At 40.6% G+C, this 279,793-nt stretch overlaps 26 protein-coding genes, 2 long non-coding RNA genes and 2 other non-coding genes across 43 annotated transcripts; 14 read left to right on the forward strand and 16 right to left on the reverse strand.

Annotated features, from left to right (window-relative positions):
* The first annotated feature begins 17,043 nt into the window (after window positions 1–17,043).
* Nnf1b lies at window positions 17,044–18,048 on the forward strand. Its single transcript, XM_017156044.3, has 4 exons — window positions 17,044–17,220; window positions 17,274–17,486; window positions 17,555–17,669; window positions 17,834–18,048. The coding sequence occupies exons 1-4, from the start codon at window positions 17,102–17,104 to the stop codon at window positions 18,005–18,007; spliced, it is 621 nt and encodes a 206-aa protein (XP_017011533.2). The 5' UTR covers window positions 17,044–17,101; the 3' UTR covers window positions 18,008–18,048.
* Window positions 18,049–18,249: 201 nt separating this feature from the next.
* On the forward strand, window positions 18,250–20,047 carry Dbp21E2 (putative ATP-dependent RNA helicase Dbp21E2). The gene is made up of 2 exons (XM_017156043.3): window positions 18,250–19,119; window positions 19,175–20,047. The coding sequence occupies exons 1-2, from the start codon at window positions 18,250–18,252 to the stop codon at window positions 19,922–19,924; spliced, it is 1,620 nt and encodes a 539-aa protein (XP_017011532.2). The 3' UTR covers window positions 19,925–20,047.
* Window positions 20,041–22,428, reverse strand: Saf6 (SAGA factor-like TAF6). The gene is made up of 5 exons (XM_017156042.3): window positions 22,060–22,428; window positions 21,856–22,002; window positions 20,842–21,796; window positions 20,551–20,784; window positions 20,041–20,493 (listed from the first exon to the last, which is right to left on the reverse strand). The coding sequence occupies exons 1-5, from the start codon at window positions 22,396–22,398 to the stop codon at window positions 20,054–20,056; spliced, it is 2,115 nt and encodes a 704-aa protein (XP_017011531.2). The 5' UTR covers window positions 22,399–22,428; the 3' UTR covers window positions 20,041–20,053.
* A 212-nt stretch (window positions 22,429–22,640) lies between these two features.
* On the forward strand, window positions 22,641–23,534 carry Pex12 (peroxin 12). The gene has a single exon (XM_017156061.3). It carries the CDS (start codon window positions 22,641–22,643, stop codon window positions 23,532–23,534), a length of 894 nt encoding a protein of 297 aa, XP_017011550.2.
* Window positions 23,535–23,598: 64 nt separating this feature from the next.
* Window positions 23,599–25,037, reverse strand: LOC108067162 (post-GPI attachment to proteins factor 2). Its single transcript, XM_017156062.3, has 2 exons — window positions 24,306–25,037; window positions 23,599–23,735 (listed from the first exon to the last, which is right to left on the reverse strand). Exons 1-2 carry the CDS (start codon window positions 24,958–24,960, stop codon window positions 23,599–23,601), a joined length of 792 nt encoding a protein of 263 aa, XP_017011551.2. The 5' UTR covers window positions 24,961–25,037.
* Window positions 25,038–25,466: 429 nt separating this feature from the next.
* On the reverse strand, window positions 25,467–27,551 carry PGAP2 (Post-GPI attachment to proteins 2). The gene is made up of 2 exons (XM_070219363.1): window positions 26,742–27,551; window positions 25,467–26,021 (listed from the first exon to the last, which is right to left on the reverse strand). Exons 1-2 carry the CDS (start codon window positions 27,370–27,372, stop codon window positions 25,885–25,887), a joined length of 768 nt encoding a protein of 255 aa, XP_070075464.1. The 5' UTR covers window positions 27,373–27,551; the 3' UTR covers window positions 25,467–25,884.
* Window positions 27,552–28,093: 542 nt separating this feature from the next.
* Clp (Cleavage and polyadenylation specificity factor subunit 4) lies at window positions 28,094–29,367 on the forward strand. The gene has a single exon (XM_017155949.3). The coding sequence runs from the start codon at window positions 28,208–28,210 to the stop codon at window positions 29,117–29,119; it is 912 nt and encodes a 303-aa protein (XP_017011438.2). The 5' UTR covers window positions 28,094–28,207; the 3' UTR covers window positions 29,120–29,367.
* Window positions 29,368–30,113: 746 nt separating this feature from the next.
* Window positions 30,114–34,107, forward strand: LOC108067130 (integral membrane protein 2B). 2 transcript variants are annotated; one of them, XR_011417656.1, is made up of 4 exons: window positions 30,114–30,350; window positions 32,147–32,849; window positions 33,415–33,896; window positions 33,951–34,107. XR_011417656.1 is itself a non-coding variant. In XM_017156020.3 (3 exons), exons 1-3 carry the CDS (start codon window positions 30,243–30,245, stop codon window positions 33,552–33,554), a joined length of 951 nt encoding a protein of 316 aa, XP_017011509.2. In that variant the 5' UTR covers window positions 30,114–30,242; the 3' UTR covers window positions 33,555–34,107. The 2 variants fall into 2 exon arrangements, 1 of the variants encoding a protein (XP_017011509.2); XM_017156020.3 differs by having other exon boundaries at window positions 33,415–34,107.
* On the reverse strand, window positions 34,101–35,630 carry LOC108067129 (RCC1-like G exchanging factor-like protein). The gene has a single exon (XM_017156019.3). It carries the CDS (start codon window positions 35,538–35,540, stop codon window positions 34,176–34,178), a length of 1,365 nt encoding a protein of 454 aa, XP_017011508.2. The 5' UTR covers window positions 35,541–35,630; the 3' UTR covers window positions 34,101–34,175.
* A 68-nt stretch (window positions 35,631–35,698) lies between these two features.
* Window positions 35,699–44,907, forward strand: dock (SH2/SH3 adaptor protein dock). 2 transcript variants are annotated; one of them, XM_044395027.2, is made up of 6 exons: window positions 35,699–36,245; window positions 39,955–40,608; window positions 41,070–41,274; window positions 41,660–42,005; window positions 42,472–42,933; window positions 43,248–44,907. In XM_044395027.2, the coding sequence occupies exons 2-6, from the start codon at window positions 40,167–40,169 to the stop codon at window positions 43,455–43,457; spliced, it is 1,665 nt and encodes a 554-aa protein (XP_044250962.1). In that variant the 5' UTR covers window positions 35,699–36,245; window positions 39,955–40,166; the 3' UTR covers window positions 43,458–44,907. The 2 variants fall into 2 exon arrangements, with proteins under 2 accessions (XP_044250962.1, XP_017011507.2); XM_017156018.3 differs by having other exon boundaries at window positions 40,094–40,608.
* A 210-nt stretch (window positions 44,908–45,117) lies between these two features.
* drongo (Arf GTPase activating protein drongo) lies at window positions 45,118–66,481 on the reverse strand. Of its 3 annotated transcripts, none has more exons than XM_017156026.3 (6): window positions 65,216–66,481; window positions 48,683–49,551; window positions 47,666–48,121; window positions 47,312–47,506; window positions 46,912–47,255; window positions 45,118–46,208 (listed from the first exon to the last, which is right to left on the reverse strand). In XM_017156026.3, exons 1-6 carry the CDS (start codon window positions 65,383–65,385, stop codon window positions 46,170–46,172), a joined length of 2,073 nt encoding a protein of 690 aa, XP_017011515.2. In that variant the 5' UTR covers window positions 65,386–66,481; the 3' UTR covers window positions 45,118–46,169. The 3 variants fall into 3 exon arrangements, with proteins under 3 accessions (XP_017011515.2, XP_070070951.1, XP_017011516.2); XM_070214850.1 differs by lacking the exon at window positions 65,216–66,481 and adding an exon at window positions 55,959–55,974; XM_017156027.3 differs by lacking the exon at window positions 47,666–48,121.
* A 421-nt stretch (window positions 66,482–66,902) lies between these two features.
* On the reverse strand, window positions 66,903–68,396 carry LOC108067111 (WW domain-binding protein 4). The gene is made up of 4 exons (XM_070215586.1): window positions 68,308–68,396; window positions 68,172–68,244; window positions 67,391–68,118; window positions 66,903–67,330 (listed from the first exon to the last, which is right to left on the reverse strand). Coding segments are annotated over exons 1-4 (1,020 nt in total). The 5' UTR covers window positions 68,310–68,396; the 3' UTR covers window positions 66,903–67,113.
* Window positions 68,397–68,829: 433 nt separating this feature from the next.
* Window positions 68,830–70,988, forward strand: kraken (serine hydrolase like 2 kraken). Its single transcript, XM_017156071.3, has 3 exons — window positions 68,830–69,030; window positions 69,235–69,318; window positions 69,967–70,988. The coding sequence occupies exons 1-3, from the start codon at window positions 68,961–68,963 to the stop codon at window positions 70,803–70,805; spliced, it is 993 nt and encodes a 330-aa protein (XP_017011560.2). The 5' UTR covers window positions 68,830–68,960; the 3' UTR covers window positions 70,806–70,988.
* A 994-nt stretch (window positions 70,989–71,982) lies between these two features.
* LOC108067151 (xanthine dehydrogenase-like) lies at window positions 71,983–76,981 on the reverse strand. Its single transcript, XM_017156047.3, has 5 exons — window positions 76,716–76,981; window positions 74,079–76,661; window positions 72,445–73,593; window positions 72,208–72,375; window positions 71,983–72,134 (listed from the first exon to the last, which is right to left on the reverse strand). The coding sequence occupies exons 1-5, from the start codon at window positions 76,752–76,754 to the stop codon at window positions 72,084–72,086; spliced, it is 3,990 nt and encodes a 1,329-aa protein (XP_017011536.2). The 5' UTR covers window positions 76,755–76,981; the 3' UTR covers window positions 71,983–72,083.
* Window positions 76,982–77,092: 111 nt separating this feature from the next.
* On the forward strand, window positions 77,093–77,822 carry LOC108067117 (uncharacterized). Its single transcript, XM_017155958.3, has 3 exons — window positions 77,093–77,268; window positions 77,330–77,450; window positions 77,502–77,822. The coding sequence occupies exons 1-3, from the start codon at window positions 77,195–77,197 to the stop codon at window positions 77,727–77,729; spliced, it is 423 nt and encodes a 140-aa protein (XP_017011447.2). The 5' UTR covers window positions 77,093–77,194; the 3' UTR covers window positions 77,730–77,822.
* A 1,252-nt stretch (window positions 77,823–79,074) lies between these two features.
* On the reverse strand, window positions 79,075–79,809 carry LOC138911868 (uncharacterized). The gene is made up of 2 exons (XR_011417503.1): window positions 79,671–79,809; window positions 79,075–79,430 (listed from the first exon to the last, which is right to left on the reverse strand). It is a non-coding gene; the product is annotated as an uncharacterized lncRNA (long non-coding RNA).
* On the forward strand, window positions 79,081–84,532 carry LOC108067138 (32 kDa beta-galactoside-binding lectin). Of its 6 annotated transcripts, none has more exons than XM_070211447.1 (5): window positions 80,121–80,203; window positions 81,285–81,417; window positions 81,609–82,688; window positions 83,299–83,892; window positions 84,146–84,532. In XM_070211447.1, exons 3-5 carry the CDS (start codon window positions 82,600–82,602, stop codon window positions 84,411–84,413), a joined length of 951 nt encoding a protein of 316 aa, XP_070067548.1. In that variant the 5' UTR covers window positions 80,121–80,203; window positions 81,285–81,417; window positions 81,609–82,599; the 3' UTR covers window positions 84,414–84,532. The 6 variants fall into 6 exon arrangements, with proteins under 6 accessions (XP_070067537.1, XP_070067529.1, XP_070067548.1 ...); XM_017156030.3 differs by lacking the exon at window positions 80,121–80,203 and adding an exon at window positions 80,590–80,696; XM_070211436.1 differs by lacking the exons at window positions 80,121–80,203; window positions 81,609–82,688 and adding an exon at window positions 79,081–79,116 and having other exon boundaries at window positions 81,314–81,417.
* A 90-nt stretch (window positions 84,533–84,622) lies between these two features.
* Window positions 84,623–93,143, reverse strand: aru (arouser). Of its 2 annotated transcripts, none has more exons than XM_017156029.3 (6): window positions 92,820–93,143; window positions 88,454–88,850; window positions 88,242–88,385; window positions 85,798–87,393; window positions 85,020–85,199; window positions 84,623–84,960 (listed from the first exon to the last, which is right to left on the reverse strand). In XM_017156029.3, the coding sequence occupies exons 2-6, from the start codon at window positions 88,799–88,801 to the stop codon at window positions 84,868–84,870; spliced, it is 2,361 nt and encodes a 786-aa protein (XP_017011518.2). In that variant the 5' UTR covers window positions 88,802–88,850; window positions 92,820–93,143; the 3' UTR covers window positions 84,623–84,867. The 2 variants fall into 2 exon arrangements, with proteins under 2 accessions (XP_017011518.2, XP_070067519.1); XM_070211418.1 differs by lacking the exon at window positions 92,820–93,143 and adding an exon at window positions 92,588–92,725.
* Window positions 93,144–93,790: 647 nt separating this feature from the next.
* dbe (KRR1 small subunit processome component homolog dbe) lies at window positions 93,791–94,984 on the reverse strand. The gene has a single exon (XM_017155948.3). It carries the CDS (start codon window positions 94,893–94,895, stop codon window positions 93,864–93,866), a length of 1,032 nt encoding a protein of 343 aa, XP_017011437.1. The 5' UTR covers window positions 94,896–94,984; the 3' UTR covers window positions 93,791–93,863.
* Window positions 94,985–97,165: 2,181 nt separating this feature from the next.
* On the reverse strand, window positions 97,166–97,928 carry LOC138911977 (uncharacterized). The gene is made up of 3 exons (XR_011417611.1): window positions 97,617–97,928; window positions 97,264–97,557; window positions 97,166–97,198 (listed from the first exon to the last, which is right to left on the reverse strand). It is a non-coding gene; the product is annotated as an uncharacterized lncRNA (long non-coding RNA).
* A 3,488-nt stretch (window positions 97,929–101,416) lies between these two features.
* PNUTS (Phosphatase 1 nuclear targeting subunit) lies at window positions 101,417–108,152 on the forward strand. Of its 2 annotated transcripts, none has more exons than XM_017156031.3 (6): window positions 101,417–101,522; window positions 102,341–102,547; window positions 102,614–102,711; window positions 102,775–103,049; window positions 103,180–104,511; window positions 106,155–108,152. In XM_017156031.3, the coding sequence occupies exons 2-6, from the start codon at window positions 102,545–102,547 to the stop codon at window positions 107,804–107,806; spliced, it is 3,360 nt and encodes a 1,119-aa protein (XP_017011520.2). In that variant the 5' UTR covers window positions 101,417–101,522; window positions 102,341–102,544; the 3' UTR covers window positions 107,807–108,152. The 2 variants fall into 2 exon arrangements, with proteins under 2 accessions (XP_017011520.2, XP_017011521.2); XM_017156032.3 differs by having other exon boundaries at window positions 101,429–102,272.
* Window positions 108,153–108,916: 764 nt separating this feature from the next.
* ninaA (neither inactivation nor afterpotential A) lies at window positions 108,917–110,191 on the forward strand. The gene is made up of 2 exons (XM_017156058.3): window positions 108,917–109,464; window positions 109,988–110,191. The coding sequence occupies exons 1-2, from the start codon at window positions 108,958–108,960 to the stop codon at window positions 110,189–110,191; spliced, it is 711 nt and encodes a 236-aa protein (XP_017011547.2). The 5' UTR covers window positions 108,917–108,957.
* LOC108067158 (uncharacterized) lies at window positions 110,031–119,086 on the reverse strand. The gene is made up of 15 exons (XM_017156057.3): window positions 118,864–119,086; window positions 118,674–118,798; window positions 118,272–118,482; window positions 118,085–118,217; window positions 117,830–117,966; window positions 117,133–117,777; window positions 116,874–117,075; window positions 116,433–116,812; window positions 115,618–116,177; window positions 115,240–115,539; window positions 114,479–115,090; window positions 112,875–113,933; window positions 111,348–112,309; window positions 110,418–110,799; window positions 110,031–110,357 (listed from the first exon to the last, which is right to left on the reverse strand). Exons 1-15 carry the CDS (start codon window positions 119,006–119,008, stop codon window positions 110,304–110,306), a joined length of 5,907 nt encoding a protein of 1,968 aa, XP_017011546.2. The 5' UTR covers window positions 119,009–119,086; the 3' UTR covers window positions 110,031–110,303.
* A 12,387-nt stretch (window positions 119,087–131,473) lies between these two features.
* On the forward strand, window positions 131,474–131,638 carry LOC123003269 (U1 spliceosomal RNA). Its single transcript, XR_006412501.1, has one exon. It is a non-coding gene; the product is annotated as a U1 spliceosomal RNA (small nuclear RNA).
* Window positions 131,639–132,360: 722 nt separating this feature from the next.
* LOC123003280 (U1 spliceosomal RNA) lies at window positions 132,361–132,525 on the reverse strand. The gene has a single exon (XR_006412512.1). It is a non-coding gene; the product is annotated as a U1 spliceosomal RNA (small nuclear RNA).
* A 288-nt stretch (window positions 132,526–132,813) lies between these two features.
* Window positions 132,814–135,707, reverse strand: Lsp1beta (Larval serum protein 1 beta). The gene is made up of 2 exons (XM_017159537.3): window positions 135,498–135,707; window positions 132,814–135,098 (listed from the first exon to the last, which is right to left on the reverse strand). Exons 1-2 carry the CDS (start codon window positions 135,705–135,707, stop codon window positions 132,933–132,935), a joined length of 2,376 nt encoding a protein of 791 aa, XP_017015026.2. The 3' UTR covers window positions 132,814–132,932.
* An 8,880-nt stretch (window positions 135,708–144,587) lies between these two features.
* LOC108069442 (cytokine receptor-like) lies at window positions 144,588–148,280 on the reverse strand. The gene is made up of 3 exons (XM_044395274.1): window positions 147,232–148,280; window positions 146,551–146,843; window positions 144,588–144,685 (listed from the first exon to the last, which is right to left on the reverse strand). Exons 1-3 carry the CDS (start codon window positions 148,278–148,280, stop codon window positions 144,588–144,590), a joined length of 1,440 nt encoding a protein of 479 aa, XP_044251209.1.
* Window positions 148,281–170,398: 22,118 nt separating this feature from the next.
* GluRIIC (Glutamate receptor IIC) lies at window positions 170,399–176,072 on the forward strand. 3 transcript variants are annotated; one of them, XM_017159541.3, is made up of 11 exons: window positions 170,399–170,716; window positions 170,772–170,927; window positions 170,991–171,053; window positions 171,260–171,463; window positions 171,969–172,180; window positions 172,244–172,366; window positions 173,472–173,714; window positions 173,774–174,190; window positions 174,568–174,939; window positions 174,993–175,673; window positions 175,782–176,072. In XM_017159541.3, the coding sequence occupies exons 1-11, from the start codon at window positions 170,602–170,604 to the stop codon at window positions 176,055–176,057; spliced, it is 2,862 nt and encodes a 953-aa protein (XP_017015030.2). In that variant the 5' UTR covers window positions 170,399–170,601; the 3' UTR covers window positions 176,058–176,072. The 3 variants fall into 3 exon arrangements, with proteins under 3 accessions (XP_017015030.2, XP_070075844.1, XP_070075845.1); XM_070219743.1 differs by lacking the exon at window positions 170,399–170,716 and having other exon boundaries at window positions 170,844–170,927; window positions 170,991–171,190; XM_070219744.1 differs by lacking the exon at window positions 170,399–170,716 and having other exon boundaries at window positions 170,844–170,927; window positions 170,991–171,184.
* Window positions 176,073–182,500: 6,428 nt separating this feature from the next.
* On the forward strand, window positions 182,501–222,694 carry Tmtc2 (Transmembrane O-mannosyltransferase targeting cadherins 2). Its single transcript, XM_017159538.3, has 11 exons — window positions 182,501–182,928; window positions 190,782–191,092; window positions 214,235–214,321; window positions 215,619–216,174; window positions 216,661–217,756; window positions 217,817–217,931; window positions 220,452–220,537; window positions 220,610–220,998; window positions 221,066–221,150; window positions 221,664–221,821; window positions 221,887–222,694. Exons 2-11 carry the CDS (start codon window positions 191,013–191,015, stop codon window positions 222,058–222,060), a joined length of 2,826 nt encoding a protein of 941 aa, XP_017015027.2. The 5' UTR covers window positions 182,501–182,928; window positions 190,782–191,012; the 3' UTR covers window positions 222,061–222,694.
* Window positions 222,695–270,343: 47,649 nt separating this feature from the next.
* On the reverse strand, window positions 270,344–273,335 carry LOC123003259 (cytokine receptor-like). Its single transcript, XM_044395275.1, has 3 exons — window positions 272,854–273,335; window positions 271,805–272,048; window positions 270,344–270,466 (listed from the first exon to the last, which is right to left on the reverse strand). Exons 1-3 carry the CDS (start codon window positions 273,333–273,335, stop codon window positions 270,344–270,346), a joined length of 849 nt encoding a protein of 282 aa, XP_044251210.1.
* Between the last annotated feature and the right edge of the window lie 6,458 nt (window positions 273,336–279,793).

Raw genomic sequence — 279,793 nt, forward strand, 5'->3', positions numbered from 1 at the left:
CTAGATCGACTCGTCTAGTGATGCTGATCAAGAATATATATACTTTATGGGGTCGGAAACGTCTCCTTCACTGCGTTGCAAACTTCTGACTGAAATCATAATACCCTCTGCAAGGGTATAAATATAAAAAAAAGTAAAAAGAGTGAGTGGGGTAAAACATAAAAAATTTAAACTAAAAATGTTTTATGCATGGGCAAACCACAACAAAGCGCGTAAATGTCATTTCCTTTTGACTAAAAGGATACTTTGAAATTGAAATTGTGGTATTTTTTACACATACACTCACTGGGGGGGAGGTCAGGTCCTGCCCGGGAGTCCTGCGAGTCCTGCTCCAGGCGAAAAAACACGTCAGCAATGCCTTTGTAATAGTTATAGGGTAGGTATACCGTATGGTATATACATAGTTCCTCCCCCCAATTCAGTTGCAGTTGCTGTTTCTGTTCTGTTCTGTTTTGCCGGTTGCATTGTGCGGCCATCGAGCGATTTGAGTGGTCTGCTCATGTGAGCAGCCATGGATGGGTTAAGGTTGAAGCAAGTGGTTTTCGGCTGGGCAATGGGTTAGCAGAAGTGGTTTTTGGGGAAGGTCACAAAGAGAGACAAGTGGCGAGCTGGAAAACACGCTCCAGCAAATTCGGCACAACTAAAGGCTATCTCTTTATGTATATGCAAATTGTACTAGACACTAAAATGGCAGATAGGTTTGTCATATTTGAGGAAATAATTTTACGAATTTAGTAGATTTATTTGCAGCTTACTTAAATAAAATATTATTGTAGGAATAGCTTGGTTTTTAAAATCACTATTAAATATCAAAATATGTGACTGAAAGTGTGCAGTGAATAAAGGGCAGTGGTCTTTCTGAATGAATTCGTATCACTTTTGGGCTAAATATATATTGTTGCATACTTTTGGACACCTTGTTTGAGATTTATATATAGATGGGAACCCTATTGCTTTTATCAACATTTAAAAGAATAATACAATTAGTTATTACCCTTTTTTCTCCCCGTGTATAGCCATCAGTGGTGGAGGCAGGAAATGTCTCAATTCCACAGACTCTATAGCAAAAGGACTGGCAATGACGATAGCTGGCGATGGCCAATGTGCAATATTGTACAAATAGCATACTTTGCGGCTAATTACGCCTGACAAATGGAGGGCGGATCGGAATAAAGGGTGGCAAAAGCGATGGCTCCGGGCTAGAAACTGTTATTCACACCACTGCACAGTGTTTACTAAAAGTGGCTGACTTTTCCATTTGAGCGGATTCTGTAGAGGGGATTCGGCGGCTTAGCAGCAGGCTTTTATTGCACACTTACATAAAAAGGGGGCTTCAATTATGTAGAAGGTTACGTGACTGCGAAGAATAAGCTCAGTTCGCACTCTCTAAATTGCATTTAAGTGAAAATTGTTTAAGAGTCCCTAAAAAATTAAATTATAGGTTTTTTGGTGGCCTAACACATTTTTTTTTAATTTCCTAAAAATTCTTTAAAATATCAAAAATTTATGATTTTGTTGCATACTTTCGGACACCTTTTATTTTTATCTTTTTATCTTTTATCTTTTGGCTCACCTTCATGAGTTATAGATATTGGTTATTAGAATTATTTTATTAGAAGATTATTTTAGAAGAACCAGGACTCATAGCCAACTTTTCCATCCTCCAAGCCATCCACTTATCGACCACTGTGCCTGTGGACTTTGAAAGTCGAGGAAGCGGTAGCTCCATGGAGAAGAAGCATTGTGCCTGTGACAACGAGCGACTAAACATCACAATTGAGTGCAAAACGGTCGGGGGTTGGAGGGGATTCCAGTTAGGAATGCATTTTCCGACTGGCTGCGCAGCACTCACAGGAAAACAGGGGAAAACTTGTCGCTGGCAGGGCGAAGAGTGCCAATTATCGACATTTTGCATTTGGAATTTGTGGCCAGGGCAGGCGAGGCATGAATTATTATGCCGAAAAAGTTTCGAGAGACAGAACTCTTGCATTGGCATTGAGTTGGAGATTTGGTTTCTCACACTTGGCCAGCCCCTCATCTTCTTGGTTCATAAAGCCCTGGAAAGGTGCTTCTGAAATCCTGAAATCCTTAAATATTCATGCGTGTGCCAACAATTATGCCAAAGTCCTGAAAGAAAGGAGGGGTAATGCAAATGCACACAAAAACTGGACCAATTCAAAGGCAATTTTGCATTGTTCAACACTCCTTTTTCCAGCACTTAAAAAAAGAAAATTTTAGAGTCTGAAAAAGATTACAAGGTTTTACATCAATGAAAAATAATAAATAATATAACAGCTGGATTAAACAATTAAAACATTTTTTTATGGTTCGGGCGAAACACAATGGCTTTGGATCTTTCTGATTTTTAATAAATTGGTCATATTACGTATACGCCACGAATTCGTAGAGCTTCTCTTTTTTAACACTTTTATTTAATTAGCAAAAAGTATGAAAACATTACTACATTTTTAGGTTCTTAAGCATAAATATACATTTAAGTATTTCTTTAGTAAGACGTGATTGCAATAAATAGGTTTATCTGCAATATTACGTATACGCCACCAATTAATTGAAAGAAACGAAATTGACTTTCAAAGCTTTTATTTTATTAGCAAAAACTATCACAAGTTTATTATTTAATAGCAAATCTTAGAAGGTAAAACCCAGGAGCTGTCTGAGAAGATTGCACCTGGGCCCATTTCAATTTTAATGGGTTATTATTTGTCTCTGTGCATCTGCATCTCCTGGCGTTTCTGGGTTTATGGGGGGGTAATTTGCGGTTGGCCTTATAAATTGGTCCGACCGCAACACGCACATAAAAGCGAGCACACAGAGACAGAAATCAACCATTCGCCGCAGGCTGTGCGCGAAGAAAGCAGGAAAAGCGGGAAGGGGCGAGGAAAAACTTTTACGAGCCTCGCAATGAGCGGCCAAAAGTTTGCTTTACGACAATTATGGTGACCAAGGGAAATTTCGGAGGGGGTGAAGTGCGTTTTCGGGGACGACAAAGTTCAATTACGGTCAACAAATTGTTTCGCAATTTGAAAGCACATTTTCATAGTTTTTCCTGGCCGGCAGCTTCAGGGAAATGAGGAAAAGCCTGCCTCCCTCTTTAAAGTCCGCTTACAGCCGCAAAGTATGCAATGAAAAAGCACGCACAAGATTTTAATCGTGATTTGCGCATATTGCGTAAAATTGAATTTTCAAGTAACCGAAAAGTTGCCTCAAGAGTCTCAAGTGGGTGGCATTAGTGGGGCGCAGGGGGGCGGAGGGGCGTGGCAGGCAAGAAGATTTCTTAATTCAAGTTTCGAAATGAATTGTGTGAGCATTGCACACTGGGCCAGAAAGTTAATTTTTTGGCCAAAAATCTGTAATTTCTTTCCTAGGACAGTTAGAAGGATGCAGTTTTTTGCGTTTTTTTCTTAAAAGATTGAACTTTCCAACGAACTACAAGTAAAATTTCTTGGAATTTTATATGATATAGATAATCCAGACCAAAGTCGGAAAATTTTACGTACTTTTCGGTTTTTTATTTTTAAAAAAATAACTAGAAGACGCACTTCTTTCATTTTCGAAAACAATAAAGTATGAGATAAAACAAACTAAAAAAAATTAACATCACTAAAAAATATTATGTCATTTAAGATTTATGAACCGTTAAAAAGTGCAACTTTCGGAGGCTCCCACATCAACGTTTATTAAACAATCGATTTAAAAAAAATTTCTATTTTTTTGTTCTTGTTACCTTTTCAGTTTTATATAATCAAATTATGTAAAAAAAATTGTTTAAAAATATTGTTTTTTGATTTGTTTAATGTTAATTTGACATATTCTGAAGTCATCACAAAAGTATGCTACATTTTTATTTGCATAGTCCTGATTAAATAGATAGATATAGGTTTGGAAAATACCATGATCGATTAGTGTACTTAAAAAGTAGATTTAAGATGTTAGTCACACTAAAATCACGCCAAATGTCCACTAAAACCTGAAGAAAAAAGTACGGCATACTTTTGGGCTCTCTAGCAAAGCTCTTCAAAATAGCTCGACTTTGAGTTAAGCCTTCAATTAAAACTAAAATTACCGGCAACTAAGGCAAAACCGCATCGAGTCGGTGGGCTACGCTTTTAGTAAATTGATCAACGAATTTTTTTTTGAAGGAATGAACTAATTTGGGGATGGCACTCGAAGGCACTCGAAAAGCAAAGTACTCATTTGCTAAAAAAAAGCGTAAAAATTAACAATTACATTTATTTTAGCAAACAAGTAAGACATACGAGCTATATTATATTTTTTACTTGTTGAAAATAATCCCTTCTGCAAGTTTCGGAAAGAAGTCGAACAGCAACATCAGCATCTTTGACTTCTAAATTTTTTTTCATTTCCATCAATATTTTATGAATTTTTCATTTTGAAAATATGGTAAAAGAAAACTACTTGCCCGAATTCTTTGAAACTTTGGCATAAATTAGTTTAATGTATTATAAAAAGGATCGCAAACTCAATTTGGTCATTTTCTTAAAAAAGAAAAACGTATTTTTGGCCAAAAATCTGATCGGCTGGCCCAGTGTGCATTGCGAAGATGACAACGTGATTTAACATTTGAGCAATAAGAAAATATTGCTAGAATACTTATATTAATTTTTATTATTTTTGTAGAACAATAAATAGAATTAATTTTCTTGTGAATATTTTTGAAAAAATAATTAGCGGTGCCATATAAACCTCTGTTTTTTTTTAAATCTCAGTAAAAAACGAATAAATTGTAGAATACTTTGAAAAAAAACGATTTAAAAAAAAATAGTAACAAAGTTTTGAAAACCTTATTTAATCAACCTAACCTTAATCGATGAATTGACCACGATAAGCACTTCCTGGCCCCAAAATCACGTTACCACCTCCCATCTCTCTCCGAATGACAGTTGCAGTTGGTCGAGCACTCATGGCTCTGATGTGTTTACATGTTTTGCCAGCTGGCCATCCAGAAGTCTGCCAAATCGTTTGAATCCTTGCCGCATCCTTGCATCCTCTCCATTTGCCTCACTCACTCACTATTTGCCCGGACTTAATTGTAGACAAACTGCGGGGAGTGTGCGGGGAAATCGGAAAAGTAAGAGGAAAACATTCGAGCTTACATCACTAAATCCTGGCGTGCTGTGGCATAATCTTGAAGTTCCCCCTCCCTTTTTCCAGCTTGTTTCAAGTGCAAGCCACTATTTCCCCTGGGCGGGTTCTCCAGGCTATTCTATTTCCTCTGCTGTTGTTCTGGCATTATTATTTTTAGAGAACACGTTTTTAATTTCATTTGAAATTCATGAGCTGCATTTGCCCGCTTTTCGCTTTTCGAGTGGAAAAGCAGGAGCCAAAAACCCCTCTTAAAGCTGCAATTGAATTCGCGTCGCGACGTCAAATAGCTTTATTCCGGTCTGGCGCAAAATTCAATTTGGGGTAGCTCTTTTAATATTACGACGTCTTAGGCATTGTTTCTTGTTTCTTGTTTCCCATTTCCATCTCCGTCTCCTAAGCGGCTTTCCTCGACCTTCAGGTGGCTCCAGGTTCTTTTTTTTCTCGTATTGCCCAGCAGAAAGGCACTTTTAATTTAATATTCATAAGCAGCAGTTAATGAAAAACACTTGAAGTCATCACAGGGGCTCTGAAAAAGGGGGGCAGGACATGTGTGAGGGGGAGGGATAATATCTGGGCTATATTGCGTTGTAACCGTATATAATAAAATGTCAAATATGTTTGACGCAATTTAACCGCACAACCCCTGAGCACCCGAAACACCCAACTTTGCCACTCGACGACGCTTGAGGACCCTCAGGTTATCAGGAGGATGGAAGGAGGTTAGTGACAGGGGACAAGGACGAGGACGACAACAATATCGCTGAATGGGTCTGCGACAACGTCGATATGGCCGACGTGGCAGGTAAAACGGCAATTCCCGGCTTCAGTTACCCATTGCAGATGCCCGGGAAACGGGGGCCTTCAGCTGATGCTTTCGATACCCTGTACTCTAGAGGGAATTTATGTATGGGAATCTTTCGAAAAGGACATTTAAAAAAATTAAAAGAAATCATTACAACAAAATTTAATTAAACAGGGAAGCACAGAAATCATTTTGGTTTTGAAATCACTTTAAGATGTGCCTAAAAGTATGCAACAAGAATCCGAAGGGGATTCTTTTTTTTTCATTCATTTTCGCCTTTATTAAACACTTACAAATCATAATATTTACTAGTTTTAAAACTGTAAGAACTCATGTCCTATGAAATGTAATTGTTTAAATATTCATTATAACCTAAGATCTTAAACTATTCTTTTAAACTGCGTACTTTCAATACAAGTTCTTTGTAAACTATCTAAATATGAATTAAAGTTAAAGTTAAAGTTAATATTATTAAAATAAATCATAAATTAATTGTTTACTTTATTATAATGGGTATCTAAATATCCGTTAACCCACAAAATCCCGTCTTCGTATCGCTTTCGCTGTTATTGTTATTAGCATAAAACGTGTACGTGAGCGTGTGGCTCCGACTGAAGGCCAATCTTAAAGAGCCACACTAACCCAATCAGAACCGAAAAAGGGGAGGGGCGGAGGAGGAGGAAAATGGGGGCCAAGTCAATCTATTGATTTTCCAGCAGCACATTTTTCACCTTCCAATCGAAGACAAAAGGCGATGCACGCCATTTGTTGCGGTCGCAATGAGATATAGCCCAGATATCTGGGGAAAAGGAAAGGACATTGCATGGTGCTCGAAAAAACGAGGAAAGGGAAAGGCGAGGAGAAAGTGGGAGAAAGGAGGAGGAGGAGCAGACCTTGTCCCTCCGGTCATACAGTCAGCCAGCCAAGCAGCAAAACAGTCAATAAAAGTCCACTTACATTTCTGCCGACATCTCAATTATTTTCCTTTCTCTCACACACACGAAAAGTGGAAAGTGGAAGGGGAAAATCCTTCATCTGGCGGAACACCTTTGAAGGCCTCTACGGGTCCGATTTTCCTATATATATTGTATGTTCGTGTCTGGCTTTGACACCTACAATTTCAGCGACGATAATACAAATTAAATTTCACCAAAGACATGAAGGGGGCTTCATAAATATTTCACAAATTCCTTGGAGAACTCAAAATTTCAGGTGGCAAAGGATAAAACACTATAATTGATTAATTAACAGAAGGCAACATAAATCAATGGGAAATCCTAATGAGTGTTTAAAAGAAAATTACATAAATTTATAATGGCATTGCAAAGCTGGGATAATGCGCACTTAAAACCGCAAAGTGTTTTACGATTTAATTGGAAATACCTAAAAATTACCTACTTAAATCTATAATCCAAAATAATTCGAATTTAAAACCGCAAAATATTTAGCTGATTATTTAAGCCAGACAAGTCACCGAAAAACCACTTGTTGCCCCACAATAATGACTCGAGAAAACGCTTGAAAAATCAAACATTGCGATAAAATGGATTAATGAATCGTGGGGAAACGAGGGGAAATGGGAAAAGGCACACCAGAAATGGGGCGAAATGGGGATCCCCCGAGGAGCTCCAATTAAGCAAGGGAAAACGGCCAAACATTACCGAGAAATCGCTTTATTTTTGAAGTTGTTCGAAAACACTCGAAATGAACAAACCCATTTGAGCAACTTAAGATGATTACGGTCCGTTCTTTTCTGAGACGGCAAAACGACAATGCCAAACAATTCATTTGGCGAGCGGATTTCTTTCGCCTCGCTTCGAAAAAAAGGGAAACGGAGGAGGATTAAGGAGCAGGATGGCGGATGGAGGAGAATCCCGTCAAGCTGGCATAATCTGCGCTCCGCTTGCTTATTTGCATAAAATAATTGAAAGGCGAAATTTAAAAGAATCAACAAAGGCGCCAAAGCCGGGAAAACAGGGGAAAACAGAGCGAAAAGAAAACCGAAAAGCGAGAAACGCACTCGAGAAAATCCCCAGAAAAAGGAGAGCAGCCGAAGCGAGAATTTTCCGAACAAAGGAGCACGGTCAAGTGAGCCGGACTGCACCTCCTTCGAGTGCACTAATTACGCCGGATGCAAGGCCTCCGGATGAGTGGGTTTACACAGGGGGAAATCGGGGGTGCTATATTGGGGAATGCGGAAAATATCATGACTCAAAGTTAGCAAAAGTTGATATGATATGGATGGTAGATAACCCCCCACTCGGGTGAAAAATTTAATTAATTAAACAAAAAATTGGTTTGATATCACCCCCCACAACAAAATCCTATATCCGACACTGAGTTGAATAATTTTTATATTGGTGTCTAATGCAGTAAAAAAAGGTTTTCTAAATTCAATAATATTTTTGCATACATTTAGCACCTTTGAAATAAATTAATATTTATTTATCAAGAAATCTTGTTTAAATCCGTGTGAGTTTTAAATTCAAAATATATTGCTGCACACTTTTAAACATCTTTATAATTTCCCAATTATATCTTTCCTTCATATAAAATCAATCAAATTTTCAGACGCTCTTCTGAGTATTTAAAACCTTTAACAACGGATTGCAGCCAGTACAACGTACTATCATCATCGCCATCTTAATCATCAGCATAATGACGAGATCCTTGGCTCCGTTTTGTTTTCTGTTTGTTTAATTGGGTTCGCGCCGCGAGAACTTTGTTTGCCCTCAATGGGAATCGCGATTGTTGATGTTCTGCCGATTGACTAATTGCCCCGGAGGATTGGATGGAAATTCCTGGCGGAGCCGTCTCACAAGTGTCGTGGCAAATCATTCACTTATTCAATTTGCCAACGATGCGAATTCGATTCGATTATATGCGACTGTGCCCCCTGTGATTCCGATTGCGATTCCGATTCTGCCGTGCAATTAGTTGCAAAGAGGCACTTCGGACTCTCGGAAAAGGGGGAAATTCAATTGCCGATGCAATCTTCGTCGACCAATTGAATGGAATTAAATCCAGCATACTGGACCAATAATAATAACCCGACTACACGTGTCCATCCAACGCTCGTTACGTCCATCGATGCTCATAATTGAGTTAACTCCGTTCGTCCCTCGTCCTTCGTCCTTGTGGGTGGTGCAATCACTGCACCCACAGCCCACCGCTTTTCACTCCATGGTGTCGTTTAATTGACAGCGACGTATTTAAATGGAATGCCCATCCGGTGATGGACAAGGGATAGAGGGAACAAGACGTCGACGTCGTGGTGCACGAAATCAGATTTTATTGCGACGTTTAAAGCTCCTCAGCCAGCTGGATTTTCAATGTTCGAACAGAGATGATGTTCTATAGAAATATCTAAGAATAACTTAAACCAAAATAAATTATAAAGGTGTCTAAAAGAATGCAGCAAAAAAAAGGTCAAAAGTATTTTTGAATTTAAACTACATTTAGGCGCCTTTAAAGGTGTTTTCAATTCCTATCTCTCTTTAAATATTCGTTGTTGAATTTAAAAATAAAATACATTATAAAGGTGTCTAAAAGTATGCAGTAAAAAAGAAAGTCAAGGGATTTGGGACATGTATATAAATTATTACATACTTTTGGGCGCATCTATAACTGTTTTGAAATTGCTATCTTTCTTAAAACATTTTGTTATTGAATTTATAAATAAAGTAAGTTCGTAACCAATCTCAAATATTTATTTTTAATAATTTTCATTATTTGATTGGTGGGCATCACTGATGCTGGCTGCTTGACAATTGTCGTTTCATCAGCTTAATTGAATCTGCCGCCCGACAACCACTACTGGGATGGATGATATCCGGGGAATCGGGATGGCTGTGGAGATTGGAGATGGGAGCAGGTAAATCTGGTGTCAGGTGTGGCTGAGTATTGCTTACTCAGCCAGCGGAGCGAAGCAGCGGGCGGATGCCTTTGTAATTTAAATTCCCTGTCGGGATTGCTGAGGCGGCTCCTCCGATCCGCGGGAGGCGGACTTCCACCGAAATAAGCGTCAGGGAAACGACATAGCGCATACTTTTTTAATTATGCAAAGAGCCGGAGAGGCAGAGCCAACTGATTGATTGCCGACAAGCTCCGGCTGCTAACGAAACAATTGATGACGACCGAGGCGGTGAAAGTGATGCTGACTGGGCGTACTTTCTCCTCCTTCTCCTCCCACTTTCACCACCTCAAGCGTAAATCTGGCCAAGCTCGCTAATGGCTTCCCATCCTCCGGATTCACCGAACTCCTCTGCTCCAAAGGAACTATCGATGTCGCGGACTTTTCCATGAACGACAACAGGAGCCATTAAACTTATTGGAGGACTCGCCTCCTCCTCCGCAATCTTCCCTCCAGAATCTTTAAGCTCCTTTCTCAAAAGCCGGCGGAGTCTTTAAAATACCTTAACAATGTGTTTGAAGCAAACACGATTCACTGGCAGGAAATGAACGAAAGTCCATTCCGTAAAAGCTTTGCCAACGTATCAATATTTTACAATTTATCTCGGGGAAAAATACTTTTTGTTAACAGAGTGAGTCTTTATTTCCAACTATTTTTGGGGAAAATTTATTGAATATTTGAAAGCTTAGAAAAGTTCAATTAATCATTAAATTCCACTTAGTTTTATGTGGAAGTATAAAATGAAATTTGTATAAAAAATATTTTAATTTATTTAAATACTTAAATTTAATTTACTTAAAACCAATTTAAAGTATACAATAATTTTTTACTAATAATTTATAGAAGAAATACAAAACTTATAAAATAATATTTTTTTCTTAAATTCCACAAAATAACTGACTTTTGTTACTAATCGACAATGACGCGTTCATTGGCTTTTGCGCAGAGTTGGCTGTCCAATCCTGTCTATTAATCCGACTTCATGGGAAGTTTTAAACTTTAATTTTCATTCAATTCACTCAATTTTCACGGTGAATGCCATTGAACGGAATTCGATTTGCCACAAGGACTTCGTCAGTTCCTTGGTTCCCAGCTCCCTTCCTCCATTTATTGCCCTTTCCGGCAACTGCTGACAAGTTTCGAATTTCCTGGCGCTTCAATAATAATAACCGGCACTCCATCTCGCCGGGACAAGGAAAAAGGAGGTGATGCATGGCCTGGGGCTCCGAACCCACTCCCATCTTTGGGGATTCCCCATCCCACGAATCCCACAGATCCCACAGAGCTAGACGCGAACTGTCTTGGCTTCCTAAGTCCGCACACATCGCTGCACATTTATTTCCGGCAAATTAGGCTCAGCACGGAGCACGGAGACCCACGGAATCCCACGGACAATCCATAGCTGCTTTGCCATCTTGCAAGCCGCTTTGCGATTCCAACTTGACGTTGCTCATACGCCCCGTCGACCCATCCGAGCGACCCCGACCAAAAACAACCGACCGTTGTCAATGCGAAAACATGAAAATGATAACGGACAATTTATTGAAGCGGCCAGATATATATATTTTGGTACATACCGATGGTCAGGCATTTCGAGCCTTAAAAGTATCCACGCAATTTCAGAAAATGTTAAGATATGGCCAGCGAAATGCGAATGCCCATGATTATTATGATTTGTCGATTCCCGGTTGCTCACTGCCTCCCCTTTTCCGCCCACATTTTTGTGGAATATCAATGTGAGGTTGTTTATTTATTACAGTTGACTTGCACAGAGCAAAAAAACTTGAATAAGAAATCAAATTTATTTTTTTTAAAAATGGTATAAAGTACTGTTAAAAAGGGGATACAATTATTGTTGCATACTTTTAGACACCTTTTATAATTTCTTGGTTTTTAACCTCTTGCGTAAAAACTAATCATTTTTTCGACTGCATTTTGTAGGCAGGAATACCGGCCGAAATTCATTCCATTATCCACACACACACTATCCGCCGTCGCAAGTGAAATCCCAGCTTTTTCAGCTTGACAAATATGCATCGCTTTCAGAAGTGAAGCTATTTTGCATGTATTTGATTTCCTACGCAGTCTGGAGGGGAATCCCCCGTCAGTTTGGAGTGGGGTTACCAACCTCCAGGCGCAGCTTTTTCCTTTTCTTTTTTTTTGGCAGCTGCCTCGTGAAGGTCGGAGTTCCCAGGACCCCGACTTCAACAGCTTAGCAGCCCGTGTCAATGGCTCAGTGCGTGAGAATTTGTTGCCCTGCGAGCTTAGAGGGCGGAAAACCCAGGAATCTTCGGGAATCTTGGGGGGAATGGAAAGTGACAGGTGGCGGCGCTCACCTGAGCCACATACATCACCGGGAACCCCCGAATCCAACCCCCCAAGCCATGTTTAGTAGACAGTTTTATTTACGCTGATGGCCATAAATATTTGAATTACAATATAATATTTAAGCCCAAAGCCAAAGGGGCCTCGTTGTCAGAGAGCTAGGGGTGAAAGATTTATGGCTGCCGCAAATCTACGCCAGCCACTTAATGCATTTTAATTTATTAAGCTGTCAATCTGCCGGAGCGGAACAGTCCCACATCCGCGTCCACATCCGCCTAACGCCTATACATCCGCACAGGTGTGCCTCAGCACGTGTGGATGGGATCTGGATTTGGATTTGGCCAGCGAAGAGTTATGCGATTTCTCCTGGACACGAATTGAATCCAAGTTAACTGCATTAACCGAACGAAGGGGGGTGAGCCACCAGTTGGTTTTCTGGGGGGTTAAATATCACACAGAAAGAAATATATCCTAGCCTATCTAATGGGTATTTATAGTGTTTTCTGCATCCTGACGTTCTTGAACTTTAATTTTATCAAAATCAAAATTTTGATAGTTGAAGCTGATAAAGAGACTACAAAATTGTAAAATCAATTAAATAGGTGTCTAAAAGTAGGCAGTAAAAACGTATGTGTATGTAGTATACTTTTAGACATTTTCTAATTGATTTAAAATATTTACTCTGATGTTATAAAATTAAAAATATATTATATATATATGACATGTTAGTTTCTTACCATCTTTTCTTTCCGTGCAGGCCGGGATGAGTTAAGAGCCCGATGTCGTTGCTTGCCATTTGCCATTCACTTGTCGCCTGTCAACCGTCAGTCTTGAGTCCTGAGTCCTGAGTCTCCATGTCGTCGGTCGCTGGAAGTCGTGTGCCAAATGACCAATTTCAATTAGAGATGCAGAGCCGGAACATCAGAGTTTACAACAATTCACAGAGCGCACCACACGCACAGTTTAAGTATCCTTGAGGGAACCTACACAGAAAAACTAGACTGAATAAAAACTAATTAAAATTCTTTCATGCCTTTTATAGGTTTAAATTAAAAATAAAATGTAATGTATACAAATATATTTTTTTAGGAAAAACCTCAAAAATTAACCATTTTTAAGCGAAAGACTGTTTTCAACTTCTTATTTATGGTATACAAAAGGGAAGTTAATTTTCCAGTGCAGCCACACACTCAACAACCTGCTGGCTGTTTAAATATGAGCAACAGATTAAAACTTAATTTAAAGTTGACCCAGCCGGGTTTCGTGTTTCCACTTCAAGTTTAATTAATATGTTAAGCCCGTAAAAGCCGCATCGGTAAACTAACCCCATCAGCCGGCTTTCGTCTCCTGTGTTTGTTTTTTGTTTTTCCCCCGAAAACCCTCCGCCTCCAAAAAGCATAAGCAAACAAAAGGTTGTGGGCGGTACGATGTACATACTACATGGCATATAAAATCCATCCGAAACACAGAAGATGAAGCGTCTTCAGCGATGGCTTACATGTGTAGCTCAGAACTCGGTGTGAATACCAATTGTATGCCGGTACTCTCGACCATTGTACTTATATCCTCATATCCTTATGAACATTTCATCTGCGTGTGCAGTGTTAATCCGCAGAAATCGGTAGAGCTGCGGCTGCCAGATCCAGATATATATAGCTATAGCTGTGGTTTTATGCATTGTTCTAATGCGTGCTTAAAGCGCATTTCCAGTATTTCAAACTCGCCCGCACGCATGAGTGCCTACAGCTGCGGTCGCATAAATATGTGATGATAGTCAAACCCATCAATTCCCTGGGGTACATTCCAGTTCAACAACTCTAATTAGTTGATTAACTAATATGTGAATTAACCAATTAATTTTATTCCCCCGATATCGAGATGTCCAAAATTTGACATTTAATATGGCTAAAATATTTATTTACTGTACTTTAGTATCTTCCTATAAAATAAATGGTTTAATAACAAAATATATCAAGTACTCATCATGCTTCACTTTATTTTAGTATCTCACTATGAATTTAATGGATTAATGTTTTTCTTGTTTATTTATTTATTTTAAAATCCAATAATTTTATAAGAGGTCACTTTAGAATTTTACAGAATACAAAACAGCGTACTTTAAGAATACAACCCTATTTGTGTGACCTCTGCTGTGGCGTTAGCATGTGAATGCAACGCCCGAAAACAGGAACAAAGCACAAAGCGCCACTCGACAAATGCGCTGTAATTTGAGGCGACAAGTATGCAGTGAAAATTTTAAATGCATTTCACGCACTGCGGCTGACGTTCCACCACCACCACCTCTCTTTGTCCACCCAAATGACCGCCACTAATATTCCCCACTAACCCCGGTAAATCCTAGGAAAGCTCCTCCATTCCTGTCACGCCCCAGAGTGTCGTCAAGTGATGGCTGTCGCCGACAGGCAGTGCCCACTGTGGCACACAAAACGAAATGTAGATCAATACCGACTCGAAATGGAAAGCAGATGCAATAGATATTTTCATTTTACGTATCATTTTGTTATGTAAATTAAGGTTTAATCAAGATAGACCATGAAATATGGGTTAGTTAAAAAAATAAATGGAGTAATGGAATTTTTTTCCATAAATATAAAAAATATATTTTTATTTAATATAAAACTTTGAGAAATAACAGAAAATTGAAACACAAAATCATTAAGTCATTAAATTTATTCATATTTCACTTCATTTTTTTTCTCAGTGTAGATGGCGTTGGCCTGATTGGAGTTAGGCCGGAGTGTCCTTTGTTTCACCTTTTTATGGCCTCGCTTATCGGCAAAATGGAGCGGCAATTAGAGCCGAGTGATTTATCTGATTTGAAACAGGGGAAACCCGGAGAAGAACGACACGCCACTTTTTGATTAGTAAAATGAAAGTCGGATAACTTTTCACCAGATTCATGTCAAATGACAAAGACACGCACATTTGGTATTGGATATCTAAAACTTTTAAATAAATAAATAATAATATAACTTTTCTTACATTGGTATAAATTTCTCATTAGTTTCACTTGAAATAATTTAAGTTATTTATTTAACTTTTTAGTGCAAAGAAAACTTATATTTCGGAATCTCAAAAGTCGACGAGCAAGATAAACGACAAACTCTGTGCCAAATATATAGTTATTTAAATTAGAATAATTCAGAATTCAGAAAAGTATGCAAAACTTTATCTCAGAATTTAAGACTTATTTGCATACCAGTCCACCAGCACACCACAAAAAGTCAACATTTTCAAGTTCTTCACACCATGTGCACGAGAGTATAAGAATATTAAAATCGCATTTTGCTTGAGGTGTTCGCTTTATAAAGCCATTAGGAACTATCCGGGGAATGAAGGCGGCAGGGGGCGGGTGTTTGGGTTGGGTTTTCTGAAAAGTCCGCATGTGTCGGCCGGCGTTTTAACACTTTAATCATTGAAATGCAAATTCAGAGCCGAGTTTTAGCAAGACATGCGTCAGGCAGAGTAGCACATGTATGTTAACACGGCCACCGACTAGCACGCCTCCGAGTTCTGGAGAGGACAGCTCAGGATTCTGGCCGGGATTTAGCATATTTGAGGGCCAAGCTACACGGCAAAAATATTAAATATTTGAAACCACTTGAAAAGGTACCTGAAAGCATGCAACAATATGTTTTGAATCTAAATTAAAGTAAAAATACTGCGTACTTTTATACACCTTTAAAAGTGATAGTTATTTTTGTAGAAAATTTAGTGTCTAGATTTTTTTTTAGCAGGAAAAGATATTTAATATTCAATTTTTATCGATATTTAATATTTATGAATATTTTTGAATTAACAATTCGCTTAGAAATCACGAAATATGGGTCTAAAAGTATGCAACGATACATGTTTTATTCGAAAGAAGGACGGGGTCTTTTTACTGCATACTTTTGTGCACCTTTAAAAAGGATAGTAATTTTTGTAGGAAATATAATATCCAGATTTTTTTTTCTCTGCACGGAAGGGAATCACATTTCGAATTCAGCCTACTCCACAGCTGAGTTCCTTTTCGGCTCCGAAAATAATGGAAATGCAGGACCCGGCCGGCAGGAGCGAATAAATTAACCTGGATCGCATTTATATTCGGAAGTAGTGGCACGATGATGCTTAAACCTGAATTTCTCGCGGAATGCTTCCTTTATTGCACGTAAATAAAGTCATAAAGTCATCATTACAACCGCGCCAACAAGGAGCAGCGCGATAAAGGAGCACAAAGGACAAACTTTTGTGGCTGCGATAAAAATTCGCCAATGTGCACAAATTACTCAAAACATATTAAAAACTGCGTCCCCGCCTCAACAATTTGGCCAAAACGTTGCACAAATTAAAAACCCTTCGAAAGAGCGGAGATAAAAGGAAATTCCATTGTGGCAAGTTTTCTCGGTGTGGCAAAAGTGCACTACAACTTTTCCTCAAAACGGAAAAGTGGAGTTTCATTGAGTGTTCCGTTACAAAATGAAGGCAACAAGTTTCTTTTGCCGATACGACATGTGAAAAGTTTGGTAATTTAGTTGTAATCTTTGAATTTTGGCATTAGAAATGAGGAAAAATTGTGGAAAGAATCCTAGTTGTTAAGTTTTTAAATAAATTTTAAATATCCGACATCTACGTTTTTAATTAAATTATTTTTTCATTTTTTGACTGAGTTCCAGTTGGTTATTTGGTTGTTTAAAAAAAAGAAAAATGTTAAAATTGCTTTTAAAGTATATATAAATTATCCGTTAAATAACAGTTTAATTTTTTGATATTAAATTTGATAATAAATAACGATTTCTAGCCCTATTCCCGCTAGACTAGCTATTTTAAAGCGAAAACTCCATATCCATAACCATATGTATAGGTATTCTCAAGATAGCTGCAAATGGTCACATATGTTTATTGCACTAATTTTTTAAACAACTTGGTAAATCATGGATAATAATAATGCGGAGCAGGACACAGAAGCTGCCTTCAGACGTCACCAGGCAATCGTGCCCCAGGTGAAGCAGGAATACCAGGAAGTGATTGAGCAGCTCTTTGCGAATTTGAGGTTGGTAAAGAATTTAACTCGGAAGAATACCTAAACCCTAACTGTTGTTCCAGTCCCTCTGATCTTGACTCTTTTGCCGCCATCATCGAGGAGCAGGAATCCTCGAGCGTGGACACCGAGAAGTTGGTAAATGGCGCTCGAAAGATCATGACGAAGGTCGTCCTCGATGTCAACCAGTGCTTCTTCGCCGGCAACGATGTGGACACCAAGCTGACCACCCTGGAGATGCTCAAGGAGCACTATGCTTCGCACGAGGGAAAGGAATGGTTGGTAGATAGTGTACTGCCTGGTAATTAGGAACCCCTTTTAAAGGTTTTTTATTTTAAACCCCCAGGAACTTTCATAGTTTGTCCCCCGAAGAACTCACTCGACCGCTGCGGATAAACAGTTTGGATTTGAGTATTCGTTTCATGGAGCGGCAGCTTAAGACCCAGGAAAAGGAACTTGAGGTAGTATAATATAGTTGATAAAACATTTAAATACTTATGATCATATGTGGATAACATATATTTAATACCATATAATTTTAAGATCAGCTTTTTTGATGAACAAAAATTCTATGATATATGTTTACTGGAAAAGTTATCTGTATAATTTAAATTTTCTATTCCAGATTGCAATGGCCAAAAGCATTAAAAATCGACAGCGTATACATGATGTGCTAGCTGAGCGAAAGAAAGTTGAACGTTTAATAAATGAGCGGATGGAACAGTATCATGAAATTAAGCCAAAATTAACCGAAATGGAGCAGTCATTAAATGATTTGCATTTGCAACCGAAAATGTAATTTATATTAAGAAATAAAGAAGATTATGTTTGATTACTAAATATATATGATATGATATGAGTGGTTTGTTCGGTAAATATAAAAATAATATATTGTAATTCCTAAGATCTATTAGTACCTAAAAATATATTTGAAATCTACCGCCACATGCGCATCACTTCTTGAAAGGTGTTTTCCAACACGCGTTGTTTTTTCGAACAGCTGACTCGCCGGCAAATGAAAACATTGAATAATCCCAAAGCATGCTGAACTTATCCGTGGTGCTGCGGGTGCAATCCTCCCGGCAGACGGCTTCCTTTGCCACAGCGGCAGCGGTGAAGACGCAAATAAAACCCCCAAAGGCGAAGCCAGCCAAGAACAAGCCAAGGAACCAGAGGGATCAGGCCCTAATCTCCTGCAGGAGAAGCCAGTTCGATTTGACCCACTACGAGCGGGAGGATGCCAAGTTCGGGAGCCTTTCGCTGGCCTCCAAGGGCTGGCTGCACAACAAGTCCAAGGGGGACTACTTCATCCTCAATGCCAGCGTGGGAGCAGAGGAAGTGCAGCAGGAAATGCAGGCCATCGATGAGTTTCTCGAGGGCTCACAGCTGAAACTTCATCCGCTCCTCCTGGAGAACCTGCGGGGTGAACTGGGCATCAAGCTGGTGACTGGAATACAAAAGCAGGGAATGCCCATTGTCCATGGCAAGGAGCACTGCCTGATTGCCGCTGAAACGGGGTGCGGGAAGACCCTCACTTATCTACTGCCCATTCTGGACAAGCTGCTCCAAAGGGAAGCTGCTCCGGATCGAAAACTCAACACTCCCCGGGTCCTGATCCTCACGCCTGGCCGGGAATTGGCCACCCAGATAGCTGGGGTGGCGGAGAAGCTCCTCCAGGGCTCTAATCTCAAGGTGCAATCTCTACTCGGCGGCAACACGAAGCAGCTGATGATGAATCCGGAATTCGAGGAGGTGGACGTACTGGTGGCCACCCTGGGGGCTCTCAGCAAACTGGTGACCACTGGAATCTACCGCATGGAGCAGGTTCGTCACCTGGTTCTCGACGAAGCGGACACTTTGCTGGACGACACATTCACGGATAAACTGACGTACTTCTTGAGGAGATTTCCCGTGGGTTTACACTTAGGTTTTCCTTAGAAAATTACTTAGTATTCTTCTCTTACAGTTCCACTTGCTGCAGAAGGAGGATGCTGGCACCCAGCTGATCCTGGCCTCGGCCACCATGCCCACGAACACCAGGGAGATCCTGCACAAAGTCATCGATGTAGACACCATCCGCGAGGTGGTCAGTCCCCATCTGCATCGTTTAATGCCCCATGTGACGCAAAAGTTCCTAAGGATGTCAAAGGCCGATCGTCCCGCCACAATCCTCTCGCTTGTCAAGCAGGATCTCGTCAAGCGTCGCCCCCTGATTGTGTTTAGCAACAAGTCCACCACCAGCGACTATGTCTCCATTTTCCTGAACAACAGCGGAGTGAACTGCCTGAATCTGAACGGCGATATGCTGATGAAGATCCGCTTGGGTCGCTTTGAGCAGTTCCAGAACGGCAACTGCGACGTTCTCTCCACCACCGACGTGGGAAGTCGTGGACTGGACACCACGCGAGCCCGTCACGTGGTCAACTTTGACTTTCCCCTGCATGTTTCGGACTACATCCATCGGTGTGGGAGGATCGGACGGGTGGGCAACTTGGAAAAGGCGCTGGTCACGAACTTTATATCCTCTCGCCGGGAAATCGACGTTGTCCAGCGGATTGAGCATGCCGCTCGAACGGGCGGACTGCTGCCGGATGTGAATGCCAACATACGGAACATCATCAACAAGCGAATTGTGGCCGAGATGAAGGCGGCGGGAGTGCCGGTTCCGGTTTTGGGATCAGGGAATGGATATCCAAATCAGGAGGAGGCCTTCTAGTCTTTAAATGATTCTTGTAAATGATCTTAATATTCTTTTCTTGATAAGTGGATAGCAGATGGAAGTCTAAAGTAAAAGAGTAGTTTTATTGAGATCCCCAGTAAAAATAATACTTCTCCAAGCGCCCATTCAGATTCTCAGGTAGTGATAGCCACTGATGGGCGGAAACCTTTTCACATTGGTCAGCGGCTTGAAGAGCTTTCGCCGGGCGATGAGGATGTCGGTGCTGGCGCCACCAGCTCCCGCAGCTCCATTCGCCGTGGAGGAGGGCGAGTCCACGGAGTGGGGAACACTCGAAACCTTCGGTTTGAGCAGCATTGGCCGGCAGCCGGCGAACTTGAAGCGAATGTTGCCTGCGCAGTTGAGCTGCAGATTCGGCGACTGGAGTTCGGGGAAAGCCTCGCGAAGAGTTGGCTTCGGTTTGAGTGCCTTGCTGGGATCATCGCCGTGACACATGGCTGCCGCGAGGGTGCTCCATTCTAGACGTCTCACTCCTGGCACGGATTCTATCCTATATGCAGGAGGTTTGGCACGCACATACCGTCGGGTTACCATTTTTTCTAACGCTCCTGTAAGTATTTCAAGTTACTAAACAGATTTTTCTAGATTAAATGGGAGTTTCTTACTGGCATAGTGAACCAGGAAGGGCTGCAGAGCGCCACCGCATCCATGCTCCAACCATTCGTACAGATACAAGTCATCGCGGCCGCCCAGGAAGATGGCAGCCGGCGCCAGATCCTGCCAAAGGCTGTCCGGGATTTCCTCGACGCGTAGTTTGTAGATATACGGAATAAACTCCCGAAAGGCATACTCCCCCAATGAGATTAATCCACGCACTGCTCTGCTGATGTATTTAAAGTCTAGAGAAAGGAATGTAAATATTAAAATCTATCCAAAATCTATTAAGAAGCATTTACCCCTCTCACTGCAAACGTCGCGACCCTCGAAGAATCTCGCCAGGCGTCTTTTGATCAGGAAAAGGCACTCTGCCTGCAGATAGCCACTCTGGGAAGCCAGCTGACCAATAGTTTCGCACAGCTCGTCCACGAGGGCATTTCCCACTGGAGTGGCAAAGTAGTTGGACAGATGCTCGGTCTCTGGCTGCGGATTCCGCTCCTCCTCCTCCTCCGTTTGCAGCTTGTAGATGGTGTGCTCCACGGTGTTCTCACTCGCAAACATCTGCGCATCCTGCTCCTGCTTCTCCACCTCCATGACCTCCGGGTTATCTGGCTCCATCTTGAGTTGCTCCTCGAACTCCATTTTAATGCTGGCAGTTTGTCCCGGATCTTGCTGCTCTGGCGGCGCCTTGATGGTCTCGTAGGGCGCCATCAGCTGGCTGACGAGCACCTCGGCCAGGTTGAAGTACTCCGGTCGGCAGGCGTTGTGATTGGCAGTGGCGTTGAAGTTGCAGGCGCGTAGCAGCCGCCAGCAGCGCTGGCTCAACTGATCCTGCTGCTTGAAGGCCAGCAGCTGCACCATTTTGCTCACAATCACCCTATAGATAGAGCCCATCAAAGGCGTCTGAAAGGCGTGGCAAATGGCGGCCGTCTGGGATTTGCTGTCCGCAAAGAGGGCGGCGGTGACCAGGCTCTGGACGCACTGCCTCAGCTGCTCCGTGTGCCTATCCTCCACGGGACAGAAGCTTTGAAAGTCCGCATCATCGGGCGAGCTGAGATTTATTTCCTTCTGAAACTCGGCGCTCAGTTCGAAGATCTTGTCCGAGTGAAAGTAGAAGCTGCCATCGTAGTCGATGCGATCCCAGTCGCTGTCCATGGCGCCCAGCATGGGCGGCACATCGGCGTCCTTGAGCACCTCGTTGACCAGATCGTAGGTGACCACGCCGCCCGAGTGGCGGGAGTAGATCTTGACGTTCTGGAAGGGAAAGTACAGGGTTTAGAGGGGTAAAAGTGGGTTAATTATGACTACTATACATTAATCAACTCCCACACTTTGTAGGAGGCATCTTCCGCCAGCTGGGCGCACACATCCTGCGAGAGTTCCACGTCCGTCTGGTCGTGCTGCTCCCAGAAGATCTTGATGCTGCGCGGATCGAAGCCGGCATAGCTTTTCTGGTGGCCCTATGGATAAAGGATTTATGAGATATATGGAGAATCGACTTTAAGCTATCCCCTTACCATTCGACTGGAGTTCCCGGAGGCTTCTGCTCCCGCTATTCCACCTGCTAACCCATGACCTCCGCCTCCTGCCACCGCAAATGAGGCATCGAAGAGATTGTAGTTGCCCAAACTAGAAGTCGGCGTCGTGGGCGTGGTCACCATGTTCAGGTGGGTGGGCGTGGCCGGCAGACTGCCCAGTGCCACGCCCCCGCTTAAGGAGGAGGCGGTTGATGCGGAATTCTTGCCCGTCAACTCCAATTTAGCCGTCTTGGAACGCGACTTGGTGGACTTCTTGCTGACCTTGCTGTGCGTTGACTTGTTCAGCTCGTCGGGATTGCCGGCGCCAGAGGTTTTCATCGTTTTGCTGGGATATTATTCATAAATATGTAAATGAAAATGTAAATAAACAATGGAGAGGCAGGAAAAAAACAACAAGTTTGGCAATAGAGCTATCGATAACACCGATTATCGGCTAGACCTGTTTAGCTCTAGCTACTTTCTAGCCAAAAACCGATAACCAGCACTACTGATAAGAACAACAACACAGTTCAAACTATTTATTTATCCCGACTTTATTTAATGTTATTAACTAATTAAAGATGGCTGAAGCCGCCAATGTGCGCCAGAACCTGCAGAATGTGCCCTCGATCTTCGAGATCTCGGCGGCGGAGACGCTGGACAACCTGATCTACCCGGCGCTGAGCAAGATCTTCGACTACTTCGGTCTGCGACTGGACTTTAAACTGTGGGGCAGTCTGAGGATCCGGGAGGAGCTGTCGCCGCTGCTCACCTGGCTGCTGCAGTACCTGTACCTGCGGAAGAGGGCCTCCTCCTTCGGCGAGAGCTTCTACGGACTGCAGAGGACGGTCACCGAAACGGGGGATCTGCTAAATAGGAGACAGCAATTCGCCTCGGCCACTCTGCTGACCTTCGTTCCCTACGTGGAAAGGAAGCTGCGGAGCAGGATCACCCGGCACGAGGACACCAATCCCTGGGAGCAGCGTCTCCTCAGCGCCTTTCATGCTTTTCATGCCGCCAAGGCGGTGCACACATTCCTCTACCTGGTCAAGTACGCCTCCAATCACTCGCCCATCTTCCGGGCTTTGGGCCTGACCCTTCGCTACCCCAGCGAGCCTCCGCAGGAGGACCAGTGGACCTACCTGGTGCTCAAAATGCTCGAGGTGCTGGCCTTCTTCCTGCAGTTCGTCCAGTGGTGGTACTCCAACGACCAGCGACGCAAAGTGGGCGGCACCCTGATCAATCCGGAGGCGATGTTACCCAAGGAGCTGCCCCAGGAAGTCCAGAAGACGCTGCCCAAGCGGGGAGAATGCCCCGTCTGCCTGCTGCCCATCCAGACGCCCACCGCCTGCTCCGTTTCCGGCTACGTCTTCTGCTGGAAGTGCATCGTTACCCACATGAAGGAGCACGGCAGCTGCCCAGTCACCCACTATCCCATCAGTCTGGACGACCTGGTGCGCATCTACGAAACGTAGCCATTACCTTTGTTGTTTTTTATTTTGTTTAATACATTATGTAAGGATTAAAGAGCCTAGAAGTTTACATTTCGCTGAGAAAGAAGCCCAATCGCTGATCGTAGCATAGGTAAACGTGGTAGAAGTCAAAGTAGGCCAGGCACAGATAAATGCAGAAGCTCTCGCAGGAGATGAACTCACCCAGGCCAAAAATGGAGTAGGCTGTAGGGGAGATTCCGGGATTAAAATCTATAAAATCTACTAAAAGGGTTCGGAAAATAGCACACACTTTAAAAAATTCTTTGTATTTAACATGTTAAATGTCAAAGTGCTAAGGTCAAAAAAGATTATTGACTTGTGGGTAAAAAATTGTATCCTACATATGTTAAAAGCATAAAAAACACACACATGTCATTGGTGTTATTTACACGATGTGTTTTTTACGGAGCGTGTTTTTAACACAATGAGTTTTTGACATTAAAGTGTCAGAATTGAACTGAAAAATGCACGGTTTTCTAGAGTATAAGAATTCATAAATGCTTTGAAATGGTTATAACTAACATAAAAGAGATCATGGCCCTTATTGGTTTTTCATTTTCCCTTCGACTCGTAATGTCAGTGAAATGTAATTTTCATTTGTCTTAAAAGCACAGTGTGTAAAAAACACGTCGTGTTAAAAACACATTGTGACACACATGTCAATAATCTTTTCACACTGTAAAATACAATTTTTCATGTTTTTAACATGTTAGACAATTTCCGAACCCTGACTAAACTACATGATCCACTCACCCAAGGGAAGGCAAAATGTCTGATGGAGGTAGTAAAAGAACCACATAATCACCACTGATGCGTAGTAGGTGACCACCAATCGGCTTTTCAGCCGGAAGGAGAGCTCCTCCCGCAGCTGCCTGCTTCTATCCCTCATATAATACCTGGCGCACACAAAGGAGCCCGCCATGTAGACGGCACAGGATACGAACAGCGACAAAGCGATCGTTATGTGCAGCCAGGAGTCGCCGTTCGCCTGGGCAAAGGTGCCCCACAGCAGCATGCTGGTGCTATTTACAGCTAAGAAGATGGCCATCAGGCAGCCGAAACTCCGGACCTTCTTGGGCAGAGTCCTCCGGTTGAAGCGGAACTGCAGCCAAGCGCTCGCGATGAGAAAGGGAAACTCCAGCCAGCAGGCCAAGGCCCAAATCGTGTGCTGCGACTTGGCAGCCGCCGAGGTGGTGGGGAAAAAGTTGAAGGCATGACAGGAGGTGTACGTGGTGGACTGAAAGTCCGTGACGATGGCCATCACCAGGTTGTAGGCCATGCAAACGGGCACCTGCAAAAGTCCCAGGGCCAAAAAGGGTCCCACTGCGATGCGAAATTGCCGCCGCGTCTGCAAATCCTTCAAGGAGCTGGGCAACAGCTTGGTTTTATCCTCCACAAACTGCTTCATTTGGATTTTCTCCTTCTTTTCACACAACAAAATGACACATAAAACTAACACTCGACAGTCAAACTTTCATAACTCCAAAAAATTCGGTAATAATAGCTTTTAGCTTCTACATTTTAGGATACTTTATATTCAAAAGTCAAGCTTTTATGATAAATGATATGAAAACACTAACTAAATTATAAGATTTTTCGAGGAAAAAATTTAATTGCTCGTCAAAAACAAATGCAAAACATGATACTTATTTTATGTGATAACAAAAAACATTTATTTCCCTCACAAATCACGTTTCGCTACAAAAGCTATGAAAGTTAGACTGCACACAAACGAAATTGAAGCGACAAAATATTTTAATAAATTACAAAATTCGCAGAGTTATGCATATTATCAGCATAATTGTTTTTTTTTTGTAATCATCACATGGATGATTGAGCTGTTGGTCGCAACAACACTGCCGCATTGACCAGATACTGCTGGTAATTATCAGCATAATAAAGAAATCATTTCAATTACAAAATTTCATAAACGCCATTTATCGGAATCAGAATAAATACAATTTTTTGCTTAAAAATAACAGAACAATAAAGACAATTGCAAATTTTAGAGTGTATAAATAGAACCTTAATAAAGACTTGTTTTTAATTAAGAGCATATGTGTATAAATCATGGAACTCGGTTCGAATTTAACTAAATCCTTCAGACACTTTTAAATCCTACATAAAATCGTGTTAAAGCCCTAACTAAAAAGCGTGTGTATGCATCAGATCCTGTCATACTGAATCGTTTCCTGTCTGAATCCCTCGATAAAATTAAGTAAACTTTGAGCTTAAGCTAAATACCGCGTATGTACAGAATACTCGGGGGCGACTGGCTGGATTATATTGATATGGCGGCGCTGGCTGGGATTGACCTTGGAATTGAATTTATCTAGATTTGGGATAGGTAAAGGCCGTGCTTGGCATCGCACACCACGTTGAGGGCGTAAAAGTCCCAGTAGGAGGTCATGTGGAAGCCCATGTTGGTCAGCACCACGATGTACTCGAACAAGGCGAAGAAGGTGTACACTGGGGATATAAAATTTGAATATTAGGTAGGTTTATAAAGAGTAAATAACGAGTGGAATCGAAGTTAGGGTTTTTTTAACATCCAGCAATTAACAAGAAGTATTAATAAAAAACGAAGAAAGTAAAGATCTGAGTTGTAGAGTCTAATCTAAAGCTATTAAACCGAACATATAACTATGCTCAGTACAAAATCCAATTAATAACGTACAAAATTCGAGATAAAGGTCGATAAGATTGTCTGAAGTTCAAATTGAGATTAATAAAAGTAAGAAACTATTTCATAGTTTTCTGAAAATATATTTTATGAAACTTTTAACGATTGTCCTATGTATAGCCGAATATTGATTAAATCCTGATTTTTAAAGGCGACTTAAAATTCAGATATTTTAAGAAAAAATCCGAATTTAGCTCTATATATAACTATCTTAATATAATACCAATACAAATACAAATTTTTTAAGGATCATCTAAACTTTTCCTATATAGAAGCAAAACTTGATACAATCCTTAATACAAAATTCGAGATAAAGGTCGATGAGATTGTCTGAAGTTCAAATAGGGATTATTGAAAGTAAGAAACCACTTAATATTTTCTGAAAATATATTATAAGGAACTTTTAAAGATCTTAACTTATTAAATATTCATAAAATCCTTAATTCATTAGGCGAATCCCATCAGTATTCCACTCTTATCGTATCCTAGAAGCCATATACACTCACCTCCCGCCTCGCAGTGCGAGTTGTGCCGCACGAAACAGTATCCCGCCAGTCCGAAGGCCACCACATTCACCAGGAAGAGGTTCCGCTTGTACCGCAGCGACTTCTCCTCGTGCGGCAGGAGCACGGTCTTCCGGATATTCCTGTTCAGCAGGTAGGACATCAGCATATAGCACTCGGAGCAGGCGATGAACACCACAAAGGCGTTCCTGTGGGTCTCATAATTATCCGCAGAAGTCCAGAAGGACAGGCAGAAGAGGGCCAGATCCTCGACGACGTTCAGGAAGCAGGCCAGGATGCCCAGCAGCCTCCTGCTGCGGCGGATGTGCTCCCTGTAGTGCTCCAGATAGATCTTGGCCACCGCCAGGCGGAGTGGCAAATGCAGGAAGATGGCCAGGCGCCACACGGTCTTCTGCGGCTCATAGTTCCCGATGGCCGCCGAGACGGAGGGCAGGTAGTTGGTCACATCGCAGTGGGTGTAGGTGCTCCGCACAAAGTCAAAACTCAGCGACCAGATGACGCAGAAGAAGAAGCCTCCCAGGGGCAAACTGAGCGCCAGCAGGGCCAATCTCGCGAAGGGAAGCCGGAAAAAGACGCTCTTGGGATCGCTGAATCGCTCGTAAGTGGGCAGCATTTGAGCTCCGGTGTGGGTGGACTATTGTGGGTGGTAGGTGGGTGCTTCCCTTAGCTGAGCTCGCTCCACATTTTCCAGTTCCTCGCTCCTAGTAGCACTAATCTTAGTTTTTTCACCGCGAACTTGCCTACGTTGTAAACATTGCGAAAAGAGGTTGTAAACAAGTGATCGATACCAGCTGACTATCGACCGCTGGCGGGGGTGGTTGATTATCGAATTTGCCTGTGCAATTACTTCTTAAAATTAAATTACGGGGAAATTATGGCTGTTATATAAGTAAAACTTAGGCAATTGGCTAGTCGAAAAGCAGATAAACAGTTTTATCATCAACACTAACTAGGCGTATACTTAATTTCAATGCCACAATGTAACCGCCAACAGTGCTGGCCAATATCGATTAATAAAAGTAGCTAAATTGGGTTTAAAGTGAATTATAATTTCTAAAAATATTTTATTACTTACATTTTATTGTTGCTATATTAAAAACAAAAAAACTTTTACTGTAATATATATTTTACAATATCAAAGTTTCATATATTTTTAAAATAAATATTTTATAAAATAAAGGCTGAAAAAATCTGTCAAAAAATTAAATTTGTATAAACTATAAAATTATTTTTGTATCATTATTAATTAAGTTTTTTATTTTTAGAGCTAGCTAAATTTGGCTATAAAACAGATAGATAGCCATCCCTACCCCTGCCACCCGGCAACCTATCGATATCGATAACGCCGGCTGCGCACTAGCACAACAAAACAGCACGCGCAAAAAAGAAGAGAAACTGCATTGTTTACCAGAACTCTAGAGTAAATCCAGGCACCCCCGAAACCCGAGATGGACATCCTTCTGGCCAACGTGAGCGGGCTGCAGTTCAAGGCGGAGCGGGACCTGATCGAGCAGGTGGGCGCCATCCCGCTGCCCTTCTACGGCATGGACAAGTCCATTGCGGCGGTCTGCAACTTCATCACCCGCAGCGGCCAGGAGTGCGACAAGGGCAGCGCCTGCCCCTTCCGGCACATCCGCGGCGACCGGACCATCGTCTGCAAGCACTGGCTGCGCGGCCTCTGCAAGAAGGGCGACCAGTGCGAGTTCCTGCACGAGTACGACATGACCAAGATGCCCGAGTGCTACTTCTACTCGCGCTTCAACGCCTGCCACAACAAGGAGTGCCCCTTCCTGCACATCGATCCGCAGAGCAAGGTCAAGGACTGCCCGTGGTACAAGCGGGGCTTCTGCCGCCACGGCCCCCACTGCCGGCATCAGCATCTCCGGCGGGTCCTCTGCATGGACTACCTGGCGGGCTTCTGTCCCGAGGGTCCCTCCTGCAAGCACATGCATCCCCACTTCGAGCTTCCGCCCCTCGCCGAACTGGGCAAGGATCAGCTGCACAAGAAACTGCCCACGTGCCACTATTGCGGCGAACTGGGCCACAAGGCCAACTCGTGCAAGCAGTATGTGGGCAGTCTGGAGCACCGCAACAACATCAACGCCATGGATCATTCGGATAGGCATTCTGGAGGACACTCCGGCTACTCGGGGCACTCGGACAACAATAATGACAACAACGACAACAACCAACCGCCCAGTCACCATGGTCACCGGGATTCGCATGGCCCCGGCTTCGTCAAGGTGCCCACGCCGCTGGAGGAGATCACCTGCTACAAGTGCGGGCACAAGGGACACTACGCCAACAAGTGTCCCAAGGGCCACCTCGCCTTCTTGTCCAACCAGCATAGTCATAAGTAGGGACGCTCTGCTCTGTATGATTAGATTGTAAGAGTGCAGAAATAAAGGTCGAAATGGGGGACTATCTACTATGGCCCCCTGAATGGCCCACGAAGATCGCAAGATCCCAACTGCCGCAGGTGAACGTTTTCGATTATTTTCAGTTTAAGCAAGTCGGCTCGCATTTTCCATAAATGTCTCATCAACTGCCAGTAGATCGTATTCTGTTATCAGCGAAATAAACATTCTCTATAAGTATCTAAAAATTATACTATTTTTGGAAAAGATTTGGAATGGAATTGGCTTGCAAAGAAAATATTAAAATGCGAGTTTTTAGGCTTTCGGGTCAAGATAGAAATATGTTTAGATTAATTTTAGGAGACAAAGTGTTCATATTCAAAGAAAACTTATACCTTTAAATTATTTAGAATTCTTAATTTTATACTTAAAATTCATTTATGTTTTTTCAATGTTTTATGTATATCAAAACGTTGTTTTTTGCTTTAAAAATATGAAAATATATTAAAATTTACATCGAAATGTATTATCTTAACTATACAAAACATGATAATGAATATACAACATATTGGGTCATGTTTCCATAAAAACTATCTTATCTATCCTATAACATTAATAGCAATATAACAATATATTGACTTTAATATAAATGTACATAAAAATATACCATATTAACTATACAAAAAATAAGAATGAAAATTCGACATATTGGATAATGTCTCCATAAAAACTATCTTATCTATCCTATTACAAAGTGGACATCAGGAAAATTATAAGTTTTTTAAGTAAATACCTATAACTATTTATATTTGAAGAACTATTTATAAGAAGATGTATATTTAATCCGTTTTCTCCCATATATTTGGATTATAACCCAACCAACTTTCGAATTTCATTTTCGGCGGGTAACTGTCTATCCGAGTTCTCCACCAGTCTCGAGTCGTCTCTTGTTTTCGGAACGGAACGGTAATCCATCCCAAGAGATCCGGATACGGGCACACTGGTCGGACTCAGAGATTCAGAGATTCCAGGTCGTCAACAATTGCGCACTAAATTTTCCGTAAAAAACAAACAAAGTCGACCGTTCGGACTTATCTACTGAGGATATATAGACGACAGCACAGCCATGACAATTCTGGGCAAACTGCGGGGGGAGATTACGGACCAGGAGAAGGTTCCCCTCCCGATGAACCTGAACGACGAGGCGCTGATGCACCATGGCTCCCTAATCGCAGTGAGTTTTTTTTTCGCATTTTGAAGTTGGCATCCTTATTTTGCGCAATCGTTTTGGTGTCCTTGCGGGGTGTCCATGATGTCCACCCCTATATATTCGTCCTTCGGGTTTCCCGAGAGCCACAAGTTTCGTGATGGCAGGTGACTCCGATTCGGAATACGAAATTCGGAATCCGAATTACAGCCTCTGCAGGCCATCGATTTTTCCGCGCTGGAATTTCCGCACTCCCTGGTGTCCTTGTGACGCCCCCCCGCCCCGCAAATCCCCGCCTGCGAGTGACGTGTGCCCATTCACTTTCCTGGGCCTTCTCGAGGTCAACGGGGGGTTGGGGAGGTCCTGTTGCTGGCGGAGATTGGCCCTGACAGCTGGGGAAACCCAATTCCAGCTCCTTTGACCTCGATGGGAGTGTGGGTATGCGGGGTATCCAAAGAAAGTCGTGCCTTATCAGCTGGCCAGTCATAAACAGCCCAGCCATTTCAAGTTCTTAGCATTCTTTACTATATATGTAGTATATCTTTATCGGGTTTCTGCGATTATGCACAGTCAGCCGTGCATTCAATGGAGTTTTTTTATCTGCATTGCAATTTTTAGCTTTTCTTCTAGTAAACAGATTGTAGGAAATTATCTATTTATTAATAAAAAATATTTTTTTTTAATAATTTAACTTTTTAGATTTTTTTAATGAACCCTATTTGTTTCTCTATATTTTTAAATGAACATGAAAATGCCAACTATATTGATCTATTTACCTTGTTTTTGGTCATCTAGCAAGGTCCACTCTAATTTGCATGCAAATGCCTTCAATTGATTAAATGGTTGCAAGGGGAACTTTTTTTGACCTGACAAAGTAATCTCTTGCTAAAGGCGTAGTTTCCAATGAATATGGATTAGACAAAGGGATGCAGTTACGACTGCATTAGTCATATACACTATTTTACCTTTATGCCAATTTTATTTTACCTTTGCCAGCAGAAAAAATTAAAGTGCTAAAACAGCTTAAAATTGTTTAATGTTTAGCAAATTAAATTTTTGCTTATACTATCAACATTTGAGTCAGCTGCTTTATTATATTTGTACTATTTCTGCGACTTATCGCCTTTTTTATGACTCCCAACTGGAACAATAAGTCTTTGTACATACATATGTTGATAAGGAAAACCAATATCACAAATAGCGCAAAAAAAACATTTAAGATAATTATAGTTAATGGAATTGTTCTACATTTTCATTTTTTGAAGTATATGATACGATATAGGAACACTTTTTTAAGATACAAAAATACATTTCGAATAAAAAATTGGAATTTTTTTTTTAAAAACTCACATTTAAATATGTGTTAATCTACTTTTACTTTCGAAAATTGCATTTGTACATTTTCCGAAATTATATTAGTACCTATTTGATGATACAATTTAGAAAGCATTTTTAAAGATTCAGAAATACATTTTTAATATAATTTGAAATTTTTATTATAAAAACTCACATTTAAATATTATTGGGTTAATCTTCTTCTACTTCCAAAAATTCCTTTTGAAAATTTTCGGAAATTATATTAGTATCTATTTCATTATTTCAAAATGTCGACAGTTTTCTATTTCTCGATATTTAAATTAGGTTTTCCTTCAAAGCATCGATATTATCGAATCAAGATTGTCAAAGTATCGTAAATATCGATCATTTTCAGGATCTAATTTAAAATAAAATAAATTTTCCTTTTTTTTCAAATTGTTTGCTTTTTAAAAAATATTATTACCCATCCATAAATACATCTTATTAATCAATTTTCAATCCCACAGCCCAAGGTCGTTTACAGCGACAATGAGGCGGACACCGAATCGATGGTCTTCAACCGGCCGCAGCACCATTGCCTCAAGTCCTTTCTGCTGTTCCTGATCGCCGTGGTGGTGATGCTCCTGGGAGTCCTGGGAGGATGGACCCTCTACCGCGTGTACGCCCCCCCGCATGGCAGCATGCGTTACCACGCCCTGTGCGAGATTCCCTATCCGGAGGACTCGATGGAGATGGCACGCGTGTATCCGCGCACCGAGGGACCCTTCGCCCTCAACTGGCGCTCCCTGCTGCCCGACTTCGGGCCCAAGATGCCCGATCTCGAGGACAACTTCTTCCGCGAGGACATCGAGCTGGATGGCGACAGCGACGACGAGGGCTACGCCCGCGTGGATGTGCCCGACTTCAAGGACGGACGACGGGGTCGCTTCATGCACGACTTCAAGGAGAACCAGTCGGCCATCATCGACACCACCACCGGCAGGTGCTTCATCATGCCCCTGGACAGGGACACCACCCTGCCGCCCACCAGCTTCGTGGATCTGATGAAAAAAATGGGCACTGGCTACTACAACATCGATACGGAGCGCGTGCGGCGCCAGATGCGCGTGGTCACGCCCAGGATAACCGATCTTTCGCTCATCTCGGAGCGGATTGCCAACGAGTGCTACGACATGAAGGTCTACATGATGGAGAAGTACATCTCGGGAGGTGAGAATTTACTTTATTTAGTAGTAGAGCCCTGCATGAGTGGATTCAATGAATTGTTTTGAATTTTTTGTGTTATATACTAATGAATTAATTAGAATTTTGAGTTTAATAGAATTGAATGAATTTGAATTTTGAGTTTAATAGAATTGAATGAATGAATGGCATGAATTCCGAAGTAATTCAATTTTTAAATTTTTTGGTTTTATATGAATGAATTAATTAGAACTTTGAGTTTAATAGAATTGAATGAATTCGAATTTTGAGTTTAATTGAATGAATTTCTTTTGAAGAAGAAAGGGCCATAATTTTGTGATTAAATCTGCCTAAATTACAACATTGATTTGTTAAAAATTTAACACTTTTTGTTCTCGAAAGAAAGCACAAAAACTGGCAAATTTAAAAATTCATAAAAATTATACATTCATTCATTCAATTTGAAATTAATTAGAAAAACATAAAATTTATTTCACATAGAATTGAATAGAATGATAAAACAAAAATTGAATGATTCACTCAGGGCTCTATTTAGTAGTAAACCCCTTTACTAACTCCATTTCCCTTGCAGTTTCGAAGAGATCCGCTGATCCTCTCCCAGAATCCGGCAAGTACGCCGAATTCATGGGCAAGGGCGTCATCGAGTACGACCTGTCGAATATCGCCGAGGTGGAGGCCTACGAGGCCAACGAGGCCAAGCAGGAGGCCTGAGCGGAATGAAATGGATCTTTTAAGCTAAAAAACAAAAACACCCCATATAAGAATACACAACCTAAACAAATTATTAATTAGAATCGATTTATACATATAGAGGATGGAGAGGAGGAGATCTATTTCTGGTTCACCACTGGTTAGCAGGACATGTATCATCATTGGCCAAGCGAAATATAGCGAATCATAGACCATAGAAGCGTAACGAACTTGTACCTAGAACGCAATCAAAAGCGATCGATGAAATTGTGACAAATACGAGCAATGTATTAAGGAAAACGGATGAGATTGGATTAAAGGATTAGAGAGATCGGTACAGAGACACACACTGCGGCATTCCAAGTACATATTTTATATATACGCTCTTAAACTATTCTAACAAATTAACGTGTATAGACGGGATTCGGATCGAAGCTATTTACAGGCAAAACCAAAACCAAAAACAAACCAGGAAACTATCAGCATGCGTCGCCAGACAGAGAAACCAACAAATTAATCTAAATGTTCTTTAAAAACTACTTGAATGTATTAAACGCGAATTTGTGATCTTTAAGGGTTTTTATTTTTAATTGGTTTTCGGGGGACTAGAATATGTACTCTAAAATTAAATTAAATCTAAAACTAAAAGTACGACTTGCACAGGGCAATCGTGTGATCCACGCCGTAGGCCACCTTGGTCACCTTGCCATTGATGGCCGCCTTGAAGGGGAAGAACTGATCCTTCTTGTGGCCCAATCCCAAGTGGCCAAAGCGATTCTTGCCCCACATGAAGAGATCTCCGTCCGAGTTGACGGCGCCCATGTGAAAGACGCCGCATCCAATGGAAACCACTGAGGTGGCGTTGCTGAAGTCATTTCTTCCGAAGAGCGGGGGTAGAAGATGCTGTGGCCGGGAAGTCTGCTCCACGAAGGGTCCAAAGCCCAGGATGCCATAGCCCCAGGTGTAGACCAAACCCTGATCGTTGAGAGCCATGCAAAAGGAGCCGCCGGCAGCCACATCTTTTATCTTTCCTATTCCTTTAGTTAACTTTAAAGCTCTGGGAGTGTTTATCTGGGTCTCGGCGTGCTCGGAGTCGTCCAGCTGTCCGTATTCCGAGTTGCCCCACCCGAAGGCTTCACCTGCCTCGTTGAGGGCCAAAACGCAGTCCGAGGAGCAGCTGAGCCGCACAATCTTCTCCTTTTCGATGTCACCGCCGATGAGGGTTATTTGCCCAGCTGTGTGGTAGTTTCCCTGACCCGTCTGCCCATCGGCGCCCCAGCCGCAGGTGTAAATGCGTCCGTTTTTGGTCAAGAACATGCTGTGATCCTGGCCGCACTCCACCTGAACCACTTCGTCGTCCCTCCCGCAGATGTCCTCCTGTGGAATGCGGTGAATCAAGGCACTCTTGCTGTAGCGCTCCTCCTCGATGATGGAGCGACCGCACTGGCCGTAGGAATTGTTGCCCAGCGTGAAGATGGTGCCGTTTTGGGTGAGGACTACTAGGTGAGCCCTTCCCGCCGAGAGGCTCTTCACCTGCATGTCCTCATCCGATTCCCCCTGGATTCTGGGCAGTTTGATGGCCGTGGGATAGATGATTACGTCCAGGTTGGCGGGGTCCTTGGGGTTTCCCTTCACCTGGAATCCCAGCTGGGAATCGGTGTTCAAACCAGAGCCAAAAAGGGTTTCCCCATCATCTCTTTTAACCGCATAGGCAGTGAATCCGTAACCAGCGGTTACATCGGTTATTTCGTTATTATTGGAGAACTGCAGCCTAGTGGGATGGTGGACCATCTGCGTGTAGCGTTCCTGGGCCTTTTTCACGTTCGTTTGGAGGCCCAAAGCGCCCGTTTCCTGGAATCCCCAGACGTAAACGCGGTGCTCATGGTTATCGGTGGTCTTAGGCGAGTACTCCTTGATCTTTGACTTGTCCTGCGCCAGGACGCTCCTCTTCGCCTTGGCGGTGTAGGATCTGGTGATGCCAGGGAGTAATCCCCGGGTTTTTAGCATAATTAAGGGTAAAACAGGTAAAAAACCATGTAATCAAAATCACAACAAATAACGTTTATGAAATCCCTATCGATAACAAACCAGGGCTGTAAAGTCACCACTTTATTCCAACACACCTGACAACCCTGCTGCCTGACCAATCGACTTAATGCGAAAAAGAGGTAATAAGTAATCGCTATCGAAATCGCAATCGGACGGGACGTGAGAGAAACGGCTCCGGCAAAATCGTTAGAAATTAATTAATTAACCGCAAATCAGCGCTGCCAAAGTGTGCAAGCCAACCGCTAATCAACGTAGCTAAGGCGTGTGGTGTTTGAGAGCCCGGAAAATTGCTCTTTTCCGTATTGCGAGTGTTTTTTCAATCGCCGCAGCAGCATATGTACACACACACACGCGCACCCCCGCCCAACATACACACACACATACACGGCTAGGTGTATTAAAATTAAAGTTGTGTTTTTCGAGTGTGTGTAAAGTGCAATAGCCGAGTGGAAAGTGGAAGTGAAATAGAAAAAGAAACAGGAGTTCCAGTTCCAGGCAAGGAGTGTTCCGTCTTGACCCATGTCTTCCTAAGGATTTCCAAGGGTTAAGGCTGCCGAAACGGATAACAGAGGATAGGGATACGGATACGGATAAGGAGTGCCCAGGATAAGGAGGAGATCCAGCAGGAATATAGGAGTTGCCAGTCCAATCGCTTCGTCTCCGGTAGGTACACACAAAATATTCGGCTGCTCCTTTTAGCTCCTGTTTGTGCCACTCTCTCGGGGCTCTCTCTTTGCGGTCTCTCTCTCTCTCTCGTCCTGCGCTCTCTCCTTCGCATCACCTGGTGGTGTCCTGTGTCCACCACCCCAGTGGGTGGCGGTAGTCGTACCGCTGCAACCCTTAACCCTCGGCTTCCCATCACCTTTTTTCCGGGTAACCATGGTCGTGTGTTTACCGCTAACTGTGCCACCGAGTGTCAGTAGTGCAGAGTACCTAAAATATTGAGGGTACCTAGTTAAAAATATGGTACTTTTTATTAGGCTTAAATTCCTATTCAATATTATTCAGAAAATAACACTATTTGACTTGCCAATTTCAATTTAGATGTACTTGTACCTAAAAACATTGATGGTACTTTTTACAGTACTTAATACACAATTGTTTTTGAATTATAAATTTTAATTCATGAAATCTAAATAACTCAATGACCTGAAAGTTTCGATTTAATATTGAGATGCTTTTCAAGTTATTTGCGTACCTAGATAAGTTCTTGGTACTTTTTACCTTACTTAGTTTTAACTTGAAATGAGTATATGAGCAATATCAATTTGATATGCCTACATTATATCTACTCAGGTACATGTTTTTGCCAAAAACCTCTCCCAGGTACCCAAAGCCTGTACCTTTACCAACACCGACCATCCTTTGCAGGACGAAAAGTCCACCCTCTCGCTGCCAAAAAGCCACCACCTCGCTGAGAGATTTTGCGCAGCATCTCTGAAAGGAATCGAATCGAAACGAAACGGCCGGCAAATGTCGCAGACTCCCTCGGCAACAAAAGCCCAAAAAATACAAAAAACAAAACCGAAAGCCCAAGTCCCATTCTCCAGACCAAAAGCATCTACTTAATCAACTTGGCAGTAGAGTCGGTTAGGCAGCCCACTGAATGAGTGATCTTATGTAAACAGGCTGCCTGCCCTTTGCCTCCCACGCCCCCAGATAAGACTGCCCCACTTTCAGTTGCTCCTCCTTGGCTGCCCCACTCCCATTTGCATTTCCCCCTGGTCGTAACTCAATGTTATAGACCCCAAATGCTCCCATTTTCGGTGGGCGGGGGGCCACCAATTTGTTTGTGATGGTTTTCGGAGGGTCTAGTGGCCATACTCCCTCGCCTGGAACCGATCTTCAAGCAATATACACAATACACATAGAGGGGAAACAAAACTTTCCGCCTCATAAACCTATGGGCTTGTCCCCCGAAAAGCACGTGCAACTCTTTTTCTTTCTCTCGACGAAAAGACGAAATGTTGTCAAGAAAACAATGAACCAGTGCACAGGAAAAAACATCGATACCATCATAAGAAATATTTATAACATCTGAGTCATTTTATTATTTTTTAGAAGTCATATAAAACAGTCGGGAAGTTTTGTGTTAGTCAGGGGAATTCTTAAGGAAACAAATGTAGGAATAGGAAGTTGCTTTCGAATAATATTTATTTAATATATTACTTTAACTTTATCAGGTTGGTTGAAGCTCATATAATTCGAATAACATTTTTGTTTATTTGATAAGAATACATTTTGATGGTCATCTTAAGTAATTTACATATGCTTTATTATATCATATCATCATATCATATCAATTTTATCATAAACAACTTAATCTTATCTGTTTAATTCAAGATCATATCATATAAATAACTTATTTTGTAAAGTTCCTATGATGTTGATAAAGACTTACTTAAGATGTTTATTCCAATGCGATCAATGTTAGAAATCTAAAAATATACAAAAATTCTAAAATAATGTTAATAACCCAAGAATTGATCAAAATCTCAAATCCCCTACAAATTCGCCGATTTTTATCAGCAGTGTAATGTCAATGTCTCGGCTGTTGGGCTTATGCAAGCGCAAACAATAACAAAACAATCGCCAGGCCAAAGAAAATCCACATCCCAATCCAAACGGTGGTGCATTTCAGTTCATTGGCAGCCAGCCAGCCAAGCGTTTCATGTTTACCAAGGCCCAATCCGAATCCCAGTCAAACCGAACCGCCCCCTTATCACTCGAGCATTTGCACAAACATAATCTTTTTTGGGTTCTTTCTCCGTTGCTCTCTGGGTTCGGTTACGGTTACGGTTTCACTCCCCGCTTTCTCCGCTGAAAAGCAAAAAAATCAGAAAACCAGAAAACAACAAGGAAAGCAAAAACACAAACAATAACTGACAGTGAATCACTTTGCGACCAGTTCTTCACTTCCCAGTTATATTGGGAATTTTCCCGTATCTCGGTCGAAAGCAAAAACCTTTGACTAATCGATGGTAAAATAAACAAACACTCATTATCACATTGCAATTATTATGGCAAAAAATAGAGACAGGAAGTATTAGTAAATAGTTTACCAGAATTGTGACACGAGAAATGAAAGAACTTCTTGGAATAAGTGACTTGAATTTATAGAATTATACTATACTATTATACCAAGTTATAATACAAGGAATATTAGTTTATTTACACAGATGTTTCGATCGTTATAGAGAAGGTATAATCGTTTTTAGCTTGGTATATTTAATAGACACAGGAGGTATTAGTATATATCTTACCACATTTGTGACACAAGTTTTTTATTTCTTAAAATTCTTAAATTAAATTCTTTGAATTATACTATACCATTCTAATAAGATATAATACAAAGAATATTAGTTTACACAGATGTTTCGAAGGTTATACAGAAGTTATAATCGTTTATAGCTTTCCATTTCTTGGTATATTTAATCTTTAAATATTACGGCACTCGAAAACATTTTCTGCTGACTCAGATTCTCGCTTATGATCAAACACAATCGTAGAAAAGTGAAACCAAAAGTGTCTTAGAGCCAAAGTCTCAGCTTGGCCGACACTTATTGATTTTTAATTATCCCAAGATGGCCCTTGGCTATGACATTGACTTTGGTTTTGGCTTTGGTGTTTGGCTTGTGCCGACCTGGCCAACGAACCCGTGAGCCTCTCTAGAGATCTTTAGCCTTCTTTGCCGCCTTATGTCACTCGGTAAATCTCGGCCAAGTGGCCAATAATTTCCCAATACCGCCGTCAATTCCTGTTTGTGACTCACGGCAGTCGAATGTCTCAGTTTCTGTGTCTTTCGTGGCCTGAAATGGCCAGAGATTTTCAGTTTCAGAGGTTCTCTTTGGGTGCAGATCAATAGCCGATGGATACTCATTCGCTTGCCTCTGGCAATTGGATTCAATTGAGTGGAGTCAGGCGGCTGCGGAGGCAGCAACTTTCACTTGCACAGATTTTAATTGCCCCACAACTGGAATGGTTGGCCAGATCCCTCGGTTCCTCAGTTCCCCCTACAAATCATCATGATCATCACACAAACACTCCACTCATTCATCTTCATCGCCGGCTCGCTGACCCCAAAAACAAACATTCATCTCTCGGCTAATTTTTGAGTTAACTTGGAGCTTGAGTTTCCCGTTTTGAGTATTTCGAGTACACGTGCCTTGTATTTTTTCAGCTAATCATTTTCACGCTTCTTGGCTTATAAACAATTAAACCTAATTTGCATATCATATCATTTCTTTCTTTCTATGTTTCTTATTCGTATTCATTTTGCGTTTTTTGCATTTGGTTATGTTTACGTTTGCGCCACGCCTACGCTTCCGCCCACGCTCACGCCCCTGAAAAATCGAACCACGCCCCCCAATAGCAATTATGCATTGGCTAGAGGCGATTTGCAGCAAGCTTAGAGTGCCAGCGAGCTGCAACTGCAACACATAACCAAAAAATCATCAACCTCCTCAACTCGAAACTCAAGTCAAGTCCAAAACAACGCCTCTTGCCTCCAGGAGCAGCCCACCAGGAGTCGTCCCAGCTGGAGGAGCAGGAATCCCCCCGCGGCGGAGGAGCAGCCAGTCTGGAATGTTGGAACACCCCCAGCGGTTCGTGCGCAACATCCCCGACTCCTCAGCCAACTCGCATCCGCCACAGCTGCCGCAGCACCAGAATCTGAATCTCAATCAGAATCTAAATCAGAACCAAAATCAGATCTATCAGTACCGTCCCCAGGTGCCAGTGCCCGTTCCCGGCTCACCTGCCCACCACCAGCGACACTCGTCGCTCCCCCAGCAGCAACAGCAGAATCTGCAGCAGCAACAACAGCAGACGCTGCACCACCACCGCACCCTGTCCACCGCCTCCTCCTGCAGCGCCCAGCACAAAAGTGTGACCTTCGGCCAGCCAGCGCTCGACTGCGGCGGCAACGGCAGCGGAAGCGCCAACGGAAGCGGTAGCGGCAACTCCTCCAGTGGCAGTGCCGCCGGCAACGCTGGAACCCAACCAATGGCGGGCAACATGAAGCACGGTGAGTGGATCGTGAAGAGCATTAAAAGTTCTGGTTGTAAACGGTGCAGCGGCAACCAAAAAATGCTAAAGAATTCGCGTTTTTTTTTTACAATCAGCGAGTAGAGCATTAACTATTTAACTATTTTCTATAGCTGGTTGTAAACGGTGAAGAGGCCGAAAGAGACGAATGGTCCACCGTATACAAGAATATATGCTAAAGAATTCGCGTTCCTATTTGTTTCGTTTGGTTAAGATCTAACTACAATGGCTTCATGGTTCCTAGAGTTGGTTGTAAACGTTGCAGCGGTAGAAATAATTGATCGCTGCACCTTCATAAACCAATCTGTGCTAAAGAATTCGCGTTTTTTCTTTTTTTTTTTGATTCAAAAACTTCCGATTCTAGGTCATTTAGCTTGTCATACTCTGTTCACTTGCCAAAAATCAAACCAAACTAACTTTATCAAAATTCTCAATTCCCAGGCAAATCTCAGGAAGACGTCTGCTACGTGGTAGCCAAGTACGACTATGCGGCGCAGGGTGCCCAGGAGCTGGATCTGCGCAAGAACGAGCGCTATCTGCTGCTGGACGACTCAAAGCACTGGTGGCGCGTCCAGAACAGCCGCAACCAGTCCGGCTACGTGCCCAGCAACTATGTGAAGAAGGAGAAGCCCTCGCTCTTCGACAGGTGCGTCCTGGTTTCCTGGCCCCGACTAAACCTAAGCGTTCTTCTTGCTCTGATTTCAGCAGAATTAAGACCTCTATAATCTGTAACTGTATCTGTAACCGTAGACGTACTTCCTCCTTTTGCTTTGGTTTTAGTAATTTAACTTTGAACTGCTTTCGGCTTCTGTATTTTGTATTTTGTATTTTTCGAAACAAACAAATTCGTTTTGATTTCGTTGTCTGTCGAGCCCTTAGCCCCCCGCCCCTGCCCCTAAAAACTTGTAGCTCCACTAACACCCCCGCCAAACGAACTAGGGCTAGTCTAACCCAAAGAAATCTACTTAAATTTAATGAATGTTCTAAGTGCATCTTTTGTTTGACAACCGATATCTCTGATTTCTATGCAGCATTAAGAAGAAAGTGAAAAAGGGCTCCGGTTCGAAGACGCTGCCCAATTGCTCGCCCTCGCGACAGATCGAGAGTCCAACCATGTCGCGCCGACTGCCCCCCGATCCCGCCGAGGCCATCGGCACGGCTGTGGTCAAGTACAACTACCAGGCCCAGCAGCCCGACGAGCTGTCGCTGACCAAGGGCACGCGGATACTCATCCTGGAGAAGTCGAACGACGGCTGGTGGCGCGGACAGAGCGGCAACTCCGTCGGCTGGTTCCCCAGCAACTACACAACGGAGGATTGTGATAACGACGGCGAGATCCACACCTACGCCATGGCCGAGAATGTGCTCGATATTGTGGTTAGTATGGAATAGCAGGGTTCGGAAAATAACACACTCTGTAAAAAACGTGCTATTAACATGTTAAATGTCAAAGTGTTAAGTTCAAAAAAGTTATTAACATGTGTGTAAAAATTGTAGCTTACATATGTTAGAAACAAAAGTAACCCACACAGTTTATTTGCGTTTTATACACATCGTGTTTTTAACACAACGAGTTTTTGAAATTAAAACGTCAGTTTTCATTTGTGTTAAAAACACAGTGTGTAAAAAACACGTCGTGTTAATAGCACATTGTGAGCTGTGTGTGCTAACAATTATTTTTCATATTTTAACACTTGTTTTTGACACACATGTCAAAAACTTGGGTCTCACTGTAAAATACGATTTTTAATGTTTCTAACATGTGTGTTAAATTCCGAACCCTGTGGAATAATGATTATTTCGTATAGAAAAGCTATTTATATATTTCCTCCTATCAATATAGGTCGCTCTCTATAGCTTCACGTCGAACAACGACCAGGAGCTGTCGTTCGAGAAGGGCGATCGGTTGGAGATCGTGGATCGGCCCGCCTCCGATCCGGACTGGTACAAAGCTCGCAACAACCAGGGCCAAGTCGGTTTAGTTCCACGCAATTATCTCCAAGAGTTGAACGACTACCTGGCCACGCCCTATCGCAATACGAGCGCCAGCAACGCCGGTAACGGAAACGGAGGCGGCAGCAATGGCGGAGCAGGCGGCGGAGGTGGCGGCGGCGGTGGTGACTCCATGGAGCGACGCAATGAGGGCAACAAGCCGGCGGCGCAATCCTCTGGCCAGCCAATTGAACGGCCCAATCTGGCGGGCAAGTCGTGGTACTATGGAGCCATCACCCGGAGCCAGTGCGACACGGTGCTCAATGGCCATGGGCACGATGGCGATTTCCTCATCAGAGACAGTGAGACTAACGTGAGTGGAATTGAACATTTGAACTTCTACAACATAACTCAAGCTTTCCCTTTCGCTAGTGTCATATAAATCTTAACAGAAAAACGAATTGCTTTAAGAATATTTATTATTTAACATATTTATGAGACGCCCACGCAATCGTAATATTATTTAATCTTTTCTACATAAAAGTGGATGACAAATTGCATTTCTATTTCCGTACTGAAAAAATATAGGCAGATAAATCAAGAAAAGCGAAAGTTTATAGGATATGTTGTGGTAGTTTTATACCAAATGAATCAAGACATATTAAGAAACACCTTCCTCTCTTGCAGATGGGCGACTATTCGGTTTCGTTGAAGGCCCCCGGGCGCAACAAGCACTTCCGCGTGCACGTGGAGCAGAACATGTACTGCATCGGGCAGCGGAAGTTCCACTCCCTGGACCAACTGGTCGATCACTACCAAAGAGCGCCCATCTACACGAACAAGCAGGGCGAGAAGCTGTATCTGGTGCGGTCGCTGCCGAAGGCCAATGGCACGTAAGCAGGATAGAGGATACAGAGCGGCGGAATCTCAGCAGCGCATCCAATCCATATTACCCCCGTATTCAACAAGCAACACACATATGCAACACAAAAGATATACCAAGGCTAACTTGTAGGCAGCTCAGCTCAGCGCAGATCGACGTGTAGTTCAATGTAGTTCGGTTTGATTCCGTTCCGTTCGGATATTCAATTATGGACACTCAGTTTTTGGACTTAGATCTGATCAGACCAGCGTGTGTATATAGATCGGTTGGTTCAACGCGACCCGTACTCATATATTAGCCACGGACAAAGGACCTTTTTGTACTTTTATATAATTGAATTAACTAAATTACCGCTTAATTATCGCATTGGCTATATGTTAACGAGAAATGAGAAACGATAAACTAAAGATAACTCATTATCGCATTTGATTCGATTTGAGCAATTCTAGATGTCAACATGCAATTTACATATTTACATACCATACATGTGCACATATTATACTATATTCTAAAGCAAAGTTGTAGCAAACTTATGTACACAGTGAAAAGAGGCCGCTTTTAATCAGAACAGAACACTCGAACATGTAATATGTAATATGAGATATGATATGATGATATAATATGATACGATGTCTATTATCCACGCGTTAACCGTAAGCATACTGTGTACGATCATAACCAATCCGCAAAGATATCGATTTCGTGTATGTACATACATAGGTGAGACATCCTGATCCTGGATCCAGGATCCAGGACACTCAACCCACACAGCCAGAGTGAGGAAAACGCTCCTACAGTCATTTTTGTTATTTATCCATTAAACTAAATTATCGACTACGATATAACCACGCAAAACAAATACAATTGATATCTCCGGGCGGAGTCCTGCCCCCCGCATAATTATAAACATAATCTAATCGTTTGCTGGCGAGGACGAGGAGCAGAAAAGGATAAAACGGGGCGGCGACTTATACGCGTATAAGCCATACTGTACAGTTGATGCAATGCTAACCTAGGCACTCTTTCATCTCTAGATATACGTGTGTACTCTTATTTACGATTACGATAGTAGAACGCAGCGATTCCAGCTTTAACTTTTGTTTTCGATTATTATAAACTATTATTTGTTTTTCTACGTTTACTACTTATTATTACCATTATGATTATTATTTTGTTTTTATTTAGCTCTAGGAAAGTAATTAGCGAAGGAACGAAACGAAATGAAATGAAAAGAAGAGAAGAGAAGCGATAGGAAGGAGTGGCTGCCAGTTAAATGACTTTCGACTTTTCTTTCATACGCGAATTTTTAAATTATAAATCTATATTATACGAGTACGTAACATAAAACTTAAATAATTTATAGTAATTTAAACGATTGCTAAACCAACTAGTACTAAAGACGAAGAGAACAAACTAGAAATTATACCGAAACGGAAATGAATAAAAATACATTCAAATAAAACACAGGTCGCATGACTTTCGTTACTTACCCTTTTGGATATTGAAAATCAGGACCACAAAAGGATTTTTGAATTAAATAGCATACTTTTTTGGAATTCCTTTTAGATGAAATCTTAGATCCCAAAGTCTTATTATTTCTTCCTAATAGTATGCCAATTAATTTAATCCTTTTTTTCAGGAAAAACTACAACAGAAATCAATAGACAACAGTGATAGCGTTCTTATTTGTTTTTATTGAAATTTTCGTAGTTTAAATAACTTTAAGGCTTCGATAATGTTTGACACGTTAAGGCTAAAAATGGAAAAATTCTTGCTTCTTATCTGGACATGGACATGTGAGCAGTGAATTGAGTCATGGATTCGGGGTGCGATGGATGGGTGGGTGGGGGACTAACTAGGGACTGGTGTTAATGGAGGCATTACACGGGGCTTACAATCAGACAGTATATGTACAAATGTCTGCCGTGGGTTTTGGGTTCTAGGTGTGGATGTGGGTGCAACCAAACGACTTGAGCAATTTATCTGCACGGCCGATATCGCACGTACTAATATATAAACTTAGCACACGGAAAGCAGACGATTGGCAATGAAAACAAGAAGCAATTACACAATTCATTAGGTACAAAAGCATATTTGTATATATCTGTAGTATCTGTAATCTGTATCCGTATATATATATAGTAGTACGTTATAATATATATAGTTTTATAATCTTATTAAGGCCACACAAAGAGTTCTTATCCGCAACGAAAGTGCTAAATGGGACAAAGACAAAATGGGACGAGGACAGACAAAACAAATAACAGAGAATCTGGGCCAACTGCATCCTCCACTAGGATTGGGATTAGTAGCTATGTTAGTTCAGTGGATGATGTGTTCGTATGGGCGCGCGCTTAGTACAAGTAGAGAGTTCTAGGGCAAACGGCAAATACAAATATCCGTATCCGTATCCGAATCCGTAAACGTTAGAGTAGAGTTACCATGTAAAAGAATATATCAACGCCCCCTTCTCTCCAGGATTAGCGCGTCAGCGTGGAGCGAGGAGGAGCCCTTCGGGGTGTACATATTTGAGCTATGTACACAGAGACTGCTCTCCGGCGTTTGTATTATGTATATATATATATAGATTAACGCTATTGTTCGTAAAATGGACTAATTTCGGTGCGGTTCCTCTGCCGCGCTTCTACCTCTGCTGCTGCTCTTTGTTCGCTGGTGGCTCAGCGCCTCTGCCAAGTGGCGAGTGGCGAATTCTCCCGGCTTGAGTCTCATAAGAATGGATTGTTGGTGTTCATGGCGCCGCTGGCCTGTGGATTGAAAAATAAAAAGGAAAGAAGGGCGTCAGCATTTAGCAAACATTGATCCGGACTCAACCAGTCCTGGTTGGAAATCCACCGACTACCGTCTACTGTCTGGATTTAATGTGGCAAGGGAACGTGAGAATCAGACAAACGTGCAAATGATTGCTTGCTTGTTTGCTTGATTAATATTTATTAAAGAGAATTACGCAGCTCTGGGATATTGTTTATCACTATGGCTGCAATCACGTTTCACAATTGCTAATTAGGGAAATTGGTAAGTGATATTTATCTTGTTTTTTACGTATCATTGCTTATCATATTTTGTAAAAACTTATTTTGATAGACATTTAAATTTAAAAAAGTGAACGATAAAAATAATAAAAGTGCTTGTCTGATATGGATATGCTTGCCTATTTTCTCACTAAATTCTCACTAATTTTTACGCGAATTCTTAAGCATCATAATAAATATTTTTCACCTTTTATTTTATTTAAGTTTTAAAAAACGATAAAAATATTTCAAGTGCTTGTCTGTTATAAAGAGACTTGTTTATTTAGAAAAAAACTATTTTAGCGCGAATTCTTAAGCATCATACTAAATATTTTCACCTTTTATGATACAGCCCTTACTTATTCATCTTTTAACGGACAACTATAGCCACTGTAGGAAATATATCGAATTAATCCAGTCAGTCGGTCATCATACTCACTGCAAAGGGATTGTTGGCCATCACCGGAGCGGGCTGCATGCTGCCAAAGCCGCAGCCGTTGGGCAGACCCTGTGAGATGGTGAACCCATTGTTGTTGTTGAAGTTGAAGAAGCTCTGCTGCTGCTGATGCTGCTGAAGCTGCTGCTGCTGCTGGAGGAGATGGTGCCCCATCTGCTGCTGGGGACTGCTGCCGTAGGCATTTGGTATGAGCGTCAACTGGCCATAGAGATTCTGATGGAGGTGCTGCTGCTGCTGTTGCTGCTGGAATGGATTCACCATGTGGCTACTGAGCTGCTGCTGCTGCTGTGGCTGCCCCTTGAAGGGATTTGGATTGTTGTTGAGGGCTGAAAAGACAAGAGCCCAATTAGCGAGGGCCACAAAGAGAAGGACTCAGTCTTACCGCCACCAAAGGCATCTGTGGCCTGGCCATTGCCATTAGTGGGCGTGGGCGCCTCCGTGGCAGTTTCGCTGGCCTTCAGTTCCCTCAGCTGCTCGTCCAGATCCTTGAGAGCGGCATATCGATCCTCACTGGGCGCCATGGCAGCACTTCCGCCTTTCGGCGGACTTGTCGCATGGCCATTCTGCAAGGGAGCACCTGGAATTCAAGAGGATCAATTAATAATTGCTCAAAACTATATTTTTTCTTTAGTAAAAACCAAACACAAACGGAACACAGCATCAATAATAAAAAGAGCGAGCCAAAAATGCAACAGAAACCATAACAGAAAACTCAATTCAAACTCAAAGAACTTACTCCACGTAAAGAAATCATGGAAATTGGCATTTAAAATATTCATCTCTTGATCGTCCGCCTGAACTTCTTCCTCTAGGGAACTGTTTGATATGGAGCTGAACAACAAATACGAATAGGAGGGCTTCTCTGGAGGAGATGGTGCCGGAAGATGGTGTTCCTCATTGCTTGAGTAGGTCAGGAAGGGATTCGAGGGTGAGAAAGGCGTAGTGCCATGGAAAAGGGACTGCTGATCCTGATGATGCCCTTCCTCTATTAGCATCTCCTCCTGCCAGAAGTTCCACGCCAGCTCTTCTGGTTCTTCTTTTACAGTTGGCAGTGGTGGCGATGATACCGCAGCGGAAACTTGAGCAGGAAATGGAGGATTCGGAGTCGGTGGCGACTCATCGCAATCGTCAAAGGGATCGTGGAAGCCCCGCCTGCTCCAGTCGCTGATCCAATCGTGAAAAGTTGGTGGAGCTGGATTCAGCCAAACAGTGAGTTATTAGAGAGTGGATACCGTGGATGCGGACTGCTTTTTGGTGTACGGGGATGGGTGCTCGAAGTGGAAGGCGAGCGGGAGGGCGCAGAAAAGCAAGCCAAAGCCATTTTGCATTGGTGATAAATTAAGCAGCGGGTGCAGGAGCAGAAAGGAATGTATTTTTGGACAACTCTCTTATTTACAAACTACTAAGTTTTGATTTTTTCTAGGAAATTATGATACATTTATCGAGATCGATATTTTCGATTTTTTGAATGTCGATATATATCGGAAATATCGGTGTTTTAAATAAACCTACTTGATATATTTATGATTTATGACATATTAGCTCGGTAATCAATGATAAACCAACTAATAATAAACGGAAATCTATAATCTTTTGTACATGAATCTTTCTCAAATAAATCACATTTACATTTAATAATTATTTCTGGTTTACAAAGGAGCTTTTTCAACTAAAGAGCGATATAGCAAAGATAACGAAGGACCAAAAGACTCATTGGATGATGGAAAAGCCAGGTTAGCGGATGATAACTTACCCACTGCATTGAAGATGGGTGCATGATCGAAGTCGGCAAAGTTCTCAGCACCACCCTGGTGACCATTTCCATTGAGGAGCTGCTGCTGCTGTTGCATCTGAAGTTGCTGTTGCTGCTGCTGTAGATGAGCTGCCCGGAGGGGCTGCACCTTGGCGTAGCCATTGCTAGAGCCCACCGAGGAGACGGAGGACACTGCCGGCGATCCTGTCGAGCGCGCTGCTGATGTGGCATCGAAGATGTTGGCCGAACCAAAGTCGGCCACAAAATCGGAGTCCGCACCGAAGCCATTGCTGGCACAACTGCTGGTGTCGGAAAGAGCTCCCGTGGATGTGGAACCTGCGCTGTTGAGGCTGCTCAATCCGCCACCCAAACCAAAGGCATCGTGATTGTTATTTTGGCTGCTACTGTTGTTGTGATGATTATGGTTATGATGATGATGATGTGGCCGGCTGATCGAAGAGGAGGAGTTTCCCGAGGAGCTGTTACTGGATGAATTGTTGGCCATTTTCTGCAATCCATTGGCCGAGGTCCTCTGTGCAGCCGGCGGAGTCAGATGAATGCTGGCATAACCGTTGTGGTGCTGGCCATTCTGAATGTGATTCGTTACCGGAACGGATGACTTCAGATTGACCGCATTGGCCAGCGACTTGAGCGGACTGGCCGGCTCCAGGTAGTACCTCTTGCGCTCGTACTTGTCCATCATCAGCTCACGCTGCTCCTGCTGGTGGGCGGCCCGCTTGGGATCCCACAATCCCAGCCAGGTCTTGGCACACAGCTCGTTGCCGTGGCTGCGCAGGAAGTCGATCTCGTCCTGTGTGAATGTGGCCATCGATATGGATTTCACCCGATGTGGTGGCGTCAAACCGCGTCTGTAAAGGAAGAAAAGAGATAAATTAGTAAGGGAAAATAAGAAATAATCTTATATTCCTGATTTAGTCTTAAAGAATTCGCGTTATTACTTCGTTGATTAATGCATTTACTACAATTTTTATATATATTTTCCATATATTTACTGAATTATACTAATATTTATAAAGAAGTGACACAAGTATTATCCGTAACTAAGCAATAATCTGAAAGTCCTCGTTTAATCCTAAAGAATTCGCCTATTTATTATGTTGAAAAATTAATTTAAATTATTTTCTATTAAGAATCTATCATCTATTTTTTCTGAATCGTATATATATTTATTAAATACAAAATATACGATTTTAATTAAATCAGAGAATTACAATCTAAAATATTGTATCAAATTGTGCTAAAATAGATTGCAACCTAATTTAATCCTCCTTAATTCCACAAAGTAATTCTTTTCTATTTCGGAAATTGCTCAAGATTTGCCCACTTGGTCGCCCAATTGTGGTCGTCAGGTGGCGAAGACGACGACGGTGGTGGTGGTTGCTTGACCCACTTGTACCCAGTAGCCACCACCAGAATGACCCGTCAAATGGGCGTTCAATTTCAGTTAATTGCGCAAATTAATTGCGCTGGCCTTGGGGCCGAAAGCAATTGGAGCACTTTGGTGGAGTGCCCAGAACGGCATGAAAAATGAAACCCATAAACAAACTGAAGAGGCGCTCTTCTTTCAGCCTTTTTGGAGAGTTTTCCAGCAAATTTTACCACCACCATGGCTAATTTCGGTTTTTCACGAATTTCCCGATCGAAACGAGTACACACGGGTACAACAACAATAGCAACAACGTGGCCACAACATGGCAACAGCAACAGCAAAAGGCTGAAAACAGCACCAAAAGTTGCAAAAGTGGCGAGGAAGAGGGCCAAATATGCATTGCAGAGGGGAAGTGGAAACTACTGGACGTTTCACATGAACGCTTCGCTGGCTCCAGTTGGCTGTAGGTTGTTGCTAGCTGGTTAACTGGTTGCCGCATGGAGAAGAGATAGAACAAGAGGTACCGGCCTACAGATCAGGAGATACCCAGCACTCTTGAGTGACTAACGAACATTTGAAAGTCTAAAGAAATTAAATGATGAGTTTCTTAGGTTATTATGAAAACGCGAATTCTTTAGAACAACTATTAGTTGATAGGAGCGCGAATTCTTTAGGATTTAACAATAAATTCTTTTATCAATCCTCTTTTACTGAAGAATTGTCGTTTTTATTTAGGATTTAACAATAAATATATAAAAATAAAGGCGAATTCTTTAGCGCAAGAGTATTTATCCTAAAGAATTCGCGTTTCTCTCTACTTAAAAATTTTTGTTAAGTATTCCATCATTATACCCCCTACTCACATAGGGTATCAAAACCGGCAAGCTGATGTGGCACATGCAGCGAAAAATCTAGAAGCTGCTGATTGCTGGCTAATGACATTATAGCCACATCTGAGTCAAGGGAATGACGTCCTTTGTCATCTTACATCTCCACCATTCCCCAGCTTCTTATGCAATTGTGAATCAATTTGAGGACTGAAAATGGATACCCACGGTTGAGAAAATAGCGAAGGAGGAAAAGCGGAAGTCTTTGAGTGTCTCAGCAGAAAACAATCAACTCTCACTTAAGTGGAACTCTCAGTGGAGTGGATCGAAGAGAATTGAAAAAAGTGTAGTGGGTAGGAGGAAAGGGGATTGGATAAGAGTAGAGACTCCTCCTCCTCCAACATCTGACCCGTGACCAACGGAGCAGAGCTGAGCAGCTGAGGACGACTTCCGCCGGCGGCTAAATGATCTGTGAAGCTGCGGCGCCGTAGCGGAAATCAACAGGAGGTTGTCTGACCTTACATGGCTTGTAAACCATCTTAAATCAGAAAGGCCATCGATACACAGGAAAAAAAGAGCCTAAACTACCAAGAAAATTTGTTAATATCTGGTTTCAAGTGGCTAGTAAAATCTGTAACTGATCATTATAAACACTTCTAAGCATTATCTTATCAAAACACCACTTGAAATTAGCATTAGTCACTATCCAAAGTTTGGCTTTTAATCAGTTAAACCATAATATGTAATACAAACTATAGAAAACGTAGAAAAAGTACTTGAAATGACGTCGCTATACTTGAAATCACTTTTTAACCTCCTTAAAATCTTTAAATATTTAACCCACACAAAATGAACTCAATGCTTGCATATTCTGAGATTATCAAAAGCCATTTTAATCCTTTCAAAAACCAAAAACTAAGAAGTGAAGGCTACAGAGAAAACCCAGAAGCTGTGAAACACTAAACCAGTGAACAAAAATAGTTTTTAAATACAGATTTTGGCTGCATAATTTATTCCCCTTTTAATCCTATTAAAATATCAACTTGGCATTTGCCGGATTAAGGCAAACAGCAGTGCAGTAAGTAGTACGTGATGTTTTTTTGTGTGTGGCAAACACCACTCAAGTGGTGCCCAGTTTTCCGAGTGGCCACATCCACAAGAGCACGCACAGGCAGTTCGTTAGAGGATCGGAGGAGGAGGAGGTGGTTGTGGTTGTGGTTGCAGTGGCAGTGGCAGCTGCTGCAAGTGGCAAAAACAAAGACCAAGGCAGAATCATGCGGCATGTGGCAGTGGCTATTTTTGAAATCCAGCCACGGCGGAGAAAGTGAAAGTTGCCTCCACACACACATAGACACAGAAACAGTGGCGGCATTAGAGGCACTCACACTGCCACGCCCACCGTTTATGGCGTGCATTTGAAGAGGGCAACAAAAAATGGGGAGGGTTGGGGGTAATTGACAATCACAGCCGTAATGACTGCAAATTTCCATGCAGCTGAGGCTTTTGTTAATGCGAAAAAAACCCAATAAGCGAGAGAAGTGGGAAGCAGAAGGTGCTATCGCCATCCCGCCCTCTTCAATATGCGGGGTTCTGGGAAATAAATCACTTAGAATGTGCCAGCTGGAAAAATATATTAGTGCCAATCGACATGTTTTCGTTCAGCTGCCAAACAGATTTGACTACTGATGAGGTAGAACCGAGCTCCCTGGAGAAATAAATGTCTAAATTCATTAGGTTACTACACAGGAAGTTCTAAACCTAAAAGTAAAATCATTCATAGGACGTATCTTCAAATTATTCTCGAATTTCGGTTTTTGTTTTCAGATTTTTAAGTCTAACTGTGTTTGCTACACTTTCAACCCCTCAAAAAAATACTCCTCTTTTATATTATTAATCTTGAAATTCGAGTTCTGCTTTTGGCGACAGCAAACTGTTTAAACAGGATGCACGAAATGGTTTATCTAGGTCTCAGTTGTCAATTTCTCAGTGTAAACTCAATGCCCCTTTGCGTTGTGTTCAATATTAGCATTGCAATGCTAATTGTTATACGAACCGAACAGAACCCAACGTTCGAGTACCCCCCATCGGTACACACACTCATCGTCGTCACCAGAGGAATTCTCCTCTGCTCCAGCCACATCTGCATGCTGAAAGAACGAGAATGGCAGAGTGCCATGCTAATTGGGAGTCAACAAAGCAGCGCTGAATCTCACAACTGGAATCGGAAAACTGTGTCACACCTCACAGGTCATGGCAGTTCAAAGGGCAAAGGGCAGGGGGGAATGGGGATAACTGAGAAGGTTTCATCAGGTTTTATTCACCTTTGAGATAGAGATTTAGGGCTCTATCACTTTCCAAACAAAAACTTAAATCTTATAAACTTTGATTATATTTAAACAACTGAATATATTGCTTATAAATATTACAAATGTTTTTTCTTTTATAAATTGATATATCACTCGGTAGCTAGTAAATGCGAGTCCCCTGCCAAAAATATATCATACTTCTAAAGTTACCCAAGTAAAATTAATAAAATCGTTCTTTAAAGACAGAGGTCAGGTTTTTAGTTGCTTGAAATGACAACCAATAAGTTAACTTGCATGCTTAAACATTTGTGTTGTCTTTACAAAAAGCCAGAAAAGCAAATAACTTACTTGCTTCGACTGTAATGGGAACTTAAAAGGCGGCAATTTCAAGGATGCATTTAAGCTAATAAGCTGTGAATTGCTAGAGACTTTATGAACTATTTTGAGGAAGGTTAGCACAGGTTTACTTGTGCTGAGCTCAGCAGTCTGACCCCCTTCTTAACGACACCCTACACATCTCCGCCGGATGAGATGTGGATGTGGATGGGTCCCGCGATCTGAGATCTCGGATCGCAAATCTCGCATCTCGGCTGTTTCGGTTTCGGTTTCGCTTCGTGCTTGGCACAAGTGGATACAACGAAAATTAAAACAAATACACAGAGACAACGCAGAGACAGAGACTGTCTGTATGGCAGATAAACAAAAAGCTTAGCTTACAATCACTCACACTGTGGCGTTTTTCATTTTTCATTTTCGCTACTAAAGTGCAAAACTTGTTTTTTGCGCATTTTGCGCACTCAGCGTGAAAAAAATGAACTCAGCTGAGCTCCAAGCTTCCACTCTCAAATAAAAACAAAAGTAAAACTCGTTGCGGCAGAAAAATACCCAATACCATTGTGCATAGAAGCAGATACAATGAGTACAGAGACGAAAATACAAAGCAAATCCGATTCAAAATCGGAATTGGAAGTGGAATCGCAATCGGACCTACCACATAACGTTTAGCATTAGTTTAGAGCTCTCGGGAACCATTGTGCAAAAAAAAATAAGCAAAATCGGCAAAAATATACGGCAAAGTAAACAACTGCAAAGCACGGCAGGCCAACCCATAATTATGACAATAAATAACAACTTAAATATGGACAGCAACTCACATATGAACTTTCGGATTTTGGCTGAACTTGTTTAGAAGTGGGGGATACCCTCGTCCACCGATAAGACTACGCCATTTCTATGTGATTATCAATAACGTGAATATTAAACTAACAAACAATCACTGATTATTTTTATTGACGTCTCGTCTGACACATTCTACGACAACTAGAATAATTGTTTTTTGGTTTAAGCAAAAGCTTAACACTGTTTAGTCCGGGGCAATATGTATTTAATATATATTCGGCTATACTTTAAGGCATTTGAATTTTAGACTTTAATTTCCCAATTCAATGAGGTTTAGATTTTCAAAATAAATAAGAATTTGGTTACCCATCTTCCCATTAAATCTATTATTTTATTCCCCGTTTTGGCTCAAATGAATTCCCCAAAGCAAACAACACAGCTATCATCATTATCATTATCGTTGCTGCACAGCCAGTTTAGGATTACCATCCACTTCCCCTCGTCGAGGGTATGCAAATATAAATGCGAAACAAAAAACAGAGACTGAAACGAAAAGGAAAGAAAAACAAAAGCATCTACGCAATTTCTTGAGTATAAATACCATTTCTTTTTCATTCCCCATGAGTCACGGATCCCAGACAGTCGGGGGTTCAAGAGCGGTGCCAATTTCAGCATATATGTGCCAGTGTACACAGAAAGAAATGGGGGTTACATTTCAATAATAAATTTGATCATTTTGATAATATTTAAAAAAAAATTTATGGATAGCACTAGGATTCGAACCTCCGGACATTAAATTTATATCGATCTGTTGTTATATCTTTACATATTTCAAAAAATTTAAACCAAAATATAATATTAAAGACTTCCTAAAAAAATAATTAAGGTGTCACTAGGTCCGAACCTCGGACCATCAAATTTTAAATCACTTTTTTTTTCGGTGCAAGAGGAGCTCATACATTCTGGGGCTAAGAAAAGCAATTAGTCAATTTCCAAAGAACCCCAGAGACGGGGAGACCTTGCCCCAAGACATGACTCGTTGCTAAGGCAACCGAAAGAGGGGAAAGATCTCGGTAAGAGATAAAAGAGAATGACGCCGGGGCCACTGGAGCAGTTATTACAGTTAGTTATGACCACTCCAAAACGAGCTAATTTAATTTTTAGAGCTTAGCTCTAAAAGCACTTTCTAGAGCTTCGGTTCACAACAATGTGGTCCAGTTTTTAACGAGTTCGGGCGGATCCCTAATGGCTTGAATGCCCCTTTACGAAATAGCCCAAAATGGCAGGCCATTAACAGACCAATAAAATCAATATCACTATTACCATCATCGATACATGGGGAAATCAATTATTCCGAGCGCTCGATTCAGAAATTGAAAACAAGACAATTTATCATTTTGGTTCTTATCAATTTGTTGGTCTTCAGTTTTTTAAATCACTTTAATGCCATTTGGCGGCGGGCATTGCGAAAACAATTTATTTAAAACTATTAAATCATTGTAATCATTGAAATAAATTATTTTAAAAACCAGCATCATAAATCTTAATTTATTAAAATTTTTCACACCACATTTAAAGTTTTTTTTTATTTAAAATTCAAAACATTGCTTTAATTTGGTCCTAGGCCAACTTACTGCGTATGAATTTCCTATTTGGAGACGGTTTTAATCAGAGACCTCTGGCAGAGGGATTGGGAATGCGACTGCGGACTGTTGAGTGACTTGTGATGAGCTCGGAACTCGACTGTCGCCACCAACATGATCGCCAGTTGGAGAAGTCCGGCGTAAATGCGTTTCAGACAGAGCGGAATTCATGCAAATTGCGATAAGTGGGAGTCAAGGGGCCTACCGTACCAGGAATTGAAAACCGAATGGGAAGATATTGATAACGCCCCAATTTAACATTAGGGACCTCCCTCTAATACCTTTAAAATTAAACCACAGTGATGTGTAGTAGAGCTTGAAAATTACCGATAGTTTCGATATATTCGATAATATCAATGTTTTGAAGGAAACAAGACATTAAATATGGTGAAATAGCTAACTGTCGATATTTTTACAAAACATAAAACCTATTATTTTTTATACGTTTTTTACTCATGATCGATATTTACAATTTCCTAATTAAATCACACATTAAGCTTAACTTGGCTTTGTCTTCTGAACTGCTGAGTTGCCTCTTTGTTCACTCTTGATTTCACAGTTCTTTTTGTCAACTCTTAAGGAAAATCATCACAAAGCGCCATAAAGCACGCACGTAGCCGAGTTGAGACTGATTGGCATTGATATTGACCTCAAGATAAAGAAGTGCCATCGATGAATCAGCGGAGTAAAAAATTAAAGACGCTTTGTGGGTGGCGTCCCTGGAAAAATACACTGAAAGTCAATCTTTGTTTCGGGATCACGATTACGCTGAGCTGAGCTGAGCCAGCAAAGTGGAGGCTCATCCAGAGCTAAAAATAAAAATGCCGCCTGGTTTCAATTTCAAAACCGCAGCCAAGTGACACACAAGGCGAAAAAGCGAAGGCGACGGGATCGAGACACAAAGCCTGGGCATTGAATCGCGCATTTTCAAACACAGTGGACACTGACTTGTTAGAACGCAGCATCTGGGCTTTGTTTATCGCGTCAAGTGAATAATTGAATGATACTTTGCTTGTAAAAACCAAAAAAACCACAATGTAAAACCATTTTTTAGTCATTTTCCCAATATTCAATGCATGATTAAGGGGCATTTATTATTTCTTTGTGATTTGGTATGATGTTAAATGAAAAATAATCTGAATCATTATGAAACATACTTGTATTTTAAATTCATGATATAATATCATACTGCTCTATACAAACAGCCCTATTTTACCATTACAATTAATGACTAATAGTTTCTCTTCAATTACTTATTGGATAACTGAATTCTGAATCAATTGAAAATCGACTTTTACAGTTCTATTAAACAGCGCCCACTGTATTTCACAAGTGGGCTGGCTCTCTAAGTTTAAGGTGTGAGTGTCTGTTTGGCAAATAAATGAAAATTGCCGCTAACTTTGATTTCGTTTCGCCACCCTTCTTCCCGACAAACTGCGAAACTGACCTCGACTAGACAAACACTCTAAGTAAGCCAAGGCTCCAAGTCAAAGTCGAACGGAAGGCAAAAGTCCAGACTAGACACGTTCTTATAGCTACATCCCGCTCTACCTCTACGACGATCCCACGGTCAAGAGCTCTACACCGAGAAATAAAATCACCTCGATGTCAATTGTCGTTTGCTGTTCTCAAATCCAGTGAATTCTAGATTTACCACTTCATGAAAATCTAAAAATATCATGGGTTACGATCAGAACATTAACCGTAAGAGCTGATCGGATTTGGTCCTAAGTGCCCCCAAAAAATTACTTTTAATATTAAATAAACATAAGATTAAACAATTTTACACAAAAAAAATTGATATGAAATGGGTTCAATTCTACATTATATCATATCAATAAAATGCCTATTTATATCGAATTTATGATTCAAACATATCAACTTACTATTTTATCATATCATAAAAAATACCAAATTTTGTGCTTTTTGAACAAATAATGTAAAAAAAAGACAAACATAATCTTAATTCATATCCAAATGATATGAATAACTTGATCTTTAAAAAATTTCAATTTAACCAGCACATATCAATTTAATGTTTTGTCAATTTTTTTCTGTGTACCTAAATGTTAAATATAAAACCTTAATACAAATATGTTCAATAAAAAAAATTAATCATCACACATGAGTCTTTCTTTCTCTGTAGGGGAAATTACAATTCAAGGTCGTTGTGGCTAGAGGAAGCACAGCAGTACTAGATATTATAGCTTAGCCCCGCGATAAAGCCGCAGATCAGCGATCCGTCACTTTTTCACTCAACTCGAGAACATCGTTTCGCCGACTTAAAGAGCTCAGACTGCAAAAAAGCTGGCTTATTCATAACGCCGCGAGTTCCCAGTTCCCAGGCAAGGAAAAACATGAAAAGCGAGTAGAATTTTTTTGCGCGAAAAACGCTGACCCACTCTGAAAGCAGAATGTTGTTGTCCAGCAGCTGTGAAGTGTTTTAATTACAAAGTTATGCTAAGCTGAAAAAGCAACAGAACCACTGCAAACATTTCCGACAGACGTTGCAGTTTTTCTTTTTTTTGCTTTTTGTTTTTTGCCCCGCTCCCTCGGTGGCGTTACTCAATTAGGCCAGGCCAAATGGAAAGAGAATCCCACGCATTCCGAAACCGATTCCCGTTCTAGTTCCTCCCTCCTCTCCCTCCTCCTTATATAGGCCCCCGATCCCCCAGAGATCCAATGTGCTATGTGGGCGCCACAAAACGAGTCGAGCCTGCTGCTTTTATCCATGCAACTCAGGCACTTCTGTGAAGCAGTGCGAAAAATATAGTGTTTAATTTTAAAGAACTAAGAAATTTATTATGAGACCTTTTAAAAATCAAAAGCTGTCTCGGAAAAATATCGATCTGAGTTAATTAAAAATTTTTGTAAACAAAAAAAAAGAAAATAATGTTATTTAAAACTATTCATTCCCATATACATTTTAAAAATCCTTCAAAATTATAAATAAATTTATTTGTTGTTAAATTCTTTTTTTTAGTACTATAGTTTTAGAATTGAAATGAAATTTGTTCATTAAATTATATAGAGTAGTGCAACGACTGCTATTATATATTGCCTATAATCTGTGATAGCTCCATGAAGTCATCAGTATCAGCAATATTATTTTGTTTAGCTACGTCAAATATGGAAATAACATAAATTAATAGACATTTTTGTTTTTATTAGTGCAATTTTGTGTCACTTTTGGCGCATAGTGGTCGCTTTTTGGCATTCGCTGACAGTTGTCGCGTTTGTCGCACAATATAAATTAAACTTGGCTGCAGGAGAGGAGAGGAAAAAGTGGAGGGGGAAGTGTAAGGGGACATTCGGAATGAGGACTCTCCACTTGGGCCCTATGAATATTTTAATAATGTCATCGTCTGAGCCAGAGCTGCAAATTGCCCGAAGAGCCTTGAGCTCTTTTTTTCAGTTGGTGGCCATGGGATGGCGAATGAAAAATAAAAATAAAAAATGCAAAAAGGACCTCCGGATTTGCCATTGAGCCATTCATTCGGCCGGAAAGAGATTTCTCGGACAAAGCCGCGTGGGCAGCAGGATTATGGCATCTCCGCCGCCAGATTCTGTGATTCTGTGACTCCATAGATATACAGTGGTCGCCACAAATCTTATCATTTTATGACTAAAATGACTTATTCACATATATATAAATTCTATTATTAGAGAAAAGCTTAGTTTTAAAATTATTACATGCTTTTGCCAATATTTCTGCCTTGGCTTTTTGGTATGGGTGGATTTTTCCCCTAGATTTCCCCTCTATATGCGACCATATGGTCACAGTTCACCCCAGGATATATCGAAAAGGGCAATATAGAGGAACCCAGCAGGCTCCCAGTGAGAAACTGGGGCTGCGGCCCAAACAGAAACCATAAATCTCCGTGTGGGCAGGCGGCCTCAGCTCGTTCCCATTCTGTAGTGCTCTCTCTTTCTGGGGCCCATCAGCCCTCTCTTTCTTTTGGCCCACAATGTGAAATAATATATTTTGTGAAAAATAATATATATGTAAGTAAGGTAAAAAATTAAAAATATTAATAGTTTAATTTAATATCAACCATAAACTAAATAATTCTAAGAATATTTAATTTTAAATATTATAAAATAAAAATCTCTGCATATTTATTAATTTTTATTTAACATTTTTCTCATTATTTTGGCTTAAGACTTGAATATACATTTTTAAAATATTTTTTAAACAATTGAATTATCATTTTTCTGAGTGCAGCAAGGCACTTTTAATTGGCCCCTTCTCTCCAGCTGTTTGATTTCATTTTTCTGGAGGGAGGGAATGGCGCCTCGTGGGCCAAACTGGAGCACCTCCCCCTTTGCCCAATTCAAATCCTCACCCACATATTTCCGCATTTGAATTGCACTCACATCTGAGAATTGAGAATTCAGAATCGAGAGCCAAATCGCTTGGCGTTTGCGCCTCTGCATTATTAATAGAATTGAAATCTCTATTTCAAGGCGAGCGCCAAAACAAACAGAGGAGTAGTCGAAGGGGGGTTAAGGGGTGGTAAAGAGGGGTGGTGGAAGCACCAACAACAGCGGCGAAACAAAGGAACCGACAGCAATTACAACAACGACACCTTCTGAGAGTGTTTGTGTTCGCCTTTGAATCAAAACTGCGCAATAATTGCCGGGTCACCCCCACCACCCCTATTTCCATCTCTCTTTATATTCCTATCTCTATTAAACCCTGGTCTTCTCTTCCTCTTCCTTCGAAACTCATAAGCGATTCACAAACATTTCCTCAAATGCTAAACGAGTTAGGAGCGGATTCAATTCAATTCCACTCGCTTTGATTCGAGGAACTCAAATCAAAGCGAATACAGTGAAATTAAAATCCGAAAAATATCCAGTTTTATCCACAAAATGTATCTAATGTCATTAATTTGGGTTTTCAACGCTTTTTAATTTGAATGCCGTCATTATCTTATCACGTTGATCAAGAATTAAATCATTTCTTTTCAACTTAAATATTATTCAACCCCACTAATAAAATATACCCCTGAAAAAACGGTACGATCAGCCTAAAAAAAATAGTTGGGAATAAAAATGTAAAAACTTATGAAATATTATTATTAAAAACTAATTTTGAATAGTTTTTCGCTCACATATAATTATAAATTATACCATTCTTAAAATGGTATTATAATCTTTTTGCTAAAAATATATTTTTAATATGCCAAGTAGTGTTTAATAATGTTACTTTAAGATACAATAGATGACATATATTTTCTCCGTGTTCAATTACCTTTTTTTCCTCCGTGTGGAAAACATTTTGCATTTTGAATACTTAAGTGTAAAGACAGAATACATAAATGGGAGTGCTGTACAGCGAACAGAAACACACACATTTGGCCTCTTGTTATTTATATTTAATTGCTCTTACGCTTTTGCCTTTTGGTTGCTTTTCCTTTAGTTTGTTCGTTTGTTGTCTTGGCTTTTTTAGTTTTTTTTATAAGTTTTTTTTTCGGCGGATAGAGAGGCAAAAATAAAGGGGCCACACAGCTGACACCGCATGGTGAAAGTGTGCCCCGTCCCCTCCACTCGGCTGCCCCCCTTTTTTTCGGGGCTGTCAAATGCAGACATGTTTATGCTGTTTCATAATCGGAAATTTACATATGAGCCGCAGAACAGGCCAAACTAACCAGAAAAAAAAACAAAAATAAAGAGAGAAAGACGTGCTCTGAGCTTTTTGTGAGCTCCACTCGAAGGCAGTTGGCCCAGTTCGACTGCAACTGCAATGCCAAAGCGAAGTGGGGATCGGGGAACTTGGAACGGGGATCGGAAACCGGGAGGGGTCCGCTCCACAGTTCACTTGCCCGCTGACGCATGTACCTAACAACATGACTGTAAAGGTACACAGAAAATATACAGAGAAAAAGTAAATATCAATTTTAATAAATAGTTAGGTATGATAACTTTATATTGAAAATGGGAATTATGCTAGGGAAACTTAAAGGAAAAGGAGGTCCGGAGGCTCAAATCCTCTACTAAATTTAAATTAAAGAGGAGATCTGGGGTTCAAATCCACTACAAAATGTAAATTAAGAGTAGGTCCGGGGGTTCAAATCCACTACAAAATTTTAATTAAAGAGGGTGTCCGGGGTTCAAATCCACTACTAAATGTAAATTAAAGAAGAGGTCCGGAGTTTCAAATTTGGATTTTTCTTTAATCATCATATATCATATAAAGTTTTTATCGGTGTACCTATAGCTATAGCCATCGACTCTCCGACAGATAGAAGCTCACAAACAACCCAGAACCGACTGCAAACATACAACCTGGGACACAGAAATAGCTAAGAAACATAAAGACAGTCAAACTGTTGCAGTCAAGAAATAAAAAACACTTTTAATGGATTTTAGAAGTCATATCTCGGCAAAAATATATAAGAAGGATGAGTCACATTTAGTATGAAATAATCCAGAATATCGCACATCGTAAAGATTATAAGCTTGAAGGAAGTAGACTGACTTGTTTTGAAAGTTAAACAATTTGGAGATTAGGAATTCACATATGTAATATGTAATCGGTTTAAAAACAGGAAACGCATATTTTATGACCGCAAATAGTAAACAACCTTTTGGAAAACAAACAAAATGACTATTGTTTATTTTGTTAAATTAAAAAGAAACCTAGTTGAAACATCAATACGATTAGGAGAAATTCCATGGCAAGTAGAATAATTTCACAGCTAGTAAACTAATAAACATTTGTGTTCCAGCGAATAGAGAAATCAACTTTATGGGTTTTTTTTTGCATTTTTCACTTGAACTCGCACTGATTCACATTGCTCAGTTATTTAATAATTGAATAATACACTACTTATTAAGCCGGTAACTTCATATTTAAATGGCCATTGCTGTGCTCTGTGTGCGGTGGGAATGATGACGAAGCCTGAGAAAGTGGCTCACCATTGCTGTGTGCTGCGTGTGCTTTGCTCCCAATGCTCGTTTGCTTTCGCCTTATCTAATCAACAAGTTTCTTGACTTTTATGAGCCAGCAGCACAAGCTTTGAACTCTGCCTTGGCTTTGGCATGAAAAAAAGATCCAAGAGATCCAAAAAGTAAAGACCAGCAGATGGCGGCGACTGCTGCTTGATTGAGGTGCAACAATTTGTCTGCAATTTGAGGCTCAACAAACAACCAACAAAAATACATTCGAGTGTGTGAGTGCCCGGGAGCAAAAGCTGTTGGACGGGTTCTGAAAACCCACTCCCATTCTCATTCCTGAACCGCTTCTTCCATTAAAAAACTTCGCTCCAAGTGGCCGGCCGGTCTGCAGCGGATTCCAATATCCAAAGGCGGGCTAAACATGCACAGCCATTTCTTTCACGGAGTCGGTTTCATTTGGTATTCCCTGCACACCCTTGTCGCAGTGTTGCAGTTGCACCGCAGTCGCAAGTCGAAGTTCCAGTCTCGTTTTGCCAGCCAGGAAGTTCGTTGTCGCCTGCTGTCGCCCCTGCCACGCCCCTTCCTCCTTAGTCGAGTCCCCTATTATGCTGCAGTACCTTTGCACACACCCCTTCTGCTACACAGGGAGAAAATAGTTCGAGACTAAGCTTGAACTTATAGAAATTGTATGAATTTTTACCAAAATTTTAATTTAGATTATCCGGCTGGAAGGACCATGGGTTAACTTTTTGATAATTCTTTGAGAACCCTATAGCCAAATCAAAAAGTAGAAACTCTTATTATATTTAAGCTTACTATGAGCTGTTTTCTAAAAAATTATTCAGTATCCGGCTCGAAGGACTAATCGTTGATCCCAATTATGTTTTAAAATCATTTTAATCATTTCTCCCAGTGCAATCGTTTTGTGTCCCCAGCATTTATGCGGCTTTTCATTTACATGCCAACATTTGTTTCCCTTGGCAGTTGGCGACGAGGCTTGAGTACTGAGGATGGAGGACCGAAGAATGAGTCATCGAAGGAGGAGCTGGTGGGGGGATTACAGAAAGCAGAATGCATTGCAGTTGGCCACTTTGCAACCTGGTTTCGATGATAGAGATAACTCAATGGAGGAGCCCGCATGCTGTCCAATTGAGAGTACACGAAAATCTGGGGCACAGTTTCGTGGGAGACTGGGGGTTAGGTTCGGATTTTTGGACCTGGGCCAGGCGGAAGTTTAAGAGTAATCATGTAATGTGCTTGATCCGGAAATGCGTAAATCAAATAAAATGCAGCGAGTGGAGGAGTGGTAATATATGACCCCAATTTAGTTATAGTGCGCACAAATCAAAGCCAATTTGGCAAATTACTTCAGAAGGGGGTTGGAAAAAGTCGGGGAATGAGGGTCGCCAAGGACACCCACAACTCAACCGCCAGGTGGGCGGCGACGACCCTCCAAACTGTCACTAGAAAAAACACAGAAAACACGAATAGAAAGCGCCGCCGGCGAAGACAAAACAATTTCGTCGTTTGGCGCGATGTCGCGCAATTGAAAGTTTTGTCTTCGATTTGCATTTCGAAAAGGAAAGGAAACCAAATTGTGCGAAATTGTTCGAAATTGTTCGTTCGTTCGGGGGAATTGCTTTCGCTTTCACACAAAATAATAATGGGGAGACGGGATCGGACATTGCATCGCATCGAGTGGAAATTATCGGTCACTCCACTCGGCGAACTGATCGAAAATTAACGTCAAGCGAGTTCAAATTGCCTGGGTTTCAGTGAAGATAAGGGGCCAGAGCAGAAGAAAGGTCCAGAGGGATCGAGGATGGTGATATTTCTGAATTTCCAACTCTATTTTTAGATCGTATATATTTTACGAGACACTTGATTTGGTTGAAATCTAGAGGCATAAAGTGAAATTCCCCGGGGGTAGAGACCATTTGGCAATTATCAAATGAGGAAGCCAGAATTATTGATAGGCATAAATATAAATTCCACTGAATGTCATTAAAAACACAAAATGAGTGTCAAGGGAAATATTCATTTAAAAAATTATATATTTCGATTAAAAAATTTTTAAAAATGTTACTTTAATAGATAACATATTTGTATCATACCATTTCTATACGATTCTTTTAAAAACTCGAAAGAATATTAGGTAAACTGTTATTCAAGAACAAAAAAACTCCATAAAATACTTCGAAATAAATCTCATATGATGTGTCTAGTTACTATTGAAATGGAATTTTTAGAATGTAGACCACCCTACCAGGCGACTAATGCGGAAAATGTCAATTTCCCAGAACTACAGATTGTAATAGAGCTCAAAATGAAAGGCGGATACTTACAGGACTCCGGAGCAGCGGGTGCAGACAAAGGATCCGATGGTCATGTTCACATAGGTCGGTCCCTTTTGCCCGCAGTCGAAGCACTGCCGATTGCCCCCCGAACCGCTGGCCACCAGTTCCCGCAGGGCGAGCAGGTACTTGTCATCCTGTTTCTTTCGCACCACCGCCATTGTCGCCGTCTCTGTTGCTCCTTGGGTCGTCGCTTGCTGCTTTTGTACCGCTTCCGGTACTATTGTTGTTGTCGCGATGAGCGGCTTGACGGAGGGTCCGCTACCTGCGCGCTCCTCCTCGGATTCCTCCTCTTCCTGCTCCTGATCCGTGCCCGCTAGCTGCTCGGTGTCCGAGGGCAGGCGATCCTGGGGGTCAGGGATGGGGTGTGGGAGTGGGTGGTGGTGGGTGGTGGTCCGCTCGGCCGTGTAGGGCGCAAAGGGGGCGACGGCGGAGCGGAAGGAGGAGGCGGCGTGGGGCGCGGAGCTGTTGTAAGCGTACACGAACTGAATCTTGCCTGATTTTTCTTATTTTTAACAAAAAATCGTTATCGAGTATCGGATTTTGCTTATCGCTTAATCGAATTTGACGTTAATCTCAGTATCGATATTGTGTATCGGAATGGAATTTGCTATATTGGTTATCGCTTGCGGTTTATCCTAGATATCCTCGATCGATTTGAGAAATCGGAAATTGTTTATCGTTTTTTTTGTAACTGACGTAACTCTCTTTCCGCTCTCTCTTTTCGCCTCTTCTCTTCCCCCTTTCTTTACGCAATTTTCGGCTTGACCTTTCCTCTCCTTCGCCTCACACTCACACACACACAACACTTGGACACTCAAAATCACAGGTGTGTGCGTGTGCTGTAATCTATCGAAAACCACTTTTTTTCGATTCCCTTTGTTATTGTTTACTTTCTCACTTCTTCGATTTGGCGAACTTCTTTTTTGTGTCAGGTCAGGCTGCAGATTTTTGCTTTAATTCAATTTATTTACAGCGAATGCCGCTGAAATTGCTACACACAGATTTCAATTGAAATTTCGACGCTGCGATTGCACTCGCCACTTTTGCTGCTTCCCCTTCTTCCTCTTATTCTTCGTGTTTGCTTGCAGCGCGGAATTACAAAAAACGAATGGAGAACGAACTGCGAGCAGCGAAACGAAAAACGAAACCAAACACAACACAACGCGCAAGAAAATAGCGCGATTCGAGATTCGATTCAACGGAATTCCGACGCAAATTTCAACCGCTCGCCTACAACAACAACAGCAGAGTGACCGTTGGTGGGAGGGCGAAAGAAACCACAGGTTGTTTGCTAGAAATGCACTAAAATTGGACGACCTAAAAATGCACGCTGTGAGCAGAGACACAAACCGATTCTTATATCGAAATAATCGATAAGATAATTTTTTTAAAAATATTTTATATTTAAAATATTAAATTTAAAAAAAAGAAACAATTTTTAATTTGAATGTAATCACATCGAAAAATATAGTTATTTAAAATGTGCATTAAAAGAAATCAGAAATAAAAGCTTTATGGTAATCCATTTTTATTTTTACAACTTTCAAGTGACGATTTTTCAAATTAGTGGATAGGATGAACTTGTAAAAATTATTTTATATTTAAATTATTAAATTTCAAAAAAGGACAGACGTTGTAATTTGAATATAAACACATCTGAATTTATAGTTATCTAAAATTTAAAATCTAAAATTACAACTTTCAAGTGACGATAATATTTAAAATTAATGGATAAGTCCATGGGGATATAATAATTGTTCTTAAATTCATAACAAAATGTATCTTGTAAATTGAGCTACAGATACACTATTACATGCATAAGCGTTATTACTTTTTTATACCTAACTTTATAATCTAGTAGATATCATTTAGGTACAATGAAGTACCTAATCATCGACGCGTTGGCGGCTATTTCCCTTCTTGATGAACTTCCTTTTGAACGTGGCAGGTGCACTGGCGGCCGTCTCCGCATCCAGACCGCCTATGGTCTTCTCCTTGAACCGCTTGGCCGGCGGTTCGGGTTCACTGGGAGCCGAAATCACGGGAGCGGCACTATAATAATCCGTTTGGGGCAGCTGCCAGTCAATAGGTTCGTCAGGTGCTCTATAAAGAAAAATATTATTAAGATATAACCCACTTAAGTCTGGTATATCCTAGCCCTACTTGACCACCACTGTCTGCCACTGTCCAATCTCCTTGGTGGCCGCCTCCTCCTCCGTTTTGAACGTCTGCCTTCGCTCCTCCTTTTGCTTCTTCTCTTTCAGATTGTCGGGTTTGCGAAAGACCTTCATCTTCTCGCGATTCACCCGCGCAACCTCCTCATCCGCGTTAGCCCGGAATTTGAGGGATTCCTGGGCCTGGGAGATCTCCTGCTGATCGATGGCCAGTTGATTGATGCGCTCGTACTCCTCGTAGGACAGATAGCCCTCCTTGGGGGGCTTCCAAACGGACTCGTTGGTCTTGACGTTCCAGTAGTAGGTGTGTCCCTCGTCCGACTTGCCCTCCACCCAGAGGGAAGCCTCCGGAGCGGCCGCCTCCGAGGCCACCTTGCCGGGAGCCACGCGCCTTTGGTCCTCCTCCTCATCGGAGAGTCCCTCCAAGCGCATGGGATCTATTTGGCGGGATCTTCCAGGGGCTACTCCTCCTGAAGAAGAGGAGGCGGATGAGGAGGCCGTGGCCCTCATCACCGTGTTGATCGACCTGGCCGTCATGTCGCCACGCGAATGGACATCCTGGGCATACGACTTCATGGCAGCCTCCTCCATTTTCCGGATATCCGCGTCCATTTTCTGGCGCTCCCGCTCCGCCTTCTCGCTGCTGCGACTGATGTCCGTGATCCTCTTGGCCACATTCAGCTTGTGCCGCTTGCCGCTCTCGTGGAAGGCGACGCTCTAGGGGATTGGGGGTCGTTAAAGTACTTAAATTCATGGATTCATCAACTCACCGCCTTGTTGTCGCTCAGCCAGCATTTACAAAAGTCGCAGAATTTGCGCTCGTTGGATTTCCAGAACTCCGTCCTAGGGGGATTTTTAATTATAAATGTTTTAGCTGGAAGTGTGTATAATGTTATTTAAACTTACATGTTGATTTGCTAGCTAAATTCGGTAATTTAGGAGAAAGAATATAAAATTGCATGCAATTGTAAATATAAACAATGTGTAGAGTTGCCACCTTGTTAAAGCATGAACAGTGCTCGTAGCTGAAATGGCAAAGCTGCTTTTTTCTAGCTAAATTTAAATATTTTTAAAATTTGAAGAACACACTGAATATTTCTTAAGTAATTTTAACCATGTGGCTTCATATCTTACGTTCTATATTTTTTTATTAAATTTCATAGGTTCTTTTCTGATCATTTTATTTAAATGTTTATCAAAAACTTTAATCAGAGTATTGTATTTGATTTTTAATCAAAAACTTTATTGTAATCAAAACCTTTCTTTGGAAAAATGTATTAATTTTATTAAAGTTATCATATCAAATTGATGTTTCGTTTTAAATAATTTTACCATTTATTTTTATGTATCTCATAACTATAGTTTGTTATCTAGCTTTTTCCCGCCACCCTGTCAGCTCTGTTGAGCTTAGACCTATCGGTAATCGACTTTAGTCACCTGGATCGGGGGAAACTTGGGGAGGGATTTGGTTTATGTTTTAAGTTTAGTCGCTCGCACGATTCCCCCAAAGCAAGTTGCTCCGTAATCCGTAAACCCCATTTCCGCACCACCAGACAAACATGGGCCAGACACGCGTAGCCACAACAACACCATCGCAATCTTCGGCGGCGACACTTTCCCCAGAAACGAGTGAGTAAAGCAAACCGGAGGAGGAGGAGGAGAAGGTCATGGTCAGGTCACCGATTCGCACACATTTCGCACCTGAGTCCGAAGTCTCCGGTGGTCTGGTTGCGTCTCACCTGGCTTGCATGCGATTTCACCAGACTTGGTTTCGTCACAGCTGGGTTTTAATTAATGAAAGCTTCATTAACCGATGGTTTCCTCTTTTTCCAGATGGCCAGGAGGAGGAGCAACTGCTGCTGGGCGAGGACAGCTGGGAGGAGTTCTCCATCGAGGTTCCATGGGGCACCGTTGAGGGTGAGTCATCCGGACGCCTGCTTCCTTATCACCAGCATCGGCCCATTCATGAGAAACTGACGTGATTTTTGTTGTGACGCAGTCACACAGAAAGAAAAACTATTTAAATAGTTGTAGTAGAATTCCAAAACTAGAAAAAAATTCAACAATATTTCCTAATTTTTTACTAGATGTTTTGGAACTCTATTGCAACTATTGTTAAATAAGGGATAATTATTTAACAATAGTTGCAATAGAGTTCCAAAACTCATAGGAAATGTAAGTTAAAAAATATTTATAATTTTTTTTTAAGTACCTTATCATTGTTAATGATACTATACTAAAATCCCTTGATAGTTTCAGTGGAATTCAATTTTTATTGTAAAAGAACTTTATCATTACTTAACTTTGAGTAACACTATAAGAAAAAGTCACCCTATTTAAAAGAATTCGTTCCATATGTTGGATAATAATATTTAAAAAAGATAAAAGGTTTTATTTTAGTTAAATTAAAGTTAGTTAAAGCTCAAAACCATTTTTTCTTGAATGTTAAACTTATGAAAGTTCGTTAATAATTTTTTTTTGATTTATGAAAAATTTTATATTGACAAAATTTGAGTTTTGGTAATTTTCCTCCCAGTGTTCTAATCGATTTTCCCCTTTTTTCAGGCAAATGGTGGGGTTCCAAGGAGCAGCAGCCCATCATCGCGCTGCACGGATGGCAGGACAACTGCGGCAGCTTCGACAGGCTGTGCCCGCTGCTGCCGGCGGACACATCCATCCTGGCCATCGATCTTCCAGGCCACGGCAAGTCCTCGCACTACCCGCAGGGCATGCAGTACTTCATCTTCTGGGATGGCATTTGCCTCATCCGTCGCATAGTGCGCAAGTACAATTGGAAGAACGTCAGCCTGCTGGGTCATTCGCTGGGAGGAGCTCTTACCTTCATGTATGCGGCCAGCTTTCCCACAGAGGTGAACAAGCTGATCAACATCGACATTGCGGGTCCCACGGTGCGCGGCACTGAGCGAATGGCTTTGGGGACAGGCAAGGCACTCGACAAGTTCCTGGACTACGAATCGCTGCCGGAGAGCAAGCAGCCGTGCTATTCGTACGACGAGATGATCAAACTGGTGCTGGACGCCTACGATGGCTCCGTGGACGAGCCCTCCGTGCGCGTGCTGATGAACCGCGGCATGCGGCACAATCCCAGCAAGGATGGCTATCTGTTTGCGAGGGATCTGCGGCTGAAGGTCAGCCTGCTGGGCATGTTTACCGCCGAGCAGACGTTGGCCTATGCCCGTCAGATTCGCTGCCAGGTGCTCAACATTCGGGGAACTCCCGGCATGAAGTTCGAGACGCCACAGGTCTATGCGGATGTGATTGCTGCGCTGCGGGAAAATGCCGAGAAAGTTGTGTACGTCGAGGTGCCCGGCACTCATCATCTTCACTTGGTCACCCCGGAACGAGTGGCGCCCCACATCAAACAGTTTCTGAAGGAAGCGTGAGATTCTTTCGAGGATTGATTAGGAAATTACTTAAGTAGATGGCTAGATAGAGAATACCGTATGTATATAGTTAGTATATTTCATCCCATATGTGATGTGTCAGTGAACAAAGGTATGTGCCCGATTTGCGTGGATCTAAATGTTATGGTAACACAATAAACACAAATTTATGACCAAACAAAATGCTGGCTTTTCGTCATAGCTTCCACCTTTGGCCACTTGGACTTTGGCCGGCGAGAAAGCTGTCTGGCACCATGCCATCAAAATGAATCTTTTTTTATGACCACTATTCTGTTTTGGGCAAGTCATTATGAAAATTAAATTCGCACCGCCAAAGCAAACACTTTTATTCAAGTGTTTGGCCAGTCATCATTAGAATTCATTTTGAGAAAGTTGTACAAGCCTCTTTTATAGCCGTAGATAGTGTCGCTGTAACTGTGTAGCTATCTGATATTTCTTTTTGATTTGCACCTTATCTTCTGTTGAGATTCAGACAGTTTATGGACCTTGGCATTAGAGGATAGATATTTTTTAAAGACCTTAAAGGGCGTGAAAGATATCAGCATATAATCAGTATCCGTTGCCAATTTTCATATCAGAAATTTGGATCGTCGCGACTTTTTTATCTAGTCAAAAAGGGGTTTTTAAATGAAATTATACCCGGAAGGTATTAGAAACCGGAAAAGGTTTCGTCTAGAAAATATATAGAAAGCGGATATTACAGCTTGATAATTTTCGGATGACTAAAATGGAAAAAGTGTGTATGCTAAAATTATTAAGTTCTTTAATGTTGGGCGTGTATCTAACATACATGTAAATGCTATTTTCCCTGAATCGATTTATCGCCAAAGGTTTATTTGCAAACATAATAAATCACGCAGAGATAAGCTATCGCTCATTCTATGTAATTACTTTCTCGTTTTAATGGTCATACAGATAAAATGGCATTGTTTACAAGCAACAAATTGTGCTCACATATGGAAGGGTTGGACTTTGTTTGTTTAGAGTTATTTATTTTCCCCTCAGGACCACAAAATAAATGTCATGTCAAATATTTAATAACATTTATTTAAAAACATGTAAACATGTTATTTTATTAAATTATTTTTATTATACCAAATTTTTTATGATAAATAGTTCATAATGCGGAAAGAAAAACTTTTAAAAATATTAAAAGTTACATTTTAATTATCTATATTTATTTTAAACACTTATTTGGTACAAGAATACATTTACATTACAAAATTCTTGGTACATTAATAACTATACAAACACTTTTTAAGGCACAATGTTCCATGGAGTAAATGTTCCTGCTTCGGGTATTTCAACCTACAAAAATTTAACAAAATTTATAATTAACTGTTCTTCCTATTTCAAACTTTTCTAGGGGAAAAAAACCTACCAAGTTGGTGAATTTATCCTGACAGGCCATTCGAATGCGAGCTGAGGTGGCAGGAGCCTCCAGAGGGAAGTCTCCACTCAGACCCTCATCTTCGCGAGCAGCTGCAATGGCCTCCTTGATGGCGAAGAAAACTGAAGATCCTATGAAGAGCGGGGGTTCCCCAACAGCCTGTTAAATATTTATGGTATAAGAAATTAATATAATAGTGATATCATATTTCTTTCTACAGAGAATTACCTTGGAGGAGTAGACAGCCCGAGGATTGGGCGCTCCTGTCAGTAGGCTGACATTGAACTCGCCGGGAATGTCCTCAAATCCCGGAACCTTATACATGCCGGGTCCTCTGGACATCAGCATTCCCTGCGGTGAATACACCAGCTCCTCGAGGGTAAACAATCCATAGCCCTGCATAAATGCCCCCTCGATCTGTCCAATGTCAATGGCCGGATTCAGACTGGATCCGATATCCATGACTATGTCCGTGCTGAGCACCTGATGGTCTCCAGTCAGGCAGTCGATCTCCACCACACTGATGCCCACACCATTGGTGAAGTAGCTAAAGGTTCGGGCATTCGGATTGCTTTCCGGATGATAGACGCCAATGTCCGGAATGGCGTAGAATCCGGTGGCCGAGAGACTGACCCGATCGAGATAGGCTTTCTTGATCCACTCCTTCCAGGTTTTATGAGGAAGTGCCTCCTTGATGGGAGCCAATCTCTGATTGAGCTTCTCGCAGGCATCCAGCACTGCCATCCCATTGAGATCCGATGCCAAACTAGCCGCCGTGGCCGAGGTATTCGGTACCTTATCCGTGGAAGCCTCCGCAATGTGAATGAGTTCGTGGGGAATTCCCAAAGCTCTAGCGACGCACTGAATCATCTTGGTATGCAGACCCTGTCCCATCTCAACGCCTCCATGGGACAATAAAACAGATCCATCAGCGTAAATGTGGATCAGGGCACCACCTTGATTTAAATGCAGGACCCCAAATGCAATGCCATATTTCGTGGGCACCACCGCCATTCCGCGTTTCCTCCAGCGATTCTCTCGATTAAATGCAGTGATCTCCTCGAGCTTCTTCTCGTACCTCGACTGCCTTAGGCAATCCTCCAGACATCGCTCGATGGGAAAGTGATCCAGTTGCTGACGGTAGTGGGTATAATCCCCTGTTTTGTAGAAGTTCAAGCGCATCACGTCCACCACATCGCGACCCACTATTCGGGCCACATCCCGGATGATGTGCTCGCCGGCGAACATACCCTGTGGTCCCCCGAAGCCACGGAAGGCCGTGTTCGAAGCCAGGTTCGTCTTGCAAAGCCGTCCCATCACTCGAACATTGGGTATCCTGTAGCAGTTCTCAAAGTGGAACATTGCACGCTCCAAAACCTGAAAAAAAAGGTTATGTTCATCAGAAGAATTCAACGAAAGACTTTTTTACTAGTATCATAAATAAATAAAGGATTAGGTTTGGTAATAAATTAATATTATTATTACTAATAATGTAAAAAAAATATAAAAAAATTTTATAAAAAAAATGTAAGAACAAAAAAAATGTTTTAATGCACATTTTTCGAAATTTTCTTTTATGTATAATTAGGTTTTTTCAAAACAAAAATTTGGCTAAAAACAAAATTTAAAAATTCCAACCACTTTAGAAGTTATGCACTAAATACATCTAATTTTGTTGGTCCAAATATTGATGTTGGGGCTGTTTGGTGCCACTGGAAGGACATTTGGGATCCTAAAGAGCGGTTAGGCCCGCAATTTGGCTGTTCTAGCTCTTAGGGTTTTCAATGTGGTCGTACTCTCTTAAAAATCGCTCTTTCCTTTAATAATCTTCAGAGATTAGTGATAGTTCTTCTAGCACTCACCGCAACGGAGACATCCAAGGAATATCCGGCGTTGCTGTAGCACTCGATGTCGCAGGCAGTGATCAGTCCCTCCTTTGAGAAGCCCACCTTGTACTTGAACAGGAAGGGATGGCGAGTGCCGGTAATGAGCATGTCCTCGTCTCGATCCAGCATGCAGCGCACAGGACGACCCATCCGATGGGCGACCAGGGCGACGGGAAGGGCCACGGAAATGGTTCGCGATTCCTTGCCCCCAAAACCGCCGCCCAAACGCTTCGTCCGACAAACGACTTTGTTTGCAGGAAGTGAGGTGACATTGGCCACCAGCTTCTGCACCTCCGTGGGATTCTGGGTGGAGCAGAAGAGTTCCAGCTCATCGGAATCTCGGGGAACAGCTAGTGCCGCATGGGTCTCCAGATAGAAGTGTTCCTGTCCGCCCATTCGACAGGTTCCCTCGTAGAGGTGATCTGCCTGGGTGAAGGCCTCCTCCACATTTCCCTGAATCAGAGGACGAGGATGCTGAGAAAAGAAGGACCTGTGCTTAATAGCCTCTTCGATGGTCAGAATAACTGGTTCCTCCAACTCCTGGTACTCCACCTTCACCATCCGAGCGGCTCTTTGGGCCAAGGTCTTGTTGTCGGCAGCTATGGCTCCAATCACCTGACCACAGCAACGAACTTCCCCGGCGGCAAAGACGTGCTCATCATGGGCCACCCTACCCACTTCATTCTCTTGGTCGTTTAAATCCTTGTGGCAGAAGAACCGATGGACTCCCTCCAAAGCCAGAGCCTCACTGGCATCCAGCTTGGTGATCTTAGCAAGTGGTTTTGAACTCAGGACCAAAGCTAAATAGACCTCCCCAGCCATGGCAGGTATATCATCTGTGTAGATCGCTTCTCCGGTGACCTGTTTCAAGGCAGCTGCATGAACTTGAGGTCTTCCAATGGGATCGCAGATGGCTTGTTCACTGGAGACGCACTCGAAGATTTGAGCACTCTTCAGGTTTGATGGAAAATGGAATCTCTCCCCTCCACTTTGCTCTTTAGTTGGCAGGGAATCACCCAGGTTACCCAACTTTTGGCTAATGACCAGGAAAGCCTTGAAGAACAGGCTAACCAGCAAAGCTCGACGATAGGCGATCATTCCACCAGGAGCAGAGGCATCGAGGGGTAACTCCTTGGAAAGACTCTCTATCACTTTCTCCATTAATTGGTGATTCCACTGCTGATTAATCATCAATTGAGAGGTTATAGGAGCCATAACTGTGGTGGGAGCCATTCCACCAAAGGCCATTGAAATCTCCGAAACTATATTGGTATTCTCCTGAAACCTCACATTTATGGCAGCATTTACGATGGCTATGTCATCCGATCTTCTTCTAGACTGTTTAAAAGCCACCATGTACTCATCTTTACAAGTTTTCTTCAAGAAGATTCCGAGAAGAGCCTCATGATCTTCAATAACACTCCTTCGGTAGGAAGTAAAAAATCCATTATCCATTTTGACCTTCCTCCTTTGAATCTCTCCACTGGAAGAAACACTAGCCACCTCCAACTGACTTCCTGCTGCCAAAAGCAAGGGATTCACATCGGAAATGGGACTTCCGGTCATAATGTTTCCACCCAAGCAGGCGACATTACGGATCTGCTTGCCGGCAAAGTGATGAAGCATCTCCACTGAGCATTGGAACAATCTGGTTTCCGATTCAGGCAGCTCTTCAATTCTCTTCCTTAGATGAGCATCGATTTCAGACAAACTCACTGCGGCACCAAAGTAGATACCATCCTGGCAGTCCCTAATCTCCAGCAGATCCTTCACCTGACTCGGGTTAATGAGGTGTGGGTAGAGCATATGCTTGAACTTTATCTCCACGCCCACTTCCGTGTTGCCCACGATTAGTTTAGCACCCGGATGCTTTGCCTTCAGTTGGAGGAGCTCTTTGAGATTGGTGGGACGATACCAGGTAACTCGCTCCGAACGAAAGATCAAGTTCTGCTTATCGAGGAAGTCACTCAACTGAAGTTCCGGCGGAAAAATGGGTTCCTGGCTGGGATCCAAAGGCTGGAAGTTACTAGCCTCGAAGAGCTTATCATTTTCGCTAGAAAATGTCTTGACCTTGCAGCATTTATCGCCCATTCCGCATTGAAATTCTTTAGTAAAAGTCTTGTAGCCCTCGAGAATGGGTCGATAGCCAGTGCAGCGGCATAGATTGCCCTGGAAAGTCATCTCCAAATCCCGCATAGAGGGTTTCTCAGCATTCCGGAGGAGAGCGTACATGGACATGACCATGCCCGGCGAACAGAAGCCACACTGAGATCCATGCGCTTTGGCCAGACGCTCCTGGACAGGATGCAATCGGGTCCTGGTGCTCCCAATTCCCTCCACCGTGGTCACCGCACATCCGTGGAGGGAACAAACTGGAGTAAGACAGGCGTTGACCGCCAGGTGGAGGATTCTATTGGCACGACGATCCAGGCGGGACACCATCACAGTGCAGGCGCCACATCCGCCCTCCGCACATCCCAACTTGGTGCCACACAGCCTCAGTTTTTCCCGCAAATAAGTGAGGAGCGTAAATTCCGGATCGGGATTATTTTCGGTTACCTGGAAAGCAGATAGGTAGTTATACCATATTTACTACGAAGTATATCAAAATACCTTTTTCCCGTTCACAAAAAACACCAACACCGAGTTCATGATTTTAAAATTTATATCAGAGGACCAAGAATCTCACGCGATCGTCGAATACAAATTACCAAATCCACGCACTGTCAGATGATGTTATATATCCTCCATATATCTTATCTATGTATATATCCAAAAATATATATCTAGAGAGATCTATAATAAAAAATCGCAAAATCCCAAGGTCGAGACCCCACACGAACAACCACTTCACACTAAATCAGCTGTCTTTATTATCTTTATAAACAAGAAGAGAAATTGTTTTTAATGGGTTAACGATAACGGTTCCTTTTTCTATTGCTGTGGCAACACTATTAACTCAGGTATCTCTGACAGTCACAATCAATTTCAAACTACCTGGCAACACCTGCTAACGTCCAAAACAAATTACCGTTGCATGGCAACTCGTTTGTTTAGGTTTCTGTTTACAAATCCCTTTTGAAGGACGAACAATGGACCTCATCAAGGAGATTAATGACAAATACCTCGCCCTCGAGGCGGAGGTTGATCAGAAATTGGAGAAAGTGTGGGTTGTACTTATGCTATAGGAAAATTGTAAGATTATATAGAGATGGGTTTCCCTATAGACAAGCTGAGGAACTGAAACTGGAGCAGCAGAACGAAAAGCTGGCTGAGACTTCTACCACCGCTGTTCCGAGGGTTTTGTCCTATGAAGAAGCTCTTTTACGAAATACCAACACTTTAAAGGTAATTTTTTCCTATAAATAGGGTATGATATGATAAGCATGATATTTTCAGGCACTGGAAATAGCAAAAGCCCGCCTGAGATCACGTTCCACGTATTCCCCCGTAGAGAAACTCCTTCAAAAGGCCCTGCAAAATTACCGAAGGGAACTAGAGAGTCTGGAGGAGGTCGGTGATAAGAGGGAAGAAAAGGGAAACCCACACGAAGAGGAGGACAACCTGTACGATCTGGTCATGCAGAATGTGATCGAGGCCAAAAAGCAGCAGACCACCGATCTATAGGATATTTCCCTGGAACTCCAGCCAAACCATACCATACCATCTAGATGTATATATTGTGTACAAGTGCGACATTGTCAAGCTGAATAAACACGCTCTAAATGTACACATTTGCTGGAAATTGAATTGAGAATGGGAATGCCGGGGTAAAAAGAAATAAATGGGCTGTGTGCTCACTTTCTGTTCCCACTTCAAACAATGATCGAAATGGGAGCAAACACTGGATGACGAAATGGAACCGAAACGAGCCACCTTGTTGCCATCCCAATCATCTAAGTGCCCGATCGACTCCGTGTTCTCACCCCATCGACGTTATCACTTGAGGTAAAAAACACAATACATATCTGCCAAGGCGAGAAGATATCTCCCCACAGAGTTAACATCACAGCAAACACATTTACCTTAATTAGTTGGCCATTTGTATAACCACTTGGACATCCTCAAATCGGACCAAAGCAAACACTCCCAGGAAGCCCTGGCAATCAACTTTAGTTATAAATCAATTAATGACACTCCGTCTCGTGCGAACATCAAAGAAAATGATGGCTTTTCTCGGCATGTTCGCTGTCTTCTGATAAAGTCGCTAGGGGCGATAAGGAAGGTGGGGCGAAACGGACAGGCTCCAGCAAATATAGAGTCGAAGTTGTCACTTGTCAGAGGCACATAAAAAAGTACAGTTGGGGTCAAAATAGTAGAACTCAAGATGCAACTAAGAGAATTATGTTGATAACTTAAGATTTGATTATTATATAATATCTAAGATTTGATTGTTAAGTATAATTCAACAATTACAACTAATAAAAAAAGGTCAAAACAAAAAAAAAAGTTTTTTCTTTCCATTAAATAATAAATTATTTGTAAAATTTGTTTTTTTTTCAACTCCATTGTTAAATATAGTAAAACCTCTTATTAACTATTTTTGATATTATATAAAATTTCTACTCATGCTATATTTGAAATAAAGACTTCCTATTTCCGCAACCTTTTATAACTAAGAAAGTTTTTTCTTACATTACTAAGCAGAACTAGAACTCTAAATATTCTTCAAAGATGTTGATATTCTATTAGAATAAAACTGATGATTAAGCATTTGCACAACCAGAAGCGCAATTATTAAAAAGAAAATATATACAAAAATCTATAGTAATGCCCGTGACTGTGGGGTGGTTTTAATGGATGCGCCTGACGGGTTCGCAGGTAAAGGGGGCAGTCGGGAACCCTCACCTGTTCACACTACCTGGTACTGATAACGCCAGCCACGACAGAATCTATTGAGACAAATTGTGGGGCGACATTTCCATTTCCACTGGCATTTCCATTTCCATTTCATTTTCTTTTCTTTTCAGCCTTTCAGCTACGTTGACAGTCGCGTTTAATGGCCAATACAAAGGTGTGTGTGTGCGCTATGCTATCTACAAAATATCACCCACTTTCTGCTCCAGTTCAATATTTCATATTTATTTGTTTTCCGTTTCTGTTTTTTTTCGGCTCTCTCTCTCTATCGCTCCTTTGCAGTCGCACAGTTGTACACCTGTACAGGTGAGATATGGGTAGCGATCGACGATACTATACTATACTGCTTCGTGGGCCCCGATTCTTCATCGGGAGCTGGCATTTTAAACTTCACCGTCAAATCCGACGTTTCAGTTACGTTCCGAAACGCGACAAGAGCATATATAGTGCCGATCCGAAACGATCCGATTCCTGTCGAAGAAAAAAAAGATATGGTGTTATATATAGTGCATATAGTAGTGCCTACGTGGAGTGGTTAATAGTATCCCTTTGGGGCAGCGAATTACTTGGGCCAAGGGGATGCAAACTGTGATCGCAAGAAGTTTGTTCGTTTGGCTTAAGTTATTTTCATGTCCGATTTAAAGGCCACGTGTTGAAGTTAGGAATGGTTTTCTATATGGTGCAATGTGTATCTTGAGGAAGTGCGGTTACCAATGGATATCTCAAGTGAAATAATGAGTTGGCATATCCTAAATGGGTACGTCATCAGGTGAGGATCGGCGATAAGCGCTTCTTCGAACCACTATCAATCCGAAATGGTTCCTTCACTGATCTTAAGTGATGATAAAACCTGGCACTGATACCAAAGAGCGGCGTGATTCGCTCCGCCCCCAAAAAGCAGACGCCACCTCAAGTGGTGAAGCCGGTTGATTAAAAATCGAATCGTTATATTCGGCTTCCGTTTGGGTTTCGGATTCGGTTTGGGGTGTTCGGGTTTTGGAATCGACTCTACTTGGTGCGCTGGCATAATGGTTAGTTCTCTCGGGGGCCGTAAACCCATTATCACTATATTGGTTGTACGATTTGCGGATCCGTTCGCCAGACCCGACCGTAAAATCTGATTTCTGTAGACGTGTCGTCGCTCGCTTTAAACCGATTCGATACGGCTGGGGAAAAAAGTGCTCCAGACTTGGGGACGAGATAAGAATTCTGGAGAGGCACGGAGAGAAAAACTAGAACGATATGTTGGTCAATTTAAAGATTTAATATTGTATCAAGAGGATATGGATATAAAACAGAAAAGAAAAATTATAAAAAATATAATAATGTATGGATTTTTATAGTTTTACATCTTATTGAAATTAATTATTGAATAATGTGATCATTATCATAGGTTTTAAAAAAATATGATCATAAGGGATATTTTTGAATGGAATTTCTGATAGTTTTACATCCTTTTGATATAAAGTTAATAACATGATCATAAATTATTTATTTTTTCTGTGCATTGTGGGGTTAAAAAAGGGTTTCTAAGGGCTTCTAACGTGGCACTCTATAAGGCAACAATTTAACCGAAGCCGAAACTGAAACTGATAATTGTGCAACGTACACAAACCTTGCTCGCATTGGCCCACTTGCTTTCGGGTTATCAGTTGGAGTGACAAGCGGAAATTAAAGTTGAAATCGACACGATTACTTCATTAGTTCTGTTTGAAAAGGCGCTGAACAAGTGGGCGTGTGAGCCAATTGGTGGGCGGGGTCAGAGGTCAGAGGCAGGAGTTGACAAGGTCACCAAAGGATGTTTATATTGGGCTGTCGGAATGCCAATTGATGGATTGGATTGTCAGTGGCCATAACTAACCAATTAGCGATTTGCCATTTGCCATTCGTAGCAGGCAAAGCCAGGCACATCTTTGGGTAGTTGGAAAATGGGGGTTCGGGTGGGTTGGGAGGTTCCAAGGTGAAACGCAATCAGAAATAAGTGAGCCCAGCCAAGTCGAGTTAGGCTGAAGACTTGGACCCAATTCGTTCAGGTGCAAGCGACAGAAACATTTAAGGAAACATAGACAAACAGAGGCCACGTATTCCAAGGGGGGAGTACAGTAAGGCCTCTAATAACTAAACACTTTTGGGAGAATCTTCAAAGAAGTTAACTAAAGTCTCTGTTATTCATTTTAGATATTAGTATAATATCGTTTAAACTCTACCTAAAATGTACTAAAGTTGGGACAGTATTAGACATTAGTCATCTTTTTTTTTTTTTTTTTTTTTTTTTTAATTTAATTATCTAATTAATCTTAATATATTTTGTATACTTCTCTAAAGGGCTTATAGAGGACCTTTCACTGTTCCAGGATGAGTGGAGCCCCGAGGAGATGTCATTGGTTTGGACGTGGACGAAAGCGAAAGGTGTAGACGCAGACAGAGACGGAGACAGAACTTCAGCGAATATGCCAAGGTACGTCAAAAGAAATGAATTACCCGGACTGGAATCTCCGGGGGAGGAGTTTCTGGGGGGCAGGGAGCTACTGGAAAAGTGCTCCAGGTGGAGGAGAGCCCAAAGCTCAGCCCCCAAGTCGCACTTTACTGCAAATGCAAAAACTTTAGACAGGGAATCAATTGTTGTTACCTTGTTTTATTTCGCCCAAGACACGCAACAACAATGGAAGCCGTCAAAAGGGAGAGGCTAAGATGGAGAACACGGCTATGTAATTTCTTGAAACGAATAGGATTATACAAAACATTATATTGAGAGCTTGATATTATATATACGAGGTATATATCCTTCTTTATCTATAAGGCATACATAGATAATTATAAATCGAAATATCCAGCTACTTTTTAGATTTTTGTGGTTTTATTATCGGTAGTTTACTATAGGCGTATTACATTTTATGACCCTTCATTTATTTATTGATAAAAAGTGGATTGAGTTGGGATCATAAATATTTTACCCTCATAAAATGATATTAAATGTTGTTTTAATGATATTCCAAAAATGTGTTTTAAGTATAAATTTAATTTTTTCCGTATTGGAAGGATTCTATATTATCTTTTAACTTTCTTAATTTTTTTCAACCAGTTTTTGAGTTACCGGGGATCATAACTGTTTTAATTTAATTTTCATATTTTTCACTGTAAATTAATTTTAGTACAGTTTTTTTCGCTCAGTGCCGCGAGTAACTAGCAACAAATGGGCAGTCGGCAGTTGGGGGCGTGACAGCAACCGTGAAAAGAACTCGAGGATGACAGTTATGGGTTACAAAGGCAAGGATTGAATCAAATAAATAAACGCGCAAGGTTCTCGTCATGGAGCTCCGCTGGGTCTTTTAGTGGGTCGGATATTCAGATTCGAACGGGGGGTTGCCCGGGGATTTATATGGGATTCGATTGAACGGGTTGGGCTTCGGAATGGGATTGGGGGTAACCTTACCACGTCCATGTCAAGTTTGCATGCGGCTGCAGGTAATTCCTCATTTCACCCGCCTTTACATAATCACAACAAATGAACGAGGAAAGGCGACGGATGGCGAATCTATTAGCATAAGGGCGCATAAAACGGCGACGTGGGATTCGGATAGGCTGGATTCCAACAAGGATACGGATACGGATTCAGTTGCAGTGGAACCGTGGAGCCGCGATGAACGTTTGGAAAGCTAAGGTTTTAACTGAAGTTCCCTTCGGGCATGTTCTCATCGTCAGTGGGCGTGTCAAGCCTCATCCGAATAAGTAAAGGCATTTTTGTTTTGGGTTCTCGGTACTCTAGGATAATAATATTAATAACATATTTATAAACCATCTGTCTTCTTAAAAATACCATAATCTTCATCAAAAAAGTTCAACATAATAAAAAAAGCTTTATAAAAATTACTAAATTCCTAAATATTAAACATGATAATATAATGGTCAAACTAAACCAATTAAGATATAATGCATTTATAAATAACCGATTATTGAGAAACCAATCAAATTGGACGGCAAATATAAGTGGCTAACGATAAACAAATATTTCTATAAAAAAGCAATAAACCGCAATTTCTGGTATTCAGCAATTTTGTTTTATAAAGTTTATAAAAAAAAAAAAAATTTAAATATTTTAAGGTGACAAAATACTAGAGTACCGAATATCGAACGATAAATAAATATTTCTATGAGAAAATAAAGCAATAAATCGCGATTTCTGATACTCCAAAATTTTGATAAGTTCATAAATAAAAAAAAAATTTTTTAAATAATTTAAGGTGACAAAATAATAGAGAGTTCCGAAGTACCTAGACAAAGTTTTTTAATCGAATATTTCTATAATAAATTTTACTAATCCCACTCTACTTGCGGACAGAATTTCCCTAGATCTCACGGACAATGTGAACGCTTCGAACGAGAGCGAAACGGTGTTCCTGAAGATCGAGGCCAACTTCCGTGAGGGCCAGATCATCCGCAGCATGTTCCAGCCGGGCGAGGGATGGCAGCAGGAGGAGATCTCGAAGAACTGGAAGTGCGATGGCCCCAAGAATCCCCTACAGCCGGGTCAGAGTTTCACCTTCCGGGTGGCAGTGCTCCAGCGATGCTTCGAGATCTATGTGAACGATCAGCTGTACGGATCCTTTGAGTTCGTCAGGTTCCCCAAGCAAATCAACTATGTGCGGGCCTACGGGGACTTTGAGAAGATCACGCAGTTCCATCATCGTATGCTCTTCCCACTCGTCTTCCCGAGAACTCTCATGTGTCCGGATAAGGTGGCCTTCCAAAGCGATGTGCCCAGACGCTATGAAACGGGAACGGTGGTAGCCATGGAGTGCATCGCCAAGGGGCCACCGACCACGGAGTTCTCTATCTGCTTCCAGTGCAACGATACCGGGAGAACTGTGCTCCGCTTCCACGTGAACTTTGATCGTACGACGGTTTCACGCAGTTACCAGCGGGAAGATAACAGGTAGAACCTATATAGAATGTCATACACACAAAAAAAACATGTTCCCGTAAAATCGATGTAAAATTCATATCGACTTTACATGAAATACTCTTTTCGACCAGGTCGAAATTACCTAGCCACATATCAAATTAAAATTGATCTTAAATAATGTAAGATCTATCTACGTTTCATATCGATTTTTTTTGGGTATACAAAATAATCAATCTATTGATTAATCTAAAATCTTAATTAATTCCCATCGATTTATTTTCAGCTTTGCCATAAGTGACGAAGAAACCGAGGGCGAATTTCCGTTTGTGCGCGGAAAACTCTTCAAGATCGCCTTTGGACTGGGGGATCGTGCCTTTCTGATCGCCGTGAACGGTCAGTACTTCACCTACTACAACTTCCCCGGACGTCCCTTCTCCATTTCTACCCTAAAGTGCTTCACCAATGAGGTCGGAGATTTCGCCGTGAGGAGCATGGAATACCACTCCGATTCGCCGCTTCTGTCGCGCGTGGAAAAGCTATCCATCATTTAATCGAAAGTGGTAGCTTCCCAGATCTATTCGAATTTTCGTAGAATGCTCTTTGTTCAATCGTTGGCTTTGATCACTACAGCACCAGTTAACTTTCTCTTGTGAGCATCCGAATAAAGCAAAGCAGCTCGTCAAATCTATAGTTTATAACTTGATTATTATAACCCAGAAATATTCTCTAGATATCTCTGAAATCGATCACAATCAAGGGATCCTTTGGATATAATTTTATTAAAACAAATTATTGCCGTCGCCTCCCCTTCTTCTTCGTCGTCGTCTTGATCACTTAGGTTAGTCTTAAGGTTAGTTCTAGTTATCGGAGCTAATCGGATCAGGATTAGCCTCCTAGACGGGACTGCTGATTTATGTGTCTCTCTCTAAAATGCTAGATTCTCACTACGGAATATGTGTGTGTATATGTATATGGTTTGGATGGATCTTGGATAGATCTTAGATCCTAGAAGTAGCGGAACTCGCCCTTCTTGCCCAGATGCTTGCTGCGCATCATGTCGGTGGGGTCCGGTGATCGCTGCTCCATGCCGGGATTATCCTGTTTGTGTTTTAAACTATTAATGAAAGGGAATTCCAGGGATTCCAAGGACTACTCACCCCTCCGCGCGATTTGCTGCCCGAGATTGGAGGACCCGGCTGCGACTGCTGTTGTTGCCCGTAGAACTGGGCTCCATCGCCATCGCCAAAGTTAAAGGGGGTGACAATAGTGTGCGGCACGTGGGCCACCTGGCCACGCATATTGCGCGCCTTCCACCACTTTCGGGTGTCGTCCAGGATCTAGGGGATGGAATAGAGGATTAGGACTGCACATAAAACAAGAAAGGAAGCTTATCTACCCTTGCAGATCATTACTATTAATTTACAAATCGCAAAAATGTTAAATTTCCTATTATGTTGATATTATTTTTTCTATTCAAAATTCGGAAATATTAAAAAAATGTCATATCAGAGTAGAACAGAATACAATAAAAACCAAAAAAGCTACAATTTATTTCCTATTATTTTTCCATTAATTTTTCAATCGTTCATATGGCAGCTATATGATATAGTCATCGGATTTTTTTAAAAATTTAATCCGAAGTTCAGAAATATGTTAATAACATTATTCCCAAAAGTAGAACGTAAGATATTTCTAAAAACACCGAAGCTAGAATTTTTTAATATTTTTCCGATTATTCCTATGGGAGCTAAAGGATATAGTTGTCCGATCTGACCGGTCCCGACTTATATACTACCTGCAATAAAAAGAAGCCTTTTGGGAAAGCTTCAACCCGATAGCTTCAAAACTGAGAGACTAATTCGCGTATAAACGGACGGACAGACGGACAGACGAACGGACAGACGGACAATGGTATAAGAATGTTCAATTATATACCTCCAAATATTCGCCTCGCATCACGCTGAGTTCCTTGTCATTGTTGGCGGTGCGCGGATAGGTGACCAGCACTATCTTCGCTCCCGTCGCCTGCAAATCCTCCAGCCAGGACTCTAGCATCTGGTCGTCGCTGACATTCGGTGGACCGCCAACACCACCTCCCCTTCCGCCGCCCAACTCAGAGGAGGGACCTGGCCCTGCTCCACCGCCGTAACCATTGCCTCCGCGCGATTCCCGCGTGTGGAGATTCTGCAGACCAGCTGTGATGGCGCTGAGGGTGGGTCCAGCTCCAGGTCCATGGGCATGGTTATGACCATGCCCCGCTGCTCCTCCGCCGCCCCCACCGCCCCTGCCCTCAATCGAGTCGAAGGAGAGCTCGCTGCGGGTATTAAAGTCAGAGGCGCTGATGGCTCCCCCGCGATCCCGATCGTTGCCATGGTGGATGGTGTACTTCTCGATGCCCATGGCCATGTTCATTCCGTTCCCCGAGTCGTAGTCATCGTATCCACCTCTTCCATTCAGACCCGATCCCGCCTGGACCTCCAGTCGCCGCTTGCTGCTGACATGGGCGGGCGGGGAGTTCGGTGGCGGTTCCAGCTCATCGTTGATCAAGTAGTCCGGTGACCAGCCGTCGAGGAACACCGGGTGGTACGAGCCCACGTCGTCCTTCCACTGATCCCGCGGTATAACCCAGGCATCCCCGAGGGAGCGCCACAGCTCCGTCTCCTTGCTGGTCACACAGTTAATGAGCAGGTTTATGGCCTCCCGGGTGAGCAGGGGATTCACCACGCGCGCCGGCAGCTGCGACTCGTAGTAGGTGTCGCTGGAGGCCTCCACAATCAGTGCGAGCGGCGTGAAGAGGAAGTGCACCAGCTCGGGGGCATTCGGGTCGTGGATGTGCGCCTTCAGCTTGGCCAGCAGGTTAAACGACAGCTTAAACTTGGCGAAAATGTCCACAAACTCCTTCTCGTGCGGCGGTCGTGTCCGCAGCGTGAGCAGCCCCTCGCCGGGATCCCTCTTCTTGGACTTTCGATTGCGACGGCGACGCTCCAGTTCCCGCGAAGCGGCAGCCGCATGCTGCAGCCGGGCAATGAACTTCTCGATGTCGTCGAAACAGTGATTCAGCACGGCCACATCCCGCTCGTACTTTTCGCTTGACGTGGAGCTGGTCTCATCGCGTTCCCCAGCTCCACCGCCTCCAATCCCTCCATGCTCCGAGTCCGTCTCCCCGCCAATGTGGGCCACATCCACATCGGCGACACCCACGCCCGCTCGCATTCCGTACTGCTCCATGCTGCTCCTTTGGTGCATCTGGTGGTGGTGGCTCTCGTTTCTCGACTCCCGATCTCGATCCCGATCCCGCTCCCTTTCGCGCTCCGATCGCTGCTCCCTGTGCTGCTGCTGGTGCAGCTCCACGCGACTGTGCGAGGACGACGAGGAGGTCTTGCTCATCATCATGGCCATGCTGGAGGCGCCTCCGCCTCCTCCTCCTCCTCCCGACTGTGTGGGCGTGGCACCGCGCTGCTGCGTGATCATCTTGCCGCTGCGCAGCTGCTTCAAGTCCTCGACCAGGTGAACGGCGGACACGCTTTGTGACTGCAAAGGGAAAACAAAGAATTAGAATCAATTAAGGTACTCTTTTTTTTTAAAGATTTGAATAAAAATTATGTTTATCTCATTTTAGATTATTTATTTAATAAATTTTAATACAAAATATCAAGTTGATATGTTTGAATCATAAATTGTGTATTGATATAAAATAAGGTAGAATTGATCCTATTTAATTGTTTTGACATGGTAAGGATCATATAAACTATTTTAAGAACTTGTGAGTATATGATCTAAGATATTCAAAATAAAAATCAGAAATAATAATTATTTTCGGTACCTGGCTATTTTTATCACTAAGTAGCATATTTTGAGCGACATTCTCACAAAGCTTAAATTATCAGAATTTAATTTACTGTGATTAAATGCATGTCACCATTATTAATTTACTGTGATTAAACGCATGTCACCATTAATTAACTTTGTCTTGATTAAATATATGACCAGCGAGCAGTGACAATCTTTAATCAAGTTTTCATTGAGGTATAAAAATAACATCAATGTTTAACAGAGATTAATCGTTTTGCAAAGAAGCTACTGTAATGGCACATTTAAATAATTTGAACTGGAAATCTGAATGCAAAAGGGCTTAGAAAGTTTATAGTGTTTATATACTAATATCTATAACCTAGATAATCTTTAATCTATTTTCTAAGTACTTCTTATATTCTTGTATCTTCTTAGAAACAAATTCTATCAATTTTAGAATTCGTTCCTCTTACCTAATTATTAAGGTTTAAAAAAAGTTCTTGAAATCGAGAAAACCCTATTTTGGTTGTGAGAATCTGATATTGAAACAATCTAGGCAGTTTTATTTCCAAGTGTATCTTGCTCACCTGGAATATGTGCATCTCGGAGCGGGAACCTCCGCCTCCGGACACGATAAAGACCAGAATGTTGTTGTACAGCTCCATGGCGTCATTGGAGGTGAAGGCGGTGGGCTCCTGGACCAACGAGGCGGGGAATCTTTCGATGATGTTCTGAAAGAAAACAAAGAACATGAATTCCAAAGACCCAAGAGATCGTAAAAGCCAATCCCCCGACTTACCCCCGTTTCGTAGTCCATGATAAGCACCCACTGGTAGTCCAGACAGAGCTGCATCTTCTGCGACCAAATCCCAGTGGTCTTCTCCAGCTGCAGGAGGCGACGCATTCCGTCCGCCGGATAGACAATGCCCGACTCCTTGTTCACCGTGAAGGTGGCCAGGTGTTCCAGCAGGTAGGTGGGCTTGTCGTGCAAGTCGCTCTCCATCCGCTCCCGCTCCTCGCCGCCTCCACTGCGATCATCTCCGGAATAGTCTCCTCCTCCGCCGCCGCCTCCATGGGCACCGCCACCTCTCAAGCTTCCACTGCTATTGCCGGCACTGCCGCCTCCATTCGAATGGTGGTTCACCATGGTGTCGCCCGATCCCCAATCAGGCTTCTTTCGACGCCTGAAACTCCGTCTGAAATTAAACAATATTAATAAAAATATTATTATTTTTAGTTTTCATTCTTATACAAACTAAAATGTTTTGAGAATTTCAATGACCAAATTATTAATTCCATAGGAATAAATATTAATTACCGTTTAATCGATGACGCAATTCTGTTAAACATTTATAAAAATTTCTATGGTAAAAAATTCAGATGCCTTTTCTACTCCTTTTAAATCTATTCTTTTTTATAAAAAAAAAAATTTTGGAAAGAAATATTTTTTAATATTTATTAATATTCTTATGACATTTATATTACAAAGGTTGATAAGAATACTTTGGGTAAACTGGTAAATGAGTGTTTGCTAAAAACATGTTTAACTTGAATACAATAGAATGGAATCGAATTTTCATAATATCGCAAACTGCCTAATAAGAGTTCCTCATTGACACAAGACTTTCAGGGGTGTGGTACCCCATAGAAGTCTTCGTTCCCAATTTGGTCCCTCAAGATCTTGGAGTTTCCCATGAACAAGTGTTTGCCGGATATAATAATAGATCTTAAAATATGTGTTAAATAATTATTTTGTATTTATTTTCGTGCAGCTGAGTTTCAATTGGCCCCCTGCATCTCAAGACCCCCTGAAGCCCCAAAATCCCTCTAAACCCCTTCGGATATTGCGCAGCCAATCCAATCTCTGACTCAGACCGCATTCCACACAGCCACTAGCGTTATAACACACATACTCTCCAAAACGATCCGCACATGGCCGCAATTATTCTCAAACTTTAACATTTCGTTGTTGGCTTGGATCAGCATTGGAATTCAAAAATCGCGACTTCCCCTGGTTCTCCTCCTAACTGATTGTATCCACTTTGACTGCACAGAAAACAATATTAAGATTGTTTTGAAGGTCTGGTAGAAATATATCTTAACTTTGATTTAATGGTAATAAATAGTAATCTTTTAAAAGGATTTAATGGTAATAAATAGTAATCTTTTAAAAGGTCAACCGCTTGAAAATTATTTTATAACATTAAAGCCCAATGGTATTTACAAGTAAACCAACTAAATATTTTGAGTCACTTACTGGAATTATTTTTATTTTTACAATTAAAGCTAGTTTATCATTTTATGTTATCTAATAACTTTTGCGGTTTCTATATACCGCGGAAAAGATAAGAAAGCTAAAATAGGAATATTTTTAATGTCATTCCTCATCATGTTTTTAAGCTTTAAAATAATAAAACTTTTTGTAAAAGATTCTTATAGAAAATATCTGGCTAAAAACTATCTTGATTTATTTCTGTGCAGTAAATAAACACACCTGCAAAAAGCACACACATACAAAAACACATGAAACTGAGATTTGCAAACACACTTTTACTAGCTCCTTCTCTTTCTAACAGACACACCAGACACTATATCTCAACCGCTCCCTCGACTCAAGTGACAGCAACAACTTTTCCGCTGTTTTAGGCTGGGCTCAGACGCTGACTGCGCAGTCAACGCTGGCAGCGCTGTCGCATACCAATCTACACTGAGAAGAAATCAGCTCGATACCAAATTGATCTTTATAATGATCCTTAAAATTAAAATATTCAGAAAACGCTTTCAATAGAATCCGTAGGAAAATATAGTTTTGAAAATTTGTAACATCTAATTATAAAATATGAATTATAGCTTTAAGAAATATCATTAAACTCTTAAATTTTGTTCAGTGTACTCATCTACCAAGGGTGCAGGGTCAACGAGCGAGGGGGAAGGTGGTTTTTTGTGTACTTGCAACAGGTGAAAGAGAAAATTGTGGTGGGGGTCAGCCAGAGTGCACTATCTCCACACGATCTGGCCCAAAATGAAATCGCAGTAAACAAACAAGACGAAATGCAAATAAAAATAAAAAAAAAGAAAACATTGACCCACTACACCCCTGGAAATGTTTATTGTTTTTGTTATGTTGCGCCGCTGTGTTATATTTTCTGTGTTTTATTTTGGCGTTTTAGTCTTTTGTACGAGCCCCGAATTGCATCACACTTGTGGAATTTGACAGATTTGTGTTTTCGCTTTTTATTTTATATTTTACAGCAGCTTAGAGGCCACTGACGAAACGCGATAAACATTATCGCACTTGAATAAATGCGAAACTGTAGGGCTTGCATAAATCCAGCTTTGGGAAAAGTACCAGGTTTAGTGATTAAATCAGCGAAATAACATTTAAAAGTTTCAGTTTTAATAAAAAAAAAAATATATATATATATATATATAATATAATATGTTCCATGTAAAACTAATGTAACAAATCAGATCTATGTATATTAACAAAAATTTCTTATAGATGGAGAAAAATGTTAATCACTTATACGCACTGTTGCCTTTTATCATGTTGATTTCAATCAAACTTATATTTCTTCTCATTATTTTTCTAACAACTATTTCAACATAATTAAAAAGTTAATTTCTATGAAATCTTTAAGACCATTGTTCTCAAATATTTTTAAAAACCTTAAATAAACGGAAAACATGGATTTATTTAATAACCTTTGTAAGGTAAAAAGGAATCCACGTATTCCTTAACAAAAGCTATTTTAAAGTTCTTATTTTAAATACTACATGACTTCCATTGAGGTGAAGATAATTAATTGCGCCCTGATAAGCATGAGATGGGAATTAATGTCTCAAATAACTTAGACAGCGTGGATTTAGATAAAAAGGCGGCGGGCGGTTCACTTGAGTTATTTTTTTTATCTCGCATACTTTTTGGTTTACGAAGCAAATGGCAAAACAACAAATAACAATAGTTGTTTTTGCTGTTCTTTGGGTGGAAACCAGCTTGGGGGGTTGGGGGGTGGTGGGAGGGGGATGGCGAGACATCGACACCCCGATCCACACACTATTGCCGTCCCCCTCGCGCGCATGCGTGGCAGGTAAACTGACGTCGTCTGTCTCTAGATGTTTCTGTGTGTGTGTGCGGCTTGAAAAGGTATTTGTCCCCGTGTCTCCCTCCCTCCGGCAAACACCCACCCCCTCTCCCCTCCCCTTGCCTGTTGCTGCAACTTTAGTTTTTGACCGACCGCATTTTTTAAGCTTTCTTTTCCACCTGTTTTCCGTTTTCCTCTCTCACTTTGTGCTGTTGATATTTCACGAGTCTCTCTCACACACACACTCATCCACGCCTCTAAGCCGCACTCACACAGGTGAGGCTTCACAGTAATGTGCGTGCGTGGATATACAGGGGTCACTCGAAAAAGGGGATTTAAGGTAATAAAATATTTAATTTTATTATTAACATTTTCTAAAGAACATAATTTTTTAAACGTTTTAAGAAACGATAAATATTGCATAATTAATTTCGAGGAACTTCAAGGGTCTGATGGAATGAAAAATTTTAAAATATTACAGCTAGCACGAATCATTTGGAGATAATTATAAAACCTTTTTTGAAACCTTTTAAATGTATCCAAACATCAAAATCAGTTTTTCAAGTCATTACCCTCTTTATTGTATTAAGTTCACTTATCGAGTGTTCACTATTTACAGGTAGCACTGTATGTACAAAAAGTGGGAGCGGCGGCAGGTTTCGTATTGATTTTTAATGCTTTTGTTCAATTCATTCACTAATTCACAGACACAGGCTCAATTCGCCATGTACACTATTCTAATTGACCGCATTTTCCGGCGATATGTATACGAATATCTATTCCCTTTACACACACACTCGCGGCCCAGGTATCGATATCTCGTTAGCATTTCGATATCATCCTCTCACCTGGCACATTCTTTTTCTAATTAGCACGAATCCGAATCTCTGTCACGTTCGCCTGGCATTTTAACTGGTTTTTCGGTTATATTTTCGGTTTTTGACTTTAGTTTGGCAGTCGTTGCGACTGCGATCACTGGAGCATTGTTTTAATTTTAGTTTCAAACATTAAAGGTAACTGTAGTTCAGCACTTAATCCGCTCTTCTTCTTCCTCCGTCTCTTCTTCCACCTCCTTTTTACCTGTCTTCGCCGTTCGCTGCGTCCTTTTCTAGCAGCCGTCGCCTTTGGTGTAATGCTTTCTCGCTCCCCTTCGATTTTTATTTTTAAGACGGCTTTCTTTCGCTCCGTTCTTTTTGATTCTCACAAACCGTTTTTCTTTTTCCTTTTGTTGTTGTTTTTGTCGCTTGTGGAAAATAAACGTACAAATAACAATAACCCCGCAACTCGCTTGTTGTTGTTGTTGTGGCTTTTCAGTCACCGTCTTTTTTTTGCTTTTGTCAAACGCACGCGAGCGTCATCCGCTTCCTAAGCGCGTTTATACATGTCAGTCGGTACCTCAAATCGTACTAACTTGGCTCATTCGGTTACCTTTCAGGTGTTTGGATTGTGTAGTTTCAAGCCCACTTGTTGAGAGAGAGAGCGGGAGCGGGAGAGAGAGAGCGAGAGAGGGAGCGGGAGAGAGATCTCTCTTTACAACGGCGGGCAAAGTAATAGCCTCAAAAATAATGTCACTTTATTATCCTAATTTAAAAATGAATATAAAGTATATTAAAATGTTATATTATATGTTATTATTATTAAATCTTTTAAATACAAAAATATGAAATATCAAAGTGATAACTAGACATAGTATTTTAGGTTAAATCGTTTTTTTAATTCAATTTTAAGACATTTTTTATCGTATACCTTTTTATTTTTCATAAAATCAAAATTTGATTCAAGCCCAGCCTAATTTCGGTTTTATGTACAAAATAATAAACAAATTAATTGTGAATTAAAATCGTATTTAAAAAAGATTTTACCTAAAATCCGATGTCTAGTAATTGTGTCCATTTTATATTTCCATTAAATTTATAGATTTTAAATATCAAATGTGATTTTAAAAAATTTAAAATGTATATTATAAACCGATCGGAATTTTTAAAACAAATAAATTAAATTAAATTGAAAACCCTCTTTTTAATATTCCAATACCATTTATAAACATAATCTTCTGTTTCCATTTATATTTTCTTGCTTACTTTTATTGAATAAACCTACGGCTAATTAAAACTATGAAAACTATCAGCTCCTCGCCTTCTTGTTGGCCTTGATCAGCTTGGCCTTGAGGGCCTTCACGTCCACCTTGCTGGAGGAGGAACCATCCTCCTTGCTCCTCGAAGAAGCCGCCTCCTCCGTGGGCGGCACAAAGTCCTTGTTGCGGCGCTCGTCCTGCCGCTTGGCCGCCTCCTTCTGCTTCTCGCTGCGCTCCTGGTGCCGCTTGGCCTGCTTCTGCTCCTGGTTGAGGAAGTACTCGCCGCTGGCCAGCTGCTTGTCCACCTTGCTCTCCGGCTGGCTGGGCGGGAAGGGGGTGTACTCCTTCTTCTGCTTCTTGACCTTCGGCTGCTTGCGTTTGCTGATGTTCTTGTTCTTGAATTTGGGCAGGAACCGCGACCAATCCTCGTTGGCCAGGCGGGGATCCTTCATGAGCTCCCGCTTGATCATCAGCGCCTTGATGTTGTAAATCGGATGGACATTGTTCATGGTTTCGAGCACAATGTCGCGCACCTGCTGGAGGCCCTTGTAGGGACCCAAAGCGGAGACGGTGTTTCCCTGGACGAGGACATAGCAATCGGTGAGCAACTCAATAGACTTGAGTGTGGCGCCATTGGGTCCAATCAAGCGCTGTCGCCGCTTCACAAACTTCTCCTTCTTGTGGACCAAATTGCCGATCTTGATGATGTCACAGCCGATATCGTCCTGGAGGCACCTCTTCGCCTGCTCGAAGGGCACACTGCGGGCCATCAGCTTGATCATGTCGCGCGCCTTGATGATGATGTAGGGGTCCCAGGTCTTGCGGCTCGTCCGCACCACCATGCTGCCCTCCATGAGGTCCAGCTCGGCCTTCAGGTGGTGCTCCTCCAGGCACTGTTCCACCAGGGGCCACACCTCCTTGAGATACCGCTCGCGGTACTTCGGGAACAGCGTGGCGAAGGAGCTCTCCTCCACCATCCCGTGCGGGTTGTCCTCCTGCCTGAAGGTCGGTATCTTCATGGACCACGCATTGTCCACCGGCTCGGTGCTGATTTTGGTCTCCTCTGCTTCGGAATCGCCCATTATTTCGGTTTTATTTTGAATTATTCGTTAACAGGTAAAAAAATAGTTGCACGCTGTTTTGGCTAGAGGTGGACAAGCATCGATGAAAACAATTTCTTGGAAACATCGATGTTTTTTGGCGACAGTCGATGTTTTTTTGGTCACATTAATAGGGGGATTCCCTAAACTGTTGAATTGCTGAATTGTTGAAAATTCAACAAAAAATTTCAGCAATTAAGGGAACGACCCAAAATGGTTCCTGTTGAATTTTCAAACAGCTGTTATTTGTTGAAAAATTTCACGGAACTTAAAGCATGTAAAATTTGATTTATTATTGCTAGTTACTCTCTAAAAGTGTTACCAAGGTAAAAAGAACCACAAATATGCTTTCTAAGTTGATTTTAAAATAAATAATGCGTACTGGTGATACTAAAATGTTACAGAGTTGCCACGACTTTAAAAAAAAGGTGACAACTCTGGCTTTTCAGCAATTCAACAAAATTTTCAGCAGCCCCGAGGCTGATGAATTGCTGAAATTTCTGAAAGTTGACTTTGTATGGAACAGCTGATTAACAGCTGACCAAAATTCAACAATTCAGCAATTCAACAGTTTAGGGAATCCCCCTAATATATTTAAAGAAAAAGTCGGAAAATTTGTATTTAATTTAAGTTTACTGTATTGACATGTTTTTAGATATTCAACTGGTGGTGTTGGAGGGAAGCGGCGGTGGATAAAGCGTTCCATGATACTATCCTATAATACTATAATGTGAATATGCTGATCACTTCAATATTGTTGATCAATTTTTTACTTGTTTTAGCAGAATAAAGCCTTGCTTTTTTTTGTTTTTAAATGAAGTATAAAAGTTTTTCAGTTGAATAATTACTACTTTGGAATAAATAACAAATTTCTTATGCATCCTATTTGCCTCATTCAAATTCAAATCAGTTCAACTTTTGCGCCAAAAAACTCAAACAAAACAGGCCCACAGGGTGCCCCATATTTGTCAAATTTTGCGACAAAAAACTCGCTTAGAGGTGGACAAACATCGATGCATCGATTGGGTTTTTTTCCGTTTGAGATTTTTTAGGGGGAAAGCTGAATTTTCATCTGGCCACACTGGAAACGGTGGCAATATTTTAAAGCAGCGGTCGGCACACTCATACAATTACATTTTGTTTTATATTTGTGTGAGTAAATTGTACGGGGCGGCTTAACAGTGTGTGTGCGCAGACCGCTGTTCTACAGTATACGTGGAGGCAGCGCTCGAGCAGAACAATTTCCTATGCTCACTTAATAGGACGCTGCCGACCGCTGTTTTAAAGTCTTACACATGGGTCGTCGAACACGACAGCTTCGAAATATTTGCAGCGACAGCAGCTTGGGGCTTGACAACTTACTGCATCGCCATTATTTCAGATGGAATGAATATTATAATAATTTTCCAGTGTTAGAATAATAAATAAAATACAATTTAAAAAAAATTAATAAAAAGTCTATTTTTATGCTGCTTCTTTTGGTGCCCTCGGAAGTATCCCATTTTGTGAAATATTTGTACCTTGGAGTTGTTTTGGACTCCAAGCTCAATCTTCTCTCACACATAAACCTACTCAGAGGCAAAGTAAAAGCTACAGAGAAGCGTCTAGAATGGATCCTAGGAAAGCACAGTAAACTGCAAAATAGCTGCAAGGTCCTTCTGATCAAACAGCTGATTACAACAATCTGGCAAAAAGATTCGGGGTCAATGCTTAACAATTCAGAGATTGATAATCCCGGACTTTAAGGGCGAGGAGGAATACTTGGAGCCATTAGAAGTTGAACAATCACCCACCTTAATCAACCTACAAACTCAATTGCTCACCCTTTCCACGCTCACTATCGCTAGGGTCACTGGGGCTTTGTATACACGGACAAACAATAAAAGCCAATTGTCTGAGAATATGCGCGAAGTTGAGAGAAGCCTACACCTACTCTTAGAAGACAACACCATGGATGCTAGCAACAACAACGCTTCAAATCCCATAGTAACTAACTCTGAGGCAGGTCCCCGCCACACTGTATTTCCTCAAAGGACACCAGCAACGTCTTTGCCATCGCTTTTCTCTTTCCTACACTTCTTTCACAATTCTCTACATATGGAGCAAGTTACACGTCCTATTACGGAACCGCAACAGGTATCTAACCAGGAGACTAATAACAGGGGCGATTAGTAAAAACAATGCATGCAAATTATGTTAATTTAAAAAAAAAAAAACATACTCAAAACAAACATACATGGAAGATACAGCTGGTAGCCCATTTTGTGAAATATTTTGCCGCATTTCTGATGAAAAATTAAAAAAAAATATATATATAAATAAAAATATTAAAAAATGTTAATATATTCACGTTTATTTGGCACAATTTTCGTGTGAGGTCTCTTGTGTATTTTCATGTGGTTCCACTGGTGCGACGCCGAGACAAACCTTTCCTTGCAAACACAGCATGACAGAACTTCTGCGCAGCTGGGTTTGGCTACTTGGGCTGGGCTTATAAACAAAGCCCAGCACCAAGTGCAAGGAAAGGCTTGCTCGGCGCGCTTTTTCCACATCCCCCCCCACAGCAGGGGCTTTTGCCGGTGGGGGGGTGCCTCCCGTGCATTTCTCCACACTCGCAACAAATGTGGAAAAATGGTTTTCCGTACTGCAAATAAAAAGTTGGATTGTTAAAATTATTAGATATTTGTGATTATATTGACTTACGACAGATTTTACCAGCTGAGACTTGCCGAAATACGGAGTATACGAAGTACTGGTAGAAGGCTGATTGTCTAATCTGATCTGCTCTTCTTCCTCCCCTATTGTTACTTCCATCACATCAATCACATCATCAAATCCATTTTAGCACTCGCGGACTCTGAGAGCTTGAGACAGACTGGGCCTTTTCAGCGGCTGGCGCTGGATCCGTTGTGTCTGTCGAAGGCGAAGGCGATGAAGGCGGCGACTGCCGGTCCTGGGGATCTACAGCGGCTGCGGCTGGCGCTGGATCCGTGCCTGTCGAAGGCGAAGGCGATAAAGGCGCGCCCGGCACCTTTACGGAGACCTCACAGAAGAGCGTCTTCTGGCCGCACTGTGCCACGCAGGTGTAGGTGGTGTTACTTCCCACCATCGCCAGCACTTCCGTCAACGGCTTTTTCAGAAATTTTTAGGCCGGAAGTTCCGCGGATGACCATTGGAACACTGTCGCTGATGGCGCTGCTGGTTTGGCTTTTAAGCCATCCAAAAACGCCTTTTTGATACATCTCATCTGTACTTTCTGTACCTCCGCCTACACCTCCTTCATCTGCTCCTGCCCTTTTTTTATCTGAGACTTGGTCTCTGTCCCATAGGCGAACCTGGGGCATTTAGCCTCCAGCCGGGGTACCGGTGCACCGCTTGATTCTCGTAAATTCTCCATTTTGACGCAAAAAAGTTTTTAATGTTTGTTTATGCACAAGGGACGAAGAAAACAGTATTATACATTTGTTTCCAAAACTTATGAATGGCTTTTTATCAGGTGTTCTATACTAATTAAATATTCATGAAAAGACATTAAAGGAAAATATTTTCCATGCTACTTTACTGTTGTCGATTGGGATATAATGGTTGTAGTGTCTTTTAATGGGTACCGTTTTTATCAAAACGTACCGAGGTTTAATTTCTTCGTCATGAGCAAAGTGCTGATCCTTCGTGAAATACTCAAACTCAATTTTTTTATAAAATTGTTTGGCCCACTCATACAGAAGCTTTGGCGAAGTTTTTAGATTGTCCTGCAGGGTTGATCGATAGGCATGTCTTTTCGCGGTCCCTCCGATTCCATCGCATGCTTTAAATTAAAAAAATATATATTTTTTTACAAGCCAATACAATTTATTATCAATTATTGAAAACATCATAAAGATATCTTTTACGGTTACAAAGCTATATCAAAAGGAGTGAGTGCACCTTTTTTAAAAAAAGTGCTAAAAACGCATTTTGTGATCCCTATAACTTCGTTGAAACTCAAAATTTCTCAAACCCGTTCAAATTAAGTTTATTTTGTGTCGTGAACCGGAAAAGTAAACAAGTTTGACAAAAATTTGACATTCGAATCAGGGGTGGCCCACTTGGGAGATTTTGATTTCCAGGGACCGAAAATAATGATTATTTTTTTTGAGTAAAAAATAAAAATCTCCATTTAATGATTATTTTGTAAGCGAAAAAAAATATCGCTCAGAAATAATGATTATTTTGTGAGCGATATAATTCGCTCAAAAATATCACTCAAAGTGTGATCGCATCGGTCATACTCGGAATTTTACAAAGATTTAAATGTGCTCTTGTAGGTAGAACCACGGAGCACATATTCACATTATTTTGACAGATTTGAATGTTAATTGTACTCACATTTTGAACTTTTAATATAAACTTTTGGCCCCTATAGAAAGAGCACTTCAATTCCGTTTAAATGACCCAAAAATGTTCTTAACCCATTAGCACCCTTTGAAAAATTAGGACATTTTCCTTTTTTCTTCTTTTCAGATTCCAACAAAAGGAAAAAACCGCATTCTGTATAGGGCATTGATTTTCGCAATGTCTTCGTACGACGGAAGAGACTTCCAAGTCATATACTTGAGAACATCAAAAATCGCGGCGGACATTAAATGGGTTAGGCCGATTTTAATCGCACTTATTTCTTTTTTTAAAGAGGAAGACATGTTGAAGAAATGCTTGGCTATAATTAGCGACAATTATAAAGGCAATGACTTTTTAAAACAAGTTTCGAGAGTTCCGTGGCTGTATGATTTGAAGCATTTGCAGGACGTGCACTTGCATCTAGATTACGTCATGGATCTTGCATACGGCACCACTTTCGGACGAAAAAATGTTATTGAAACTACGACTAATTTGCTAAAACGAAACTCATCTTCAGCGTCTGCCAAAAACGACAAAGAGATTAACCAAGAACAAATCAAGACGCTTGCGGTAGTTGCAAAAAAAATTTTTCAGGTCTGTACGGAGGACGAATTCCGCCCACATTTCGCCACGAATGCGTACCTGGAGAGGACTGGAAAATTCTGGAAGAGGAGTTTAGCCAATGCAATACTGGAGAAAGAAATTTCTAAGTCTGCCCTCAAAGCGCAAGCTGAAGAGCTTTTCTCTAAAGCATTCGTGACCTTTGCCCACATTTCCGGACGAATTGGAAATTGATCCGATCATCATCATCATCATCATCATCATCGCATAAAAGGTCCTTTTAAGAACCACCAGCAATTTCAAGAGACTAAAAAATTTTCAAAATAATTTTTTATAATTTTTGTGTACAGTGTGGGCTTGGCTTTCCATTTATTAACTTTTGATCTTCCTTTAGATCTCTGGAACATATACCTGCACTACAGCGCCACACTAACGGTGGGTTAAATAATTTAACCTTCTGAAAACTGCCTTCTAATCACTAAAAACATCTGCTCTTTTAGGTCGAAAAAGCTGGCTCTACATCCCTTCACCGGGCGGCTGATCCAAGCACCTATCCTGCTCCTCCGGGCACACCCAAAGTTCTAAATGACGTTGATGCTTCTGCAGAATCGTTTGTGGTGGGAAACCTTAAGAAGTACACCAGGGATCCCCGGAATCATCGGAATAGTTCATACCATCTTCTTAAGTCATTTTACTTATATATAAATGACATAAAGTCGTAAGGTTGATACAACTTTTTGTATTTATGCATACCTCTTGTAAACTAAAAACCGGGTTTTAAAAAGTTTATAAAGAAATCTCCTTCTTTAATTAACTCGATGTGTGCTCCGTGGTTCTACCTACAAGCAGAAATTTAAAACTTTGTAAAATTTCGTACAGAACGGCTGCAATCGCACTTTGAGTGATATTTTTAAGCGAAATAATATCGATTTTTCGCTCACAAAATAATCATTAAATGGAGATTTTTATTTTTTCACTTATAATGATTACGGTACCTGCTTATTTCATTAAAATCATGGCGACTCTGTAACAGCATGCCTTATTTAATTTACAAAAATATATTTTTAAGTCAGTGACCAATTATACAAAATATTATTATCGTTCCTTTCGTTGCTGAAATTGGTTGTTGAATTTTCCACAAATTCAGTATTTAACAATTTAACATACTGGGTATTCCCTAATCTGTTGAATTGCTGAATTGTTGAAAATTAATCAGAAAATTTCAGCAGTTAAGGCTAGTACTCAACCTAACAAAAAGTCGTCAAAAAGAAAACTGCATATGAAAATAACGTCAAGAAATTTGGTTTCATATTACTATCGTGATAATCACAAAATATCGATCTTACCAAAAGGTAATATTTAACAGAAATGTTAGGAATCACCGAACTGTTAGTCCTCTGCCGCTGGTCTGCCAATGTAAGAAAGCGTTGTATCCTAACATTTCTGTTAAAAAACGACCGAATCTAACATTCGTGGGTGATGGCAAATGCACGATAATACTATCGTGAGTCAAAAACATGGCCGCCCAACCATCGATATTAATATCGGCAAAACGCATTTTCCCCGATTTTCCCACAACCCAGAAAGGGTCACACGATTTTTGTACACCTAACTGAAAGCACGCAGGAATTTTCGGAGAAAGAAAAATCGTCGCAAATAAACATTTAACAAATTGTAAGGCCGTTAAACAATTGTACATCTAGTATATAAATATATAGTTAGGTAGGCTTATTAAACATTTGCTCGACCAAAGTGTCTGCGCATTGAGTCGCTGTACCACAAATTTTGGGGCGTGGACGTGAACGAAATCGGCACAAAGCCAATTAACTAGCGTAAATCAAAGAAAAATCAATACCAAGTGGCCGACATTGTTGTAATTGCTGTAGAAACGCAACTTTCTAGCATTTCATTTAGTTGCGGATCTAATTACGCATTTGTGAAAAATTGTGAAAATCAAAATGGCGTCATCTTTGTGTGCGTGGCAGGGCGCTGCCAACCTGCTTGGAAAAAGGAGAAACTGAGTAGCTTTCACTTTTCATTTGTCCTAAAAATCAATTTGGATTCAAACAAAAAGGTTAATAGACATTCGTGCTACAAACGTTGCAACAATTTGATGTTTTTAAAAATACGCTGAAATTTTAATTTTTTTTGTTGATTTTTTGGAGAGTGGACAGCGCTCAGGGCTGCACCGCTTATCGATTGCCGATAACCGCGAACACACGTCCGCATTTCCCAGTGCCTCAGAAAAAAACTAAAAATTGCAACGCGAACACGTTTTTCTGCTGCTCTTCAAAAGATACAAAGATAATTTTCTGCGAAGGGATTATTGGTTTACTGTCAGTTTTTCACAATAAAAGAAGACAAATCTCGCATTTTCTGGTGCCTGCGGTTGGAATTTGAACATCTTCGTTTCGAGAGTGAATTGTAGGGCTCTAGCATAGTTCTGTCCTGATAAAACACGTTCTCAGACCAAAGTTTTCTGCCATTTCTAGATACTTTTCTGATGGAATTACGTAATCAGTGGAAATTTAGTATCCATTAAGTCACGCACACCAACAAAGACGAGCGTCGCCACACGCACGCACGTACCAATACACACACACGCGGGCGCGTATGGTCATACCAGCACGTGTGGGAGAGAGACGGCAATAGGACGTAGAGCGTTGCCAGACCACACGCACGGAAAACAAAGGAAAATGGTAAGTTTTTGGTTACAAATAATAAAAGTACGTGTTTTATTTAATCTTTAAATTACATGTAAATAGCCTCGCATAGTGCCATTGCAATTGCTGAGGTGCCTGCGGGTGCTCTTGGACAACAATGGTGGCATTTTGAGTGCAGCCGAGGTGAAACGCATTTCGGGGTAAGTTCAGCACTAGCGCCCTCTGTCGGATTCTTACTAATACCTCTGTTTTTCCCCACACAGACTGATGGCCAAGTATTCAAAAAAACTCGTTTCGAAATGTGTCTATGTACAAATATTGAAATCTACCAAAACGGAACTGCTGGGCGACTTTATGGCCGTGGGCGGTTGGTCGCTGGTCTACACCTGGCTGAACGACGCCATCCGGGCGATGAACTGGCCGCTGGTGCAGGAGATCCTGGAGCTGCTGCTCCTTTCGCCCGTGGACGTCAATCGGCTGAAGATCAACTCGGCGCCCATTTTGGTCAAGGGTCTGTGCAAGGATGGCGGCAACGAAGGTGAGTTTCGCACACTTTTCGCTCTTGTTTAGACATGTTCAATCCTGTTTAGTCTTGTCGTATCTTGTTTTCGCGCATTTTTCATTGCCCGGGGATTACTAATTGCCTTTTTTCGACCCCGTTTTTCCAGGTGTACGCATTCTGGCCAAGCGTTTGGTTGAGCAGTGGCTGAAGATTGTGACTGAGAACACCAGCGTGATGGTCCAGCCTGCTGCGCCACAGATTGTGGCTCCGGTAGCCTCTGTTCCCGCTCCAGCTGCCGCTGTAGTTCCGGATTCGGCCTCCTCGTCGGACAGCACGGACAGTGCCGGCGCACCCGTGACGTATACCATCACCTCTGCGGCCAACAGCAGCAACTCCAACAGCATAACCATCAAGTGGAAGTCGTTGGTGGACAAGCCCGATGAGGAGACCGATTCTACGGCAGCAGCCCAGAAGGAGGAGCTCCTGGAAGACGAGTCCTCCGCAACGGCGGCGCAAGCATCCACCGATGTTAGTCTGGGCAAAAGGTCCAGTTTAGATGATAGTTGTTCGGCGGCGGAGGTTAAGTCCGGGGAGGACGTTGATAATAAGAAGCATAAGAGCGCCAAGAGCAGCGACAAGAGTAAAAGGTCCGAGAAGGAGCGCGAGAAGGATAGGAAGAAGGAGAGTTCCTCGAGTCACAGGTCCTCCTCATCTAGCCATAAGTCGTCGTCGTCTTCGTCATCCTCCTCCTCTTCGAAGAGTGGCTCCTCCAAGAGCTCCTCCTCCTCCTCGTCCTCTTCCTCCTCCTCCTCCCATCGCAGTTCCAGCGATAAGCACCGCGACAAGGACAAAGACAAGGCTCGCTCCAGTTCGGGTTCCTCCAGTTCGAGCAAGGACCGCGAGCGCAGCAGCGGTTCGTCCTCCTCCTCCTCGAATAAACACAAGTCAAAGTCCTCCTCCTCATCGTCGTCGTCCTCGAACTCTAGTTCTAGTTCGTCTAAAGATCGCAAATCGTCGTCTTCGTCTTCTTCGTCATCCTCCTCCTCATCCAAGCAGGAGAAGGACAAAGACAACAAGCTAATGCCTCCGCCAGCAGTGGCTCCTACTACTGCCACCACTTCCCCATCTCCCACTGAGGCACAGAAGCCCAGATCCATACCCATCATGTCCAGAAAGGCCTCCATTTCGATAGAGATTCGAAGGGACACGGAAAAGACGGCGACGGTGAAGACGTACCAGTCGAAATTCCGATCGCATGGTTTGACGGAAGAGGCGCCGCCCCCGCCATCGCGAAAGGGTCTCAAGAAACCCACGTCGTCGTCGACGACGGTTTCGGGTGCCACGCCTCCTGCCCTGCTAGCTGTACCGCCTCCAATGAAGCGCCCGTCGCCGCCGCCCCGGGATTCGCCCACCGAGAAGAAGGCCAAGATCGATATGAACAGCATCGCGGGACATGTGGAGCGGCCTGGAGCCGCCAAGCTGATAGCGCCCAAAAAAAGTAAGCATTCTGTGCCGAGAAACCCTACTAATGGTTTTCTTTCTTATCTATTTCACAGCCCTCGAAGAACTTGGTGGTTTTTGCTTTTGTGTTGTATCGATCGGAGTATCGAAAGTCTCGAACTCCGCCGTATTATTTGTTGATCTCTCTCACACACTTTTCTCCTCAAGGTGTTTAATTTTGCTTGGGGCGGGTCTTAAATTTAAATAGAGAGCAGCAGTGGGGATACTTTGCATTTTTACATATATTATTATATACGAATTGCTCGCAATTCGAGTGGTATATCCCCGGATCGAGACTGTAAATTAACCCTGTGATGATGTCGCGGTCCTTGGAATCTCTTGGCCACTGCGCATGCGCTGAGACCGCCGAAAACTAGAAAGAAATCTGGGGCACAGACGACGCCGCCGCTGCCGCTTGGTGTTAAGTATCCAACAAACCAAAAAAACTGAAATCTTGAACGTATTTAGCTTAGCTTAGCTATAAGGTATGTAGATTCACTTGGCCTAAGTAGCCGCCCCACCAAAAACTTACAAATAAAAATACGGTTTGCTCTAGAAAAATACGATTTTTCTATTGAATAAAAAAAGAATTTGAAAACGAGAGAATATTGACTTGAGCTGGCGGTTCTAGAAGTTTGGCAGGTGGATCAATCGGATCGCCATTACCACCCGTGGGCACGAATCCCAATCCCCCACCCAGCCATTGGCCTCGATTTTCACCAGGTCGTGCGTCACCCGAGGGTCGCCATACTGGTTTGCCTCGTTAGATAAGAAGGGAATACCCATTTCGACTTGGTAGTGCACCAGCCGGTGGATGCGTCAGATCTACGAAATGAGCGTTATCTGATCGCTGTGTTTATTTGTAGTTGGTTTTTTTTATGATTTGCTTAAGTAAATCTGTAATTTTTGTTTACTATGTGAGATTATAGGCTGCAAAATGTACACAATATTAAAAAAAAAAGTGCCTTAAAATTTTGAACTTAAAGAGCTTTGTCCATTTAACACTTTATAATAATAAAACCATTAAAATATTAGAATTGAAACCCCTTTTAATCTAACACAATGACAAACAACGATTTTTGAACATTCCTTATAAAATACTTAAAAATTAAATTATTTCTTTAGTTTCCAAATAAAATAATTAATATTGAAACATTTGCAGTCTTAAAGATTTTCAAAATAAAATATATTTTTGAATAAATAAAAGAAAATGTAAATAATTTTACAACTCAAAAACCTTTTACCTTCGGTTCTCCAATTTCATTTTTTTAAATTATGAGATCATTTCAGTTAACATGAGATATATTTATTTTAAGTTTAAGTTTCTAATAATAACTTAAAAAATATAAATACTGCCTATTAAGAAGGTTTCCCTTGCCATTTAAAGAAAAATGTTGAACTATAATAATAAAAAGGCAGGTTTTCCATGCTCTTGGGTTCAATTAGCCTTGGCATGTTTACTCTAGTAAAGACCCCAATTAGTAAAACTATTTTGTGGGTTATTTAGTGGGTGGTTAATTTATTTACTTTCCTTAATTTCCAGCAAAAGCAAAAACCACCAATTGGGCGATGATTCAAAGGAGACCATTTATTAAACAAACCAATTACTTGAGCAATTACTTATTACCTTTTTTATTCCAGTTACAACCCTGGTGGAGACCAATCTGTTCTCGGACGCCCTGGCCGCCTCCATCGAACCGAAGAAGGTGGTGAAGCGCAAGCGACCCAATTCCGCCACATCGCCCACGTCCAAGGATGCACCGTTGGCGCCTCTAAAGTTCTACCAGGACACGCTAGACGAGTCAAAGTCGGAGGAGAAGTCGGACGACAGCAGCAAGGAGAACGACGACGCCCGCTCAGCATCGCCTGGCAAGGACACGGATGCCGATGACGATGATATTCCGCTGAAGCGGGTCAAGGAGGACATCGAACAGAAGGTGCAGAAGGAGAAGGCGGCGGCGGGAGAAGCCAGCGAAGCGGGAAACACCTCCGATACGGCGGAGGATCTGCCGGAGGAGCCAAAGAAACCCGGTCCCGGCTGCGGACCCGACGGACCACCTGGCGTCCTAATGCTCCATCGCCGCAAGGGGCCGAAGAAGAAGCTCACCTGGCAGCCGGAGGATAAACTTACCCAGATCCGCTACTTCGAGGTCGATCGATCGGAGCGCGTGAATGTGATGAAGCAGACGTTCCTGGAGATGAAGAACCTGGAGCGTTTCAGCGAACGGGATGCTCTGACCATCGCTCGGCGTGGATTCGATGACACCATGGAGCCGCAAATGGAGTGGCGTCCTCTGATCGAAGTGGACAATGTGCCCGACCATCCGAACGGCAATCTCTCCAAGCAGCGACAGGTGCAAATGGACAGGGAGGCCACCACTCTACGTGCTCTCTACTTCTCACCCGACATGATTCCCGACAGCGCCGCGGAGGCGGAACTGGAGCCGCACTTTGCCCACGACATTCCCGTGATTCCCATGGATGATTTGACCGGAAATCCAGATGCTGTCAATGATTATAGTACGTTGGCCTGGCCCGAGCCCAAGGGATATGCACCCAGCGCGGGATTAGGAGCGAGTAATGGCGGATCCGACATGGGATTCGGCGACAACATGATGCAGGGACTGGGAGGCGCTCCCAATATGATGCAGAATCCCTTTGATCCCTTCATGGGACGACTGCCGGCTCCACAGGGCATGCCGCCGGGACCCGGACCCCCGCAAATCTGGCAGAATCAAATGGGCCCCGGTGGTCCCCCGCCCATGATGAGCGGTCCACCTGGCATGGACATGGGCGGCATGAACAACATGCCGCCGCCGCCGCAGAACTTTATGGGCAACCAGTTTGGCAGTCCAGTGCCGCCATTCGGAGGCGGTCCGCCGCCCTTCAATCAATACCCACCAATGATGATGAATGGCCCGGGACCGGGACCACCCGGCATGGGACCCAATGGCCCAGTGATGGGACCCAATGGTCCCATGATGAACGGGCCGCCGATGATGAATGGACCGCCGAATGGAATGGGACCTGGTGGACCCATGCAAAACGGCGGAGGACCAAGGAACAACAATAATAATAGAAACAAAAATAATGGAGGCAACTGGCGCAGCGGGGGAAACAATTTCCAGGACAACTCCGGCGGCAACTGGCGGTCAGCGGGATCTGGCTCCAATCGAGGAGGAGGAGGAGGAGGAGGCAACGGTGGAAACACCGGCATCTGCAAGCAATTCATGCGGGGCCACTGCAACATGGGCAAGAACTGCAAGTACGTGCATCCACAGAAGAAGCGGTAGGACTTGCCCGAATCTTCTGCGGAAGATTCAGCTGTATAGATCTCAGACGCAAAGCACAAAGGAGAAATCCCCCATGAAGACTGTAGCCAGGTTAGCCGCTACGCTAGTTAGTTAATCTAAGCGTGTATATATATGTATTTGGTATAGTTTCGTGTAGAGGCAGCGTATCCCTAAGTTATTTAGTCTAAGATTTGGCAGCATATTGTTGCTGTGTACTTATCTACCGAAGGCTCCATTCGAATTTTGTATGCCCCTCTCGCTAACTTCTTTATTATTCGGATTATTCATACAGTTACGTATTTATAAGTTTATAACTATACAATTAAAGACCAAGTCATATGATGAAAAAACGTAAAGTAGTTATTATTTGAATGACAAAAGGGAAAGTCGATCTTATTAATACCCTGGCAGAATAGATCTTATTGTGTGGAGCTTTGATTACATTTAAAAAAGGTTTTTAAATTAATTAATTTATTTTTTATTCATTCACTATATTCATCCATAAAAGTACGATTTATTTATAATGAAAGTAGCAGTGGTAATACCAAGAAAAGAAAAGTATACAAATATTTTAAATATTTGATATTTAAAAAAAATATATTTATAGGTATTTCGATCTGCCCTCATAAAAATTCCCTTCTAAAATTGTAAAATATTGCCTTTGATTTTAGTAAAATCACCTGTAAATATAGAAAATTTCTAGATTTAAAGGCAAATTTTCTAAAAACAAAAACACTTAAAGGCGAAATTTCTGAACAAAAGAAAGAAATTTATATGAGTGTAAAATTTTAAAATCTAACTAATTTGGTATTTAAATATTTTTGAGTCTTTTTTTAAATCCAAGAAAGCATATTTTTAATTTTTTTTAAACTCTTTTGAAGCTTAAATTAAATGTTTTTCCAATTTAAAATCCATAAAACTGTAAAAAATCAAAGATACTCTCTGCCGGGTGTTAAAATCGATTTGTTTTCAGGTGGGTATGCGGTCATCAGTGCTTGCACTTAACCTGGAACTTCTGGGGCTTCCGACCCACTATTTTCACTATTTTCACATTCTCTAATTCCGAAAATCCGAGTCTTCGTTTCAGTTCTGTGCATTTCATCAGCGCGTTGAGACCGGAGAGCCCAAGAGAACTGCTCGACTGCCCAACTATGAAGTTCCTCAGTGTGATAATCCTGTGCAGCTACCTAATCTCCGTTGTCAGTGGCCTGAGTTTCACGGTGACGTCGCGGATCTACATGGATGTGAAGCACAACAAGAAGCCGGTGGGCAGGATTACCTTTGGACTGTTCGGGAAGCTGGCTCCCAAGACGGTGGCCAATTTCCGGCACATCTGCCTGCGCGGCATCAACGGAACCAGCTACGTGGGATCGCGTTTCCATCGCGTGGTGGACCGCTTCCTCGTCCAAGGCGGCGATATCCTCAATGGCGATGGAACTGGCTCCATTAGCATCTACGGGGAGTACTTCCCCGACGAGGACAAGGCTCTGGAGGTGGAGCACAATAGACCCGGCTACCTGGGCATGGCCAATCGCGGTCCGGACACCAATGGCTGCCAATTTTATGTTACCACAGTGGGCGCCAAGTGGCTCGACGGGAAGCACACCGTTTTTGGCAAGGTGCTGGAGGGAATGGAAACCATTTACGCCATCGAGGATGTGAGTATTCCCATCAATAGAAATTTAATAGAAGATTTATTTTGAGTCTTGAACATTCGATTTAAATCCCTTTTTATTAAAGAGTGTTTTGTTTACTCTTTAAATTAAATATGACAGAAATAGGACGTACAAAAAATAATATTCCATGTATTTTTTTTTCAAAAATATGATAAAAAACTTAATATTATTACATTATTTTGGGTAAAAAATACATCATAAAAAATTAAATTGAGTTAAAAAAACAATGACAAAGATCTTTTTTGAGGAATCACAGTAAAATGTTAATAGAAAAATTGGAAAATAAATTTATCACATCTTGCACCTTTTCGTTAAATTATTTTTTAGCATAAATATTTTTGTATAAATTTTTAAAATATTTTGTCAAAATATTGCAACTTTGCTTACACCTTATAAGACTTAATTACAGACAAAGTTTATTGCATTCTTACCAAAATTAATATTATATTAAAAACCATCAAAAATCTAAAGTTTCAGACCATTACTGATTACTTTTCTACTCCAGGTGAAAACGGACACAGATGACTTTCCCGTGGAGCCAGTTGTGATCTCAAACTGCGGCGAAATCCCCACGGAACAGTTTGAATTCTACCCGGACGACTTCAACATTTTGGGATGGATAAAAGCGGCTGGTCTGCCCGTGACCAGTTCCTTCTGCGTGCTGCTCATCTTTCACTATTTTTTCCGACAACTCAACATGTATTGCTAGGGCTATCGTATAAGCTTTATTTTACTGCACATAAGACTAAGAAGCCCACCCATCCACCCATTTGCTCCAAACGAAAGCCCACAATAAATGCATATACAATTTCAAGATAACCCTAGGCGACGATGACGCCTTTTAGAAGAACGGGAAGTGTAGGACCCATGTGCAACTAGGGATTAAAAAATAGAAAATTAAATTATAAAGACAGTCCAAAGTAAAAACTACTCACATCGATAAACAGATAGTCCTCCACCAGCTGATCCTTCACATAGAAGCGCGACTCTGGCTTAAAGAATCCGACCATGGTAACGTCCACTCCGGAATAGTTCGACAGGCAGCCGGAGAAGATCTTGGCCAGGGTGAAGTGGTGCTTGTGATCCGGATAAACGGAGGGATTGAGGCTGTTGTAGTACTCCTCGATCAGCCGGCGATCCTTGGGCGCCAGATCTCGCTGGTGCTTGACCATGGTGTCCAGGTCGAAGGAGTGGGCGTGCTTCAGCTTGGGATCCTGTTCCGCGTCCAGCAGACGCTCAAACATATTCCTATACTTTTCCTTGAAATACTCGAGCGCCGTGCACTTCTCAGCCCAGAAGGAGAATTTTTTATCGGCACTAAGGGAAAGGTATTTTTTTTATTTATTGAAATTATTTTTTAATTGACTCAACATAGGCTATAATATTTAAATCAAATAAGATAATACAATTTTAAACTATTGCTGTCCCCAATAAATTTTTAAAACATATGGCCTATTAAAAAAAATTATTATTAGGTTATGAATTCAAAAATTTTTAAAAATTGTAAAATTATAAAAGAAGATAATATTTAAATCACATAAGATAATACAATTTTAAATCATTGCTGTCCCCAATAAATTTTTAAAATATACGGCTAACATATTAAACGATAATATTAGGTTAGAAATTCAAAAATGTTTAAGTAATTTATAATTATAAACAAAGATCTATTTTTAGGGGAGAATTTGACAAAAAGGAAAATATTTCGATTTAAGAATCAAAAATTTAAATTGAATTTCGGAAACGATTCATAAATTAGAACTTAAATATATTATTTTTCAAAATATGCAAAAAATGTTTATTTAATTAATAGAATTTCTATCATTTTACTGCTTTGTATACCAGTTTCCCTATCCTACACTTACTGCTTGGGATCCTTAACGTTAAAGTCCACATATAAGCCTGGAATCCTAACAGCCGTGCGAGCGGCTGCAATGAGTTTTCCGGGTCCGAAGAAGTGGAGCTTGAGCTGAAACCGCCGAACACTGTTCCTGGTCAGTGGACCCAAGTCGAGGACGTAGCCGTGCTGCTGGCAGGGAATGGGCTGAACCGTGAAGTGCTTCACCATGGCCGGCTGCTTGAATCCCGGAGCCTTGTGCATCTTTTGGTAGGTCTGATAGACCTGCTGATGCACCGCATACAAGTCGGGATTCAAACGGAGTCGCTTCAAATACCTTTCCGCCAGTATTAGTTGCCTCAAAACAGTGGCATGTGGAAGTTCCTGGTTGTTATTGACCATCACGTAGGTGTGGACCATGCGAAAGAGTTGCAAATCGTGCTGGTCCTTCCGATCGGAGGACATTTCCGATTCGCTGGAGGAGAGCAGGGAGAAATCCTCGCTAATGGATACCTTATCCTCCACCTGGTTCTCCTCCTCACCTTCCGCGCGTTTCGGTTCCTCATCAACCTCTGTGATGGAGCGAAATATCTCGTAGTGGTAGATCCTCTGCAGCATTCGGTACTCCTCCTCCACCTCCAGCGGATCCATTGGAGTGCTTGGCAGCGGGGATACCATGTCCAGCATGGGCATAACGCCCTGTCCGCGCAGCCAAAAGTAGCTGGAGTCACTGTTGTTGATCATCGCCCCAAAGGAGTGCTTGAAACTCTCGCTGAATCCCAGGATGCCCTTCACCCGGATCTGATTCGCTCCCAGTGGCTCCAGGTTCATCATGTCGCTGGTCATCATCTTGCAGTAGCCATCTACCAGACGCTTCTCGTGGGGTTGATCCTTTGGAGGCGGCTTCTTCACCTCGACGACAACCAACTGGAGGGGATACTTGGTCACGTTGGTGACACGCACCGTCGTATCGAATGACTCGTACCAGGGCTAAAAATAAGATATAACGGAGAAATATTTAATTATTAGATACCAGCAGCAGAAGATCCTTAAAAACCGTAAAATTAAGTTTATATAATAATTTAGAAATAATTTAACTCTTAAACATTTAAAAATAGCTACTCTAATATTATTAAGATTGATCTGTTTTTCTAAAGATTTGAAGAAATCGAAAATATAAATAAATAAATAAATTGTAGTATTGTAGTAAGAGTACTATAAAAGTTCCTGAAGAATTTGCGAATTATTTCGAAAAATTATTCAATTTATTAGTTCTACGATACCATCCTTTTTTTTAGGAAGGCCCTAATTTACATGGTGTTTTCTCTTCTTCCGAAAATTCCCCTAAATTTAATTGCTGAATAATATTTAAATACAAAAATATTTCTACAAATATCTATTGATATATTATTTAAAAGTGTCTATCTTTCTTAAGATTTTCAAAATTTTGTTTGGTAAAAAATTCATATAAATTCTATAACAAGTTCTGAAGAATTCCCGAATTATTTTAAAAATGTATCCAATTAAGTGGTTTAAACTCTAATTTAAAACCTACCTTGATGCCCATGTAGATGCTGTCCTTGTGGAACTTGATCTTCTGCGGCAGATTGACCAGCGTGACGGTGAATCGCTGACTTCGTCCGCCCAGGAGGCTTAACTCGAAGACCGATCGCATCTCGTGGCTCCGTCGGATGTGCGGCAGATAGAGCTTGCACTCCAGATCCGCATTCTCGACGATACCGCGCTTTTCGTAAAAGTAGATGTACCGACTGGCAAAGCAGTATTCGGAGGAGGCCTCCGACCACCGATCGCTGGAATCGAGATGCAGGCGATTGAGGATGTCCGAAATGGTTTCCCGCACCACGCTCGACGAGCTCTGATCCCTGTCCTCCTCCTGCTGCTGATCCTCGGGAGGATCCTTGGGCGGGTAAAGAAGAGGCCTGTGCTTCAAGTCCATTTCGTTGATGACCTCTTCTAAAATCTCCATTATAAAATCGCCATGCTCCTCGAAGCGACGAAACTGACAGCGGCACTCCTGGTATCTCTTGGTCATATTCGGCTGATCCTCGCAGCTGAAATCGTACTCCAGCATGCGCAGAATCTCGGAAAGGATATCGGCTGCAATGCCATCGGGATCATCCTCGTCGCTCACGAACACCTCGGTGGTCTCCAGCCTTCTCCACTTGAACTCCGCTGGCATGCAGCCTTGGTTGACCAGATTGATGCTACTATCGTACGGTTTGCCGCGATCGAAGAGGACCAGTTCCGGCTGGAGGATCACCACATCCGGCACCATTATGGCTACTCGGAGGGGCAGTGACTTCAGTTGCCTGCCCATCGCCATCACATTGATTCTACCCTCGATTTGGCGGCACAGTAGAGGCTTTAAAGCTCCTCTATTGAGGATCACAAAGATCTCCTTTCGCTCTGCGCCATTTAGGCTGATCTGAATCTCTTTTTCGTACGAGTGCTCGTAGTATTCCTTGATCCTAAAGGGGCCCGTCTCCTGGAGCGTTACCTCGTGGATGGGCACCGAGCAGGGATTCACCAGCAGTGGCGTTTCCACATAGGAGCGTTCTTTCAAGGGCTCACAGCGCTTGTAGTTGAAGTTTACCTATAGGAATTTATAGGAATTAAACATGATCTTAAAATATGTTTTAAAATGTGTAGGTAACATTTTAATTAATATAGAATTAATTAAAGTTATATCTAAAGAATATTAATTATGGAATTTTAAATGAAAAAATATTAATTAAGAAATGGGTTTAATCGACAGAATATCTATGAGGTAATTAAAATAAAATAAAAGGTTGGAGGCGAGTTTACCTATAAGATTTAATGTAAGAGTAATGTAAACCTGATTAAAATAAAATGTGTAAGAATAATTTTAATAAATTAAGAGTTTTTTATCTAAGAATATTAGTTATGTAGTGTCTTAAATCATCATATTTAAAATAAAATAAATAAAAACTTTAATATTTTAAGGTTACTGTATTTGATTCTTTAAAGGGACTAATGGAAAGATTGTTTTATTATATATCACCAAGTTTTTTGCAAAACCATTTAATTTTTAAATCTTTATGAAGTTATGTTAAATCGTTAGCGATTGTTTCTATAATATTCCCCTATTTATTAGATAAAGAAGTAAAAGTTACCTACCTGCTTGGGAATCCAAGTCAGCTGACAGTCCACAAACTCTGCCGAGGCCCTGATCCTTATGATGTGCTTTCGCTGTGGGTACTTTTGATCGATGACCTGCAGCAGAAAGTCGCCGGTGGCGTGTCCCTCCACATAGGAGCTGGCCATGATCTCCAGCTGATTCTCGCAACTGGGCGACATGTAGAGGTTCTTCGGTTCCATGTCGAATCGCGAGGTCAGGGCGTTGGTGGAGCACCCCGATGTCACATTGGCCCCCGGGCCATAGGTATTCAATCGGATAATGAGAATCCGGTAGGCACGACGTCCCTTGTTGATCACCCGAATGGGAAAGCGGTGCTGGTAGAAACTCTCCTGGAACTGCTCCTTTGTATCGGTGTACAGCAGTCCGGCATCGAAACCCTTTCGGATATCGGGCTCAAAATAGAGTGGTACTCCCTCCACCAGAAACGTGATGGGCAGCATCATCACATTGTCAAACTGCAGATCTATATAGAGGGTGTTCTGGTACAGATCGGGATCCGTGAACAACGAGACCAGGGTGGTGTACATGCTCTGTCCAGAAGAGGCCAAGGCTCCGCCCCTCAATGTCAGATACTGGTATTCTATGTCTTTCTAAGAGGAAGATTTAAAAAGAGGTGTTAGTTTAGAACCAGAAATAAGGTAAAAAGGCATTATCGATATTTACGATATTTTTATAGCATCGATATTTATCGAAAATACTTTTAAAACATCGATATTTATCTAAAATATCTGACTCTTACCAGTCTCATACTGAGTTTGGTGTGCGTGGGCGTATAGTTGTCGATATAGAAGTGCACCACGCTCTTTTCGTAGACCTGCAGGCGCTTGTGAACGTACATCGGCGTAACCCTAATTTCCGTGGGCAGAACGTTGGCAAAGAGATGGAAAGCATAGGGTCGATTGGCGCCTACAATTTTGACCAGACCAGATAGACGGGTGCTTCCCAGCGAGCGGAAGGTCACCGCACATTTGGCAGTTATTTCCGATCCGCCGTCAATGAAGAACTTCCAGGTGCCATCGCGAAAGGTCATGTCGGTGGGCTGTTAAAAAATCAAAGATGATGAGTACGAGATCCGGCTCGAAGGACCAAATGTTGGGAAATTTGAGAGGTTACTCACAATGACATCATAGTGAATAAAAGCGCCTATGATAGAGCGGTTGGAAAAGGTCATCTCGAAGTCGTAGTCCTCGCCAGCATAAATGGTGCGATGTGAGAGGTCCACCAGGTTGGACCACAAAATCTCGGGAACAACGCAGTTGTACTCAAACCACAGTTTCGAGCAGAGGAACTCTGACTTCACAAGAGTCTTCATAATGGGATGATCATCACTGGAAGGATCCATGGAGGAGGTCGACACTGCCGGACAAATTCGCACGGACAGCGATCGATGGAAGTAGCCCACCTTGTTGGGCACCAAAAGGATGGTGATGCTGCGTCCGGTGTTTGGACGCAAATAGATTATCTCATTGTCGCAGAACACTTCTCTCGGATCGCTGGGCACAGCGTTCCAGTCCATGAATATGTAGTTGTTATGCTTGGTAAATACTGAGAAATACTTGGTGTTGAGCAGACCCATTAGTGCCTCCTGGATAACTCGACGATCCGTCTCCGATTTGTCAAAGATCTTCTGCTTCTTCAGGTTGGTCAGCAGATGGGCGGCCATCTGTGGAATGGGTTCTACGAGGGAAATAGAAAGATCATTGATGTGTGTGATCATTCATCATTCTTAAGTAGAGCTTGAAAAATATCGACATTTCGATAATTTCGAAATTTTTCAAAGATCAATTTTAATTGGAAACATCGATGTTTTTCTGTCTTTTATCATAACATAACATAATCCTTGAAAAAAATCGATATTATCGATACGATATTGTGAAAATATCGAAAATATCGATATTTTTGAAGCTTATCTTAAGCAATCTTAAGCCTCACCCATCACTTCCTCCTCAAACTCCAAACTGTAGACGGACTCGCTTCCTTTAACCGACTTCATAGACAGAATCTCTGACTCGGTGGTCGTGAGACGGATCTCCCTGTGTTCTTCTGGCTCCTGATTCTGCAGATCCTCGTGCACTTGCTGCAGATGTCGTATGGGATCCCTCACCGTGATGGGCAGCATCTCCGTGGAGTTGCGTATATTGAGTACCAGCGGTGTTTCTTCACCATCATCGGTGGCCTTCACCTGGAGCGTAATGGGCACCGCCAGGGGATTCATGAGCAGCATGTAACGCTTTTGGGGCACGGCAATGGGAATGCTCCCAAACTCCACCAGTTGCGGAAAGGTGCGCAGTTGCACCGGCTGTCCTGTGCCTCTAAAAAAATATGATTGTTTTTAAACCATGGTGATGGAAGGTTACTAATCCATATAGTTACTTGATCAACACTTTGTAGTGGGCTCCATTCTCCACCTTGAAACGCAGCGTGTTTTGAAAACGGGCGGGAAACAAGGAGTAGAAGGACACATTGAAGATGCCACGGGTGCAGGGCTCCAGCAGGAAGCCTTCAGAGGGCGTCACCCGAATGCCACAAACATCCGGTTCCGAGCAATCCTTGTAGACCACTTTGGCAGGCACATCTGTGGAAAAAGATTGTTTCATCAAAAATAATATTAAAATCTTTATTATATTCTCACCATCAACATTGAGAACTTTGATCTGGGCGCAGTGCTCTTCGCCCAGGTAGATCTTCCGGAAGTCGACCACCTTCGGATGGAACTCCATGTCGATGCCACCGATTAAACCAGACAAGATGATGTTGTGCGATTCAATGCATTCCTCGGCGTCGCTGAAGCAAAATGTGACCCGAGTACGCTGAAAGTACGGTGGCTCCACCTCATCCGAAAAGGGATTATTGGCATCGTAGCTGGGTCGAAAGACCAGCCTGATCTCGGTCGAAATTCCCGCCGAGATTCGGGTGGGCACACTGAAGTCAAAGTGCTTCACCGCCTCGGCATCAATCCGAACATCCTGAACACTCCTGTGCTCCTCAAAGTCGTAAAGCAGGATGCTGTGCATGCTGACGGCATCTTCGATCAGTTTGCTGGATAGCCTTTCTTCCTTATCGAGACTATCGCTATCCTTTCTATCCACCACTGTGGTAGTTGGTTCCGTGTAAAACTGCCCAGAGATCATCACTTCGTGCGTGGTCTCGTTGCACACGGTCACCGATCGCACTTCCTCACGCGAAAACTTGGTCATTCCGAAGACCACACTTCCCAAATTCAGGTGCACGGCCATCGACTTGGGCGTGAAGACAAACATTACGGGTTTTGGGGGCACTGCGAATGGATTACATATCCTTAATCTATTTATAAAAGATGGTATACTTACACACTCCAAACTTTATGTTGAAGAATCCCCTGTAGACATTTAGCTTCTTCGGCTGGATGACTAGAAAAAGCTTGGCATAATCCCTGGGCGGCAAAATATCCTTATTATTGTCACTGATTTCCAAACCCCGATTGGTGCTGCAGAAGGATATTATGAAGTTCTAATACATATTAAGAAACCCAGAAAGAAAAATTGGTCCCTCGACCCGTATTTCATAGAGCATTAGGCCTTGAAATTAGTTAATGCCATACTCACTTTCTGTATCGCACTCGAACGCGATCTTTGGTGGGGTTGTAGATGATCATTTCGTAATGGGTCTTGTTGCCGGGCACACAGCTGGGAAAGGTAATAGTGTCGCTGATCGAGGGATATTTCAGCTTGTCCAAAACTGCGAAAAAAGTAACATTAAGAACATGGTTTAATTTTAATAGCAAGCGGATACCAATTATGGGCACTTGGAAGATGATGTTTGGGTGAAAGCACTCGACCAGGATGTGGCGTCGTCTGTTGATATCTCGTTTGGAAGTGGTTCGGATCCAGATCTTAACCTCCACGGACTCATCGGTGTCCAAGTAGCGATGTAGCTCCAGTTCCGGTATGGAAATGGACGTATCTTCGGGACTGTCGGTGGTTATGTTGATCAAACGGGGATACTGCAAATATATATTCATGAATAAAATATTAATAATTTAAATTAGTTATTTCTTATAACCGGAAAAATTATTGTTTCAGAATATATAATTTTATCAATGTTATGATTGCACTAAAAAACTAACAAAATATATAAAAAATAAATAAAATTCAAAGAAAAATTAAAATATTTTGTGTTATTTTGTTCACTTACCAATCCTGTATTTTTAATGTTGAGCGACAGCCCGTAAGTGTTATTGACCTTAAAGCATTTGTGGTGGATCATCATTCGCGGCGTGATGTGCAGCGATTCCACCATGTTCGAGTACTCACTGTAGTCTGCAAGCAGGCGACACAGGAGGCAACTTAAATACCCTGCTATACCAAATACCCTGTAATCTTACATTCCCTGGCAATGCAGCATTGAAATTGGCGACGCATTTTGCTGTTGCGTCCTGCCGATTTTGAAACTCGTTCCTTGGAGTTTTTTCCAATCCTAGCCTCTGCTCCCGAGGGCAATCTCGAGGAACTCGGCTCCGCTTGAGACATTTCGGCATGTGCTGTGTTCCCTAAAATTCAAAAACCTAAACAAAATATATTTTATAGTTTCGATTGGATTTGATATAAATTCAAAGGCCTGTGCTCACCACATTTTGCTTATCATGTTTTTCCAACGAGATGGCAACATTTCCGGTCACTATTCACCACAGTGGCGGTTTAAGATTTGAAATTTAAAAAAAAGGGGCTCGTTCGTTTGTCTTGTCTTTTGTTAATTAAATAGATATGTGGTTTGGCAAGAATACGGTATTATTTTTATATATTTTATCTATACCTCCCAATCAGGGGTCCTTTTCCTTTAGTTGCCTGCCATGGGCCGTTGTTTTGGCAAAACAATTTCAATTTGGCAAAACCCAACGCAGCATGAGCACCACAAAATGTCGAACGTGTTGCAGCCTCTTCTTTTTGCTTGACCTCAACCACAGTTTCATCGAAAAACCCATTTACACAGCAAGAAAATAAAAATTTTAGAACATACAATTTTTAAAAATTTAAGAAAAGTATGTAAAGGTAAGTTTCTGAAATTAAATTATTGTAAATAATCAATGAATTAAAAGTTTCTTTTGGAAAAATTGGTTAAACGTTTAAAATTAATAATTAATCAAGAGAGATGGAAATATGTTGACATTTTTGATGGCTCCATCTAGCGGCTATTTAAATGTTTGCTCATAACTTTTGAATGAATGGTCCGATTTAAAAAATTCAAAATCGGCTGATAACTGAGTGAAAACCTTTGACTCCCTTTTTTTACAGTGTAAAACCAAAGCAATCCCAACCGCAGAAGCTGCCAATGCACAACAAAGTCCGGCTGCTTGCCTTATTTATTTGCTGGTTCGTCCGAAGAACTCCACCTCCTGCTCCTCTTGTCTCCCCAATTCTGCACTTGGCAAAAGGACATTTCGTCCTTTTGTGCAAAATTAATGATATGGGCGACAGAGAGAGAGAGAGAAAGGAGGAGGAAAAAGGCATTTGTGCGGTTGCGATGGCCTCCGCCATCCTATTGCCATTTTTATTGTCAACGGGGCCGCACCCGAAACTTGAGATAAAAATTTGCCGGAAAGCCAAGCGACCGCAAAACCGTACAAAGAAAATTGAAAGAAGGTCCTGTGAGGACGTGGATGCGGAATGTGGAATTTGCATGTGAGTTCCTCTGCATCCTATCCAAAAAGTCCTCTCGTCCTTTCCATTGTTTGCTGGCCCAGCCCACTTGTGTTATCGCCGGCAAAGCGCTTATAAATCACGGCACTTCACATGCAAGGATCCACGGACCTCGGACCTTGGACATGGTCCTTGGACACACAGAAGATAACACATGACCAACTGGATGGCCGAAAATTGCAGCATCCTTCAGTGGATTGGCAGGTCCAGTATACCGGAAAAAAAATACGAAGATAAAATTTAAATATTTCCATAAACCTATAATATTTACCATTTTATAATGGAAGAACGAGAATGATACATTAGAAGATATAAATGCTTAATTCGACCATTATGTTTTTGAAATATTGATATTTTAAATACGGGTTCTAAAGAATTCGCATTCTCATTATGCAAAAGAATTCATGTGTAGTTCGAAATAGTAACATTACTATATTCACTAAATTCATATATAAAACTCAATACTACAAATATCAAGTTGATATTAATTAATATAAGTGTTCTAAAGAATTTGCGTTTATGTATTTACATAATGTTTAGTTTGACATGTTCACATTATAATATCAAATTGATATTGATCTTATTTTTTTGTGTGTTATAACTTGATACGATTCTAGCATCGTAGAATATTCTATCACTTCTTTTTATCGGTGTAGATCATTCTCGGGACATGTAACATTTGATGGAAACCAATTGGCAGGACTCACTGGCAGGACATCGCTCTCATCATGGTTGAATTGGCGCTTTTATTGAGTACAAATTGGATGCCATAATGATGACAAAGAACCAGCGCGGACGCAGCTTTAAGTGCTCCCTGCTTTTCGTGGATGGCATTTTTATGACATCCAATCCGAGGTCTGCGACTGATTGCTCCACTGCTTCCCGGGCATGACCAGCGGCACCTCAAGGATCTAGGGGAGCCGTGGGAAAAAGGGCTTTGGTTTTTATTTGTCCGGCTTATGTGCTCCTTACGACTGCAAAGTGGCAATTCTTTAACAATTTATGTTGCCAAACCAAAGTCGAGTGTGTGCTGAAACTGGGAAATGGGCAAATGGGCGGTGGGTTTCTGGGTTGGGGATTTCTGGCCAAGGGCTGCAACAGCTGACGCCACTCCCCCTTTCCAAAAACCCACCCCCCTAAGAACCCCTCTGCTCATGTCGACGCTTTTTATTTTGTTGGTCCGTCGGCGGCTGTGAAATTTTCGTGAATTTATGAGCACTTGAGAGCAGGCGCCATCGCCAAAGGCAGCCCCATTCCCAGCCCCCTTCCCACCCTTCTCTCGCAGGGCGACTGTGTTGGCCTAATATAAATTTCAACTTGAACAACAACAGCTACAGTTCGAAAAATATAAACTTTAGGTTATATGCCTACATGAGTGCATAAAATAATTAATATATATATTTCAAGAAAATATATTTAGCTAAATATTTATTTTTAAAGTTTTAAATTTAAGGCTCAGTATTCTGGCTACAGGAAAAAAGAAAAAATAAATAAGCCACAACAACTATTACTAATATTAATATTATTAATATATTAAAACTACAAAAAATAAAATAGAATAATACAAAATTAATAAATAATAAAACAAAAATCTTAATTAAAAGAAAAGTAACTTAAAAGTTAAATAAATATTTTTTTGAGTGCATTGGGAATTGGGGCCCATGGAGTAGGATGCTTGGGCAACATTTTAATGCGCCACGCGGTATTTTTTGGGTTTTTTTTCACGCTGCCCATTCCTAAGTGGCAGCAAACGGGGCAATAAAATGGTCGCCGAATGTTATGAAAGGATTGCGGGCAAGTGCGAGGGCTCGTAAATCGTAGGCCAGTAGCCCTTATAAAAATTAGTTTACGTGGCACATAATTTTGCATTAATTCCGCCTTGGAATGGCCTTCTCCGTTCTACGCTTTTCAAGGAGGGGAGCGTGTGACCAGAGAGCATCGAGGATATTATGGCTGGCCGAAACAGAGCACTTTGCCACACTTTAAAGTGTCTCTGTCACATAAAGTGCTCACTGGGGGAAAAGCAGGGGAAAACAAAATGCAACAAAATATTATGTTATGCTGCACACAGAAAAAACAACAAGAGGAGCAGGCAAAGAAAAACAGAAACAAGAGGAAAAACAAATGCTTATAAAATGATAAGTTGCAGCTGGATGAGGACGTGAAGTCAAGTGAAATGCAGGGGAAGCAAGGACATCCTCGGGATACGGAGGAGGGAGGACGAAGGGGGAGTGGCAAAGGACCTGCCATCGACGATGTGTTGCGGAAATATTTTGTGTGAAATTATTGCGGCCAGAACGGAGACAAGACAAGACGGCAGAAGCAGTCGGAAAAGGATACTCGGCACGAAGGATACCCCCAAAATAAATAAACAATGAAAAACTGAGGCAAACAAAAAATATCTGGGTTTTTATGTATACATTTTATTGGCTTCCTAACCAAAAATATTGGCCTTTAATTTACAATTATAAATTATTTAATACTACTTATTCTGGAAAAAAGTTGGGAAACAATATGTTTTGTTAAAATATTTTCTTAAATAAAATTCCTTTATAATAATTTATAATATAATAATAAATAAATAAAAACTACACAAAATTGGATTTAAGTAAAAAATTGCCGTTGACTTGTATTTTTAAGATTGATTTAAAAATAAAAAAAAAATTAATAACGAACGATTTCATAATTATTTTTGTCGAACGAAACTCTGCCGAAATGTTTACTTTTAAGCTTAAAATAAAAGACAAGCAATTTCAAATTGGTTGATATTTTTGGTTTAATACCTGAGAAAACACAAACCCATCCTGTTAAGCAAAGCGCATTGATAGAAGACCGATTGCCTTGCCACAGCTCATTTACAAACCAATTTGCTTCTCTTACCGTCAGCCTGGTAGCGGTGGCGTATGCGCAATATTTGTGACATGGCCCGACGCCATCTAGCGGCCAACCGCAGCAGCAGCTAATTAGTGTGACAAATTGCTTAGTCAGGGGAGCGGGAAGGATGCGAGGATGCGGGGCCAAAGCCACATCCACATCCACATCCCTCTGGTGGCCAGTCAGTCAGTCGATGTCGAATGAAAACTCATTAAAAATTTACAATTGATTGACTCGCACAATGTTCAAATGACCAGACTTTTCCTCTGCCGAATGGCCCAAAATTTTGACAGTTCTCGTTCATTTTCGGCTCCCAGTGACCAGAGAGCTAAATGATGCACACAAACGACGCATCGAATATCGAATGGCATATGGTCCATGGTCTCCCTTCAACTGGAGCAATTTATGCTAATGCTCGTTAGTGAAATCAAACAGCAACGGAGCAACAATTGTGTAAACAACAGGGCCGTAAAGCAAACTACTCGCACTACGTGCGATGGTAGTTGGCAACTGCAACTGCAACTGCTGTCTGTCGGTTGCACAAAATATTGACGCATATATTGGCAGTGACAATTAATCTGCTAATTGCCAATTTAAGCACGTAAACCAAACACAGGCGGTGGCATCGACATGACCAGGGCGTGGCTACCGCATAGCCAGTGACAGATAGAAGCTACACAGGGAAAATAATTCGGTAATTAAGCAATGTGTTTGTAAATATGATACCAAAAAGTAGTTATATAAGCTTATAATAATTATCGTAATTATTCTACATAAGTCTAAAAAAAAGAAGAATAAAGAGTTCAAGTTTTTTATTTCGCATAACTTATTTGGTTGGTTATTGAGTTCATTTGGGGACAATTTACTTCCTAGTCTAGTTTCAATTATCAATTATTATATTTAGTCACCAATCCACCAAGGGGTTCTTATCTGGGATTTGGTTCTGAGGGGTTTTTAAAACACATTTTTTGTTCCACAATTTTTGAATACTAAATTTTCTTTCATATTTCGTACGAGTAGGCCGAATTATCCCCCATATAAAGGCAGAGAAATTCAAATAGTCCCAAATATATCACTGAAGAAAAATCAATAAATGTAAAAAAATTCAAATGGAAAGGACAATGTTAAATATAAATAGGGTAAATAAATGATTACGGATTATACAAAGACGAATCTTCTTTAGTTTAAATGGTAAATCTAAGATCCCACAATAATCTCTCTGTGCACCGAAAGGTAATGGGAACAGCCAATTGTCCGTGTCGGGGTCACCGTTTATGGGCTGCCAGTGGGATGAAAATGGAGGCAGCGGACTGCAACTGCATCTGCAAGTGAATTTGATTTGCCGTCTGATTTATGCGTGCGACGCTCGAGTACTTTTGCGTAATTTGAGCTAATGAAAGTCAACAGAGGCGCAGGATGTGGGATACAGAATGTAGGATCCAGAAGGCACGAAGGACGTGGGTCGCAGGGCCACAAGTGCGTATGAATAATCAGGGTTTAAAGCGAGCTCGTAAATAAATTAGTTTTGCTGTTGACACGACAAATTGATGGGTGGGTAGAGGAAGGGGAAGGGGAAATGAAAGTGCCAGCGATTCCGGAAGCCGGAATCCGTAATACTCCCCATCCGGATGCAGCACAATGGTGATCTAATGAGCACGCACTGCCTTTGAGTTCTTTTAGCTCGGAATTTATTTTCCATTTTTCCTTAGCGCAGTTTCTTGCAAAACTTTCGCTTAGTTTGTCGGCCGTGCACAGGAAAAAATTTCATATGAAATTCTACCTTAAAACCGAAAACTTGATATTTAATCATATTATATAAAAAACGAAATGTAGTATTTTTTGAACAAATAATGTAAAATAAGATAAACATATTCCTTATTCATATCAAAACGATCTTTAAAAAATATAAAATTGAACATCACATATCAAACTGATCTTTTGATGTTGATGGTTTTATTTTTTCTGTGTGGAATGGGAATGAAAAGGGGTTTATTTTTTTTCCCTTTTTTTTCAAGGCGTGTCCCTTTCGACCCTGTCAACTAAATGCGCGCTATTGTTCGTCCTTCGTCCTCATCCACCATCCAGCATCCAAGACGATTGTGTCGCAGCTCATTAAATCCAAGGCAGCAAGACAGCAAAAGGCAAGACGGCAAGCCACAAAAATCCCTTTGCACTCGCACAAAGAGCTTCATTGTCCGCAGCCACAGTCCACATTCAAAATGCCATTAAAAGCATACTAAAATTAATTTGTAGCAATTAGTTGCAAATTGCTAGAAAGCAAGACGGCCAAAAGCAAAAGCAAAAGGATAAGAGCTTCTGTCCAGAGAGAAATGGCCCAGCATTTTTATGTGTTTTTGCTCATTTAGAGAGCTGTCTATGGCCATGCCGAGCAAAATCATAAAAACCCACTGCCAATTGCTTTCAGCATTATTTTTTTTTTGCCCCGCAAAGTAGTGGAGCATAAATAAATTCTGTGTTATTTTTGGCAATTATTTTCACATTCGACTACATCTCTGTGCGCTTGTGTATCTCTTGTGTCGAACTCATTTGTAATTTGCAGCTAGTTGGACCGAGAAATGCTTGAAGATTCGTCGAAAGCCTGGGCATATCAGGCAGTTCAAGGATAAAACGCATGAAAAGGCAAAGTTAAAACAGGGTTTTATTACTCTACTTGAATAAATTCAGCATTTGCATTTTATCTGGATTTTTCATGGTAGTTAAGATATCTTTTGGGATTTTTTATAAGTAAACATCGGATTATATCTGAAATCGTACCTACTCCACATATTTTGTTTTAAATCAAGGATGATTAAATATATTTTTTAGATTTAGTTAAATATAAACTGAAATATCTTTTTTCAATTAAAATATAATTTGACTTATCTAAAATCTAAGAAAAGCAATTAATAATATAATATTTATATTAATGAAATATAATTACTTACGATTTTTTAAACAGAAATAAAAATTTTAAAATATAGAAATAGAAAAGATGTGTTTTAAATTGAACACAAAACATTTACCTATTTTGTGAATTAGTTTTATAGTTTTTCTTGGGTACTTCTCATTCGATCACTTCACCAGAAAATATTTTCCATTTGTTGCTATTGCTTTGACTGTGACGCCATTAATTAGCCCCCACCTCCAGAGCTCCAATTCCATAAACTTCCAAAAAGCTCCCGCCTCCGATTCCCCAAATCCAACTGGGGTTCTCAGCCAGCGATAGACATCTCGGTGCCGCATTTGTCTTGAGAATGGAAAGGGGACTACTGCATGACACATGTTGTCAACAGGCTCATCTTTCTTCCTACACAGGAAAGAAAATCTAGTTGACAGGTTGATTTAATGGTTTTTACCATCAATATCGATTGTAATTATTATATGTAATTAAACTTAAGTTATAAAAATGTGAATATAATATTCCAAACCTATATTCTATACAAAAAAAACTTGATTATTGCACTAGGATTGTGAAATAAAATTGTTTATTAGCTTAAACAATCATTGAGTAACATATTTTGGATAGGGTATTTCTTGAATTTTAATTCTTAATCAAAGATCAAATAAAAACACCTCTTAACGAGGTAAAAAACTAGTGACGATCGCACCTTCAACATACAAAAGTTCTGATATCAACATTTGTGACGAAAAATTATTACACTCGTCATTAAATAGACTTTCTAATATTTTTTTATTCGGCACGCTGCAATAGAAAATGCCTGTGAAGGGAAAAAGGCTGGAATAGTCTGCTAGGGCGGGCCGAATAAAAAAATATTAGAAAGTCTATTTAATGACGAGTGTAATAATTTTTCGTCACAAATGTTGATATCAGAACTTTTGTATGTTGAAGGTGCGATCGTCACTAGTTTTTTACCTCGTTAAGAGGTGTTTTTATTTGATTGATTTGATTTCAAATCATTTGATTGATGATTCATGATTTTGAATCATGATTTGAAATCATTGAATCATGAATCAAATCAAATCAAATCAATTCAAATGATTTGAAATAAAATCAAATGATTTGAATCATGATTCAAATTTGATTTCAAATCATGATTCAAATGAATCATGATTCAAATTTGATTTGAATCAATCCAATCATGATTCATTTGATTTCAAATCATGATTCAAATCAAATTCAAATGATTTGAAATAAAATCAAATGATTTGAATCATGATTCAAATCAATCAAATGATTTGAAATCAAATCAATTCAAATCAATTCAATTGAAATCAATTTGAACTTTTGTATGTTGAAGGTGCGATCGTCACTAGTTTTTTACCTCGTTAAGAGGTGTTTTTATTTGATATCAGAAGTTTTTGTTTGTTTACATTTGCTCTCATAGGAGCTAATATATACATTTAAATTTAAATTGGTCAATCATAATTTGTAAGCCATTGTATTTAAACAAATTAAGTTAAAAAGGCGTTTAAGTATTTCAAAATACCTTTTAAACGAGGTATAGCACATGTCGGTACCTTTAGTAGTGTAGAACTTACAAACTAACGAAATTTAGCTATTTTTAGCTTTTTCCCGCTAAAGTAGCGGCTTTTTCCAAAAGTCGTAGAACAAAAGATTCCTATATGGAACTCTTAAGTGCAAATTTACTGATTCCATGACCCTAAAATACAGTTCGGATACCCTCCCACAATATTCAATACTCAGGGAGCGTTAATTGTTCGAGCTGGCAACAGTGGCCATTTTCGTATAAAAATAACTTTTAAACGTGACTTTTTACAGTAATGTGTTATATACCAAAATTTAAGGAATCTCAAGGGCTACACAGTTTAAGGTTTTAAAGAAAATCGTTAGAGCCGTTTTTGAGAAAAATAAAAAAAGCTAAAAAAAAAGGTTTAAAAAATTGTCTTTTGTTCATATTTTTTTAACTATTACATTTACACAAATTGCATATAGAAGGCGTTTATAGCATTTCAAAATACCTTTCAAACAAGATGCAGCACAAGTCTGTAGCTTTAGTAGTATAGAAGTTACGGTTTTCCGAATTTTAGCTATTTATAGCTGTTTTCCCGCTAAACTAGCGAGTTTTTCCAAAAGTGGTAGAACAAAAGTTTTTTATATCGATGGGATGAACGTCATATTAAATTTTCAAAACTTAAGAAACATGTTTTGGACAAACTGACAAACTGACAAACTGACAAACTGACAAACTGACAAACAGAATTAAATTTTCATTTTGGGAAGAAGAAGGAAATCTTATTTTGGCTATAACTTTTGAACGGAGCGTCGGATTTTGACAAATGACCCCTCATTCGACGGGTATTTTCAAAAGGAATACAACTAAAACATTGCGAGGGGGAATTTATCCCCACCGGCCCCAACAGCTCCAAATTTCGAAATTTTCATTTTTTCACTTTCACCGCTCTCTCTCCCAAGCCAATTGATTTTCTTAAAGTCTTGGTATGCAATCCTTTAAGTTATTGCAATACCTTTCGATTGGTGTATTACTCATTACGATCGGACTATCACAGCAGATTTTCAATTTTGCGGCTATATAATAGTAGTCGCCTTCGCACACTCTCCTGGTGCGCTTCGTCACTACATGGACTGCCGTCCATAGTGATATTCATTCAAAAAATATTAAAATTTACATCTCGGTCATTTTTGGATGTGTGTACTTAGAGAGGGCCACAACTATTCGCTTCGCTAATTGGAAAATGTCACAATTTATTTTATTTTTATGTTTAATTGGATTCTGCTGAACGGAAAGTTTACTTTGGAGGGATGAGAAGCGTCGCCTAGGTACGATGCATGATAATTTTCTTAATTTGCGCGCCTTGATGAGCAGGAAAAGCGGGAAAATCAACGGGGGTGAGGAGAAGAAGAACTCAGGGGAAGTTCCTGGCGCTAGTGAGAAAACGAAACTTTTTCCATTTTGCTGATGGCATGTGTACGTGTAAAAGTTTTGCCCACAGCACAGGGGGAAAAGGACGAAGGACGACTCTTCAAAGGTGCAAATAAAGTAAATTATTAGATTCTTCTTCTGCTGCTTGTGGATTTCCGCTTCAATTACGGCCGCTGCTCTCGCATAAATTTCACTTGACAAACTTGCTCGTGATAGTTGGCAACCCTAACCCACACACACACAGTGACACACACACACACACAAGCACCCACTCACATTGACAAATTAAGGATCTCCGCAGGGGGCGACATGTAATTGCTATTAGTTATACCCCAGCCAAGTTTAATGAGAGTTCAGCGTGTAATCACAGCTGAAGTTGCTTCTCACTAAGCCATTTATTCGTTTTTAGATTACTTTTTTAATATTAGATATCTCAAAAAAGAAGATATGGGCACTTCCAAAATGTCGCTCGGGACATTTGCACACCTTTAAAGTTGAAAAAAAATTGTAAAACAATGGATTTTAATTTTAATAATGGGCTTTTCTTTTCACTCTTCCCAAGCTCTATTTTTGGAAAAAATCTTGATTTTGTACCACTTTTAGTTTTTAAGATATCTGTAAAAAACTGCCGTATTCGCTCGGGACAAAAATAGAAGTGGATTTCGGGGAAGTTCATACAACACCAGAAATTAGCGAATTCTGATGGAATATTTGAATGCGATTTTTTTAGAATGTTGTTCAAACATGTCGCTGTGAAATGCTTTTGGTTTCACTCAAAAATTCTTTGCCGTTCTTTTTTTATGCAGTTTCAACCACATTCGCTCGGGACATGTCGCTCGGGACATTTTTTCCGACTGTTTTGTAAAGCGGATTTCTTTACCTCTATCTCTCAATTGCTGGATGCTTTGCTTTTAACTTAATAGTTTAGCATGTGAATGAAGCATTCAGTACATAAAAATGTCACATATTTGCATTCCTATAGGATAAATATACAACAGAAGACAGGTCCAAAAAATAACAAAAAATAGCCAAAAACTGGTTTTTGCGTATATTGGTGGAGTTTGTCATAAAAATAATCAAACTATACTGCAAATTTATAGTTAAGCTCAGTATCCAACTAATTAGAAACTAATATCGGGGCAAAATCATGTGGAAATATGTTTTTTTCAAGTTTCAAGGTTTTTGGCTTGGTGGACTTTTTTTTGGAAGTGCCCATATACGTATTTCCTGGGGATATACTCAATGAATACGTGACTGAACAGACCGAAGGGCATTACATAACTTTACTGTTGAACTGATTAAACACGAAACCCCGAAAGTAGATCAGCAAACTCATCGAAAAAGTGCGGGGCCATCAGTTGTTGTGGGTTGGAGAGCTTCTCGGGAAAGTTTTTGCCCATGTGCGAGTTAATTAGAAGCCTATTGATAAAGTTGAATTGCAGCTAATGTGGCAAAGTTGGGCGGTCGCTCAATGGCGCTTGGCTGATTTTCCCATTTTCCCCCGCGGCAAACTAGATGCACATTTATTAATTAAAATGCCGCAAAAACACAAACACGCAGCACCATCTCGTCTCTTTCATTAGCGTTTTGTCAAGTGCTCATCAAAAACAGAGCGACACAGAGGCCAAATTGATGGCCCGTGTTTGTTAGTTTAATTATGCATTTCCACAGCGAGTCCTTCAGTTCACAATATGTATGCTGGAATAATGCAAAAGGACACGAGTGGCGGCCCACAGACAAACAAACAAACAAACAGCCAAACAACCGAACAAACAAGCAGCAAACAATTCACGCACATCGCACAGAAAATGCGGCTTATGTCAACAATAATTTTTGCTTTTCTGCTTTTTCAGACCGGTTCATTTCCCAATTTCTGATTTTTCATTTACCTGCGGTCGTGTGTCCACTCGTTGACCGCAAATTTCTAATAACAATTTGTAATTGCCATAAATTAAATCACTTTCGGGCCCAGCATCTCCCGCGGATCTATTCTCACCATCGAATTTCCGAGTTTTCCAAACTATTTCGATTATTAGTTTTTTTTGCGGCTTGGCAAAATTTCCTGCCAAACCATTTATTATTACCATAAATATTCGAAATTTAGGCTGCTGTTCTTCTTTTTCTGGTTAACCATATCCCGCTGATTTATTCTCACCGTCTGAATGATTTTATTGCTTGTAAATTTGCTGTCAGCCTTTTTGATTGTTTATTTTTAATCGGAAAATAAAATTTAACATTTGTTTTTCAAAGGCGTGCTTTAATTTAATTAATTACTCAAGGGCTTGCTGAAAGAAAGTTATACTTATTAACTTTTTTTAAGGTATTAGTCGTGTGTTTGTTGGTTGATTTTACAACTTTCAGTTAGTTTCTAAAGAAAGGAAAGGTAGGTAGCAGATAAGGTATTCCCTATACTGTGCCCGAGAATCTAACTAACAGCAAAAGTGAAAGTATATTTAACATACTTTCGGGGTTAGTTTTCTCCACGCAACCGCATACCTACAATTCCCAACTGGTTCTGGCCGCTCCCTGGTGGAAACCCAACCCCTGAGCTGAGGAAAGCATACTTACCTGGCGTAGAGGTTAACCGTGATCACGAAGGCGGTTCCTCCGGAGTGAGGCTTGGCCATTGCACCTCGGCTGAGTTGACCTCTGCGATTATTCCTAATGTGAATAACTCGTGCGTGTAATTTTTGGTAGCCGGGAATGGCGTTCGCGCCGTCCCGACATGAGATATAAATTTGAAGGGTCTATAAATATTGTGTACTTCGAAACTATTTATTGTTTGGTCATTTAACAAGTTTTAGTCATTATTGCTGGCTACGAATGAATATGGCTAGATCATCGACTCGGAGATCGAGAAAGTTTCAAAATTATTCATAGGAGGAACAGAACACACTCCCCATAATCTGGTAGTTTTCCTCTTCTTTCGGCATGAGTGGATGACCATCCATCTGTTATCACTGAGAAAGTAGTGATCGTATGACTCACTTCTATGCTGAAAGAATGTCCTCCGACACTTATCCATGTGGAGCATCAATCATCTACTTGAAAGTAACACCGATGCGGCTTAATTTCTAGAACGTAAAAAATACTTTCTCGTCGGTCCATTATACCTTTTCTTTCTTTTATAGGGCGAAGGCGGCACAGACACTTCCGCCGTTCTCGACTTCCTTAAAATTACTTAATAAACATAAATTACATGCTTTGCCGATCCTTTCTACTGTATAATTAAAGATCATGCTGCGTACGGAAACTGCACGGGCGACAGAAGGAAGATTAGCCATGTCATCGGCTGCGTTCTCAGAAAGGACGAGACATTGGCCATGATAGTGAAACTGGTTGAAGAATAATTATAATAAGTTCAGTTACACTAACGTTAATCCAGAATACTAAACAACCGTTTTCCGAAAAGCCCAATTTTAAACCATCTTCAAATTTATATCTCATGTCGGGACGGCGCGAACGCCATTCCCGGCTACCAAAAATTACACGCACGAGTTATTCACATTAGGAATAATCGCAGAGGTCAACTCAGCCGAGGTGCAATGGCCAAGCCTCACTCCGGAGGAACCGCCTTCGTGATCACGGTTAACCTCTACGCCAGGTAAGTATGCTTTGCTCAGCTCAGGGGTTGGGTTTCCACCAGGGAGTGGCCAGAACCAGTTGGGAATTGTAGGTATGCGGTTGCGTGGAGAAAACTAACCCCGAAAGTATGTTTCACTTAGGGCTGTTTTAAAAAAAGGTTGTATAGAGATATTTTTGCAAATTGCAATCATTTTCAAGCGATTTCTACACTTAGTAAATCTTTTTCTAATTATATGTTTTATTATCCATTACTTTTGAATATTACACCATCCCAATTCCCAAAAGAGTACAACAACTACAGATTTGCTTGGTTTTTCGAAAGTTTATTAGACTTTTTGCGCACCTTACATACTAAAGATCAATGGGTGGTTCGTTCGATGGTCGTATCTCGAATTTCCGAATCAGAATCGCAGCCGCACACACAACGACGACGCTCAGAACTTGAAGTACTTGGTGTAGTAGTCGTTGAAGAAGGAGTAGTCGAAGTGGCCGAAGTTGGAGTAGCTCTTGTACTTGTAGTAGGGCTCCATGGTGTCGGCGTGGTAGATCATCACGTCCTTGAAGTACATGTTGGGCACGAAGAACTCGTACTCGTCGACCTCGCGATCGAAGGGATAGCCGAAGGGCAGGCTGTCGACGAAGCGGGCTCCGGAGCCAATGCCGCACGAGTAGGTGTAGTCGAAGGTGGAGAACTGCTCGTGGGCGGGGGCCACGTAGGGAACGACCATGAAGAACATCTGCATGGGCATGCCCTTCTTCCAGCCCATGGGCAAGACGAGGCGGTCGGGGAAGCCGCAGTGGGGCTCGCTGATGTCCAGCGGGAAGTCGTACTTGCCCTCGAAGGCCATCATCGTGTAGTAGTACAGTTCGGTGTAGGTGGTGCGGTCCTTGACGGTCCAGTAGAAGTCGCTGGACTTGCGGGTGATCATGTTGCTGCCGGCCTTCAGTTCGTAGAAGAACTCGTCGATCTCCATGAAGTTCTGGCGGTTCTCGGTCAGCGAGATCATCCTGCCGAACTCATCGTACTTGGGTCCCAGGAAGGCGCGAATCACCACCTTCTCGACCTTGTCGGACTCAATGGTGTAGGTGTAGGTGAAGGGCTTGTGGTTCAGACGCATCTGGCGGGCAAACAGCGACTTGTCCCACACGAACTTGCCGTCCTGGAAGACCATCTTGTCGTTCAGCATGTTGGTCACATCGAAGTCAACCAGATCGAAGAAGGTGGTCAGATCGCTGACCTCCACATGCTTCATGGTCACGCCGGGCATCAGCAGCTGCTCCTTGGTGTACTTGGGCAGGTGGTGCATGAACTGGAAGTAAACCGAGGCGATCGACTTGTAGAACATGTAGTACATGGGGTCCCGCATCATGGTCTCGAAGTTCAGCATCACATTCGGGTAGACATCCATCTGGGTGTAGTCGGTTTCGGCAAAGTACATGTGGGCGAGCATGTACCAGAACTGGTAGAACATCTTGTCCATGGCATCGATGTTGCCCTGCATCATGTTGCCAATGAACTCGATGGACTCGGGTTTGCGCAGATCGATCATGTGGCCATCGGCGGTCTTGTAGTAGCCCATCTCGACGATGTTGTGGGCGCGCTTCACGAAGCCGGTGATCTTGTCGAGCATATCGAAGTTGCCGTAGGTCTCCATCTCGTAGTAGTTCTTGCGGTAGCTGTAGCCGATGCCATTGTAGTAGATCATCTGCGGGTCGTAGCCCATCTCGATCTGGTGGTACCAGGAGAACTCGGGGATCTCGCCGAATCCGTGGGACAGACGCTCCATGTAGTAACGGCTGAGCATCTGGTGCACGTTGTACAGCCACCATTCACCGCGACGATCGTTCTGCAGCTCGAAGGTCTTGCCATCGAGGAAGAAGGAGTAGTCCATGTTCAGGTAGTACCAGTAGGCGTTCCAGCCCAGATCCTCGGTGAAGTAGGACAGCATCGACTCCTCGTTGTAGATGTCCAGATCGCGAGAGTAGTCCACCGGCATGTAGAACTTCTTGACGTCCTTCATCATCGACAGCCACTGGGACTCCTGGTAGAATTCGTTGATGTTCTCGCGCAGAATGAACTTGTCGTTGCTGTACCAGTGCTCGCCCAGACCCATCAGTTTCCACCACTGCCAGGTCTTGAAGTCCTTGATGTAAGTGTAGTCGCTGGACTGGTACATGTTTCCGTATCCATAACCATGCGAGTGGGTCTTGTAGTAGACATCCATGTACTCCTTCTCGTACATCGTCATCTTCATCCACATCTCATAGTCGAACTTCTCGGCCTCGTAGACGAACTTGCTGTTGAAGAAGAACTGCGGGAAGATCTCGTAGATCATGGGCAGCACCAGGCCATGGAAGTCGTTGCGATGGATGACGGCCAGGGTCAGGGCGTAGACGAACATGCCCTCGTTGACGTGCATGCGGGCCCAGGCCACGTTGGTCTTGAAGGTCTCCCAGTCCTTGGCGTAGTAGAAGAAGTTGAACAGGCCGCGGGCCTGCTTGGCATGGGACATCACCAGGGCGCCGAAGAACTCGCCCTTGGGCAGCAAGGCGTGCGCCTTGTAGGCCTCGAAGAACTTCTTCATGTACAGGTCGTAGTGCTGGGGGGGAATTGGGAGAAAAATATAAGTATATTTGTAATCCTAGGCAACGGAATTGGTTTGCTTATTTTTAAAGGTTTTTTATTAAATAAAATCATCCACAAATTTTTTAGAACAAGACAATGCTTGAATTTTTCAACAAAATAAGAGCGCGAACTCTTCAGAACAAGAGAAACTAATATTTGCCACCATTAGATTGATTCATGAATAAAATAAAAACGCGAATTCTTCAGAAAAATTGAGAAAATTTAAAATGAAATTCTTGAAAATATCAAATTAATAATAATTAATATTAACTTGATATTTTTAGAGCCGATATGAATAATTTTGAGTTTATAAGAAGAATTTAAATTTTTTTATTTCTGTGTAGAACTGGCCTTGAAACACTTGTTCACTCACCGTGTAGTAGGACTCCTCGAAGTAGAACTTCTGGCCCAGCTTGATGTACTCCTCGTTCATCAGGGGATCCTCGATGCGCAGGACCATGTCGTTGAGGAACATCTGCTTGATCAGGAAGTCCTTGTCGGCGATCTTGACTTCATGGGTCTGGTGGAAGTTGGCCGCAGCCACAAGGCCCAGACAGGCCAGCAATGCGATGGCGATCTTCATGTTGAAGGACCTCTACTACACTCGACTCGACTCTACGACTCAACTGCTCCGGATTAGATGCACTCAGTGGATCCAATGCCTAAAGACTGTTGCCTTACTGCCGTCCAACGGGCTGCTTTTATACCCAAAAGGTGCGATGGTATATGGTATGGAATACGGAGCTTGCAATCTCTGGCGAGATATCGCGGTGCAGTTTCGGGGGTCATTGGGTGTATCTCAGGTGCTCCGATCGCGCCATCTGTCGCCAAAATTGCGACGCCCAGCTGTCGTCTAGCTGCCGCTTATCACCCACCCAAACTCGCCTTGGTACCCTCTTATCACTTATCGAAAGCCGAAAGCCCGGGTTCTATTCTATATATTCCCCGTGTGTTGCCAAGAGCCATCTGCAGGTGCAATCAAAACGGAATTACGTCAATCTATAAAAAACAAATCCGTGTCCAGCTATCTCAAGTCTCGTTCGATGCATTTTTGTTTTTGCAAGTCTATTTTAAGCATTTTCGGCTCTTTTGTCTTGAAACACATAAAATCAGAATGAACTGGTTTTTTTAACGACTTGTTATTGGAAAAATAATTTCTTTACCTACATTTAAGCCTTTAAATAATTATTATAAAAATGGTTAAATGATATTCCAATCTGTTTTTAGCAAAGGAAAAAAATGTTAAATGTAATATGTAAAATAATTTATAATAAAAAGAAGAATTTATTTTTTAAAATATATTAATATTTTATAAAAAAATAAATATATATTTATCTAATTTATCTCAATTCACATAAAATAATATATATTTCCAGTACCTACATTTTGGTAGTCTCAACAATGTGGCAATCATTTGAAATAAATTCTAATAATAATAATTTTAGAACTATCAAATGTGACTCTTGTTTTTTCTTCGGTCTGCAGGCATTTATTTACTAAGAGCAGTCTAGGGAATAAGGGGGAACCAGCCTCAACCCGACTCCCCACATATGGGGCTGCGTGAAATCCAATCAACTTTTTCTAATCAGGCAAAGTATAAAGTAAATTCAATTACGCGGCTACTTTGAAAATCCCCCCGGGATCACACGCCTACACTCAGAAAAAAAATCGCCCTGAATTTTAGAAAATCGCCATACTTTTTAAGCCAAAGGCAGCTCGCCTTGCCTTTTAGAAAAAATATTTCTAAAATCTAAAAAAAAAATTTCTAAAATTTAGGGTTAGTTTTTGCAAAATTGAATAAGAAGAAGAAAAAAAATCGGGGAATCGGGAGTTATGCCGACTCCACCCCTCTGTCGGTGTGGGGTGTTGTTGTTGGGGTTCTCGTTTCTCAACTTATTTTTCTCTCCTCTATTTAAACACATGGATGACGTCACGATGCTTGTACATAAACACACTTTTAATCTTAAATTGTAACTGAAATAATAACTGAAATTATTATATTATTTATTAATGATAAACATAAAAATCAAATAACTTATTATCTGGAGAAAAACATTTTGGTCGCTCGCGGGATTCGAACCCCTTACCTCACAGTTTGCAGTCAAACACTCTACTAGCTGCGCCAGGGAAGCATCACGAGAGACGCTGTACAAAGAACATTCTCATTCTGTTCTCTTGGGTTCTAGGTTTATACTCTTATTTATCCATTATGTGTGTGTTAGCTTACCTAAATCCTTATTTGTATTAAAGTATACATTTTAATGCGCCAAAAAAAAAAAAAATAAAGACGCAAAAAATGTCCGCCTCGACGTGGGATCGAACACACGCTTCCGAATAAAAGCGTAGAAAACAAATAATCCGCTCGCATTAGACCCCTAGGCTACCGATTGGCCAATTTCCTAAAATGTAAGGCGATTTTTTCTTAGTTTGAAAGAAAAATTTCTGAATAACAGAACATTTTTCTAAAAGTGGATAACAAGAGGAGTTGATTTAATCAGGGTAAGTTTTTCTTATTATTTAGAAAAATTTTTCTGAAAAATAGAAATATTTTCTGAATTTCAAGGCGATTTTCAAAGTATGGCGATTTTCTAAAATTTAGGGCGATTTTTTTTCTGAGTGTAGGACTGCGTGTGTGACATTCATGTGGGTTGAATGCCGCCTTCTTTTTTCCCAAAAGAAATTTTCGAAAATAAATAGAATTCCGCCAAAGTCAAAGCAGAGTAAACAAGTGCGAAGTGTTGGGCGCGAAAGGAGGGGAATCCATGGCAACTAATCAGAAATTCCGTCTCATGCGTTGATGTGAAGTGTGCCAGTGCCACCAAAAAAAAAATATAAAATAAAATAAAAACGACAGACAGGACAGGATGAAGACGGACCCGGGATAAGGAGCTGGTGATGGAGATCCCAGAAACCCAGAAAACCCAGCCCAAGTGGCATCGCTACAGCGCCTGGGATTATGCAAAATTCAATTTGCAACTTAAATGTGTTTATTTTGCGTTACGCTGCTGGGGAAATTTTTATTTTCACTGAAAATGAGGGATTTACTTACTTACCAAGTGGGTGGAGAATCTCCTCCTGCCGCCGAAGAGAATCCCGCCGAGCGATAAGCGAACGGGTAGCCGGAAAAGCTGAGGGGGAGGGGGGAGAGCGTAACCAAACCAATGAGCAATACCGCCATCAATTTTCCAATCTTATTGAGCGTTTAAAAATGTGAGTGTGTGCACTGCAAGAAAATAGTTGGTAGTCAGGGGTTTATTGAAGATAGTCACGAAAAATGAAAGACCTATTTTTACAAGAATTCAAATATATATTTTCATTAAAATCAGAAAATCATTTTGTAGTTTAATATGTTCAATACTCATTGATTTAATTTCTCAACCTATTACCAAATATTGTCAATGGATTTCTTTTGTTCTTAGTAATAAAAGTTTTACATAAAAAAAATAGAAATGCCTAAAATATTTAGGTATTTCTTTTTAATAATTTTTATAATTTTATCAACATTTTAATTTTATCAGCTTTTTAATTTGATATTTAATTCACAACGTGTATTGTAGATTTATAAAATATTTTGTTTATACCGAAAAAACATAATAGATATGTGAAAAAATGCATCAAAATATTTGTTAAAAAATAAATTGTTTTTATATTTTTTTTATAAAATTTCTATGCTTTGTGTATCGACGTGGGTGTTTCCCATTTTGGAAGCGTGTTGGTGGTGCGACAACGACATCGAGAACGTCCTGTGCCCGGCTGCAAATTGCTGATTTACAAACAAAATGAGATTTCCGGCGGAGAACCGCAGTCCGCCTCCTCTTTTTTTATGGGCCAAGCAGGCAACATAAACAGTTTGCTCTCCATCCGATTTCCTCCCGGTTTTCCCCTGGTTTTTCCCCCCGAATCAAGAGCCTTTGCATAATAAACGGAGCTGCAGAGTGCAGAGACAAATTGCCGAATTCAATTTGATAGTGGAATTTAGTCAGCCGTTTATTTAATTTTATGACCCAATCAAAGCCATTTCGCCTTTTTCTCGAGATGATGAAAATGGGGTTTTCCGACCTGACTTATCGCAGCGTCTTTAATTACTTGTCAGTCATTAATTGTTTGCTTATGACAGTGGAATTAAAATTTTTGAGGGATGGGGGTCTCACAAATGACAGTTGAATGGAAATTTAGTTTGGAAACAAAGCGTTAACTGGAAGCCACACAAGGCACCGCCGAAACCGCCTACATGGAAAATGTTTTAGTTGCCAGCACGCAAATTAGCCGAAAGTTTTGCCTCGAAGAAGAAGGAGGACAGTCTTGAACTCGGATGGACCTCGAACCACCCAACTAACAGTAGGTATACCCAAAAGCCTCCCAGAAATGAATATTTGATGGCCGTGGGGCCGGGGAACAAATTAAAAGCGCTGGCAAAAGCTTGTTGCATACTTTATGGCGCTAATTTGGAAAGACCAGGACCTCATCTATGTAATATCTAAGTTGGTGAAGTTAAGCCCCCAACCCCTTTGGCTCCTTGTTTATGCACGCACATTAATTCCAAAAGGGTTCGCCCTTCTCCTCCTTTCGGCAAACCGCATTTCGGAACTGCAAAATGTTGTCGCAACAACTAAATGCTTTTAAGTGCATTTCATTGTTCACTGTTTCGGTCGGCAAAAGTTGGAAGCCCCGAAAAATGGATGCACCATTTGGAAAGACCAGAAAAAATTAAAAACTTGAGGTGTGGTAACCAGAACTTAAACTATAGTGAGGGCCGTTTTCTCGAGTGCCAATTAAAGTGAGGGTTAAACCTTTTTTTGTGCTGTCACTTTATCTATTAAAAAAAATATTTAACAGTTCGAGTAAGTTCTAGCATAAACGCCCCGAAAAATAAAACTTCCTTAACCTGCATTTCATCTGTTAACTGGCACTCGAGAAAACCCTTTGAAACTTTTCAAGTGAACGGAAAATGTACCAAATGAATGGCAAACGGTTGCTCCCTCATAAATATTCATTCGCAATTTGTGTAAATACCACCCCGGCTGCACACTTTTGATAATGTGTCGCGTTTTAATTATGAATTAATTGCGAATGATTTCAACATCATGCATTTTAATTGACATGCCATTGTGTGTGGGGCTCAGCGATCTATGTGCGCATATCTGCCATATCCGCCATATCTGCAAGGTGTCATCCACTCAAGCACACACGCATCATTTATCACGCGACAGGGAATGAGGATGTCCAGAGGACCCGGACTATAGCGCTATATATATAGATGTGTATACCAGGGGATGTCGCATCCATTGTGTGGTCGCCACTCGTTTCAATCAATTTCATTTCGTTATCGTTATTGACATTTTGTAATTTAATCGTGTGCTTTGTCGCATGTGGACCGTCATGTGGCACACAAACACAGATCTACACTGCCAGAAATAAATGGAATACTTAATTTCACTTGCTAAACAAAAAAGAGGGCAAATACAGATTAAAAATAAATAAATCTGCAGACTCATTTACTTTTAGATTTCAAACACCATTTTTATTATTAAAAAATTTTATTCATTACATAAATAAATTATTCTTCAACACTTTACAAAATATTATAAACAAAAATAAATAGTTTCAATAAACGGGTTACACTCAAAATAAAATTAACCCTAAAGTTAAGGAAATCGCCCTACTTTTGTCTTCAAGACAAGCTCGCCCTAAATTTTAGGGTCACATTTTTCTATATTTTTGATTTTTTTTGACGTCATATTTCTAAATTTTAGGGTAATTTTACTAAATTTAAGGGCAAAAATTTCTAAAAAGTAGGAAATTTTCCTAGAAAATAGAAATTAAAAACAAAACAAAAAAACATGTTCAATCATGATTTTTTTTTTTGTATATACGTTTATATTATGTACTCCTCCCTATATACATATGCAGGCGTTGTGTTTCTTGTATATTGTGAATGTTAAATGTTATGTATTTATTATTATGTATTTGCGCTTGGATTTCTTATCTAACCAAAGCCAAATGTTGCTGTAAATGTGGACTACGGGACTGCGGAAGATTGGGAATGTAGAAATTATGATTAGTTAATATTTTATCTTCATGAAAAAAACTTACATTTTTACTTGTCCGTCGGTGAGAATCGAACCCGGGTCTCCCGCGCGAAGAGCGAACGGCCTACATACTGGGCCATTGTAGCACTTAAATTTGCTGTGGCAAACCGAGCATTGTATGTAAAGGGTCAAGCGGAGAATATATTTGAAAACTAATTGCATAATTTTGACCATTCGCGTTTTACTTATTTACATACATATATACTTATGTATATATTTATGCTATCGCAATTTATATTTTGTGTAGTATAGTAAATAGCTAAATATAAACCAAATTAATTTCGGTTTACCGCTTGCCATCAATAAAAAAAAGGAATAAAAAAAAGAGTCAAAAAACAAATTTTAAAAAAAACTTAAAAAAAAAACAAAAAAAAAGTAAAAATAGTTTGCTCTGGGACTCGAACCAGGGTCGTTTCGATTTCTAACCAAGCGCTTTAACCGTCTGCGCTACGAGTACAGCCGCCCGGGAGCTGACAAGTTCTGGCATTGAACATTTTGGTGTGCCAGAGCATGTGAAAACAACTATTTCTATTTTTTAGAAAAACTTTCTAATTTTTAGAAAATGTTTCTATTATTTAGGGTTAGCTTAATTTTAGGGTTAGGGCACTCATTTTTAGAAAAAGTGTTGCCAAAATATTTTATTAGTTTCGTTTGCCTTTCTATTTTTCAGAAAATTATTTCTAATTTTAAGGGCATTTTTTCTAGATTTTAGGGTGATTTTAGTTCATGGTAACCATTTTCTACATTTAAGAAATACTTCCTGGATTTAAGGAAAACTTTCTTGACTTAAGAAAAATTTCCTTAGATTTAGAAATAACTTTCTTGTATTTAGAAAAAAGAAATTTTAATGGCGATTTTCTAAAATTTAGGGTTAAATTTATTTTGAGTGTATAAATATGTTGTAACGCATAGACTTTATTTTGTATCATTTCCAAAACTATTATAAGTAAAATTATATATTTCAATAAATAATAATTATTTCAAGACAACTTAAGACAGCCATACTATTTCTGCAACTTATATTATTATCTATAGAATTAGTTTACAACACCTCCAAAATTATTATAAAAATGCTTTTAATTTCCCGTGTAGACACACTCTCTCTGGTGGCTGCTTTTAACTTTATCAGCTAGTTTGGTTTGGGGTTTTTCGCAGTTCGGGGCGGTTTAAAAAATGAAAAGGCGAGCAGATGACACGGAAGCAGATGAAGATGAAGGGGCAACGCGGCGATATCCGATGACGTGGCCGGCAGAGATGGCCAAAATGGCAGCGAAAGCATTAATAATGGCCTGAGACCGAGCCAAAGGACCAAAGGTTTTCCGGGGCGAAATGATGAGCAGGTGCAGCCACTAATTAGTAGCAACCACACACGAAAAATCGGGGAAAATGGGCAAAAGAAGCCTTAACCCCTGATAAAACAGCACTTCATTGGAGTTTTCCGGTGGTGTTGAATATATAAGGAAATTAGATGCCTTAACAGCACATACTCTCCTTAAATATCCCTCAATTTGCCTTGATTTTTGTGGTTTCACACACACACACGAGGATGGGAAGCGCTTAAAAACTCATTTAGCCCCAAGCAAAAACAGAAACGACAGCTGCGCCACTTTAATATAAAATGTAAATTTACACAAAACTACTTTTTGCTTGTCTGCGTTTTGGTATCTCCGTTCGTTTGGGGTTTTTCCTCCCAAGTCAGCCTTCCACCCACAATTTTCCCCTTCGGGTCAACCGCTGTAAAACATGAAATATTCGATTTCGGGATACAAAGTGAAACTGAGCCGTAATATTTTAATCAAATTATGCAATTCAGTGGACTTCTGTTTCAGCCTTCTGCCCCTCTGCGGATTTCAATTACGAGAAACATATGACTTTTGAATTAAATGACCTGAAAATTGTCCCTTTTCTCTGCCAGAAGCAGCAGCGGCAGTAAAAAAAAATACAGAAAAGGACAACCAGACACACAGCAACACACTTTACGATCTCATCAACCTGGGTAATGGCCAAATTAGGGGAAACGATGGTTTCGAGGGTTCGAGTGAGTGGGTGGCAGTTGTCGAAGCATTCGATACCCTGGCAAATTCATTGTTCCTCTGCCAGCAATTTTGCGGGAAAATTTCTTCATTCGTCCAGTCATTTCTGTACCAGGAACATTGGGACGGGAAAGGGGGTTCGGAAAATGACCACAAAGACATGGCAACAAGGACGACAATGTACAAAAGGAAGGGCAGGACACAAATGAGGCGAGACAACAACACAATAATGTACAATACTCGTTGTAACTGGCAGCATGTAAGCAACTGGAAAAAAATGGAATCGCTTCGGCCAGAGGGAACTAGGAAAACGCTGTAAAATGTTTACGGTTCTAGTTCTAAAGGCGAATAAATCTTAATTAAAATAAACACATTTTGGGGGCATGAATATATCTCTACAGTATATATATAGAGTCAATACCATTTTAAAAAATCAAAACAATATTAAGTTAATAAAAACAAAACAAAATGCATAAAAAATCTTATTGAAAGAATGTAGGCATTAATAAGTATGACAGATTCTTTGCTTTTACAAAAACTATAAGCTTTGGAATTATACAGTTTGGCCGAAAGTTACGGTCCTTCAAGCCGGATTTTGGTAATACCTTTTTTAAAATCCCATTGACAATTCATTTGAAATGCATTATAGCAAACTATATCCGATAAGTTCGAAGTGCAGGTCATCGATACTGAGCATATTGCTTGATCTGTGCAGTTATTTTATTTTATCCCTGTTGTCCCCGAACACACTCATATTTGTGGCCAGTGAGAAACGCAGGAGACAAGATGAGCGAACGGCAAAAGAAACTACACCTAAACGGAGACAAGCCAACACGTGTGTGTACAATGTTGGTGGCACAAGGACATGGACATGGACATGAATTCGAAGAGGGGATGGGGGGTTTAGAACTGCGGCCAAGGATCAAATGAAGCACTCCAATGGCACCCAAGTGGGCTAATCAGCAGCACACACATCCACACATCCTTGAAAAAGCTAGAAAAAGGAGCTTGTAACGACGCAAAAGCGAGTGAGTCAGGGAGTCAGTCAACATTTGAAATAAAAGAGAAATGAGCAAAATAAAAAAATGGAAAAAAAAGCACACCAAATTGCCATTTTTCCTACGCTTCCTGCTTTCCTAGAAGAAAAGCTGGGGGGTGGGTGGTGGTATAAAATGAAGTGGAAAAAAGTAAACTATGAATGCGACCATATGTACACACAAGCGTACAGATCATGCATATGTATTTGCAGATATCCTGTGTGTCTGCTCTCTCCAGGTCTGGGTTTTTATTTGTTTTCTGTTGTTATTACGACTCCATTGCGTTTAGATGGAGATTAAGTCGCTATCCTCCCCCCTTCGCAATCCCACCGCCAGCCTGAAAACCTCTCGAAACCCACAGATTCAGCGACTCATGCCTTTCAATGATGGGTACTTCTTGAGCTAAAGGGTATATTGGGTATTTATGAAATCATGTTTATGAATTTCAGTGAATTTCTGTAGAGAATTTTGGACATGATCTCTAACAATTAGCTAAAGACTATTTATGGTCCTTCAAGCCGGATTTTTCTTCTTGAATTTCCTTGAATTTAATGGACTTTTTTAGTCGAAAACTTAGGTAACTGCCAGTTAGGGTCCTTTAAGCCGGATTCTTTTAATTCCTTTTTAAAATTGAAATGCTAGGTAACTCATTCGTCGATTTTTTCAAACACAATATTTTAGTTGTTTTTCGTTACATTTCGTTCTTCTCTATCTCAACCTCCTTTTGTTTTTTTTACAATTTTTTTCTGCTTTACGAGCAGTTTATTTGCTCGCCGGGTATGTATGTGTGTGCTTGTGCCATTTTTATGCCATATGCGAGATAGCGGGCAACTCTGCACCAACATTTGTTTATGATTTTAGTAACAAATGAAAACGGTGCAAAAAGAAAGCGGAAAATATTGTATATTACCAGCGAGAGAGAGTGGGAGCTTGACTATTATATTGCTTTTGCGGGAACGCCAGGCTCTGGCTGCCAGCGTGTGTGTATGCTTTTATTAGTCACTGTCACTGCGAACGCGCTGCATAGTTGCTCCCCAAAGTGCCATCGAGCAAAACGATGCTCATGCCGATGTGAGTGTGTTGATAAGCGGCATGGTAATTTCTCGACTCCACTTTGCCCCGTTGTTATTGCGGAAATGTTGAAGCGAAAATGTATTAAAAATATACACCCTCACCTAGCTAGGGTTGCCAGGCTCGTTTTGCCTTCAACATGTACTCTAATTGGGGCCTAAGAATTTTTTAATAAACTTAAATATAATATAAAATAAAAATGTCATGCAATTCCCTTTAATGGGCGTAACTTCAAATACTTTTTTTGTTAAATGCAAATTACTAAATAAAGTAATCGAGAAGACTTGACAGCCCTAGGCAAAAGAAAACAATCACAAAGTATGCAAAGCCAAAAAGGAAAAATATGTTCGGCTCTATAAAAACAACAGAATGTTCGCAAATTTTGTGGAAGTGAAATGAGTGGGAGAAAAGCTCATAAAAGAAAATTGACTGCGAAAATGTGAAACTCTTCATTTGACATAACCTTCACATGGCGTTAAGTGTCTTCTTTTATTTTCCTAAAAAAAAATAAGATATTTTAATTAAATAGATAACTTTATATGAAATCATTTATACATTAAACAAATTCTTACATTTTCTTTATTTTTTATAAGAAATTGTAACATTGCCTGTCTTTTGAATAGCTGATACTTTCGTGTAGGGTAAAGAGACATCATCATTTTTATAAATAGTCGCATATGGTGAAGTGACAACCTCGGGAGGATCGATACTTGTGGTCGTATATGATGATAGAACGGGATCAGTAGGACAAAGACTTGGTGGCAACTTAGCGATACTCCTCCCTACAATTGCATTCGTCTCAATGGATTCCAAGAATATTCTTGGAGGAGCAGTGACAGAAGGCATAATCTCGACGGGGAGATCACGGCTCTGAGGAAACTCAACATTCCTTAGCCGTAATTTGGCCATCACAATGGGATCGAATATGGGAGGCAAGCTTATCCTGATCTCTTTAATTTTTTTCCGTTTCCATTTTTGAAACAAGAGATATGCCAGTGCCAAAATGATTGGGATCGCGATAAGGAGGCTTATTCCAAGACCAAGGAGATTCGGCGATTCTTCTGGATCTCCGTACCACTTCATGAAACCTGGGGAATCTTTATATTTCGCTAGAACTGCCATTTTTCTAGTATCATTGTTGAACTGATAACTTCTTGACCATAAAGAGCGCCAATCATTTCGCTCTAACTGCTCACTTTTTTCGCAGAAATTATTACTGTTCGTGTGGGCATGGCATGAGTATATATAGTAACCAGAAAGGTCCTCCTCCTCCTGTGGTGGATCCCAGGTGAGTGTATGGTCCTCCAAATGGTACTGCAAATTTCGTGGCTGACGTCTCTTGTAATCCCTCAAAATTGGCACCGACAGGGTATGGTTCTTCTTTGAGCGACCGACGGAGTTCTGACTCCAAATAATTACTGTGGCTGGTTGCAGCGAATCCCAATCGCGGAAGACGGCAGAACTGTTGCCCTGATGCAGCGGCTTCTTTCTGAAAGTAAAAGAGAAAATTATCAAATTTTACTTTTAATATTAGCAAATTGCACATCGTCTTAAAGTACTTTAAAATGTGTCTGACGCTCTCATCTTATAAGATTTAGGAAAAGTATAAATGCAATTTTGTTGTGTTTAAAAATACCTCTCAAAATGTAGAAGAAATTTGTTAGATCGGAGAATCCATTAAAAAGTTATGAGATAAATCAACAAAGCATGCCATCAACAATTTAAACAGCCGCTAGGTGGAGCCAGTAGCTGTCATGACTGCATAGCCCCATCACCCTCGCACTCTCTTCAGCTGAGTAACGGGTATACGTCTATAGCGTTCCCTCTTGTTTTGAATAGGACTTCGCCGACCCTCTAAAATGTTTTTGAAAGCTTACCCCGTATCTGTGACCACTATGTAAGTAAGGTTTCCCCCGCTAAACTTCAGATCCTTCAGCTTCAACCAAAACACGTGAATCATCTTTTTGTTCGGGTCGTAGTAGAATCCATTTTCCAGGAACTCCGGCATGTTGGGTACTAATTGCTTCATGGTGTAGTTCAGGTATTTATTATCGTTTGTCCAGGGCGAAAGACTGTGGTTAAAGCGGACATCTAAATATGCTTCAATGGTATCATTTATATAGGGCGGGATCTTAAAGCACACATCTTTCGGGTCTTCGAAGCCAGCATCTGAATAGCTAACTAAAGTGGCCTCTTGGAGTCTAAATCTCGGATCCGGCGTCAAGAGTGACACTTTCCATTCGTATGAGTCGGAATTTTTAAAAGCATTCGAACCGAAATTCACGCAAATCCCGAGTCGTGACTGTTCAATCAGGGGCTCATTACTCGGCCAATAAGGCTTTCGCATTCGGATGTCATTTAGGATATACACTTGCTTCTGCGAATCTATTTCAATTGTGAAGTTTCGGTTAAGTCCATGCAAATTAGCTGGGTATGGCAGCTTAAAGCACACCACATTGTCGTCCATAGATATATCATAAGCTTTATACTTATTGTCCATGGCTAAAGATAATCTAGTGGCTGTCAATCCTTCAAAGAAGTGGTGGAAGCTACACTCCATTTCCGTCTTGATATCAGTGTAGAAACAATCAAACGTCTCTAGAAGAGAATACATCGAGATGACGGCTTTAGTTAGGCCATTACCTGGCCAATTGCACTTGAATTCCAAGGCCCCATACCACAGCTGATCTGGCTTGAACCGGTAACCGATAGTAGACTCGTCGATGGGCACCGTTTTTAACCTCAGATCATCCAGCTTAAGCTGAATTTCCCATGGTTTTGGGGCGGATCCATTGTAGGAGCAGCATACATCGTAAGTGAAATCGGCTTGCAAGCCATTTGTAAGGGTATAGATAATTCCACTTAGTTGAACAGAGGAACAACGAAATGCCACCGCCGTTATAAGCAAAAAAGTCCGCCAGCTCATGTCGACATCAAAACATTGACTAAAAATATATTTATATATTTTTTGTTTTGCTTTGGGTCTCCTTATCGCTATACTCCAGTGCACAGCATCGTATCAGCATTGAAATTCGGCATTTAAACGATCCCTTGTGGACCACAGATTGTAAGCTCAGAGCTATACATATTTTCCATACAAAACGCTCTTCCTCTCTTTTTCGCAGTCATAGAATCTCCGATGTTGAAATTTACCATGCGCATATCGTTTTGATCGCGCCGTGTTTGGTTTTTTTTATTTTAAAATTTTATTTTCAGAAAAGCCTAAGGTATTTTCGTAAACCAATTAAAATCTGGATGGGTGTTTTCTTATAAGCCTCGTCACGCTTTTGCAACGCACACCCATCAAAAGTGTCATTCATTAGCTTTATGCTCATGCCGTCGAGGTTTATGGCTCTTCTTATATGTTTGCATGATTTTTAAGCCTCATTGCGAAAGCCCAAAGGTGTTGTGTGTGCCGCAGCCATTATACCTATGCTTGTGTACTTGTATCCGTGTCCTCGGAGCTCCTTAGTTCGAGCATAATTTCTAATTAACTTTTTGCTCGCAGGCGACGCGTGGGCACAACTCAGGGATCCCAGATACCATATATATACGTATAGCATCCAGATCCCAGTGTTCCCTTTAGCACGTCATCATAAAAATGTTTTGCCAACACATTTATGGGACGCCTCTTGGGTCCAAACGAAGGAAAAGTCGAGGGGGAAGGAAAAATGCGTAACAAATGAAGCGGAGAAAAACAAGAGCTCTGAAAATGGTTGTAAAAACCGAAGAAGAAGAATCAGAACCAGAACAACACCTGTAACACCCAGCATTCTTCATCATTTTCTCGGGTCTCTTGTTGTTGTTCTTGTTTTTATGCGTTAAGTCATTAAAATGAAAATTTATTATGCGCACCCCTCAAAGAAAATAAGACGAAGGATGTAGGACGAAGGACACACGCAGCAACAAGCGACGCGACCGCCTATGAGGCGTATACGCAACGTGGCCATGCAGCATATTTTCCTCATTAAGCCCAAACGGAATGGAAGGCCGTTGCCATAATGAAGCCAATAAAGCTTTTTATCTGGCAGACAACGTGATTTATTTATATGCCTGAGAAATTACAAGCAAAGCCGCCTTTGATTCCAAATCCATATGAAGTTATCCTCTTAAACGGGGGCGATGAGAAACCACATAACTTCAAGCGTTCATTAAGAAGGCCGGCGAAACAGATGCTTCTAAAGATTCTGGCGCGTTGAGTTTAAGAAATTTCAGGGAATATTAAACTTACATGCACTCAAATTCGGTTTTTTATGGAAATACATTTTTCTTAGCCATTTTAGCCATATTTATATGGTCTTATATTAAAATTGGTGACCACAATATTTTCTTTCTTTTATTTAATTTAAGCTAGATCTTATTTTTTGAGGTATTTAAGATTCCAAGAAAGAATATATCGTTAAGTGCAAAGCATGTTTCTTTTAAATGAATTATATTTTAATTGGTGACCCCAATTGAATTCTTTAATGAAAGCCATATGGGCACTTCCAAAAAAAAGTCCACCAAGCCAAAAACCTTGAAACTTGAAAAAAACATATTTCCACATGATTTTGCCCCGATATTAGTTTCTAATTAGTTGGATACTGAGCTTAACTATAAATTTGCAGTATAGTTTGATTATTTTTATGACAAACTCCACCAATATACGCAAAAACCAGTTTTTGGCTATTTTTTGTTATTTTTTGGACCTGTCTTCTGTTGTATATTTATCCTATAGGAATGCAAATATGTGACATTTTTATGTACTGAATGCTTCATTCACATGCTAAACTATTAAGTTAAAAGCAAAGCATCCAGCAATTGAGAGATAGAGGTAAAGAAATCCGCTTTACAAAACAGTCGGAAAAAATGTCCCGAGCGACATGTCCCGAGCGAATGTGGTTGAAACTGCATAAAAAAAGAACGGCAAAGAATTTTTGAGTGAAACCAAAAGCATTTCACAGCGACATGTTTGAACAACATTCTAAAAAAATCGCATTCAAATATTCCATCAGAATTCGCTAATTTCTGGTGTTGTATGAACTTCCCCGAAATCCACTTCTATTTTTGTCCCGAGCGAATACGGCAGTTTTTTACCGATATCTTAACAACTAAAAGTGGTACAAAATCAAGATTTTTACCAAAAATAGAGCTTGGGAAGAGTGAAAGGAAAAGCCCATAATTAAAATTAAAATCCATTGTTTTACAATTTTTGTTCAACTTTAAAGGTGTGCAAATGTCCCGAGCGACATTTTGGAAGTGCCCATATGTAGATATTGCTTGAGAGGTAAACACTGTACACCTAAGAAAAATGAAAAAAAAAAGAATTACAGCAAAACAAGTTTAACGTAAATTACGTCTAGAGCTTTCTTACATATATTCTATTTTATACCGATTGTTTGAATTTAATAATGTCGGCAACGCTTCCTTCTACCTGTAACCGAATTTTTCACGAAAGCTATTTAACCTTTTACTCTACGAGTAAATGAATATAAAACCGATTATAATTTCTGCGTGGACTTCACCCGTTTTCCTGGGGCTAGCTGCATCCTGTACAATCAAGCCACGCCACCCCAACATTTTGGTCCTTCGAGCCGGATAAGTGAGTTTTTCAAGAGAATTCAGAGTCGATAAATTTAACTAAATAAAGAAATAATTTTAAAAAATATATTTTGGAATGCGATATTTATTATTTAGTTTTCAAAATCTCGGAAAACAGTTATCTTTTTATTAAGGAATATTTAAAGCATATTCTCGTTTGGCATTCGAGTGCAATTTCCACGTAATTATTTCAGCATCAAACGGCCCTCGCAGATGGAAACTTTTTCGCCGAGCAAACAGCGAAACTTTGCCATCATATTTTCTAGCTGCCGTGTCGTGTCCTTTGTGCCTGGCCCAGTTTGCCAGCTTTCCTGCCGAGTTTTCCTCCAGCCAAACCAGGACGAAGACGAGCGTGGGCAGCATAAGCAGGGATAAGTGCTCCTGAGTGGACAGGACTCATTAGAGCTGACTGAGCGAATAATAAACAAGAAGCAATCGCTTCGCCTCGCCTTCCCATTTTGCGGACTTTTGCTTCTTGTTCCGTTCGGTTTTCGGAGGCGGTGTTTAAAAGCATTTCCATGCTAAAAACAAAAGGCCATTCAATAGGATTTCGCCTTTATGGGACTGGCTGCCCAAATGCGGCTTAAGTTGGTGCCTCCACTACCTCTGAAGGTCCAGGTCCCTTGGACATCCACAGTTGGCACTCTCGCATTATTTACATGCTCATGCCCCCTCTAAGTATTTACTCGTCCAAGTCCAAGTTCGTTTCTGTTCTGTTCTGAAAGACTGAAATTCTAAACCTTTTTGCGGGGAATGGGTGGAGATGCACTGCCTCTAACACAAAAAGGAGCTTTTAAAATATTCATAGAATTGCTTTAGTAACGGCAAATGAGCAAGCCAGAACGTTCCAGTTTGGCCTCAAAATGTCATTTTGGGATGTGCACTGAAAATTAAATAAATTATTTTGGTATGTCAATCAATCTAAAGAATCTTCTGGAAGAATCCTTAACAAAATATTCTCAAAATCTGTTAGAATCTGCCAGAAATCTTAGTAAATATTAGTTTAATGCGATCTAAAAAACAATCAAAAATATATATTTCAACCAATTTTTAAAAAACTTTTTATATTTTCCATGAAGGGTTAATAAAAGGTACTCAAATATGTTTATTTTAAGAACTTTTTAACATACTAATACGATATTTCATCCTATTGAAACCTACAGATGAACGAAGATTTCTGGTGATTTTCTAAATTTTTTTTAGAAATTTCCAATTTGTTAATTACAAATCTGTATAAAAGCCAGTTTTTGTCTATTGAATTTTTTTGTAAAAGTAAATAATAAAATAAAAAATAATAAAATGGAGTTAAAGTTGCTCAATAAATATTTCAATGAACCCTCTTCTTTTAGTGCAAAGTATTCATTTTCCTATCCAATTGTCTATCTCTATCGGCGAATGGCATATGGATGGAAGGGGAGGGTGAAGGGGAGTAGGCCACAGGTTATGCGGCAAAAAGCAATTTTTATTTACCAGAGGGCTCCGCTGGATCCCTCTACTCCATTCCCGTTCGCATTCCGTTGACTGATTGGCGAGACGGCGCCAGTGAGCAAATACCGGAGACTGGAGACCGGAGACAAACGAGGGCGTCCATCTCAAGATGCCACCTCCCCAGAATTCAAAGCCCATCCCCTCTCTCCTTCAAGCAACTCCATCGGGTTCGGTATGCAAATCAGGAACGACGACGCCGGGCAGGAAGTTGATTAAATGACAAAATAAATAGAAAGTGAAGGATAATGTCAACATTCTAAGTGGTTTTCTTTTAAAAAGCTTAACTGACAATGAACCGCAGGGCAGCGGTCGCTTTCCCGCTTCTCCCCCCGTTTTCCCCATTTTCCCGCTAAAAAGTTGGGGGTCCTGCGACCACGGCATCAAGTTGAATAAATTATTTTTGTGACTGGCGGGCAGGCTGGAATCTGGTTGGGGAAAGCTACGGGATACACAGGACACGAGTCCTTGAGGTCGCTGCCACAGGAAATTGACTTTGATAGTGCATGAAATTTGATGATAATTTAACATTTTTCAATTTCGGTTTATGGACCCCAAAATCCACGTGGCGGCTACACTGAAAATAATACATAGGTTCCGTGAGGTAAACTGATTTTTTTTATGTTCGTTGAAAAACTTCTGAAACTTTTTTTTAATTTTAAAAATTTTAAAGATTTTGATAGAACTTAGGGTTTTATTAAATAGATCAATAAAAATTATTAATTTATTTTAATCCAAATTTCCCTGCCCTTCCTAAAAAATATAAAAATATAATTTCATTTTTCAGCTTAAAACCTTGACCATTTGGTTGGTATTTTTCTAGTGCACCCCCATATGAAGTCGCTTGAAGTGCACGGGGATGATAAGGTTTTTGAGGGGAATGAGCGATAAGGGTGCCAGCTGAGCATCCCCGTCGGCGGCTAATGAGCTGCCCTTATTAAATTGAGCGTGCGGAAATGTTGGACAACGCCAGAGTCCAGAGTCAAAGTCTCTTATCCTGACAGCGGCAAATTGTTTTGGCCGCGCTGACAAATGCCGGCCGGGATCTCTTTGAGCCGTTTTTGTGTCGCCAATTTAATTGAAAGAAGTCCCGCTGGGAGCCTCTTTGGCGCTGCTCCTAATTGGCTGCCCCCCGGATGCAGCAGATCCACTTTAGCACTCGGATACTTTGCTACTCTGTCCGGTCTTCGAGGACAAATAGTGGCGACACGTATGCATCATTAAGTTTCTGGCCAGACGCCAAGTCGCTCCCTCGGTTGATTTAGATGGCACGTGATTGGGTGGACCCGCAAATGCATTAAAGGCATAAAGAATTACCCCTTGAAGCACCGAAGATCGCTTATAAATTCTAATTAAAGGGAAAACTAAGTTATAAGTTAAATAATTGTAAAGATTAAAATTTTTACAAATTAAATTAAACCAGGGAACGTAACTGTTATAAGTTTTATTTTAAAAATCACACTTTAACAGTTATTTTCTGATTTGTAAAGTAAAACTCAAAGAATAACTGTTATTTTTTGAGTTTTATAATAAAAGTTGACAAATAACAGTTATTCGTCGTGATCAAAAATAAAACTCAAACTTGATTTATGGCGATTTTGTGGGTAAAGAAAATTTTAAAAAAATATAGGTATAAAATATGCGCGGTTGCCTTTTTTAACAAATTTTTAGTAAGTTATAAAAAGCACGGGTATCATGTTTTTATACCCGTTACTCGTAGAGTAAAAGGGTATACTAGATTCGTGCAAAAGTATGTAACAGCTAGAAGGAAGCGTTTCCGACCCCATAAAGTATATATATTCTTGATCAGGGTCACTAGCCGAGTCGATCTAGCCATGTCCGTCTGTCCGTCTGTCTGTCTGTCCGTCTGTCCGTCTGTCCGTCTGTCCGTCTGTCCGTCTGTATGAACGCTGAGATCTCAGAAACTACAAAAGCTAGAAGGTTGAGATTTCCCACACATATTCTTTGGCTTCATACGCAGCGCAAGTTTATTTTAGCCGAGCGCCACGCCCCCTCTAACGCCCACAATCGCCCACTAACGATTTTAAAATGGGTCCTGCGCCCACATCTTTACAGATTTCCGAGAAGTATAAATGCAATTTTGTTGTGTATATTTATACCTATCGAAATGTAGAAGACATTTTTCAAATCGGACCATTCATTAAAAAGTTATACGCAATCAAAAATTATATATCTATCTCCCTCGCACTCCCTTTAGCTGAGTTACGATTATTAGTCGGGACACCAACCCGACACAGCGTTCGCACTCCCTTTAGCTGAGTGACGGGTATTAGATAGTCGGGACAACAACCCGACTATAGCGTTCTCTCTTGTTTTTAATTATTTCATTTTTTCAAAAATGTCAAGGGAATAACTGTTATTCATAAAAATCAAAAAATAACAGTTATTTTTTGAGTTTTATTATAAAAATCAAAAAATAAAAATCATTACGGATTTGTAAACTACAATGGCTAATAAAAATTGTGGTGTATTTAAAAAATTTTTAGGACCCTTCTAAGTGCGTGATTTTTTTGTATGAAAAATTTACAATAACAGTTATTTTCGTTCCCTGAATTAAACATATAATATACAACTACTTTAAAAATAAAATACCCAAATATCAAAGCTTATAAAAAATATTTAATTTGAACATAAATACAAATAGTGCATTTATAAATGTAAAACAAAAATAAAGGTTAAATTTAAATTTTAATTTTAATCAATCTTTGAAAAGTGTTAATAAATGTACTGAGAAATCAGAAACTAATTACTTCATGCTTAATACTATAAATTTCAAACGGTGACCTCTGCTTAACCTGGTACTGGTACTGATAAGTGCTTGAGTAATTACACTAAATAGTTATTATTTTTAAGAAATAATAGTGAAATAGTTCAATAATAATATTTGTTTATGGATTTTAAATAATAAAGTATGGAAATACTATCAATTCTTAATATTGTCTTCAATAGCTGATAATTCGAAAGGCATCTGGTGCCAGTAAAAGCTATAAAGGGGACTGGGTTGTGGCTGTTTTGATGCTTGTCAAACAAATTATAAGCCACAGACTCAGCTCAAGTGCCTCAACGAAAAGCGGTTTACCCACTTGTGTTCATCGTCCTCCGGCTGAATCTCAATCTCTTGCTCATTTCCAACCTCATCCCGGCTGTTTCTGTTCTGCTCTGTTTTGTTGTAAAACTTTTGCATGCTGCCTCTGCCAAAAGCAGCTTATGGCTAATCCGCATATGGCAAATGATATAATATATACATGAGAGCAGGGAAGCCCTAGGAAAAGGAGGGGAACGCACCACCAGTTTAATGGAACTTTCGGGATGCACAGAACTCTAAACCTGACAAAGCAATTTCCACAGTGACACATTTTCCAGAGAGGAGCCACTCGAGTTTCGAGTGCAATTTATTTGCTACATGCACGTAAATAAATACAAATATATATGAGCATAAATAATAAAAACATATTAGTACACATTTTAATTCGTTTTTATTAAAATGCGCGCAGTCTGTCGAAGGAGGGTTGGGGTTTTCCCTGGGAAAATGGGAAAAATGGCAGAAGCTGTCTGTCTGTTTGGTTTGCGGCTTGGCTGCCTGTCAGTCTAGTTAGTGGGTTAAAGGGGGTGGACATTACCCATTACTTCCATGGGGTAGTGGGGGGTTAAAGGCACTGATGTGAGGAAGACGCACTTACATCAGTGCACAATTTTTTACATTAATGTGTAAAGTGCTCTCCTACAGATACAAATACAGATACAAATACAGATACAAATACAGAACGTGTGCCGTCGAGGGAAATTAAAATAAAAGGCAAGCACAAACAAACAAACTACAGCAAATGCCACTACAACTATATGAGCTTCAATATATACAGTGGAGGACATACAAATATAGTTACATTTATTGAAAAATATTTTAAGATGGTTGGGATATCTCATAAACTTCGCTGTTGCTAAAGAGTATGAACGGAAAAATTTTAATAAAATAAATAGAAAATTTAAATAAACTTTACAAGTAAAGTAAAATATATTTAACCCTTACCAAAGTAACCTTACATATTAAGACGCTATAAAAAAATGTTAGGAAAAATAGAAAACTGTGAAAGAGAGTATTTCATATTATTTTTAAGGAATTTTTTAAAAAGCAAAGCATTTCTATAAGCGGTCGGTTTTACCCCACATCCTTCAAATTTTTGTTATTGTAGGTATATATGAAGCTTTTATAAAAGGTTAGGTTTTAAAAAATTGTTTTACCTTTATTGACAATAATATTTTCAATAATCTTTCTTGGAATATCTCTTCAGAAATGGCACCAATACGCATTAAACGCACTGTTTGCCTGCATAGCGCCGTACCGTCTGTGTGGGTTGACTATCTCGCAGATGGGGAAATGCAATTTCTGACTTTATGCTGTTCACTTTTCACTTTTTCCAGGTCCATGTCCAAAATGTGGGCGATGCATAAAAAGGCGAAACATGGAAACATGAAACATTGGTGCGGAGCCAAGTGAATTGCGGTCTAATGGGTTGTCTTTCCAGCTCGACGGCGGAGTGCAGAAGCGTGTAAGCTTCCGTTGTCGCCGGTTTTTCCCCTCCTTTGGTTACAAAATATGCATTGCTGGGGATCTTTAATCAATCGTTTCGATTCTTTTCCCTCCTTTATTTAAATTCCATAATTAATGCCTCAAAGGACTCGATTCTTTTAAGGGTGGGGAAAAAGGCTCCTCGCTTGACAAGTGTAGCATGAAATGAGTGCGCAACATATTCATAAATTATGCTCCTTTCATTGCCAATTAGAAGGTCCCGATGCCACGCAGCAGCCACAGGACAACTCCAAATGAAGCCAATTAGTTGACGTAATGTTAACGACAATCACGAGGCTGGAGGATGAAGGATGCTGGATGCTGGATGGAGGAACTGGGGACCCGGTGCAGGTGCTACTATAAATTTTGGGGACGAGGAGCAGACACTTTTTGAACAGCCTGCAAATGGAAACATTTGAAGCCCAGTCATGACGACGAATTTAGACTGAGAAAAATCTAAAAGAGTTTAGCATTCTATAAAAATTATTATTAATTTTGATAGGAGCATTTAAAAATTCAAATTTAAAATTTTAATTTAAAATGTTAACTTTTGATCATCACATTTTATTTACTTTTAACTGGTTTTACTCTTCTTAAGGATAATTTAAATTTATTTATAATATTTTCTTTTTTACCATATTTACCTATAGGTTATTCTAGGGTCCATATATATCTTAATTTGTGGAAATACCATTAACTTACATTTAACTGGTTTTAAAAAATTTCAAAAAATATTAAAGATCCTAATAATACTCTTATGTATTCTTATAATAAAATATAGTTCAGTTTAAAATGTGTAAATATTTTAGTTCTCATTTTAATCACATTAAGAGCCGTTTTATCGTCCGTTAGGTAAATTTAATGTAGGGTTAAAACCTTCAAATCGTATGGGAAATCATATTGTATTTATGTATTTCTTAAAGTGTATTTGAACTCTAGACAGGTGATGGGCGTTGGGCGCTGGCTTCGAGCAGCTAATTAATACGCGCCGCTGCACCCCAGAAAAGGGGGCGGAATGTGGGAGTGGCACTGTCGCAGCAGCGGCAGTAGTAGTAGTGGTGCTCTGGACCTAGAAGACCTGGCTCAAACTGTCAGCTTTTCCATCGCGACCTGTAATGAGCGTTCAGAGTTAATTGGCGTGCAGGAGAAGAAAAGCGAAAGAAAAAACGGGCAGCGGGAAACTTGACAAAATTTTATGCGTCTCAAAGACATTAATTAGAAGTAATTGGTGCGGCCTAATGAGCTTGTTTGTTGGTCGGTTTGGTCTCCTACTTCCACTGGCAGGGCAATTTGCAAAACGACTTGGAGTGGATTTATAACCCTTCAATGTACCTCGTACCCACTGCCCTTCAGCTGGCAATCAACTCATATTTCATGGCATGTTCGGCTGTCATTAGGCGCGAAAGCTACGTATTGAAACGCGAAAAACAATCAAAACTTTTAATAAAAGAAAAGCTCGGGCGCAAAAAATCGAGGAACAGGGCGACGCACACAATCGTAAATATTTTGTTTGGCAGGGAAAATTCCCCGCCCACTCGGGCTTTGTTTTTATGCGATTTCAATCAAGGAACTCGAGCAACTCGAACCATTTCGATGGGGAAAAGGTTGCAACAATTCGAAGCGGCGCCGCCTCAAATGACGCGCGAAATGAAATGAAAATTTCCCCCATTTTCCCGACACCCCAGAATAGGAAAACTAAAGTGTAACACTTGAACTGTTGTTTGTGTTTCGATTTCTGTTGTTTTCCTTTATTTCCTCACCGATTTTCCCAGCCATTTTCCATATTGAACTCTGACACGCAACATGCAAACGATACTCTGTATCGATACTGGAGGGGCGAATAATGAAATATGCCAACTTTGATGATGTGTCATATCGCACGATTGAAATCCTAGACGCAAACGAGCCAAAAGGCAGCTCTGCTTTGATTCATTAAAATATTTCGGTAATGCGATGGATGGAAATGGTATGGGATGGGATTTATGCAATGTTCCTTTGACTAAAAGAGAGAGACGGTAAGGGGGTTGCCCGTAATTGAGTTCCCTTGACAACAAAGCGGTTTATATGCCATAAATTGACTTTTATGTCGGAAAATTGGGAATGCGGAGAGTGGAGGGCGGAGTGCCGGGGATTGGTTTCGTTGACAACCTGCGATACCTGCCTGCATATGCTTAGAATATGTGGAGCATCCATCCACAATGGAAATGGGAAATCAGGGGAAAGCAGCTTACAGCAAACTAACGAACAGCTCATTGGCCTCCAGAGACGCAGATGTGATGCAAATAAATAGCTATAAACAGCTGGGAAATTTCTTGTAAAACTATAAAGAGTAAAGGGTACAAATTTTGAAATTTATTGATCTATAAAGAAAAGATAATAAATAGTTTAAGCTTAAAACTAATCTAAAGTGGTCCAATTAAAATCAATTAAGATATTAAGCATTATTATAAAAAACAAGAAAGGAAGCTACCTTCGGCCAGCCGAAGCTTATATACCCTTGTAGATAAAAGAATACTCACTCGGTGCAGTTCCAGGGATTCCAGATTCAGCGTTTCGATTTATTTCAATTTTGTTTTTAAGTAGTCAAGAATCAAAACGCCTACTTCCTACAAAGTTACAATGAATTTTCTTATATTTGTTTGGGAGCCTTAAGATATAGTGGTCCGATCCGGCTGGCTCCGACATATGTACTACCTGCAATAGAAAGAAGGCTTTCGGGAAAGTTTCATCGCGATAGCTTTAAAACTGAGAGACTAGTTCGCATAGAAACGGACAGACGGACAGACGGACAGACGGACAGACGGACAGACGGACAGACGGACATGGCTAGATAGACTCGGCTATTGGTGCTGATCAAGAATATATATACTTTATGTGGTCGGAAACGTCTCCTTCACTGCGTTGCAAACATCTGACTGAAATTATAATACCCTCTACAAGGGTATAAACATTAATATAAAAACACCGATTTGTTGTTGAATCTTTACTTTTATAATTATAAATTTTATTATACTGCGTTTTTAGATTACACCTAAAATATATCATGATAAAAAGTACATTGTTTGACTTTTCGAATTTCAATGAAAATTTCGTTAACCATTATTATAAAATTTTAAATTTAGTTGTCCTATTTTTTATATTTAATTTACATTTAAAAATACTTTTTTTTACTTTTGCCACAGAATTGCCTTTTTGAATCACCTTTAAAATATACCACGATAAAAGAAGGTCGTTTGACTTTTAGCTTCTGACTAAATGTACACTTTCAGTAGTCACTTTTTTAAATCCGACATGGACAAACCTCCCTAAAGTATTTAAATTACAGAGTCGCCCTTGCCGAAATGTCCATTAAAATTTTATTTTCCCCGGCCTAATGCTTGAAATTTAATTTTAATTTCTCATTTTTGCAAGGGCGGCGCTGCCAGCTTTTTCTGGTCATTTATTTCTTGGTCGGCGGCTTTCGGCTTTTGTTTGTGCGGCGAGTGCTTTTGACGTGGTCGTAATTACAAAAATTTTCGGTGCGTTTCCCTGAGCGAACTGCGTCAAAATGAGATGAGATGACACGCCCAGGACTTCGGAACCTAGGGTTCTTTTATCCGCAGAAAAATCACAAAGAAATGGGGATATATTTTTGCATTTGGTTCTGGCTAGCCGGCGGGTGAAATCATGATGATGATGTGGATGTGGATGGCCAATGCAGCTAACCATAAATAGCGGTTATCGGAAATAGGGAATCCCCTTTTTCCTTTCCTCCCTTTGGAATCGTGCAACCCATACAAATGCGGCGCATTTATTTTAATCCTTGGCCAGGAAGGACGAACTCAGCGAGGAGCACAGGATGTGGATGTGGATGTGATGGCCACGGGGACCACGGGGCGTATTAGTAATCGGAGCAGGGCGGGCGGACATTTGAGCTGGAGCCAGAAGCGCCTGGGGAGCAACAAAGTTGCGGATTCATAACTCTTTCATTTGGCCATATCTGCACATTTTTTCCATGCTGAGCGGGAATTTCCCCCTTCCCCCACCCTTCTGCTTTCCACCCCAAAATCTCCAACCACCCACCGAAGGCTGGCCTCGTAAAAAGCGCGCCGAGATTGGCATTTGGCTTTCGTTGCCAATATCCTTCGCGTCCTTTCCGCCCTTCCTGGATCCCCTTCTCTTCTCCTTTTCGCCCCTCCTGATCACCATCTCCATTCCATTTGGTTCATGGCTTGGCTCTCTCTTGCCAAGGCATTCATCAAATTCAAGTCATGTTATCGCAGAAAATGAAACAAATTTTTGCAATTTGATTGCTTTTCGTGTTGATGGCGTGAGCACCAGGCACTGAGAGAAAAGGAATAAGAGTCATGTAAATTGAAGAAATTTCCTTATCATTATGAGGTTTATTAAACGAAATTCGTAAGAGCCATTAACAATTCGATTATTTCTAAAATCTATAGAACACTCATTAAAGCTTAATAACAATTAGTAAGCGATGCTGTTTTAACTTCTCAAATTAAGTTCATAGAACAATCAAAAGAGAACACCGCGGTGCACCGTAAAGGTTCCAAATTAATTAAAAATATTTATAATTAAAAGAAATGGTTTTATATACGAAAAATAAAAATATATATTTATTAATATACTTAATTATAAAGGACAAGTTTTTAATTTAGATGATATTATGATAATTAATTTTTTATTTTTTAATTTTATTGTAAATGGTAGAAATTATACAAATTGTAAAATATAAAAAGTTTGTTTTCTTTACCTTTGTTCTGTAACATATTTTTCTGCCACTGTATTCGGGGTCACGGTGAATCAAGGGGCGTGGCAGTGCGGCCCGCCCACCTATTAAATATGCATGCCTATGCGATAGGTCGAGATTTCTGCCGAGTTATGAACTCCGTTTCCTGCTTATGCGAAATTTTTCATATTTTTTACGTGCCTAAAAATCAAATGGAGCACGGTCCTCGGTCTTCGATTGGCATCGTAATCGCAATCGGTGGCAGGTGAATGATATTCGATGTTCTTGCGCCACCTTAATCATTTTTCTCCCCGGCCTGTTTTACATGCAGGGAACATGGAAAACCCACACGTGGTATAGTATATCATTTGCCTCGAGGAACCTACCTACCACTCCGTGGTTGCTCTTCTTGTTTATTTCAAAAGTTAATTTCGCACTTTATCATCGGCGTATGGGAAATGAAACTTTTCAGCGGAAACGGAAGCTGTACAGCGTCCCTCCTCCTGCAGATTTTCCACCGCCAACTTTTGGTGTGAATAAAGTAAAACAAATGAAAAGGCTTTCCCGCTGGCTCTTTTCTTTGGCAACAATTGCATTGCGGTAAACAATATTTCTGTTATCTGGGCAGCCGTGGTATATATGCTATACATATATAGCTATAGCTACAGCTATAGTATACTTTACAGCTTCGTTTCCGTGCCCATTTTTATTGTTCTGGCTGAAAGGCAGCCAAGTGTTCAATGCACAACTTTTAGCGCAATTGTTAAAAGAATTAAAAGACAGCAGCTGTAAGAGTCGGGGCGAAACAAAAGCCAGAGAGATATGATAACAGCCAGAGGACCGAGGACCGAAGGACCAAAGAACCGTGGACTGTGGACCGGAAACGGAAGGGAGCTGCCATAGACTCCGGTTAGAGAGTGGAACATGCGAGAGAAATGTGCCGTGACGTGGCAAATGTAATGGAAAATGGTCACAGGATCCAGGAATCCACCTCATCCTCTCGTCCTGGCCAACTATTTTTATGCAGCCGTTGAAAACAACGACACCATTCTTGGCTCTGCAGCTATTTATATGTTTATTCTCCACGAGCCGAGGCTATGATTTCTGTGCCAAGTGCGTAACTGCCAAGGGGGCAGAAGGGGGGCAGAGGCGGGGCAAAAAGGGGGCCTTTGGCGAAACCTGGGACTAACAAGCGACGTTTATTGCCATAAAAGTTTACGACAAAAACTCATTTCCGTCACCAAAGCAAAGCGATAAATGCGAGGCGAAAAATACACAGAAAATAAATGTATTTGCCACCTTTAAATTTAAAAACTAAAGAATAGATAGAAAAAATTCTAAAATTTTCAATACATTTCGGATAACACGGATTTTTGATTGAAATATATTAAATATATAAATATATTGAAATATATAAACCTTTTAAATTTCGTTTAACTCTTTTAATATTTAATATTTTTTTACAATTGAAATATCAGGATATTGCATTAACTGAGCTGTTTGAGCTTTAAAAACTTTTCTTGCTGTTCCTAGTAATAATATTTTTGTATACCTTGTTATTTTACGAACACTAAAGAGAGCATTATATTCTATAAGTAATTAAATCAGACCATTCACATGATTTGATGAGGCTAACAATTTATTAAGTCAGCATATTAAAATTGTAAATTGGATATGGCAATCAGAAATTGTACCTTAATGTATGTTTTTTAAGTAGGCTTATTTAAATAATTTCTATATAGGTTCAATAAATAATAAGCGGGCACCCAAGTATAGATAGAAATTTTTCCCTGTCTACAAGGCGTCGATTCTGCAATGATTTCAGGGGTTTGAGGTGGGGAGACGGGGACTCTTGGCTCTCAGCTACACATGTCGCAGAAGTCGCATCCGGAACGGAAGTGGAGCACTCAGCAGCAGCGGAAATGCCACAACTTGAGCCATTTGTCAGTTGGTTTTCGCTTGGCTTTCCCTCGGCTTTCACCCTGGTATGCAAATGGGAATAGGGATTCGAGGGGGATCCCCGATCAGCTCATATAAAAATGCTAAAATAATAATAATAATTCGGTTGACATTAGCCGGGGCCAAAGACGCTGAGAAGCAATTTAATTATGCAGATAGTCTTGCCAGGAATTACCTGGTCGGCAGCTGGAAAAGCAGTAGCAGGAGCCATTGCTCATTAGTGTCAATCTATTTAGCATAAATTTCAATTAAAGCAATATCCTGCAGCCAGGACACGACGATGAAGCCGACTTAGGACACTGGCCGGGGAAAATACGGCCCAGGGAAAAAGGGAAAAACAAGGCAGGATGCGAAGGATGCAAAATTATGGCGCCCGCTGTTGTCATCGCCGCTCCTTATTTTTCACAGCCCACCCATCCCCCATTTCAGTTTTTCCACCATGCCATCTCATATTTCAGGCGAACTCATTAAAATGCAAAATGAGACTAGAGTAAAGTATATTGGAAAACTCGCGGAAAGGAAAGGTTAAAGCTTTTAGCTTCTTGAATATCTTGGTCCTGAGACACCGAGTGCCAATCATTGACCAAGGAAACCGCCACTACATGAGTTCCCAAATCCCAGTTAAGATATGTATTCTCCACACACGAAAGCCGACAGTTGTAAGGAAAATAAAATGGGGACTTGCAATACTCTAACAATAAAAGTTTCCGAATTAAAAAGTATTTTGTTTAAAATAAATTTAAGAAACTAGGGAAAAATTTTAGCCACCTAAAAATAAATGTAAATTGTATTTATTGAATATTCTATTGGAAAAAAATGTAGGTATATAAATATACCTTCTTGAAGTTTGAAATTACACACAATCATAAATGTTTTTAAATTTTAAATATTTAATTAAATGGTTTGTACTCTATTGTGTTACTAATTTTGTTCATAGAAAAGGTGTAAGAAGCCTGGAACTTTTTTGGGGATTTTCCTAATATTTCCAGGGCTGATGGCAAACTTCTGGAGGAAGTGATAGTATCCTACGGAATGGAGAACTAATCGTGGTAAGCCTTTCAGCCTCATTCTCATCCTCAGCTTGAGCTTCAGACTGCGACTCAGACTGGAGTCTCCCGTTATGAGGATGTTGCAATATTTCCGCACAGCTTACGTGCCGCAAAACCAGCCAAACAAACCGACTCACACACTCACGCACTAAAGGATTTCAGAAAGGAGCGCTTAGGAACTGACAGTTTTGTAAATATGTGTGTGCGAAGGAGGAGGTTCCTAACTCTCCAACTCCCCAGGAAAGCGGAAGGAAACAGTTAATACTTCTGTCTGTTATGCGCTTACTTCCTGTCTCCATTAAAAGTCATTCTTTTGGATAATCCTTTTGGCAACATTATGGCAAGTATTAAAACTTTTTTGCACTAGCCATTCGTAAACCTCAGCCCCCTCAACCCCCTCAACCCCCTCAACCCCCTGAACCACCCAGGTTCCCAGTTTCCTAGAGGTCTTATTACCTCTACAAAAGTTTTGCAGATTCTTCTGCTGTTGTGGCCAGGATTTGGATTTGTTGTGCTGTGTTTTCTGTTCGGTGAGCTTTACTTCTGGTACCCTGAGGTGGGGATTTGGTGTGGGTTTCTGGGTTTCGCTTGTTCTGGTTCCTTTTGGCCAGCTGCAGGGCATTCCTTTCATAGGTGGCCCCGTTTTTTTCCCACTACCTCCGCATGATAACCATAAATATTTCGTGTAATAGAAAATGTTTTCCAAGTACTTTTCCCCTGACCATTTTCTGTTCTTCTTTTTTTGTGCTCACTTCTTGGCTTTGGCTTGATTACGGCCAGCGCGAAAAATTCCAGGGCAAAAGTTTAATCGAGAGAAAAAAAAATATAAGAAAAACAGATAGGGAAATTCCACGGAATAGTTGAGCATTTATCATCATCAGCAGCTTGACTTTGGGCATATTGAATATTTGGCTGGCTTTAGCCCACCTACAAATGAATATTAACGGTTCGCCTCCATCCGGAATTGGGTGGGAATTATTCAAATTTCGGGCTAAAACACGAAACGTGTTCGGCATCCGCAAAATCCTTTGAGCAAACACATTGGGGCAAAGGCTAAAATGACACCAGCGGCTATATTGTTGTATGTATGTAGGTATACTCAGTCCCCAGCCATTAAAAGTATGCTTGGCTGAATGCCGAATGTTCCCTTTTATGCAAATCCACCGAACGTTGATGGCCGAAAGGCCTTTGCCGTCGACGTCTTGTTGCCCTGAAAAATTGACACCTCATCGCTTTTCAATGGAGCACCTGGAAAAGGGTGTTTGTTTTGTGGCTGAAAGAGTGCGGCTGATTGAACCGCGTCCGACTGATGGGTTCCGCTCCCAGGGGAGCTAATCACTGCTACATTCTACAAATATTGTTTGGTCTAGAATCTAGATTCTGAAAGAAAGTAGTGAGTCGATTTTGAAAAATAATTATGGGAAAGTACACAGCACGCATTATTTTCTAAGAAATCAAAGATTTTTGCCGTATTCGAAAAGCATTTATTATACCCTGAACTCGTTCAATAAAAAAGTAGGAATATTACATTTAATCCAGGAAATCTAACTGGTAAACCGACACCAGACTAAATTAAGAATAATTTTTTAATAACATTTTATATATATTAGAATGCTCTTGTCGTTACTTACGCTGACTGTTCAAGCTGGTTATAAATTATGTTGAACTTTATTCGCTGTAATTCGGGAGACCCTTGCAGAGGGTATTATAATTTCAGTCAGATGTTTGCAACGCAGTGAATGAGACGTTTCCGACCACATAAAGTATATATATATTTTTGATCAGCACCAATAGCCGAGTCTATCTAGCCATATCCGTCTGTCCGTTTCTATGCGAACTAGTCTGTCAGTTTTAAAGCTATCGCAATGAAACTTTCCTGAAAGTCTTCTTTCTATAGTAGGTTGTACATATGCCGGAGGGAGCCGGATCGGACCACTAAATCTTAAGGCTCCCATAAGAATATTCAAACAAATATAAGAAAATTCATTGTAACTTTGTAGGAAGTAGGCGTTTTGATTCTTGACAACTTAAAAGCAAAATTCAAATAGAAACCCTGAATCTGGAATTCCTGGAACTGCACCGAGTGAGCATTAAACTATAGGTATTTACTTTATCTGCAAGGGTATATAAGCTTCGGCTGGCCGAAGGTAGCTTCTTTTCTTGTTTTAATTTGTAAAAATAAACCGAACCGACTTTATACTCTGTAATTGGTGAACAGAAAAGTATATAATTTTTGTGCAGAAAGATTTCTTAGAGATCTAGAGGTTTAGAGATTTGGAAGATTTACAGGTTTTTTTAATAAAATTCATTTAAAAAATTAATTGGGAAAGATTTTATTTATTTGTCATAGTAAAAATAAAACGATCGTGCCTTTTCACCTCGATTAAGTGATAAGCTTTCTGCAATGCTCACATAAACATCAAAACTATTTCTAAAATAAAAAAAATAAATCATAAAGAAATTCAAAATTGTTTTGAATATAAAAAACAATAAATGTGATAACAAATATTGATTGTTCAAGATATGTTTGCTGAACTCTTTTCTCTGAGATTCGACAGAGCAACCACAATCTGTAGACCAGCATTAATAGCAGATGGTGAGGTTTAGAAGCTGATATGATGCTGTGTACTGGAAGTAAGCGATAAGCAGCACAATCCCGAAATAAAATATATCTTTCAGTCAACGTTTGGAAGTCGACATGAGCTGGCGGACTTATTTACTAATAACGGCGGTGGCCAATTGTTGGTCAACTGTTCAACTAAGTGGATATATTTATACTCTTACAAACGGAACCGACGTTAATAGTTTTACCTATGACGTAGGCTGTGTCTTCAACGGATCCGCGCCAAAACCGTGGAATATTCAGCTCATGATGGATAATCGGAAGTTGGAAACAGATCTTGTCGACGAGTTCACCATCAGCTACAGAATAAAGCGAAATCAGTTCCAGCGAAGAGAGTTGGATATCCAGTGCAACTGGCCCGATAATAGCACAACTAGAGCAGTGATCTCGTGGATGGCGTTTCTTCAAGTTTCGTCCTTCAAATGCTCTTACACTGATATTAGAACAGAACTAGAGTGTCAATTTTATTACTATGATGGAAAGTGGAACAACAATAGATTCTTTGTGACTATGGATAACTTGTTTAAAGTTGAGTGCACATCCGAGGATTTGTGCAACATACAATATTCCATTAACTTTCCGGGAATAAATCGAAATTTCACAATCGAAAAACACTCTAATGGCATTTTACGAAAGCAGGTGATTTACCTGACTGACATTCAAATGAGAGTGCCGTATTGGCCAAATAATACACCCATAATAGAGCAATCAGGATTCACGGTCTGCATAGATTTCGGCTCGAATGAATTTAAAAATAGTAGCTCCTACAAATGGCTTGTGATCCGGGAGCCGGTAAATAGCCAGATCAGTAGTATGATAAGTAGTTATGAACCAGGTAACTTCCCAGAGCCAGGTAACTACTACGATCCAGAAAAAAATGAGCTTCACGTCTTTTGGGACCCCCTGGATGAACTGAAATTTAACGGACCCAACTTTACGTACATCCTTACCACAGATACGGGGTAATTCTCGATACTTTAAATTCTAAATCTAAGAATCTCATTAACTCTTTTTTTTTTAGAAAGAAACCGATAAATCAAAGCAACAGCTCAGCAGTTTTCCAGGACTGGGATTCCTCGCAGTGTAGCACAGTGTCCATTTGGAGCCAGAACGCCATGGGCCGATCATTGGATTGCGATAATCTGACGGTACCAATTCTTACCAACTATACGCAGCTTCAAGTACAGAATTTGCAGTACCACTTAGAGAACCATACCCTCACCTGGGAACCACCACAGGAACAGAATTGGACTTGTCCCTACCACATATACTCGTGTTCTACATCCACAAACTGCAAACCAAATTATGCTACGTATACAGAACATGAAAACACTTTCCAGTCTGTTATACTGAAAGAAAGAAATATTCTTGGTGTAGCAATGAACTGCTTAGATGGTTTCGGCGGGGTCATGAAGTTTATTGATCCGCTTCTCCCTAAAAAAAAAGAACCGAAATCTGTTGTACTGGAAATAAGTATCACTATTTCGATCTTATTCATCTTGGTAATGGTTACCCTGATTTCCGTCTTATTTCGAAAATGGAAACGAAAGATAGTTAAAGAAATTGTCATAACCCTGCCACCCATATTCGACCCCATTGCGATGAACCGATTAGGAGAACGAAATGTTCATTTCACTTACAGCCATGATGCCCCAGTCAAAACCATCTCTTTGGTGAGGAGAATATTTTTGGGTTCGTGGGAAACAAAAAAAATTGTAGGTCGGAACATTGCTCAGTTGCCTCCAAGACCTGAGTCTCCTAAAGACGTCTCCTCACCATACAGACTAATAAATGAAGCTCAGTCGACAAGAATTCAGGATCCTTCTGATACAGGCTCATCACCGTACACAATACCTAATGCTTCTCAGTTTTCTAGAAGCCCCGATAATCCTGATCTAGTCTCCTCACCATACACTTTACTGAATGAAGCTCATTCGTCAGGAAGTCAGAACACTTCTGATCCCGTCTTTATAGCATACACGACAATAAACTGATTTTTCAAGTCTGAAAACTTTATATATTCTTGACAAAAATCACTATGGACGGCAGTCCATGTAGTGACGAAGCGCACCAGGAAAGTGTGCGAAGGCGACTACTATATATACACGAAGAAATGAAAATCTACTGTGATGGTCCGATCATAATGAATAATACACCTATCGAAAGGTATTGCGAAAACTAACAGGATTGCATACCAAGACTTTAAGAAAATCAATTGGCTTGGGAGAGAGAGCGGTGAAAGTGAAAAAGTGAAAATTTCGAAATTTGGAGCTGTTGGGGCCGGTGGGGATGCCCCCTCGCAATGTTTTAGTTGTATTCCTTTTGAAAATACCCGTCGAATGAGGGGTCATTTGTCAAAATCCGACTCTCCGTTCAAAAGTTAGAGCCAAAATAAGATTTTCTTCTTCTTCCCAAAATGAAAATTTAATTCTGTTTGTCAGTTTGTCCACTTGTCCACTTGTCCGCTTGTCCACTTGTCCACTTGTCCAAAATATGTTTTTTAAGTTCTGAAAATTTGATATGACGTTCATCACATCGATATAAGAAAATTTTGTTTTACCACTTTTGGAAAAACTCGCTAGTTTAGCGGGAAAACAGCTATAAATAGCTAAAATTCGGAATTCCGTAATTTGTGACGAAAAATTATTACACTCGTCATTAAATAGACTTTCTAATCTTTTCTCATTCGTCACGCTGCAATAGAAAATGCCTGTAAGGGGAAAAAGGCTGGAATAGTTTGCTAGGGCGGGCCGAATGAGAAAAGATTAGAAAGTCTATTTAATGACGAGTGTAATAATTTTTCGTCACAAATGCTGATATCAGAACTTTTGTATGTTGAAGGTGCGGTCGTCACTAGTTTTTTACCTCGTTAAGAGGTGTTTTTATTTGATAAAATACTTTAGAAAAACTTACAAAAATATTTAATATTTTTTTTTGGAAAAAATATGAATATACAAATTTGTTCAAACTTTTTATGTTAGGCATTTTATTCTTTTTCTTGGAATTAGTTTTTTAGCTGTCTAAAATAAATTGCTAAAAGTCGAATTTGTTTTACTGAGTAAAATCAGCTGAAAGAGCTTTTCCATCCAGCTGATCTCCGTTTTCCACTTGTCGCCTTCGATCTCCAATGGCCGGAAAAGCTTTCCCAGTTGCCGTGGAATCGCCAGCCGGTGTGTGCTCGCATGAAAAACGAAAAATAAAAAATATTTCGAAAATAGCTCAGTCCGCTGGCCGCAAATGTTTCGTGGAAATTCCAGAGGAGCAGAGGGCATGTGGCATCGCATAGTTCTGTTCTGTTGCATTTGGAGTGCATTTTTCGTGTGGCACAGCCAGGGGCAACAAATCAACATTGGTGAGATGTGGTCAGGCAGAAGAGAAAAGAAAAGTTACCTGAAATTCCCCTGCAGGTGCCTTCTTCTACGACGATGAGCTGGAGCTGGAAAAGGAGTTCCTGGCGGTGGTGAATGCCATCAATGGACCCGAAGAGGAGCAAACCCTGCGTTTCTATCCGCTAATCAAACGCCTGAAGCCCGAAGATGGAAGTGTAACGATGCAGGAACAGGGTAAATCCATCATCTGACTAGAGAAGTCCAAATCCAAATTCTGAATGAGTCTTTCGCTTTCAGCATGCGATCTTATAGATAATGGTGTCGCGGCTATTTTCGGACCAAGTTCAAAGGCGGCGAGCGGTAAGAGAGCGGAGGAAAAAATCTTGTGTAGAATACGAAAGCAAAATAGAATGGGAAAAACTTTTGGGCCAAAAGAAAATCACAGAAAACTATGGGAAAACATATGCTGGATTTTTGTTTGTCAACAGAGCGTATAAGTGATCAAATCTCTCTTTGGTGTATTTAATCTAAACATATTATATATATATTTCCCTCTCTCTTCGCAGACATTGTAGCTTTGGTTTGCAATAATACCGGCATTCCGCATATAGAGTTCGATGTTTCGGACGAGGAGATGCAGGAGGAGAAGCCCAACCATCAGCTAACCGTAAATCTCTACCCATCCCAGGTTATTTTGTCCAAGGCCTATGCGGATATTGTGCAGAACTTTGGTTGGCGCAAGTTTACTATTGTCTACGATGCAGATGATGGTAAGTAAATACACATTGAACAAAAGGTATAATTGATCTTAGAAAAAATCTTTGATTTTAAAGCAATGCCAAGCTGCCTTTATTTAAAGTAAATAATTTTTCAAAAGGCATTAAAAATGTTTAGTTAAAATTTTATTAAAAAAATCAATGTTGTTTAGGTAATTTTTATATTTATATTATATAGGTGTTCTTTTTCTCTGTTTAATAACATTTCAAATATATATTGAATTTTAACTTGCACATATAAGAAGTATTCAGAAGTATATCAAATTAAATTATTATAATTGGCATTGACATTGTTTTGAAGACTCATAATTCTTTTGATTTTCGTGCCGCTTTTCAAATCAAATCAAATTAAATTATTAATTTCGGTTTTATTTATTTTTTTAGTGTTTTTGGATTGACATAGTTTTTCTCTTAGAAAGCTGAATATTTAAATATCATGTTAAACTCATATGTGAATTTATTTTTAATTAAATCTAATACAATTTCTAAACTTCCACAGTCAAGGCTGCAGCTCGTTTGCAGGATCTTTTGCAGTTGCGTGAGGTTCACAACGAAGTGGTGCGGGTGAGAAAGTTCCAAAAGGACGATGACTTTCGGATCATGTGGAAGAGCATTCGGGGGGAGAGAAGAGTGGTTCTGGACTGTGCTCCTGGCATGCTGGTGGATCTCCTGAACTCCTCCTCAGAGTTTGGTCTTACTGGGCAGTACAATGTAAGTTATTAGTAGTAACTTTTTTATTGCAACCTTATTTAATTTTAAACAATCCAAAAATAGCACATATTTCTGACGAACTTGGAGACCTATACCGATCATCTGGAGGAACTGTCGGCAGATAACGAAACCTTTGCAGTTAATATAACCGCTGCTCGTCTTTTGGTCAATCCCGATCCACCAGCGGTAAGTAAATGGAATTTCATGCCTTGAGAAGAGGGTTCGTTAATAATGAAATAGTCCTCAAAAAACGGGAAGAGTTCGAAAATATTTAGAAAGTTTCACAAAAATTATATACTAATATTTATACCCGATATTCGAAAAAGTTGTAGTTGGGTAAGAATTTCTCAACTGCGCATATAAAATTTTAGATTTTCTTCAAACTCAGGTACTCTGAAGAGTTTGCCTTGGTTATCATCTGTGATTTTTTTGAAATTTTTTGGTGTCCATTTGTGGGCGCTATGAAGGGACGGTGGTAAAATTATGATATTAATGTATGTGCATAATATCAGTGAGTAATTTAGTAATTCAGCTTAAACATGTAAGAATTGTATTCATTGGAAATATAAATAGGGATTTTCTAAATTCACATAAAAAGTTATATATCTGGGAAATGATGAAAGGGAACAAAAATGTTTCTTTGGGTAAATTAAGTTGGTTATGAGATGGACAATCTTGGATAGTTAAGTTTCTTTTATAGGATGAAGAAGACATTCAAAAGCGCGATTAAAAATTTCAAATAATTAAAATGCATACTTATTGGACAACAAAAAATTTAAGAAAATTATTTTCTAACTCCCCCAGTACACATTTAAAAACGTGTAACGTTGCACGTTGTTCTTCTAAGCCGTTCTTGAGATATACTAATTTGAAGTTTGAGAACAATTTTTAAGTTCTTAACTTCAAAAATGCATAGCGCCCACAAATGGACACCAAAAAATTTCAAAAAAATCACAGATGATAACCAAGGCAAACTCTTCAAAGTACCTGAGTTTGAAGAAAATCTTAAATTTCATATGCGCAGTTGAGAAATTCTTACCCAGTTGTAAAAATGGAGATTAAGTTTTTAAAATCGGACAATACATTAAAAAGTTTTGAGATAAAATTAAATGGCCGATAGATGGAGCCATCGCACTCCCTTTAGCAGAGTAACGAATATGGACTATAACGTTTCCTCTCGTTTTTCAAAATATTTTATTTTCGCTGTAAACATCACTTTTTCGAACGAGACCCTTAAATGTAGTGTTATCTAAGTCTAATGATTATTTTGGTATATTTCCCGATTTCGTAGTACTCCCTACCCTATGGCTACGTCACTCAGCGGGACAACATCGTCTATGAGAGCAATGAAGCGCCTCGCACTCTCCTCCACGACCTGATACACGATGCACTGCAGCTTTTTGCGCAATCCTGGCGGAATGCAAGCTTCTTTTATCCCGACAGGATGGCGGTGCCGAGGCTAACGTGCGACTTTGCCGCATCCGGAGGTCGCACCTGGGCCATGGGTCGCTATCTCGCACGCCTCATGAAAGGGGTAAGTCAGAGTCAGATTGCTTTTGCAATTATCCAAGGTATCACCGACTGTGTTTGCAGACTTCCGGGGTGAACAGCTCGAACTTCCGGACGAGTAGCCTGCAGTTCGACGACGATGGACAGCGGATAACGTTCAACATCGAGGTGTATGACCCCTTGGACGGCATTGGCATCGCCATCTGGGATCCGCGCGGTCAGATAACGCAGCTGAATGTGGACGCCAAGGTGCAGAAAAAGATTGTCTACCGAGTGGCCACCAGAATAGGTCCGCCATACTTTTCGATCAACGAAACTGCTGCGGAACTGAATATCACGGGAAACGCTCTATATCAGGGCTATGCCGTCGACCTTATCGATGCCATTGCCCAGCAGGTGGGTTTCGAGTACGTCTTCGTTCCAGTTGCCGATCAGCAGTACGGTAAGCAGGACAAGGTCACCAAACAGTGGAACGGCATTATTGGCGAAATAATTAACAATGTGAGTATTAAAATTTGATCTTGAAAGTCATTTCGTTCTAAAGAATTCGCGATAGTTGAGCAATTTATGTAGGACTTTAACAAATACATTTTTAAAAATTTTAGAGAAATGAACTTAATTAATTTTCTAAAAAGTTCATAAATATATGAATTTTGTTCTAAAGAATTCGCGTTCTCAATAGCTTGAGATATTCACTAGGATCTTTAAAAGCTAAGAAATAACTGTCCTAAAGAATTCGCGATAGTTGAGCAATTTTTGTAGGACTTTAACAGTTTATTTTTGGTTCTAAAGAATTCACGTTCCCTTTTTTATTTATCTCGGCAATTATGTATTCATTCTTTCTTTTAAAATTTACCATACATTTTTTTAAACCTTAGGATGCTCACATGGGAATTTGCGATTTGACCATCACCCAAGCTCGCAAAACCGCCGTCGATTTTACGGTGCCCTTCATGCAGTTGGGTGTCAGTATCCTGGCCTACAAAAGTCCCCACGTAGAGAAGGAACTGAATGCGTATCTGGAACCCTTTGGAGGCGAAGTCTGGATCTGGATCCTTATAGCGGTGTTCGTGGTCACCTTTCTCAAGACCATAGTGGCGAGGATCTCCCAGATGGACTGGGAGAACCCGCATCCCTGCAATCACGATCCTGAAGTGCTCGAGAATCAGTGGCACATCCACAATACTGGCTGGCTGACTGTGGCCTCCATTATGACGGCAGGATGCGATATCCTTCCGAGGAGTCCACAGGTGAGATTGAGAACGCAAGTTTACTAAATCGCATAATTAAATCTTGATATTAGGTGCGAATGTTTGAGGCTACTTGGTGGATCTTCGCCATCATCATTGCCAACTCTTATACGGCCAATTTGGCTGCGTTTTTGACCAGTTCCAAGATGGAGGGCAGCATCCTCGGCCTGAAGGATCTAAGTGGCCAGAAGAAGGTCAAGTTTGGCACCATCTACGGCGGCAGTACGTACAATCTTCTGTCCGAATCCAACGAGACCGTCTATCGCCTGGCCTTCAATCTGATGAACAACGACGACCCATCGGCCTACACAAAGGACAATCTTGAGGGAGTCGAGCGGGTGCGGAAGAGCAAGGGCGGCTATATGTTCCTCATGGAGACCACCACCTTGGAATTCTATCGCGAACAGAACTGCGATATGCGCTCCGTGGGCGAGAAGTTTGGGGAGAAGCACTACGCCATTGCTGTTCCCTTTGGCGCCGAGTACCGATCGAATTTGAGTGTGGCCATCCTGAGGCTAAGTGAACGGGGCGCCCTGTACGATATGAAATCGAAGTGGTGGAAGAATCACAACACCACCTGCTTCGAGGAGCCCGATCAGAAGGATACGCCCGACATGACCTTCGAGGAGCTGCGCGGCATATTCTACACGCTCTACGTGGGCATCCTGATTGCCTTCCTTATCGGCATCACAGAATTTCTGATCTACGTGCAGCAAGTGGCGTTGGAGGAACGGGTGAGTGGTATCTATTTTGTGAAACTATCAAAATAATCGATAATGGGGTTATTTAAAATATCTAGAATTTCGATAAATTTGAAATATTTAAAATCTTCATTTTTACAGCTCACTTTTAAGGCTGCCTTCAACAAAGAGATTTGGTTTGTGATTTGCGTGTGGAATAAAAAGAAACCCATCGTGGCTGGCACCCCAGTATCTAGTGTGAGGACCACACCTCGAAGATCCTTGGACAAGTCCTTGGAACGTACACCCAAATCAAGCCGACGAATTGTTATCGGACGCTCCTCTGAGGAAATGAGGGAAATGCCCCGAGGTTCCCAGTCTGGTTCCTCGTCGCCCACTAACAACACTAAGATTTCACAAAAAGAGGCGCGTCTTTAAATATTTATAATATAATTTAATACAAAGCATTGAAACCAAAATAAAAAGTTTGTAAAGCATCTTAATTTACATATTTTTGATTACATTTATTAAAATTAAGATTTTTTATGATTCTTGTCGAATAAAAGCAACTGTTATATGGAAACATTCAAGTTAATTTGCTCGAGATCATGGTTGTTTTTAATAATCCAATAATTCAACGTTTTAAATCAACAAGTTAACGGGGTTGGAAATTTGTCTTCGCGCTCTTTCTGTTAAATTTCAATAAAAGCTACGCCCGCCATTTGAACCGTAATCAATTTGGAGCTTCCTTAAGCTTGAAATTACTTGGCGGGGGTTCCTTTTCTGATCCTGCGGGCAACACGAGATGTCGATGCTGGAAGTTAGTGCACGCCTCGCTGGCCAACTGCATTAACCCTTGCTCCTCGTCCTTGGTCCTTCGAAGCCATTTTCCAGTTTATTGTTGCCGCAGTTAAGCTTTTTGGCGAGGCGAAAGGAGGCTGTCTCAGCTTGTCAATTGCGTTATTGGAGCTTATTGACATTTTATATCCGGCAACTGACGAACACGAACCTCGCTTCTCATCGCGAAAATTATTTAAGCAGCTGCAGGCGATGGGAAGCAGAAACAGGAGCATCAGCGGGAGGCAAGGATCAAGGACCAAAGGACCAAAGGACCAAGGAGCAAGCAGCTCCTGCTGGGGGAGATTGCCGTGTTCGTGTTGGGTCGCCTTTGGCCTTTGTTGGTTTGTGTAAAATGAGCAGCAATGACAACGACAGCGACAGCAGCCAGCACCAAAAACACAACAACAAGATGATGATGCCAACTGACAATATAGAGTGCGGTGCACTGAAAAAAATGCAAGTGTAATGAAAATTCTATTTTCAAATTGTCTTTCAAGTAATTTAAAGAATTCCTGAGCTATTCAACTTAAGTGACATTTATTATTATTTTATTAAGAATTAAAATTAATTATTATTATCATTATTTTTCTATCATCATTAAAACTTTTATTTCCACATAAGAACAGGATGTTGTTGTTTTCTATCCACAAAAAGATGGTTAAAAAATGTTTTAGAAAATTGGTCATGATGCTTAATCTATATTCAATTTTCCCCAGCTCAAATGACACTTACTTAAATTAAATAATCCAATTATTCTCAGTGTAATGTATCTGGAGTGTCGCCTGCCGGCAGATCGCATTGCATTCCATTCCATTCCGTGGCGAGTGTCATTTGCTAGCCGTTTGTTTGTCTGCTCCGCAGTTCTGTGTGTTCAATTTTTAATTATTTTGTAGTGAAGTGGCTGCAGCTTCGACAGCCGAGCTACGTGAGCCGTTCGAGTAGTTGTCAACTGGGGGAAAAAGCAGGGAGGAGGAAGAGCAGGTTACCACCAGAAGTCAGAAGAAAAGTCTCCACAAATCCGCTGAATTTCGCCGGCTCTGTGGGAAATCCAACACACTTGTTGAGGCCACAACTATTTGCTAGCATGCGCAGTAGCAATCTGAAGGCCCGAATCCACCACCGATGGCCAATGGTTGAGCTGAGGGCCACAAAGCGACAAGTTCCACAGAATTCAGTAAAGGGGGTGGGCTGCTCGCCAAGGACGAAGGACTGTGGACCAAAGGACGAGTCTTATACGGACGGCGCGGGATGTCATTTGTTCATGCCACGCACGTAAGCAATTTCCGCACGAAAGCGCATTCCTTGAGCCTTTAATGTACTTTTTGATGTTAACAAATTTTTCGAACATTTGTTGTTGACTGAGCGGGCGAAAAAAAAGGGGAGACAACTCATGAACTGAATCTTAAGTTGATCTGCGGTTTTGTTTTGGGGATTTAGGATTCAGGATTGGGTGTGAGTGATTAGAGTCGCATAAACAAATTAATAAGTGGGTGACTTCCCAAGCCACATCCAAATCCAAATCCAATCAGGTGGCAAATTTCGAGTGTGTGCAAAACTGGCGCCCAACGAAGTGCAATCAACACCTCGCGCCACAGTTATAAATTGAGCAATTTTCCACTTGGGAAAATTTATGAGCTGCAGCCGTGTGGTGTAAATTGTGGTCAGAAGGCGGAGAAGTCGGATTTGGATTGGGATAAGCTGCCAAGTCCATGGGGCAATCGACTTCGACTTCGACCCTTTTGGCCGCCTGACAGGCAATCCAGGCTATAGACTATAGACACACACGCGTTTGGTCTTCATGGGCTTCACTGCACTTCGGCACTCACTTTGCGGCCGCAATTTCTTGAGCAAATTGAAATTCTTGTGGTCGCTTCCGCCTTTCCCGCTCTAAATGAAGGGACGACCTCCATTAGCCGGTATAAATCTTACACGACTATGTATCTCTGGGCAATCCTCGTATGCTCGTGCACTCGGTGTCTAACTTGTATGGGAAATGGCTGGCAACATTTTTAATTAACAGCTAGCGGAGAGGAAGCAACGATATATTGCGGCAATTGCGATTTACGCGATTTGGCAGGAGACTCGGTCAGTTTTTTAAACACCATGTGCGGCTTAAGTCCGCTCAAATTGTAGTTTATGGCTAAACAACATTGTAAGCTTAAAGTTATTTTTTAAGAACCGAAGAATTGTAGAATAGTATGAAGCCTGTTGTATTTATTTACAAAAAATATTAATTAGAAATAAGTTTTTTATATAATTAAAATCATTACGATTTTATTGTCACCCATGAAGGTGCTTATGTATAGTATAAAAGTATGAAATTCATTTTCAAAGACGACTTTTCTGCTACACGGTATATTTTAATATTTGTAGTAAATCACATGGCAAAAAATAAATAATAAATTATTTAGTAATTATAATATTAAGATTTCATAGTCACTTATAAAAGTGCATAAAAGTATGCAATGTATTTTTAGAATTCCACGAGGCAACAATTTTTTAAACTTACTTTTTTGAAGAAGGAAAAACCCACATACACCTGCTTAGTATATGCAGAGGATTCTAAAAAACAGCCTAGCTTATGGGTCAAAGTTTACCACCCACAAGGCCACATCCCTGCAAGACTGGGTACACAGTGAGTGTCCAGTGTTATTTGCATGTCCTGTTCGCAGGTCCTGTCTGCAGTTTCCCCTCGCTTTGTTTGTTTATTTGCCTGCCACAATGCACTTGACTGCAGGAGGCTGGCATCTTGGCATCCGGAATGTCCTGTTCTCCCTGTTTGCTTTTGCGCCAAGTGGCCAGCAGCTTGTGTTGGTATTTGGTGGACAAATAAAGTGTAGTTATGCAAATGATGGTATGCCCCGCCCACTCATGCTCATAAATTCAGGCATTTTGGCCGCAGAATTCAATTTTCCACACAATTGAAGGTCTCACATTACTCAGGGCGAAGTTCGCGCACGATCGCTGGCTGCACACATTTAAAAAGAAAAACAATTGCCGAAAAACCATTGCAATTTTTCCTCAGCGGGGCAAAGACAACAGCGAAAAGCAAATAAACGCGAGAGAGAGTAAAGGAGCAAAGGGCGAAAAGCAAACAGCAGTGAACCGCAAGACGGAAACGGAAACGCGTCACACAATGTCGAACTCGCACTCGTCCTTGCTGGGAGGTCCTTTAGAACCCCCCATTTCGCTATTAGATATTTATTTCTGCGGATGTTTGCTGTGTCGCTGTCTGTGTGGAAGAGCGCGCACATATTTGCACATGTTTCGCATTTGTATTCCATGCGTTATTGAGCTGAAAATTGATGCACATTACTTACTCTATTGAATTACACATTAGCCCCGGCTCAACTGGCGAAGGCAGCTGGTAGAGCACTGAGCGAAAAACCACACAGAAAGAAAGGTTTTTTTGAAAATTGTTTAACCAAGTGCTTAAAAACGCATTTGTTATAATTACACTGTGCAGCATTTTTAGTGCTTTTTAAATTTACCTCGATGGATGCTATATTTTTGGATTCGTTACGAATTCCCAAGATAAACTGCGTTTTCAAAAAAGTTCCCCGACGCAAGGATTCTTAGCAAAAGGACCTCAAAGTTCGAAAAATGAAGAAATTGGCCAACTTTCCGGAGCTCTCAGAGGCAAACGGATTCATGGTTTGATTCGATGCTAAAGTTTTTTAAAAGATACCTTCTTTATCTTTCAAACCCCATACTTAGAATAATTTTAGGATTTTTTTTAAGGCAGAAATAGATTCCAGAAACATAGTCAAAAAACTTAAAAACGTACAGCTGCGGTCAAAATAGTAGTAGTGTTGCCGCCCTGTGTTTTTAAAAGTTTGTTGTTGTAATTCATCTTCTTCTGGTGATATTGTATTGATTATAATTGTACTATTAGACTAATTGGATAAGAAAAGTGACAACAAAAAACTTTTAAAAACACATGACGGCAACACTACTACTATTTTGACCGCAGCTGTATACTTTTATGTTTTTTGACTATGTTTTCTAAAACTTGTTTCTCCCTTAATAAAAATCCTAAAATTATTCAAAGTATGGGGTTTGAAAGATAAAGAGTGTATATTTTATAAAACTTTAGCATCTAACCAAGCCATGAATCCGTTTGCCTCTGAGAGCTTTGGAAAGTTGGCCAATTTTGGAATTTTTCGAACTTTGAGGTCCTTTTGCTAAGAATCCTTGCGTCGGTGAACTTTTTGGAAAACGCAGTTTAACTTTGGAATTCGTAACAAATCCAAAAATATAGTATCCATCGAGGTAAATTTTTGATGCTGCATAGTGTTATTGGTGGTGTCTGAAAGTATGCAGTAAAAAAGAAGAACTTCTGGTTTATGCCAATTTACTGCTGCATACTTTGCGACACCTTTATAAAAGATTTCACCAAAAATTTGAGATTTAAAAATAATAAATACCAATGTAATACATACTATTTGCTTTCAGTGTACACTTTTAGCTGGATCTGAAGCTCCTGATGCTGTGGCTGCATCTCCGCCGCTCGTTGGCCAATAAATAATTTGAAAATAACAAAATAACAAAGTGAAACAAAGGACATGCCGCCAAAGTGCGCTATAGCAAAATCAACGTCGCCCCGGGCGATGCAGCCATCGATAGACACACCATGCCCCCTTTTCCCACGCCCCCTTTCGCATCTTGCATTGAATTATGCATGTGTGTAAGTATGTGCCCACCCCCCCCCCCCTTTTTCCACCCCCTGCATAGGGACCATAAATTGTACAACTAAATACAATTTATTTCTCGTCGTCGCTGGTGACCCGTGTATTTTATACGTGCCCAACGCCCCCTTTACCCCGTTTTTCCCTCCACCCATGACCCCGCTGTGTTATTTATGCGCTTCTCTCAGCATTTTTCCAGTTGTTTTTCCTTCGCCTTCGATACAATATTTATGCGGTTTAAAATAGTTTTCCAAATGCCCGGCGAAATTTGATTGTGTTTTTAAATCACCTTTTCCAGTTGTTCAGGAAATGGTTGCAATAAAACCATTTTCGATTCTAAAAGATCTGTACTTTTGTGTCCTTAGATATATAAAATATTTAAATACTTCTCAACCATTTTTAGCTTTCTGAAAGTTGGTTCATTTTAGAGTTATTTGAACTAAAATAATATTTATTAAATAATTTTTTTGTTTTGCAAGTGGGCTTCGTTAACATCAATGAAAAACCAACTCTTAAGCACTGTAAACTTAAGCAGTCAATCTTTTGCAGCATGTTACTTTTCACTATGTTAACCGTTTCGATGTCCACAGTGTTATACTGTTATTTTTATCCCCTCATTGTAAACAACACTTTTAGTAACATCCTGTTGCCGGTTAAAATAGGTCTGTAACATACTACATATTTGGGGGTGGAATCAACAGAGTGGGTGGAAAAATGTAAGGTAACACTGAACGGATAAATATTTATAGCACTGTTACCGTTGCAGTATAATTCACCCCTTATTTTGTTTAATAGGAGATGTTGTGGCAAAGAAAACTGGATAATGTTAACATAAAAACGGAAAAGAACTGGTGCAATAATAAATGTTTTGAACTCTTTTTAATATACCCATACTTTTATTTACACCTAAAAAGGTGTCAAAAAGTATGCATCAATATATTTGCATAAACCAGAAGACGTTCTTTTTTCACTGCATACGTTTAAAAAACTTTAAAAACCTTCAGTATTTAAGAAAAAACCTATTTATTTTATTTTGTATTATTAAGAAATAGCTTGACTTTATTTTGATCCAATTTATAACTTGGATTTTGCCTAGTTTTGGCCAAGTAATTACTAACAGAAAACTGTTGCATTCGAGGGCCCTCCGCACACACGAAAAGTAACCATTAACTGTGACTGTGGCAACAACTCAATCGCCGCGGAGCCCGAAGTCCTGATGATATCCTGCCTGGAGTCCTGCTTGGATTCCTTTTCAGTAAACTCACCACTAGGCAATCGGAGGCTTTCGTCGGTTGGACTTCGCGTATATAACAACGAGTGCGCCAACTGGCTGATTTCAGTCTTCGTTTTGCCTCCGAGTCGTGCGGTCAGCAGCTAAAAACCGGAAACGGAAACAGAAAACTGCCAAGTGGCTGCCTCGGCCGCGATGTGGCTGCAGTTATTATCATTTCGATACCGATTCAGATACCGATTCGATTAGAATACTATAAAGTATACAAAATAAATACAGCTGAAGAATAGGGCATTCCGAAAACGCAAAACGAAAAGTCGGTTTTTAAAGTAGGGCTCTTAAAGCTACGGAATTTTCGTGCGCTCGTTTCCGTTTTTGTTTTCGTGTCGCCGCCGCGTGTGTGTGTGTGTATGTGTATGTGCCAGTGTGTGGGTGAGTGTGCCGCTGTGTGCGTGCGGCATTGTCGCTGCTCTCCGGGCGAAAATCGGGATACATTTCCGTAGTAGTCGTACTGCTGCAGAAACAGCAACTCAAGTGACACACACAGCAGGCAAGTGGAAAACCCGTAGAAAATCCCAGTCAGTGGGGAAAACCCACAGAAAAACCAAGAAAATGCCAAGAAAGGCGCGGGCGGGCGAGCAGACAATTTCTGCGGTCGCAGCTTTTGACTTTCTGCGGCAACTGGAGTGCATTTCGTGCACTGTCTCCCAGATCCAAGTCAATTTGCGGCTCCCACTTGTTTGCAACTTTCCCCGTGACTTTTCATGTTTTTCCTCGCTTTCCTTGCTGCATTATATGCTTTCCATCTCTCCAAGTTTATATGCCTTGTCAATTTCGCAGCATCTTTAATATTTTCCGCAGTAAACTTTGTCTTTGGTCCTTCGAGCCCGATAGAAATCTAAATAATTGTACAGATGACTTGGGATATTTTGAACATTGTTTTTGGTCCTTTGAGCCGGATAGAAATCTAAATAATTGTACAGATAACTAGAAATATTTTTAATATGTTTTTAAGAAATCTAAATAATTTCACAGAGATATTTTCAATCCGTTTTAAAAATGATTCCATTTGATTCCAGTTTAAAAAAAAATCTTCATAGTTTCAACCCAATGAAAAATGTATTTAATCTGAAATTGCCATCTCTCTGAAAATCATTTCAATTTATAATTTCCGTCTCTTTATGAAGCTTTCAAAGCAAATTCATTTAAATCGTTGGCCATCTCTTAATAGTCAATTTAGTAGGCATTATAAAATTGTGTGTATTAAATCCTCGCCCACAACAATCATATATTTATTCATTTATTTATGAATTTTTCCCCGAGAGCCCACGCTTAATTTTTAACCTATTCTTTTTTCATGCTTGCAAACCAGCGCAAATATTTCCATCACGCTTCAAGTGCGTGCCAGTTTATGGAATTTCCCATGCAAATGCCCTAACAATTGAAATTAGATTTGCTGCCAGCCTGCGTTGGTGAATCCCAATCCCCCGAAACCGGGTTAAGGTTAACAAAAAACCGCGGATTGGGCTGGATTTTGCTGTTATTGTTTTGCCAGGCGTTCTAGGCGAAATCCTCTGCCTCTGCCACTTCCGTTTCCGTTTTGCCTGCTTATGCCAGCTGAGCGGATCTGAAGTCGCGGCGAACTGGCTGCCATATGCGCCAGCCGCAAAACTTTTGAATTTTTAAGTGGCAATTCGTGTAGCCGCGCTTCCTGCGCTCGAAGTCAGCCGAAAAAGGCAGAGCCAAATGTAGACATAACTTTTTACTAAAGCCCTGCCACTTGGCCTCAGTCAGTGGTATTTATTTAATTTTTAATTCGCCAGGCGAACAGCAAAAAGAAACCCAAAGCAGGCTATTTATATCAGATTACAATGGGTAAAGACAAGGCGGTGCAGATGATTGTGTTGGAAATATTTAACATTTTCGGAAGAATCTCAAGACAAGAAAGTAATTCGGGAGATTTATTCTCAAGTAACTTTAAAATGTGTAAAATCATCAGGGTTTTAAAATCTTTTTTGGAGGTGTCTGAAATTATGCAGCGAAAAAGCGGGCCATTTTATTTGTAATTTAAAAAAACCCTGTGATTTCTGTAATAAAATCGATAGAGTAAAACGAATTTGATTTCCCGAATAAAGTTTCCACACAAGTAACGCATTTTAAAACTTTTATTTTCAACCCACAAGTGCCAATAATGTGTTGAAATACCCGTAAATTGTGTCCTTTTTTTAAACTCGCTTTTAGAATAATCCTGTAACCCCCAAAAGTTGGCAAACTGTCACCCATCCACTGATTTGAGCGATTATGTGAGTGCGGACACTGGCCAAATGCAAATTAGTTTTCTGGTAATGAATAAAGTGAAGTGAATAAGTGCGGCAGCAGTAGAATTATTGTGTGGAATGTGGAATTCAATTAGCTGGACTCCCCCATACTCTCGGTAAAGTGGAAAGTTTTTGCTTAGAAATTCCGGAGAAAAACTTTTTTGTCGACGAAATCCCATAAATAAATTATTTTTGTGTAATTCGCTTGGGAAATAATTAAACAAGTTGCCAATGCCGCCTGCCAAGTGAGAGATTTTGTGAAAGATTTAAATAAATTTGCGTGAAAGCTCTGCGGGCATGAGTGAAAGAAAATCCGTGTTTGGGGCAATTTGGGGCCATTAGCCCATCAATTAGAGGCTGGTATTAGGAATTTAGAGATTTACAAAATTTAAATTAGAAAATAATATTTGTTGGTAAATTAAAAATGTAAGGCGAAATTCAACGAAATGAAAACATTTTCAAAGTAAATAATTCACAGCTTAAATTAAATATCAAAGACGAATTTATAGGTACTGCAAATAAACATTTCGAAGCAATGTTTATAAATTCTACACAATTACTGCTCTAAAAGAACATAAATAACCGTCCGAAAAAATAAGGTAATAATAATCCGAATTTCGAGCTCGATGCTTTGCGTTGTACAAAATTGAAAATGCTTTCATTGTGTTTACTCGAGTTTCATTGCCCCTCCTCCCGAGCCCCCCGAAAGTATCAGCTCAAGCAGCTAATGTGGCTCAATTAGTAGAATAATTTCGAATTTAAGTGCAACATTTGCTGGGGCTTTCGCATCGATTGCGACTCCGGTTTCAATTTGCGCACGAAAATACGGAAAATACGGCAGAGATTGGTAAATACAGAGGCGGCAAGTTCAATGGAACTTTCGATTTTGGACCAGTTTATGGCGGAGTAGTAGGAAGTTCGGTGAGCATCGTCAGCTCATTCCGAGTTGCTTGGCTGGTAGTAAAAGTGCAACTTTGTCTGCAGCTGCAGTAAATATGCAAACTCCTGCTCTAGGGCTCCTCGATTTCTCCCTGTTTCTCCTGTTTTTCCCACTCTAACCTTGGCAGTTTCAAAAGTACATCTGTGTGTATGTGGTTATACTCTCACCCTCATCCTTCGTTAGTCCTTTTTACTTGTGCACTGAGGAAAAATCGAAAGTATAATAGCTAAGTTCCTGATTTAAATTGATTGAAAGAGCCTTAAAAAAGTAACAATTGCTTATCGAGTCTTTAAATTTATTGAATATAATCAGGAATCGCTTAAACATGTGTTAAAATGTATGCTAAAATTTGCTGTTATTTTACATTTTTTAATTGCATATTTTTGTAAGCCTCTTTATAAGTGATTTCGAAACCCTTTCGATTAATTTAATAGTAGTAGAACTAAACATCAATTTCGCAGCATCTAAACAGCAATAAACTTTGTATTGGGTCCTTCGAGCCGGATAGAAATCTAAATAATTGTACAGATAGGAGTTTGATGACCAATTTTCCTTACTTTTTCCGGATTTTTCCTGTGCAGCCCTTTTGTCTGTTGGTCGGAGGGGTTGTAGGAGACCACAGCAGCTGTTGTTCTTGCCCAACTTGCAGTTCACACACGCCCAGTCGCCCAAGCGCCCCGTCGCCCACTTAAACCCTTCCCTGACCATCAAGCACCCGCATCGCCCCGACTTTCAAGTGTGCTCGGGATCTGCGCGTTATGCAAAACTAACTTTTTCCATTATTTTCTGTGTGCTGCCGCTGCTTTTGCTTTTGCTTCTGGTGCTGCTTGTGGTTTTTATTTATGGTCTATTTTTGTTTTGTTATTTTTTTTTGTATTTTTTGGTTAGTTACCCCGAAACCCCGCCATGTAAATAAAAGCCAACTGCAAAGTTTTGACAACGCTTCGCTTTTCGGTTGTGCAGCAGCAGTAGCAGTGGCAGAGTAGCAGCCTCTGAAAATTGGGTCGGCAAAAGGGAAATTTATGTCGCAGCCGCGTGCAAAGTGACAGCGAACAAATTGCCGCGACACAGAGTGAAAACACACAGACACAGACACAACGAGCCGTGTAAAATTTTGGCGAAAGTTTCCCAAGCCGAGCGCTAATCAAGCCGGAAAATTGGGTAGCTCAGGAAAATCGCTGCTCCTGTTTCGAGTGCAGCTAATTTTTCGGATTTCCTGTGAATTTCCTAGGATGCACAGGCAAAATCTCTATCTAAATGCGGCCAAAAATGCCTGAAAAGTTTTTCGAAGCAACTTTGAATTATTGATAAAATACTTAGACAGAGAGAGGGAGACAGAGAGATAGGGGAAAACTCTACCCAATTTTCCCCGCAGACACTTTTAGCATACATTGGGCAAACAAATTTCCAACTCGCATGCACACACAACTTATTTGATGCACTTCAATTCGTTGCTAGAGACAAATCCCAGATATATAGTGAGGGGAAAAGTAGGGAGCACAGACGACATTGATAAATGTTATTTTGGCAAACTCTTTTTCTGTATTTTTCTGTTTTTTTGTTGGCTAGCGAACAAACAAAAATGGGAAAATACCAACCCACAACACAGAAATGCAATCGAACGAGAAGAGCAAACACAGAACGAGAGATCCAAATCAAAATACTTTTATTCGACACAAATGGGCACTTCTTTAAGGTTATAAAAGCTGGAAAATCTCTTAATTTCCTAGAATTACGGGAATTGCTTTTGTTTCTGGTTGAAAATAAATGATAATTAAGTAAATCTTAAAAAAAAAGTGTATAAAACTCGAAAGAAAAACAAGAACCGATGTAAATCTTTTTTTAATGCTGCACTTTTGAGGAGAATATTTTAACTTCAATTCACTTTCTGGAATTAAGTTTCTTATGACCAATATATTTTCGAAAAATAGATGCGAATGCAAGTTCTCCTTGAGAAGTTCGAAATTCAAATTGGGAATCCATCTGGCGCATTGACGCGGCGAAAGTTCAACTTTCTAATTAAATTGGGTGCTGGCCCACCATGAGTTATTAAAAATATATTAAAACTGTTTTTTCGAGGGACGGCAGGAAAGGCAGAAGTGTTAAGCGCAAGCGGTTACCAGCATTTGTTGCTGTTTGTCGCAAAGTTTGCCCAGCCGCCGCAAAATTGAAGTCCTTGATGCCGAGGACGAGGACAAGGAGGAGGAGAAGGTCCTTTCCCTTCTTTGTTTGCTCCTGGAAACTTTGCCGACGACTCCTGGCCATTGTGGCAGTCTTCTTGGCCAGCAGCTGCAGTTTGCACTCTGTGATTGTCTGTGTGCTGCTGCCCCTTAATTTGCTGGGCCAACTTTGTCTAATCAGTGTGCAGCTGCTGGCAGCCTTTTCCCAGATTGCGTATATGCGTCGTTAGCCCGCCCTCGATTTTCGAGACGTTATATGGAAGTACGTAACATGACGCAAAGATGAAGACCAGGCATTCCGCTTGACAGGCTTGAAAATTAAATCTCAGACTGGGTGTCACATGTAGATAATAATACCCTGTGTATTTCTTTGGAACCACAAAAACAAAAGAATTTATCCCTTAGTATCGAATGTCGGTTTTTGATTTTAAATTTTTATGTCTACACGTATTTGTCGGAACAAATAGTCTTTATTTTTTTTAGAGGAAATGAATAGTGAAATTAAAAGCGGCGCCGGGGAGAATCGAACCGAAGACTAGGCCCCACGTTGGGCGCCAAATGTTATAAACTGATTTTGCTAAAAATGGTGTCCATTGTTTCAACTCTGTTAAGATACACGTAATGGATTCTTTTGAAGAAAAATAATAAAACTAATATACAAATTCTAAAAGTCGTCAAAATAATCTATATTTATTTATTTAAATCTTCTATTAAAATGTACCTTGCTTTTATTTGTGTTTTATTTTTATAAAAAAAGAAGAAGAACCAATTCCTATAAAAGCCCTATTCAGTCAAGAAACTCTCAATATGTTAATTTAATTGTTTGCATTTTCATTACTGACTTTCAAGTCCCTAGCCCAATTTTACCATATGCGTTGCCACACTTAAGTGGATCTAATGACTTCGATGGGTTGGCAGATAGCGATTCGAGTGGTGGCACCGCCCCCGCAAATAGATTGGACCCATGGATTGTGTGGCACACGCGGCGTATGTGTGATATGTGTAATTTGGAGCCGTACTTACAGCCAGAGAGAGAGAGCGACTCGCAGAGCAATTATAGTGAAATGAGCTAATAATATTCAATTTCATTGGAGGGCTGCCTGCTCAGCGTTTTGTCGAAATGTCAACCAGCAACCAAACAATAACAGATGTCAAACTGTCACATGGCCAGACGAAAAAAAAGGAATAAAAGAGGAGGTTTAGATATAGGGATACAGTACTCCCAACTCCCACTGGCACTTCAGTTGCATTGTGGGAAAAAGTGCAGCTGTTGAGAAATTACAAGAGGAAAACGAAACGAAACGAAAGCGGTAATAGAATAGCAGCCCAGGTGGGCGAAAGCATGGAAATCACTCAATTGGACGGCTAACTGACAGCCACACATTATCAAATATTAATGGAATGACAGGGAGGTGGGTGGGTCAACGGCTCATTGGAACCGTTTGTCCCGAGGAAGAAGAGGGCGAACTTTGACACCAACGCCCCTTGGAAAGTCATGGCAAACCCCCGTCGAAATTTTACAACCGAACATCTGGGCTTTGTTTACACATGACTAGCTGTAAAACATGGGAGGCTACGCCGCCGACGCTGCGTCACACAAAACTGAAGGGCTCATTTATAATTCAGCAAAGTAAAACATTGAAGTAATGAAATTACACCAGAAGAATTTGTCGACGTCGGCCAGACATATATATATATATATATGGGGGGATATTTACTGGGGGAAATGGAAATATGAGTGGGGTGAGGAATAAATAAAAATTTAATGAAAGCACGTATACGCAGCATGCGCCCGGCTTTTGCATATGCGTGAGGCATTTTTGTGACAAAACATTTTTCGTGTGTTTTAGACTCGCGACTCGCGGCTGGGGAAAACGCAAATAATTGAATTTCTGTCAACGAAAATTAAATTACGCCTGCCCTAAGCGCCCTGCCACTTTAAAGCCCCCTGAAAGTTGCAGGCATAATGCATTTTAAATTGCGCATAATTAAAATAAATGCAACAAATGATTTAAATTTATTATAATGCCCAGCAAAAACACAAGCACAAAGGTGTATATATATCTGTCTGTGTGTGTGTGCGGCAGGATGAATGGCAGATATATACAATAAAAGTTAATGACAATGCATAAAAGTTCATTACTGCCAGACACACAAACAACGGGTGATTCAAAAAGGACCTGGAATGGGCAAAGATATGCCGCAATTGTGCATTTGTAAAGAGAAAGAGAGAAAGGAGTTACGCAAGATGGGACAATGGGGAATCCCATTTCAGACACGTACAGATATCATACGTATGTAGAACCCAGAACCCATTACAAAAAACCACCTTATCTGTGTATTTACCCGAACCACAGAGGAAAAATAATAACAAAACGACAGCAATCAAAGGACACGGCAGTTACACAACAACTGACCACTAATTAACCTAATTTCTAGCCCAACAATCACACTGAAAACGCGAACGTATGTAGGTGGTTCCAATATCCGAAACCGAAAACCAATCCAATACTCTCTATATGTTAGACAGATGGGGCCGATAAACCACCGGGGGCCAAACAAATGGAAACCAATGAGGCCGTTTATTTTTATGTTGATTATTTTCCACCCCAACCCCTTACATTTTTCGGTAATTATTTATGGCAACGCGACCCCGGCTCAGGAAATTATTTCAATATTAATTCAAACAAAACTTTCAATAATCCGTAATTATCGACGAATGTAGATCAAATAATCACGTTTTAGTCGCCGCGGCGGCTACAGCAACAACGGAAATTAATTAGGGGAAAAACAAAATGGGAATTATTTGCCATGACACCAGGACACCAGTTTGTAATTGGCCCAAAATCGCTGGCCTGTCAACGCTCTAAAATATATTTTCCCCCATTTATTATACACATGTTTTTGCAGCACAATTAAAGATATATGTTGACTAACTGGATTATTGATTTTTTTCCACTTGCAGCCGGCACTTTTGCTCCCAAGGAGAAGGCAAATAGAACCGAAATAAAATAAAAGCCACAAAACACACAAATGTCTGAAATAAAATCACATAAAATGCGACGAAATCTGCAGCATGCACTGAACAACATACAATATTCAGGCTAAGTGAGCTCACTCAAGACCGGCAATTCATAAGGAGACCATAACCTCGATAAGTCCTGTTTGGTCCTTCGCCTCCTTGGATCCTGGAGAGATGCCGTCGATGGAACCCTGGCTGGGGGGCGATTCCTGTTCCTGGCTGGGGATCTTGCGACTCCGGCTGCATAAATCAAAGTGAGTTAGTTGTTGCACACTGCCCCTATCTTGTTATTTGTTATTTGGTTTTCGCTTCGGCTCAGTTCGGTTTTGGTCTCTGTGAGAAATCAAATTAATTTCAAACTTGTTATAAACTTCCCTCCCTGCGAGCTCTCTTGTTAAATTTAGCGCAAGTTTTTCAATAAATTGGCACACACACTCACTCACAAAACACAAAAGAATGCCGAGCATAATAAAAGTCTCAGTTGGCAAAGTTATTTTTGCTGCGGGGCTATTTATAATTTTAGAAAGTAGAAGCCCCCGGCACTCGGAAAAATTATAAACGGTTTAGATCCTTGAGATTATCCTATTTACATTTTTAAATCAAATTATTTCTTAAAAATTCTCTTTTTAAAATATTCATATTTCTAAAAAAAGTATATAAAAAATTCTAAGTAAACTGATAAAAAAAGTAGAAGATTTAAAGGTTTTATATTTAATTTACAATAACAATTTCTTTTTTTTAATATGGTGAAAAATGGTTACCGATCCATCAAAATTTCGCTCTTTAAAATTTATTAATTCCTTTATTGATTTCAGTTTCTTTGATTTTTTTCTAAAGTGTACCCTTAACCATGGCATTAAAAGCGAGTACGCAGAAAGGTCAATTTTTGGCTTTTACCGAAAATCTTTATCCCAGTTTTCCGTTTGGGGCCCTTTTATTGCTATCGATTTTGGAGTACTGAATGTTATAATTAGGAATGGGTTTTTTTCGGGGGGCGAGGGAGAAAGTGGCTGTCAAAAATTTCATAAATGAAAAGCCATAAAAGTGTGGGTCAGGCGAAAAATCAATGGTGGCACAGCTGTTGGTTGAAATCCTGAATCCCAGCCCCCGGAATTTTCCCTTGGCCAGAAAGTACATGACCAGCATCAATAAGTTCGGCTGGCTGGCCCAGAAACTTTGGGACAAACAGCTGGTCCTGTTCTTGGAATTCCAGTCGCAGCCCCTGGATTTATTGACACCCACAAGAACACAGAAGCCATCCGTCGATAATCACTGCTAGTGGAGAAATCCAGAGAAATGGGTGCAAATTCGAGGTTAATGCACAAATAAATCTGCCACAAATTGTTGGCCATCAAAAATCACGTTCCACGTTGCAGGAGGATGAAAAGCGAACGTTTCTAAGGCACAAAAATAATAATTATTAACGCTCAACTGCGTCGCAATCAACAACATTTTATCTGGCGCTGCCAAACAGTTTCCAACTTTTGCGGTCGACTTTCCCAGATTCGGTGTCTCAGTTTCGGGGTTTCACTTGAGTTCCTCTCCTCTCATTTCATATTTATTTTTTTTCCGTTCAGCTGTTGTGCTCCGATATCGTGAGCCTGCTAACTTCCGATTTCCGGCGTGCGCCGTGATTGAGCGCCGCTTTATTTCCTGCGGGGCGGCGCCATTCGAGGACCACAAGGACACTCCTAGTAACGTTCTCCTGCCTCCTGCCTGTTTGACTTCTGATAAACTTATTATACACCCTTTAAAGGCAGGTTTTTCTGGGGGTGGTAAATTCAGGGGGCTTCACTTGTTAGGCCCTGCCTCTTTCGAGTCTTTTAAATTTGGCTTCTGAAATTGAGGGGGTGGTTAACCCATTTTGACACAGATGATTTGTTTACCTAATATCACTTGGGCTTAGGAAAATATCGGGTTATTTTTCTTTCTGCTTACTTTTGTTTAATGTAAATAAACTTAAAGCATTAAAGTTAATGCTAGAAATAATTTTAATTTGGCCGAGAACTTGAGAATAAATAAAAATATATAAATTAGCTCTTATTCAGAGAGATGTAATTTGATTGATTTTTTCCAAATAGATTATCGATTCGGATTACCATTTTATAGCACATAGATTAAACCCTTTAAATATTTTTGAAGGCATCTAATTTAACTTTCTTTAAAGCCAGCCCAAAGCGTTAAATATATACCTCCAATTGGATTTTACCGAACCGGGCAACTAGGTGTGAGTCCAAATGGGTTAAGGATGCGAATCGAGGCGGTGGGAAAACCTTTTTCTCCTCCTCTGTCTGCGGGCATCAATGTCAGTGATTTATCACAAGGCACAAGGCACATAAATAAACACCAGCAGCCATCGGAGACGGAGTCGGATTTGCTGATACTTTCCTCCGGTTCCTCCAGGTTCTCCTCCTCCCCTCCTCCCCTCTGGCTGTATTTTTTGACAGTGCGTTGCTTTACGCATCACTAGACTTATCCCGGGTCCCCAAACTGGGGGTATTCCCACCCCCCTAGTTTCCTTTTCATTTGACGCTTTGTGCACTTGACTTCGGGAGTCTCCTTCCCGATTCGCCGGGCTTCGATTTGCTGCCTCTAACGACCCTCATTGTTTGACACTCGGCGTTGATTTTCGCAGGCAGCATATCTTCGATATTTTTGGGGAAAAGGAACCAGGGAACAGGGAACCAAAGGGACTCTTATCTCCGCAGGATAATGGCGGAGCGGCGACATTATTTTCACTTTATTGAAAACTTGTAGCCGAAATTGATTTTCTGCGTCTCCTGGCGGCGGCGTCGGCGGCGGCGGCACATTCCAAACGCCCAGGGAATTGACATTGCCACCCCACCCTAACCCCCTTGGAAAATCCCCACCCATGGCTTTGTCTTCTGGCAAATTTATTTCGCATTTAGTTGAATACTTTCTGGCATTTCTGGGCTGGCGAATTCCGCATACATTTATTTTAAAGACTGTAATTTCGTTTTATTCTCATGCTAATGTGCCTGCCTGCCCTGACTTGCATTTGTGCAAGGGGGTTTTTATTCGGCGGGTTATTAAGTATTTATTTGCGCACATTCCGGTGCTAATGTGTTTTTTGCGGGCGCGATGAAAATGCAATTTCGTCTGTGGGCAGCAGCTTTTCGTGGAAGGGGGCTGGAAAATCAATTTGAGCCCCTCAACCCGCCTTCTCCCAGAAATGTTCAGCTAATTGTTGCTGCAATTCGGTTATTTCAATTTCATTGCGTTACGCGGGCAAAAAACTATTCCCAGTTTCCGCTGCAAAAAATGCAAATTCTCGCCAACACAAAAGCTTAATATCAATAAATTAATATAGATGTGCTGTCACGGGCCCTTTATTGTCCTCCCTCTTTTTTTTGATACCCTGGAAATGTCAGGAAGTGCCAACCATTGATAGTGATATTTAGTTTTTGATGACTAAATAAAAATAAGAAAATTTAATTTAGTTGTTATATAATTGAGAAATAACTAGCGGTTCTTTGAAGGTGTCTAAAAGTAGGCAACAAAATAATGTAAATTTTAAAGGTGTCTTAAAGTAGGCAAGTTTTTTGTTAATTAGTGCATACTTGTAGACGCCCTTTTAAATGATTTCAAAGTCCTAGTTCAGTTTTATAAAATGTAAAGCAACCTCTTTCTTCACTTTTCTTCCCAGACTTACTTGAATAGTTCAAGTCTCTAATTTGATATCACATGAAATTTGCTACTGGTCATCCCCGGTTCCATTTTCCCCTTCTCACTCTCGCCGGTTATCTTTTTTAGAATATTTTATTTAAATTCCGCCGTAGTCCGAAACGGTTCCTCTGCACCGGACCCCACCGACCAGAACAATAAAAGCAATCAGTGCTTAAAAATCAAATTCAATTTGCGCATATTCAGCATTTTTCCGTTGTCCTTTTGTTTCTCTTTCGCCTTCCGTCTCTCTGGCTCTGTTTTTATTTTTGTTTTCATTTGTTGTCCTTGTTGTTCTATTGCCGCAGCAAGTACAAATTTTCTTTTTTTTCAAAAAATTTATAACAAAAAACGCTACCCGAAAAATATGAATACGATGCGAGAGAAGCGAGAGCGGAGATTTCCCAAGGACGACGAGAAAATGGAGTACTGGCAAATCATAAATATTCCCTGAATCAACAGAATATGATGAAAATCCATAAATCATTGTGGGGCAGCCCTCTCGGCGGAGTTGAGTTGGGATTGTTGGGGAGTTTGGGCTGGTTGGTCTGGTTGACTGGGGGGGGTTTTCGTTTCGTTTCCCGACCAAGGATTTCAAATGCAAATCAACTGTGTCAAAAAGTTTCGCTGCCAAGTGCTCAACGGTAGAGCCAACTTTCTTCTCCGCCACCGCCTTTCTCTGCGCTTCTCACTTCTCGGGGTACTGAGAACTGCCACGCCCACTTGGGGCGCAGAGCAAACAAATAATGAAGATGAATGCAAACAGTAAAACACCAGGCAAATAGCAGAAGAGTTCTACAGAGAAAGAGGCAAGAGCACGACGATGATGATGATGATGACGTCGAGGAACTGTACAAAATTTAAGCAAACAATGGACGTAGTGTAACGAGGGGGTGGGGGTTCCGAAGAGGGGTTCCACTCGAGTGCGAAAAAAGCGGCTTTTGTTTCATTTTAATGCGATAATTTCATGCGCAAGAATTTAATGGAAAATTATTTCAGCTATTTTCATAAAATCCTTCGCTTCGGCATTTCTCCTTCCTGCAAAAGTTCGAAAAACACTGGAGGAGGAAACTTATGCCGAGAGCACAGAGAACAATGCATAGCAGTATTGCATAGTTCCGTTTTTTCCCCCATTTGTTCTTCACGTGAAATCGGAACTTGCACATTTATTCTGAGGATACTCTAGTATATTGGCTTGTTTGGCTACCTTATGGTGGCAAAAAGTGTGCAAATTTGAGTAAGAATCCATTTTAGGAAGGATATTTATTTTTTTTAAAGGTATAAAACTACTTTACAAGTGCCCAAAAGAATGCAAGAATTTTTGAATATTTTTTACTGTAAACTTTCAGACACCTTTATTTATAATTTCTTTGAGCAATATAAATAAAACACAAAAGTGGAACGGAAAAAAAAGAAAATGTCTGCAGAAAGATGCGAATTTGTTGCAGCTTCAAACTTTGTTGAAATTTCCATAAGACAAGGACACGAAAACAAAACGAGAAGCACCTAAAACTCAGCAATAACTGCAGAAGCAGCCGGAAACGAAGAAAATGGCCACCGAATGGGGCGCGAATTTGTTGCAGCCAAAAGCTCTCAAATGGAATTTAATTGTCTGCTGCGATTTTGGCCAGCACCTGAAGCGTAAAATTAAACGACGGGCATGGACTGAAAATCAGGGTCCGAATCCTGGCCAGCTGAGCGGAACCCAAAACTGTTGGCCAGGCCAACACTTGTTGCTCACCTTTTACACGTGGCTTTTATGGTGGTTTCTCGAAGAGGGGGCTTTGTTTAAAGTCCTTAGAGCTCCATGCTGTGCATCAGAAATTGTGAGCACGTACGACGGGGGAAATAAAACGAAATAAGGCAAATTCCCATTTTCCACCTACTCCAGAAATATATTTTCGAGGAGAGGCAGGGTGTGAACACCCAAGGCTCAAGATGAGCGGACGCTGCGAACTTGTCGCCCATAAAACTTGAAATTGAAAAACTTTTACTTTAAACTAGAAACGTACGCATTGTTGTGTTTTCCTGTGTGTGTGTTTGGGCGAAACAATTGAGACAAAAGAGTGGGTGGGCAGGAGAAAGTGGGGGGCTGAGTCGAAAGTCGAAACACTTTCGCCTGATTACAAACGCGCAAATGATGCGTGTCTAATGCGAACGGAGGCCAACGGAAGTCCCGAACAAAGGCGAACGACTAACCGCAGGGGGTAGGGAATGCCTCTGGAATTGAGTCTGACAAGAAAGAATTTTTACATATGAACAGTGAGAAAAAATATGGAAATTACACAGAAATTACATAAGGTTTGAGATTAATTAAATTTAACTGCTTAAAAAATTTTAAAATTTTTAAAGCATTTTTCTAGACACCTTTGAAAAGGATTTATGAAGTAAACTTTGAAATATATCTAAAATATCAAGCTCAGTTAAGTGCCATAAAACGTATTTTATTTCGACACTTTTCAAAGGCTTTCTGAATTGAGATGTCTGTTGCACTTTTAGAGACTTCCTTAATTCTCTAGAGTTCTCTAGGACACTCTTGAATAATCAGTCGTAGGAATCGCTCTATTACCCAAATATTTCTTTGGGTGTGCCACAAAATTGTCAAATTGTCTGCCTTGCGTTCTTTCGCAGTAAATGTATGAGCGATGCCTGAATGTAGGCAACATATTTTGGCCCTAAGAGGGGGACAGCTATACGAAGGAGAAATAAAGACAGGAATAGAGCAATGACAGACAGCCTCAAGCTGCTTCCAAGCTTCCAAGAAAGCGGAGCAGGCAGAAGCCCACTTTTTAATAAAATAAAGCCAGGGTCTGGCAAGCGTTTAACATATGCCCCAGCCGGAGAAGAGAGGGAGAGGGCGACAAAGAGCAGAGAGAGACAGCAACAGAGAAGCAGAGAAAGAGATAGCGAACGGAGACCGACGACGGCTTGATATTAAGCGCACCAGAGATAAACACAGACAGCACTAAATTAATTCTGCTCAATTTGCATTAAAATATATGTGTGTGCGAGAGATTCCTTCTCCGAGTCTCTGTGTGTGTGTCTGTCTGCGTGTGTGTGTGTTAGTTACATTTCCGTGGGTGTCCTTGTGTCTGTGCTTCTCTTCCGCTCTTTTAGTTTATATCTATACACAGAAAGAAGAGCTTATTTGAAAGGATAGAAACCATTCATTTTTTGGACTCCAAAATATTATTGCATACTTTTTGACACTGTTATTATTGATTAAGAAAGCGGTTTCTTATAATAACTTTTTGCTATAAAAAAATATCCAACATTTTCTTATGAATAGGTAGTGGAAAATTGTCCAGGTTTGCAGAGATTTCTATGTAAGATACGTCTGTTTCTTTCAGTGCATTGTGCGGCTGTGTGTTAGTTTATTTAATTTTAAAGCCTGCAGGCTGAGCGACCAAACCTGCTTCCACTTCTGTTTCAGCTTCCTCTGCTAACTCGCTTTTCCACCCACCTTCCATTTTCCAGCTCTCCACCTGCCACTCCCCTTCAATCTCAGTGCTCGATGTGGTCGCACAGGTGAGCAAAAACTTTCGCACAGCTGCCTAATGACATTGTGGAGGGACTGCGTCTGTGGTCAGGTCTTCTGGCAAAAGCCAAAGCCGGAAAAAGGGGGCGGCAGCGTGTTTGGGGTGGGGACAGGAGCTTTCAGCAAGTGTCAGGACTGAAGAGCAGCCGCAATATTCGGGGCAATCCAGGGGAGTTATCTCCGGCAGGGCCGCAACAAATTGCCCCGACTCGCCAGACAACAAAGTATTAAAACATAAATGCCAACAATATCAAAACGGATGAACCGCAAAAGTGTACGCCAAATACACATATATAAATTTGCATACATAAGGATATAAATGAAAAAGCAGTACGATAAAGGTTAAGATTATAGGTCAGCTTTCAAGGTTTATCGATTTAAATATCAGTGTAAGTATCGGAATTTTATATTTATTTTATTTTATTAAAAGTAAATACGCGATTTTTAAATTTAAATACTGGAATTGAAAGATCATGGATGTCAAGTTCATTTTAAAAATAAAATGTGGAATGGCTTAAGATATCAAAAATATACACATCTACGAATTTAAAATACAAATACTGACTAAACGGGTGAATATAAATTTCAAGCATTGACCAACATTAATGCTATTAACTTAGCCGAAATTGTTTGCTTAGGAATACACGGATATACACACAGAAGTATATGTAAACAAATTGTTACGCACTTTATGAAATGCCGAACCGAACCCGAAAGGCGGACGGAGGCTGAATTTGTGGTCTCTGCCGCCCTGTCCCCTCCCCTAATTCCCCAGTTATTGTCTTTTACATCATCGCTTTACTTAGCATAAGTACAGGCAGAGGCAACAACAAATTGCCGCCCCCTGACGACGCCTCTTGCCCCCAGGGGTGTAGGCTGAAATTTGTTGGTGGGGCTAAGCCAGATTATTTTGGATTTTCATTATGAAAGAAGGGAATAATGCAGAATTCGGAAAACATATAAATCGCTACAGATTGGGCTTAAGTATAAAAAACCCTCAAATTCTTTAGGTTCTTGAAAATGTAATTTTAGTGTGACGATATCCATACGCGAATTCTGCAGACTTTAGGGGCCAAGACAGATTATTTTGGATTTTTATTATGGGAAAAAGGGAATGATGAAGAATTTGGAAAAATAAAAATTCCTACAGATTGGGATTAAATATCTTTAAAAAATCGCGAATGCTGTAGGTTATTGATATTTTTAAAATAATTGGACCATAGCTATACGTGAATTCTGCAGACTTCAATAAATTTTTTACATAGATTAACATTTTTTACATAGATAGTCAGGCTACCCTTCTGGGAGAATCACTGCGCCACTGTCTTTTTGTGTACTGAGCTGTTGTTGCCGGCATTTCGTGCTGCGCCGCATGAAACCGCCTGACACCGCCAACGAAAGCAGCTCCAACATCCAGTCCGAGCGCCTTTCTGCCATTGTTAACATTTATTTTTATTTTATGCACTCACACCCCCGTCAAGGAAACAAAGAATACCCAGCACCCCTGGGCGCCTTGAGCTCCAAATAAGTATGCACAGCACGGGGCCAGACTCCGATTCCACTGCTTTTCCCGCTCCCAATTCCGAGTTAATATTATTGACTGCTTTCCTGGGATGTTCTTAGTCGACGACTTTTCCGCGCCGCCCTCTCCTTTATTTTCTGGCGTGTGCGTGAGCGTGCCAAAGCCAATATTTAGCTAATGGTCTTCATATTTTAAATATTGGAGAAAGGCTGCGGGGGCGAGAAAGCCACTGGCGCACTTTAAAGACCCGAAAAACAAAAGGAAGGGGAAAGGAAAACACGAATTTAAAGCGGGTAAAAAAAAAGGGGATGCAATGTGCGAGTGTAAAATATTTAAATTAAACTGCAAACGCAAATACACACATATACACAATGCAATTTCATTTTCGACCATAAATTGCGCGCATGTGAAAAGTTGTTGCTCCCATTTTTACGGGTTTATTTATATTTGGTTTGTTATTGTTGCTACTGTTACTACTGGTTGCCTATTTATTTGAAAATGTCACGAGTCGGTTGGTGGAAAAGGGTGGAAAGGGGCTGGAAAGGGGAGGTAATGGGCGTGACAGATAAAAGTAAATTTGTTGATTATTGTTTTTTGCACACTTCAAACACGATAAATAATTAAACGCAACTCCAGGCGAACTTTGGTTGCGGTTTAAATGGCAAGAGCTGTGGGAAAATGGGAATGAATCAAATGGGGGTGGTTGGCCCTTTCTCCAAAGTGCAAATCTTTGCCAGCAGTCAACGTCGAATAAACCATGAAAATGTTTTGCCAGCCACAAGCAACTAAAACGAAACAAACAGAACGCATTACCATATGTGCAATAGTAGCAAATGACAATTTCAACAAAGCACTATAGGCAAACAAAAGCAAACAGCACAAAACGAAAACGAATCGTACGGGAGAACCTACGAAAAATGCAACTCTTGCATATTTGGAACAAGTGAATTGAACGGGGTGGTGGGGTTTTACAGGGCTTCGGACGGGGGGTCTTGGTATATGGAATAAAGTTATATTGATGTCAAACATGCGCAAAAAGGAACAGAAACAAAACCCGAAAAAACAATCAAGTATGTAGGTATGCTTCAACGTATGGGTATGCTCGAATTCAAGGCTTTCCAGGTGGAAGTTAGAATTAAGAGAAGGTATTTTTGAAATAAAATAAATATAAATATTACAAATATTTAGTTTTTTGTTTTAAACTGGCAATTGTATCGCAGTAGTGATTACACAAACTTTTTCTGGCGCCCAACGTGGGGCATTTAGGTTTAAAGCTTAGTAAAATTGTCAAATTGGTTTTATAGAAGAAGATTTATTTATTTAAATAAATTAATAAAATTTCCAGATATTTAGTTAGCCTTTAGGGTTTTCTCCTGTAAGTTAGTGGAAGGATAAAGGTTTAGCTCTGCAATTATTGTGCACTCCTCCAGCAGCCTTGGGTGTACAGGTAATGGGCACAAAAAGTTGAAACGTGCTGCTCTTTTGTTACCAAAAACATCGTCGACACAAAAGCCGCCCGAATAACTGAAACTGGAACGCAGCAGCAGCAGGAGAAGAGAAGAGGAGGCTGCATAGTACAACCCATTTCCCAAGCAATGCAAACGATTTTCAAACTGGGCGTATACGTAATCTGCCATGAACCAAATATGTGATGCGAGCTGTTGGCCAAAAGGGGGAGGGGGACTGCCACAATTGTTGATGGCCCGGTTGGCTGGCAAAGTGAGCAAGTGGGCCGAAAATCGAGGACACACACATGGGGAACAATTTGCGCACTCGAAAATCGCTGAAATCGCTGGCAAAATGATTTGTCCACGAACCCCTGAAGCCCCCGGAACCCCTGTCTACCCCCTTTTCTACCCCCCGAAACTATGCAATCATCTTTTTTCGACGGCGCCTTTTTTGTTTCCTTTGCCTAATTGACGACACCCCAGCGCATATGCCAGTGCTTGTGCATACATTTTAATTTGTTTACTTTGCGCCCATTGTTGTCGATGGTGGGACAGGTGGATTTAGCCGAGGTGCCAGGCACGGACACCCACACATGGCCCGGCTAAATACACTTTTACGTGACTTGGCGACATCAGCGTACGCTATTTATGGTTAGAAAGCCATGGGTGGTGCAAGTTATAGACTCAAAGTGCCTTGGAATCGAAGCATGTCGTTTGCCAGTGCAATTTTGAGCTCTGATAAATCCTTTCCTGGCCCTAAGCTAATTTCCCATGCCTTGGGTTTAAAGCTGACGCATCGCAAAACGAATTTCCTGCCTCCACATTGACACTGATTTCATTTCAGCCCGTGGCAAACGGTCGCGTTTCAATGGCAGCACCATAAAAGACACCAAACCAAAAGGGGTTTGGGTTTGGGAAAAGCGGAAGGCACGAGCAATGCAAGTTAATGCAAAACGCGGCATTTAACACTTTTCAAAAGGAAGCGGGCAACCTGCTTTTTTTATGCTCATATATTTTTCCCGACCCCCTTTAAACCTCTACCACCTGACCAGCCAACCATTCACTGTGAGTCAGCCACACTATGGCCCTATAAAATGCTTACAAAATGTTGTTTTATATGAGAATCCCCTTCAAGCGCACACACACAGACACACACTCACTCACACAAAGGCACCGAGTGTGTGTGTGTGTGTGGGAATTGCATTTTACATGTGACGCACGTGTGCAACAACAGAGCCAACAAAAAGCAACTCTGCCCGAAGCAACAGAGGTAGAGAAATCCGGGACTGAGAGAACAGTCGAAAGATAACCAAAAAACGATGGTGAAAATACCCTTATTTATAAAAGATTTAAAATAAGTATGAAAAATAAAATAAGTATTTAAAATAAGTATGATAATAACAGTTCTTCATTTCAAGTTTTACTAATTATTTAGTTATTAGCGCTTATAGTTTTCTACATCTTTAATGTGTTAAAAAGAATAAAAATCTCTGGGGGAATCTTTTAAAATACCATTTATACTTTTACCTAGGATGTAATAGATATTTGAAAAGCCTTTAGCAATCCATCCCGGAACCATGAATATACCTCTCAGGAAAGAAAGGGCATAAAAAGCATAAATCGCTTCACATGCGCAAACAAACTGCCTGCATCGCTTCCTCTTGCCCTTTTCCACCGCTTTTCCACTGGCTTTTCCTCTCTTCCCTGCTGGGCTTGCGTGTGTGTGTGTGTCAGCACTCATTAGGATTAATTTTCCGGTTGCAGCATAAACTGAAGCTTACAGAGGAGACACAGAAGGGTATGAAAGGATACGGAAGAAGTGCACAGCAAAAAAAAATAAGTTAGGTTTTAAGATAATTTATTTAGGTGTCTAGAAGAAGGCAATAAAAAAATAACTCTGACTTTTGTCATAAGTGTAGCCTAATTTTAGACAGGTTTGGAAAATCTTAGTGATTTTTATGGGTTTTTATATTAGCAAGTAGCAATAAAAATAAGTGCGGTTTGAAAATTACGTATTTTGATGTCTAAAACTAAGCAATAAAAAATATATTTGACTTCTGTCATGAGTGTAGCCATCTTTTAGACACCTTCGGAAAATACTAGTGATTTTTGTGACACTTCCGATTTTTTCTTCCTGTGCACGCTCAAGTGTTGAATGCGTCCGTCAGCCTTCAAACGTAATAAAAAGAGCGGTGCAGAGACTGCTCCATCTCCGTCTCTTTCCCCGCCCCGTGTCCCCGTCTCTGTCCCTGGGCCCAAAAAAGAAATAGTTAAACTGCATAAAATTTAATCAAGAGCGTTGAATGTCAGCCCTGGCAATGGCAGCAAGAAAGAAGCAGAGAAGGCCGAACACAGGACGAACACGTAAACGAGCAAAATGACATTTTATCATCAAAGGTGGGCCAACAACAGCCAGAGATAGGAATAGAGATAGGTGGTAGAAAGAGATGGGGATAGGTCAGAGATAGAGACGGATAGATAGACAGACGGATAGATAGAGCGAGAGCGAGTGGGGAGTAACCCACAGAGAATCGAGAACCATTTTGTGTGCGCTGAAGGATAACCTACATTTTACTTTTCAGTTTTTAGTTTGCCTTTTTATGCACGTGTGTGTGTGTGCAGACTATAGAGCCATCTGTCTATGTCTGCGTGTCCCTGCATGCATGTATGTGTGTGTGTGCAATGACAAAGCAAAACTTTCCAATTAACTTTGATTAAAAAGTTTCCACTATCGCCCTACAATGTAAACATGAAAAATTTGTTTGAATTAAACTGCTGGCAGTCAGTCAGGAAAACGGGAGGCTTTGGCCGGCCAAGTGGGCGTGGCAGGTGCACATAAAATCAATTTGCAATAAAATCAGTAAGTTGTATTTGCCAAGCTCAAACATGGTCAGGAAAATCGAGGCAAGGGTGGTTGAAATGGAGGAAACGATCGGAATAGCTGGTCAATCGTCAATTAGTGGGCATTTCCAAGGAAGCTCTGGAGGCTTAAGGTTTTGAAATTGCTCTGGAGATTGTATCAATATTTAATATTCAGTCAACGAAGTTGTAAAAGGTTTTCTGAAATATTTTTTATTTAGGTGCTTAAAAGTAAGCAATAATATCTATTAAATATAGAAGTTTTATGTGCTTATCTCGGAAAACGTCTTACCATTTTTCATTGCATACTTTTAGACACCTTAGGAATGGATTTTAAAACTTTAGTGATTTGAAGCTTGTCCCAACAAGATTACAATTTTTCAATGACCGCTCTTAGCAGAAAGATATGGTTTGTGCAGGATTTTTGGACAAATTTTGTTCATTGGAAACATCTGTACAAAGGAATGGATATTTGTGATTCCCTGCCGCTTTCCACTCGTTAAATCATCGATTAAATAACGTTAGGGAGAGTAAATGCAGCCCAAACTCAAATAAGAGCCCTGGATCCGCGAGTGATGCTGCCGCATAATGGACAGTTGGCCACAACCGCAGGACCACCGCAGATATGCCAATCCATCCCCACACACACATACACAACAATCCCTTTGCACTTGTGTGTGCGCTCTATATTGTGTAAATTTGCAATATTTGTTTTCATTTCATTCACTTAAAATGCTGTGTTTGGCATCCAGCAACCGAAAGAAATACCAGGCAGAGAAAAAATTAGTCGTTTTAATTGTTCCAAAAATACAAATAAAGATACCATATAGATAAATGAAGATACCACAGATACCCATAAACTGTATTGAAATAGGAAATATATTCTAAACCCTTCTTAAAATTATGTATATATCATTTAGAAATTTCGAAATTTAAAATAAATATTCAAATTACGTATGAAATAACATATAAATGAAATACTTGATTAAACTTTTGGCCACAATTAATCACATTTGTAAAAGCCAATATTATCTCTCAGTGCCTGAACGATGCTGCCTGCCTTTTATATCTTGCAAAATGTCGGGGTCACCACCTGCAATGCTTTCGAAAGGGGTTTCGGCGAATGCTGCCTGCTCGATCACCACTTCGCCGCAAATGGCACATCAATTACATTCTTACATTTCATAGCAGATACAAATTTGCAACAGCAAACTGCTGGCTACCAGCATTTGGCAGCTGTTTTTCCCCTCAGTTCCCCCAATCCCCCAATCCTGTTTATTTGACTGCCCCACATACAATCTGTATTTGGATCTGCATCTGCATCTGTATCTCTGCTCCTGGTTTAGCCCGCACATGACGAGCATTTTTGCACAATGGCAAAAAATCTGTCGGTTGTCAATTTGCAACGAGTGTGTGAGCTAGAGCGATATTGCAATGTGCATTATTTTGGCAATGGAAACCGGCAGCTGCAGGTGCTATATATCCTATGCATTGAAAGAAATTAATCTTTTTTATTTTTATTTTAAAGAAATTTTATTTTTAAATTTAATCAATTTAATTATATTTTTATAGGGAAAACGAAATATTTTTCTTCTTATATGCAAAGATAATTTTTCTTTTTATACCAATAAAATTATTTCATGAAGCAAGACTTCGTTTCTTGATTCTATAGTTTCCACAATTCACATAACTAATTTAAAAACATTTTTTAAATATTTCTACAAGTGCACTGAGGTCAGAAGCCCGTTCCGTTTGCATTGGGAATCAATCGCTTTGAATGATTGATAGAAATGTTTGCCGTATACATTTACCAGCTGGCGCACACATCGATCGATGTGGAAGTTTGCCTCAGGCGAAGTTGGAAAATAAAAAAATTACACATTTTACATACGCCCCATGTGCAGAGGAGCGCGTGACAAATTTTAACGCTCCGACGCGCCGCTCGTTTTGGTTTTATGCGGCCGGAGGGCGAATGGAGCATAGAAGCCACCTAATAATGCTGCAGCATTAAAAAACCATAAAAGGAATCGCGACTTTGATGTGGGGCTGCTGCTGCTTAAAGCTGCTTTCCCCCATCCACTTTTCCTTGCAGGGGCATTAAAAGTTTGCTTGGGGAAAACCCTTTTCTTGCGGTCCTCTCCAATCTGCGGCCGGCCCTTTTCGGGGACTTAATAAATAATTTGGCCAGCAGAAAAATTGATGCTTCAATAAACCCGGGGTCCTGAGCTTACCTTTTGGGACTTGGACACGAGAAATAATCAAGTTTGCACAGCAGCGCGCTGAAAGCCACACAAAAACTTCAATGTGCGCCAAACGCACTTCAAAAATTGTTTGGCAGCTCCCTCTTTTCAGCTCATATTTCAGCCCGGTTTTGTACCTTTTTTCCGCCCGCTCCTCAAACTTGAACGAGAGTTGTCCAAAAGTAAATAATGAGTGAGAGACAGAACCGCAAGGAGGTTTTTGGAGGATTGGAAATGTGAAGTTGGTCAACCTGCAAACTGAGTTGGTTGTGGGGGAAAAGATTTGGGTTTAAAATCCATCAAAAAATGAAAGAACATTCGGGGAAAATGAACTTTATGACTGACATGGATTTTATTGGGCTGCGAGTTTGACTTTTTGAATTAAAATAGAAAGGCATTTAATTATCTAGGCGAGAACACGTAAATAGCATTTATTTTATGTGGACCCCAAACTTTTGTTTATAGTTAAATGCCAAAATTTCGGTTTTATGTTTTAAGTTTAAAATGCTTTTTATTGAATATTTAGACAAGGGAAATGTCATAAATATTTGTTTCAATATGAAAATATAAAATAATACATATGAAATTATTAAAAAAAAATATTATTGCATACTTTTAGACACCTTTTTAAAACTCTGCATTTTATAAATTCTTTGTAATTAAAGTAAATCCTTTAATTCACTTTAAGTTGAACTATACAATACCCATTAACTGTAGCATGGGTTCAGCTTGGGATCGTTTATTTCAGGGGATTATCCATTTATGGGAGCTACTAGTATATTGCATCCATCTCGGTTTCTGCGTGTTCGCGGCTGATATACGTTTGCCAAATCCGCAGACTGCGTTTAGTTGTTCCGTATTTTATGGGGCTTCATTTGAGCGTGTGGCTGCTGTTTCTTTTTGGTTGGTTTTTTATTTTATTTCATTTTATTTTTGCCGGCGCGTGAGTTGTTTGTTTGTTTCGCTGTGTTTGCCAGTCGGTTGTGCATAAATTGCGGTGTTCGAGGGAGCCGAATTCCCCACTCCGTGCACCGTGTGTGCGCTGAAACAATAAACAACGTGACTTATCACATTGCGTAACTTGTGATTTAATTGGATTTATGCCCACGTACGATCCGTGGGAAAGGAGAGAAAATTGCAGTTCGTTGGTGAGCATTTCCGCTCAATTTTATTGCGACTGCAACTCCCCCAACCACGTGACTTGTGTAATGTCCGAAAATCGGAACCCAATCGCGTTCGCCATCGATTGTGGTTGCGCAAAGTTTTTAATTATGTTTGCGGTTAGCAATTGGATTTCTTTCCTGGACCCCCTGCCCCTTTCACCAAACCCATTACGCAGAAGAATCCACATGACGCAGGACACCTGATGGGCACAAACATGGATGCCATTTAATTATTTCATACGAATCGTGCTATATACCATATATATATTTTTTTGCAGCCAGTTAATGTTTCGATTTGCACAGTTTTTGCCTTCCATTCGGAGCGCTTCCTCCGGGTTGTTTGAGCAACGCGTCAAAACGTTAAATATTCCATGCCGACTATTTAAATGTTGCGAAAAAAATGGTGAACCTGGTTGGAAGCTGGTGGTGCAAATGCAACAGTATCGTAAATATTTACCGCATACAGTAGGAACAAATGTGAAAATACTGCACGAGTTACACTGAAAAAATAGATATTGTTTGTTCAAATATTTTTTTTTATAAAAAAGATATATATTTGTAAGTACTGGGACTTTCAAAATTTCTAAAATGAGTTATTCAATTTTGGAGTGGAGTTATAAATAACTAAATTCTTTTTTTTTTGGAAAAGAAGTAATTTATTATTTTAATAAATACAATAAATACAATAATACAATAAATACAATAAGTGAACTTTTTTAATTATTATAAGTACTTTTTAAAGTTTATTTCTAAGGTTGCCATAATTTTCTTGAGTGAAGCAAAGCGGTCAAATCAAATGCGCGCCAACATGGCGTATGCGTAATTATAATTATGTAATGCAAACAGCACAAAGCCCCACACACACACATACGCACACAGAAAGAGACAGAGAGAGACAGAAAGCACACACTCACATAGACACATGTCATTTTAATTAGCATATAGAGCAACACGCATACGCCACGTTGGTCGTCGGACTCAATTTCAAGGCACTTGGCATTTGGACATCCCAGTTATAATTGTTCAACAGGCTTACGCAAATGATGGTGAGGGGGGTTGGGTGGAGTGAAGGGGAGTGGCGGGGGGCGGAGGACAACGCACGACAGTTGCGCATTCAATTAACGCAGCTCAAATACACACGCTCACTTACGCACACTATAATACAATTCGTAACTAGGCCGCAGCTTCTCATTTTCCGCCGCATTTTCCCAGCCACCCCAACAGTTTCCCCACCCAACGCACGATTATCGAGACTCTTCGGATTCCGCTTTTTGGGTTTTGCCGTTGTTTTTCGGGGCGCCAAAACATTTTGGCATAGTAAATCCGTAGCATCCTTCCTCTCTTTTCCTCCTCTTCCAAAAAGAAGCCCTCCCGTTAAGTGTTTTCCACCCATTTCGCATGTGTGTGTGCTTGCCAGCGAATACATAATTAAACGATTCACAGTTTTGGGCATTTAAATTAAATTATGGCCGTGAAGTGTTGAGCGGGAAATGGGGGGAAAGTGGAAAGCCCGGCGAAACTCGAGAGCGTATCGAGCTCTGTTAATTGACAGATGCTAATTATTACCTAATTATTATTTATGTGCGGCTGAAGGAGCTGTCTGTCGAGGAAGGCACTGAATAATAGTTAAATTAAATGTTTTCAAGGTAATAATATTTAAGGGATAACATTTAACAAATGTTATAATTATTAATTTACAGATTTTTTTAATTACAAATTTTCTTAAGTATTTTCTTAATCTATTTTCAGGCTATAAATCTTAAGTTACTAGAATTTTCAATAGTCTGGTTAAGGAATTTCTTCTATTTTCGTATGGCCTTGATAATCTTTTGATCGAAGCTAGCTTCGTATTCAAATTTCGTCGCAGTTTAAGCCTCGAAGCGGAACTGCGGCACTTTCATAATTCGCCAAAAGCCGCTCAGACAGGTTTTCACAGGAAAATGGGGGTGGAAATGGTGCTCTGTTGCAATTGTACGAACCGTTGGGCAAATGTTCAACGAGTTATAAAACCGAAACTCGAGGAAAACCCCCAAAAAGCGAACGAAAACTTTACTGCAGGGCCAAAATATGAAAAGTTTTCCTTCAAACAGTCACGCCCCCAGAAAAAGGCGATGTTATGCACGTGTGTGTGGGTGTGTGTATGTGTGGGCGGGAAATCTGCCTTTTTTTGTGATTAGCATAAAACTGCCAAAAAGTCTGATGGTGTCCCTGGCTTTGGGTGGAATCTGACTTTAACACTTAAAGAAATATATTATTTTATTAAAAAGACTTTTATGTTTAACCGTTACTTAACCGGTAAGTTTAAACTCTTTATTTCCTTATCAGACAGAATTTAGATCTTTAGATCGAATTTATTATAATAAAATATAAGAGGCCACGCTTTCTTGTACTTAAAGGTCTGAAAATTGGTAAATCCATTTTTTATGAAAGAAGATATTAATTATAATAATATTTAAGATTTAAAGAAACAATCTAATTTTTCTTCAAGTGCTTTTGAAGCCAATAAACATTTATACTTGCACTCTGGTTCCGAAGACACCCACAGAGCTGAGCTCGGCTGCTAAATACCTCAAAAAATATTGGCAGTAGCTGTTCGTTCCGTTCCCAGCGAAAACTGACCGGAAAGTCAGGCCGGGCTGCATTCACAATGTGCCCAATGGCCTGGACTTTGGGACTCCGGAGAACGGACTTCGGACTCTGGACTCTAAACTCCTGACTCTGGATTTCCAACTACGATCCTCTCGACTCGGTTTTACCGACTTGTTTGCATGTGTTGCGCACTTGCTGTGAGGCTTACCTTGCACATCCGCACTCACATGCATGGGTGTGGTTTTTTTTTGGTGGAAATAGAGGAAAAAGGTTTTGGGGCATTCGTATTTGGCAAGCTAAACGAGTTTAGTTGGCCAAACATTATCATAACTTGGTCGTTTGCAAGCCGCAATGGTGTAATCGTTTCATTTTTAAAACGTTTTCGGCATTTTTACGGTACTTTACCAAAATGGCTGCCTTTCCGTTCATTATTTTGATGTCCGGTTCGGGAGGGGGTGGAAAAACTAACACTGCCTATTTAAAATGCAATATGTGTGTGTAGTGGGGGGTCTGCATACCGCATAATAATAAACTTTCACTTTTGGCGCAGGTTAACTCAACTGTAGTCTCGCTTTTTTCAGCTTTATTCGACGGCAATTTGAGCGGCAAATGATTGCTCACCTCTCGGGGGAGTAGAAAAAAAGGGTGGCCAAGTATCTGTGGGTGCTTTCAACCCCTTTCTCCCAACTTAGGAGGGGTCAACGCCGGCCGCAGGTGTCGGCATATAATTAATTTTATGCATAATCAAGCAAAGTGAAATAAAAACGCCTATTAATTATAGTTTTTGCTGCCAGCCCTAAATAACTTTATTCGTGTTCGGTGTTCGGTGTATGTAGGTTTGTGTGTGGAAAGAGGGGAAATTAATTCAATGCGCTTAAATTTCACGTCTATTAGTCTCCGGAGACCTACGCCATTTTCTAATTTCCATACTGCTGCTGCTGTTTCTGGCATTTGGGCATTTGGGCCATCCAACGCCACTCGCCGGGCAATTAATTTAGAATTTTAATACCCAAAGTCGCTGCTGCTGGCTAATTGTGGCCTGCAGAGTGACCCTGGCCTGGTGAGACCTTCGACTACATTACACCGATAGAAAAAATGTCGATATTAATTGAGTTGTGAGTTTGTAATATCAGAAGGATATGCATTTTAGGCTGAACAGAAACGAATTTTTCTCCCATACCTAAACAAAAAGTCTTATAAATAACTTTCAAAAATTCTAGAAATTAAAATGAATCAAGTTATGATTCTGTAATATTAAAAGAATATACATTTCAGACTTTTATTTTAGTTTTCCAAATAAATAAATAAAATCTACGAATTAAAATAATCATTTAGAAAAAGTTTTAGAAAGTATATAATATTAGAAACCTTATTTTTTTACCGTGCATATACCTATACTCCATAAAGATCGATTCGTACTTTAAAGGGGCGGCTTGAATTCCAGCTGCATCCGGGTGAAAACCAAGGGTTAAGCGACCTTCGGTGGCTGAACATTAGGTGGCAACTCTGGTGGGAAGGGGGGAGAAAAACAGAGAAACACCTGCCCGAACGGAAGCGGAAACTGTCAAAGGCACAACAAACAAACGCAGCGATGGAAAAAACACCGAGAGCATTGGGGGAGTGGTGGCAGGCGAAAAAAAGCAAGAAAAAAAATACAAAAAGAAAAACCATTAGACGACACAATTTACTAGGTCAGCAGCAAAGGATGGCAGGTGGCAGGGCAATAAAAACAAAAGTGCCAACTGGCATGAGCCAAGTGGAAAAGCAAGGAAAGGCAAGGAAAATGGCAAGTACTTGTGTGTGTGTGCGCAAACAACAGTTTAAAGTGCGACTGACGATGGTGGCAAGTAATAAGACAAAGTGGAAATTTAATCAACAATAAACCTGAAACTGTTAAATAGGCAAACACGAGCTCAAATTGAGACAATGAAAAGCCCGTTATTTATGCGGTGGCCGGGCTAATTACGAAAATAAAACATGATTTATGGCCCAAATGAGCCGAATGTGTGGGTGGAACCTAAAGAAAAGCTAGATTGAGCGGAAGGAAGGAAAGGAAAGGAAATGTATGGCCGAGCAAACAAAGGACCTTCTTCCTTAGGTCCTCATATATAAAGCCTTCGAGTTGTGTGAGCCATTATTTGCGGATAATTGGTATGCGAATGATAGTCCCGAGATGAAATGACTCGAAAGCGAATTGCAGGCAAATCAATCAGGCAAACACCCGAAACAAAGCCAGAGGAAAAGGAAAAGAACTCCGAGGCCTAGATCTCATCATTATGGCTCATTAGCAAAGCAATTTTAGCGGGTGTGTGTAGTAAATGTAGTCCCCCATTTTCGCTTTCCTCGCTTTTCTTTCCTTTGCGGCTTACTCGCATATTGAATGCTGCTAATTTGGCCATAAGCCGCTCAAGGCCCCCGGACCTCGTGCATAATGCCCAATCTCTCAGTGTGTCAACGTCGACAAAACTATGCCGCCCACTGAGCCAGCCCCTTTTATAAGACTTAGCGAGGCCTAAGCCAACTGCTTACTGCTCGCATGTACAAGCTTGTGGGTCCAGAAAAAATATGAGGCCGACCAGAAGCTACAGGGCTGCGCAATTTGGTTCGGGGTTCAAGGAACTAGTTCGTTCTGAAAATTGTTCATACAAAATAGAAGATTTTTAAAACATTTCTACATTGAAAATAAAGAAAAGAAAAATTGAAATGCAGTTTTTCTAAGAAGTCTCATAAGCATCCTTTGGTATTGAATATTAAAAATTGTATTTTTCGATTTTTTTCAGTTTGAAATATAAAAAAATCAAACATTTTTATTTAGAAATGAAATAGTTTGTTTCATAACATTTCTGCATTAAAATGTAAATGCAACTTGCTTTATCAGCATTCTTTAGTATTAAATATTAAAAATATTATCTTTGGATTTTCCCTCCTTGAAGTATCATAAAACTCAAAAATTATTATATAGAACTTTATTAAAGCGAGTAACAACATTTAAAATTTGATATATCAGTGATATCTGTGTTACTTAACTATTACTTTAAAACAGATATTTATATTAGCTATCTTTTACTCAATAATAACTGGAATCTGTGCATTACCCCATGCTAAATCCTTAAGGATTGGGAATGCCGTAATGTGACTGCGGTTTTCAGGACCTCCTGTGTCCATTATTCGGCGGAGAAGCTGCAAGGACTCCTGCCTGCGCACGCACAAGCTGGCTTACGGACAAACATCGCCGTCGAGGCTTGTTGATAGCCTTTATTGTCTGCAACTGCTGCGACTCTTAATGTCAACGATGTTCGTGGGTGGGGTAGGGAAAAAGGGGTTGTATCTCAGGTTTTCCAGGGGGTGAAGGGGGGAGGAAAAGGGGAGTCCGGCTTGTTGACGTTGGCAACCGCAGCAACAAATGTGCATAGAGTCAGCAGCTGGGGGTGACTTTCGCAAAACGGGGGGTTGGAATAAGCAAATGCAACAGCAACAGACTGCTGGCTCTCATTATGTGTAATGGCTGTAGCAACATCATCAACGGCCAGTAAACAACAACAAAGACGGCACAACAACAGCAGCAACAACAGCAACAACTACCCCGGCAACAACAACTGCTGTCAGGCAGTCCGAAATGACAACAATGCGCCAAAAAGGAGGAAGTCATGAATGCAATCTACCTGCACGTTGCCGCCCGATTCCGAAAGGAATGAAAAGCCAGCGGAAAGCAAAGGAAAAGCAGAGGAAAAGCTGCTGCCAGCAGTTACTTTCTGCCGCTGGCAGCAGCAAACAGCATCAAAAGCAACAACAAAGGCCGGCAACGAATACCAGTAATGGGAAATATGATCCAGAGTTGCAAAACATGGCTGCGAAAGGATCTCGGATGAATGTCACAACGTTTGCTCGTCCCGGAGCTCATTATATAAGGATTGCACTGTACAAAAAGAAGTAGAAAAAGCATGCTTTTTAGACATTTTATAAATATTTTTTTTTTAATAAATATTAAAAAACGAAACTCTAATTCTTGATATTTCTATATTTAGCTCGCAGTTTTTAAAAACGCGAATTCTTGAGCATTTATTTCACTAAACTTGTTGTCCCTAACTCTTTAAGTAACTGAAACCAAAACATTTTTTATGCTTTAAAAATACCAAAAACGCGAATTCTTGAGTCGCCCAACTTTAGCTTACACAACCATTTATCTATCTACATTTGTAATGTTATGAACCTGTGTTGAAGTAAATTTAATTTGGAAGCCAACCGATAAGACCCCGACTTTGCCAAAGCACTTAGTTTTAAGATAGTTTATGTAATAGCTTCTGGATAAACGGAAAACTAATCGATACCTTCCCCCATCTTTTGCCATTCCAGCATGGACTTCACGTGTCTGTTCTGCTGCAGCCTGGCCTTCGTCCTATATCTGAACACCCTGAACGCTGGCTTCGTCTACGACGACAGGTAAGAGTCATTATGCCTGAGAAACCGGGCTGGGGAAATGTTCAAGCTTCCAGGCAAATTTATTAAAGTTGCGATAGCATAGCCTGAATTGCGTTACGTTACAAAAAAAAGGAAAGTCGCCTGCGGCATGCCTTGATGCTGCAATGGAATTCCAGTGGCGCTTAAAATCGAATTTCAGCCCACACACACTCACACAGAGAAGAGACCGGGCTGCTTCACCGACTTTATGCGGCATTAGAGTGGCATTTGTTTATGTGAACCACTGGCGGTGGGACAGGTGGTAGGGTGGGCCGACCACCCCATCGGCCTTTGCCATGATATACGAGCTGCTGGCACCGCCGTCGCCGTTGTCACGAACACCCGGCCAAAATCCTACAAAAGTCCGCCTGCCGTGCGTGCAGAGAGTGCACAGGTGGTGGAGTAGAAATACCGGAGGAGCCTGCTCCGCGGAAGCCCCTGCTCCTCAGGACTCCCGCCAAAAGACCAAAATGCAAGCCCTGTGTGTTTGTGTGGGAAAAGCCAACAGGATACCACTCGATGATGTTGGCAATGTAGTGCAAGTCGTTCCCAGAATGCTAGCTGCCCCTATTCCTGTGCACTTGAATTAAAAGTTGAGAGAATAATTTCAATAACCTAGAAATTCTCATTTTCAATTTAAACGCGAATTCTTCAGCCATCTTTATTAAACTTTGGACCTAGAAAAATGTTTTGTCTAATTTTAAACCGAAATGAATTAGAAAGTCCCATTTTCAATTAAAACTCGAGTTCTTCAGACGCCTTTACTAAATTTGGAAATATTTTAAGGTGTATTCAACCAAGTCAACCAATTTGGTAAAACAATTTTCAAGGGGGGTTAAACCCAGACCATTTTTGATATATATTTTATGGGACTTGATAACTTTTGAGTAGTGCATTTCCACATGCCTTGCGTGCAGATGCCGATGCTGCCATCAATGACAACATCGAGACGTAGTCAGCTTGGCCTTACCTTGGCTTGACTGCGGCACAAAATGTGACCAATAAATGCATGGGCAGCTGCAAGGGGGGTCCTTAATGACTGGACAAATGTTACTGGACGAAAGACCTTAGCTTTAGGATTTTTTGCTAGGTTGAAAAGTCTGTGAGGTTTGTAGAAACCACTAAAGTTCTTAAGTTCTGAAGAATTCGCGTTTTACGCAACTTTAACTTAAAGACAAATAAAAGAGCTTGGGAAATCAATCAATTGACCGGATATTGCTTGATGGTCTGTACTGAGTGCTTCTTACATCTCCCTTCCCTTCCTTCCTCCTTTTTGCAGACGCGCCATCCTGGCGAATGCGGATGTCTCGGGCGGAACTCCCTGGCAGCGGAGTTTCTCGAACGACTTCTGGGGCACTCCGCTGACGGACAGCGGATCCCACGGCTCCTGGCGACCGCTGTGCGTGCTGAGCTTCCGGCTGAACTATCTCATTGGCGGGGGATTTGCGCCGTGGGGCTTCCACCTGGTCAACAATCTGCTGCACTGCGTGGCCACCGCCCTGGTGGTGCGAGTGGCCCGGACTCTGCTGGCCTCCGTGTGGGCGGTTCTGACCGCCGGCGCTCTGTTTGCCGCCCATCCGATTCACACGGAGGCGGTGGCCGGAGTGGTGGGCCGAGCGGACGTGGCCGCCTGCGTCTGCTACCTGCTCACGTACCTCAGCTACCTGCGACACATGAGGTGGCGCGAGTCGGGGGATCCCCGCCAGTGGCTGGCCCTGGGAGCCACCCTCTTACTGGCCCTGGCCGGTCTGCTCTGCAAGGAGACGGCCATCACGGCGCTCTTGGTCTGCGCCATCTTCGACGTGATGCGCGGTCTCAGTGGAACGGTGGATAAGGTGAGTCATCCTGCGATTTAAATATTTTTTGCTGCTTCCCCAAATATTTTTTTATTTTTAAAATTATTGGTAATGTTAAAAACACCCAAAAAAAAAATGATACGAATCAATGATCAATTTGATATTATATGGTATCAATTTTGAAATGATATGCGGCTTCTCAGTTTTATATGCTCGAAATGTAAACAACAGGCTATCTTTCTTTTCTCTTTTTCGAATTCAAAGAATCTCTGAGAGAAAAAAGTCAGCAAAATGATAATATTTAATATCAATTTTAGCAGTATGGCATGGTATAAATACCATATACCATGCGCATATCTATAATAATGTTATTTGATATCAATTTTAGAAGTATTGCCTGGTAAAAACGATATGTGTAGAAATTTACCAGGCGCATATCGATTTGATCCCCTTGTGTTTTTTTTGTGCGTAGTAAAAAATATGTTAAATTAATTACCGCAACTCTCTGTGCTTTCTCTTCCACAGCAACGCCTGCGATCTGTGTGCATAGTTCTGGGCGCTCTGTGCTGCGGTATCTACTGCCGCCTGGTGATTGTGCCCGGACCGCAGACGGCCTTCTCTAGTGCGGACAACCCCATTGCCAGGACGCCCTCCGCCTGGACGAGATTGCTGACCTTCCTCTACCTGCCCGTCTTCAATCTGCGCCTGCTGCTCCAGCCGAATGTGCTGAGCTTCGACTGGGGCATGGATGCCCTGCCCAGGGTCACTTCGCTGTGGGATCGCCGCAATGCCCAGTCGGCCTGTTTCTACTCGCTTCTGGTGGGTGTGGCGTGGCGCAGCTGTCGTCAACTGCTGGGCGGGTCAGCAAAGGGGGAGGTGACCCCTGGGGGAGGAGTACCATCCTCCTCCTCCTTTCCGCAGTACCACATCCAAAAGGTGGCCAGTCGCAAGTCTCGCTCCAAGCGCAAGCGAATGGCCAACAGCAGTAGCAGTACCAAGTACCAAGCCTTTGAGGCAGCCTATCACCATCAGCAGGATGGATCGCTTCCATGTCGCGATTGTAATAACAATAATAGTAGTGGCTATGTCTACCCGGCCAACGCAACCCAAAGCACCCCTCACCTCGTGTCTTCCGCGTTTCGCGGCTCCCGCAGCAGCAGCAGTTGCAGCAATAGCACAAATAGCTCCACTTCCAGTTCGAGTTCGAGTTCCAGCTCCTCAAGTTCGAGTTCTAGCAGCAGCTCCAGTGGCTCCACCTATCGGTGCTCCTCCAAGGACTACGCGCTGGAGGGAATGTCGCCGGGGAATCGGCATGCCTGTGTGCTGCTCATGTCCCTTAGCTTTTTGGCCCTGCCCTTCCTGCCCGCCAGCAATCTGCTGTTCTACGTGGGCTTTGTGGTCGCCGAACGACTTCTATACCTGCCCAGCGTGGGATTTTGTCTGCTGGTGGGCTATGGGGTCTCCAAACTGATGGCCGGCAGTCCGCGAACCCGCATTACCCTACTACTGAGCTTCAGTGTCCTTTTAGCCGCCATGAGTCTGCGAACTTTGCGAAGGAACGCCGACTGGCGGGACGAGGAGAGCCTGTACCGCAGCGCCATTGCCATCAACCCGCCAAAGGGTAAGTGGATCTCTTGGATTCGATCTGTTCTAGCCCAGCTAATTTGATTTGGCTTTCTAGCGCTGGGCAATCTGGGCAGCGTACTCAGCTCACAAGGGCGCTACGAGGAGGCCAAACAGGTCCTGCAGGAGGCCATTCGGTACAGGCCCAACATGGCGGATGTGCACTTTAACCTGTGAGTAACCAATAACCGATAGCTTGCAGCACTTAGCGAGCAGTTAGAGTGCCTTTTTCGGGTTAGGGTTGGCAGAAAAGGGGTTATTTAAGAAATTTACTGGATATCTATTCTATAAAGCTATACCAAAAATAATTCAAAATAATTCCCTGAAGTTATTTAAAATAGGTAATACCCTTTTTTTTTAGAAAAATTCAACTGAAAAATGTTATTAAAGTCGGGTAACGCATTTAATCTTGCTCGATTCTCATAAAAGTGTAAACCGGAACTGGCCTCATTATGTTGCCCACCCACACATGTGACAGGCAAAAGCGATGCGATAAATGGCAGCCATTTTCATTATCTTTCCATGCGTTTTCCACCCACATTAGGCACTATATATTCACCACCCCCAACCCTGAATACCCTGAAAACCCTTCGGTTGGGTGCGCATTTAGCGCGGCCATTTTATGCAGCGCAGCATCCCAGTTATGAGACTTCGTCCCCGAGATGGCAATACAATGCCGAACAAGCTGTCAAATGAAGCCCATTTCCTTTTTTTCCCTGCCATCAAGTTACCCGAGACACGCACCAATCCTCCAAGTCGCCAGGCGACTGCATCCTTCGTCTCGTTTTCCCATTTGTATCCTGCTCAGGGCATTTGCGTGCCGCTGCAGAAACTATGCGCATTTCGTGATGCGTGCACTGGGAGAAACGAGTGGCAGTACTACGAATAATATAAAATATTTTCAAAATGCTAAAGAGTTCGCGTTTTATATATGCCATGACCAAAATCAAGGATTAGAAACAACAAACGCTATTTTTAACATCAATTTAACATTAATTACTGGTAAATAATATCACTTATACAACGAATTATAAGAAATATTTTCCTATTGCGTTATTCATGTACCATGACCAAAATCAGGGATAAGAAGCTACAAATTCAATTTTTAATATTATGTTGCCCACATTTTTTACTGGTAATTAATATCATTTTTACAGAAGAGTATACAGTTAATTGGGTATTTTTTTCTGTGCACCATCCAGGATGCTCGACAAAAGTCCTTAGCTTTCACACTCTCTCCGTCCGTCTGTCCGTTTGTCTGTCCGCATGTCCCTCTGTCAACGTCTGACAAAGTCTGTAAGCGTGCTCTGTTCTGTTCTGTTCTGCTCAGAACCCTCTGTTTGGTATAGTACTCCACTGCTGGGTCTGTGTTTTGTCTGTTGTCTGTTCGCATTGCATTTTTGCTCATTGCGCATATTTCACAGCAGCGACGCGATGCGACATAAAACGGGACAGAACAGAAGGAAAAGCCAGTGGAAAAACGGAAATACAAAAATACAAAGCTGAAAAGAAAAAAGAAAAGCAGCAAGAACGAAGGAAAGAAAAGTGAGCGCGGAGTTGCGCTTTGAATATTCAGTGCGTCATTTCGGGTTTTCCTTTTTACCGCCTGTCTGTCAACGTCAGGCGGCTTGTCGCAAGCCAGATTATTGCTTGTACTAACCCCGATTCTCGCTCCTTTTTCCCATTTTCCCTGGCTAATGCCACGGTCCTCAAGTCAATGGTTCAGAACCAGGTCACAAGTGCTAAGGCTGCCATTATGTGTGTTCTATGTTCTGTATCCTGGGTGGAAACCCTTCAACAGGCTGCTAATCGAAAATCAATGTTGGCCGCCTCAACCGCAGCAGCCATCCAGAGTTTCCCCCTCCGTTTTCGCAGCAATCCTGCGGATATACATCCTGGCACATACATTATTTACTGCGATCAAATCATCAATAGCAATGCTCGCGGCGCTGTCGCTTGCTTGACTGATTGCCATCTCCCCAAAGTCCCGAGTCCCGAATCCCTGCACACACTCCCACATGTCCTCCTGGCGAACCAGCAAACACCGATACACCGATACCAGCAAATCACTGAGCTGTATAATTTGATTTTTTACTTTACCCCACGTCAAACATTCGTGATTTTATTGTTGCTTTGCTGCTGCACTTGTTGTGGCTCGCATTCGAATGGGGAAAAGTGAAAAGGACCGTCCCCCTTTCTTCCTTTTGCTCTGAAATTGGTTGCGGAAAAGTGCAAGGCAGTCGTGGCTTTAAGAGCCAGCTGCTTGGCAGTAGCAAACTAATTACACAAATCCAAGTCGTACACCTAAGAAAAAAAAGTATGGAAAATTAAAAAAAAGCTGTGAATATATATAGAACTACTAAGAAAAATAATTCTATATGATTAATGTCAAATTTATGATTCAAACATATCAACTTGATATTTTATCATATCATGTAAAATACGAAATGTAGTATTTTTTGAACAAGTAATTTCATATAAATCATATCATTTATCATGTAATACTTAAATTTGGTTCAGTGAAATAGTAGCTGCTCTTCTGAGTAGTAACCCTTCAATCCCCCAAGCACTCAAGTTGTCAGGCTTCGCGGAGCCCCAAAGAGGCCAGTCTCTCCGATTTAGGCGCTCTAATTAGATCTCGAGAGCCGGACAAGTTCAGTCTATTAATGTCAACACTTTCGCTCTCGCTTCAGGGGCATCCTGCACCAGAATCAGCAGGTCTATCCCGCAGCTGTCGAGTGCTTTCAGCGCGCCATCAAGTTTCGACCGAATCTGGCGGGTGAGTTGGCCTTTGGCATTTGGCATTGGTTGGTAGCATAGCTTACTCACGATATTACCCTCTCTTGTACAGTGGCCTACCTCAACCTGGGCATATCATTTATAGCGCTGGGCAAGCGCCAGCAGGCCATTGAAATTCTGCAGGCGGGCTCCAATTTGGATGGGGCCTCTGTGCGAGATCGAGGCGCCCATGATCAGGCACGCAGCTCGGCCTACTTGCAGTTGGGCGCCCTCTACGTCGAGCAGGGAAAACTCCAGCGAGCTCTGGCCATCTATCGCGAGGCCCTCTCCTCGCTGCCGGGTTTGCCGCAGCAGCGAGAGGTCCTATACCAGCGAATCGGCGATGTCCTGGGTCGCCTGCAGCAGTGGGACGAGGCGGAGCGGCACCATCGGGCAGCCCTCGAACTGCAGCCCAACCAGGTGGCCGCCCATCTATCCTACGGCATCACACTGGCTAGAAATGTAGGTATCCTGAATAGGCTATGGTTAACCAACTCTATTTCTAATTTGTGCGCTCTTTTCCCTGCAGAGTAGCCGCGCCTCGGAGGCGGAGATGTGGTTCAAGCGGGCCTTGCAACTGGCGCCCGAACAGGCCAGCGTATACCATCACTATGGTGAGTAAAAAATATTTAAATTCTACTTAACAACATTTATTTTTGCAATATTATTTTGTTAATGGATATTAAGGTAAAAAAAATGATACAAGGGTTACTTTCGCTAGAATTGGTAATTAAAAATTTAGCATTTTGTTAGAAACTTTGTCATAAAATGTCAAAATAAGGAGTGTCATACATCATTGAGCTCGTAATTTTATTCCCTATCGATTTGCATTCAAACCTGAACATTTTAATTTTTGGGCATTCGATTTTATTTTATTTTATTTTTATCAAAAATCCAACAATCGAATCACTACTAATAAGAATATGTATTGTTATACATTTTAACATTTAACTTATATAAATATGGTTCAATAAACTAATTAAAATAAAAATAATTGCAAAAAATTATAAACCCTTTTTGACCATCTTATACAAAATTTGAAAATAACTGAAACCATAAATGTAACCCCCGTTTGTAATCTTAAATTTAATCAAAGTGCTAATCGTTTTTATTTCCTCATTTTTTAGCCGAATTTCTCTCGCTGCAGTCGCGACATCATGAGTCGGCTGTCTATCATCGGCGAGCCGCTGAATTGGCGCCCAACGATTACGCACTGGTGGTGGCAGCGGCCACAGCGATGCGACTGCTGGACAGAAAAGTGGAGGCAGAGCTGTGGTACAGAAAGGTGAGTCAATAGAAACACTTAACAAATCAACTCTTTTTTTAAAACGAAATGCTTTTATCTTTTAGGCCGTGGCTCTGAGACCCGACGATGCCCATGCTCACACCAATCTAGGAGCCATTCTGCATCTGCTGGGACGCACGAATCATGCGGCTGCCAGCTACAAGGCGGCCCTGCGACTTCAGCCCGGCGATGCCATCACGCTGGGCAATCTGGCCAAGCTGGGCGTCACGAATGTCTAGCAATTGTAGTGGTCACTATAGCCAACCAGCTAACGATTAAGTTAATTAACCAAAAGCAGAGATATTTTTATATAGAAAAGGGCTGGAGAAAGCGTTAGATAACTCTACAGAATTTATACAAAGGACTTCGATACATATGTATATCATTTAGCAGCTGGCAGCCGTGTAAATATCCAAGCAGCGACCAAAGAATTTCACAAAATATAGATAGAGATACCGAGATATTGAGATACCGAAACGGAGCAGAACAGACAAAGATTGAGAGCTACAGATACAGATGAAAAGGAATCAGAGGAGAAGCGACAGAGAGAACAATAATTAAAATATAAAAGGGTTATACTGTACAGCTATAGAATTGGATCTGTGGGAACGAAGATTGGGTAACTACTCGTAATGTGCTTAAAAATATCCGTGTAAATTACTGTAAATACGAGATTACATCCGCACGGCAAATGAGTGTGGGCCATATATTATTGACTATATATATACGATATGACTTGGCTTCTCGAGATTGTTTTGTCCGTTGTGTGTACAATTTAGTTAAGCAAATACACATACCAATAAAGAAATGTATGGATTGTATAAAGATATGGCAAGGAGAATATATAATAAAACCAAATGAATTGAAATGAAATGATTGAAGTGAAGATTTCACTGGGTTTGGGGTGGGTTGGTGGAATCGCATTCCGTAAGCCTGCTCAGTGGCACATTCCATCCATAATTACAACCTAAGCCCCACTTGCAGGCTAAGCAGCCAAGGGAAATATTTTCAGTGCTCAACGGCTTAGATCCTACTGTCCCTATCTACTCGACTGCTCCTTCGCCGAGATGAGCCCAAGTACAAACACAATCAATGTCAGAATTTTCGAGCCAAGTCGAAGACGGAGACGGCAAGGGCGCCACTTAAGCCGTGGCCAACCACAACAGGAAGTAAGGCGCTGTGTCTTCTGGCTTCTGGCAGGCAAATCGCAGGATTATGAATTACAATATACCCGAGTGCTCCTTGCTGCAGTCATAATATTGCCACAGCTAATGCCACGTCTAAATGGCCGGCTTGGCAGGCATTCCGGATTCCTCTGGAAGGATTCCTCCTTGCGAGATGTTGGCGACCGATAAAGGTGATGACTTTTGACATCCGGAGGAGAGGAGCAAGTGCACTTCAGAGAGCACCACCAATTGGTTTGGCAAGTCGAGTGGCTGGTTGCCCGCTGGCGGTGGCGCAGAACGTGCCCAAGAGCGAATAAATGAATGTATCAGACAGTCGGAGTCACTTTGTCCGTCACCCAGTCAGTTGCCCGTCAAACCGTCAACCCGTCACTCCTGTGGGTAGAGAGGAACGAGGACGTAGCATCCTCCTCCAAAAGAGTGTCATGTTGCCGGAGCCACTTTGTTGCAGGGGGAGACTACTACTGCCACTAAATGCGCTCGTTCCTGAGAGCTGCTCACTAATTGCAGACGCCTCCGACTGCTCCAGTTGCCACTACCTCCTCCTCCTTCAGTCACCACCTATCATCTGGGCTTCTTACAAAGTGACTCGTTAGCTTTGTGGGCCAGCCACTGGGTGGCAAGAACTGGCGTTCAGTGCGCTAATTACTGACAGCCTCGGCGGCGAGTGCTCGGATTTATGACAAGACATCGTCAGCGTCGATGGCTCCACTGGCCACTCAGGCCAGTGAATGAACCAGATCCCAGGCATCGTCGCTTGGGTTACGTCTGAGTGGGCATCGACCAGACTGTTTGAGCGGGGACTAGTGATCGACAAGGAACTACCCCGTATTAGTTACCTTTTAAAAAGAATAAAAAGTAATAAAAACCAAGGTAGTTGGTAAATGCGGGTTCAAGTCACTTTTTTCTAAATCTTCGAAAACTTGGATTTTACTTACATAAAAAAAGCTAAAATAAATTGATTGTATTTAAACAAAAAATCCTAACTTTTCTTCGGTTTATATCCGGGTTATATCTGATATTTCCGTTGGTCGTGACCTTCTTCAAATACTCTTCTTTAAGCTACAGGGTAATTAAAGGATTTGCCGGACAATGGCCTGGACCTGTTCTGCGGAGGAGGAGTTGGGTTGGGATACCAGGAGAGTGGGCTGCTGATAGGACCAAAGGACGGAGGGACCCGGACCCCACCTGCCAAGTGCAGCAACAGACGCAGCTAATTCCAGCTAATTATGGCCTGGAGCTGTGTGAACTGAAGACGACAGCCGGCAAAAAAGCTTACACAATGTTTGATATGTGTAAAGCAAGGGGGGTGGTCACTCCGCTCCCACTCGCTGGACAACAAAAGCAAAATCGCTTTGGCATTTTTATGTTTTAATTGTGGCTTACGTTTGATTTGGCCAAAGGGCGAACGGCCATGACAGGCGCAAAAAACAAAGGCAAACAAACATACGGGTGGTGGAGGAGCACTTTTATTTACAAGTGGGTGATGGCAGATCCGAAATCATTTGTTATTTGCACATTTGCCAAAAGTAGGAAAAACTTTGTCGGCCGCTCTTGCTTCTAAATCGTTTTTGATGAGGGTCGCCATGGGGATATAGTATATAGCATAGGCAGGCTGATTCGGGGGGTCAGGGTGGTTAGAGGAGGCCAGAGGTGAAGGGTCGCAGGGAGACCTGCAAATGCTCCCGCCTGACCACTTCGGTCAACTCCAAAAGTTTAACTATTGTGGGGAGCGGACAATGCTGGTGCAGCCCAAGGCCAGAGATTCGGTAGTTGCTCATACAGCATGTGTGCTCGAAGTTGGAAAGTTTTCACACATATTTACTCTACTAGAAGATATAAGAGCATATATGCAAGATAGGAAAATGGGCAATTTAATAAGCGCCTAAATATAAACCAAGGTAGTTTAGAAATACGGGTTCTAAATCTTTGAAAACTTGGATTTATTTTAAATTAAAATTTTTTTTATATTTTTATTATATTATATGAAATGTAATATCTGATTAAAAGTACTAGGATAAAAATGCCAAAAATAATACCTAGAGAATCCATGTTCTGTAATATAAAACCAAGTTTTATAAACTAAAACATAAATTTAGTCTTTTCAGGTGTCTTACTTTTTGATACTTGGACAATACCCATGGGCAATCTCTTTAGAGATTTAAATAATTCCCGTTAGCTGCGCTAGCTTTGAAATGCGAGACAATGGCGACTTTTGATGTGCAGGCGGTGCAAAAGGAAATGGGCTAATTAGCGAAAGTACGAAACACTTTCGTGAGCCTCGAATCTGCGCATCTCCCCGCAAAAGTTGCACTTGACATGCTGGAAAAACGTGACAACGTCAACACTCTGGCGCTCGCATAATAATCATATTGCAATATAATGGCGTGAAACAGCAACATCTGAGATACACACAGGGCAAGGGAAACAGGGACAAAAAGGACGCCACTCGCAGGACTGAAAAATGTCTGCGACAGTTGACAGTTGAAGCTGGCGATGTCAGTTTTTACTCTTTTTTTTCCAACGCCAGCTTTTTGTAATTGCGCAAAAATAAACTCCCCCCAGCAGCTTGTGAGCCAAAAATTTCGGAATCTGTTGCATAATTTCAGCTCTTTTTTGCTGTGTGGCTTTTTCCCGCGCGCGTGTTCAAGTGTTGACATCGCCAGCAGAAAAAGCAGAGGAGCTACGACAATTGCAATTGCAGCAGCAATTTATGGCCAAGAAAGCAGGACAAGATGAGGGTCGTCTGTCACTGGCTGTGTGTACACTGTACAGGGCTACGTATTTCCCAGCTACATTGCAACTACATTCGGAATTATAATATGCAAATTTCATGTGTGTCTGTGTGTTCCACAATTACCATGGCGCAGCAACTGTCCTGTCTTAATTAAAGAACCGAAAACTTGTTGTGTGGAAATTATTTTTCCATGCCTGCCAGCTGTATGGCCAAACAATTAAAAATCAAAATGCCAAATTACACTTGTACATTCACCAAATTACACAGAGCACACATCCTTGTATACGTATGTATGTGGAAAGCACAAGGAGCAAAATATAGAGACATCAGTAAACTAAGCTGACAGTAAAAAGTCCGTCCAAGCGTGTAATTAGAAATTATATCCAATTGCCCTGCGGCCACTCGAGCATCGGGCGAACGAATGGACGGCCAGGAAAGGAAGGCCATTCTACCTCCAACCTCCCACCACTACACATCCCATCCACCCACTTTTCCCACCCACAGCAGCCAAATCCTCACGATTTTTGGTTTTTCGAGACAGCCACAATGCCTGCGCGCCTGTGGATGCCTCTGGATCTGAATGTGCATCTGGATTTGTCTGAGAGATGGCAGCGTGAGTGAAAAGTTACCCATAGTTTCGGTAAACCTGGCCCTTAGAAACCAGAACTCAACCTGATCAGATCCTTATTTAAAATATGTTTTTAAATATTGTGTCTTAAAGTAATAGTGTTATTATTATCTTTAATAATACCTAAAATTATTCTTAAATTCCTATTATTATTATTGTACCCCAAAAAAATGTATTAATAACTTAAATTCTGGTTAACAAAATATTTTAACTGTTTTTTTCTTTCCGCTGAGTTTTGGCTAGAAGTATTTAGTATTAGTCCTGTCCCCTGAGAAAAGATATGGAAACCAGATCCCGTCACGCCCTCATCTCGTATCCATGTGTGCGTGACTTTGCTGGAATTGGCGCAATTTTTGCACCATGGGGCCAGTAAATATGTAAGTAAACAGTTATTAAATTAAAACGTTAATAATCTTAAAAGACCCTTCAAAACAAATTCTTTCTTTAAAAATAAAAATTATTTTTTTAAGAGTTACTACTAATTTTTTATTATTTTTATTCTGAGTATACTCGATTATTATAATAATATTATTTTAATATGTTCATTTTGGATACAGTCGTTTTTACTTTTAGGCATTTACTTTGGTTTGTATTTCTTAAAAAATATAGTTTTTTAAGGATTTTTTTTTAAATCTTAAAGTAATTCCTGACCCCAGAATGTGCAGAATGTTTAACTGCAACGGCAGCAGCCTTTCCGCTTGCCGCCTATGTTCAGCTTTCCCTTTCTGTGCCACCACCCTCTTTGGCTACCCCTTTTACCCCCCACCCACGCCTCTGTGTGCGTCTGTGTGTGGCAGCCTGTGTTTCTGCCGCCAACCCTTTGGCAGCTGCCAAATTGTCTCTTGTGGTTGTCACACACTGCGTATTAGTAATGCGCCATACGCAGCATCGCTGCAGACGCAGTCCAACAACCCGGTCCTTGCGTCCTTTCGTCCTTTAGTCCTTTCAACCCATCGACTGACTGCTCCGGGTGTTTGTGTCAAGTGTCAATGTCTGTGCTTTCAATTACGGAATGTCAGACAAGTTGAAAATTAAATTCACAACGCATCCTCTTCGGCGAGGCGTTTATTAAAGTTGCCTTGTCTGTTGTTGCATTGAAAAACTTTTCTAAACGCTTTCCAATGGAGCGTGGACCAGGTGAACTCCCCCAAAAAACTCCAGGGCTTACCTGGCTGAAACTTTGGGCTAAATGGCAAGTAAGCTTAAGCACAGAGAAAGAGGCAGATGGCACACACAGTTCATAAGCCACTTTACAAACAAGCTAAAATGCTTAAAATGAAGCGAGTGTCAACCAAATAGCTCTGAAAGGTGAAAAAAACCAAGAAAGGTTTTACTCGAGCAATGAAAAGGAAGAAAGTCAGTGATTATGAAGGGCATGGACTTTTGGCAGTGAGAATGGGAGATCTGAAAAATTAATCAGTGCTTAAAAATAGTTATCCTATAGCTATTCCTATAATGTTGGGCTTAAAACTTAAATCTTTCTTATTGATAAAGACACAACACCCCCCTTTGTTATTTGACCAGACATTTCTTCCCTTTTGCAGCATCCCCTTGTCCAAAATCCGCTTAAAATTGTCAAATGTAACAATGTCCTACGTGACAAGGGATGAGGGGTTGAGGGGCTGTTGGGGTAATAGGGTTTGGGGAGGACATTAGCGAACAACAATGCAAGAATCCAAAGGCATGACACTGTCATCTGCAGCAGACATGTGAGTGGGGGGTGTATAGAAATTCAAAGCACTCGGCGAAAACAAAGCAACTTCTTTTTTACTCCAGATTCAGCCAAAGAGGAGAAAGACAATGATCCACAGATCTGAAAGAACGGAGAAGGGGAATTACACTCAAAATGAAAATAATAATACAAATTCTCTGAGATGTTATAATAATTCAAAAACCCTGAACAATTTTTGTGAAAACCTATTTATATTCTAAATCTAGTTTAAATTATTGTTTTGATGTATTTAACAATTATCCTTCAGTTTTGTATTGTTTAAAAATATTTATTTTTGGTCTTTTATTTCCCAAGTCTTTTTTTTTATAGAAATTTTTCTGTTTTTTTTTGTTATTTTGGTTTATTTATTAAAATTAAGCTTATAATTGAAACAATATTGTTTTAAGAATGTATTTCTTGCAAAACTTGTCTAATTAAAATGAGAATTTATTAGGCGGATTTATATTGTTTAAAAAAATAAGATATTGCTTCGAAAATATTAAATCTGCTTCTTAAATATCTGTTAATGTCCTGATTATATTTTCTCCTGCACAGAAAACCCCGAGACGTGTTTAAATAAAATCGTCACACGTTAGAGACGGGCTTTGCCCACCAACCCATTCACCCACCCACATTCTCGACTTTATGGCATTTTATTATTTTTTATGATTGTTTACAAGACAAGCGGCTTTTAGGCACGCTGCATTGCAACCTCTAACCCCGAAGGAGGGGGTGGCTATGAGGGGTTGGAGTGTCAGGCACATGTTGAAACAAAGTGCTTTTGTTTGGTGACATCAAGTTAAGTACCTGGGCCCAGGATACCAGGATCCCGGCCAACTTGCATGAGTACAAACACTTGGTGGATGGAGTGGTTGGATGAAGGGGACGGAGGAAAATGGTTTGGGGGCGAATGCTGATGCTTGACGTGACTCGAGTTCGTTTTGCATTTGAAATTTGCATTTTTAATGAAAAACGGTTTTAATTGCATGAAATTGTTTGACTTTGTTAAACAGAAAGATCGAGTGGAGCCAAAGCGAAGCGGGGGAGTGAAAAAAAACTAAGAGGGTGGCAGATGTGAGGCAAATAAATTCAAGTACGAGAACATTCTATTTACACGCCACTGACTATCAACAGGAAACGGATGCAACACTTGGCAGCGCTGCCAACCGCACGACGACGTCGAAACCTCCGCACACTGGCTATTTTTTATTTATCTCCAGAACACTTAAATAATTCTTAAAAAGGTGAAGGAGTATCGGAGTACTCTAAACCATTTTAGTGCTTATTTACTCAAAGGGTCTAGCTATAGAAGCTAACTACTTACAATACAAGAGGTCAAGTATATATATGGACTTTACAATAAAATATATTGGTGAAATAATTGAATATAAATAAACAATATAGCACAAGGCACATGTTTCACCACGTTTTTAAAATTTAAATTACCGCCGCGAATTCTTCAGCTCTCGATGGTCAAGTTTGTATGTCAACAATAAAATGCTATATTTATAAAAATAATTTCTATATTGATTTAAAATTAACCAATGCAATAAATATTACATTTTTAAAGCTGTAAAATATCTTAAAATTGTGTATCTTAGGATCCTTATGAATCTTAACAATGGTGTCCTAATAGTGATACTTTTAAGTCATTTTCACCCACTGTGCGTAGACGCAGGCAGCACAAAATTATAGCCAGACACGACGTGGCTGAAAAATTGCTGGAAAAACTTGCCGAAAGTGGCAACAAACAAACAGACAAACAAACAAACAGACAGGCAGGCAGGCAGATAGAGAGGGAGACAAACAGAGGGAGTCGCGAACAAAGGTGGGGCATGTGGGGTTTGGGTGGAGGTACTGGGATACTGAGGCAACAACTGGACGCCAACTGATAGCAAATATGTTCCCAAGTACTTTTGGAGAAAACGTTTTTAAGCCAGCGACAAAACTTTTACCTCGATTGCTGTCGGAGAAAGCCGGAGAAAAGTAGCTGGAGAATGGGAGAAATAGAGCTTGGGAATGCGACACTGAGAGAAAAGTACCGATGAAATATGAAACAATTATAATCTATTAAATATATACAAGATTTATTTTAATATTCAACAGGAAATAAGAATTGAGGTTCTTTAAATTTTATAATGAAGAACTTTTAGGCCCAAAACTGTATTCTCTTTTTAAAAATATTTATATTCATTATGCTCGGATAGAATGAATAAATATCAAAATATCTTTATATAATATACTATTTACTCCATTATTTGTTTATGTGCTGACTTTGGCGCTTGTCTTTGACTCGCTAAGCTCCTTAAATCCTTCATGTAAACTTTTCGCCCACCGCTGGCTTTCCTTGTTCCCAGTTCTACAGCTCTCCAGTTTTTAGGTCTCTTTTGCTCATTTCTGCAGTCGATCCTTGGACTTTTGTCGCTCATCCGTCTTTAATGAAGTTGACTGCGTTTTGTCGCTTTGCCCCCGTGGATAGATTTTCCTCCTCGTTCTGTTCTCACCCAACCAAAATATAAGTATTTTCCTCACAAACTCTCAAACTGTTGCTGCCTCTGCGGAATGGCTGCTGTTTGCGTGATAAAAGCAAATTTTCACTTTTGGCTTTCGGTGGCTGCCTTTTTCCTGACTTTTTCTGGCTTTGGACTGGAAGTCAGAAAGATAAGTGCTGATAAATGCATCCAACTGCTTATAACGAGTGGGAGAAGAAGGCTCGGTTGGATTTGGGGATTGGAAAAATTAGCTGGCGACACCTTCTCATAAACTAAAAATGAAAGAACGTCTGGTTCTCCTAACGAGTTCCAATGCTGCGGGTGAATTAGCATAATTAGGAACCTGCCAGGGGGCGTGTCCAAAAGGAAGCGCAGCTGCCAAGCAAAAGGGGATTCCCTTGATTTGGGTCAGCTTATGTACGTCAATTAAGTTAATGGCGCAACATGCCGGAAAGGTTTCCTAAAGCCATCCAGAAGTTGCATCTCAAAGGATCTTAAGATTAATATTTTAAAAAGTTTTAGACATAAAACGCCGAGGAGGATATTGATTAAATTTCCAGAATTTATAGTGATATTTTATTAAAATTAATATAATGTTTGCAGTTAATAATAATTTATATATTTTAATTATTAAAAGCATCAATGAAAGCAATGTATTTCCACAACAAATAATACTTAATTGCCAGAATTAGTTATATTTTATTGAAATGAATATTTAACTTGAAGATAATTATTTTTTATATATTTTTATTATTATGAGCACAACTAAAAGCAATGTATTTTTACACAAAATATTGGATAATATATTTAATTGTTTTTCTAGTGGTTTCTGGTCACCCCTTAAGTGGTTGTTATTTTTGGGCAGTCCCCTAATTGAAATTACTTCATTAGACGGTGGCTCCGCTTGTGTTTTGCCCTTCTGCTTGCTTTTTTGGCCAATTTCTGGCCGTGCTTCGCACTCGCCCGAACAGATGACAGTCGTAATCAAATTGGACGTGCACCATTAAAAACGATAGCACCCGGTCTCTGGGCTGTTGGACCTCCGCGTTCCGTCCGGAAGTTACAGCCACGCTCCGTGAGAGCTGGCGTCCGGCCAAAACGACTCGAGGACTCGAGGAGGACGACTCCAGGACCCCGGGTAGGACTCCAAATGAAAGCAAAACGAATTGAAAATTAAATACACAATTTATTGCATTCGCGCGGGTTCTTGTCACGGAGCAGCAGCGCCGGACAAACAACCCACTGCAAAGTACAGTTAGACCCGCTTCCGGATCCGTGCCACGACACATTCCATTCCATTCCGTTTCGTCCCTCCAGATCTGCACTGAAAAAAATACAATCGAAAAGAAGCAAAGAATATTTTAAATAAAACCAGAGGTCAAAATCGAAAGAAATAATAAATCAACAACAAATTAAACCTTTTTTAAATTTCTATTCTTTTATTTGAATTAAATACATAAGTTTAAATATTTAAAAAATATTTTCTTCTTGCTCTAAATATTTTTATTGTAAAATATACAAATTAAAATTTTTCTGTTTTGATTTCGACACATTTTACCCTATTTAAATTTTTTTTTTTCCGTGTGGCAATAAGTGAAAATTTGTTGTACGTTGCACATAAATTTCGTGCTGCATTGGCTGGTGGAAAAAGGGGGGCAGTTGGGCGAAATTGGGGGCCTTGGCAAATTAATATTTATTCTCTGGCAAACGGGGCAACATGGAAAATCGGGGGCGAGATGCAGGAAAATAGAGAAAAGTGCCTGCCCAGCGACGGGCTGCTAATTACAAAAGTCGAATGTAGTCATTACACGAGCGATTAAGTTTTTGTCGTGTGTTTTTGAAACAATTTTTCGGTTTCTGTTTCAGTTTCTGTTAGCTGCTTGCTGTTTTTGTTTTTGCAGCTATTTCGAGATTCTTGTGTCCGTTTCTAGTTATTTTCCCCGGAGTGGGACATAAGAATTAATTTTCTTTTAAAGTGCTAATTTTTTTAATTAGTAAAAAACAGCTGAGAACATTAAAAGGAAAAGCCAAGGGAAACATGCTTGCTTAAAAATGGGTGCAAAAATGGAAACTTCAGAATATCAGAATTATATTGTTTACTTTGTTCAAGGAAAACCCAAATATTTAGTTCGATTTCGAGCTAGAAAATTCATTCAACTTTAGCCGTATTTTTGCCGAGCACTCAGGGAACTTTGAGACAATTTATATCGTCTCGCTTTTGTTGCGATTATAAAAACATTTGCAACAGCTGATATCTGCTCAAATTGATGGGTGTACCGGGTGCTCACACACAGAAAGCACAGAAAACGAAATTTAGTTCGGAAAGTTGAAGTTGTCCCAAGTCCAAGTGCAAAAACAAGAACAAGAACAATTCGCAGGGCGGAAAGCCGTAACACACTTACAGTTTATTGCATTTATAGCCGTGCGTCTGTGTGGGTAAGTAAGTCCTTCGCACACACACACACACCCCTAAGGGACACCATTTGGTAATGAGATTTAGAAATAAAATCTACAAAGATGTTTGCACGAGCTGTTGACGTCCATCTAAAAGTGTGTGGGTGTGTATCTGCGCATGTATGCGAATCTGTGCGCTTGTCCATTTGTTTTCTGCTACTATCCATTAGTAACAGATGCTACTGCCACTACCAGAGTTCCAGTTCCAGTCTCGGTCTCAGTCTGAGCCCCAGTCTCCTTGCCATTTCGTAGATCCACATTCAAATGGCATCTATGCACGATGCCATCGTTTATGTGTACGATTTGCGCACAACAAATACCCATGCATATGGGGAAAACTAGAAGAACGAAGTGGATTGCTGGCCAAGTTGAGGCTGAGATGCACTAACTATTAGAAAAGTATAAACAAATAAGGAAACTTGGGCTGCCTCTAAAATCACTAGTTCTAAAATCCCAAAATCTCTTATGAATATGCCTAAAACTATGCACTGAAACACGGAAAGAATTGATAGGACTTTGTAATAAAATATTTTGTTGCATAACTTTAGGTGCCATAGTAAGCGATTTTATATTATATATTTTTTATATTATTTTCTATTATAATAGGTATTTTCTAGTAATAAAATAAAAATTAAAAACACTTTAACAAAACTAAGATACCCCCTTTAAAGAGTACTTCAATTTGTATATAGCAAGCATTTGTGCTATTTGGCCAGCAAGTTAATACGGTTTGCCTGACCAGCAGTTCTCCGTATTTCGCATTAAACATTGGTCGACTGGCATTATACCGTTGATAACTGTACTCCCCTATATAGTATATACCTTATAGCGTACTCCATTCATAGTTGACCTTCAGCGCGGATTTATCCAGCTACTTCTGGTTTTCCTTTCGTGATTTGTGTCGCAATTCCTGTGCAGCTTATGTACGCACCAAATCGGCTGTGTACATCATAAACACGTTTGAGTTATGGCCGCTTTTTTATATGACTTTTGCTGGGAAATGCCTCCTTCTCTAAGAAAACCGGAAAACCACTCGCCCTCTTATGGCCATATCGAGATAAATCATTTTAGACAGCGTCATTAGTTGGCTGTAATCATTTTGCTCTGGCTGCTCGAAGGACCAAAGGGACCTTCAACACACGCGCTCGACTTTTGATACATTACGTATACGCCATGGAGCCGGGGCTGCCTCTACCGCTGCCTTTAATCCAAGTCCCGACTGCGGTAAATGGTAAATTTCTTTTTAATTTGAGGCATTCACTCAAAGTCATAGTCATGTTGGGGATATTAATGCGCGTCCACATCCGCCACATCCGCCACGCCCGCATTCATCCTTATCCTTATCCCTATACTTTCAGACGACGCGTCCAGCCAATGACTTATAATTTATGGCGATGGCAGGCGATGTCTGAAGTTTCTCATCCCCATTGCCGTCATTTTCGTGTAGAAAAAGTATAAAAAAAAGAGCCACCAAGGCCAGAAGGACATAGAATTTTAGACACTCTTGCAGGGAAAAAAAACTTAATTTAAAAGGATGCTCCCACATTCTATTAGCAAAAGTCGAAAGGGGACTTTAATTTTTATTCGATTATCTCAAACTGTAAGTTGCCGTGATTGATTCCCTCGGTTAGGGTATACCCAGTCCGGTCCCCTCCTCCGACGTCTCAAGGTTGTCTGTTTTCGAGCTTAATGGCTTTTTAATTATATTAGCGGCGGTCGATTTCGATTTGGTGCGTCCGAGGATGGCGAAAATTGGGGGCAATGAGCGGCCACCACGTGACTTTGCAGACCATCCTGCTTAATATCCCTTCCTGTTCCACATCTGCCTGTCGTAATAATTGCATCATTTGATGTTGTTTGCCGGGCCGCCGCCTTGACAGCCGAGACAAGTGCATTTGTCGCAGTGTCTGCGTGTGTGTTTTCGCAGAATTTCCACCACTCAGAGAAAATTGTTGATATAAATCTAGAAATTTTCCTACATAAGGCATTATTCATCCATACCACTCTGTCAAATTTTTAAATATTTTTTAAGCAATAACTTATAACTTAAGATTAAAATTGTTTCTTAAACAGAAATACTGAATAATTCTTTAAAATATTTGTGATTTAGGTCTTATGTTCTTTATAGTATTTATGTTTTTTAAATGTTTTTAAACAGGAATATTATTTCTTAAATTATGGTTAAAAGAAATCCTTTACAAATTTCAAAATAATTGTTTCAAAATATTTAGGAGCCTTAAAACCCACATAAGGTCTTCCAAAATAGCCCTTAAAATGTTCCGTTTCCACTCGACTCCTTGACTTTTGACTGTCGAATTGCGCAGTGTTTGTAAGGCACTTCCTGTTCGCTCCTTGCGAGGGCACACACTAACATATGCTAATAGCAATTTGTGGTAATGAAGTTGATTAACATTGCAGCCAGGAGTGACAACAACACGAACACGACGCCCGGCCAGAGACAGAGGCGGAGATGGGGATAGTGTAAAGGGGGGACGGCAACAGTTCGCTGGCTCCTTGCGCCTGGTAATTAAATTCATGCGCTGCCGCTTGCATCTCATTCAATCTCATCCTCCAGCCGAGATCCCTGCTCCTCCATATTACGGAAATTGCATTGAAGCTCGCCGTATATCCATAAAGGCCTCCGACCTCATGTTGTTGTCCTCATTTCCCTTTGACATTTGGCCCTGCTCCTCATCAGCATCCTCATCCACATCCAACTCCTGACTTCTGAGCCATGTGTGCTGACGCAATTTTCATATAAATTGATGGGTTCTGCTCCCTTGGCTGCATTTGTCTGCCAATCGATTGTCCGGCATATCGAATGGCAATTAATTCCGTCACGGGCAGGGACAATAATAATAATATAAGGTGACTTTCTGGAATTACATTCTTGCTATCAAAAAAATAATAAAAATGTATGACCTTAACCGAAGACAATATGGGACATTTAACATATCATGGTCCTTCAAACCGGATACTTGTGGCACTCAATTAACATTATCTATATCTTAAATGTTTAAAATTCAATCCAAATATCCCAAAACTCTTTCCTATTAAATGATATACCTTGCCAATCCTGCCAGTTGATTTGATTTCGTTGGCGTTATCGTTATCGCGATTGTTTCTGTTGATTTTGTTCCGCTGCGATGGCGCATTTTTAATGCAATTAAAACAAAAACAAAGGCTGCGCAGAAAAAAAGGCTGAATATTGCAAATTGCATTTATAGTCGAAAATTGCATTTAATAATGCAACAAAAATAGTCCATAATTTAGTTACTAGCTGCAGGCAAAAATGGCAGAGAGTGCGCGATGGCCAACTCCCAAGTTGATTAAATTTTACACAAAAGTTTTAATAATGCAGCACGCCAGCGAATCAAAGTGCATTTAATGCGATAATTCAAATATATATCATAAATGCTATAATAAAATATGGCCCGTGACGACAAAAAGCCGCTCGAGACGAGCACGTGCCGGCCGCTCGTTCTTCCGGACGGACAACGGACAACAATGAGGTCCGGACAAAGGCCGGAAACGGAAACTGAAACGTCGCACTGCCAACGCACAAAAGTCGAGAGGACAAAGCAGCGCAACAAATGAGTGCCTCCCTCTCAATACTTTTGCACTCCCCCTTTCGCCCCTTTCGAAATCGGTGATCATCCATGAATGGCGAATGAATGATAGCCATACCCACCCTTACCACCCACTTAATTTACAATTGCAACTCCATATGTATAAATTTATACGTATATGCACATATCACTATGGACGGCAGTCCATGTAGTGACGAAGCGCACCAGGAGAGTGTGCGAAGGCGACTACTATTATATAGCCGCAAAATTGAAAATCTGCTGTGATAGTCCGATCGTAATGAGTAATACACCAATCGAAAGGTATTGCAAAAACTTAAAGAATTGCATACCAAGACTTTAAGAAAATCAATTGGCTTGGGAGAGAGAGCGGTGAAAGTGAAAAAGTGAAAATTTCGAAATTTGGAGCTGTTGGGGCCGGTGGGGATAAATGCCCCTTCGCAATATTTTAGTTGTATTCCTTTTGAAAATACCCGTCGAATGAGGGGTCATTTGTCAAAATCCGACGCTCCGTTCAAAAGTTATAGCCAAAATAAGATTTCCTTCTTCTTCCCAAAATGAAAATTTAATTCTGTTTGTCAGTTTGTCAGTTTGTCAGTTTGTCAGTTTGTCAGTTTGTCAGTTTGTCCAAAACATGTTTCTTAAGTTTTGAAAATTTAATATGACGTTCATCACATCGATATAAAAAACTTTTGTTCTACCACTTTTGGAAAAACTCGCTAGTTTAGCGGGAAAACAGCTATAAATAGCTAAAATTCGGAAAACCGTAACTTCTATTCTACTAAAGCTACAGACTTGTGCTGCATCTTGTTTGAAAGGTATTTTTAAATGCTATAAACTCCTTCTATATGCAATTTGTGTAAATGTAATAATTAAAAAGATATGAACAAAAGACAATTTTTTAAAACTTTTTTTTTAGCTTTTTTTTATTTTTCTCAAAAACGGCTCTAACGATTTTCTTGAAAACTTTAAACTGTATAGCCCTTGAGATTCCTTAAATTTTGGTATATAACACATTACTGTAAAAAGTCACGTTTAAAAGTTATTTTTATACGAAAATAGCCACTTTTGCCAGCTCGAACAACTAAAGCTTCCTGAGTATTGAATTTTGTGTGAGGGTATCCGAACTGTATTTTAGGGTCATGGAATCAGTAAATTTGCACTTAAGAGTTCCATATAGGAATCTTTTGTTCTACGACTTTTGGAAAAAACCGCTACTTTAGCGGGAAAAAAGCTAAAAATGGCTAAATTTCGTTAGTTTGTAAGTTCTACACTACTAAAGGTACAGACATGTGCCATACCTCGTTTAAAAGGTATTTTGAAATACTTAAACGCCTTTTTAACTTAATTTGTTTAAATACAATGGCTTACAAATTATGATTGACCAATTTAAATTTAAATGTATATTTTAGCTCCTATGAGAGCAAATGTAAACAAACAAAAACTTCTGATATCAAATAAAAACACCTCTTAACGAGGTAAAAAACTAGTGACGATCGCACCTTCAACATACAAAAGTTCTGATATCAACATTTGTGACGAAAAATTATTACACTCGTCATTAAATAGATCTTCTAATATTTTCTCATTCGGCACGCTGCAATAGAAAATGCCTATGAAGGGAAAAAGGCTGGAATAGTCTGTTAGGGCGGGCCGAATGAGAAAATATTAGAAAGTCTATTTAATGACGAGTGTAATAATTTTTCGTCACAAATGTTGATATCAGAACTTTTGTATGTTGAAGGTGCGATCGTCACTAGTTTTTTACCTCGTTAAGAGGTGTTTTTATTTGATCTATTAATGGCGGAAAGAAGGGTGGTAATTCAATTTTCCGAAGGCAGTTGCAACGCACGAAAGCCACGTAAAAAACCTTTGAATGCAAATGAAATGCAGCCAAAATAGCCGAGTAATTGAATGTTCACCATTGGATAGTGGGCAAAGCGTGAGTTACGCCTTAAAGGTGCATCTTAAAAGTAAAGGTATTCATTTAACTTACCAAAAGAAAATAAAGGTATTAACATGAAGAAAATTACAGAGAAAAGGAGCTTTTTGCAGTTTGATATCCACTTATCAATAAAACAAGAGAACGCGAATTCTTCACTTTTGCAAAAATGTACCTTTAACCATAATATAAAATAACTTTTAAAACTGAAGATACTGACAATATTTATAAGCCTTATATCTACTTATTATCAAAACTAAGAACACGCGAATTCTTCAGTCCCTCCCTTTCCAAGTGGTTATATGAATATTAAGTGGCATCCCTCTGGGATGCAATCCCCACCAATTTCCATCACGCTGCCATCTCTGCCTCCTCCCGGACACCTCGAATCCTCTGCGCCCGGTTTATTGCATGCAATTAAGTTCAATAAAGTGATGCAACGCATCCGTTGATGGAGCATGGCGCGGAGGATTTGTAAGTTGCCTCTTTCCGATGCTCTTGTTCCTTGGCCGCCGTTGTTGTTGTTGCGTAATTAACGAAAGTGCGCTTGCGGCAGCCGCAGATAGCGATGAGGAAGGGGTAGTAGATGGGGGAAGTAGGGGCTGTGGGCGTGGCCAGTCGGGCTCATGGCTGCCTCATTTACACGATCCAGCTGCATAATGAGCGCCATATGCCGTCGCGAACCACAGATGGTGCGAAATGGTGCACATGAAGAAAAATAGATGAAGAATGTAATGAAAATGTATAGAAAATAAATTAATATATCTAAAACTTATATTTTAATAATATTTCAGAAGTACCAAGAAAGTTTTATGCTTAGATAATTTCTTTCTAAATCTAAAAATCTTGCTGTAAATTAATAATTTATTTAAATATTCATAATAATTTTAATTAGATCAAGCTTTCAAAGGTTCAATATTTTTTATGTTTTTATTATTAATAAATTTCCTCTGCAATGTTGGCTAGAAAACCATTATTTTTTTAAAATAAAGCTATTTCTTCGCATTTTATAATATTAAAATCCTGCTGTAGACTTTTGATCTCGGTGCAAGAAATCCCGTAACCGTGGTGAAGGCCTAAATTTAATTAAAACCAGGAGGACTCGCTGCGGAGATCGAACAAAGTGTCCTTCTGCTGGTTCGTCCGGGCGTCCTAATTCGATTAACAATCAACGAAAACTGTGCAAACAAATAAACTTCAAGTGGGCGGATGGGCTGGTACCCGAAAGGGGGCGTGGCCGACGTGGCAGCTGGCCACACTTGACCCCAAAGTAATGGCATAATTTAATTGACAGCAAACAGCTACCGAAGGTCCTCTGGTTGGAAAAAGATAAATTCCAAATCTGCGGAGAATGCTCGGTTTAGGGCGCAACCGCAAGCAGCCGTTGTGGGCGTGGCACTGCCAATGTCGCTTTGTGGCTTTTGCTGTTGTTGTTGCTGATGTTGATCCCGCAGTAACAGCAGCTGGGTGCAGCTAAAAAATATATATGTGCACCCAAAAATCGGTTGGCAACCAGCAGCGTGTAAAACTGCATTGTAAACATGCAAATTTACATGGAAGCCACAGGTAATAGTTGAAAAATTGCCACTAAAATTGTGATAAACAGCTAAATAAAAGAATTCGTCAATACATTTTACATGGAACAGTTTTTAATTGTTATAGACTGAGGAAGCAAGTTTTTCGTACTTTTAACAATGTTACCAAAGCTATTATACACGTAAGACAGTTATAATTTAGTCGAAAAAATCTTTCTACCATTTTTAACCTTTACAAATTGTGAATTTCTGTGTAATAATTGATTTAAGAACCATAAAGCAAAACAAAAACGCCATCTAGATTAAAATATAATTTTGAAGGACGCAACAGTGCGTATGAATGATCAACTTTGATGACAATTCTCAGACCCTAAATCGCGTTTTTGTCTTTGAATATTCAAATTTTTTTATGTAACTTAGTTTTGCTAATTCAAATGATTAAGTAATTTCCTGATATTAAATAATTATAATCAGCTTTGATGGCATCAACAAAGTTATTTCCGTTTATTAAAAAGCCAAACTGAGAAGAAAGGAATTCATATTCAATGGCAGCCGGCCATTCTGCGTGATTTGGAGCCATTCAAACAGGAATTTTCAAAGATTGGCTGAGGTTTGAGTCGCAGTCGGCTGGCCATTCATTCGTGCATTGTTCTGTCGCCATAAATGGTGAGCTAATTTTGTTTGGCATTCGGAAAATGCCCCTGGCTGAGCTTTCCCATTCGGTGAATGCCGTCTTTCAGCCTCCATGGAGTCCAATGGCTTGCTTTTCCGCCCCAAAAGGCTCCCTTTTCCCCCATGAACTATGTATTTCCATTGCATTCAGAGTCGAATTGGATTAGAAGCTAGGGCGTAATAAGCATAACGTTAATTGAGTATGGTAATTCACTTAACCAAAGCCAGCGGAGGGAAAATCCGGGATCGAGGGTCTTCGTCGGTCAGCCTGGCCATTTAATTTTGCTGCATTTTCAGTGGCCGCCTGTTTATCGCTAGCTGTTAATCTTAAACGATTTTGTTGGCAGGAAAAGCGGGAAAAGGAAAAAGGGCGTGGGTCCAGCGGGAAATCTGTGGAAGAGATTCATCATCATGTTTGCCTACAATTCAGTGTCCAAGTAGTTTTCTCCGTAGACAAACGCAAAATGCGGAGAAAGCGTGGCGCTCCAGCTGAATTTTCAGTTCCAAAGGGGCTGGGGGAACACAGAACAGAAAGGAGTAGGGACTGCAGGAGACTCCTTCGCCAGCAGCAGGACATTTTTAATTAAATTGCATTTCCGCTTGGGAAATTTTTTATGAAGCTACAAAAAAGCAGGCAGCCGAAGGAGGAGGCGCTGGAAAAGTGGGCGTGGGATGGGCATGGGGCATGGGCATCACCGGCAGTCGAGGAGAAAGCATTTTCCTTTTGCTGCGCTGCTTTTGTACTTATTTTTATGCCGCTGCTTCATCATATCCGCCTCAGTTCGCGACCACGCCCACCAGCCCCTGCACTGGAAAAAGGTCTAAAGAATGTAATATTAAAACTGGTTTGAAGAAAAATAAACATTTTTTGGGAAGAGTTTTAACCAATATAGTATTCTTTAAAGCGAGCTCAAGGATTATATTCGAATATTTTTTGTTGCACAATATTTAAATTAAATAGTTAAACAAGAAAAATGGTATAACTGAATTTAAATATAAAATAAATTCTTTTTTACAAAATAAAATATTAGGAAATTCTATAATTTACAAATTGAATTTATCAAAAAATATTGATCTTAATTTAAAATATTTTAGATTTTCCGAAGAGTTATTTGAATTTTTTTTTTAAATCTTTGAGCAACCGACTATTTATATATCAAATAAAAACACCTCTTAACGAGGTAAAAAACTAGTGACGATCGCACCTTCAACATACAAAAGTTCTGATATCAACATTTGTGACGAAAAATTATTACACTCGTCATTAAATAGACTTTCTAATATTTTCTCATTCGGCCCGCCCTAACAGACTATTCCAGCCTTTTTCCCTTCATAGGCATTTTCTATTGCAGCGTGCCGAATGAGAAAATATTAGAAGATCTATTTAATGACGAGTGTAATAATTTTTCGTCACAAATGTTGATATCAGAACTTTTGTATGTTGAAGGTGCGATCGTCACTAGTTTTTTACCTCGTTAAGAGGTGTTTTTATTTGATATCAGAAGTTTTTGTTTGTTTACATTTGCTCTCATAGGAGCTAAAATATACACAGAGAAAAAAAACCAAGAACATTGCACTCAAATCAAGAACATTCGTTCTTAAAAACCGGGTAAGCACAAATGTGCTCATTTCGAGTTGAATGTTCTCAATATCAGAACGAAATGGTGTTAGCTAAAAATCCGACATTAAGTTCACTTCGTTCTATTTTCAAGTTGATTTTGTTCTTAATTCAAGAACATTTTTAAATCAAATGGATTCAAATATAAGTTCACTTGTTCTATTTTCAGCACTTTTTGCTCTCAATTCTATAGCATTTTGAGTTTGATTTTAGCTAAGGATAAGAGTAATTTATAAGTAATATTAAAAAGGTAGTTGTCCATTACACCTTATAAAAATGCGCGTTGCACTTGACTTCCAGCTAGTGTGGAAGTTCATTAAAGACTTAAGCCAGAAAAAAAGTCCTAAAGTCTCAATATCTGACTTGGCCTTGGTTCATGAAGGGCTAGACCCAGTTGGGAATTATAAATAAGACGAAAAGGGCAAATCTAATGGTAAGGTCGTATTGGAGCAAAGGAAAATGGCCTAATGCGTGCTAGGTGTCAAACGAAAACATCCTAACGCTTTCTAGGAAATCCATAAAAATTAGAGAATAGAGTTTTGAATCACTTTAAGTTGAAATGCAACTTAATTTTTGTTCATTCTTTAGTCCTTTTCGTTCTCAAACTGAGAACATTTTGAGGGATTGTGGTTTTTGAGAACAAAATCGATTTGATTTAAGAACCCTGTGCTAAAATAATAACATTTCGTTCTTATTTCAAGAACATTCTAAGCTCAACTAGATTTTAAGAACCAATTTAACTTAATTCAAGCACATTTAGAACATTTTGAACTTAAAAAAGGCATTTATATTTTTAAGAACATTTTCAACTCAGATGAGAACGTCAGAATTCTCTCTGTGTACATTTAAATTTAAATTGGTCAATCATAATTTGTAAGCCATTGTATTTAAACAAATTAAGTTAAAAAGGCGTTTAAGTATTTCAAAATACCTTTTAAACGAGGTATGGCACATGTCTGTACCTTTAGTAGTGTAGAACTTACAAACTAACGAAATTTAGCCATTTTTAGCTTTTTTCCCGCTAAAGTAGCGGTTTTTTCCAAAAGTCGTAGAACAAAAGATTCCTATATGGAACTCTTAAGTGCAAATTTACTGATTCCATGACCCTAAAATACAGTTCGGATACCCTCACACAAAATTCAATACTCAGGAAGCTTTAGTTGTTCGAGCTGGCAAAAGTGGCTATTTTCGTATAAAAATAACTTTTAAACGTGACTTTTTACAGTAATGTGTTATATACCAAAATTTAAGGAATCTCAAGGGCTATACAGTTTAAAGTTTTCAAGAAAATCGTTAGAGCCGTTTTTGAGAAAAATAAAAAAAAGCTAAAAAAAAAGTTTTAAAAAATTGTCTTTTGTTCATATCTTTTTAATTATTACATTTACACAAATTGCATATAGAAGGAGTTTATAGCATTTAAAAATACCTTTCAAACAAGATGCAGCACAAGTCTGTAGCTTTAGTAGAATAGAAGTTACGGTTTTCCGAATTTTAGCTATTTATAGCTGTTTTCCCGCTAAACTAGCGAGTTTTTCCAAAAGTGGTAGAACAAAAGTTTTTTATATCGATGTGATGAACGTCATATTAAATTTTCAAAACTTAAGAAACATGTTTTGGACAAACTGACAAACTGACAAACTGACAAACTGACAAACTGACAAACTGACAAACTGACAAACTGACAAACAGAATTAAATTTTCATTTTGGGAAGAAGAAGGAAATCTTATTTTGGCTATAACTTTTGAACGGAGCGTCGGATTTTGACAAATGACCCCTCATTCGACGGGTATTTTCAAAAGGAATACAACTAAAATATTGCGAAGGGGCATTTATCCCCACCGGCCCCAACAGCTCCAAATTTCGAAATTTTCACTTTTTCACTTTCACCGCTCTCTCTCCCAAGCCAATTGATTTTCTTAAAGTCTTGGTATGCAATTCTTTAAGTTTTTGCAATACCTTTCGATTGGTGTATTACTCATTACGATCGGACTATCACAGCAGATTTTCAATTTTGCGGCTATATAATAGTAGTCGCCTTCGCACACTCTCCTGGTGCGCTTCGTCACTACATGGACTGCCGTCCATAGTGATATTATATTTCGGGTTTTTAGTCACATTACTCATTTTTTGTTTGAACGAATTAATTTTTTTTAAAGAATTTTCTCCCAGTGTACGCTACGCAATCACAGTAGTTTTGCGCCTGCGGTAAACTCGGACGGATACGGAGTCAAAGGCGGTGGAAAGGGATGGGGGGCATAGAAGCTGCTGGCTCGCATGTAATTCAATTTTTTCCCGCTGCCATCTACCGCCCAGCCACGCCCACCACCTCTCCGCCTACGCCATTCACCCCCACCGCCAAAAACAATCCAACAAAGAAGCATTTATTTTGCGCCCGGCTTTGTATGCGCTTTTCTTTGTTGCACACAAAACTCAATATCCCGACTTGATGTCCTTTGTAATGCATCCGCTTTCGGCAGACGGACGAATGGACAGATGGACGGATGGAGGGATGGAATAACTGAGGGATGGAGTGAAAAAGCAACTGACTGTAAATCTGCCTGCAGCAGGGAAGCAGCGCCGGTTGACATGCCAACCGACTCTCGAAAGGAAGGACCAGGAATCGAGGACCAGGAAAAGAAACAGGAGCGGGAAAATCCAGGAAAATGCAGGAACCGGGGATTCGGCAAAGCAGTGGCTTTAACATCAAACTTAATGACTTTGGCCAAAAGCTAAATTGCACAAAGTGTGTTGCTCCCCTTCAACTACGCCCCTGCAATCAACGGGAAGCGGCTTTTAGGACCATTAGCTATGTAGTTCGGCACATGTTACGGCTGTTCCCAGGGGAACACTTAAAAATACAAAAAAAATTGGAAAAAAATTATTTAAAAATTAATTTAAAAATAATTTATGACATATATTCTCAATGTATTTTGAGTTATAGCACATATTTATTAAGTTGCTAATATATTTTTCATTTTTTAAATTTCAAAATTATTTTGTAAGTGCATTTTTCTTTTTTTTTGTTTAACAAGGCGGGCTCTGGCAACCATTTGACCCACATTAAAATCAAATTACAAGCCAAAAATGTAGCAGGAATTTCAATTACAATAGTTCTCTCTTGCACACATGTGGCGCCAAGGATTTTGCAAAATCAGGAGTGCAAAATGAGGCTTATTTATGGAGCGAAACAATCGCCACTAATTAGAAATTCTTTGCAGAGAACAGGGGACTACGAACGCAAATAAAGCAAATAATTTGTAATTTGTTTATTTTAATATTTAAAGAATTTGATGTTTTTTGATTTGAAATAAAATTATTTTGAAATCTAAGGATAATACTTGTATTTTCCTATTGCGTTTCAGTTTAAATGTTACTAGTTCTACAAAAAGAGGGATCAATTTCTGGAGAGTGTCGCGGATCTTGAGACGTCTCCAATAGAGAATATTCCCTTCGCTCTCTGTCGCCATCTCCCCTTAAGAATTCCTTCCGCTCTGGAGAATTTCTGTTTAGGGCTAGTACTCAACACAACAAAAAGTCGTCCAAAACAAAAACTTCATATGAAACAAAATTTTTTGACGTTGTTTTTCATATGAAGTTTTTTGTTTTGGACGACTTTTTGTTGGGTTGAGTACTAAGCCTTAAGTTAGACTTCATATTTACAAGTGCCCAAATTACAAAAAACACGCTCGTCGCGTAAAACCCCGAAAGTTTCTCGCGTGTTTTCGATATTATTTCTCTATTATTTCTGAACAAATTTCTCTAAAACATCATAATTATAATAATAATAATCTAGACCAGACCGGAAAAAATAAAAAAAGGTGACCAACAAATAAGAAAAACAAAAACAGAAGGTAAGTGCAAAGCAACTGCGAAAAAAAGAGAGACAAACGGTGATTCCTATTGGAATGTACATATCCATGTATAAATAAGAGAGCACATCAACAAGTGAGTCTAATCTGACAGCAAAACAAATAACGGGGATTCTTATTGGGAGAGGACTAAAGAGTGGGTGAGTGAGGGGCAAAGAAGAAAAGAAGCAGAGAGAGTGACTAATGATGATGGCAAACAAAACGGAACAAAATAATAGGGGATAGCGAATCGGGTTAGTAAGTCAGGTCGAAGGTCGAAGGCAGGAGGTCAAGTCGTGTCTGATTGGAGTGGGCGAAGCGGGGGGAGGGCTAAAAATAACGGCAGAATTGGTTGGCTGGGGGTGAAGCTTTTGCGGAAGGGGGCGGGTGCTGACACGCTAATCAAAATGTGTTTATTAATTAAACCAACTAGGTAAACCGTTCCCTTAGGAGAAAGAGGGCGAGAGAGAGAGAGAGAGCAAGATGGATGATAAAAGAGAACTTTACACTATAAAAAAGATGTCGTGTTATTTATAGTAGAAATGGATTACTGATTTTTACATAGGACTGTCCACAAAATCTTATTTTAATTCTAGTTCGCTCAAAAGCAACAGTGCGTATGAGTAATAAACTTTGGAAACATGGAAAAGATTTTCAAAAAATATGTTTCATGTTTTTATGAACGCACCTCGTACGTGACTTTTGCCCTAGAAACTTTCAATTTAGTTGCCAAGATTGTTTAACTTAAATATTTTTATATTTAATTTTTAATCCCTATTTATATTTTTGTAAAATTCATAGTACTTTTACACAAAGAACTTCGTATCTATAAAACCAGCCTTGGGTTTATATAACTTGGGACTAAAATACATTGTCTCAATTTAAGCCCTAGTTTATCCCTATGAATTCGATCGTTAATTGTGTTTAACGATTTCCCCGAGTGTGCCATTTAAGCCTAGTCCTGTTAACAATGCTTACTCTTTGGTTAACCCTTGCTCATGACATGCAAACGGGTGGAAAATGGTGGAAAATGAGGGGGAGGAGCAGCGCCCCTCTGTTTGTTGCTGTGTTGCCAGTAATTTGTGTGTGTACACAAAGCCCGTCGAGTGGCAAAACGCAACAACACATGCAAAGAGGTACTCTAAGCGGGGGAAAAGCGGAAAATTCAAGTGGTAGGGGGGAAAACTCTTCAGGCGCGCCCGTGCAGGTCGCCAATTTCTAATTTATGCACTGACTCCTCAACTGGACGCGTTCTTGTTAAGTTGTGGCTGCCTTCTCGCTGCAGCTGCAACAATTAAAAGTCCTCGCATGTGGCATGCAAAGTTGAAGGGGCCAAGGGGTAGGGGTAGAAGAAGGGGTCAGAGGTCGAGGGGAGGCGCTCGAGCGCAAGCTGACAGAAAAATTAAAACGGCAACAAATTTGCTGTTGCAACTCGGAACTCGCTACCTCAAAGGCTCATGACTGCGGCAAATTAACACAATATCTTGGTGCCCCTCGAGATTTCTCAGTGGGTGGTGGAAGGTCACTTAGGGGGATGGGGAGGGGTAACCACCCAAATCGGAAACAGGGCGACTTTAATAAATTGTCGCTGAAAATTGGCCTCGGTGCAGCAGCTTAAATTACATTGCTTATCGCTTTAGATGGGCATTTTTCACTTTAAATTATTCCAGAAGCTCCATCGATTACAATTGGTCCAAATAGGTAATAGAATTTAGCTTGAATCTTTCTAGATAGTAATTAATTGATTCATCATTGGTTAAAATGTATTCCCTTTCTTCATACGAAAAAACAACAGAAGCTGTATCCATTTCAATGAAAATCATATATTCTTGATCAGGTCTATTTAACAGAGGTTCTTAAAACAGATAATTGTTACCGAAACTGATTCAGTTAAACTAAAAAATTCAGAGTCTTTAAAATTTTTTATAAATCAAACATATTATGTTATTATTTTTGTTGGGAATACGTAAAACGGTCAGGCATTGTGCTCATTTCTGTATACGGTGAGGAAACAGAATCAGGAAGATCAGGAGGATCGGGAGTTCTGGTCGACGACTGAACAGCACTCATTACAGTGTACGATGAATCGACAACCTCTGGAAAATCGGGACTTCTAATCGAATTAGCGGTACTTAGACCTATAATTTTCGTCGTCTCCATGGAATCCAAAAATATTCTCGAGGGTGCACTGAGTGAAGGCATTATTACGATCGGGGGGTCGAGACTACTGGGAAAATCAACGTTTCTCAGGCGTAATCGGGCCATCGCAGTGGGATCGAATATAGGTGGCAAGCTTATCCTTATCTCTTTAACTTTTTTTCGCTTCCATTTACGAAATGAGTAGAAAATCACTGCGGCTAAAACGAAGATAGTTGTGCTCACAATTAAGATGATTATTTCAAGTCTCAGCAAACTCGCGTTTCTTTCTGGAATATTCGAATGATCATCGTACCATATCAAGCCGCCGCTAGAATCATCTAAGTAATTTGCCGACATGGCCCATATGAAGGGACTCTTTTGCTCGTATAACTTAAAAGACCTATTGGCTTTATTACAAGTAACAGTAACAAAGTTTTCGCAGAGTTGTTTATTACTTGTTGCGGGGTCGCAATATATAATGTCGTAGCCGTCCAGCGTTTTATCTTCCTGTGGTGGATCCCATGTCACGGTGTTGTTTTCGACGTGGAATTGCAAGTTCCGGGGCTGACGGTCTGTATAATTTGTGAGAATTGGCACTGTCATATTATACATATCCGACGATCGACCCACAGAGTTCTGACTCCAAAGCGAAAAGGTGCCCGGTTGCGTAGGATCCCAGTTGTTGACGACGACGGAGGTTTTTCCCTTATACAAAGGTTTCTTTCTGAAAAGCAAGAAGAAAATAAAATCTATATAGTTTGAATAAATAGGTAACATAAAAGATAGCTTTTTTATTACAAATTTAAATTTCAATAACTTCATTTATATCCAAACATTATTTGACTTAATTAAAATATATAAATCGTCATATGGTTTTTGCATGAAGTTTTTAAGTTAAGCGAATAATCATTCTTCTTCACAAAACAATTCCAATTAACTACTTTCTTGATCGATCGATACTTTCTATAAAAGCGTACACAGCTTACCCCGTAGAAGTGACAACTGTTAATGTAAAGTTTGGTCCGTTTAACTCCAGTTCGTTGAACCTTTCCCAAAACACGAAAATCTCTTTTGTATCCTGGTCGTAGGAAAATCCATTGCGCAGAAATCCCCTTAGTTCGGGAACAGATGGATTTGTGGTGAAGCGTGGACTGGGATCCAAAGGCGACCAGAGCGAGTCGCTGTGATTGAAGCTGACGCTAATCGCAGCTTCATAGGTCTGATAATGATATTCCGGAACCTTGAAACACACGCCAGAAACTTGCTGGCTTATTACCTTAGCATAATCTGATTTAATCATCGAGCTCTCCGGATCCAAAAAAACACTCCATATGTAGGAGTAAGAATCATTAAAAGCTTGTGAGCCGAAGTCCAAGCAAATCGTGAATCCCAACTGCTCAATATTCGGCCTATTAGTTGGCCAATACGGTTTCTTCATTTGTATGTCAGTTAGGTGGTATACCTGCTTATGTAAAATACCATGCGAATCCATTTCAATAATGAAGCTCCGATTAAGTCCATGAAAATTAGCTGGATATCGTAGGTTGCATTCGGCGTGGTCCTCAGAATACAAAGAGCACTCAACACTATACTTATTGTCCATGGTCAAAAAAAATCTTTCATTTTTATGGAACTGTGTAAAACGGCAATTTAATTCCGTGTCGATGTCAGTATAGAGGCAAAAAAAGTAGTACGTTCGTAGAAAGGTTAATCCCGAAATGATGGCTCCCTCTGAGTGATTATTTGGAAAGATGCACTGGAATTCCAAGCTCTTGGAGCTCAACTGATCTAGGTTTACCTCGTAGCTGATGGTAAACTCGTCGACGATCAGCGTTTCTAGCGTGCGATTCTCCGCCATGAGCTGAATATCCCAGGGTTTTGGATCGGTTCCATTGTAGAAACAGTGTACGTTATAGGTAAAATCATTGTTGGCTTTTCCGTTTGTAAGGGTGTATATAGTTCCACTAAGTTGAACAACTGACCAACAATTGACTACCGCCGCGAGTAGCAAATAAGTCCGCCATTTCATCTCGACTTCAAAAGATTGACTGAATGAACTTCTTAACTCAGCTTTCTTATCGCTTTGTTCCAGTCTTCAGCATTGTAAGAGAGCTCTCCCAAATGTCGCATTTCAACGATCGCCTATTTTTGGGGAAACAAGATTACGAAGGTTTGCTAAATTTATTGCGATAAAAATTCTCCATACAACAGAGTTTCTTTTATGTTGGCATTAGATGGTCTGAACTTTCGAACGGTATCAACAAAAGAACTTAAAACATTCATTTTTGATTTATTTGATAATATTTTGCCAATATATTGTGGACTGAAAATCGGATTTTGATCATATTTCAGTATGTTTTCTTCAGAGTGCAAGAGAAGTAAACATTAATTGCGTTTAAAAGTTAAAGAACACCCTAAAATAATGTTCTGGTATATAAAACCTAAAAGGATTAGAAATGCTACATATATTACCTTTCCATTGTTGATTGTGACTTACATCGAGTTCCATCGGAAATCGAAATTGACTTGGACTGGCGTAATTTTTAGCGCACACAATGGATGGAATAGGGCTGCAGCCTCTTCGTCCTTTTCCCCGGAAGGCATTCAGATTCAGAGGTGACGAGGATATATGCAGCCAACACCCCTTTTTGCGCCCACCCCTATTTGCATATAACAAATAAACACACACGCACGCAGACACACTTGCACTCACACTCACCCATTCACCCACACCAGTGTACAAATAAACTGATAAACTGATTGCAACCACACGGGGATGTGACAACAGAGGCGGGAGGTCGGATAAAGGGGGGTTTTTAAGGGGGTGCCATGCGATGCATTCAACCGAAACCGAAACAGTAGCGAAATTTATAACCAAAAAGGGAATTACAAAATCGCGAATAAATTTATGTACGAGTGGGAACAAAAGAGGGGTGAAAAAGGGTGGCAAGGGGGGTCACAGAGCAACAAAAGCAATAACGTTGGGCTGATAAAACAGATTTCGATATCAGGCGACAAGGACGAAGAGGAAGGGGGAAAAGGGGGGTCCTTCGAAGAGGAAAAGAGGGACGTTGGTTTGGCAATGAAGTGCCAATATGAGCGGGATTCGTCACTTTTAAACGAGAATAGCCGCCTTTTTTGGGTGAGCAGTTAAATATTTCACAGATGACTTTAAAAATGAACTGAAATAAAATATATAAACAATGTTGAGCTAACGAAAAAGTCTGGTTAGCTGCTTATTTAAAACTATAGATTAATAGATTTTTTCGATTATTTGGTCATGGTAATTTTTAATGTTTAAAATTCTAACATTTATACAATGTTTAGTTTTTAGTTGGTAGTATAGAATGCATATAGAAATAACTTAATACATTATAAATATATTTCTTTCATTTACCTTTAACTTTCATTTAGTGAAAACTTGAGAAAACTTATTTTACATTTGTTTTAGATGTTTAATAGAACCTATAAACCTATAGGTAAAAGAATTTGTATTTAGAAATTTTAGGACAAAATAAAAGTAAACGCAATCCAAGGACTATACTTAAATAGTAGATCGAAAGCTACTTTTCCTTCAGCAGCCAATTTCTTTGCTATCGAATTTCCCAGGCGTCCGTAATTTACACGCTTTTCGAAAATGCCTCTTTTGGGATACCCGATATACTGCGCCATGGAAGCTATGGTATAAAAATATCAATTTCAGCGAAAATGCAAATTCGGAGCGGAAAGAATTGGGGGTTTTCCAGTGGGGTGGCTCACTGTTTATGGGCTGCTGCCTCGACGCGCAGCGAACAGATTGTTTCCGCTGTTGTAGACTTTTTGGCAATGGCAACAGAACAGAACGGAATACAGAATACACAGAAGGAGAGGGAGCGAGATAGCTCCAATGACTCGGAAGTAAGTGCGAGAATGTCTATGCCCCATATTTCCATTCCCCCTTTTACCACCGCCCTGGTGATTTTCACAGCTCGATTCCTTCTCCCACGTCCAAAGTGTTAATTTACGAAATTGCAGGAGAATTCATTGAGTTAAGAAGTCCTGGGCTTCTTGCTTATTTATGCATGTAAATGTGTGTGTGTGCGCGCCTTAACTGCTCCCCCTTTCCCTTATCCCGCCCACGCCCCTGCTCCTTCCCCTCTGAGAAACACACCTACACAAAGAGAAAAAAGATAATATTAAATGGGATTGATTGATCTAATTTTATATGGGGAAATAAAAATATTTAAGAGATTAACTTTGAGCTATTTACTAGATATTTTTCATAGGGTTATACAAAGAAAATATTCTAGAGAGCACAAATATTACAAAATATTTATTTAAAAAATAATGCCTTATTTTAATACGTTTTTAAATAAATTTAAATTTATTGATAGTCACCAAAAATCATAAAGCTCTCCTAGCAGCAATTATTCTTTCTCTGCATTCCACCTCTAAATATCCTTTTGGCCAAGCGCTTTGAGCCTGGCCACTAGTTTTATTTTTAACTCCCACTCGGAGGGGGAAAGCCCCTCCCCCTTTTGCCACCTGGCCCGCCCCCTGCATGTTTATAGTGTCTGGTGCTATCAGAGCGCTTCGATCTTGGTAAATGGAAATTTACACGTTAACACTTTTGGCCGCTTGTAAGTGATTTGGTTTTAATTCGCTTGATGGCGTCTGTTGGCCTTCTCCTTTTGCCTTTCCTGCTGCCTTTCCTCCTGGCCAAAACGTTTGTGGGCAACATGTACTCGTACTTCCTCCTTCGTCCTTGGTCCTTCGGAACTTCGGACTGGGAATAGTGTTGTATGTTAATTTTTGGCTCTGTTCATGCTCGCTTTGTTGCCACACACTCGTACTCGTTGTGTTGTTTATGATGCAGTCGGTGGAAATGTGAAAGAAATGTAGATAAAAATGCCAGATAAAGGGATCTCTCTCGGCAGTCCAGGGATGACCCCTCCCTGGATATTCCCCACATCTTTTGCGGCCAGGAAGTAAACCCAAGAAGACCAAGGAGCTGAAGAAGCGGTCTCGTGTGGAACATGGTGCACATTTGAAATTCACATGAGCCAACGGGCAATGGTAATGCCTGTGGCCACATGCAGGAGCTGCACTAATTTGCATATGACCACACAGACAGCTCCAGGATTCAGGACGCAGGACGCAGGAGCCACGCCCCTTCTGCTATCACAGCTGCGGCGGTTATCGGGGGCGGGTCATCAAAGGAGCTCCTCCATTCCATTCCACTTCACTCCACTCCACGCCGAGCCACTCCAATCGACCCTCAAGTCATTTTCGCGCGCCTAAGCTGATGGTCTACTGGTCCCACACTCCAAAACCAATGTCAGTTATCGACGCTGCACTTGAAAAAATTCTGCAAAGTCGAATTTAAATGAAATTAAATCTTAAAGTGAACATAACAGCCTTAGAAACAAATTGGGGATACAGATAAAACGTTAAATCATTACTGCTCTATATATTGAAAGTAGAGCCCAAGCCAGTAAAGCGTAAACCTCCAATTTTTGCACAAAAATTCATATTATAGTTTTGACTTAAGCTAGTAATTGTTGTTGCCCCAAGTGTCCCCAAACAGCTTCAATAAAAAAAAATTTTTTTTATTAGGGTAAAAATAAAATATTTCTTAGAGACATTTAATGAGTTTCACTGGACAAAAGTAAGTAAAATGCAAATCTATAATTTTTTGGCATTCGAAAACCTGCTTTCAGCACCTTTTTCTCCCCTGTGTAAGCCGAAACCCCAACCGAATCCCTGTGCCAATTTCAATAGCAGTTGCTTATCTGAGTGTCCTTCTATTTGCTTTGGGCCTGCGTCCGTTTGTTTGTTTATTTTCACAGCATAAGGCGACAATCATGCGGAATTTCATTGCCCAAGGCGATTCGGGGAAAAGTGTGTCCTCCATTTCCCATCGACGGGCCGTTGAGGAGACGTTTCAGCGTCTAGCTAAATCAAATCGATATCGAATTTAGTTGTCAGCGCGGCACAGAAGTTTTCGTTGCGTTTTCAGTATGTCAAAGTGGAAAAGGGGGTGGTTTTGGTGTAGGTTTTGGTTTCGGGTTTCAATTTCGCCTGAACTCGTTTGGGGACCTCAAAGTTGGCAATGAAATGTGAAACAGAAACAGTAAAAGTAGCGGAGAATGAAGAAGCCAGAGGCAAAAGGCCAAAGGAAAAGTTCTCCGTATGCCCGGGCTTCTTATCCTCCATATCCTTGGCAGGATTGCGTGTCCTGGCGCTGGATTTTTGCCGTCTGTCTGTCTGTGCGTGTGACCGCATGACAAAAAGCCACAGGTTATGAGTTTTTCATTACATTGCCATCGTGGGAACCCCTCTACATTCGTATCTCTCCCCACTGTTATGCGATTTTTGTGTAGTTCTGGGTCCCTTGGCAGGCCACCAATTCGTAATTGCACGAATTAGTCTGCAGTTTATTGAAAGTGTCTGCCTTGATGAACTGACTGAATAATTCGGGCTCATTTTGTTGCATTTCGTATGGGAGATTGGTGGAAAATACCAATAGAATTTTGTTAAAAATACAGCATGATTTATGGCAAACGTGATTAGCCTTAATCGAAATTACAAAAACAATTGATTTATGTATTTTGGGTCTAAACAAATAAATATAAATTTTAGATTGCTCTAATTTGTTTGGCAATCGCTTTCAAAATATTTAAAATGTATCATTAAATCAATTCTTCTTTAATACTAATTAAATTGGATTTTTATTGATACTAGATTTAAATAAAATATGTTTATTTTGGTGCCTATGGTTATTATTAACCTGCCATTCGATAGAACTTTCAACTTGTGCGATGTCAGCACTTGAAGGAGCTCCTCCTCCAATCCTCCGGCAATCATAATCTGTTGATTTCGGGCACGATGCAATAGCGCTGCGTTCAAAATCCTGGGCCGCAACTCATTTTCCATGCTATTGCCTCTTTGTATGCGCAATTAAAAGCGCTGCCGGAATTACCGTTAATGGCCGCAGTTGCAGTTGCAAGAGCAACAGTGGCCCTGATTGTTTATACCCTTGTTAAAGGTGTTATGATTTTGACTTGGGTATATTTTAGCTGCGATTTATTGAGCTCTTTTAGCATAATAAACTGGTATTTAGCAGTTTGTAAACGATGAAGCGACTGCACGCGGATTTTATATAATTTGCCTATATAAATAAAGAATAAAGAAAAGTAATGGAAAAGCAATGAAGAAAAGGCTACACTTATTATAAATTGCGTTGTAAACGGTGCAGCGGGAACTTGGGAATAAATAATTTTTTTTTATTATTTTTAATTTACTGATATGTGGAAATATCTTAAGAAATGGAAGGAAATCTAAAAAAAATTGAATAAAAAAGGAATAGAGTAAACAAGTGGTCTTTTAAACGATGCAGCTTCAGCTTCAGAAAATATAATCCTTTTTTTCTAATTTAATTTCCATTTTTGTTTCCTATCAGTCATAGTACTTACTAGGCTTACAAAGATAAGATATCTTTTCCAAAATAACCGCTGCATCGTTTACAGCATCCATTGAACAAGGGTATTCCCAGAGTCGAGACAGCTTCTCAGCCCTTTTTCTGCTGTTTTTCCACTCGTGTTGCCTCAGGCGGGTACGGATACGGGTCCGGGTTTTTGGACCCGGATCCGGATCCTCTGCTGCTTGGACCTCGTTGTTTTTCTATTGTTGCCGCCTGCCTCCTAGACAAAACGCCGATTTCTGGCGATTCGAGCGATTTCGTTGATTACATTGCGGATCCCGGCTGTGCGCCTCCCTGCGGAACAATTCTAGTCGCCATCGCCCATCGACCAGGTCATCCTCATGCTGCGAAGGGGGCGTGGCAGTTGGCTGAAGGGCGGCAGGGAGCCGTGTGTGTGCGTGCCTAATGAACAAAATTCGACGTAGATGCAGCAGCGGCTGCCATGTGCATGACCAGAAAATTGAACTCAGGCCAAAAACTGAGGGACGACAAATGACCGACGGGGGACAACGGGCCGCTGACCATTCACTGTGACATGGGCGGAGTGAAAAGGGGGGGCTGCCCTGTGCGTGGCTTTGCGGCACCGTCACTTCTAATGACCAAAAGCGACCAGGACCTGGGAACCGGGATGGAAAACGCGATGGCACTACAGGAAAAGGAGCAGCGGCAAACGCCGTTAATTTTGTTTATTTTTCTTTCCCTTTTTTCGGGAATCCGCATCCAGCGGATGTGCGCATCCTTCAGCTGTTGAACCGCAGGACTCGACAGCTCCAACCACGCCGGAATTTCAATATATCGCTGCATCGACATCCGATTGCAGATTCAGATGCAGATGCAACGAGTATCGACATTTCCCGCATCGCCGGCAATTCATCAGGAGCTGATTGCTAATACCTCGGAGACTTTAAGCCACTTTAAAGTGCCGTCCACTTGGCGGGGTGAATAAAATCTATCCCACGAAGCGATTGCCATTGCGATTGCGATTGCACGGTGAAGAGGGGAGAGGAGGGAGAACGAAGCAGGATACTCAAATCGATGGCCATCCAGGTGCCAGGCCACCACAAGCAAATGAAATCAAATGGATACTCCTCGAACCGGCAAGGCAATGGCAATTCATTTTTTATATGATTCAAATGCTTCCATGCAAATGGAAGCTTGGGTGCACTGCAAAATAAATTGTGGTTCATTCATAAACTATTGAAAGTATTACTTATTCATAGCAAATTTATAATTCATTTCCTAATAAAACCTTTGTTTTATTAAATACAAAACTCATAAAAAGTCCAGACATTATGTGGTTCTCCATTATAATTGTTTTCAGTGCATCTTGGCCCCTTTCAGAGTTGCTATCGATGCATTGGCTGTCAATAGACCCCCTGCCCCCGGCTTCCCTCCACCCAGCCAACTAATAACACTTTGAGTGCGGCTATTTCTGTCTGTTCTGGCTGGCATATTTGGAAAAATTGTAAGCACCTTGTAAGCAAATTTCGGATAAATAATGATGCTGACGGGAGGCTGAAGCAGAGGGGAAAATGCAGCTGGAAATGAGGTGGAAGGCGGAAGAATGCGATTTTCTGGATTTCTCTGTATTCCGAACCATTTTGGACCAAAGTTGGACCAAATTCGATCTGCTCGGAAAGTTTTGCAACTCGGACAGCCATTGATACGCTACTCAAAATCCAGAGACAGCTCATTAAATGTCCTTCGAACCCGGAGCCAGTGCAAATCCACAAAGTTTTCGTAATTGTATTTGAAATGTTGGGAACAATTAACTGGGGATTCCATCTGCCGCTGCATTGCGCACTCCAATCCACTGGCAAGTTCGGGGTAATGGTAATTCATCGCAACTTGGCTGAAATCACAACCGTGGCAACAGCACTGAAGTTTTCCTAAACCTGGCCAGGTGGGGAAATGGAAGTGCGGGAAAAAGGGAGTTACTGAGCGCTAAGCCGCGACCGCTGCTACAATTTCACCGAATGCCGCAGCATCTCTGCAAGTGAGTCCTTGACCAGCCACGAAAGCTGCAGAGGGAAGGACCTCTGCACTGGGGAAAAACTAACAAAACATCACTGAATGGTGAATGTTTAATTGTAATTAATGTCAAATTGACATTGAAAAAGTCAAAAAGTCCATATGAAAAAACTTTAGTAACCAATTATACACTCAGAAAAAAAATCGCCCTAAATTTTAGAAAATCGCCATACTTTGAAAATCGCCTTGAAATTCAGAAAATATTTCTATTTTTCAGAAATATTTTTCTAAATAATAAGAAAAACTTACCCTGATTAGATCAACTCCTCTTGTTATCCACTTTTAGAAAAATTTTCTGTTATTCAGAAATTTTTCGTTCAAACTAAGAAAAAATCGCCTTACATTTTAGAAAATTGGCCCAATCGGTAGCCTAGGGGTCTAATGCGAGCGGATTATTTGTTTTCTACGCTTACATTCGGAAGCGTGTGTTCGATCCCACGTCGAGGCGGACATTTTTTGCGTCTTTTTTTTTTTTTTGCGCATTAAAATGTATACTTTAATACAAATAAGGATTTAGGTAAGCTAACACACACATAATGGATAAATAAGAGTATAAACCTAGAACCCAAGAGAACAGAATAAGAATGTACTTTGTACAGCGCCTCTCGTGATGCTTCCCTGGCGCAGCTAGTAGAGTGTTTGACTGCAAACTGTGAGGTAAGGGGTTCGAATCCCGCGAGCGACCAAAATGTTTTCCTCAAGATAGTAAGTTATTTGATTTTTATGTTTATCATTAATAAATAATATAATAATTTCAGTTATTATTTCAGTTACAATTAAAGATTAAAAGTGTGTTTGTGTACAAGCATCGTGACGTCATCCATGTGTTTAAATAGAGGAGAGAAAAATAAGTTGAAAAACGAGAACCCCAACAACAACACCCCACACCGACAGACTCCACACAGTCGGCATAACTCCCGATTCCCCGATTTTTTTTTTCTTCTTCTTATTAAATTTTGCAAAAACTAACCCTAAATTTAAGAAATTTTTTTTCTAATTTTTAGAAATATTTTTTCTAAAAGGCAAGGCGAGCTGCCTTTGGCTTAAAAAGTATGGCGATTTTCTAAAATTCAGGGCGATTTTTTTTCTGAGTGTATGTATAGGTAAAAAAGTTACCAAAGATTTGTTATTAATAGAATATTTTTCAACAAAAATAATGCAAAATAATTATCACTTCATATTAAATATTTTATAAGCTTTAAATAGAAATTTGTATTTTTACATTTTTCAGTGCACAAATTCCTGATCAGCATATTTTTTATTGAAACTAATTTAAGATTTGTGTTAATTTTTGAAGATTTCTTCAAAAAAAATTTAGAAAAATAATCGCATTGCAAAGCTTTAAATAAATACAATTGATATTATTTTAAATGTAATTCTTTCCGTGTGGCAGAGGTAGTTGTTGGCTGAGAGGACAGGCCAAAGTCGAAAGGGATCCAGAAAAGCGGAGGAGGGTTCGGGTTCAGACTTTGAAGGGCAGTGCAACCCGAAGTTGGGCAAGCGGAAACACGTGAATTAGCGCAAATCGCAATGCGGCAGCGAATTGAGGAGCAGTCAGCTGCAGCGACGCGTCGCCAAGCCATCTGTGGCTTAAACTTGTCCCAACTGGGGAGCTGAAACTGAAATACTGGGATTCGACTGGGATTCTCGGGGACTTTCCCTGTTTTCGAAGGCAACTGCGTAGAGCTCATTAAACGGAGCCAAAACGCCAGCGAGGCTTTCATATTTTATCCAAAGAGTAGCAGACGGTTCTGAGTTCCTTTTTTTTTGCTTTTTACTGTTTTTCCCCTTTTTCTGTGGCCAAAAACTCCAAGACGTTAAAGTTTTTCGGCTTCAGTTGGAGACGCATAACTCTTGAGCTGCCCTATCCGAAATCCCAGGGGAATTTACCTACACAAGGGGCTTATAACTTGAAAAAATTGTATCAAACATTAAGTTATCATTAAATATAATTATTATTAATTTTCTAATGCGAATTTACTATGCATAATAAAGATTATTTTAAAATACATTTTCAACGTTTTTAAACTTATTTTTCTCAAGATCTCTTTTTTAATTATCACACTTTTCTATAAGGAAAGGATATCCAAGGACTTTCCTTTACAATATTTTTTTTTGGGGGTGTTTCTTGTTCGCTGGCGTTGCAAGTAGCAAGCTGCAAGTTGCAAGTTGAGTTGTTGCGGGGCAGGCCAAGAATCGCATGTAAAACATTCGGGCGAGTGATACGCACCATAAATTCCTGAATTTATAGCGGAAGTGCAAAATGCGAAAATAGTTGTGCGCATTGCACTCGGCACAAAGGCGGCAAAAAGTTGCCAACTTGGAAGCGTCTTTTTTTCGTCGAACGCTTCATTGCGATTTGTGATAAATGCAGTTAATTTCAACAGCTGGGTGGCAATTATGCAAATGTCCTCCCGGTTTTTTTTTTGGTTTTGGGGGAACTCCTGATTAAGCCTTGAGTAAACAAGTCATGAAAATCAATTTAATGCTTAACCAAATGACATTTGAATAAACCGAGCTGGGAAAAAAACGATGTACCAAGGGTAGTGATACACTTTAAATACCCTGGAATGGAGGCTAAAAGATTACAAATCTGCCGCCACACTTTCAAATAAATTACATGATAAATTGGCCCATTGTAGAGCATTCTGCATGTGGTTACGTATACGCAATGCATTTTTGTTTGCCGGCAATTCAATTTCATGGCATCTGCGGCTAAGCGGCCACTGATGGCCAATTCCGAATCCGCATCCACAGCAAACTTGGCCCATGAAATAAGCGGAATACCCCGGGTATTCTCCTAGCCAGCTTTTTGTTTTTCTCGTATTTACTCAATTTATTTATGGCTGCATTTCTATAATAAATGTTTAATTTATTTAAATATGATTAAAAAAGCGTAGTCGTGGTGTAAATCAAAACGTTTTTGCACATTTATTATTCGATACAGCTCGGAATATCCCCCAATTTCGCTCTCCTCCTCGCTGTGAAAATATAAAGTATTATGTGCGAATGTGTATAGGAAGCTTGGGAAACGAGAATTTATGTGCGGTCAGATTACTGCACTCGTAGTTGGGTTGGATGTGTAACTCATGGATGTGCCCATCTTCGACGGCGAACAACTCCAAAATTCATTTGCTCTCGCATTTGCGTACAGAACATATCACAAAAAAAAATTTGGTATATGATATTTTTATATTTTTATAGCAGCATATTAATTAGAAAAGGCGATAATGGAAAATCAAAATTTATTTATTAAGCTTTTACAATATATCATCTTTCTCTTTAAAATACAATTAGATTGCCCAATTTAGTTTTTTTTTTCTATTTTGTATAATGGTCCTTCAAGCCGGAATCTATTGGCCTAATCAATAAGATTTGAACCGCTATATATTTAAATATTTTATTAGACGTTTTCCTCCCAAATGTTAATGTGACTTTTACTCGGATATTGTTTAGCCTATTTCCTTTCCTTTTCCTGTTATTTGGTATATCTATTTGATATATCATTCGAGGACTTGATCTGTTTTTTTTTCTGCCTGTGTGCTCGTCAGCCAGGGGCACTCCAAAAAGTATGCAACTCAAATGCGCAGTGACAAGGGGCGGGACTTGCAGTTTCCAGGGGGCTGCAAGGAGGGGCTGCAAGAGGGGACTGCAAGAAGCTGCCGCAGCAGCGATGCGGTTTGCTGCATATCGTTGTGGTTGAGTGCATCAAACATCAATCAATTCAATGGTACTTGAAACCAGGCACGCACACAGATGCGATGCCGAAGATACAGATACATATACGATAGATGCGAGATAGCGACACACACAGAGAGAACAGAGCAACATGCCATTCAAATTTAAGAGGGGCCAAATGAACACACACAAGAAGAGCCCCTAATGAAAAGGGGAAGACACTGGCAGCCACAATATTTAGTGCATGACAGAATGGGTTGGGTTCTGGAAGCCAGGTGGAAACCAGAAACCTGAAACCTAAAACCACACACATACCTGATCCTGAGCGCTCTGGATTTGGAGTCCAGCTAGCAGAAGGAAAAGGTATAGGAAAATTGTATTCCTCAGTCGGCCAACGCAGGACTTCAGAGCAGACAGAACCAGGCGGACGCACATCAACAACTTTTGTTCAGGCCTTCCATCATAGCAAATCTATAATGACAGCTTCGATGGCTTTATCCCCCTGGAAAAACAGCAGACAGAAGTGCTCAGTGGGTGGGTGTGGGGGCATGTCAAGCAGCCAGTTGACCGCTTGAGTTAACTTCGAAAGCTGAAGGCAGCCTGATAAATGTTGTAAATATGCAAGTGGGGAATGACCCAGGACTACCCAGCACATCTTTTATAATAAAACGTTTCATGATTGCCGTGTGTGTTTTACTAGTCCCTTCAATTTCGATTTCAACTTTAGCTGTAACAGCCGGAATTTGATAAACAACAGTGATAGGTGGACATTGGAAAATAGATACACTAAGAAAAAATTTAAAACGTTTGGGAGGAAAACGTCTATTAAAATATTTAAATTAAAAGCGGTTAAAATATAATTTATTAGGCAAATAAAATACGGCTTGAAGGACCATAATATATAATTGAATAGAAAACTACATTTTATAATATTATTTTATAATTCAAGTGTAACTAAAGAATTTTAGAAACGATTTGTCTTTGACTAGCTGTTAGAAATCTGAAGGCTAATCAACGAGGCGTTGCACCTCCAAACTGGAGCCACTTCAGCAGGCTGTTATTGTCGCCGGGGCGTTGGCCAATAAATTCCGGCCGCAACCCCCTCGCAACAATAAATTTTCGCCTTTGTCTCATAAACCGAAATGCCGCAAATCTCAGTCGGGGGCTACAACCAAACAGCCTAGAGACCAAGACCGCAAGACAACTTTTGGCCCAGCCGCTTTGGTGGGTGCGGCCCAAACAACAATTTGTAAATAAAATTGTGGCGCAAATTAAGCGTATAAATAAGCCACGAACATCGCCCTGCGCACGTGGTCATGGAAGTGGGCAAAAGGGGGCAAAGGGAGTCGAGAAGAGGGCGACGCACATCCGGTGGCCTAGTGGTTGCCCCCGATTTTGGGATTTCCTGCGACAAGACCTCGCTCATCATCGGAATCATTTCTGTTTTGTTTTTTGGTCTGCACCGTTGCCATGGCATTTTAATAGTCGCCCCGCCCCTGCGGAATCTTGGAACTTTGTGCTTTGGCAATTGATGTGGCCGCCGTTCTGAGAGTCAAATGGGCCTAGAAATGGACCCTGCAGTGCACTGAGAATTAAATATCTATACTATACAAAACAGCATCACAATTTATTAATATTGGTCCTTCAAGTCGGATACTAACTCAAGTTGAGAAATAGCATAGTCATATCTAAATAAAGTTGTTATCCATTACTAAATATACAAATTTGAATAAATATACAAATAATGGTCATTCGAGCCGGATATTAGTTTTCATTGGTCCAATCTAAAGTAACGTTTTTATCCAACAATCAAACTCAACTTTCTCTGCCTGTAAAAATTCAAGGACGGGAATTCATGGGTTCCGGGAAGGTCGCAGCGCTTGTCGTTATTAATTTATTATGAAAATCTAAACGACTTAAGTGGAATAATATGGGATAAATTATTAAAATTTATGTGCTTTCGAAGCATTCAACGATGTCGTCTAGTTTTTGGCCGCCATCCGGTGGAGCAGCCGCCATTTGAAAGGCAGCCAAAGTTTCTTTTTCGGGGGCATACTTCACTTTAATTTCTTTTGGCCGAAGCTGGTCCTCAGCAGTGGCAAAAGATGGTCCAGGAAGCGGAAGTTGAGTGATTAAGTGGGCCGCTTTTTGCACTTATGCTTTTTGCATAATTTGTCAGCCTAATTTTGGTCAGAGAGGAGGATGATTCCCCAGAGAGTGGGAGATGTGCCACCCACCTGAGCTTACTCGTAATAAAACTTGACTCACGAATCGCACAAAGTTTTAATTAAAGCTACTCGAAGGGATTTAGTGTCAATTTCGAAGCTGGAAATTTGTTGCTGCTACAAGGATTTTTATGTCCGCCAAGCTGCAGACTTCAGACTGTCAACTGTGTGTCGTCTGGCTGTTAAAATTTCGATTTGTTTTATTGAAATTAATCGAATAATGGCCAGATGCCAGCCAGAACAGAATCGAACAGAGAAGAAGAGGGCTAAAAGTGACTCCGTGAGTTTTATGGCGCACTTGTTTCGCGTTAATCGCAAATCGTAAACTAAGCATTTTTACGGCACCTGCGGTAATGGATTACTAAAGCACGGCTACGCCATGCGGCATACGCACCCCGCAATCGTCATTGGTTGGAAAATTAATAAAGTTAAGTGTCGAGCACAATAAAAGTGGAATTTCAGTCGCAGCTCGAGCCTCCGCAGGCCAAAAGAGGCGGGCCAACAAGTTAGCAAGGCGTGAAACGCTTGGCCCGCAGGCAATGTCAAGCACATGGGACTGAAAATGGAACCGAGAGCCGAGGTTATTGCTTTGGTTTGCAATAATTGCAAAAGTGCAATAAATTTCTTTTATTTCTGGCTTTAAACTCAAAGTTGGAGGCAATAAAAAGCCGCCATTTCCGTAGGCAGGGGTCAAGTGTATTGTATTTCGCATCCATTTCCATTTCCATGCACCTGGTTCGATTTCAGGGACTCGGAGGAACATATGAATATTTCTTAAAAATCTGAGTGAAAGTAGAAAGGTTTTGAAAGTTTAAAATAATTAATTTTACTATTTATCCATCCATCTATTCTTTTTAAAATAATATTTAGTATTTATAGAGAGATAGTTTAAAAAATTTAGTTTATTCATCTAAATTTTCATTTTCTTTTTTCATAAATTTTAAACAGACATTAATATTATATTATATTCTATTCTATTCTAATTATATTAAATTCTATTTTATTATTAAAGATAAGAAAATACTAGAAGTAGCACTTATTTCATGATTAGTTAGTTTAGCAAGCTCAGCCCTTTGTAGCGATGAATCAGAGATGATCTCTGACTGGGAAACGGGGCGTATGCGTAATGTATGCGATTGTTGACTGGAATGGCAGTAGTGCCACCTTCTGATTGGGATTTATGGCACGTTCTCGTCTCCCTGGCATTGCCATTGTGTTTTTGGCGGGGAAAAGGGGGTTTGGGGCACATTAGCGGGCCGAAAGAAGAAGAGAGCGCCATATCAATGACCTCACACGTGCTCCTTCCGCTGTCAATTACCGGGTTGGGTTCTGGATCCAGCTGGATCCTGGCTTCCTCGCCCTCGTCTTCCTGGTCAAACACCCCGCGACATGGACACGGACAGCCAGAGCTGAGAAATTAAATAAGTAAAACACGAGCGGTCTCCTTCTCACTTGCACTAGCCGGCAATAAAAACTGACGGCCATAAAAAACTTTCACCCCCCTGGAAAAACCCCACCCCACTGCATACTCATGACCATGACAGTGCGTGCGAGTGTGTGCGAGACTTAACACGCAGTCGATGGGCGCATTTCCGGCGTAAAAATCTCCTCCGCGAAATTCTCTTTCCAAGTTGCGTGCTCCGCAGTCGAATGGCCATTCTCCCATTCTTATTCCCATTCCCCGATTTCCTCCTCCCTTTCTCCACTCGGACTTTCGGACTTTCGCCGAGCGATGCATAAATCACACAATAAAACCCATAAATTTTGAATGCAGCCAGAATTCGGGGGCGGCAGAGGGAAAAACTTGAAAGCAAACTGCTTTTCGGAGAAGAAAGCAGAACGAAGAAATAGCCAGCCATTTTCCATCGTTGATCACTCGAAAGTTCCCCGAAAAACATTCGAAACTTGCAAAAGAAAAATCTTAATAAAAATATTACAAAATGTTTTTAATATATTTTAAATATTTTACTTAGGTTATGGACAAAGTGAAGTAACAAATGATTTTATTTTGGTTAAGAATATGTAAAACTGGCTGGTTTCGGCATTTTTTCCATTACCTTGTAGGGAAGGGAGACAACCTCAGGAGCATAAGGTCTTCTGATCAACTGAGTGGGACTCATTTCAATATAAATTGTAGAGTTGTCCTCAGGAAGGTCGGAAACTCGGGTCGACTGTGCCGTTTTCCGACTCACAATTTTTGTCGTCTCTTTAGAGTCCAAAAATATTCTCCAGGGAGCGTTAGTCGTAGATTTGGTTTCGACTGGGGGATCATGGCAGTATGCAAAGTTAACATTTCTTAGTCGTAATCGGTCCATTGCAATGGGATCGAAGATGGGCGGCAAGGTTATTACAAATTCTTCAATTTTTTTCCGTTTCCACGCTTGAAAGAATATGAAAATCAAAGAGGCGAGTACAAAGAAGATTACGACCGCAATTGAGAGACCAACTATAAGACCAAAAGAATTCGGTTCTGTTTCTTGACGGGCCGAAGGATCAGCGTACCACTTTATTCCGCCGCCGGAATCATCGGAGTATTCCGCCGACACAGCCATTATTAAGCGGCCCTTGACCTCTTTGACTTGAGTATCCTGTTTCCATTTAGAAAAGGAAACATGTCTTATCTCCTCACGGTCGTCACAAAATTGGTTGATGTTTTCAGAAGCCGAACAATATAGGACGGTAAATCCACTAAGCAACTTCGATTCCAGGGGAAACTTCCAGCTGAGGGTGCGGTTCCCAGGAAGGTACGTAATGTTTTGTACCTGATGCAGCTTATAGTTGGTCAGAATCGGCACTGTCAGAGAATCGAACTCCAAGGATCGACCCACTGAGTTTTGACTCCAAATGGAAACGATGGTGCGCCTTGTGGAATCCCAGTTGTGAAAGACTGCAGATCTGTTGCCCTTTAGGAAGGGCTCCTTTCTGAAAGTTCAAAATTAAATTAAAGTACAGTATTCAGAACTTAAGGCATCTAAGCTTACCCCGAATCTGTGTTTACGATGTACGTAAAGTTGGGTCCATTAAACTTGGTTTCGTCTAGGTGATACCAAAATACGTGTAGATCTCTCTTTTCCGGGTCGTAATAGAATACTTGGTGCAGAAACCTCGGCGGTTGATCGGGCACGGTGGCGTTCGTGGTGTAGAACACGTGAATCATATTGGAGGGCGCCCCGCTGTGGTTGAATAGCACATTCAAACTTGCTGTATACCCGTAGTAAGGAAGCACACATCCTTTTCCTCATTGAAGCCAGCTTCCAAGTGGCTAATGGTCTGGACTGACGTCCAAAAATCCCCGGGGGGTTTCCACAGACTCCATTCCTTGAGATACACTCTCCAAGCGTACGAGTTATTGTTTTTGAAAGCGTGCGGTCCGAAATCCACGCAAGTCGCGTCTTTCAATTGGTCAATTTTAGGTTTATCAGTTGGCCAAGAAGGCATTCTTAGTTCGTTGTCAGATTTGTAAAAGACTTGCTTTTTTAAAAGCCCAGCAGAGTCCAGTTCAATAGTGAAGTTTCGGCCAAGTCCCCGAAAACTAATTGGGTATGATAGTCTGGACCCGGTCTTCGCATAGTACATATATTGGCAATCAAATTTATACATATTGTCCATAGCGAAAATGAAACTAGTCTTATTGACGTCCTCTTCGAAAACATCGAAGCGACACTCCAAATCCGCCTTATCATCGGTATAAAAGCATTCATAACTAACGGCTCTCAGAAAAGTCGACTCTTTGATGATCGCCGTAGCTGATCCATTTTCCGGGAAGTTGCACCTGAATTCCAAGCCGTTAAGACCGAACTCATTAAGGTTTACTCTGTAGCCCATGGTGAATTCGTCGACGGGCACCGTTTTCAAAGTAATATTACCCATCGTTAGCTGAATTTCCCACGGCTTTGGGGCGGATCCGTTGTAGAAGCAGCACACATCGAAGGTGAAGTCGGGGAAATTGCCCATTGTAAGGGTATGAATAATTCCACTGGGTTGCACAACTGACCAAAAACTGGCCATCGCAGTCACTAGCAAAAACGACCGCCTTCCCATGTTGACTTCAAGAAATTGAATAAAAAACTAATTTTCGCTTATCGCTTATTCCAGCTCGCAGCATAGAATCCATGCGCGGATCCAAAGGGGGGTGCTATGGGTGATAGACTCCCCACTCGGGTGAAAAAGAAAAGAATTTTGGTACTCAAAAAGTATGCAACAATAAAGTTTATTGCTATTACCCCCCACAAAAAAATCCTAGATCCGCCACTGATCGAACAGTTCCCGAACTCAATATTTCACGTTCCCCAAAAATATAGCGATAAGAGCGGCAACCACTGACCTAATCATTTTTTGTATATTTAAATTTAAGTTTTATTGAATAAATGTTTGTTCTTAACTCATTTTTATACCCTTGAAAAGGATATTACAGTAGTGGAAAAATGCTAATCATTACATTGGTAACTCTGTAACAAAATACCCCTTAATTCTACGACTATCCCAAAAACAGTTCGAATTCTTTTATTTTTGTTAAAAATATGTAAAACTTTAAGGTTTTGGCATTATTTCCATTACTGTGTATGGTGAGGAGACAACCTCAGGAGGATCCGAATTTGTGGTCGACTGAGCAGTTCCCATTTCAGTATATAATGAAGAAAATTCCTTCGGTGGATCGGCACTTCTGGTCGACTGAGCTGTTTTCCGACATACAATTTTCGTCGTCTCCTTGGATTCCAAGAATATTCTCGGAGCGACGATTGAAGAGGTGGTCTCAACTGTTGGATCATGGCAGTATGCAAAGTTAACGTTTCTGAGTCTTAGTCTGTCCATTGCAATGGGATCGAAGATGGGAGGCAAAGTTATTACGAATTCTTTAATTTGTTTCCTTTTCTTTTTTTGAAGGAACAAGAAGATCGAAACGGACAGCGCGAGTACAATCACGGAAGCAATGGAAATTGCGAGACCAAAGGAGTTCGACTCTGAATCTTGAGGGGCAAATGGGTCAACGTACCACTTCATACCACCGCCGGAACCATCCACGTATTTCGCTGACACGGCCATTTTAAAGGAACCTTTGGACTTGTCAAATTGATAATCTTGTGTTACTTTACCAAAGGTATAAGATTTAATCTCCTCATCGTCGCCGCAGAGTAGGTCGCTGTTTTTGGAAGCGGAGCAATAGAAGAAGATAAATCCTGTGAGCAACTTCGATTCCAGTGGAAAGTTCCAGGTTAGGGTCCGGTTCTCAAAGTGGTACGTCATGTTTTGTACCTGATGCAGTCTATAGTTGGCCAGAATTGGCACTGTCAGATTATCGCAATCCAACGATCGACCCATTGAATTCTTACTCCAAATGGAAACGATGCTACGCCTTGTGGAATTCCAGTTGTGAAAGACTGCAGATCTGTTTCCCTTTAGCAACGGCTCCTTTCTGAAAGTCAAAGAGTGTATTAGCTTTCTGTACTTAGAAATTAAATTAATTAAAGCTTACCCCGAATCTGTGCTTATGATGTACGTAAAGTTTGGTCCGTTAAACTCTGTTTCTGCCAAGTGATACCAAAAGACGTGAAGATCCTGCTTTTCCTGGTCGTAATAGAATCCCTCGGTTATAAACCTAGGAGGTTTATCAGGCAGAGTGGCATTTGTGTCATAGTTTACTCTATATAGACTCATTGGCGCATCGCTCAAGTGGAATCGAACATTTATAACAGCTTGATAGTTGTAGTAAGGATAGTTCGGGGTCTCAAAGCACACATCTCTACTCTCATGGAAGCCAGCTTCGAGGTGGCTAATAATGTTGACCTGAACCAGAGGAAAAAACACATTCCGAGTATCCCACAAACCCTTTTGCATCAGATACACTTCCCATGTGTAGGAGTTTTTATTTTTGAATGCATGGGCTCCAAAATCCACACAAGTAGCGTCCTTTAATTGGTCAATGTTGGGTTTTTCAATTGGAAAATAAGGAATTCTCATTTGGACATCGGTTAGGTAAAAGTCTTGCTTCAGTAAAAGCCCAGTAGAGTGCGTTTCAATGGTGAATTTCCGGCTAAGTCCCCGAAAATTAATTGGGTATGGAAGAATGCAACCAACCTCTTTAGTGTACGAATATGTGCAATTAAATGTATACATATTATCCATGGTGAAAATTAATTCTTCTTCGTAAAATATAAAGCGGCACTCCAATTCCATCTTAACATCGGTATAAAAGCACTCATAATTTATGGCTCTCAAAAAAGTCGACTCCTTGATGATGGCTTTGGCGGATCCGTTTTCCGGAAAGATGCAGCTGAATTCCAAACTGTTAAGACCGAACTCATTAAGGTTTACTCTGTAGCAGATGGTGAACTCGTCGATGGGCACTGTTTTCAAAGCAATATTATGCGCCTCAAGCTGAATTTTCCACGGTTTTCGGGCGGATCCGTTGTAGAAGCAGCATACATCGAAGGTGAAGTCGGGGTGCTTGCCCATCGTAAGGGTATGTATAATTCCACTGGGTTGCACAACTGACCAAAAACTGGTCATCGCAGTCACTAGCAAAAACGACCGCCTTCCCATGTTGACTTCAAGAAATTGAATAAAAAACTAATTTTCGGCTAGGGCTGCTTATCGCCTATTCCAGCTCGCAGCATAGAATCCATGCGCGGATCCCATCCACCCATCACCATCACTAGTACATACGACCGCCATCCCATGTCGACTTCAAGACATAGACTGAACTATTTTATTTCGGTTCAGAGTTCTTTATCGCTTATTACAGCCCGCAGAAGCATATCAGCTCCAGAAGTCGGTTTTTCAACGATCGCCTGGACCACAGATTAAGAACGTTCGCCAAAACTCCGGCGATAATAGTTCAAAATACGAATTATAAACAAAGGCTGGCAACAAAAAATGTTTTCACATTTCTTGTGTTAAAAATCTTGAAAATCGGTATTAAATGAAATTAATTGCTCATTGCAAGTAGTATTAATGTAGGTCGGAACAACGAAATTCGTCAGCCAGTCGACTAAAAGCGCGCAGCATCTTATCAACAAAACAAGAGAAAACGTAAATGTTGAGTACCCCGACTATCAGATACCCTTTACTCAGCTAATGGAAAAGCGAGGGAGACGGAGATATACATGCAGCAAAGCGACTGCTTGCACTGCTTGAATTCCATTGTTTGCTCATAATTTTTTAATGAACGGTCCGTTTAAAAAAATGTTTTCTTTTAACTGTTACATACTATTTCACGAATACAATATACCCTTTTACTCTAACTCTTTTACTAACGGGTATAAAAAACTTACAGCATTTTTTTTAAATGTAAAACTTGTAAAATAAAATAATTCCGATACCACAAAACTAGTTTAAATCACTTTCTTTATTAACAAAGTGATTGATGAAGTTCCAATAAATGGTTAAGAGTATGCGAAACTGACAGCTTTTGGCTTTCTTTCCGTTATCTGATAGACAACCTCAGGTGGATTCGGAGTTGTGGTCGACTGAGCAGTTCCCATTTTAGTATATAATGAGGAAACTTCCTCAGGGGGATCGGCCATTCGGGTCGATTGCGCTGATTTCCGACCCACAATTTTGATCGTCTCTTTGGAATCTAAAAATATTCTCCAGGGAGAGCTGGCTGAAGATTTAGTTTCGACGGGGGGATCATGGGTGTACGCAAAGATAACATTTTTTTGGCGTAATCGGTCCATTGCAATGGGATCGAAGATGGGCGGCAAGGTTATTAAGATTTCATCAACTTTCTTCTGTCTCCATTTTTGAAAAGAAAAGTAAATTAAAGAGGTCAGTGCGAAAACGATTACGACCGCAACAGACAGACTTATTCCAAGACCAAGAGAATTAGGCAATTCTTTTAAAGATTCGGACGGGTCTCCGTACCACTTCATGAAACCGCCGGAATCTATGTATTCCGCCACCACTGCCATGTTTAAAGAAGAGTTCGAGTCCTGGAACTGATAAGATCTTGCCCACCTAGTCCGCCAGCCATTTCTTTTAAGCTGTTCAACATTTTCACAAATATGGGGGCTGTTTGTGTGTGAATGGCATGAGAATACGTAGTAGCCAGTAACGTTCTTTTCCTCCAGGGGTGGATCCCAAGAGAGGGTGTTGTCCACTAAGTGGAACTGCAAGTTCCGCGGCTGTCGCCGCTTATAGTTGGTCAGAATTGGAACCGAGCGATTATTGCTCTCCAACGATCGACCCAAGGAGTTCTGACTCCAAACTAATATCGTGGACGGTTGCTGTAGATCCCAATCGCAAAAGACCGCAGAGCTTTTGCCCTTGAGCAGCGGCTTCTTTCTGAAAGTAAGGTAGGAAATTCTTAACTGTTAACACAATTATACCGAAATTACGGCTGACCTGTAGGGTTGGTAAAAAAGATCGATAGCACTATCGATACTATCGATGATTTAAGAATTTAGGAAAAAACAAGAGGGAACGCTATAGTCGGGCCCCGACTATCAGATACCCGTTACTCAGCTAAAGGAAGTGCGAAGGAGATGGATATAAAATCTTTGATCCGCCGTAACTTTTTAACGAATTGTCCGATTTAAAAAATTTCTTCTACATGTCGATAGGTATTGATAAAAAACATAAAATTGCATTTTTACTTTTCCGAAATATTGAAATTTTTAAAATCGTATATAAGCGATTGTGGGCGTTAGAGGGGGCGTGGCACCCTTTTGAAACAAACTTGCGCTGCGTAGGAACTCCTAGAATCTGCATGCAAAATGTCAATCTTCTAGCTTTTATAGTTTCCGAGATCTCAGCGTTCATACAGACAGACAGACGGACAGACGGACAGACAGACGGACATGGCTAGATCGACTCGGGTAGTGATCCTGGTCAAGAATATATATACTTTAAAGGGTCGGAAATGCTTCCTTCTGGCTGTTACATACTTTTACACTATGAGTAACGGGTATAACAAGTATTTTAAATTATATATTTTAAATGTACGGTATTTTTGTAATTTATTTTTGATTTTCTTCAATTTCCGATACTATTGATAATATCAATCAAAAGCCAAAAACATCGAGGGTCCACTATCGATGTTTTAACAACCCTACTGATCAGTACTCTTCGAAATGTTGAACAAGCTTACCCCGTATCTGTAGCCACTGAGTACGTAAAGTTGGGTCCGTTAAACTCCAGTTCCTTCAGTTCTAACCAAAAAACATGCATCTCATTTTTTTGTGGGTCGAAGAAGAAACCATTGTCCAGGAACTCCGGTGGCTTATCGGGCACGGAGGCCTTGGTAGTGAATGATAGTTTTTTTTCATCGTCCGACCAGGGTGCATTTTTGCGGTTGAAGCGGACTCTTAAGTGGACCTCATGGGACTGGTAGTGAAATGGCGGGATTCTGAAGCAAAGATCTTTCCGCTGATTGAAGCCAGCTTCTAAATAGGAAATTACCTTGGTCTTTTGCTTCTCGATCGCCGGATTCTGCGGCTTCAGTTCCACTTTCCATTTGTATGAGTCGGATTTATTAAACGGTTGCGAAATCGAAAATCCAAAATTCACGCAAATCGCGAAACCCGACTGCTCAATATGGGGCTCGTTACTCGGCCAACCCGGCTTCCTCATTTTGATGTCAGTTAGGTAAAAACTATTCTTTTGTAAAATACCATTCGAATGTGTTTCAATAGTGAAACTTCGGTTAAATCCATGAAAATTAGCTGGATATTGTAGCCTGCACTGGACATCTGTGCAAGGAGCTCTAAGCTTTCTGTCCATGACTAAAGAAATTCCATTGAATATATCTTCTGTCCTGACATGATAAAACGTGCACTTTAATTCCGTCTTGGTATCAGTGTAGAAGCAACGAAAATCTCTAATTTCAAGAAAGCTAAAACGCGTTATGATAGCTTTGCTTGGCATTTGGTTATCCGGCCAAATACACTTGTACTCGAACCCCTCTTTCTTTTCCCGTGACCGGCGATAACCGTTTATGTTTACTGTGTAGCAGATGGTGAAGTCGTCCTCGTTCACCGTTGGCAGCCTTCGGTTCTCCTTCATTACTTGAATATTCCAAGGTTTCGGGTCGGTTCCGATGTAGAAGCAGCATACGTCTTTATCATATGACCTTGCAATGGTATACATAATTCCATCAAGTTGAACAGCTGACCAAAAACTGGCCATTACCGTCACTAGTAAAAACGAGCGCCATCCCATGTCGACTTCAAAATATAGACTGAATAATTTATTTTACTGCTTAGAGCTTATTCAAACTCGCAGCATCGTATCAGTTTCCAAACTCAACATTTCAACTATCGCTTATTTGTATAAATTTTCGGCAATATTGTCGAGATAAGGGTGGCAGCCACATAATTAAATTTTTGTTTTACGATTTATATTCAATTATAATTATCTCTGAATCTCTACATGTTCTACATATTGGATAGTTTTTCGTTTGTTCAATAAAAATCGGAATAATTTAATCTTCATCTTATCAGCGAAGGAAGTAAAAAAAAAAAATATTGATAAATAGCATAAATTATAATTACCAAAATTTCAAAAAAGTATTTAATAAAATGTTGCCTACATTTCATCGCTTATGCTTTTCTTATTCTTCGAATTCCTATTTATTCTTTCATTAAGTTCATAATATTGTAGCAATCTCATTATTTTATATCTCCTACTGGGCTAACAATTTCTCTACCCAGACAAACGGAGGTACTTTAAAGTTGCATTTGCAATTAATACCATGGTCCCCGAGCAACAAAGCCAAATGGCCCGTTACTTGGCTATGCATAGCATACATTTCATTTGATTTAGTTGTCCTCGTCACCGGTGGAGTGGATGGAGTGGTTCCACCTCCAGGTGATGGTGGTGCAAACTGGACCCAGAGAGCTGGTGTTGCTGCCACTAAACACATTGTGCGCAAATCCCAAGCCAAATCCCAGACGTGCTATTCTGCCTGCTGGGCTGCATCAAATGCATCGGAATGGATGCGAGCGAAGCGAATGAGGATGCACCGATAGAAAGGAGCTAGATGTTAGCAAATAAACAAGAGAGAACGCTATAGTCGGGTGCCCCGACTATCAGATACCCGTTACTCAGCTAAAGTGCGAAGGAGATAAAAACTTTGATCCGCCGTAACTTTTTAACGAATGGTCCGATTTAAAAAATTTCTTCTACATTTCGATAGGTATTGATAAACCCCATAAAACTGCATTTTTACTTTTCCGAAATATTGAAATTTTTAAAATCGTATATAAGCGATTGTGGGCGTTAGAGGGGGCGTGGCACCCTTTTGAAACAAACTTGCGCTGCGTAGGAACTCCTAGAATCTGCATGCAAAATGTCAATCTTCTAGCTGTTATAGTTTCCGAGATCTCAGCGTTCATACAGACAGACAGACGGACAGACGGACAGACGGACAGACGGACATGGCTAGATCGACTCGGCTAGTGATCCTGATCAAGAATATATATAGTTTATAGGGTCGGAAACGCTTCCTTCTCCCTGTTACATACTTTTGCACGAATCTAGTATACCCTTTTACTCTACGAGTAACGGGTATAAAAATATATTTGGAACTATTGTACATTTTTTAAAGAGTCAGTTGGACTAAAAAACTAGGCAAGCTGAGAACGTGTTAAATTTAATATTAAAATCTTATCATTTCAATAAATTTAATTACAATTTCAGGATTGCGTAATTTTTATACTACCAGAAGTACTTTAAATAACTTCGGATCATGATGTTTTTGATGTTTATGCTGATTGTTGCAGAAAATATAATAAATTCGAAACCATTTTTTTTTTTTTTGGGGTTACTTGGGGTAAACTAATTTTCTACCTCAAATAATCCCTGCAATAAAAACACTTTATAATTATTTTAAAGCAGCAGAGTTACCCCTTTGTGCTTTGTATTAATTTCTGAAACATTTTCAAAAGTTTTTTGGTTCAGTGTGGGTGCTGCATTGGCATGCGAACTGCATTGACAGCATTTTAGAGTGGGTCACTCTCCAGCGCCTTCGGGGGCAGCAGGTGGGCGTGGTGCCATTTTAGTGGCATGTTTGTGCTAATTTATTACGCCTGCGAAGCATAATGCCTCCTGCCATCTGCCACCTATCCTCCATTGCAATTTGGGATGGGATGGGATGGGATTGCCGATGGGAAACGAATGCCGCTGCCACTGCCACATTACAAATCGGCAAACAGAGACACACGGCAGGGGATAACGACTGAAACGACTGAAACTGAGGCGACAGAGGGAACAGCCAGATATGGAGGCCTCGGGGAATGCTGCAAATGAATGTCTAATTAATTAAAGTGCGAACTGCACTTTGCTCATTGTTGGGCGCCACGATTTGGCAGCGGGCATTAATTGCCGGGCACAGGGCACAGTAAACATGTTTAGCGAGTCGAGTTCGAGTCTCTGCAACCTTCAATTCTCCCTCCTTCCCCCTCCACCGACGCAATATATATACCCAAATGATTTGCTTGATTTATTGAAATTGCTGCCGGGTCAGTCGAATCTGCCCCTTCTTCCCTCGAAAAAGGACAAATTTTCTATGCACACACACATAAAATGCAATTTTATACACTCATAAAAATAATTTTCTACATTTTAGAAAATCGCCCTAAAAAAATTTTCGCCGTTGAACTGAGAAAAATTTTCTATTTTCATGACAAATTTGCCATAAACTCAAGGCACGTGACCATAAAAAAATCTTTTTAGGGTTAATTTTTCTATTTTTCTAATATTTAGGGCGATTTTTTTCGACTTGCTTCGTTTTGACCTTTTCTAAATCCAACGGCGAATTGCCCTAATTTTTTCTCTAAAATTTTTCTAAATACAAGGCGGTTTGCCTTAAAAATCACTCCAAAAGTGTGAAATTCGGTAGCCCAGCGGTCTAATCACTTGCGCTTTCAACTTTGCTATATGAGGACTAAGGTCGTGGGGTTGTGGGTTCGAACCCTATGTGATTCAACTTGATTTTTGTTTTTTTTTTTTCTGTAAACATTATAATACCAAGGACATTTTTTCGTCCGAATTTTAAATTAAAGTAGTCTTTAAACCTTAAAAACGTATGGGAGTTCTGAGTTAAAAGCATACTTTGTGTTTGCGGGCAAGAAAACGGGACTAATTGTCACAGTCGTCAGGAAAAAATATACGGTTTAGTTGCCTTTTGTCAAATTATAACGTAGACCTAAAGAAAATAAGATGTGTGCAGAGTTTGTTCGTCGTCTTGCGCGATTGGTCTGTGGTGCAGCGGTAGGACGTTAGACTCTAAACCGAGAGGTCGTGGGTTCGATTCTCGCAATGACCAAAAAAAGTAAGTTGTTTTTTCTCCTTATATTTATTTCCCTAATTCGTTTACAAACATGATTTTTCAGTTCCTAACGGCTGTGCTGTATAGATCGGGCCCCCTCTTAACGCAGCTCCCATATAAGCTACACACCAATACAATAATATGAAACGATGTTCTCCGCCGGTGTTGTTTAATTAAAGCAGTCACAGTTCCCAGAATATACACGATTAAAATGCATGCTTCCCAAATTCAGTTAAGCATGCTCAAACACGATTTTTTTTTAATTGTCTAATTTTTTAGGGCGTTTGCCTTTAAAAACAGAAAATGTTCCCTTAGTTTTAGAAAAATACACCTTAAAATTAGGGCAAATCACCCTAAAAACAGGAAAATATTTCTCAATTCAAGAAAAATCACCCTAAATTAAACCAAATTTCCATACGGATTTTTTAGAAAAATTTTCTAAATACACGGGCGAATCGCCAGCGGATACGATTTATGGGCGATTTTCTAAATCCACGGGCGAAAAGTCAGTTTTTTAAGGCGATTTAGGGTAAAAATTTCTATGAGTGTACGGCGCGTCGAAACTTTTAGCCCCAAATAATATCATTTTCCTGCAGGGAATGCACTGAAAAATAAATTCTGGAGAGTTTTTTTCAAATATTTTAATGTTATTTACAATTTTTTAATTTTGATCCTTTCCGGATGCCAATCAAATGCTTCAGGGAATAGCCTCTTTCAATCATCAGTAACCTTTTTCTATATTTTCTGTGGCTCATTAAAGATTACAAATTTTGAAAATATTATAAATTGTAATGTATACAAAAATTTATTCATAAATTCAACATTTTTAATTAAGATTACCCTTATTTTTATACCCTTGCAGAGGGTATTATGATTTCAGTCAGAAGTTTGCAACGCAGTGAAGGAGACGTTTCCGACCCCATAAAGTATATATATTCTTGATCAGCATCACTAGACGAGTCGATCTAGCCATGTCCGTCTGTCCGTCTGTCCGTCCGTCTGTCCGTCTGTCCGTCCGTCTGTCCGTCCGTCTGTCCGTCCGTTTCTACGCAAACTAGTCTCTCAGTTTTAAAGCTATCGGGATGAAACTTTCGTAAAAGTCGTATTTCTATTGCAGGTAGTATATATGTCGGAACCAACCGGATCGGACAACTATATCTTATAGCTCCCATAGGAAGGATCAAAAAATAAAAACGTAAAAAAATTCTAGCTCCGGTGTTTTTTGAAATTTTACCTTCTACTCTTGGGAATATTTTTTTTTATATATTTCTGAATTTCGGTTTTTTTGTTTTTTAAATCGGATCACTATATCATATAGCTGCCATAGGAACGGTCGAAAAATTAAATCGAAATTAATGTGAAAAAAATTATATCTTTGTTGGTTTTTATTACATTTCCTTCTACTCTGGGATATGACTATTTTGAAATATTTCCGAATTTCGATTTTAATTTTTAAAAGATCGAACTACTATATCATATAGCTGTGATAGAAACGATCGAAAAATGAATGTGAAATAATAAGAAATTTAACATTTTTGCGATTTGTAAACTAATAGAATGATCTGCAAGGGTATATAAGCTTCGGCTTGCCGAAGCTAGCTTCCTTTCTTGTTCTGTGTATTTTCTATTTTTTTTTGCGTTTCTGGCGCATCTGCAGCGCTGAAATTGTCGCGGGATGTTAGCCCTGAGCCCATTTTTCGCCCCTTTTCCCCTCTGCACTCCACGTCTATGCGCACAAAGCTTAGCGGGACATAAATAATAAATTTGCAACGTTTGCATTTTACCAGCACATGCTTGTGTGTGTGTGTTTCTATAGCTAGACCTGCATAATTGTGTTCGTCTGTGTACGGGGAACATTAACAATTTATCAATGAATCGGAAAAGCAACAAGCCAATAAAAATCACTCCGTTTGACCGGTGACATTGCGACTGCCATTCCATTTCCCATTCCATCTATCCCATCTGACTTTTCGATTCAACTCCTTCCCAATGTGGGCTAATTTTTGACCTCCCCACGTTACAAATGTCAAACAGCAGGATGATATTAATGTTAGAATGTTTTTATTACATACCAAATTTCATAAATTTAAAAAGTTAAAATAATATTTATTGTTCAGGCTTAAAAGCCTTTTCCGAATTGGTGTAAAATTTAGCTTTATAAATAAAATCGGGGTCACCAATGCCGACAATATAACATGGTTTATCTGAGACAGATGATAAATTCGCACATTTGACCCCATTGCATAATAAAAACGTTAACAAATAGTTTACGTAACAATAAGTTAGGATTTCTACTGATCGGGGTCACCAAATACTCTACATTACACAACGTCAGTAAGTAAGTGTAAAGTCAAATAGGGATATCTACAATAAGTTTACAAAATGTTCTTGTCTTCGCTACGCGTCAGTAAAATTTCGCAATAGATGTCGTCGTCATGTGACCGATATAAGAACCATCTACATTCTGTTTACATATTAATTCTACATATCAAGAAAATTGTCAAGTTATAAAAATGATTGACTAGACCTGCAAAACTATCGATAGCTCATCGTTTTATATCATCGATAGAATCCAAAAAATTTGAGTCGTAATATCTTAAAGATTTTTTTAAGGTTAAACAGAAGTATAAAACAAAAAAAACTTGCCACAGTTGCTTTAAAATTCGATAGTATCGAAGGTAGCAGCTTTAGACAAACTCAACCCTTGCAGATCTACCATTCAGTGTTGATTTATTTCGATTTATTTGTATAACTCTTATTT

This window comes from Drosophila takahashii, chromosome 2L (assembly GCF_030179915.1).
Source record: "Drosophila takahashii strain IR98-3 E-12201 chromosome 2L, DtakHiC1v2, whole genome shotgun sequence".
Classification (NCBI taxonomy): domain Eukaryota; kingdom Metazoa; phylum Arthropoda; class Insecta; order Diptera; family Drosophilidae; genus Drosophila; species Drosophila takahashii.

Excerpts from the sequence above, each read along its gene's own strand:
- Nnf1b (XM_017156044.3), top strand. The coding sequence starts at position 17,102 with ATGGATAATAATAATGCGGAGCAGGACACAGAAGCTGCCTTCAGACGT. Across the intron at positions 17,221-17,273 it reads CAGCTCTTTGCGAATTTGAG|TCCCTCTGATCTTGACTCTT; the intron begins GTTGGTAAAGAA and ends CTGTTGTTCCAG. Across the intron at positions 17,487-17,554 it reads TCGCACGAGGGAAAGGAATG|GAACTTTCATAGTTTGTCCC; the intron begins GTTGGTAGATAG and ends TTAAACCCCCAG.
- Dbp21E2 (XM_017156043.3), top strand. The coding sequence starts at position 18,250 with ATGCTGAACTTATCCGTGGTGCTGCGGGTGCAATCCTCCCGGCAGACG. Across the intron at positions 19,120-19,174 it reads ACTTCTTGAGGAGATTTCCC|TTCCACTTGCTGCAGAAGGA; the intron begins GTGGGTTTACAC and ends CTTCTCTTACAG.
- Saf6 (XM_017156042.3), bottom strand. The coding sequence starts at position 22,398 with ATGAAAACCTCTGGCGCCGGCAATCCCGACGAGCTGAACAAGTCAACG. Across the intron at positions 21,797-21,855 it reads AAGTGTGGGAGTTGATTAAT|AACGTCAAGATCTACTCCCG; the intron begins GTATAGTAGTCA and ends TTTCCCTTCCAG. Across the intron at positions 20,785-20,841 it reads CGACGTTTGCAGTGAGAGGG|ACTTTAAATACATCAGCAGA; the intron begins GTAAATGCTTCT and ends TCCTTTCTCTAG.
- Pex12 (XM_017156061.3), top strand. The coding sequence starts at position 22,641 with ATGGCTGAAGCCGCCAATGTGCGCCAGAACCTGCAGAATGTGCCCTCG.
- LOC108067162 (XM_017156062.3), bottom strand. The coding sequence starts at position 24,960 with ATGAAGCAGTTTGTGGAGGATAAAACCAAGCTGTTGCCCAGCTCCTTG. Across the intron at positions 23,736-24,305 it reads GACATTTTGCCTTCCCTTGG|CCTACTCCATTTTTGGCCTG; the intron begins GTGAGTGGATCA and ends TCTCCCCTACAG.
- PGAP2 (XM_070219363.1), bottom strand. The coding sequence starts at position 27,372 with ATGCTGCCCACTTACGAGCGATTCAGCGATCCCAAGAGCGTCTTTTTC. Across the intron at positions 26,022-26,741 it reads CTCGCACTGCGAGGCGGGAG|TGTACACCTTCTTCGCCTTG; the intron begins GTGAGTGTATAT and ends TTATATCCCCAG.
- Clp (XM_017155949.3), top strand. The coding sequence starts at position 28,208 with ATGGACATCCTTCTGGCCAACGTGAGCGGGCTGCAGTTCAAGGCGGAG.
- LOC108067130 (XM_017156020.3), top strand. The coding sequence starts at position 30,243 with ATGACAATTCTGGGCAAACTGCGGGGGGAGATTACGGACCAGGAGAAG. Across the intron at positions 30,351-32,146 it reads ACCATGGCTCCCTAATCGCA|CCCAAGGTCGTTTACAGCGA; the intron begins GTGAGTTTTTTT and ends TCAATCCCACAG. Across the intron at positions 32,850-33,414 it reads GGAGAAGTACATCTCGGGAG|TTTCGAAGAGATCCGCTGAT; the intron begins GTGAGAATTTAC and ends TTTCCCTTGCAG.
- LOC108067129 (XM_017156019.3), bottom strand. The coding sequence starts at position 35,540 with ATGCTAAAAACCCGGGGATTACTCCCTGGCATCACCAGATCCTACACC.
- dock (XM_044395027.2), top strand. The coding sequence starts at position 40,167 with ATGTTGGAACACCCCCAGCGGTTCGTGCGCAACATCCCCGACTCCTCA. Across the intron at positions 41,275-41,659 it reads AAGCCCTCGCTCTTCGACAG|CATTAAGAAGAAAGTGAAAA; the intron begins GTGCGTCCTGGT and ends ATTTCTATGCAG. Across the intron at positions 42,934-43,247 it reads TCAGAGACAGTGAGACTAAC|ATGGGCGACTATTCGGTTTC; the intron begins GTGAGTGGAATT and ends CCTCTCTTGCAG.
- drongo (XM_017156026.3), bottom strand. The coding sequence starts at position 65,385 with ATGGCGGTGGTGCGAAAGAAACAGGATGACAAGTACCTGCTCGCCCTG. Across the intron at positions 49,552-65,215 it reads ACCCGCTGCTCCGGAGTCCT|ACGCGGTTTGACGCCACCAC; the intron begins GTAAGTATCCGC and ends CTTCCTTTACAG. Across the intron at positions 46,209-46,911 it reads TGGCCAACAATCCCTTTGCA|GCCAGCGGCGCCATGAACAC; the intron begins GTGAGTATGATG and ends TTCAATCCACAG.
- LOC108067111 (XM_070215586.1), bottom strand. Across the intron at positions 68,119-68,171 it reads GGCTGAGCGACAACAAGGCG|AGCGTCGCCTTCCACGAGAG; the intron begins GTGAGTTGATGA and ends CCAATCCCCTAG. Across the intron at positions 67,331-67,390 it reads TGGCAGACAGTGGTGGTCAA|AGCACCTGACGAACCTATTG; the intron begins GTAGGGCTAGGA and ends TTTTCTTTATAG.
- kraken (XM_017156071.3), top strand. The coding sequence starts at position 68,961 with ATGGGCCAGACACGCGTAGCCACAACAACACCATCGCAATCTTCGGCG. Across the intron at positions 69,031-69,234 it reads GACACTTTCCCCAGAAACGA|ATGGCCAGGAGGAGGAGCAA; the intron begins GTGAGTAAAGCA and ends CTCTTTTTCCAG. Across the intron at positions 69,319-69,966 it reads TCCATGGGGCACCGTTGAGG|GCAAATGGTGGGGTTCCAAG; the intron begins GTGAGTCATCCG and ends CCCTTTTTTCAG.
- LOC108067151 (XM_017156047.3), bottom strand. The coding sequence starts at position 76,754 with ATGAACTCGGTGTTGGTGTTTTTTGTGAACGGGAAAAAG. Across the intron at positions 76,662-76,715 it reads TTTTTGTGAACGGGAAAAAG|GTAACCGAAAATAATCCCGA; the intron begins GTATTTTGATAT and ends TCTGCTTTCCAG. Across the intron at positions 72,135-72,207 it reads AGGATAAATTCACCAACTTG|GTTGAAATACCCGAAGCAGG; the intron begins GTAGGTTTTTTT and ends AAATTTTTGTAG.
- LOC108067117 (XM_017155958.3), top strand. The coding sequence starts at position 77,195 with ATGGACCTCATCAAGGAGATTAATGACAAATACCTCGCCCTCGAGGCG. Across the intron at positions 77,269-77,329 it reads GATCAGAAATTGGAGAAAGT|ACAAGCTGAGGAACTGAAAC; the intron begins GTGGGTTGTACT and ends GTTTCCCTATAG. Across the intron at positions 77,451-77,501 it reads GAAATACCAACACTTTAAAG|GCACTGGAAATAGCAAAAGC; the intron begins GTAATTTTTTCC and ends TGATATTTTCAG.
- LOC108067138 (XM_070211428.1), top strand. Across the intron at positions 81,418-83,298 it reads ACTTCAGCGAATATGCCAAG|AATTTCCCTAGATCTCACGG; the intron begins GTACGTCAAAAG and ends ACTTGCGGACAG. Across the intron at positions 83,893-84,145 it reads TACCAGCGGGAAGATAACAG|CTTTGCCATAAGTGACGAAG; the intron begins GTAGAACCTATA and ends ATTTATTTTCAG.
- aru (XM_017156029.3), bottom strand. The coding sequence starts at position 88,801 with ATGGTGAACCACCATTCGAATGGAGGCGGCAGTGCCGGCAATAGCAGT. Across the intron at positions 88,386-88,453 it reads TCATGGACTACGAAACGGGG|AACATCATCGAAAGATTCCC; the intron begins GTAAGTCGGGGG and ends GTTTTCTTTCAG. Across the intron at positions 84,961-85,019 it reads GCAGCAAATCGCGCGGAGGG|GATAATCCCGGCATGGAGCA; the intron begins GTGAGTAGTCCT and ends AAACACAAACAG.
- dbe (XM_017155948.3), bottom strand. The coding sequence starts at position 94,895 with ATGGGCGATTCCGAAGCAGAGGAGACCAAAATCAGCACCGAGCCGGTG.
- PNUTS (XM_017156031.3), top strand. Across the intron at positions 102,712-102,774 it reads GAGGTGAAACGCATTTCGGG|ACTGATGGCCAAGTATTCAA; the intron begins GTAAGTTCAGCA and ends TTCCCCACACAG. Across the intron at positions 104,512-106,154 it reads GCTGATAGCGCCCAAAAAAA|TTACAACCCTGGTGGAGACC; the intron begins GTAAGCATTCTG and ends TTTTTATTCCAG.
- ninaA (XM_017156058.3), top strand. The coding sequence starts at position 108,958 with ATGAAGTTCCTCAGTGTGATAATCCTGTGCAGCTACCTAATCTCCGTT. Across the intron at positions 109,465-109,987 it reads CCATTTACGCCATCGAGGAT|GTGAAAACGGACACAGATGA; the intron begins GTGAGTATTCCC and ends TTTCTACTCCAG.
- LOC108067158 (XM_017156057.3), bottom strand. The coding sequence starts at position 119,008 with ATGTCTCAAGCGGAGCCGAGTTCCTCGAGATTGCCCTCGGGAGCAGAG. Across the intron at positions 117,778-117,829 it reads CAACATAAAGTTTGGAGTGT|TGCCCCCAAAACCCGTAATG; the intron begins GTAAGTATACCA and ends ATCCATTCGCAG. Across the intron at positions 116,178-116,432 it reads GTTTGAGGAGGAAGTGATGG|AACCCATTCCACAGATGGCC; the intron begins GTGAGGCTTAAG and ends TTTCCCTCGTAG.
- Lsp1beta (XM_017159537.3), bottom strand. The coding sequence starts at position 135,707 with ATGAAGATCGCCATCGCATTGCTGGCCTGTCTGGGCCTTGTGGCTGCG. Across the intron at positions 135,099-135,497 it reads TCGAGGAGTCCTACTACACG|CACTACGACCTGTACATGAA; the intron begins GTGAGTGAACAA and ends ATTCCCCCCCAG.
- LOC108069442 (XM_044395274.1), bottom strand. The coding sequence starts at position 148,280 with ATGAGCTGGCGGACTTTTTTGCTTATAACGGCGGTGGCATTTCGTTGT. Across the intron at positions 146,844-147,231 it reads ATAGTGGTCACAGATACGGG|AAAGAAGCCGCTGCATCAGG; the intron begins GTAAGCTTTCAA and ends TTTTACTTTCAG. Across the intron at positions 144,686-146,550 it reads TAATAATTTCTGCGAAAAAA|CTCAAGAAGTACCCATCATT; the intron begins GTGAGCAGTTAG and ends TATACCCTTTAG.
- GluRIIC (XM_017159541.3), top strand. The coding sequence starts at position 170,602 with ATGTTTCGTGGAAATTCCAGAGGAGCAGAGGGCATGTGGCATCGCATA. Across the intron at positions 171,054-171,259 it reads AAGTTCAAAGGCGGCGAGCG|ACATTGTAGCTTTGGTTTGC; the intron begins GTAAGAGAGCGG and ends CTCTCTTCGCAG. Across the intron at positions 172,181-172,243 it reads GTCTTACTGGGCAGTACAAT|CACATATTTCTGACGAACTT; the intron begins GTAAGTTATTAG and ends ATCCAAAAATAG.
- Tmtc2 (XM_017159538.3), top strand. The coding sequence starts at position 191,013 with ATGCCGTCGATGGAACCCTGGCTGGGGGGCGATTCCTGTTCCTGGCTG. Across the intron at positions 214,322-215,618 it reads GGCTTCGTCTACGACGACAG|ACGCGCCATCCTGGCGAATG; the intron begins GTAAGAGTCATT and ends TCCTTTTTGCAG. Across the intron at positions 216,175-216,660 it reads TCAGTGGAACGGTGGATAAG|CAACGCCTGCGATCTGTGTG; the intron begins GTGAGTCATCCT and ends TCTCTTCCACAG.
- LOC123003259 (XM_044395275.1), bottom strand. The coding sequence starts at position 273,335 with ATGAGGAAGCCGGGTTGGCCGAGTAACGAGCCCCATATTGAGCAGTCG. Across the intron at positions 272,049-272,853 it reads TCAGTGGCTACAGATACGGG|AAAGAAGCCGCTGCTCAAGG; the intron begins GTAAGCTTGTTC and ends CCTTACTTTCAG. Across the intron at positions 270,467-271,804 it reads AGAACGTTACTGGCTACTAC|TTCAGTCTATGTCTTGAAGT; the intron begins GTATTCTCATGC and ends GAAATAAAATAG.